Here is a 278,083-nt window from a genome sequence, read left to right on the forward strand (position 1 = left end):
TTGTCTTGGGTCCCTCTTGAGCTGTGCGTACGGCTCCTGTTGTATACTTTGCAGGAATCATCTCTTTTCTTGTTGGTTACTGTGTTTGTATACCCTTTCCCTCGTTTTTTTTTTTCCTTTTATTGCTGAGCAATTCTGCATTTTGTGTCGTACCAGCTCACGGTAGATACACACGTTTGTGTTGGATGTGTACCTTTGGATATTAGTGCAGTAATAAACAAACAAAAATTCTTGACCGTATGTCCGATGGTGCGTTCGATCAAAAAGAGAAGACATATTTTAGAGTTTTAGAGTAGGTACTTGTACAAGGTTTTAAAATTGTTGAAATACAAACATGCTACTTAGGTGCTTGATGGAGATGGAGATGGAGATGGAGAGAGATGGAGCTTGGTGAGATGTGGAAGGGGATATAGCTTGAGCTTTTTCACTTGATGGAGATGAAGAGGGGAGACTCTTGTGAGTCATGCTTAGGGTGTGAGATCATAGTGAGAAGAGGGGATTTATATGGAACTTTGCCATTTGGGATGCCCAAAATCAGTTTGGCACCAATAACAACAACAAAGTCACCAAAGAACCACAAAATAAATAAATAAATAAAATAACAAAAAAATTGAACATGATGCATAGATTGTGTGGGATGGTACGTTTTGTATGTTGAGCAAGGGCAACCTTGTATAATTAGCTATCACAAGGCATTTCTTTGCTTCTTCCTCTTTTTTTTTAATACATGTGTGGGCTGCCTTTGTTAGTTACTTTGCTTAGCTGGTGGTTCTACTCTATGCAAGTGCCTTGCCACTTGAGCTTGTGTAGGGTGCTTTCTAGGTGGTTTTGATACACATGGCATTTGCTCTAGTCCATCTTGATCTAGGGGGATGTCTTGGTCTCAATGGGTTGTCTAGTCTCTAGTTACATTGGGTATGGAGAGGGAAATTGCTCTATGGTCCGATTCAAGTGCTTCATCATCAATCCTAATTTTTTAAGATAAAGGAGTTGTGTGGGGGTCAATTATGAGGTAATCAAGGACACTTGACCCTTGCATAGTTGTGCGTATGAAGCCGTTCGTGTTTTCAAAGACCTCCTCCCATTGCATATCTTCAAGTGGAAACATCCATAGTAGGTGAGCAATTGTCTCCCCCATGGGGTGGGTTCTCTCGTGTCTCTTGAGACTATTTTTTAGTTTGTCGTTTCCTCTTCTTTGTCAAGTTCTTCCATCCACTTTGGGTTTCTACCTTGCACTATTATTGATGATTGATTGGACCAAGTTTCTACAGTGAAATCTCTTGCAAGCATGATTGCACCTTTCTTGGAGGAGTTTGTCCTCTATTTCCTTGCTCGAATTCATGACGGGCTATGCATTAAATATATGTCCATTTTTTTTGTAGATGGGGGATTGTGGGGGTGCAAAAGAATAGGTTGCAAGGAAGTTTTTTTCCTTCCCTTTTATGATTTCCAGCCACATGTGTTGTTTGTTTGGGTTTGGCTTCACAATCTCTTTTACCTTGTTCTAGCTTGTCTTGATATAGCATATTATTCTGCCATCCTATGTTGTCTTTCTTATTCTAGATTGATGTCTTCATGAAGCCTTCCAAGGTTGGTGTCTTGATGTCTTCATGCTCCAAGGTTTCAAGTGTTATGAAAATCTCAAGTCTCTGCAAACGTATCAGCCAGTGCCAAAGTTTTATCTAGAGATAATCTTCCATGTTTGCGCCATCTTTGATGAAGGCCAATTTCTTGCCTTTCTTGGCATTTTTTACTTTTCTGTCTAGCACCTTTGTCTGTGCTTCATCATTTTGAAATGTGATTATGAAGGTTCTAGTTTTCCACCTTTTTCCCAACCCTACATGCTTTTTGCCATGGCACTATTAGCAGGCAGCAGGTGACCAAAGATGCTAGTATGCACGCATAGAGAGATGGTTTGAGCGATTGGGGCTCCACATGGACAGACTCCCTTCCTTCCAGTATAGCATTGACATGCCGTTCTCTCCCCTCTTATCACACGAGGCCAACCAGATCATCCGCAATGATCTTTTACAGCTACACACATTTCTGACCTTGTTGGGACCGAGCGAGCTTCCAGTGAAGGTCAACTTCTACATGAATCATTATTTACACATCACAGAGGAGGGTTTCATTGACCCACCAGGATATATGCAGATCTTTGTCAAAGTCTTCCTATCAACTTGGCCTTTGTATCCGCTACTATGTTATTTTTATTATCTGTATTTATTGCACCTAGTAGGGCAAATAAATATACCAAATCCTATTGCACATAAATACTATAAACATTTGCTCACATGTACATTCTAGTTGCACAAGGAACATAAAATATTACAAACCACTATTCATTAATAAAGAAAGAATTCTTTTTGTCTCAAAATAATGAAGTAAAACCCAATGCTTCCTTGTTTAAAACTATTGGCTGAGTGCAAGGTCTCAAAACCCCTATTCAAAGCATCCATATTTACAAAATATGTTGCAAAAATTCAAAATTTTGTTGACATGATTTTTGTATTACATCCTATGGAATTTGATGATCACCCTAGTTTATAATATTGTAAAGTGGCCAATTTAATGTAATATAATGAGTACTTATGCATTATGTCATAGGGCATCTAGTTGTAGTGGGGATGACCCAAACTCAGCCTGAATAATCTGGTGAGGGACGGACGGTTTACTGCGGCATCTAGTTGTAGTGGGGATGACCCACTACAATGCGGCATCTAGTTGTAGTGGGGATGACCCAAACTCAGCCTGAATAATCTAGTAAGGGATAGATGGCTTACTGCGAATCATCCACGATAGCATGAGAACCTGTAGCCGCTCCACACGAGCCCACTCTATATCTTATAGATTTGGTCCCCTAACAAGGCTGCCGTACATCCCCACTGAACGGACCAAGGAGTCAAACAACAATCCCTTGGTCCACGGATCCTGAAAGTGTGAGCAAAAGCACTATCTCTCTAATCTGGCCAATGAAGTGTATCCCCTGCTCAGGCGGACCTGCATCACGGGTCTCATAGTGAAGATAGGTCCAGAGAAGATAACACCAAGGTATGTATATGATGAAACAATCTCAACAGGTGATCCATCAAACGTGAACTGCTCCTAGCGTATAACGACGAGCGAGCGAGCAAGCGAGAGAGAGAGAGAGAGAGAGAGAGAGAGAGAGAGAGAGAGAGAGAGAGAGAGAGAGAGAGAGAGAGAGAGAGAGATGATATGACATTATTGTATAAAGTCCTTCCTTAAGATCTATGGGACTGGTGACCAATATTAGCTTAAATAGTGGTCCATTACAACCATTGAATAAAAGTCTCCCAAATCTTTCTACATTTTGAGTATTTGTTGGACTATTTTCTGTGCTAGTCCGAGAATTTCGCTGCGATGTTCCAACATTTCTTTTAAGTAGCTTCCAAACTTGTGGGCTGGCTGTTCCAATAGATTCCTCAGATTACAACTATTGTTGCCATGGTTCTCCCTTAGGTGTGCGTATGCTCGAAAAATCCTTAGAAATTTAATAATGTCGTGGAGTCCTTGTTACTTTGACAGCATGAAGTATGAAAAATGCATGGATTTTGCATCTTTTTTTTGTGACTATGTAAAATATAGCCTTCTTTTAAAAAGGTGATTATTTTAAGATTATCATATTACCTCGACAGCAATCAGGCATGCGGTGTATGACTAAAAAAGTCAAGTATCTTGAAATAATGAGCAAAAAGGACTATACAGATGGAGACTAGCATAAGGAGGTGTATGCACTTAAATGGCTAAAGCACTCTAACTATCAGCGTAGATTGTTGTGAGAGATATTTGACCAATATTAGGATTTACATGTAGATACATTTCACCGTGGTGGTTGTAAAAGCTACCTTGTACTCAGCTTCACAATTAGAGGTGGCAACTGTAGGTTGCTTTTTGTTGAGCCAAGGAGAACATGAACCTCCAAGCATAAAACAATTGCCATTATGTGTCACTCTAGTAGTGTCAAACATCTTGCCCAATCACTGTCTATATATATATGTAGAGTACGTGAAGGGATGTGACAATAAAGAAGGTTCAAGGTTTGGGTGCCTTTCAAGTTGCAGAAGACATGTTTCATTGTCTGCCAATGCCATATTCTGGGACTATGCATGAAATGGCATACTGAAGATTAGGCCACGTGATTTAGCTATTGTACGCATTGTGACAACAAAATATCAATCATGATGAGATGATAAAACAAAAAAATGTAAACAAGACAAACAAATGATTATGACATTAAAAGAATCGGTTGAAATCAATGAAAAAGTTGCTACAACACACATAATCAAAAAGTTTGAAGACCAGCACCCATTTATATGATAAAAAACAAGATATATGACATTAGAAAAATTGTAACATTTATTGATGTCATGTGACTAGCTTTAAAAAATCCAATAGCAATAGCAACTTGATTCTAATTTGGAAACGTAAGCGATACAAAGCTACCGAGATAAGCATCAATATAGGAAAATACGAAGAATTGCTAGTTGAATGTTTAAAAACTTTGAAATGGTACTTAACACAAATATAGAAACACCCTAATCTTCCCAAGTATCTCTTGTGAGAGAGATTACTTCAAAAATAATATAAATTCTGCCAAAAAATATAAACCATATTGGGTATGTACTAAGAAAGACATAACATGTTTTCCTTATACAAATAATAAGTTTTATGTAAGCAAATATTATTCTAAAGCAATGTGCAATAACATTGTGCCAAGATACACCTGTCCACTTTAAATCAATATGAACACCCCAACACAACCAAACAAAAATTGAATTCTATAGAAGTGCGACTTGTTGCTTGTCCCATAACTTGCACATAAATTAGAGAATTAGGATTTCATGGACAATATGGAACCACTAAAGCATAGTCAACGTCATAGTGGACATAATTAAATTGCAATGAATGCTTCCACAACTCCTACATGATGAGGCAAGTTGATCATTGGCATTAAAAAGGAACTTGAATATAAGTCATCATACATGATAGAACGTGTGTGTCAATATATTGTAATGAGAGCTATAAAATGTTTGGTGGAAAGACCCCCCTACAGGCTCATTCAAAATTATGCTCAAAATCGGTTGAAATGGCTAACTTTTGACCTCTAGAAGGTTGACAAATTTTTGACTTATGGAGAGGGTGCTTGTACTCAAGGATGTTGTAAGGAGACCTTGAACTTAAGACTAGCTATGAATGAGTTAACTTTAACTAACAAGGCTAGATTGACTTGACGACAAGTGATTTGATATTTGGTTAATGTAACAAAGATATGATTGACTTAACCATGGGCATGGTTCATCTCACTTAAAACTTACACTAATATGGATTTGAAATTACTTACCACTCCATCCTAGTAATAACTTACGCTAGGCTCCTTTTGGTTTGAGCCTACAAAATTAATATTGCTTAGTTTATGTGATTATACAAACTCAAGTATCCTTAATTATTCTGTTTATTACCTTGGTACAAGTCATATTTAGTTATGTACAATTGTTTTCTATCCTTAGAAGTCCTGGTGTATATTGTTTTAAAAATTGCTATGATGTGTAGGAAATCCTAGGTCATGTATTATTCTTTATCTTGTCAACATGGATAAATTAATATCAAAGCCGTGCTTTCCCATTTTCATGAACTCGAAATATTTTGGCTTGGTGGGATGGTGACTAGAGACTTTACCTATTTCGAAGAAAAAATGGATGTCCTTTAACCAGATGGAATTTGCCTTTTATTATATCATGAATAACAAAAGCTCCACTGCTTTTTGGAATCTTATTGTAATACTTTTGGAGACTATTGACATATTTAGGATGTTAACGTAAAGATCACTTCAAGATGATGGACATGTCCTTGTCACTAAGAATAGACGACATTTAATGTTACATGGTTACTGCAAAGCTGAAGGGGGGGTGAGGGGACAGAACAATCAGGTTGCAGTTGGATTTTCGTTGGATTTTTATTATGGTCATTCATGTGGGTTATACTGCACCACTTCCCTGCCCTGACAGAGTAAAGGAAATCCACAATCTCACACCCAGGAGTAATGCATACTGCTGGCTCCAAATATATATGCAGTGACAAACTATCGATACATAAGCAGGTGTATCAGCACCGATATCAGTTAAATGGTGAATGTAAGTCCTTCTGCAACAAGCAATGAAAATGGTGCATGGCCATCTCCACTCTTGGAGCATAACGACCTTTGTTGAACGCAGGTGATTCTAGACCTCTCTGCACCCCTTCACATAGTGCAATATCCTCTATCTGTATTACAATGTTTCAGTACTTTGACAATATTTCATGGAAATCTTAAGCTTTCAAAAAGATACTCAGTAGATTTAAGAGGTACCTGAACCATCTCACTTTCTTGCAGACTTTTCTCGATAAACTTTTGTTCACCCTACATCCTCGACTCAACAAAACACAATGATTCATTGTTTTGAACTTGCTTGCAATATAGTATTGACGATTAAGAACTATACATAAAGCAAGAAATGTGTGAAAAATCAGATTAGATGAATGCTTTGTAATCATCAAACCACCACTAAAAATTTTACGAGTCGATGTAAATTTAAAGTGCAATGGCATACACAAGACAAGACCACTTAAGGATGATGGACATGTCCTTGTTCCTAAGAATAGACAACATTTATGTTACACAATTACAAACCACAATCACATACCTACAACTTATCCATACTTCTGACTAAGGTATCATAATCTCTTCCAACAACTACTTTAAAAAAGCATGACATTTTTTCCTTTCCAAATAATATGAGGGAGAGCAAGAGCTCATTCATCTGCAAATTATGGATGATGTCATTAGGTTTTTCCATGAAAGTGTTGTCTCACATGATGTCAGCAAAGCCTAGCAGCTTGTTGAAGGCATGGTTATTTTGCATTTCCAAATATGGCTATTGTAAACCTGAGCCTATCCTTAGTAGAGTATGGGTTGGTTCAAGAGCCACAGCTGAAGATGCTATACAATGGATGGAGGCTTACAAATCTGTCTTTGGTGCCGCAACATATAAAAAGGATGAGTACGGAATTGTACAAATTGAAGGACCTACAGTTTTTAGGGCTGTGTGCTCTTACTTTGACAAAAAACAGAGTATTTGAAATACAAAGGAAACTGAAACAAAAAAACCAAGGGACGTGGTTACTGTAAGAAAATAATACAATGTCTGTGCTCAACATATAACAAGATCTCGTATGCAAGAGAGAAAAGCGGATAGTATGGAGAATCAAAAATTTGATTATTGTAAAACTGATACAATAGATGGCACTGTCTCCCAGCCGTGCGCTCCTGTGAGAGGAGCTTCGATGGCGTGCTGGAAATAGTAGAGGCCGGAGGCTGGATGCTAAGGAATCAGGGTTGCTGTAGCCAGTGATGATAATGGGCTTCACGGGCTTGCTCTTATATAGCCACCAGTCGTAGTCGGTTAGACCCAATGGGTGACCGACCTAGTCCGCCCAAAACGGCCGATTGGAGGTCGGTCCCGAAATAGGCCACCGACCACACGATAGAACCGTGGCGCAAAATAGAGCCATCCGGGATCATCCGAGGCTCCAAACGGGCCCCGCAACCCAAGAGTGGATTGCCCCGGAAAATGCTCTGTCTACCCTCAGTGCGGACAGTCATGGAATGCCTTCCCACACTTGCATGTAGCCTAGTTGGCAGTGTGCCAACTCTATCTGAAGCCATCCAGCCATCAAGCCACACATGGCCCCCATCTGGTGTGTCCAAACCAGGACCTACCGGATAACCGAGCTACTCAAATGCCTTCTCCTCATATGGGGGCTTACAAGTAGAGTTAGCTGGTTTCCGCGTAGTTACATGAGAGTGGAGCATTGATATCTAACACCCCCACTCAATGTCCACCCGCAAGTGAACTTACTTTTTCGGCCCAATGCCAAGTCGATGAAGATGCCTCTCCAGTAAGTCTCTTCCAAGAGCCTTCGTGAAGATGTCCGCAGCATTCTCTGTAGTCGGGTAGTACACCAAGTCAACCTCTCCATCCATGATGAGCTCGCGTACAAAGTGATATTGAATCTCAATGTGTTTTGTGCGAGCGTGGAACATAGGGTTCTTTGTAATTGCCATGCAACTTTGATTGTCACATGATAACTGCGTAGGCTTGTTTTGCACTGCACCCATGTCCCCCAAAATCCTCCTCAACCACACTGCCTCACAAGAAGCAAAACATGCTGATTTGTACTCAGCCTTGATAGAAGAAAGAGCAACTATGGGTTGCTTCTTGCTGATCCATGACACAGCTCCAGATCCAAGTGAGAAATAGTAACCTGTCACTGATCTCCTGCTGTTGTCCACATCTCCTGCCCAATCCGAGTCACAGAATCCGGTCAAGATGTTGCCCTTGGTATAGGTGATGCCATAATCAAGTGTGCCTTTGATGTATTTTAGCACCCGCATCCCTGCCCTCCAATGGTTCTCCCGGGGCTTATTGGAAAACCTGCTTAGTATACCAGTCGCAAAACTGATGTCCCGCAACGTGTTGCATAAGTAAATCAAACTGCCCACAAGCCTTCTGTACTTCGCTTCGTCCACCAGTGGTTATGAATCCTCGTTTGAGAGCTTCACGTCAACCTCCATAGGGGTACCAACTGTCTTGCACTCAGCCATGCCAAATGCCTTCAATATCTCTTCAGCATACTTCAGCTGTGAGATGAAGATCTGTTTTGGCTCTTGCCAAACTTCAATCCCCAAACAGAAATGCATCAGTCCGAGGTCTGTCATTTCAAACTCTCTTCGTAGCATATGCTTTGTCTGTGAGATCTTCTCTTCATGGTTCCCTGTTATGACAAGGTCGTCCACATAAAGGACCACGATCATACACTTGCCTCCTCCTTTGTGGATATACAAATTTGCATCAGATGGGCTCCTCCTGAACCCGTTTTGTAGAAAGTAGGCATCAATCTGCCGGTACCACGCTCGTGGAACCTGTTTCAGCCCGTAAAGTGCCTTCTTCAGTTTATAGACTTTACCTTCTGAACCGGGGATCACAAAACTTGGTGGTTGTTCCACGTATAACTTCTCCTTGAGATCTCCATTCAGAAAGGCGGATTTTACATCCATCTGAAACACGGGCCAACTTTCCTGTGCTGCTAAAGCCAAAACACTGCGAATTGTGGTGAGTCGAGTTGTGGGAGCAAAAGTATCCTGATAATCAAAACCATGTATCTGTGAAAATCCTTTTGCCACGAGCCGAGCCTTGTACTTATCCAACGTGCCGTCAGACTTGTACTTGGTCTTGTTCACCCACTTGGTGCCGATGACCTTGCGTTTTGGTGGTCGATCCACAAGGTCCCAAGTGTTGTTCTTCATTATGGAGCCATACTCCGACTTCATAGCCTCCATCCACCTATCATCACCCTGTGCCTCTTTAAGACACTTGGGTTCTTCAGCACAGATCACCTCTGTCATCAAAGCGTAATTGACCAAATGTTCCTGCGCCCTTCTTTGCTCCTCTAATCTCCTGGACTGGCAGTGTTCGGATGGTTCCTCCTCAATGGCTGGAGGTTCTCTGCCATCCAAAAGCTGCTTTACCCACTTCGGGAATGGCCCACTTCGGGAATGGCCAGGAGTCATCCCGTTCATAGCCTTCGTGTAGCTACAATTCAAAATGTAAACTGTCGTGTTACATGCTTCAGCCCAGAAAGTCTTTGGCAAATCTTTCCCTTTCATCATACTCCTGCCTATTTCGCAGATGATGCGCATCTTGCGCTCTACTACTCCATTTTGCTGTGATGTATGTGGCGGGGGTTTCTGCCTCTTGATCCCGTGACTTTTGCAGTAACTTTCGAATTCACTTAATGTGAACTCACCACCTCTGTCTCATCTCAACTTCTTCACCTTCCTCCCCGATTCTTTCTCGACCATTACATGCCATTCTTTGAACTTACTAAAGGCCTCATCTTTAGTCTTCAGGAAGTATATCCATATCCTTCTACTGTAGTCGTCGATCAGCGTCATGAAGTAGTAGGAACCACCCAAAGCTTCTGTCTCCATCTTTCCGCAGAGGTCCGTGTGAACGAGCTCTAGAGGAGCCTTTTCCCTGCTGGCCTCTTTAGGAAAGGGCTGCCGATGCTGCTTGCCCATCATGCAAGCTTCACATACATCGGGCAGATCTGTAATTTCTGGTAGGTCTGCAATCATTTCACTTTTATGCATCTCCTTTAAAGAACTAAGGTTTAGATGACCAAACCTCTCATGCCACAGCTTAGTGTTGCTCACATCAGCTCGCGCACTGAAAAATGAGAGTTCATAGATGTTATTGCGCCGTGTACCTTTACCAACGACCTTCCCTTGAAGATCCAAAATCTTTGCGCCATTCTTATCGAAGTGAACTTTGAGGTCATAAAGAACATCGGACAACTGTTTTATAACTCCATCTGACTTAAGAGCAATCGTACCTTTTTCTTTTGTTGGACATTTTGCATCATTGCCGACTGCTACGACTCAGACAGTTTCTCGTTCGCGATTTGAGTCTCCAGATTCTGAATCCGCGTCTGATTCGTGGTCTCGTATTGATTTTTCAAGTCCGTCCATGCCTCCTCCGCTGTGGTGACATGTTGAATTAACGCCATGACAGAACCACTTACACTGCAGACAATAGAACACAGCGCATCTGTATTTCTTCTTGTCCACGCGAGAATCTCATCCGCAGTTGGTACTATCTGTTGTGCTGCATTGGCCGGATTCGGTCTCGGAACCGGCTTCATGTCCACCCTAGTAGCAGTATCCCAAAGCTCGTATGCGCTTAGGATGGTCTTCATCTTAAACTTCCAGAGTGGATAGTTAGAGTCGTCCAACTTTCTGCTTTCGCCAAACGGTGGGATTCGCAGTCTTGCGGGCTAGGCCATCTCTCACAATCTGCTCACAAACAGAAACACACTACCAAATCTTCTTGCTAGAGCCTAAGCTCTGATACCATGTAAGAAAATAATACAACGTCTGTGCTCAACAGATAACAGGATCTCGTATGCAAGAGAGAAAAGCAGATAGTATAGAGAATCAAAATTTTGATTACTGTAAAACTGATACAATAGATTGCGCTGCCTCCCAGTCGTGCGCTCCTGTGAGAGGAGCTTCGATGGCGCGCTGGAAACAGTAGAGGACGGAGGCTGGCTACTAAGGAATCAGGGTTGCTGTAGCTAGTGATGATAATGGGCTTCACGGGCTTGCTCTTATATAGCCACCAGTCAGTGTCGGTTAGACCCAATTGGTGACCGACCTAGTCCGCCCAAAACGGCCGACTGGAGGTCGGTCCCGAAATAGGCCACCGACCACACGATAGAACTGTGGTGCAAAATAGAGTAACTAACCTATGGTTGCCGTTCGGCCCAGAGCCATCTGGGATCATCTGGGGCTCCAAACGGGCCTCGCAACCCGAGAGTGGGCTGCCCCGGGAAATGCTCCGTCTACCCTCACTGCAGTCAGTCATGGGATGCCTTCCTGCACTTGCATGTAGCCTAGTTGGCAGTGTGCCAACTCTATCTGAAGCCGTCCAGCCATTAGGCCACACATGGCCCCCATCTGGTGTCCAAACACGGACCTACCGGATAACCGAGCTACTCAAATGCCTTCTCCTCATATGGGGGGCTTACAAGTAGAGTTAGTTGGTTTTCGCGTAGTTACACGAGAGTGGAGCATTGATATCTAACAGTTACTTCTTTAGTATCTAAACCAAAAGTTCTATCAAAACGAGGATGATTTGGATGGGGGTAGCCAGGATTTTCAGTCACTTTGCCCACTCCCCATTCTTTATGACATGGGGCTCAATGGCTTGGCTTTCTCTTACAGGGCCTCAGGTATTCTATGAGAGATTTGACTCCTCTCGGGCCATTTCGGTTCGACGTCATCAGATTGAGTCCTGTTCGTTGGATGTGGTACCACACCTTCCTTTTACAACTGTACATGTCTCTGTGGATACTTCTTGGGAGATTCTAGCGAGCATAGCATCCTGGCATATTTGGAGAGCCAGGTGCACAGAGGCTTTGGAGGGTACTCACTTTCATCCCTCGCACACAGTGGCTAGTGTCTGGACAGACAACAGACACCGTACATACTTTGATGGCTGTATGGACGAGTATGCAGGGAGACTCCCGTGCAGCCTCAGCTAGGAGGGCTTCTTTCTTCAGGGAATGGAAGGATTCTCCTTTCTTCTCTGAGACTACTACAGGGTTGAGGTGGCACTTTCAGCCTCAGCCTTGGTTGTTTTCCACCTCACTCTGAGGGGGTTTTTATTTATCCTCATGATTTCATAATGTATTCCGCTTTGAGCTTGCTCTCGCGGGTTTTTTCTCTTAATAGAAGTCTCTTTCTTGACAAAAAAAAAAAAAAAAAGGTTCTATCAAAATAACCATCAAGGAGTCTTGTAAAGCCATACCTACCCATGCTACTAGAAAGGGGGAAAAAAAAGATAGAATTCAAAATCTTTGTCACATAGGTTCTTTGAAAATCTCCCCACAGCCCCCTTGAAGCTATCAATACGACCTGCACGGATTGACTCTGAAGCTGAGGATACAACAGCACAAACCACACACAAGTGCAATCTCTACATCAAGTGACTTAGGGAGTCGGCTGAAAAAGGCAGCATAAATTCAAGGTAACCATTGCATAAAAGAGAAACTGCTTGAAATGCCTTTACTAAGCTAGTGATTAATATAAAAGAAGAAAGAAAACAAAACCTCTACGTTGAAGTGTAGGTCAGACACTTGTGGATGTAGTACTACCAGCCTAAGGCACCTTTTGGTGCTTTGCATGCCTTAAAAAAAAACCCAATTTGACACATTTTTCAAACATGGTATCAAAGCATTAGTGAGGTTTTTTCCTTGTGAGGTCACTCCAATCATTGAATGTTTGCCATAGTGTCATTCCACAGCAAAATCAGCTACATGTGAGGTGGGTTGTGTAGAGGAAGTTCTGCTGAAGAGAGTTCTTCAAAGGCCCTTAATCTGAGCCGAGAGATATGAGATGAAATGATGATATTAATGTCCATGGGAGGCCAAAATTGACCTATGGAACCATGGAAGCTAGTACAATCAGTCAAGGATTGAGAAAGCATAGGGCCCAAAAACCCTATCAGGTTACATCTGTTATGAACTAAGGGTCTTTCGGTTTAGATTTGAAATCTTTCATAAGAGCTTTGCCATCTCGATCGACGGCCCACTTGCCTTCCTTTTGGCTGCCTTCAGCTTTGCTAGTTTGGTTGGCTTTTGTCGCAATTGAGCTCTCGTGAGCTGTTTTGCTATCCAAAGGTGAATTTGATTGAGAATGTGAACTTTTTCAGCCCTTGCATCAAAGATGATGATTGCGTTAAGTGTCACTTTGTGCCATGCTCAATTCCGACGTAAACCAGTTGATGCTTGGGGTTGATGGCACAGTGTATTGAAGGTTCCTGCCCCCTAAACTAGTCGTCGGGAAGCCCTCCTATTCTGATCTTTGTTGCTTTCGTTTTTTCTTTGGCCTCCTTGATTGCCAAGTCTACTTGTTTCTCTAACTTAGTTTTGTCCTCGTGGGAGATCAAATGGTCCTTAGAATGACATGTGAGGGAAGATCAAATTGTCTTAATTTGATCAAATTGTCCTTAGAAATGACGTGTGAGGGCGGATCACTTACACATTGGTGTATTGCTTCGTGGGTGAGCTTGCGGATGAACTGCTTGTCCCCTCAGGTCTCCAATGAGGCTAGGCGCTTCAATACCTCTGCTATCTGCTTTTTGAGATGTCGATTTTCCTGCTGGGGGACTCAAGCAGCTGTTGCAAATGTGATGTCTATTCCCTTTGTCCTGTTTAAGGCAGAGAGGCCACTACTTGGGCAAATGACTTAGTCTTTCCTTTTGCCATAGTGTGCTGCTGTTACTCTGTTGTTTCTCATGATCAAGGGAAATCTTCCTCTATACAGGTTCAAGCTGTGGAATGATCAAGGGCAGGGCTGGAGTGTACTTGATCTGCCTAGAGTGAGAAAGCCTTCCTCTATACAGGTCAAGCTCCAAAATGAACTCTACTTGTGTTGTCTCCCTGGAGACTGCTGGTCCATGTCACCTGACTGAACTGAGGCATATGAGGGAAAGAGAAAGGAAAAGTTTATTAGCATCTACAGAATCTGAATTACATCATGAGAAGAGCACCCCATATAGGGGAGCCAGAGGCGTCTAGCACACCGCTAAAGGATTAGTGTAATTTGAAGCTGAACAACTGAAAAAGAAGCTGAAAGATTGGGCACATCTGGAATATGAATTATGAATCTCAAGTAGATGGACCATCTCAAGTGTCTCCATGAGTGATCTAAGCTCTATGTGGGTGTAACTAGGGTCCCAGCAAGATTCCTCATCTCTCTCAAATCTGCCACTCTACTTCCTAGGAGACGTGGGTCAGCCTGGATCTGTGATGCTAGGATGGCAATACCATGAAGTGGTGCTTGCATGCTAATCTTGTAGCCATCATCCTGCAAGTTTGGCATCTTTGTAGGGTAGGCTTGGGATCATGTGCCTTGCTGTGCCTACGTTTTTTCCCAAGAGAAAACCATCAATTAAGCATGAAGAAACATAATATAAAGAGTTAGCTATCTATGAGGTGCTGGAAAAGACCAGCTGTCCTGCAGCCTGCCTTGCAGGGTCCCAGTTCACTCTCTAGGGTAGCCTGGAAGCAGGTGGCAGAAACCAATGCCAAGCCTTGCAAAGACGCTCCCGCTTCTTAGCAATCTTCTTGGGGCCGCTTCTTGGTATCATAATCCCCAGCCCAATCTGAATCACTGAAAGCATGCAAGTCAAAGTCACCCCCCCGGCATAGGATAGACCAAGAGACAGAGTACCCTGCAAGTATCTGAAAACACATTTATAGCACACCAATGCTGTGTCTTTGGGTTGTGCGTATACTTGTTCAACTGGGATACACTGAATACTTGGATGAGTATTGCAGAGATAAATAAGGCATGCAACAGCCTTATGTATATACAAGAGTATCAAAAGGTTCACCTACATCATGCATGGAGAGACTACACTAGTTCAATGGGAGTTGAAATACGCTTGCAGTCCTGCAAATTGAGCCTTTGTAACAGTCCCTGAATGTATTATGACAGTTTGAGCACATGCCTTCATATATTTGCATAAACTGAATGCCCAAATAATAGTGTAAAAACCCTAGATCAAGCTGTAACAATTCAAGGAGTTTCTAAGCCGAATGTTGAAAGAGAATGAAAGCATGAAACACAAGATATCACAAAGCAACACAAAGTGTATTGATCACTAAGAGGACACAACTCACAAAGATGTCTCACACACTCATTTACAAGACCTTATTAAATAGACAAGGGAAAGGATAAAGCACACCACCTCCAAGTGTCCCACATGCAAGGAGATGATTACAATTTGTTGCCACATAGCATCTACATGTGTCATAGGCCTAGTGCACAACTAGAACCTTAGACAACCAACTCCACTAAGGTACACATAGCTCCGATGTGGTATTGGATGCTATGATTATCTAATTCTCAATACTCTCGCTTAATCTAGCATCCATACCATGCAGGGGGTGTTTTGATCACAAAGAAGTATACAAGCACATAGTCTAGAGTATATTTTCAGCATTGGCAAAATTGGCTTCATGGTCCAACGCAACATTTTTATGATTAAGCTTCTCATCTCCCTTAATGACATGTCCAGGCCGCTTGAAATAGTATTAGATACGTGGCTTCTTCACAAAGAGAGCATACTCTGGATGTTTACTTTCTTCATAATTTGAAGAGATTGCAACTTTCTCTTTTCCCTTGCTTGCCTTTATCGAAGCAATTCGTCTGTCCTCCAAGATGGGTTGAGGCCATTCTTGCTCTTCTGCTTCCTACAAACAAAGAAACAAAATGCTGGAAACTTGCTGTCCGAAAAACAAAAGCAAACTGAGACACATTCCTTCTCAGTTGGCCGATTGGAACTACAGCTTGCTGTAGCAAGGATGCAAGGTATATCTCTGTGAAGTTACTTTTATTGGTGATTTTATTTTTGCTATATCTGAAAAGGGTAAATTTTCTCTTCATGTTGTTAAAAAGGAAAAATCTTCTTTCAATGATTTAATGTGGTTGAATTTAAATATGTTTTTCCGTCTAATTGCCTGATAGTTTACCCCCCGAGAGAGATGTACATCATAAGGTAGAAATAACTTCTGGATCTAGCCCTGTTTGTAAACCACCATATAGAATTAGTCAAACAGAAGAATGTGACGTCGAAAGACAATTAATTGAATATCTTAGGAAGGGCCATATTCAACCTAGTAACTCACCTTGGTCTTCACCAGCTTTACTGGTAAATAAGAAAGATGGTACTATGCGTTTATGCATAATACCGAGCCTTGAATAAAATCACAACAAAAAATAAGTATCCTATGCCTGGCATTGATGAGCTGTTTAATCAATTGCAAGGGGTAAAATATTTTACCAAAATTGACTTAAGATCGGGATATCACCAAGTACAAATTAGAGGAGAGGATGTCCCTAAGACATCAATTTGTGCTAATTACGGGCATTATTAGTTTAGAGTAATGCTATTTGGTTTAACAAATGCTCCAACAACTGTTATGACACTTTTGAATAGTGCCTTGAGGCCATATTTAGGAAAATTTAATGTTGTATTCTTAGATGATATCCTCACCTATAATAAAATGAGGCAAAAGCACTTGGAACATTTGAGGAAAGTCTTTCAGTTGCTTAGAGAAAATTCTCTTTTTGTAAAAGAATCCAAGTGTGAATTCTTTGCAAAAGACATGAAGTACTTGGGACATATTATATCCCAAGAAGGGATGCGCATGGATCCAAGAAAGGTGAGGGCCATATTGGAATGGCCATCCTACAAACCTACAAGAATTGCATACATTCTTAGGTTTGTCAGAATTTTATAAGAGATTTATCCAAGATTATGCGGATCAGCTTAAGGGGAAGGGAAGTACCTTCATATGGGATGAACCTCAAAATAATAGCTTTGAGATGTTAAAGGTAGTTATAGCATCTGCTCCTATCTTAAAGGTAGTGGATCCCAATTAACCATTCGTGATTGAAACAAGATGGTTCACTTTATTCCAAATACAGAAGAGGTTTAAACTCTAGAATTAGCTAGGCTATTTGTGGAGCATATCTATAGATTATATGGCTACTAGTCGGTATTGTTAGTGAGATCAAGATAACAAATTTAACAGCTATTTTTGGAGTGCTGTGTTTATGAGGTTGGAAACTACTTTGAATATGAGCACCGCGGATCATCCACAGAGTGATAGTCAAACTGAAAGGGTCAATCAAGGCATTGAAAACATGCTTCGATCATATGTAAATAAACGACGAACTAATTGTATAATTTACATATAACAATACCAAACATTTAGCTACAAGTTTTAGTCCATTCATGATGATAATTGGAAAGATAGACCTGAAGAGAGGTCAATATGGGAAAGGGTAAGCAATCTCCAGAGGAGTTTTCCCAATTTTGTTTTTAAGAATGTAAACCGTGCTCAAGGGGAAGGGAATGTTACTTCAACCATAATCATGGAAGCCCATGGCTTGGTTATGGTGAGGCTGGAAATCAAAGGGCTCGACAGTGCTTGCATATCATGGGGCCTAGAGGGCTTGGGTCTAGGGCCACACCTAGGACTAGGAATTTATGAGGAGGTACATGGGGTAGCCCAGAAGAGGGCTTAATGGAAGGGATCCCCTATGGGACACATGGCACCAAGAGTTGAGGCCAATTGTCAAGAACTGGGCTAGGGGAGAGATTTCTAGAGAGAGAAGGAGAGAGAAACAAGAGGAGGCTCTCACTAAGGAGATCTCTCACGAGATCTTAGCTGGGCGGAAAATGACGCTTAGAGCCCTCTATCCTTGTCATCACATTACAAGAAGGCCATCCTAGTGCCAAGGTCCTCTATTGGCACCACCCAAGTATCCTTTATGTGCTATCTAAAGAGGTCCAACCGGATGAGCCAGTTAATCTCTCCATGAGTGATATGAAGGAAGAGAGAGTTGAGATCGTACCTAGCAGGAGGTGGTCCAGCTATATGCCGTGTGTCGTGAACCATCAGGAGACTTTGGTGAGCCAATAGGTGTGTCCCTGCTATGCTAATCGTCATGAAGACTCCCTTGCGAGGATACCATCAATTGCACCATCAGATATAGGTGACTATTTGGAAGAGGGAATTTATCATCAATGGTGGTGTGGCAACTCTACTCGGTTGATCGTGTGTGGTGCTAAGGGCTTACCTTGGATCATGCGCAAGAACATCATGACCTGGGGCCTATCTATCCTTTGCTACATCCTCTCCAATAGTTTAGGTCCCCAAAATGGTGTGCCATACATCAGTGTAGGTGTGACTAAGGTGTCGAAAAGACAACCCTTTCGTCTTGGGATCATGGAAGTGTAACTGGAAACATTATTGCTTAAGGAGGGCTGTGTTGTGTATCCCTGTGTCAACCGCGCCTCTGCTGCTGATATCAACATGAATCTGGGTCCACTGAAAACTACCCCAAGATATGTGTATGATCTGACAATCTCAACAGGTCACCTCTAAAAAGTGTGGGTGTGGAGATGTGCCAAAGAGGTATGAAAGGTCATAAGCTTCGTCTTGCCAACGTTGATCATAAGGTCCTACTATGTACAAAATTCTTGCAAGGCATCCAAATGTTTTTGTAAGCACTCAGCCGAGTCTATGATAAGTACAATGTCATTTACATATAGCAAGAGATTGATCCGGATATTAGGAAGGCTCCCTTTAGAACCACCAAATCTTCCAATGACGGTTGAGATCTCATTAATGAATAGGCAAAATAGTGTCAGAGAGATCGGACATTCCTGCTTCACTTCAATCGTGCTAGACATCTCCTTTGACATGACTCCTGTTGGGGCCCTCATCCATTCAGTGGTGGTCTTGTACATCGCAAAGATACCCCATGTCATCTCTAATGGTACTCCCATGTCATGTAACCACCGTAGGAGGCGAGCTTGAGGTACCATGTCAAAGGCCTTATGAAGGTCCACAAAGCAACAATAAAGGATCCCTGTGTTCGACAGCCTTATGAACGAAGACTACCAAGCATCTCTGATCTGGGTAAGACAAGAGGCTGGATGGGGGTCCGAAACCATCCTTGAAGAGACAATGATAGTGACCCTTCATCTCATAGTACGTAGGCAATCTAAAAGCAAAGTGCTCCTCTGACTCGATCTCCTGGTGATCGCAAAGGGTGCAGATGCGACCATCTTTGGGTATGCCCTCCCACCCGACCACTCTCAATACAGAGTCAGTGTGATGAAACATGGAACGGTCTAAGTGATATCCTCAAGGAGTGAGGGAGGTGGATTCGTGTGCATCCTGGGGGATCGAGTAGGTTTGTATATCGGACTCTATCTGATGGAGATGCGGCGACACAGGGAGGTGCTTCTACGACAGATCAGAGAGCAGCAGAGGTTGGTCAGACCACTACAGGACATAGAGGGTGACCGGGCACTGCGGCATGTCACAGACTTCTATACATTTAAAATATAAAAAGTGATATATTCCATTCAAAACGAATCATACAACAGGTGGGAGAGAAAGTACTCTATCCCTAGCCTCAACAATGTGGCTAAAAAGCCATGGAGGTGGTCTAAAATGCCACAACATCCCAAAAGGGGTCAAATGAAAAAATAATGAGCAGTCCCATGTCCTCATGAAGGATAAAAGTCTCCCACGAGCTGCCAAAGAGGTGCCTGTACACCGCTCCCACTGACTCCTGAGAGTGAAGATAATCTCCCCCCAAATGGAAGCAAGAGTGTCAGTCTCCGTGCATAAATGACTCCCAAGGACAAAAGAACATCGCGAACACCATATCCGCCATAGGGTAATACTAGAAATCACCTCCCAGGCTGACCCTGCAGGTGAAGTAGGCCTGGAATCCTGAGCTGGTACTGGTACCAAAAGTAAGTCCTACGGCTCCATAATGCTAACATCTATGGGACCCCGTCTCTGGCGATACTGCATGGAGAAACCGTGGTCTCCTGGCTCCGACTCATAGAGGGCAAAGGCTCCAAATCCTCTCCCCCATAGGGCAGCGCCCCATGTCATCAGAAAGGACTCGGATGTAACATATGAGAACATCCTGAAGATACCTGTCCAAACCACTCTAGAGCTGGGGCAGCTCCATAAACAATGCTTACTAGATTCCTCTGCCAGCTGACAACGCATACACAAGGAGGGTCTACCCATCTGCTGAAGCCAGGTACCCACAGTTATACCCCTATGAATAGTGAGCCAAAGGAAGTAGGAGACTTTCTTGGCTCTACTGATGCCCCAAAAGTGAGTCCAGTAACTCAGCAAGAGCTCTGCAGTAAGTCCCTATGTGTGCCAATGCTGTGAGGCAGATGGTAGATGATGAGAGTCTCTTTGCTGAAGCCTGTAACCTGCCCTCGTCGAGTACTGGAAAAAAGAAAGAGGACGAGCACCTGCCACCGGTGCAGGCCACGCCCACTCACCTGGGTCCCAGTCAAGCTCTGCAAGAGGTTGACCCTGAAAGATCCAAAGTCTCCATCTAGGATCCTCTGCAATGGTCAACCTGGAAGGATCTGTGGCCCATTCCTTACCAAGGCAACCAATGACCCTGACTCTCTGCCAAAGGAGCTCCTGTCGATCCAAGGGCTGAGTGGGATACAATCTGTGAGAGGAGTCCGTCTTAAAATAAGTAAACGGTGGATGGACAAAAATAGTAGAGCCTAACCTGCCTTCACAGCCACCCTCATCCACGTTTAAAACACCCGAACAACACCATCACAAGGCAAAAGGCATCCATTCAACATCATTGTCTCTACGCACCTCCGGACACACCTCACACTTTGGTCACATTTCCTCTGGAAGCTAAGAAACTCAAAAAGAACCCAATGGATTACACAGCTCAACATGATGCTCCTACTTACTGCGCTCAAGCTCACAAAGCATTCAGATTCATAATGCATCCAGTCCCACAACTCACCGAACAACCACCCACAGAGTAACCACGGTTAGAAATCTTATTATATCTTTCCCACGATCACCAACAAGCACTAGAAATGATGTATTCCGCCATCTCTTGGAGATTCTCAAAGCCAAGGTCTCCTCAGTAACACCGAGTTCCTGCCTGGCCAAAGCTTCTCTGCTCTTAGCATTAGAGTATTTGTGTGCATTCTATGACTAGCCAGTCACAAGCATGCTGCCACCTATGTTATCTTCTTCCTTTATGAGGACTACCTTATAGCTTCACAGCTCAACACAAGTTTACATACGTATTGCAGCCATGCAACTTCTCCTCTACACCATAGAGCACTCGGTTCTGCTGCCCAAACTCCCATTATGTGATGATATTCTGCCTCTAGCTGCTCTCCATCCTCGGAACTGACAATCTCTTCTCCCTCCCCAGACCTTCAATGCAAAGCAATGCAATGATTTCGCACCTGAAGAAAGGTGATTTCGTACCTCCCCAGACCTTCAGCCGCTCACGGTTTTCCTCCTTCCTTGCAACTCTCTCGTCTTTCAACTTCCTCCCATCTACTACGAGCCACTCACGCGGTCCCCCAACTCACTTATGTGCAGCTCGTCCTCCTTCTTCATCAGCATATTGCGATCCTCATCGACTCCTTCTCCCACTCAAATCTCTCCCAGATCCCGTCGCCTTTCATCTCCAACCTACAAAGAGCGACGCCCCCAATTCTCCAAACTCCCTCTCCAACGCAGTCCTCTTCCCAAACCCTTCAGTTCGTGCTGTAGCAACGCCCTCCTGGTCTTTCAGCTTCCTTGCCGTCTCTTCGACCTCTCCTCTTCCAGGAGCCCTCCTGCAGCAACGCGATCCCTTTTCAGAAGCTCTTGGCCCCGATCCAACCACGAGCTCCTCCTTCTCGTTCTCCTCTCCCTCGGCGCTCTCTTTCCATCTTTGCAGCCTCCCTCCTTGTGATCCCCCAGCTCGTCCCGTCTTCAGGCTCCTTCTAGCTGTCGCCTTCATCCAAAAGAGCCTCTCCTTCACGTGAAGCTTCTTAACCAAATCTCCCTCCGTTCATGTGTCCATCCTCCCGAGTGCCCACGTACTCTTTCCGGAATCCTCCTACAAGCTGTCCTCTCCGCGTACGTGACTTCCTGCCAGCTTATCAACGAGAAGCCTCCTTTCTTTTTCATGTAGCATGCATGGCCTCCTTTGATTAAAGCCACGTCATGCATTTCCTTTTTCACCACTCTTCACCCTTCCCTTCAAACTTTATACCAAGGCACTTAAGCACATATTCATTGACTATGTCCACACAATTGCATGTCACCGGCATTTAGCATCTAATCGCCCACTAACCATCCACATATGATGAACACAATCCCGACCTTGGATACCATGAAGTGCTTGAAAGCTGCTTATACAAAATCTGATTGAACGCCAGCAAACACACACACAGGTTGAACATCACACATGTTCATATGTACAAGACAAGTTTGAGGTTTTCAAAAATCTTCACACATCGGTGCCGGTCCTAAACGAACTCCAATGCATAGCCCAGCCTCACTAAAACAACCTGACCAAGTAGAGATGGGATGAACATAGGCTGAATCTGTAAGCATATCCCTCCACCCCTGAGGAATAGCTCTCATGATCAGTAATCTAGTGGCAGCAATTTGTCCAAGTGGCCCGTGTCTATCTCTGATCTCCTCCTCTGACATCTCCACACCTCCCCTGACTGTCACAACCCCCTGAGCATGCCATCTGGCCAAGGGAGTCCTAAGTTCTGTACCAGGGGAAGATCTCTCATACCGAACCAGGGGGTTATGATATAGTGGTTGTCGGGCAATTTCCTCTCTAGAGGAGGGAACTGCTCTGATGAGGTGTTGTCGGAAAAGATCCCATATTTGAATAAGCCTTTTCACAAGTGGTGAGGAAGGCTGAGAATGCTGGTCCGTCAGGAAAATCCAACTGGCTCTACCTGCCCACTGGCCTGCTGCTCTGGGGGTACATTGGTGAATCCCATGCAATAGGAACTGCTTCCACGGCTGATCTCCTAGAGTCAAACCTCTAACAAGAAGTTTGACTAAAAGGGCTTTGCTCTGCAACTCAGGATCAAGAACTCCAAGTCCTCCCTACGAGGCGGGTAAAGTGATAGTATCCCATGAAACCCTTGTTGAGATATCGAGCTCCACTCGAGATATGCCAGGGTGACCGTTGTGTATTTATGTCACCGACTTGTTAGCTGGAGATGCGGTTGGTACACCGCCCACGAATAATAGCTGGATGACAGCTATCCTTATCTACTCTAGTTTGTGGCTCAGTTAGTATGCCACCTTAGTTAGTTGAGTTTGGTTTGAGACCCACATATGGGGTTCTTCTATTTCTTTGTACTAGAGTTCTTTTGGTTTTCACAACTAAGAAGAGGAAAACTGTTTTCAGCCTCCACCTTTGTGTGTATTCCCCCATTGTGCATGTGAGAAAGCCGCAAGTGAGACTCCTTCCCTCTCTCCCACAATCTTCACATGGTATCAGAGCCTTGTTCGTGGTAAGGAGCTCAAGAAAGCAAGCCAAGTTCGTGGTGTCCTGGTAAGAGGACCAGTGTTGCTTTCCTATTTCGAGTTTGGGAGCAAATCTCTGCAGGTAGCACAGCCAGAAGTGCAGGAGTGCACTGTTTCAGATTGAGACGCCCTTCGCGATGTGGCGAGAGCGCAGTATATGATGCGGGAGAGCCCTCAGTGACTTTATTTTTTTGATTTGAGGCCGTTTCGGGGCCCGTTTTGAAGGCGGAGGTTCTTCGCAGGCACTCAGAAAAAGGCCCTGTTTTTTGCTGTGCGACCACTGCGCGGCTAGTCGGTGGAAAGGTGCCGCAGAAATTGCATCGTATGCCTGTGTGCAGAGATATTGGGAGTTGCAGATTCATGCCTATTGCCTGTTGATGCAAAATCGTCACTAGGAAGTGACTGTGTGGTGAAATACCACTCTCGTCGGTTTTGTAGATCTGCCCGTGTGAGGCAAAAGCTGTGTTTTTTGCAGTGACATAATATTTTGCAGTGTTCTGTAATGGCATCTGATTCTCTTTCACAGATTGTCACTGAAAAGCTTGACAAGAACAACTTCCAGGCATGGAAGTTTAGAATGACGAATTTCTTGATGGGAAAAGGCTATTGGGAATTCATTACAGGAAATGAAGAAGAACCTGTTCTTCCTAATGTTCCCAGTCAACAGGAAATGCAGGCATTCAAAGGATGGCATGAGAGAGCCAGGAAAGTTATGTACTAGCTGTCTATCAGTATTTCGGACTCCATGATTGTGCATATTCAGGATGCAAATACGCCAAAGGAGGCATGGGATACTTTGGCAAAAATGTATAGCACAAATACGCAAGCCAGGAAAATGCCACTCAAACAGGAGTTGCACAATGTGCAGAGAGAAAATTTGAGCATAAATGACTACCACATGAAAGTGAAGAAAATTGCAGATGCACTTGCTTCCATTGGGTCGCCAGTGGATGATGATGATTTGGTTTCTGTGACCTTGAATGGTCTAGGAAAGGATTATGCACAGTTCCGGACATCCATTGCCGTCCGTGAAAACTTTCCTGATTTTGAGGAGTTGATTGCTCTTCTAATTTCTGAAGAGCAGAGAAATGGGGGTGCATCTTCTTCAGCAGGAACTTCAAAAGAAACTGTCTTCTACTCAAATGCTGGCAGAGGTAGAGGCAGAGGTAGAGGAGGCCGATCTGCAGGTCGTGGTAGAAATCAGAATATGCAGCAAACGCAAGAAAACCAGTCCTATGCAGGAGGACGTGGTAACTCTAGAGGCAGGGGGAGCCAAAGAGGCCGTGGTGGATGGCAGAGAGGCCAAAATGCAAACAGCAATATTGAATGCTACTATTGTGACAAAATGGGTCATATGGCTAAGGACTGCTATAAAAAGCAGAATGACATTATGAATGGAAAATTGCAGCAAGGCAATTATGCATCCTCTAGTAGACAGGGTGATGACAGAAATGAGCATTTGTTTATGGTGCAGCATATGACAAATTCTGTAACAAGTGCAGAAGAAAGCAATGATGTGTGGTATGTTGACTCGGGTGCGTCAAACCACATGACAGGTCACGCTGAATGGATGCAGGATGCAAGAAAAATAAAAAAACCAGGATTTGTGGAGACTGGTGATGATACTGCACATCCTATTGTGCAGATTGGCAAAATTCCTTTGTCTATGCAGGATGGGAAAAAGAAATACTTGTCTGATGTATTTCATGTCCCGAACATCACCAAGAACCTGGTTTCTGTTGGTCAGATGGTTGAGCAGGGCTTGCAGGCTAGATTTAATCCTCATGGATGCTTTGTTGAGGATATGAAAAATAACGGTCGCTTGATAGCAAAAGGAAAGAAGAAGGGCAGGATGTTTACGTTGGATGCAGACATGCCTGAATTGAGTGCAGCAATGTTTGCACATGGGACCGGTGTAGTTGCAGATATTGATATCTGGCACAAACGCATTGGTCATGTTAATATACAGCGACTAAAATCAATGCAAGCCCAAAATATTGTTGCGGGATTGCCTAAATTCAAGGTTGCAGAAATGCACAAGGTTTGTGAAGCCTGTCAATTTGGGAAACAGGCAAGGAAACCTTTTCCTAGGCATGTTCAAGAGAGTAAAAAGCCATTGGAATTAATCCACTCTAATGTGTGGACTACAAAAGCTGCATCTATTGGAGGCTGTCACTATTTTGTCACATTTATTGATGACTTCAGCAGGAAACTGTGGGTGTATTTTATAAAAAAGAAAAGTGAAGTGTTTGGGCACTTCAAAGCTTTCAAAGCTATGGTTGAAAAAGAAACAGGCCTGCAAATAAAATGCCTAAGGTCAGATGGAGGGGGAGAGTATCTCTCAAATGAGTTTGCAAGGTTCTTGCAGGAGCATGGTATAAAGCAGCAATATTCATGCAGTCATACCCCACAGCAAAATGGAATTGCAGAAAGAAAAAACAGGCATATTGGAGAGGTATCTCGGGCTATGCTAAATGAAAAAGATCTACCAGATTATTATTGGGCTGAAGCAGTTGCTACAGCAGTCTATATAATGAACAGAACTCCCACTGCAGCAATACATGGCATGACGCCAGAGGAGATGTATACTGGTAGGAAACCAGATATTTCTCATTTGAAGATTTTTGGTTGCATTGCTTATGTCCATGTACCAGATGAGTTGAGGTCCAAGTTGGATCCAAAAGCTGAGAAGTGCGTCTTTATTGGTTATTCTCTGCAGCAGAAAGGGTATAGATGCTATAACCCTTCTACACGTAAGTTCACAGTGAGCAGAGATGTTGTTTTTGATGAGATGAGCAGCTGGTATAAACCAGTAAATGTGATGATTGATGTAGATGCACAAAATGGTATTGCTGCACAGAATTCACAGCAGCAATCACAAAATATCAGTGGACCTGCAGTGTCCTCTAGCAGTGGTTCACATACTTCGCCATGGACAGGCAGATTGAGATCAGGAGAATCTCCTCAAAGCAATGCAGAGAGTGGTACGCAGGTATCACGAAAAGGAAAAGAGAAGGTAGATCAGCCCATGTTTGATGTGAATGCAGGTCACTCTTTTGTGGATGGTGAATCCAGTGGCTCAGAACAAAGCATTGATGATGAGTTGGGTATTCCTTCTGTTGTTACACCTGGAGTAAGGAAGACCAGGGATGTTTTGAGAGCACCTGGAAGTGAGCCTATTTTGCGCAGGTCTACCAGGGTTAGGTATCCTGTGGATAGGCTGAAATATGATGGATTTACAGCCGTTCACTATGCCTATATGGTCAAAGTGATACAGGAACCAGAACCCACTTCTTTTGAGCAAGCCATGGGAAATGAAAAATGGGAGAAAGCCATGGATGAAGAAATGGATGCCTTGGATGCTAATGCTACATGGGAATTGGTGCCTTTGCCTAAAGGCAAGAATGCAATTGGCTGTAAGTGGGTTTATAAGATCAAGCACAATGCAGATGGTTCTGTGAATAGATACAAGGCAAAATTAGTTGTCAAGGGGTATGCACAGACATATGGCATTGATTATGAAGAAACTTTCAGCCCGGTTGCAAGGATGGCAACCGTAAGAGCAGCCATTGCTATGGCTGCATCAAAGGGATGGTCTTTACATCAGATGGATGTAAAGAATGCCTTCTTGCATGGTGATTTGCAAGAAGAGGTCTTTATGGAGCAGCCAGCAGGTTATGTTCATGCTACTCATCCTGAGTTTGTTTGCAGGTTGAAGAAAGCCTTGTATGGCTTGAAGCAAGCACCTAGAGCATGGTCTGACAAGATAGGACAGTATCTTGTCACTATTGGCTTTCAGATTTCCAAGGCAGATTTCTCACTCTATGTGAGAAAAACAGAGAAAGGGATTATGCTGCTGGTCATTTATGTTGATGATTTGATCATCACAAGTGATAGTGATGAAGATATCCTTCATGTGAAAATGCTATTGAGGCAGAAGTTTGAGATGAAGGATTTGGGAGAGCTGCGTTATTTCTTGGGCATTGAGGTGATTAGATCACCAAGTGGGATACAGCTCTTGCAGAGGCAGTATGGATTGGACATGCTGTCCAAATATGGGATGACAGGCTGTAAGCCTATTTCAGTTCCTTTGGAGCAGAATGTGAAGCTGAGTACAGATGCAGGTGAGCTTCTGGAAGACCCTACTATGTACAGACGCATAGTAGGAAGTTTGATTTACATGACTATTACCAGGCCAGATTTGAGCTATGCTGTTGGGTTGGTAAGTCAGTTTATGCACGCTCCAAGGAAACCGCATTTGGATGCGGCTAGACGCATACTCAGGTATGTGAAGTCCACATTGCAGTATGGACTATTTTATGAGGCTGGGGTTCAGATACAGTTGCATGGATACACTGATGCTGATTGGGCTGGTAGCATTTCTGATAGACGATCTACCAGTGGATATGTGTTCTCTTTTGGGAGTGCTGCAGTCACTTGGAGCAGCAAGAAACAGCCTACAGTTGCCTTGTCGAGCACAGAGGCTGAGTACAGGGGTGCAGCAATGGCTGCATGTGAGGTAGCTTGGTTGCATAAGCTACTCTATGATATGCATCAGTCTACAGATGGGCCGGTTGTCATTTATTGTGACAACATGAGCAGTATACACTTGGCAAAGAACCCAGTCTTTCATGCTAGAACAAAGCACATTGAGGTGCATTATCACTATGTGCGGGAGAAGGTTTTACTAGGTCTTATTGATCTAGTTTATGTCAGCACAGAGGATCAGGTAGCTGACATATTCACGAAAGCATTGGGCGCAGAGAAGCTGCGCAAGTTCAGAGACCTGCTTGGTGTGCAGGATTTGGGATTGAGCTCGAGGGGGAGTGTTGAGATATCGAGCTCCACTCGAGATATGCCAGGGTGACCGTTGTGTATTTATGTCACCGACTTGTTAGCTGGAGATGCGGTTGGTACACCGCCCACGAATAATAGCTGGATGACAGCTATCCTTATCTACTCTAGTTTGTGGCTCAGTTAGTATGCCACCTTAGTTAGTTGAGTTTGGTTTGAGACCCACATATGGGGTTCTTCTATTTCTTTGTACTAGAGTTCTTTTGGTTTTCACAACTAAGAAGAGGAAAACTGTTTTCAGCCTCCACCTTTGTGTGTATTTCCCCATTGTGCATGTGAGAAAGCCGCAAGTGAGACTCCTTCCCTCTCTCCCACAATCTTCACAACCCTGGCCCTAGTGTCCGCAGAACCATCACCACCACTCCACTTCCAACATGACGCAACATACCACATAGTCGCTAGTAGAACCTAGTTGAGTACCAGCGCTCTTCCGGCCAAAGAAAGTCTAGCCGTGCTCCAGTAGGCTAGCTTTCTCCGGATGCTCTCAAGAACTGGGGCAAACTGCTGCGTCGGGGACACCTCAATGCCAACCTGAAAGCCTAGATATCTCATGGAGGTGCCTCTGGGAATCCATACAAAGCCTCTGTCTCCTCCCCATGCTTGGGTATCCTGCTGAGCTCCTGTCCAGATGCCTTTTGATTTGTTCCAATTGACAAGTCCTCCTGAGGCTAGGCAGAACTTGTCAATTGAATCCGCAGCAGTAGCAAGACTAAATGCATCTCCTTTGACTGTCAGTGCCGTATCGTCAGCAAACTTAGTGTCCAGAAGCTCCTGCTCCTGCCGGATAGGCAGATGGAGGCCCAAAGTGCCATGACTGGTAGCCTGCATAAAGTATCCCATAGCCTCTGCTACGAAAAGGAAAAGGTAAGGTGCAAGCGGGCATCCCTGTCGTACCAATCTGGATAGCTGAAAAGCCGGTCCTCTGCCTCCACAGACCACCATCCTGCTAGAGTGGGAGTGAAGTGAGGAGACCCAAGAAATCCATCTATCATTGAAGCCTAGCCTCCTCATAGTGCCCTCCAAGAAACCCCAGTCCACCCTATCATAAGCCTTCTCAAAATCGAGGAGAACTGCAATCTCTTGCTGACTCTCTTTCGCCCAGTGATGAGTGGCCTCCCAAAAAGTGAAGATGTTATCCAAGATACTCCGATCTTGGACAAATCCTGTTTGAGTAGCTCTGATGATATCTGGCAGCATAGGCTTTAGGCGAAGAGCCAAGGTCTTCGCTAGGAACTTGTAGGCTGTCCGTAAAAGTGTGATGGGTCTCCAATTACGAAGGAACTGTCTTGTCTCCCCCTTTCGGGATAAGACAAATCAAACCTGTGGATAATGTCTCGCCCAAAGATCCTGAATCAAGAGCCTCTGAAAAGGCTGAGAGTAGATGAGGCCCAATTGTATCCCAAAGAGCTCTAAAAAGAAGTGGCGACAAACCGTCCTTCCCCGGGCATCTGTCTCTGGGCAGCTCATGTAACGCATCCATGATCTCCAAGAGTGATAGTGGGCTATCCAAAACATGACTCATCCTGTCTGAGACCATGAGGGGGACATGGCTCCAAATCTCCTCTCTGGCTCTGATCATCTCCTCGGTGACTGGATCGGCGGTGTAAAGAGTGGAGTAAAAATCAAAAGTGATCTCAAGAAGACGGTGAGGGTCCGTCTAAAGAGACCCAGCCTCATCCACAAGTCTACGAAGGCTGTCCGAAGAGTATCTCTGACCCACTGCCCTGAAGAATTCTCTAGAACATCTAACCCCCTTCTGAATCCAGAAAGTCTGCTGAGAGTAAAACCTGAACTGGGCCCTCTTGCCTTGAATCTCCTCTAGTCTCTCCTGAGCCTCCGAAAGCTGCCCTCTGATGAAAAGAGAATGAGGAAAACTCTGAATCAATCTCTGAAGTCTGGATACCTCTGCTCTTGCATTCCGATCTCTAATTCTGAGCTTTTCCTTCTCCTCTTTTGCCCTCAACTGGCAGGCCATGCTAACTCTAGCCAAAGCCCTCTCTACCCACAACAACCAGCCCTGATCCACAGGAGTGTCCACTGACAACCAAGCCTCTCTCAACCGTTCCACGAACTCTGTATCCTGAAAAACAAAGTCTAGAACTCTAACAGAGCCTGTGCTCTCCAATCGAGAGGTAGGAAGAATCTATAATAGGACTGGAGCATGGTCAGATAAAACATAACCCGGGCGGATCCCAATCTGTCCTCCTCTGGCCTGACCCCAACTGCCAATATAAAACCTGTCAAGTCTGACCAAAGAAAGAAAGCCATGGAAAACCCCGGACCAAGAGAACTGAAGATTGTCTGCCAATTGACGGATGTCGTCCAATCGAGCAGCATCATGAAGTCTAGCATGCAAAACAAAACTATCCCACTCCACTCTCTCCCTATCGGAAAGGCCACCCTCTGTCTGACCCGACTTGTCTTCAGCGAATTCAACCATGTTGAAGTCACCTCCAACAATCCAGGTGTCTGCCTGAGGAAGGGACTCTCTAAGCTGTCTCCAAAAAGCGACTCTCTAAGCTGTCTCCAAAAAGCACGTCTGTGAGCTGGATCCGTGGGAGCATACACATTAAGAACACCAACTGCTGTGTTCTCAATATGAAGAATAACATAGCATGCTCTGCTCTCTACTAGTGTACCCTCTTGGGTGATCTCTGAGGCCGACCTAGCTGAAACTGAAATGCAAACTCCTCCCCTCGTGCCATCCGCTGGGCTCAAATAAGTCCGGCTCTGTCCTCTGAGTAAGGATCTGCATCTGTCAATCCTGTCCTGGGAGAGCTTATGCTCCTGGATAAGCACAATGTCTGGAGGGGACCCTGAGGAAATAAACCGAAGGGAGTCCCTAAGCAACTGCAATCTAGGAGCTCCCAATCTACGACCATCCGCATCTTTTTTCCGAAAAAACAGTGCTAATTATATTACTTCGAGAGCAAGATACAAAAGGTCAGCTTGTAGCTGACGGGTTGCGTTCACAAATCAGACACAGCCCAAAAAGGTACAAAATAAATCACTATCTCACGGAGGGATAAGGCGAGTGTGAATGAACAGCCAACGGGGTGGTGAGTAGCACCACCGAAGGCCCTGCGAAGTCTGCTCGAAGAAGAGGCCCTGTGTGTCCCAAGCCCGGAGGAAGCGTCTCCGCTTCTCCAGGCCGGCCCGGGAATCTCCCTGAATCTGGTCCCACTGGCCTCTGAGTGTATGAATAATCTCACTCCAGATATCCGTCATGATCTGGGCAGTCGATAAGGAGGTGCCACCGAGGATCTGCGCGCAACGCGAGGTCCAAATGTGCCATCCTGCGATGCTGCTAATAATCTCCCAGACTGGCTGCCTCTCCTGAACTCCTGTATCAGCCTCTGCTAGGTGCTGCGGGATACCCTCGAGCGGCCCCCACGTCCCCTGTGTGATAAGGAAAGTGGGGTCCTGCCGGCAAGCCTCGAATAAGTGACGAAAACCAGGTGCTGTGCTGCACCAACAGAATGCGCCCCAAGTGATCAAACCTAGCTCCGGTGCTGCGCGAGTAAGAATCCCGAAAGTCCACCTCCACACTTCCTGGGCGCGAGTGCAGCTCCACAGGCAGTGTTTGGGTGACTCCTCGTCGTCGTGGCAGATCTGACAGCATCCGTCCTGGCCTATCTTCCGCAACCAGCTCCCCACTGGAAGATCTTTGTGGGCAAGAAGCCACAGGAAGTAGGAGATCTTCCGCGGCCGCCAGCACTCCCACAAGGCCTTCCAGAAGGCCTGCAAAAAGAACCTAGAAATACCCTGTGCATACCAGTTGGGCCGCTGGGTGGGGGGGCGGCTCTGCATCCTCCCAAGAACTCGCCTGCCCAGAGTCGTGCTGTAGGCAAAGAAGGAGGTCGGCCCCTGTCCTGTCACAATCTCTGGCCAACTCCACTTCCCAATCAAGCTCTGACAAGGCCCGCCCCTCCCAGAGCCAGAGTCGCCAAAGCTGCATCTGATCCTGCTCAATGCTAGGATCGGTACGCCAGACCTTCCCAAAAAGGCCTACAACTTGAACCCTCTGCAATGGGAGTAGAGGGTCGATGAGCGCAGCCTCTCTCCTGAGTCGTCCATCCCCCATAACCGCGAAGAAGGAAGTAGAGGAGTCGTCCATACGTCCTGCGACCACCAGTGGGATGCCACGGGGGGTGAACTGTCCCAGCCAACGGACGTCACCAGGCATGAGGATCTGAGGCTCAGGTGGAACCAACCAATCAGCTGGGATCGCGCCGTCGATCTCTATGCGTCTCGCCTGGGCTCCCCGTGCACCTCCAGCTGCGTCTGCGAGATCAGCCGTCTCCAGATGTCTGTACGTGTCCCTCCAAACTCGAAGGGACTGGGCTGGCCCCCTCATCCAGTCCTCCCACCTGATATGTGATCTCTCCCCCAACTGAAGACCCTCAGCATCTCTGACCTGATCGTTCCAAATAAGCGGCTGGCGATCGATCTCCTCCTGGCAGCTAGGCAGGGACTGAATGAGACTGAGACGGAGTCGCCTCCAAACCATGAGGAGGCTACGAATGAGTGGGGAACGGGGCTGAGTGAGCGGGGCGGAAGTGAAGATCCACCTGAGGGACGGTAACCACTCTCCACCTCGGCGCAGGACACAAGAACCGACCCCCTGCTGAAGTAGCATCTTCCACGTCTGCCCCCCCGGGGTCAAACCACGGATGACTAGCTTGCCTAACAAGGCCTGACTCTGAAGCTCTGGATCGATGACCCCTAGGCCACCCTCAGCCTGCGGAAGAATGACTGTCTGCCAAGCAACCCTGGCTCTGGTATCTCTGAGGCCATCCTCACCGGACCAAAGGAAGTTCCGAACCAGCCTCCTGAGCTGTGCCACACTGGATCTCGAGAAACACCAACAGGACGCCACATACCAAGCCGTGGCTAGGAGGACCTGGTTGACTACCAGGGCACGACCTGCAAGGGAAAGCTTAGCAGTGCTCCAGAAAGCCAGCTTCCGTCGGATGGAATCTAGCACCGGGAGAAACTGCTGAGCTGGCGTGATGTCCAGGCCGACCTGAAAACCAAGATATCTAGCTGTCTGTCCCCGTGGGATCCACCTAAAACCCAAAAACCTCCCCCACTGAGAACTTGCCCCGGGGTCTGTGAGAAAACCAACTGATTTGTTCCAGTTGATTTTCGCACCAGCAGCCAAGCAGAAGACCTCCAGGGCCATCCTCACCCTCTCCAGCATCATCTCATCGTCCTCGACAAACAGGGCTGTGTCATCCGCGTACTCCAAATCCAAGAGCTCCGTGTCCTCCCGGAGTGGAAGGCGAACACCCCTGATCCCTGTAGACCTCGCTTGAAGGTAGTAAGTCATAGCCTCGGCGAAGAAGAGAAACAGGTAAGGAGCGAGGGGGCAGCCCTGACGCACTGATCTCTCCAAGGTAAAGCGCTCACCCATCTTGCCTCCAATGATGACTCTGCTAGAAGCTGTCCTGTACAAAGCAGAAATACCCTGAATCCAACCTGCTGGGAAACCTAGCCGCTCCAGAGTCCCCTCCAGAAAGGACCAGTCCACTCAATCGTAGGCCTTCTCAAAGTCGAGAAGTAGGATGGCAAGGTGTGATCCGCTATGCTGAGCCCACTCTGAAAAGGTGAAGACATTATCCAGGATACTGCGATCCTGGACAAAGCCTGTCTGAGTGTCATGGATGAGGTCTGGGAGTAGAGGCCGAACTCAGGCGCTGATCATCTTGGTGAGGATTTTGTAGGCAGTGATAAGGAGAGTGATCGGGCGCCACTGACGGATCTCCTGTCTATCTCCTCCCTTCGGGATGAGGCAAATCATTCCCGAGGAAAGGCTCTCTGGCATATAACCGCTGCTGAAAATCCTCTGAAGAGCTGCTAGGAGGGGCTGATGGATCTGGTCCCAGAAGGAGGTGAAGAATGCCCGGGATAGCCCATCCTCTCCTGGGCATTTCTGTCCGTCGATGGCCATCAAGGCCTCCAACATCTCATCCGTGGAGAACGGTGCCAACGTCGCCTGCATGCTAGGCTGTACCAGGGAGGGAGTGTGCCTCCACACCTCCTCACGGGCACGTCGAGTACGAGGGGCAAGCGGCTCCTGCTGGAAAAGGGTCCTGTAGAAGTCAGTGGCCATCCCCATGACCTCTCCCGGATCCGTAACAATGTGTCCCTCCGCTGTCCTGAGACTCCGAAGCTGATCACCTGCAGCTCTCTGACCATGCGTCCTGAAGAACTCCCTGCACATCCGGTCACCCTTCCAGGCCCAGAAGGAGAGAGAGGCGTGATAGGAAAACTTTGAGCGACGCTGGAGTGTCTCCTCAAGAAGGGCTCGGGCTCGAAGGGCCTGGATCCGGAGCTCCTCCGAGCCCGGGGAAGCCTGCTGGAGTCGCTGAATGGAGGCGAGGTCCCTCCGAAGAGCTCTCTCTCTGCCCCACCACTCCTGTCGAACCTGTAGGGCTGCGAGCTGGCAAATCTGGCTGGACTCCTGCAAAGCCTGCGCCACCGAACCCACCAAATCCACGCCCTCGCCCCAGTCTCTGTCCTAGAGACTGCAAATGCTGCTGCGTACGTCCTCCCTCGAGAAAATGGAGTCGGGAATCCGGCCAGAGCGGGGGGGAAGGGTTTGAGCTGCCGAGTCTAATGATAAGAGCACAGGCGCATGGTCGGAAAGTGTCATCCCTGGAACTATACCCGCCTGACCGCCTCTGCTGATGGCCCAGTCACTGACATAAAATCTATCCAGCCTCTCCAGGAGTCTACCTCCTTCCCTGCGGAAGCCCCACGAGAAGTCCAGGCTCCCGTGCCACCGTCGGAAGGACGGGTCTCGCCAACTGTCCCTTCCTCCTGTCGCAAAGATAAAGGAATCCCAAGCGGACTGCTCTGCCTGAGACATACCTGTAAACTCCGGTCCTCTGCCTTGCTGGTCCTCCAGGGTCTCCAGATTGTTGAAGTCGCCTCCAACAATCCAGGAATCCATGTCTGGGAGAATCCCTGTAAGTGTCCTCCAGAAGGTAACTCTACAACGGAGATCTGTGAGAGCATAAATGTTGAGAACTCCAACTCTGGAGCCCTCCAGATCCAGGCCTACCCAAAGGGCACGGCCTGGTATCAGCGTGCCATGACCGAAAACTCCCTGGGCTAGCTGCTCGCCCACGGAGATACAGACACCACCACACCTCCCCATAGCGCCGATCGAGGGCTCCCAATAAGTGTGAGAGCGTCCAGGGAGAATCTTCCCGCATCTACGGGAGTGAGCCGCAGAAAGCTTGTGCTCCTGGAGCAGAAGTACATCCAAACGACCAATCACTGCTGGCTGAAGTTCCTGTCTCAAAATGAGCTTCCTGGGACCACGGGTGCCGAAAGAGTGAAACCCGTTCACATTCCAGGATACGAGGTGTAGGCTCATGGTGAGGACTGGGAGGCTGCAAACAACTGTCTGCTCGCAGTCGAAGTCGAAGAAGAAGCTGACATGTCGGAGTGGAGGCGCTGACGCTTATGGGAAGGTTTGGAGGGGGAAGTGGGGTCGTCATGCCCATCCTTCAACACCTTCAGCAAAGGCGAGAGACCTTTGGTGCCATGAGCGAAAGCTTTCTCGAGCCAACTCGAGATCTCTGAGGTGGACATACCATAGAAGGCGTGGAGTTTCTGAGGAGTCCAGGCTCTGACATCTTGGGGGAGGGGCCAAGACAGGGGGGGCCTGAGGATCACAATCAGTCTGAAGCGTTTGGCGGCGCAACGCCACCGCAGGCGCACGTCACCCTCGGACCACTGAGTCTCGAGAAGCTGCCCACCGGACGGGCCTATCCAGGAGCAAACCTGAGCATGTGTCTGCTCCCTGAGAGCCTCCCAGACCGAGTCGTCTGTCCAGGTCTCGGTGCCGTCGCTAAGGAACGTGAAAGCAAAGCTAGGGCCATCCCTGGGGGCCAAGGCGGCTAGCTTCCCATCCGCCCCTTTGCGGAGCAGGAAGATACTGATGTCGAGGCAAGCAGGGAAGGTCCCGAGGTCGGCCACATCCAAGTAGTCCTAGGGGCCAGATCTGTAAAAGTCGCGGGGGAGCGCTCTCTCCTGAAGCTGAGGCTCGTCAGAGTCTGCCTCTGAGGGGCTAGCGGACGGAGAGGCCTGCACCGGTGATGGTGTAGACTCAGGGTGTCCTGCCAGCGGAGGGGGAGGGGGAGGAGGCTGGGGAATAGGCAACTCAGGCTCCTCAGGGGCGACTAGCGAGGGAGGAGGAGGAGGGGGAGCGGGGGCTGCCCTCGGCTGAGGAACCGTCTGTGCATCTAGCTCTGCGGGAGGGCTAAAAGAAACGGGGGGGGGGAGAGGGATGGGGATGCTGAGAAGGAGGGGGAGAAGATTGAGGAGGACGAGGGTGGGGCTGAAGCTGCGGGTCGGGAGATATGGGTGGCAGATGGGGGATGGACTGGGGCTGAACGAGAAGAGGCTGAGGAGAGGAGGAGAGGGGGACCTGAGGCTGTGGAGGGCGGACTACTGTCGAAGAAGATGCTCTCCCAGGTCCCTGGGGCGGCTGCCTGTCGGGTCTTTGAGGTGCAGCTGCAGAGGTTGGGTAGCCTCGGCCTCTTTGCCTTTATCAGAAATCTTCTCGTTCTTTCCTCTTTTCCTTCTAACCTCAGTCCAGCCGCCAGCTAACTCTGGTCCAGGCTCTGGCTGCCTCTGCTCCTCCTGGCGTGGCTGCCCGGAGGGGGGGGGAGGGGGCAGAGAGGGGGGGGGCGGGGGAGGCCGAGAAGAGCTGGCGAAGCGTGGACAAACAGCCGCCAGGTGCCCAAAGCCGTGACACCTCAGACACTGTCCTGGCTGTTCGGTGACCACCATGCTCTGGGTGATGCTGCCGGCATCTGTCACGATCTCGATCACTGCTGGGAGAGTCGCAGGATCCGCCACCGCCACACGGACTCGGGGGGCTCCTGCCGTAGTCACCGCATCGGCGAAAGTATCGTGCATAACCCAGCCAAAGTGGGAGCCCAGGTCCCTGACAATCGGCCGCAGCTCAGCAGCAAGACCTGGAAAAACAAGCGTCACTGGATGACGAGGTATACGAAATCGAGCATCAAAATCTGCTGCGCTAAATCCACGGTATCACGGGACTATCATGATAATCTTTCCGTCCACTGACGTGGGGGAGCCAGCAATCAGGTTGCTCGCCGCTTTCGCAGTGGAGAGTTTGAGCCAGAAGATGCCCCTACCCATAAGGGCCACCTCCTCAATATGGCCATCCTCTAGCCTGAGAGTGGAGCCTGAGAGTGGACTGGAGCCAGTTCCTGATGGCTGATCTGGAGGGGGAATGTCCAATGACTCTGCCATACACAAAGGTAAGGGCAAAGTCATTGGAAACCTCCTGAACCCGAGATGATTGTCGCTCTGTCAGGATGACGCGGTAGGCATCTGGAGAGGGAGGGTCCGTCTGGGCCTCCGGTTCCGGGCAGGGAGCCGCCATACCGCCAAGACAAACTGCGAGGCTTCCGGTGAGGAAGAGGCTGCCACCCAAAAAAAGAGGGGGATAGAAGCGGAAGGGTGGAGCCTGGGTGTGGCGGGAAGGATGGAGGGCGGAGGCGGAGGAAGCGGGAAGGGAGGGCAGGAAGCGGAGGTGGCGCGGGGTGAAGAATTGTGGGCGGGGAACCGGCGAGGTGGGGAGGCGGAACGAAAGCGGAGGCGGGGGGGAGGCGGAGTGGGACGAGAGGGCGGGCGGAAGGCGGGGGAAGGGGTGGGACGGGGGGGCGGGGTGGAGCGAAGGGGCAGGGGGGGCGGAAGCGGAGGGCGGGAGGGGGAGGCGGGGGTGGAGCGGAAGGGCGGAGAGGCGAGAGGGGCGGGGATGGAAGGCGAGGGTTGAGGGGACGGGAGGCGGGGGTGAGCGAGGTGGTAGCGGGGTGGTGGAGCGGAAGGCAAGGGGGGGGGGGGGAGGGTACGGAGTGGGGAAGGGAGGGGGTGAGCGTAGCGAGGGGGGGGGCGGATCGGGGAGGAGTGAGCGTAGCGAGGGGGGGCGGAGCAAGGCGGAGGTGAGGGGGAGGGGGAGGGGGTGAGGCGGGGTTGCGAGGCGGGTGAGCGGAGGTGCGAGGGGGGGGGTGAGGTCGGCGGGGGGTAGAGCGGCGGTGAGGTGGGGATGGCGAGGGAGGGCGCGGGCAGCGGCGGGTGAGGGGGGCGGTGAGGGCGGAGAGGCCGAGGGGGGCAGTGAGGGCGGAGGGGAGGGCTAGGGGAGGTAGGAGTACGACGAGGGGAGGGGAAGCTCGCAGGAGCAGACGACCATCCGCATCTGAGGTAAATCTGCGGCCGTTCAGTCCTCTCACATTCCAAGATATGATGGACAACCTAGACATCGGATGGAAGTGAGGGTGTGCCAGTGGCAACGACATAAAACTCTCTCTCTGACGGCTCAATCCAAAGTCGGTCTCTGATCAAACTCCAAATCTGTCCCAACTCATGTAAAATGGCTCCATCCAAGGGAATAGTACTCTGGCGCGAACCAAGGAGCTGAAAGTCAAACCAACCAGCACTCTTGGGCGAATCAAAGTCTCCCTGAATCTCAAAGAACAGAAACAGAAAGGCCCTGCCACCGAAGCCAGGTCGAAGAGTCCTAGGGCAAGAATGAATCTGCGAGCCGACAAAACGGTGAACCGATGAAAACTGAGTCATGCTCATAAGCTGTCTAGCAATCTCACTATCAAGTAACTCAGCTGACCAGCTTTCGCTCCCCCGAGATCGAAAGCTACCAGCGGAGAAACGAAGAACATGCCCCTCTCTAGAGAGAGTAGCTGATCCCAAGTACTCCTCTACCTCCTCTGACCATCAACAAAACACCGGTAGAAGTTCCAATCGAGTGAGGGAGTCTGTGATAACCCCTCGAGCCAAAAAGGGCCAAAACTCAATGAGCAGATCTCTGTCAACCATCCTGGGGTCAGCAGGTCTAGGAGTCTGAAGAGCTGAAAAGGGCTTAGCCATCCTGACTCTGCTCCTGAAATAGGTGAGAGGGAGAGGAAGAATCTGCGATGAGGTGCCTGTCCGCATGGGTGACTGAAACTCTCGCTTGATCTCATCTGCTAGGATCGCCCAATCCTCACGGTACTGAGCAAAATCTGTGACCGCACTCGCAAAAGATCTGGATACACCAAGAGTGAAAAGCTGCGAGGACGAGGCTGTGCTGGGAGGGATATCCAAAAGGACGCTCCGCATAGCAACAAAGGAAGGTACTGTGTGACGGGGCTGTGAAAGGGGTCTCGAGGGAACCTCGTACAGGCGCATGAGATCCTGGGACGGGCTCTGACTCTGACCTGTGTCATAAAATACCACTCTCTCGGGCTGCTGGGGAGAGGCATCCATCACCGTAACTGCAGCCTGAGCAGTCTCTTGCTGAAAAAACTGTCTCCGTAACCAATATCTGAGACTCCGGGGTAGTGGTGTCTAGTGTCATCAAATCTTGAACTAGTATCTCCTGCTCAGTGAGAAGACCTGTCTATGGATGGTCCTCCGCATCTCCCCTTTCCGGGGTCTCCTGCACATGTAACTCGACACCCTGATCTACCGTTTCCTGCACAGTGTCAAGACCTGCCTGGTCCTCTACAACTCCCCTTTCCGGGGTCTCCTCCACAAGTGACTCGACTCCTTGAGACCGTCTCCTGCACCGTGTCAAGACCTGCCTGCGGATGGTCCTCTGCATCTCCCCTTTTCGGGGTCTCCTACACATAAGTCTCAACTCTCTGCCATCTGTGAGCTCGTACCTGGGGCTGCTCGTGCTGCTGGCTCTCCCTCTGTCTCCGTCTCCTCCGAGCTCTCCGTGAAAGCTGTTGCACTGGAGGCACCTTCAGGTCCTCTGATTCCACTGGAGGCCCACCCAGAGGAGTCTCCTCTCGTTCTGCTGAATGAGTCGAAGCAGGCTCAGAGACCCCTGGAGGCTGAACTGAAGGCTTTGGGTCTCTCGTAGGGTGAGAAGGATCCAGAGTCTCTAAATGAGGCCTACGACTAGGGCGATCCCTAATAAAGTGACCTCTCTTCCGACAGAAAAGACACTGATCAGGAAGCCCCTCGTACAAAACCCTCTGTTGCATCTGGACCCCATCTCCCGTGGAGTACGAAATCAAAGTAGGCAAAGGTTGAGGAGGGGGGAACTCTGAAGTGAGTCTAACCCTCGTAACACCTATACCAGCAAGTGACTGAGCATAGGAAAGTCTAGCGCCTGATGGGATGACTGTACCTACCACGCTAGCCATATGCTCCACAGCTCTCCGACAAGAGCTAACCTCATCAGGAAGTCCAGGGAAAAGCATACAAAAAGAGACCTGACGCGGTCCCGGGGACGTAGTACTAAAGTGCTTCCGCTAAGGCCACAAATGGATGACTCTGCTCTGAAACTGAATCGGAGAGCTCATAAGTACTCTTTGAGCCTGCTCTGCGGACTGAAGGCCAAAAGAAAAATACCCTCTGCCAAGCAATCGAAAAACTGTAACTGAGACACCCAATGAGGCCATGCTGGTGTACACCCAATCACGTAACTGTTGGCCTCTATCGGGGAGAAAGCCAATGATGTGCGTCAAACGAAAACCCTCCTCCGCTACCTTAATCATCTGCACAATGTCGGGAGGAAAAGAAACTGTGACTTCGATCTCCTCAGGTTCGGCGACGGGAGTGGCATTAGTGTCCTCCATTGTCTCAGCTTGCGCTGTCCTGAGGGGAGGAGCTATCTCTCCTGAAAATACCCACCAAGAACTCGCAACCAATCACTAGAATTCCAAAAAACCCCCTGGTTAAAGAATGCTCCCAACTTCAGCCTGCGAGGAATGACAACAGACCACTCAATGCAGAAACAAAAAACCTCCGCCAATGCTTGGAAGCAGCCCAGGAACACAGCTCCCCGGAACTCACGCAGAACAGTCCCGGAAGAGGGCCCTGAAGCCCAACCTGAGGTGCAAGGGAGGGGGCAGACAGCAGCTACTGGCGGCCTGAAGGGTGTCCTAGAAGGCAGCTAGAAGGGGCAACCTGAAGAAGGCACAGCAGGGCGCGACCTGCACAGCGGGCTGAAGGGGGGGGCGCAATGCGAACAGGCTAAGGGGGGCTCGACCACCAAGGCGCCCCTGTAGCAGCCAAACGGGCTGAGAGGAGGCGCAACGGGAGCAGGCAAGGGGAGGCGACACGCTACAGGGAAACCCATGCAGCCTAGGCAGCACGGCGTTGCCAAGGAGCAGATCGCGGCTAAGGGGCAGGGCGCTGCCAGGGGTGGCTGATGGCGACGGACGAAGGCGGGGGGCAGCAGCAGACGAAGCTCCTCCTACGATCTCCTGTGCACACAATTTTCTAAAAAGCTTCTATACATTTGAGTCAGCCCTCGGACACAGTGGAGTGGTAGCTAATATGAGAGCAGTATGGATGAGCAACCGGCACAGTACCGCTGAGAGAGGGATATAGAGGCCACATGTGCAACAGAGAGCCCCCAGAGTACACTCTATTGAGGTCTGACCTATCACAGCTTTCCTCAGAGGAGACCGACAGAGACGAGGGATCACTCTAGACATAGCCCGGAGAGTCCAGAGAGCGAGGAGACCGTGCTCCCCAGACAGCTTGACAGATGCAGATACGAGATATATTCACAGCCCACCAGAGAGCCATCACTGTACCAGGCTTCAGTTTCGTCCCAGTGCCTGGATATATTGATTGATATGATATGATTATGATTATGATTATGTTTATGATTATGATTCTGTTAGCATAGATTAGTACTCAGCAAGGGTCCTAGCGTACCCTCTGCTTCAGCCCACTGAGGCTTGTATGAGTTCACTTTTCTATGCGCTTTGTCCCATAGGCCCGCGAGGTCTCCCGTGGATGTTAATATATATTTCTTTCTTTCTTTTTCTTTCTTTTGTAAAAGTTGAGCTTCACAGGGAGCTCCTGAGGTGCCAACCAAGTCCTAAATGTGTGTAGTTGTAAGAGATCCTCTCGGATGAGCTCGTGATATGTAAGCGGGATGGACGGGGCCTCGACGTTGTACTAGAATGGAGGTAACTTGTCTATGTGGAGCCCTAGGCTCTCAAACCATCTGCATGTGTGAGAATACCAACACCATTGATCACCCTCTACCACTAGGGCCATGGATGAGGACAAGGCCAACCAAGGAAGCCTATGTCGCCTTGTGGTGCAAGAGCCGTACTGTCTAATGCGGTAGAGATACATGATAGCCTGAAATGCCGCATCGAGCTGTAGTGGGGATGCTCCAAACTCAGCCAAGAATATTTGATGTGAGACTAAGGGCTTACTACAAATCATCCGTGAAAGCATGTGAACTTGAAGCCTCTCAACTTGATCCCACTCTGTCTCTGATAGGTCTGGCCCCCAACAAGGGCTGCCATACATGCCTATTGGTTAGACAAAAGAGTCAAAGAGAAGGGGTTCGGTCCGGGGATCCTAGAATTGAGAATGAAAGCGTTGCTGCTCAAGTCTGGCTAGTGTGGCGTACCCCCTGCTCAATCGGACCTGTAGTTCCGGTTGCATCGTGAAGATCAGGCTGGATAAAGGACCCCCCAGTGTGTGTAGATGCAACCACCTCCACCGGCAATCATTTAAGGTGAAAGGAAAAGAAAGAAAAAAATTAGAGTCTTGGAAAGGCTGAAAGGTCTATGAGACTGAAAAAAACCGGATACAATGAGAAAACTAAGCTGGAGCCACTAAGGCAGCCATCCACACCCAAGACTACCATATGAGACCTAAAAAGAGAGGAGAGAGAACAGGCAGCGAGATACACCAAGATATCTCTGTGGAAGGATGCACATAGAAAATCATATCAATCTACAACAGGCCATGGAAGATCACCTGAGGACCCAATCAATCCTCTAAAACATGACAGCCAAGGAAGACTTCTAGATCCGCGCAGTGATAGCCTAATTCAGCCATAATACTTCCTTGGAACCAAAAATTTTGAAGCTCAAATGCTGAATATACTTTCCCAAAATATCCCATGCAACAAAAATTCTGTATCTTACCAAGGAGAAGAGATGTTGAAAAATCATAAGGCAAAATCATGTGTTCCAGTTTTTTGTACATCTGAACTTTTTACAGTGTCATGCTTGTACTCAACAAAGTAAACAACAAAGACTCAAGTTATCAAAAGAACACAACATATTTTTTGTAGTTCGGGGTTACCAGAAGCAAGGGATCAAGAAAGTAATCGAAGATCACACGGCATTCAGAGGGTGTGATCGGGATCACCAAGTTTGTATCCATCCAGGGACCATACCTAGAAAATTACTAAAAATATAGTATAAACCTGTGGGAATTGACAGTCATACTTTCACTTCAATTTCTGCTTACTGAACTTATAAACACAAATATTCTGCTAAATACTTTAGACTTGTCATCCCTGTGTCCTTACCTATTGATCATGAAATTGGGGTACACAAAAGCATATACAGCCTCACTTCCTAGTCTTTGTGAGTTATTTCCTGTTTTGCAACTTTGTATGCTCACTCTTTCAAAAATCTGACCATAACCAAAAGGCAAAAAGATGGTAAAAATATTGAAAGATGATGTTGAAAAAGAAACTCTTAATATAACATCCACCCAAAAGAGTTTGAAAGAAAAAGGTCCCATTTTTGAAATTCCATTCAAAAGTCGTCATGAGTTTCAGGTTTTAGCAACTAGGAATCGTACTCCCGTCTGTGAGATCAACATGCAATTCATGGTGCATGGCTACTCCATTGTCACCTGTAACTTAAGTGGCCTTACAAAATATTTTGGTTGAATTTTCCCCACCTTCTATTATATGCTTTGAAACAATACAGAATCAGCTATCTGTGAGGCGCTGATGAGAAAAGGATAAAACTAGCTCCCTTGCAACCTACTTCAATGAGTGAAGACCAGTTTCCATTATCCATAATTCTTTACATGGACTTACAATGCGTGAGATTATGGCATGGGAATCAACAACTAGTCCTTCATAGTCACGCAGAGGAGTCCTTTGACATAATTGCTTAGTACATCAGATTGTTCTTTTAGAACAATCTTTTTATCGCCGAATTACCTAACAAACCACCATACCTCCCTCCCTCCCTCAGCCTGCCTAGCTCCCTCCCCCCTCAGCCTGCCTAGCTAGCTCCCTCCATAACCCCGCCTAGGTCCCTCCATAGCCCACCTAGCCCTCCATAGCCCTTCCACCATCCAGCCTAGCCTTGCTCCCTCCATATCCTGTTGCGCACTGCTCCAGCGCTCCCTAGCCCATGGAGGGGCCTCCACAGGTTGACCTTCCCACCCCCCATCGAGACCTCCACAGGGCCTCCAGGGCTGTCGCGGGTCCTCCACAGGGCCTTCAGGGCTGCTGCAGCTCATTGCACCTGTCACTTGACCTTTCAGGGCTGGCCAGCCCCTTATCTCATAGCTCCATTATCTGCTGCGAGACTGCCCCAAGCCTCCGCATCTGCCTATAGGTGGCCCTAACCTGCCCGTGGTACTCAGCATTTCCACCAAGAAGGGATGCCGCAGCTGAGCAGGCCAAGAAGCAGCAACAGGAAGAGAGAGCAAGGTTTGTGGACCACCTGCAAGCACACACACAGAAATTATAAGGTTTGTCGACCACCTGCAAGCACACACACAGAAATTATAAAGTTCAGAAAAGGGGCAAGCAATCAGGTCCAATTAAATCTCTTCAGAAATCTTCCCTCAGGTCTCTTGAACTGCCCTCACAAATCTCCAAGTAAATCTCCTCAGAAATCTGCCCCCAGGTCTCTTGAACTGCATACAATGTGAGCTCAAACAGCCCATAGCACGCGATAATTTGCATTCAGATGCTCTTTTCTTTCAGACAGATATGCAGAATTGTGTGCCCAGTATTGCCAACTCACCAGATAGGAAAACCAGAGGACAGAAAATACAGTGCCATTTGGATGAGTACTCAGAAAATTAACGACCGGCACATCCAGGCATGCATAAATACTTTGAAAGAAGTTTCTAACATGCAGGAAACTGATATTGACAACTTGTAGAGAAATTAGGGGAAGGCAATGAGGTGTGTCCCGAAGAAGCCCCTGCCCCGCTGCCTCATTGCTCCTCCGCCCCGCCCCTTCTGCCCTTTTGCTGACACCTTCGCCGCCCTTCCGCCCCGCAGCCCCTTCCGCTGTCCCGCTGCTCCTCCGCCCCCGCACTCCACCCTCCTTCCTCCCCCTCCGTCAGCTGCGCCCCCTCCGCCTCCTCGGCCTCTTCCGCCCTCTTCTCCACCCCTCCTCCCTCCCCTGCAAGCTTTCTTCCCCCACCTCCTCTCCGCTCCTTCACTCCCTCCTTCTCTCTTTCTCTTCTCCCTCTTTCTCTCCTTCCCTTTCTTCCTTTTACCTCCCCTTCCGCCCTATCCACCTCTCTCCTCCGCCTCGTCGCCTCACCTCGCCTTCCCCTCGGACGTCATTCTTCCTCACCCCCCCCTCTTTTTTCCTCTTCCTCCCTAAACGGGAGCATTTGTGCTTGTTAAGGCAAAATAAAATCTTGGTGGTGACCCTTATTCTGGCCAGAGGGGCCCTATGGCAGCACCCTCGAATCCCACAGCTGTCAAGGTTTTTCTTTCCCCAGCTGACAAGCAATAGGTACAGCAGGCAGTTCAGTCCCTCCAGGACAAAGGCGCTCATGGGCAGAATTGTGGGCCTCACGCCTACACGGAGACAGGTGCGAGAGTGGATCCAAGCGAGATTGACATTAGAGGGTGACCACATCCAGGAGGTCACCATCTATGGAAGAGGTGTATTCCTCATCTAGCTGAGCTCCCCCGACTCTGCCTCGACACTCGTAGAGCAGAGCCCCATTCTCCTTGGCCTGCATCTAGTGTACCTCTTTCCTTGGAACCATGGCTTTACAGTGGAGGACATGGACATGACACACCATGTTTCCCATTTTCCAATTACGCTCCGCTTCCCAAGGGTCCCAAAGGAGCATCGAGCCATCCTCCCCTCCATTGGTCGGGCATTTGGCACCGTGCTCGAGTCTCTGCCAGAGTCGGCCACCTCAGTTGTAGCAGATGACGGGATCCCCAGGATTAGATTGGTGGTTGAGAGCTTAGAGTCTCTCCCAGAGTTGATCCTCCTAGAGACCCTCGAGGGGGGCACACTTCGCCAGCGTGTGGAGATTTCTGGGCTACCAGGCCAGTGTCTTCGCTGCAAACAGATGGGTCACCTAGCCAAAGATTGCCCCTGAGGCCATGGCCGAGCGCCCCCCAACCCTTGCAAAGCAGGCAGAGTCAGCAGACCAAAGTCCAGCACCCCCTCAGACAGGAGCATCAAGAGTTTCCAGACCCGTGAGTGACCCCCGTAGAAGGGGACTGGACCCAAGTTAAAATGAAAAAGAAACCAAGCAAACAGGTTCGCAAGCGCCGCAGGCAGAGGGCTAGACGCACAGAGAGAGAGAGAGACAAGGATGTCCGCGAGGCACCTGAGGAGGAGGAGCAGCAACTAGCAGAAGCCCTTACATGGAGATCCACCTCCCCCAGCGGGAGAGGCCACCGCCTAGCCAGATGATCCTCCCGTGATGGAAGTTCAGCGACTGCATCCACCCTTCCATCAACAGCAACAAGCCCCAGGAGTTCCTGATGAGGCGATGGCGAACGTTAGCCAAACAGCGACTAAGGAGCGGATTCAGAGCCCCGACGAGCCTAATTAACAGGGGGGCCTGTGGTCGCCCCTATTCCCCCCCCTCCCCCTCCCCCTCCAGATCCCTCCCCCTCTTCCCGTCCACTCCCCCCCCCTGGGTTCCCCCCACACCCTCCTCCCCCCCTCGCCCCTCCTGCTATGATCACTCTCACCACCCGCCCCCTTCCCTCCGCCCCCCCACCTCCTCCCTCCTACGCCTCCCCCCTCCCCACCTCCGTAGCAGGTTCCTAAGCCTCCCTCCCCTCCCCTGCTTCGACACCCCTATTAGCAGGCAAGGGTAAGACGACGTCCCCTTCTGCTCCCTCATCACAGCATCAGGCCCATTCAGGGAGGGAGCCAGAGGGACGGGGCTCGTCCTCCCTGTCAGCAGCTCCCAACCTCTAGCCTGGGCGTCCCTTACCGTGCGACTTCTGGAGGTTGGGACCCCGGAATTATCTGGAGAATCCGGACTCTTATCCTTTACCGCTGGAGGTAACACTTATGGTCCTGCAGCCACGAAAGGGGGGTTTGATCAATGCAGTGGGCTCTCAAACACACCCTGTTTGGAGCTTCTAGTTTGCCTCCACAGGGTTGGAGAAGTGGACCCCAGAGGTGTTTGATGTTATTATGGGAGAGCAGATTTCACGCATGATGGACGAGTGGATGGGAGCACGGGGACTGGACCTTTGGTACGCCCATGGTGCGGAGGTGAATTTTCAGCTGAGCTTCACGCGAGAGGAGCCGACGTGTAGTTTGGCGGTAGGAGTTATCAGATTGCCACTTGAGGCAAAGGTAGAGCAGGTATACTACTGGCCCCTCCAGAAGTGTGTGGAGCTGTTTGGGGTGGAAGTCTCCTTCATGATGAAGTGGGCACGGAAGATCGGCATTGAGCCAATATCCACCCTAGTATGTCGCTGCATAGACACGGACTATTCGTCCTCCAAACCCTCGGCAAAGTCACATAAGGCAGTCTTTCTGGAACAGGCACCCACTCACAGGAGAGTCTTGTTCTCTGCACCCCCGTCCTCATGAGCTAGACCATAGTGAGTTGGAACGTGCACGGGATCCACGACCATGCTCATAGTCAACCGCAGTATCTGATACTCCGGTAGGAGTTGCAGAGGGCAGTGGTAGGGCGGACAGTGGACATCCTTTTGATTCAGGAGCATATGTTCTCAGCAGCAGACATTAGAATAGCGACACCACCTTCTCCCAAGGAGAGGCCCGGAGGAGTAGTCCCCTGCAGTAGGACGGAGCAAAGGGGTTTGCATCTCAGTCTCACAGACTTTGGCTCCAAAGGTCTATGATTAGGGCAAACTTATCCCAGGATGGGTAGTTTGGATGGGAGTCACGGCGGAAGAGTCCACGATTGGGATCCTGAACGTGTATGCCCCAGCGTGCAGATAGCACCGCCCGGCCTTTTGGAGGAGGCTGGTAGAGTGTCTTCCGGATGTGGACTCTTGGATTGTTGGAGGGGACTTCAACAACCTGGAGTTTGGGCAAGACAAGCAGGGCGACGCCTCTGAGATGCCAGCAGCGGAGCGTAGCACCTAGGAGCAGTTCATTTTCATGATCAGCGGCAGAGACCCATGGCAAGAGCCAGATTTCAGCAGGATACATGGCAAAGTCCTCTTCTCTTTTGGACAGAGGAGACACGATGGACTGCTTGAGAGACTAGACCGTTTCTACGTTGGGGACTGGGCACTGCACAGAGGCGGCTTTACTAGGATTCTGACAGGTGCCACGATGTCAGACCACTCTCCGGTAGTACTTCACTTAGATCAGCCCCGTCGAGGTCTTTCCTAGAAGGGGGTACACATTCCAGAGGGCCTCTTGTAGGACGAGGAGATCCAGCAGGTCATGGTAGAGCTTTGGGAGCAGTCAGAGATGACACTGTGCGAGGGCTGGGCTTTGTGGGTGGCCAACGCGATCCAGAGGAGCAGTGAGTTACAGGCTCACGCCCTTAGGCGGAGGACTCTTCAGGAGCACGAGCAGGCTTTGAGGAGAGACCTCGCCTCCATAGAGCGGCTCAGGGAGCAGGACCCAGGTTCAATGGCTTAGCAATAGGTTCGAGAGCGCTTGCTTGGAGCTACAGGACATGGAGATTCGGCGGGCTGAATTCTCCTATCACCCTTCGGGCCCGGTGGGTATAGTAGGGGGACACGATGACGAAGCAGTTTTTTCAGACCACTCGGTCCGGATCGGCAAGCACACAGCTGCAGCGTCTCCGAGATCCGCATGGCATCAAGCACACTGATCCGTAGGAGGTTTTAAACTTGACCACAGGTTTTTACAGCCAGCTCTTTTAGACGGAGAGGATGACTCCAGCTGGTCTTGTGACCCAAGAGGTAGTTTGGGATCATGTTTCGACAGTAGTCTCGCAAGATTTATGCAGCATATTGGAGGAGCCTTTTACAGATAAGGAGCTTTGGGAAGCCCTCAAGGCTGTCTCGACACAGAAGTGTCCTGGCGAGGATGGCTTGACTCTGCCCTTCTTCCAGAACTTCTAGGAGATTATCTCCACCCCTTTCCGATTAGCCTGCTGAGAGATATTTGACACAGGCCCCTCCCTCAGTCCTTGAACAGGGGGTGGTTTTGTTTGATCCGGAAAGGGGGAGATAGGTCAGACATTCGGCAGTGAAGACCGATCACTCTGCTTGATGCTGCATACAAGGTCCTCACCAAGGTCTTGAGCTTGCAATTACGGCCCCATCTTACTGACATCATCCATGAAATGCAGACCGGGTTCGTCAAAGAGCGCAACATCCTGGACAACATCTTCATGTTGTGGGAGGCAGTGGATTGGTCCAGGGAGGAGTCACAGCCGCTCGCCATCCTTCTCTTGGATTTTGAGAAGGCCTACGACAGGGTGGAGTGGTCCTTCCCGGAGGGTACTATGCGGAGATTGGGTTTCTCATACAGATGGGTCAGAGGAGTTTTTGCACTTTATGCGGGGAGCTCTAGTCAGATGCTTATCGGAGGACACACAGGTGAGGCCTTTCCTCTCTCTCGCTCGGTCCGTTAGGGCTGCCCACTCGCTCCCTTCCTCTTCTTGTTCGTGGTGGAGGCTTTGGGCTATTATTTGAGATGACAGGTGGCGGGCCTCACAGGGTTGAGGCTCCCAATCAGACAGGATGAGCAACTGCTTGACTTGGAGTTTGCAGATGACACAGCCTTGTATGTTGAGGGCACCACGACGAGTTTGGAGAGAGTCAGGGGCGCCCTGGCTATTTACTACGAGGCCTTGGGTGCACGGATCAACTGGACAAAATCCATAGGTTTCTTCATAGGCTATGAGGAGACACATGAGATTCGTGAGTGGGGGAGTGAATTTGGATTCAGATGGATACCGCGGGGCCATACCTCGGATGCCAGGTTGGTATTGACATTACAGCAGAGCAGCAGATCGCCCCGGTCCTTGAGAGTGTTTGGCGCAAGCCTCTCTACTGGAGCTCGGCCAAACTCTCCCTAGCAGGTCGTGCCTTAGTGGCAAACTAGGTCCTTGCCATGGCCTGGTATACGGTGCTTTCACAGAGGATGGATTGGGCAGCTTCGACGGTTGGTTCGGAACTTCCTTTGGGCAGGTTCGGACGGCACGCGGAACACTAGAGCCTGGTTCGCTTGGTAGACGCGGTGATCGCAGGCACTGGGAGGCTTGGGTATCATTGATCTGGAGATGCAGAGCACGGCCCTCCTGGGAAAGTTGGTTGTTCGCGGCCTTAACCCATGTGCAGAGCCTTGGAAGCTCCTCTTACAGCGAGGGCTTCTAAGGAACACCCCATGCACTGGGAAGCAGTGACATCTTTCACACAGATGGATCTCTCAGAGGCCCCCCTTACGGGGAAGGGTTTCCCCTTGATGAGGAGCCTCCATAGGGTCTGGCAGAGACTAGCAAGGGGTCTCATTCGTGCTCTGCCCAGATGTAGAGAGGAGTTTGAGCGTTAGCCCCTTATGTGGCACCCAGAGATCACAGATCAGGAGGGGCGTATGCTCGGACAGCGGAATCACATTGGTTGGGCATAGTGGGACAATGGTCCGGCCGGGTCTTTTGGCAGATGGAGCAGATTACCCATGGAGGCAGAGGCGAGGCTTGACGCCGTAGCGCATCTGCGAGGGGCAGGGCAGCGGATGAGAGAGATTGACCTAGCCATTCCTGAGTCTTGGTGGGAGGGACTTCGAGTATGGAGGAACAGCAGATGGTTGGGGCAGTTTTCTCGGACTGGTGTCCCCTTGAGGATGATGATGCAGCGAGGCAGCACGCACCCCGGCTTCTTCCGTGTAGGACTTGGTGGCCTAATTCAGCCACTCACTAAGAGAGACCCTGAGATGGATGGGAGTCTTGATGGATTCACTAGCAGATGATCAGAGTGGTGGGACGTTTGGGGAAGGAGTGGCACATTGACCCTCCCAATATCTCAAAGCAGGATGCTCCCAGATGGTACCTTTGCTTGTGGGAGGGTAGACCCTTGAGGGAGGTCCAATGGGATTCGGGAGAGTGGTTTTGGCCTTCCAGGAGCGGCCTAGCCGAGCAGGTGGATGAGGTGCCCTTCTTTTCCTACACCACACGGATTGGCAAGAGGCTTCAGATGGACTCTTCGAGGTGGAACCCCTCAAGGGAGAGGCATTGGGTGACCTAGAGATTGCCCCGAGATGTCCGTTCCAGGTTTTGGACGCGGTTATGGTCCAATTTGCGGCCGAGGAAGATATCCTACTTCTTTTGGCTGGCCGCCCATCGAGGCTTGTCCATCGGACTGTGGTTGGAGCAGATGCGAGTGGAGGGGCAGTGCCATTGTTGCTCCACTAGTCTCTTGGAGACTATCCCGCACTGCCCTTGGAGCTGTCGTAGCACAGCGAGGATATGGATGGGAGCCCTCAGGATCATGACCCATATGCAGAGTCTTTAGAGGGACTACACCTAGGGGATGGTGGCTTGGTTGACCTAGCTCCTCCTCCTCCTCCTCCTCCTCAGGACAGCGTTTGGGAGGTGGTAGCCAGTATCACTTCGTGGAACATTGGGGTGGCTCGTTGCAGTCTCGTGATGGTGGGTGAGACCCGGTTCCACCCTCAGCTACCCTGGTCGCCATCTGGCAGGATATCATCTACACACTACACTCCACCTGGGAGCATGGGACTCCAGGCTCTAGGACGACTATCGAGAGGTGTGCTCGATTCTGCAAGGCTTGGCCTATAGGAGTTTTCCACATCTTCACTCCGCGAGGGATTTGCTGTTTGTATAGTCCCCCCTACCTGGCTGTTAGCCCTAGCACCAGAGATCCCCTAGGCAGTGAGCTGGGTTTCTCTGGAACAAGCCGGTCTTTTCTTTCAGCCTTTTCCTGTTTTTTCCATACTCAACACCTTCGGGACTGCTGTTTTGTATGAAGTCTTTCAAGCATTAATAGAAGGTTCCTTTCTTTGAAAAAGCAAAAAATAAAATTAAAATTAGGGGAAGGCAAAGAAGTGGATGTGTGAGAAACATGTCTGATACCTGCTTCTGTCACCCACCAATCTGCTCTACTAGGCTCACTCATGAGCTTCCTGGGACATTTTGCTGTAAGAGGGTCCGCTGTTGGGGGTGACCTAACTCATCTTGGAATAACCGATTGATTGGAGCTGTGATTGAGCCAAGAAATGGTCCCATTTGGAGTCCTGGTGTCTTTGAAGCATGTCTGAGATGTGCTTTTGTCGTCCCTTGGCTCTCTTTGTGGCCCTCACTAAGGTTCGTCAAGGGCAGCCTGGTGCTGTGATGCTGAGATGACAGTGCCTGGGATGAGGCAAATATGCACCCTTGTCCCTGTGCTCATGCTGGTATGGTGGGCATGAAGATCGGGTTCAGGGTCATGTGCCTACTGGCTACTGCTAAGTGGATCCTCTCCAAAATAGGAAAAGTCAGTGATCTGCTGCTGTCTATTTTGCATGGCCCCTTCCACTCCCAAGCCCCTGGCCAATTTCTAACCAACCCCTTCCTTTCCCTACATGGTCCCTTCCACACTCAACTCTCACAGCTAAGAGAGATTACAACTTATGATGCTCTCATGCCTAACTCGTGGGAAGTGATGCACCCCTCAATCATCATACTTGCAGAGTTTGCAGCTCATCCCGCCCATACTAATGTCTAATTCTAGTTTATCACCTACCTAGACAGGGTTAGAGAGCATGCATGTCTATGATAGGCATACAGAGACTACCATGGAGGGCCCTCTCATCATCCATCCAGTTGGCAGCGAAAGGGGCGAGAGATGCTGGTATTCATGAGCTACTAGATGTTTTCACCCTCGAGGCATGTCCATTGATCATCTACTCTCATACTAGTACTCCTTGGATCGGTCAACTCTAGGCCTTACATGACAAGGGATCCATTGAGCCATTAACGGTTACTTGTTGCTGGTTTACATTCTGTGGACTAGGGTAACCCAGCACAGCCACATGCCACCAAGATGGCAGTTTATATGGAGCATTTCCTTCGTCTGATAGATGATGGTCTCATCAAGCCACTCGGGTATCTACAGATCCACCTCTCGCATGGGCTGTGGGTAGCCATGGGCAGCTTTGAGCCTCATCTTATAGATTTGATATTGAGATTGGGAGAGAGGTCGAGGCAACACATCATAATTGAGAGCTACGACTCTATACCATATGTGACAGGCAGGAGAGGTCAAGACAGACGAGCAGTGCTTATGAGATACCCTCGATAGAATGAGATTCGAGGGAAATACCACTGATAGATGATGGTCTCGTCAAGCCACCCTGGTATCTATAGATCCACCTCTTGTATAGGCTGTGGACAGCCATGGGCAGCTTTGAACCTCATCTCATAGATTTGATATCAAGATTGAGAAAGAGGTGTAGGCAACACATCATCACTGAAAGCTGCAACTCTATACCACATGTGACAAGCAGGAGGTCAAGAGGAGCATGTGCTTATGAGATGCCCTCGATACTATGAGATTCGAGGAAAATACCACTGCCTCTTTGAGCAAGCAAGGTTTTCAAGCTAAGAGGGAACACCCAGATCAGCAATGCATCACCCTTTTTGGGACCAAGGTGTTAAGATATCACTGCCTCTTGGAGCAAGCAAGGGTTTCATGATGTGAGGGAGGTCATTGACCACCCAGATCAATGATGCGTCACCCCTTTTGTTACCGAGGTTATATGCCTTTTGAAGCGTTCTTGTGTGACCGGTCCGGAGAAAACAGGCTGGTCCACAATCAGTTTTCTTTCATTGTATTTCTTCCATGATCAGCACCACACGGATAGTTGATTTGTATGGTTGGTTTTTCTTTCCCCAAAGAAAGGACTTCCATTAAGTATGAAAGAAACTCCAAGAGAAAACCTCGAGGTAGAAGCACATCATGCAAGGCATGAGAAATTAACACCCTAAGAGGGAAAAATCAAGCTCCTATAAGAGAGCTAGAAACAATCTAAGGTTGAGGCTGAAAATGGCACCTCAACCATGTGAGGACTTTGAGAAGAATGGGGAGCGACTCCAATCCCTAAGGAAAATAGTCCTCCTGATAGAGGCTGCCCGGAAAGACCCCTGCATGCTCCCCCAAATGGAGACCAAAGTGTGTACACAGTATTTGTACAAATACAAGCCAGTGTGTGTACGAGGTGGATCTAAGAACCATCCAAGGCCTCTATGCATCTAGATCTCCAAATATGCCACGCTGATATGCCAATCTCCCATGAAGTATCCACAAAGCATGTGTAGGTCTGTAAGGAGAGCCAGGAATGTCATCCAAAGAGCATGAGTCGACCAAATGTCATTGAATTGAAAGAGCCCAAGGAGAGTCATGTCTCTCATGAAACCCTTGATCCCTAGAAAGAGAAAGCCAAGCTACCAAGCCCCAGGTTATAGAAAAAAGATGAGGCACAAAGGTGCTCAATAAGCTAGCAAACCCCTTCTAGATGATCCTCATTGGGAGAATTTTCCAGAGTCTCTTCTAAACGGATCTTTGCGAGTCAGCAAAAATTTGAAAATTCTCCCAATGAGAACTCTGGTGGGCTTCCAACTTGTAAGGCTGAGCTGAAACTTTATGGCCATGTAGCGCAAGAAGGGGAGGCTCTTCTGTTGGTGCCTTGATCAATCCATTCCCACTTGCCAGGGTCCCACTGTAAGTACTTCATAAGTACTTTATGAGGACACCTCCATAGAGCCAAATGCTCCATAAACCCAAGGGAATTTTTGATCTGGATTAGGGTCTAGATACCGTCTTGAAGCCAAAAAACACTACTCCACATGACCTACAACCCTGACAAGCTGAAATGCAATATGTAAAAGTATATCATCTATATACTTGGACAACTTGCCCCCAGTCTCAACATAAAAAATCAAGGCATCCCCGTCTGATCCGTCTTGGGATCCCTAATTTTGTAAAGGCCCCAAGTAGACCGAGAGTGAGGGCTGTCACATGCAAGAACCCAATCCAAGGGTATGGCTTTATGAATTCTCAAGTATTAATACAAAATTCTTCTCTGGAAAAAAAGCCTCCTAAATCAACATCTTCTCTAATGGCCCGACAAGTGTCCAAAGCTCTGCAACCTCATATAGGATAGTGTCTCCTCCCTGGCTCCATAAAATTAGGGTCCCTCTGTGAGTGCCTTGCAAATCTTGAGTGATAGTATGATGCTCCAAATCGGATAGCTGCTTGAACACACTCCATGCTCTTACAATGAAGGCATGCTCTCTCTCCCATCTGGCCCACCCTATGTGTCTTGAAAATCCCAATGGAAGTCCTAATTCATCAAACAAAAGGTCATTTCACACGATGGTTGTCCGTCCCTATCACCCCTTGTCTCAAGAGGATAGAAGTGAGGAGCTGATCTAATCTGGTTTAACAATCTAATAAGCACTACCAAGAGGGGGGATGAAGAAAAACTAATTTGTGCATCTGTGAAGATCCATCCAGTGCTTCGTCTCTTTTAGCCACCTCTATGTGGAGTACACATCTGAATCTGATGCCTAAAAATATCCTTCCAAAGCTCACTGCCAATGAGTCCTCTAACAACCAACTTTCCTAACAAGGCTCTACATTAGATGTCAATATTATGGCCAACCTCATGCAAGGACAAGATGAGAGTGCTCTAGCCAATTTGGTCCTCGAGTCGTGTGCCATTCGATCCAAACCATACGAAGTTCCGTACTAACCTCCTAAGCTAGACAATGCAAGAATGTGAGAAGTACTAGCATGAATTATGTACCAGAGCAGAAGCTAAAGATACCCAATTTTCCTACAAGGGCATTGGAGGCTAAGCCCAAAGTGGTGGAGCTCCAATAGAGTAGCTTCCTTGTGACTTGCTCTAGGAATGGAGAAAACTAGATAGAGATGTCCATGCCTATCTCACACACACGTATTTTGAACAATAATACCGCTCCCTATCCATCTAAAGCCAAGCTTAACTCTCCATCCTAGTGTGTCTACATCAATGACCAAACTCCAACGAAGCTCTATCAATTGACAATTGCCCCTGCTGCCGCAAGTTCCTACAACACAGAAATCCTCTAAGGCAATTCTAAAGCTGAAAGGCATGCATGGTCTCAATCACTGATTCATCTTGATTTGGCTCATCTTTGGAAGGAATTGCAGCCTTTGTCACCTGGATACACTTTTCAACATAATGTCCTTTCTTCTTACCAAACACATCTGGATCGCTGGTATAGCGTAGCCCCGCAACAAAATGATGATTTCATATGCAAAATGTGGGTTGAGTATGCCTTTGTGCATTCAGATCATGCACCGTTATGGTTGAGGCTATCTTTTCATGATATCCCAGATGATAGACTGCCTCAAAGGCGACATCTGATTGTGAACAATAGCTATTTGCAGCATGTTACTTTCAAGGCAATGGTTACTAATGCCTATCAATCTCTGAGCCACATTGTTATTGATAATGCATGGAATTCTTTTGTTTCCAAAATGCAAGTTGGAATTCTTTTGTTTCCAAAATGCAAGTTGTAATTAGAGGTTATATGGCAAGTCTTACATGGAGACTATCAGGGAAACTGTTGCTCCGGCTAATGAACTCAGTCAATTTCATCCTTTGTTCTTGCACGAGCAAAGAACACTATGCCAAGCTAAACATTGTCTCCAAATCAACAGGAAAATTTAGGGCTTTTGACATCTGGACCTTCAACCTGTCAATACAATATTTTGGACAAGGTTGACAACTGAAATCTTTCCAAAAATTGAAGTTTTCAGTTAATTTCAGGTTCAGGACTGTCACATTGTGCCATGTCATCACTCAGGTCAACAAAATTTGGGGCTTTTGTGTTGGGAGCTAAATTTCAGCTGGTGTTTGGGACAATAGATCATACTTTTTCAGTTTAAAGCCTTGAGGCTATACATTGGGTCAGATTATCAGACATTGAGTCACTTTTGCAGGACATTGAGTCAGATTATCCTTCATTGGGTCACATTTGCAAAAATTTCAGCAAAATTTGGGGCTTTTCTGCATTTGCCCTCTTTCTGGCCTATTTGCCCTCATTAAATTTGGGGCTTTTGCCAGATTTGCTGTTTTTGCAGTGAACATTGCCTTTCACAGTCACATTTGGGTCAGATCTACATTTGCCCTTTGATTTGGGTCTGAAATTTGCAGATATTTGCTGTCTTTTTGGACAGTCAGCTTTTTGCAGTGATAGCCTTGAAGCTTTTGGGTTTTCACGTCTTTTTCAGGGTATCACATTTGCTATGGCTGGGAACAATCAAGATTTATTTGGAGTTCTTCGTGAAGATGATAAGTTGGATGGCACCAACTATCCGATGTGGTCTCATCTCATGAAACATATTCTTGTTGCAAAGCATTTGTGGAATATTGTTTCTGGGGCTGCCAGCCAATGCTATAGTGGTTGCCTCTACTACTAGTCCTTCTGCAGGGGGTACTCCTTCTGATGCCTCTTCCTCTAGCACTCCTGCTGCTCCTCTTCCAACTCAAGAACAGTCAAGATGGGATACAAGAGATGCGAATGCACATTCATGCATTGCTTTATCATGCAAGAGAATCATTATTCCACACATCCGGTCTTGCAGGACAGCAAAGGATGCTTGGGATAAATTGTCTTCTCTCTATCAGATTCGCAATGAAGCTCGTGTTGCATATTTGAGAAGGCAATTACAGGAAGTCAGTATGAATGAAGGTGAGTCTATGGATGCATACCTGACAAAGGTCAAGGACCTCATGGAACAGCTTGCCGACATTGATGAGGTGGTGCCAAATTCACAGCTTGTTAGTACCACATTGAATGGACTACCAGATACATATCAAGGGTTTGCTACAACCCTTCGATTAGTGGCCATGGGTAATCCAGACCACTATTCTTTTGATCAGCTAGTTACTTTGCTTTTGCAGGAAGAGCAAAGTAGAGCTAATAGACAAGCCATTATTCCTGATCATGCATTTGCTTCACAGCAGACAGGAAGAGGCAAGGCTTCCAAGCCTATGGGCAAGCCAAAAGCTGCGCATAGTAACTGCAATTCCTCCCATGCATCTAAAAATACAGCAGATAAGGCAAAGAAGAAAAGATGCAACTATTGTCGCAAGCCTGGACATGACCTTTCAGAATGTAGGAAGCGCATTGCTTCGGAGAAAAAGAAAGCAGGATTGACAGTTAATGCCTCACATGCTATTGAATCCCATGAGCCAGAAGATGCTTCACTTGCACATGCTCTTCAGGATGATTGGGCATGGGCTGTCCATTGCTCATTTGATCCACCCAAAGCTGATGCATTCTTTACTGCTAATGATGCTCAGTCCTGGTACTTTGATAGTGGTGCTTCCAAGCATGTCACATCTTGCAGACAGTTGTTTCATTCTTTAGCTAATGCACCTCGAGGGGGGACTGTTACATGTGCTAATAATGCTTCATATGCTGTAAAAGGAGTTGGAGATGTGCAGCTCACATCCATTTCAAGCCATCCTGTCACTCTGACAAATGTTGTTTTTGTGCCTGGCATTGAAGTCAACTTGATTTCAATTTCAGCAATTGCTACTTCAGGTTTCAGAGTGATTTTTGATGGCTACAGATGCCTAGTTTATGATCTTTGTGATGACAATGCCATAGTTCTCACTGGCACTTGACAAAAAGGGCTTTATCACCTTGATCATCATTCAGCTGCACTTTTTATTGAAGCATTGGCTATTTCAGATTCACAGCTTGACATTCACAGCAGATGGCAAACGATGTACCTCAGACTCACACATTTTCCGAACATGTGTGTGAGGGTTGTCTTTTGGGTAAGATGCATCGATTTCCTTTTCAAAAGAATTGTCCAAAACTCTCACAAAGGAAATTGAAGCTAGTACACAGTGATGTCTGTGGCCCAATGAGGACAAATGCCATTGGGGGGTATAAGTATTTCATGACTCTCATTGATGATTTCACAAGATATTGCTGGGTATATCCTTTTAAGGCCAAATCTGAAGTTTACTTATGCTTTCAGAGATGGCTGAATATGGTTGAGAATGAATTAGGATGCAAGCTTGTCACCCTCAACACAGATAGGGGGGGAGAGTATATGTCAAAGGAGTTTGATGCATTTCTGTCTTCACGGGGCATTATTCACTCATGCACTACTCCTTACACTCCTCAGCAGAATCCTGTTTCTAAAAGGAAAAACAGGTCCACAATGGAGATGGCCAAATGCATGCTTAAGGCCAAGTCTTTGCCCAATAAATTTTGGCTTGATGCAGTAATGTGTGCCAACTATGTGCTGAATAGATCACCTACACGGGCATTGAAGACTATTACACCTTATGAAGCATGGAAAGGCAGGAAGCCTTTACTTTCACACATGAGAGTTTTTGGGTCTCTTGCATATGTTCATGTACCATCTCAGCTGAGACATAAGCTTGATGACAAGGCAATCAAGTGCATATTTATTGGTTACAGCCAGGAGAGCAGAGAGTATCGGTTAATTCAACCAAATACTGGGAAGATTATTGTCAGTAGAGATGTAATCTTTGCTGAACATTCAGCTTCTCCTCTTGTAGACTGCAAAGCAAAGCCAGATGTTGACATGTTTGATGCCTTTGAATCTTGGTTACCTTTGCCATCATAAAAAGAGGATTTTGACCAGCAACATGAGCCTCCTGCAGGCCCTCCACTAAGCAATAATCAGCCACGACCTCATGCTGATTTGCAGGTTTCTCTTCCGGCACAAAATGATCCCACTACTCATGATGCAGTCATTGAAGAAAGAGCTGTCAATAGACAACAAAGGCAAGTTCCCAGATGGCTTCTTGATACATTGAGGGACAGCAAACAAGATCAACCTTTTGCTGCCCGCCGGACAAGATCAGGGAATAGACAGCATGGTCACTTTCTTGAGTTTGCACTCCTTGCTACAGCTTGCAATGAAGAGCCTCTGTACCATAAAGATGCTTTTGACAGCAAAGAGTGGATGGATGCAATGAGAGCTGAGTAACAATCTATTGCCAAAAATTGTAGGAATATAAAAGGAAGAACTAGAAACTAGAAAACTAGAAGTAAAATAAGAACAAGATTGAAAGAAAGACAAAGAGTTACCTTGTAGATGAGTGTAGACAAGACACAAGCTAGATAGATTGCAATGATGTGACCCATGAATATATGGGCCAAAGTACAAGACATAAAGCAAGAGTGCTTATAGGATAATTGTAGAGGTGCCACATGGCACATACTCAAGACACAAAGACTAGACTAGACTAGACAAATGTAGACTAGGAAAATAGTACACTTAGTGTGTACTTATCTCCAACACCCTCCTTAAGTGGACACTAGGAGTAAGACAGAAAGACAAGACTAGAAGACAGACATAAAGACTGATAGACTGAGAGACAAGACAGAAGACATGACAGACAAAGATCCTGAGACACCCTCCTCAAGTGATATCCTCATATGGGTCCACAAGGGTAAGGACAAGATGGATCTAAAACAAAACACAGTCAGATTGATAGACAAATAGACAGATAGACAAGACTAGATAGACAGAAGACTGACTGTAGACAAACAGAAAGACCAAGACACTAGAACCCCTTGACCTACATCATCGGTGGTCAAAGTGGTAGACAAGAAATATGAAGTAATCAGAAAGCCCACTTCTCATCATATGAGGAAGGAACAGTAGGATCTGCTGATGGAGATGTTGCAGCAACATGGGCTGAGGTAGATGCAGGGGCTGATGTAGAGGGTTAAGTAGGTGTCATAAGCAGTGAGAGAGCTATAACAGGAGAGGAAGGGAAGGAAGCAGCCGACATCATGGGTATGGGTATGTCATTGATAGTGGCTATAGCTAGGGATGTAGAGGCTGTAGCTGAAACTAGTGCTGAAGTGGAAGTTGAACCTGAAGGTGAGGATGTAGAGGGGGTTGAGACTGAAGCGGAGGCTAAAGTCGAAATAGAGATAGAGGCTGAAGCTGAGGCTGAGGTGGGCCCTGCCTTTGCTTTGCTATCAACCTCGAGTCCACTTCGATTGTAGTGCGTGTTCACATCCTCAAGTTTTAGTTGTGTCGGTTGCTTGTTGTTGTTGTTGTTGTTGTCTTTCTTGGCTTTGTCCGTCTCTTTTTTGCCTTTCCCCATTTCTTTGGACTGATTTGTGTCTCCTTGGTGCAGGCCTTAGTGAACGATCGGAAGCAGGAGCATAGAATCCCCCGCCATGGCGGGAGGTACACCTAGGGGGAGCAAGAGGGGAGTCAGAGGTGGGTAGGAAGGGTTGCGGGTGGAAGCGTAGCCAAGCGGGCGGGGTAGAGGGGGTTGCACAGGCAGGTGAGCTCGGCACAGAGGGCAAGAGGCACTGCAAGCAGAGTAGGAGGGCGGAGCGAGCAGGTCGGGTGGGGAGTAGCGGAGTCGCAGAGGGAGGAGGTGTAGAGGTGGAGCGGGAGGTGCAGAGGTGGAGCGAAGCGGGAGGTGCAGAGACGGGCGGAGCGGGAGGTGTAGGAGCGGAGCTGCAGGGTGGAGAGGCGGAGAGGGGAGCTGCAGGGCGGAGGGACAGCCAAGGAGTGGCGGTGGAGAGAGAGAGAAAGAGAGAGAGAGAGAGAGAGAGAGAGAGAGAGAGAGAGAGAGAGAGAGAGAGATGCACAACGAATGGAAAGGCTCTTCGTGTATTGGCGCTTCAAGAAACAACCTCAGCATTGAGGTTGCACTCTACGCACACACATTGCTTTGGCAACAAGACGACCTGAACTCGTAGGACTCAGGGACTTTATATACATGACTTGTTTTGACATTCGTGGCACATACTACCCATCACATTTACAATCGTTTGCACCTACCATAACAAGGGTAGGTCCATTACATTGTATTAGGCCTTGGCATACTTACACCTTGACATTCACGGATCCTATATTAGCTGGTTTCTCTGACATCCTCGCAATCTACTAACAATAAGGGCACCTCAGCCTTGTTGTGTAGCACCACGGCTATCTTGGATTGGGAATTCGGTACACGATGGTGACCGGTGGGAAGGAGCTGCTCCCCACTTTGGCCTGCCCTTTGCATGTCCACTCTTTGGTCAACTATCCGCTTTGATCGCCTATTTTAGGTCTTAATTGAATCCTTGATATGCTGGTTCCAGGATTTCAACATTCGTCCCATCGTGAAGTTAAACTCTTGAAGCAAGCATCCACGTAGAAGATAAGTGGGTTGCCTAATAGATAGTGCCAAAATTTTAAAGCAATATACACCATCCCTAGGGTAGGTTCATCTCCTCCCATGAGAACATTCGGATGGCATAGTAGATCAGAAAATCCAAGACGGACCTAATCGCCATCCCATGCACATGGGAGAATTCCAGTCTAGCTTTATGAGCGTCAAGGCATTGCCTGCAAGATTTGGAATGCTTTGCTTCGGGATTTGCTCAATTCAAACTTCATATTTGCTCTTGTTAATTGATGAAGTAGTTCGGCTACTCTCGCAAACTTTTGGATGAAGCATCCGTAGAAGCTAAGGAAACCACAAATGAGCGTGCTTGGTTTGACTTTTGGCTCCATCTTTTGAATGGCATCCACCTTGGAACTTTCAGTCATGATGCCTTCGCTGGAAATTGTGTGTCCCAGCAACATCCTGAAAACATAGAAAACACAAATTTGTATGGGTTGAGGTGAATTAGTGTCTCACTGTATTTCTGGAACACCTTTTGTAGACATTCCAAGTGTGTTTGTAGTCATCAAGTCCACGTAGAAGATGAGTGGATTGCCTAATAGATAGTGCCAAAATTTTAAAGCACTATACACCCTCCCTAGGGCAGGTTCATCTCCTTCCATGAGAACATTTGGCTGGCATAGTAGATTGGAAAGTCCAAGTTTCCTTTGGGCTGAGCCAAGACGGTGTGTGAAGATTTTTGAAAACCCCAAACTCAACTGTACGTATGTACATGTGTGATGTTCAACTTGTGTGTGTGCTTGCTGGCATTCAATCAGATTTTGTGTAAGCAGCTTTCGAACACCTCATGGTATCCAGGGTCAAGATTGTGTTCATCATATGTGAATGGTCGGTGGGCAATTAGATGCTAAATGCAGGTGACATGCATTTGTGTGCACATAGTCAATGAATTTGTGCTTAAGTGCCTTGGTGTATGAAATTGTGGGAATCCCCAAAACGTGGATGAGGGTGGCTGTGAAGGCGGGTTAGGCTCTACTATTTTTGTCCATCCACGTTTTGGTGCCTCCACGGAGGAAGTTCACTTCAGTTTACAAGATTGGAGGAGCAGATGTTCTGAGACGTGTTGCAAGCAATGGGGAGAAATCCACACATGAGAGTGATACAGTGTGAGTGGTGTGGAGAATGTGGTCACAGGAAGGACAGATGCATTGAAGTCCAGCTACGTGTGATCCGACTCCGAGCCAGAGTGCAGAGAGCTCTGAAAGTGCTTGCCCGCAGGAAAAAGAATGCTCTTCGGATGCAGAGTGAGCTTCTTCAGTAGTGTGTTTGTTTTGTTGCCTTCCAGTTTTGTTGTTGTTGAGAAAGCCAGGGTGTGTGATAGTTGAAAGATTGTGAGATGGCAGAGGACTTTCCAGAGTTTTGGGGGATGCCATATGAGAATGCAGTGAGATTCCTGGAAAAGATGGAATTTACAGCACTTATGAAGGATAGGGCAACCCCTCAGATTTTGTTTCAGATCATGAATTATTGTTTGTAGGGAGATGCAAAAGCATGGTTGCAGACTCAAGTGGCTACCTTCAGGACTACTCATCCTCAGCAGCAAAGTCCGGAGTATAAAGTGGTGAGAGCAGGTTTTCTTGCACGGTTTGCACAATGCAGGAGCCCTAATGAAGTATGGAAGGAGTTGTGCAAAATTCAGCGAAAGGATACTCAGGATGTGGATCAGTATCTGATAGAGTTTCGTAGACTGTGGAGTCTATGGTGTGAAGCTTTGATTCTTGAAGTACCCCCGCAGATGATAAAGAGAGACCGGTTTGTGGCTGGTCTGGAGCCTACCCTCCATCTGAAGGTGGAGCTGAAGAATATTGATAATTTTGAGGATGCAGTCAGAGTGGCCAGGGAGAAGGAATGGAAAGTTAAGAGACTGAGGCAGCTTGGCATGCAAGAGGAGCCTAAAACCCTAGTCAGCAGGCCAGAAATGATTAAGGCATATGCAGAGAGAGAGCCGGTGTCTGTTCCTGTGCAGGATGATTCCCTGAGAAAGGATTTGCATGAAGCTGTGGAGCTGATGAAAACATTCAGCCTAAATTGGATGGAGATTGCAGGAAGAAGTAGAGGTCAAAATAACAGCAGAAAGGCTATGGATGGAGGAGAAGGAAGTTCAGCTGGTGCAAGGAGAGTACCAGGTTATGTGATGAGCTATAGGCTGGAATTGGAAGAGGAACCTGAGGAGACAGTCACAGATGAAGAGAGAGATTTTTTGAGTGAGACAGAGGAAGAGAAGAAGAAGAAGAAGAATATATTATCGTCCTCTGAAGACCAAAACCGGCCTATGGGACCTGAGCAATACAATATCACAAGTACATGAAAGCATCTCATCAGAGGAAGAGAGTCAGTTGTCTTCATTGTTGAAGGAACCAGATGCATATAGAGTTGATGATGTAAGGGAGCTGGAGATCATTACAGTTAGTATGAATGGAGGCTTGTCAGTTGCTATGGAGGAGGGTATTGCTCAACCAATTCTGTGTGAGGTGGCAGAGGAGAGCCCGAGAGAAGGGGTTGCTGCCATAGATGGCAAAAATGTTGAGAGCCCATTAAATGCAGCTAAGGATAAGTCTGTGTATGTAGATGATGATCATGCTCCAGTGTTGAGTGGTGATGATGTGCCTATGATGGCTGAAAGCAATCAGTTTGTGGTTGACACTGTGATTGTGCATACCGATGAGGCTGAGATTTCAGGTTCAGCAAGTGGAGCTCTCATCTTCATTGCTAGTTTCACCTCTTTCTTCCTAATCATGTGTGACAGTGATGAAGCAGATGTGGCTATTACTGATAAAGTAAAAGACCTGCAGTTAAAACACTTAATTTGGGTGGGACCAGCAAGTGTTGATTGTGTGCATGCAAACTTTGATGTGGATGATGAGATTAAGATTCAGTGTTTACAGGATGACGATGATTCAGAGGATGAGATGGATTGCTTTCTTGATGATGCACTGGATGATATGTTAGCATTGATCTCTTCGAAAGAGAATGTAAACACCAGTATGCATGTTGAGCAGGATGGCAGTGATAGTGTGGTTGATGATTAGCTGGATGCTTTACTTGATGATACCCTTGTGGATTTTGCATGTGTGGTTGGCAATGACAAGAAAGAGTGTGCTGATATGTTTGATCTACAGGTGGATGTTGGGATATCTCAAGGTGTATGCCTCAGGCACACCTTATGTTTCTATGTGTGAGTGCTAGAGGCACAATTAGGTGCCCACAAGCACAGTTAGGTGGTGGAAAAGCCACATAGGATGATTGAGTGAATCTAGGAGCAGATTGAGGAGATGATTGTGGAGCTTTGAGGTCATCAGTGATGTCAGTGACCTTGTATGAGGTGCCTACTTAAGGACCTCTTTCTTCTTCATTCCATATGCAAGTATTCTGATTTTGTGTCAACTCTACTCTTTCCTTTCAGTGTTCCAACATGGTATCAGAGCCATTTGATCCTCCTTGAGCCCATTTTTGCCACATCATCATCATCATCTTCTTCTTCTTCTTCACCATCTTTCCCTCTTCTCCAAAAATTTTGCTTGAGCTTGTTCTCCTTCAATCCTCAACCATTTCCCACGCCCTTTCTGCTGGAGATCCCTCTGGTTAGGGCGAACTTTGGGCTGGAAGGAATCGACGAAATTCGCGGGCTGCTCGTCGCCATTGCAGAAAAGTCGTCGAAATCCTCTACTGCAAGTTCTCTGCACCTGCTCTGTCTTTTCTTAATTCCTTCCAGGGCAAGCTTCTCCATACCTAGAGCTACCTTGTGCTGAAATCTGAGCAGCAATGGCTGCATATTGAAGGAGAAAACAGAGAAAAACCAGTCGACTTTGTTCATGAAGGTGAAGGCGACCTGACGCATATTTTCGCCTCTTCTTCCCAGAGGATCTACTGTGGTATACCAGCTTTCTTTTGCCTCAGAAAGCCCTCTTTCTTTTGCTTTGAAGAGTGTGATATGAGCCCTCCAAGTTCAGCTCTCTAGTTTTGACAGTTTTGACATACTTTTGAAAATGATGCTACATAAAATGCTACTCTAGCATTTCTGGTCTTTTGAAGTTTTTAATAACTTCACTACAAGTGTTGCTTCAGCTTTGTTTTGACTTGCTAGACTTGGATGTGATTGGAAAGTGTTTATTTCATTCACTCCTATGAAGCATGCAAAAGTAGCATCATTGTTTGAAAACTAGTCACTACTATTTGCTACATCAAGTGGCTATACTTTGGAAGTATTTCAGTTCTTTTTGCCTTGTAAGAGAGATAGACACTGCCCAATATCTGGGTTAGACCCTCTCATGGCTACTTTATATAATCTTGAGAAGTTCTGCAGAGACAAAGCAAAGACAGAAAATGCAAATCTACTTACAGTGAATTTGCCTCCACAAGATGAGGCATCCCATGAAGATTATGCATTTTAAATCATCTCTATGTATGCTCCAGATCACTCTTTTTATGTCAAGGTACTCAGCCTGGATAGTCCTCCAAAATGAATGAAAATAAATTATTGTGTGTTGTGTGTTTTGTAAACACCTCTGGTCACCTTATGATGTAGGCCATGTGTATGTTTTGTTCCATGGTACCTCCTACAGACATTGGTGTGCATGTACATGTAGGGGAGATAACCATTGGAAGGTTTGTTTGTATCCCTTTCTGTTTACCTTACACCCAAGGAAACCCTTGCTAGCATGAGAACCTAGCCATAGATTTATCCTTGACCACCATGAGATGGCATGAGAAACTATGAGACTAGATGTATCCTTGACATAGCCTGAGGCATTTCCTTGAGGGGGGGTTTGTTGGGATATCTCAAGGTGTATGCCTCAGGCACACCTTATGTTTCTATGTGTGAGTGCTAGAGGCACAATTAGGTGCCCACAAGCACAGTTAGGTGGTGGAAAAGCCACATAGGATGATTGAGTGAATCTAGGAGCAGATTGAGGAGATGATTGTGGAGCTTTGAGGTCATCAGTGATGTCAGTGACCTTGTATGAGGTGCCTACTTAAGGACCTCTTTCTTCTTCATTCCATATGCAAGTATTCTGATTTTGTGTCAACTCTACTCTTTCCTTTCAGTGTTCCAACAGTGGAAAGGATCTTTGTTTGCTTCTCGATGATCTTGATAACTCATGTGATGGGTTAAGTTTTGCAGCTTTCAAGATTGAGGCAATAGGGTATGCTGAGAAGTCCCTAATCACAGATTATGAGCTGGTTGTGCCCGTGAGACCTGTGTGTGAGGTAGTGACCTCAAAAGATGTGGCTCATGTGAAACTGAGCAAGACTCATGATACAAGTGTGATGGCTAATAACCAGTGGAGTTGTGTAATGTCTTGGCAGGATAAGATATGGGATCCTAGAGGCTTAGTGAAGATGTGGGTACATGGAAAGAGCTGGTGGCTACATCAATTTGGTGTATTGTTGATTCCTTTTGATCCAGGGGGATGGTGGATTATGCATATCTGGCAGTGGAGGGTTCAAAGTTATCCTTTTCCGGGAGGAGGAATGTAGAGGCATAGAGTACAAGCTTGCTTTGTTTTTGATCCAGGTGGTTTGCTGATGTTTTTCTTTAGCTGCTGGACATGAATGTCACAGCAGAAGAGAAGGGGTTGCTAAAGGTGTGTGAAGATTTTTGAAAACCCCAAACTCAACTGTACATATGTACATGTGTGATGTTCAACTTGTGTGTGTGCTTGCTGGCATTCAATCAAATTTTGTGTAAGCAACTTCGAACACCTCATGGTATCTAGGGTCAAGATCGTGTTCATCATATGTGAATGGTCAGTGGGAAATTAGATGCTAAATGCAGGTGACATGCATTTGTGTGCACGTAGTCAATGGATTTGTGCTTAAGTGCCTTGGTGTATGAAATTGTGGGAATCCTTGGAGAGTGGTAAAAAGGCAAAGGTAAGGTAGCTAATGACAGGTGACGTGGCTATTTTGGAGAGGAGTATGCATGCAACATGCTACGCAAAAAGAAGGCAAGCTTCTAGTCGACGAGCTGGTAGGAAAATGGAGATGGCAGCTGGCAAGAGAATTCGAGAAGGATCGTGGGCTCGCAGAAGGGCCGACTTCAGGTAGAGCGGAGGGGCTGGAGGGTCGGAGACAAAAGGACGAAGGGGGCGGTTGCATCTCTTCCGGGAGAGCTGCAGACAACTGAGGAAGAGGGTGTCGCATATACGAAGGGGATCTCTCAGAGCAGGAGGGAGGTTGACGGTATCCTTTTTCGGTTGCTTTGCGAGCTGGGGGGAAGCTTTGAGTAGGAGTTATTGGAGGCAACTCGATTGCAGGAACTCCAGGAGTGAAGAGAGCGGGAGGTCGGTTGTTCTGTGAGCTCGCAGAGGAGCTGGGTGAGCGCAACCGTAGACTCGGCAACATGATGGTTGTTGAAAGGGGAGGTGGCCAAGATTGCGTAGAGAAGGAAAAGAGATTGGGGACCGTGGCTTTGGGGAGCCTCTCAGGTTGATATGTCGCTACTATATGATCGTGGTATATGATCGTGGGCTGGAGGCCTCTTAATTGAAGAGGTCATTGCACGAGATAGGAGCCTTGTATGCAAGGAAGGCTGTGGTGGTGAGTTTTGTAGAGGCAGGAGGACTGCGGGGGAGAGAACTTCTGGAGAGGTGACGCAATGATATAGGCTGGTAAGGATCTCAGGGTGGGGGGTTGTTTGTTCAACAAGCTGGGGTCGTGAATGTTCAGGCCTGGAGACAGATGAATGGAAGGGGAAGTACGTGGAGCTTGGGCTGGCAGGAGTATTCCATTAGGAGGACGGGAGCTAGGGTGACGGGTGTGGAGAGCTTTTGAGAGCAGTTGATGACGACTACGAGGCCATCGCGACTGTAGACCTTGGGCATCAGAGCGAGAGAGGCTTGTGGGTGCCAACCTATGATATGGAAGCTTAGCACACCTCAAACTTCCATGAATCCCTCTCGAAGCTAGTGGGTGGTAGATAGTGTTGCCAATAGGTGGTTGGCAATTCAGGATAAATGTGAAGGCAGGAAAAGAAGATGGAATACTGGCTGTGATGAACTCAAAGGATAGCAAGCTATTGTAGGAGAGCTTGGTTCACTTCAGACTCAAAGGATTTAGATGAGAGCTCATAGATAGCAAATGGCTTGTATATGAGATGGGTGAAGGCCTTAAGTGGTTGTGCATAGTGAATAATTGTAGTTGTGGAGTGCACTTGCAGAGATGAATTCATGTTTCATGTGTCACTGTGTGTATTCTGAGCTTGATCTCAGTCAGTAGGAGAGCTTGTGTTGATGCGTGTGGTCCACTGGGTTTTTTTAAGGTTGTCTGGCTTCCGGGAAAATGGAGCCAGTGTATGAATTGGATGAGTAGAGACATTGATGTTGAATGAATGCCTTTTGCCTTGTGATTGTGTTGTTCGGGTTGTTTTAAACGCGGATGAGGGTGGCTGTGCAGGCGGGTTAGGCTCTACTATTTTTGTCCATCCAATGGACCCAATCGTCATACCATGCACATGGGAGAATTCCAGTCTGGCTTTCTGAGGATCGAGGCATTGCTTGCAAGATTGGAATGCTTTGCTTCAGGATTCGGTCCATTCAAATTTCATATTTGCTCTTGTTGATTGATGAAGCGGTTCGGCTACTCCTGCGAACTTTTGGATGAAGCATCCATAGAAGCTAAGGAAACCCACAAATGAGCGTACTTGTTTGACGTTTGCCTCCATCTTTTTTTTTTCCCCCCCAAAAAAGAGACTTCTATGAAGTAAGAAAGAAACCCGCTAGAGCAAGCTCTGTGCGGAAATACACCATGCTAAGCATGTAATAAAAAACACCTCAGAGGAATGAGGTAGAAAGAAACCAAGGCTGACGCTGAAAATGCCATCTCAACCCTGTAGAAGTCTCGGCAAAGAAGGGAGAGTCTCTCCAATCTCTGAGAAAAGTAACTCTCCTGGAGGAGGCTGCTCGAGATGATCCCTGCATGGTCGCCCAAATGGCCATCAGAGTGTGTATCGTATCTGTCCAAGTACTGGCCAAGATCTGAGAAGGGTGAACCTGAGAACCCTCCAAAGCCTCAGTGCATCTGCCTCTCCAAATGTGCCATGCTGCAATGCTAGCTAGGATCTCCCATGGAGAGTCAACCGAGGAGTGAGCAGCCCTGAAAAGAGTGGCCGGAACATCCTCTAGAGAGCACGACTCCACAAGGTGTCGTCGGATGTGAAGAGCCCAAGGTAGGCGAACAAAAGTGCTGAAAAGTCTTGCAATCCCCTTCCCTATGATTCTCACCTGTCTGCAATCCCATAGGCAGTGCTGTATTGTCTCCAAAGCAGAAAGGCAGCGAGGGCAAGAAGGGTCAGCTCCGAACCTGGACCTCCAATGGTTCACTGCTATCCCACCATGAATAGAAAGCCAAAAGAAGAGAGTGATTTTTCTATTCCGGTGGCATTTCTAGAGTCTCTGCCCAAAAAATTTCTGCAAGTCAGCAGGAATCTGAAAGTTCTCCCAATGATGAGCTTTGGTGGGCCTTCAACCCCTACAGCTGCGCTGGAATTTCTTGGCATTACTGACCGTGTAACGAAAGAAGGGAATGCCCTTCTCTCGGTGCCCTTCATCTATCCATTCCCATTCCCCAGGGTCCCACTGCAAAAACTTCATTGGGACACCTCCATAGAGCCACAGCCTCCATGAGCCAAGGGCGAGGAGAAGCGGGTCAGGATCCAAGTACCACTGAGAAAGAGAGCCATGCTCCATGAAGCCCACTATCCTAACTGGCTGAAACGGTACCTCCAACAAGATATCGTCTGTGGATCTGGACAGCCTGCCCCTCGAAGAAACATCAAATACTAAGGCATCCTCATGTGGGTCAAGAAAAGCAATCACCTGTAAAGGAACTCCCAATTTGAAAAATGCCCCCATCTAGGTGGAGCAAGTAATAGGCATGTCATCTGTGTCCACCCAATCCAAGGGCAAGGTTGCATCAATTTGTTGGACTCTCCCTGCACTCCCTCTAAGATTAAGAACCATCTAGGCCTGTTGGTCTGCAGGAAGCTTCCTGAAGGCTTTCCATGCTCCCACTGTAGATGCAGGGCCCCTCTCCCATCTTGGCCACTGCATGTAAGGAGAAGCTCCAAGTGGTTTGCCAAGCTCATCCAAAATCCTGTCATTCCACATGATAGGCTGCCTTTCAATCTCTTCACGGGTGGATGGGGGAATCCTGCGAAGAGTACTCCCGAAGCTGGCCCATGCTTTCAGGATAGCAACCATAAGAGGGGAAGAGGGAGACCTGAGGTGGGCTGTGGTGAAAACCCATCTAGTACTGTGTGTCCAATCCTCTCCTGAAGTGGGCAGGCGAGACCGTATGCATCTGCTGATAAAAAAATCCTTCCAAGGCTCTTGCCTTGGCATAAGCCCTCTCACAACGAACTTGCAGAGTAAAGCTCTACACTGTAGATCTGGGTCGATGATATTCAAACCCCCTTCTCTTGTAGGAAGAATCAAGGTCTTCCAAGCCACCCTGGCTATAACATCAGTTCTGCCATCTAGACCACTCCATAAAAAGTTTCGTACAGGCCTCTTAAGCTGAGTGATACAATCCCTAGAGTGGCACCAACAAGAGCATACAAACCATGCTGTGGCTAGAAGAACCTGGTTAACCACCACCACCCTGGAGGCCGAGTCAAGTTTGGCTGAGCTCCAAAAGGAGCTTTCTTCTAATGCTTTCCAACACCGGAGCAAACTGTTGTGAAGGAGAGATGCCCACCCCAACCTGGCAGCCCAAATATCTGACGGAGACGCCCCTCTGTACCCAAGTGAAGCCAATATCATTACCCCAATCCGGGGTGCCATCCTCGCAAATCCAAAAACCACTGGATTTATGCCAATTAATGTGTGCACCTGCAGCCGTGCAAAACAAATCCAAGGCTGTCCGGAAGGAAGTGAGTGTCCTGAGGGAGGCATCTAAAAAAACAGCCGTGTCATCTGCCAACTCACTATCCAGAAGCTCTTCTTCCCGGCGGATAGAAAGCCTCAACCCATAAATATCAGCTTGAGATCTAATGTAGATACTCATAGCTTCCACCACAATTAGAAAAAGAAACGGGGCAAGAGGACATCCCTGGCAGACGGATCTGGAAATCTGAAACCTGTCCCCTCTTACCCCCCAATGAGCAACTAGCTATGGGCTGATCTGTAGAGAGAGGATACTCCTCTAATCCATGTATCTGAAAAACCAAAGCGATATAGAGTACCCTCTAAAAAATCCCAGTCTACTTTGTCATAAGCTTTCTCAAAGTCCAAGAGTAGAATGGCCAATCTCTGGTGAATCTGCATGGCCCATTCTGAGGCCTCCCAAAATGAGAAAATATAATCAAAAATACTTCTGCCATGCACAAACCCTGTCTGTGTGTCATGAATCAAATCTGGAAGAAAAACCTATAGCCGTAGACTAATGGCTTTCGCCAGAATATTGTAAAAAGTGCCCAATAGAGTGATGAGTCTCCATTGAAACACAAGATTCCTATTAACCCCCTTTGGGATGAGATGAATGAGACCATCTGTAAGTGAGTCCGGCATCTCACCAGAGTCCCACACGCCCTGCAGGGCTGATGTAATGTGATCACCAATCTGCTCCCAAAAAGTAATAAAAAAGGAGGGGGTAAGTCCATCTGAACCTGGGCACTTACCCTTGTGAAGGGCAAGTAATGCAGTCTTGAATTCTGCATTGGTGAAAGGTGCATCCAGAGAAACATACATCTCATCCTTCACCAATACAGGGATACACTGCCAAATAACCTCTCTGGCATCATCAATGGCCTAGATCTGCAGTAAGAAGGGATGCAAAAAAATCTGAAGCTACACGCATGACAGCATTAGGATCTGATTGTAACACCCCGTCTGAGTCAACAAGCTGCGAAACACTATCTCTACTATGTCTGGGCCCATGAGTAGAGAAAAAGTGTTTGTTGAACCTGTCACCCATCTGAATCCAAAAGGATTCCTGTGCATGAAAGGCATATTCCACTCTTTGATCCAACAATGCTTGCAAATGAGCCCTTGCTGCAGCAAGGCGCTCCTGAATCCAAGCATCTGTGGGCCTCTTCTGCTCTTCCCTCTGAAGGAACGCTAACTGCTGGCGTATACCAATCTCACATCTGAGAATCTCACGTCTCCTAGAATCAGCGGCTGTATGATAATAGTCACTAATTCCGGATAAGGCTGCAGCTACTTGAGATGGGTGGACAGCTCCACCCTGTATGTAAGAAACCCAAATCTGTAAAATATCCTCCATGAGGCTCTCCTCTGCATAAAAAGCATCTGGAATCCTGACACTGGCAGAGCGTCCTCTCCGATGAGGCTCAAGAATCTACAACACCACTGGAAAATGATCTGAGGTGGAAACCCCAGTAGAAATGCATGTCAATCCGTGCATGAATGGGCATGTGTATTCTCCTGTTCGACCAAGAGTACATGAGTGATTGTGGCATAATATGAAAGGCATCATCCAACCAAGTGTCCCTGCCACTGAACTGAAAGAGGAAGGCATCCCAGGCTGCCTTTCCAAAGAATGAATTCCACCCTGTTTGCCTCCCTTTTTGTCTGAAGGCAACTCAACCATGTTGAAGTCGCCACCAATGATCCAAGAATCTGCAATGGGGGCCCAAGAGAGTAACTCCTTCCAAAAGGAGATCCGCTCCCCTCTGTTGTTGGGAGCATAAAGATTGAGAAGACCAATCTTACGCCCTCCAATCAAAATAATGATCCATTGAGCTCTAGAAGGGGAGATAATACCATGACCAGCAACCAAGGGGAGAATAGAAAGAGAGACCGAAATGCAAGTACCTTCCCTTGTGCCCATAGCAGGCGACCAGAAGGTATGTCCTGAAAGCAGTTTGTGAGACTTAGAGCAATCACTGGCATCTAGCTTGTGTTCCTGGATAAAAAGGATATCAATAGCACCTCCAGTGATGCCTGGATGAAGCTGGTTCCGGATCAGCTGCCTACAGCGACGGTGTGAAACTCCGCCTAGGCCCTATATGTTCCAGCTGACTATCCTCATTGACAGGAGGATGCTGGATGGAAAGGCTTACCCGACCTAGTAGAGAAGACCGGCTTCCCCTGGGCCGAAACACTCCTGCTGAGGACAGGAAACTCAACAGGTGAAAGGATCACCACACCTGCTGAAAGGAAAGCCCTGTCAGAAGGAATCCCAATGACCGGGACCCCTAAGGTGGAGGGCACAAACTCCTCATCATCCATGAAAGTCACCGAATCTGCCAGTGCCGAAAAAGAATTCCTGATAAGCAAGTCTGGCCGAGGAGTGCGAAGAAGACCTGCACTCGTGGAAGATGGAGGAGAAGGACCTGCCAGGCCTCTATCAGCAGAACTAGAGTTGGGGGTTGAGGAGGCCTGTGGCTGAGGTGAAGAGGAATCAGGAGCCCTCATCTGCGCGTGCACTTTCTCGGTTGTCCTGATTGTGGCAGGAATAGTCTGTGGGAAAGAAGTACCTGTAGCCCCCTCGTGGTCAGAAACCAAGGGGTCAGAAACCAAAGTGACTGGGGCTGGTGGATCTAAAGGCCCCTCCTGATGTGGAACTGTAGTGTCTGGGGCTGCAGCAACATCCACCTATGGAGTCTAGAAGGCGTATGTCTAAATAGGATTAAAAGTTCTCCTCTTGAGGTAAGGGAGCCGCTCTAATAGCTCTCCATCGTGGTACTGGGTGTGCTGCGGGCATTGGGCGCCCTCCTGTTCCTGGTCGTCCTGGGGTGCACGAAGCAAGGTGCCCTGTTGCTCTTGGTGGTCCTGGAGTGCGTGGTATAGGGTGCTGGGGAGGTGCAGCCGTGGTAGTATGTGAAGGAGCCGCACCAGAAGACCTCTTGGGTCTTTTTCTCTTCCTTGGGCAGTCTCTAGCAAAGTGCCCAAGGGTCCTGCAAATCCTGCACTGGTCCTGTCTACCTGAAATCTCGACTCTCTGTCGAAAGAGAGAGCCGTCTGGACGTTGAAGCATAATGTGGTCATCTGAGATGTTAGGGTCAGAGACAATGACCCTAACACGAGGCACCCCGTCTGCACTGACTGCCTTTGCCGAGGAAGAAGGCATGCCAGGAAGGGAGGGGATCTCAGTGACCACTCCGAATGTGACTCCGATAGTGGCAAGTAGTCGATGGTAGACCTGAGGAAGACCAGGAAATCTAATGAACAGTGATGTGACCTGCCTGTCCTTCTTGACCGGATCGAAGCCCAAGGTGTAGGGTAAAAGAAAGATCCTCCTCGAGCCCAAAGCCAGGGGATTAGCTTTGAGAACAAGGGCTGTGGACTCGTGGGAGTCGAAAACCACTTGGAAGAATCCACATCCCAAAAGTCGAATATCCCTGAGGTGTGGGGCGAGGTCTCCCGGTAACGCCGCCAGCATCTAGTCTCTAGCCTGTGATCTGGAAGGGTGTGACCCAAAGATGCGGGCGAAAAGTGATGTGGAGCCCTCTAATTCCACATCTTTCTTGAGCTGCTGCAACTCGTCTTCTGAAAAAATGACGGTTCTCGCGGCTGGTGGAGGTAGACGGAGATTGGCTGAATGGGGATCCATTCGCCAATCGATGTGAAAAGGCCGATTCCAACACTGAAAAAGCTCCGTCCGTGAAACTACTGCCCAGGACGCCCTGAACGCAGGCGCAGGAAGAAGGAGAAAGAAAGAAAGAAAGAAAGAAACTATTATTATCGTCCTTTGGGGGCCTGAAATTGACCCATGGGACCCAATGGAATGTTACAAAAAGTCTCCTTTGAAGAAGGGTGGAGTGGACAGCTAGCATGTTGCTACCTGTGTAATACATTGGTCACGGTATGCAAGGACCTTGGTAATGTAATTGCCCAAGGCTGCGAGGTGAGGGTGGGAAAGCAAGCTCTCCAAACTGTTGTGATGCTGCGTGACATTGCTGAAATCTTCTCTTAGATGCTCATATCGCGGACATGTCAAAAGAACATGTGCCTCATTTTCCACTTCATCTAAGTTGCATAGTTGGCAAAGTCTTTGTTCCCTTGATACTCCTTCCCATGCTTTTTTCTCCACTTCTAGGGAGTGTGATCGAGTTCGGATGATTGCGATGCTTCTTCTTGCCCTGAGAGAGATAGGTGTGCATATATATTTGTGTGCTTTGTTCTCTTTCTGAGAGTATGTGGTCCAATAGTTGGGGTTGATATTCTCACAATAATATTCATATTTGGTCCTTTTCTTCGCTGATTGCCATTTCCTGTGTAGTGCTTCTAAAAGGGCTGTAGAAAATGTCCTTTTCTCCTCTTCCCTTGGCATTGCATCTAGGTAAGAAGCAACTTCCCATCTTTGGAACCAGCCTTTAATGTCATACCCCCATCCAGATGATAGCATCTTGCTCTTGTTTGTTTTTTGAGGTCTCTTGCTTGCCTCCCATGCTCTCTTTGGTAGCCTATGTGCTTGCATATCTTGAATCCTCTTTATATATTTGAAGACTCTTTCCACTGCTCTCAGCTCAATGGGTCTGCAACCAGTTTCAAGAAGCATGATTGAGTATGGTGTGGTGGACTTAATTCCTGAATGCCTTTTGAGAAATGACTTCTGCAATTTCTCAATGTCATTCCATTTTGATGCTGAAATGCTGCCTCCCCATACCTCCACACCGTAAAGCAATGTTTGAATGACATACACATCAAATAGCACACGCCTAATATCCCATCTTGTGGTGTCATTGTTTCTGCAGTCATTTTCAAAGCGGTAGTACTTACCCCATCCTGCATCAATCCTCCTCTGAACACAATCTCCCCATCTATGGTTAGATGGTACATCTATCCCCAAGTATTTGAAAGTTTGAAAGTATGGTTAGAAAGAGAGGGTAGGAGAGAGGGGAAGGGAAGGAGAGGATAGACTGAAGGGGGAGACGGAGGTAGGCTGAGGGGGAGCTGTGGGGAGCTCAGTTAGGAAGGAAGGGGGCGGGGAGGGAGAGGAAGGAGGTTTTTTTTTTAATACTCTTTTTTTTTTTTTAAAAGGGGGGGGGGGGGGGCCTCCTTGGGGGGGAGAGCAGCGGGGGGGGGGAGAGGGAGGGGGAGGGAGGGGGCCGGGGGAGGAGAAGGGGGCGGGGGGGCTGGCGGGGGAGAGGGAGGGCGGAGGAGAAGGGGGCTACGGGGAGGGGGGAGGGGGAGAGCAGCGAGGGGGGGAGAGGGAGGGCGAGGGAGGGGGGCGGGGGAGGAACGGGAGCTGGGGGGCTGGCAGGGGAGAGGGAGGGCGGAGGAGAAGGGGGCAGCGAGGAGGGGGGCAGCGGGGGGGGGAGAGGGATGATGGGGGAGGAGAAGGGGGGCGGGGGGGCTGACGGGTGGGGGAGAGGTAGGGCGGGGAGGGAGAGGTAGGGGCAGCAGGGAGGGAGAGGTAGGGGGCAGCGGGGGGGGGAGAGGGAGGGCGGGGAGGAGGAAGGGGAGAGGGAGGGTGAGGGAGGAGGGAGAGGGGGCTGGCGAGAGGGGAGGGAGAGGAGGAGCAGCGAGGGGGGGAGAGGGGGGGCAGCGAGGGAGAGGGAGGGAGAGGGGGCTGGCTGAGAAAGGAAGAGGGAGAGGGGGCTGGCTGAGAGAGGGAGAAGGGGGGGGCAGTAGCTCACGGGGAGGAGCAGCAGCTCATCGTTTTCTGTGACAGCTCTTGCCTCCATCTTTTGAATGGCATCCATCTTGGAGCTTTCGGTCATGATGCCTTTGCTGAAAATTGTGTGTCCCTATTGGAATATGAAGCCAAAGTGAGTCAAAAATGTGTGTTCTAGGTGGTCTAGGTGGTGTTTTATAGTCTAGTGATCCTAGACGTGCCATGTGTCATATTCAACATCAAGCTATCAATACATTGTGAGTATTTTGGTTATTGCCTTGCACTTGTACTTTCTTTCCTTTCCATTCTGCGTTTCATTATGCTTTCCATATTTCCATTCCGTTCCTAGCTAGCTTCCATGTCTCTTCATATGGTATCAGAGCCTTCCTTCCTAGCCCTTCCCTTCCTCCTTGCTTCTCCATTAGGTAGAGGGTGGCCGGAAAGAGAAGCTGCCCTCTCTTCTCTTGGAGGAGCTCCCCTTCCCTACTCCTCTCCATTGAAGGCTTCATCAACATTGGGATTCTCCTCCAATGTTGTCTTCTCCAACTTGAGCTTCTGCCACCTCTCTTCCCTTTCCTTGGTGAGCTCTTCTCCTTCCTTTAGCTACAAAGATGTCCTGGCGGAGGAGATGGCGGAAGGGGCCAGGGAGTGGGCAGAAGAGACGACGAGGGGGGGAGGAGTATGAGGGCGGGGGGAGGCGGAGTAGGCTATGGAAGGGAGGAGATGGCGGGACAGTGAGACAGCCAGGGGCAACGGCGGCAACAGCTTGGGCTCCTCCTATAACATTGGTATTCTATTCACCTGTTGCATACATATTTACCAAACCACTTGGTAAAAGTCTAGTCGCATTCTGACCTCCAACACTTTCTTCTCACTATGACTATTAGAGTTGACCATGTGCATTCTGACTTTTTTAAATGCACTTCTTTTGAGCCATTTGGGTAGTTTTCACAGTAGCTGTATAGTTTTCATGCAAAGGAGAAGGGAATGCAAGTGGAAAGTGGACTACAGGGTATACAAGAAGTCTTAGAGAGGCTAAAAAGCACTAAAATGCAAGATAAGCCTACAAAAGGGAGCAAGACGAAATTGAACAAGATTAAGTACACGGAAGGTTTTTGTAGCAAGAGGGACAGGACCCTCTTGATAAAAACCATCATCTTGATTTAAGCTTATTAACTACCATCTTCTAGACTTCGTTTCTAGAAACATCAAGAAATGCATAATCTGATTTTCATCAATGCATATTATAACAAAAGAGCACGATGTAATTGTAAATTGCTCTAACCTTGGTATTGTAGCTATCAAGGCAAAGACCTTGCGCAAGGTTACCATGTGCAAAAGGTACATGATACCCTCCATCTAAATAATTGTCACAGAAGACCTGATGATAGCAACCAAGAAAATTAGTAAACAACGCTATCCAAAATTGAAAGTTCCTTTGCACGACATCTGTCAAGCGCCAACCACAATCAAACAAAGAAATACTTTTCTTTCTTATAAACATGGATTCCTCACCCAAAAAGAAATTTAATATATTCGAATCATTATAATAATTCTATAAAGGCGAGGCGTGTTTGTCAGAGGATTGCACTACTAGGTGGCATCGATATGCATAGAAACAAGGACACATATTTGGATTGGATGGAATTTTAAATAGTTATTTATGAAAAGCTTGAAGGTTGTGAAATAAATGCATTTGGTTATATTCAAGGCTAGATACATTTTATTTAAAAGTTGTGTAGTCGAACTTTGGATTCATCAAATGGTATTATAGAGTATCTAACTAAAAGGTTTATCTATTACTCCTTGTACCTACACTTTTGTGAAACATTTGGAAATCTTGCATTTTGATGTGTTCCCAATGAGTTGAAAGGCTTCATATTTGTTCTAGATGTTTGGAAACATCAAAAGGATCCCCCTCTTTTTCACATACACATGTATGCTTTTCATGTTCTTTGCATGAATTATGCATTATGCAATATGTGTAGAAAGATACTTGATAGTTAGCCATATAATTTTAGATATTAATAGAACTATTTTTTACCATATAATATGCCACATGTTTGTAACTTCTCCCAAGAAATAAAGAGAAATCTTTAAGATTGACTTCGGTCAAAGAAAGTCGATCTCGGCTAGCTAGAACAAGTTTTATTTTCCTTTGTGTTGCATTGGTCAAAGAATACTGTGGGGCCGCCCAAAAGGGACTAAGATTCGTCCAAGAATTACAATGCATGCATTTGAGTTATAGTATTGGATATTGTTTGTGCAAGGTGCAAAACTTTAGAGAGTACTAAATTCCCCACTTTTTAAAGGGGGAAAGCACAAGACAAGTGGCGTCCAATGGGGACGAGCATTTTTTGAGCGAAATCTTCCGAGCGTCCGAGCGAAGGAAAAAAAAAGCTTCCAACTATGCATAAATATGGCAAAAATCGATCAGAAGAAAACATAGTTTCACTTAGAAATATGAAAAGTATTATAGCAATGCCTATTTTATACAAAAATCTTTAGGTGAATCTGTAGGAATGGTGAGAGCATAATGGGATGGCTTTTGAAGAAACCCACATGTAGAGTAGACTTCTCTATGAAAATTCCCTTATGATCCTTCTTACAACTTTTACTTAATAGGGGGTGACATTGAAAACCCTCTCTCAACCTATCTTCATGAAAGAGTTTCTTCAAAGAAAAGTCATTGAAGCAAGCCATCCAGGTAGTTTCGCCAGCGAAACCCCTTTGAAGCAAGTCTCCCAAGGTAGTTTCGCTGGCGAAACTACCTTGGACAGCACTTTTAAAAGTGACATAACTTTCATATCCAATGTCCAAATATAGTCATTCAACCACTCAAATTGATCGGAACACCCCATTTGAGCACATCTATGAAGTTATATTTTGGAAAATCTTTCATATATAGTATTAAATATTACATGTATTTTATGAGAGTGATATATAAACCCAAGTTAATACTTATTTATAGTAATTTAAACTTCTTTAGAAACATGTCCATAAATATGCTATAAAAACACTAAAAAGATATTGCCATATGATATAAATGTGTTAATAAGTAATTATATATGCATAGTATTATTACATTGAGAGTGATTATGAGGAATGTTTCTTAAAGGAATCAACACTTTTTTAAGGTAATAACAGGGGTACAAAGGGATGTCTCTAAATAAGAAAATTATGTTGTGTAAAAATGAATGAGTGACTAGTCTGTATATTTTTATGATAAAGGGATCTAGTTCTAGTGAAAATAAAAGTATAAAAACCATGTTTCCTAAAGAAAAACATTTTTAAAAATCTCTTGAAAAACACGCTCGGATAAACCTGCTCATAGGTTTTTGCTCGTAAAATTGACGCATCCCCGTCCAATTAATGAAGGGGCCACTTGAGCTAAAAGCATTAAAGGTTCCCCACTCAATGGAGAAAATCATCTGCTTTTGGGGAAAGCCCAAGATTTTGGAGAAAGCTCGACTTTCTAGAAAGAAAGAAAGTTTATTAAAGTCTTTGGAAGACCGATGGGTCTATGAGACTGTGAAAAACCTAGTACAAACGAGCTGTGATGGTGGAGCTACTAAACGAGCATCCACACCAATGCAAAATGCAGAATGGTAGTACTAAGTCCTAAGTACATCATAGTCATGTCGGTGGTCGACTATAGATCAATCTCATCATCATCACGACATCAGGGTGGATGAGGCAATGGGGGCATGAAATTCGCGATAGAGTGCTGTCGGCCACTCAAAGGTGAAACCCTGGCGCGTCTCCTGGTCATAGCTTTGTGTCTAACCAGGGCTACTGTGACCCCCGTCAGTCGTGGGCTCCGATTCTAAACAGGGAGGGGATGTCCCCAAGTGTGATATGTGTGTCAACCCTCTGTCTGAGCTGTTGGGTCATGCGCTCCAGGTCATGGTCATGTCGAGGCCTTGTCTCGTGGGGGTCCATGTGATCTGGCTGGAAAAACTCCGTGATAGAGCTCTGAGAGGGATCAGCCAAGGAAAAAGTCTGCTCATGTCTGCGTGCTCGAAGTATCCTCTCGCGGTGTCTGAGTACCTCATGAATGAAACCTGCCAAACATTGCTGGTCTGGGTAGGAGAGGAGTCGGGCCAAAATCCCATAGCTATCTCTGAAGAGGCAATAGAAACGCCCTTGGATCTCATAGTAAACATGACACCTGAAGATGAAGTGCTCCTCTGTGTCAACCTCCTACATCTCACACAATGTGCATATGCGCCTCTCCCTGGATAGTCACTTTGCTCTGCCGCCCTCGATACGAAGTCTATGTAAAGAGACCTGGAACTGCCCAAGAGAGATCCTCAGTGAGTGGGGTAAGTAAATCTGCGTGTATCTTGGTGGGTCAATGAAACCTCTGCTGTGATATGTAAGAAGTGATATCTATAGAAGCTAAGCTTCACTGGGAGTTCCTCGGTCCCAACCAGGTTTGAAATGTGTGTAGCTCTAATAGATCCTCATGGATAACCTAGTTGACCTCGTGTGATAAGAGAGAGAAACGGAGCATCCATGTTGTACTGGAAGGGAGGTAGTCTATCCATGTGGAGCCCCAGTTGCTCAAACCATCTCTCTGTGCGTGCATACGAGCACCTCTGGTCCCCTCCCGCTGCCAGTGCCATAGAAGAGGACAATGCTAGCCATGGCAGCCTGCTATGCCCAGAGGTGTAATCCCCATACTCCCTGACTCGGTACAAATACGTGATGACTTGAAATGCAGTATCTAGCTGTAATGGGGGTGACCCAAACTCAGCCTAAATGATCTGGTGAGGAACGGATGGCTTACCACGAATCATCTGTGTTAACATGAGAACCTGTAGCCGCTCCACACGGGCCACTCTGTATCCGACAAGTCTGGCCCCCAACATAGGTTGTCGTACATCCCCGCTGGACGAACCAAGGAGTAAAAAAGCAACCCCTTGGTCCGTGGATCCTGAAAGTGCAAGCGGAAGCATTGCCTCTCTAGTCTGGCCAATGAAGCATATCCTTTGCTCAAGCATGCCTACATCGCGGGTCTCATAGTAAAGACGGGTCTGAAAAAGACAACCCCAAGATAAGTGTATGATGAAACTATCTCAACAAGTGACCCATCAAATGTGAACTGCTCTTGGTGCATGACGGCTCGAGATGTATTGAAGAACATAACCTTGGTTTTACCCAGGTTGACCTTCAAATCATAAGACTCACAAAAGGACTGTAGTGCGTCAAGGTGTCTCTGGAGCCCCTCTGCTAAGGAAGACAAGAGAGCCACATCATCTGCGTAAAGCAATATTAGGATCAGCGTGCGTGCAAGAGAGCAACCTACCCCCCCTTGTGTCTGCATCACTATCTCAAGCTCGTCAATGTAGAGGCCAAACAAGGTAGGTGATAATGGACACCCTTGTTTGACCTCGATAGTGCTCATGATCTCGTTTGTCCACCCAGATCTTGCCCAGGCTTTGCCTAAAACTCTCTCGTAAAGTGACAGCCCAAATGATGTCTTGGTCATAACCCAAATCTTATAGGCACCGCATGAGACGGCGGGCTCTTGGAACCCTGTCAAATGTCTTGCTAAAAGCCACAACGCAACAATAAACCCTTTGCTTCCGTGCCCTCGCCTCCTTGATGATACATCTAAGCGTGAGAAGGTGGTCCATGGTTCCATGATCACGCCGGAATTCGGTTTGTCCTGCTGCTCTAAGTCCTCGACACTCCGCAAATCTACTGACCTCGGATTCAAGTACTGATGCATAAATCTTGGACATGACATGTCCAATCATAATGGTCCTGTAGTTCTTCGGGCTCATGGGATCCCCTGCCTTGTGGATGGGTGAGATAGTGTTAATGTGGAGAGAAGATCTATGGCAAAGATTAAGGGCGAGGGTTTTGGCAAGAAAGCATTCTACATGGGAAATTGGAACAATGTCAGCGATGTCAACGACCGCTCTCATCAGGGAATGGAGATGCCTATGCAAGAAACTTTGAAGTGACATGAAACCTTGTGGTTTGGGTCACCTTCGACTGTATTAGACATCTGAAAACTCTAACTTGGCATAACCAACACAGCAACGCCTCATGAAGATCAACGAGGCTCGATAGAATTTACCTCATTGGGTGTGCATGGTGGATTAAGCTGCTGGTACAAGGTAAGGTAATCCAATGCTCGTGGTGTCTGACTGCCTCTTGAATGAAGGTGGCTAAACATCTCTGCTCTACAAAGGAGAGAAAGCGGGACAATATCCCAGAACTGCCTCTGAAGAGGCAATAGAAGCGTCCTTGGATATAATAGTATACTGGGCATCTGAAAAGGAAATGCTCCTCTGACTCAATCTCCTCAATGTCACAAATTCTCATATGCGCCTCTCTCTGGGCAAACCCTCATCCCTTCCACTCTCGATGCGAAGACTATGTGAAGAGACCCGAAACTACCCAATAGAGATCCTCAGTGAGTGGGACAGGTGGATTTGCGTATATCCTGGTGGGTCGATAAAACCCTCCACTGTGAAATGTAAACAATGACCCCTATAGAAGTTGAGCTTTACCAGAAGCTCGCTCAGTCCCAACCAATTCCTCAATGTGTGTAGCTGCAAAAGATCCTCACGAATGACCTGGTTGACCTCATGAGACATGAGAGGGGAAAAGGGTGTGTCAATGCTATATGGAAGGGTGGGAGTCTATCCATGTGGAGTCCCAATCGCTCAAATCATCTCTCAGTGTGTGCAAACCAACATCTCTGATCACCTGCTGCTGCTGATAGTACCATAGTGGAGGACAATGCTAGCCACGGTAATCTGCTACGTCTAGAAGTGCAATCTCCGTACCCCCTGACCCAATATAGGTAACCTCTTTTCTGGAGGCCTTACAAGCCTATGAGAAAATTGCCCCTAGGTAAATCTAGGTTTGCACGATCTCCACGAGCTCCCCCTTGGCTACATGAATCATTGAGAACACCGATCTTGTGAAAATTGCCCCTAGGCACGATTTCCATGGGATCCCCCTAATATGTGAAACTAAGTCAATGCAATACCTTTTGTGAAATGTTGAAAATCATAACGTTGGTCTCTCCAAGGTTGACTGTCAAGTCTCTCCCCCTGCAAAATACATCTAGGGCTTGTAGATGTCTCTGTAAGCCTACCGTTGAGGAGGATATGAGGGCAATATCATTTGTACAACATTATCTATATCATCAGATTGGCAAGCAATAACCCATCACCTCCAAGGCGGTGAATAAAGGTTGTGATCTCATCAATGTAGAGCCCAAAAAGTGTCGGTGAGAGGGGGCATCCTTGCATACTCCGATCACTCTCTCAATCCAATCAAATAGGCCATTTGGGGTTCATACTCTCTCTCTCTCTAATTTACTCATAGAGACTCTTCACCCCCCAAATCATGAATCCTGGTATCTACATCTCCTTAAGTCTCCTAATCATCAAGATCATGGAATTGTGTCAAAAGCCTTCCAAAGGTCTACATAGCAAGTGTAGATTTTTTGAGATCTAGATCACCCCTCCTTGACGATGGCCCATAGGGTGAAGATGTGATCTAGAGTAGAGTGTTGTCTCTTGAACCCAGCATTCCCAAAGCCCGCTACTCTTGTGCCTTTGTGAAGGTGTATTGATTCTCTCTGTAGTACAGATGCATAGATCTTGGCCAATGTGTGGCCAACCATGAGAGTGCGGTAGTTCCCAGTATCCATGGGGGCCCATGCTTTGTGTATTGATACTATGGTGGGGGCATGATTGAACACATGTGTTAGAATCGTGGGCCAAGACATCTTGCCCCGGTTTATTAATGTTTAAAAAATGCCAACAAATCCTATGGACCAAGAGACTGGAATCAGCGTACCATGGAAGAAATGGAGGTGTCTATCACGCCTCTCCAAAAAACATAAAAGTAAAATACTGGCGAATCTAGGAATGGTCGGAAAGACTCCATGTATCAGGAGTAATTCTGTCATGTCCTAACATGTATCGTGAATCAAGTGCAAGTACCCCTCCCATGGGAAGAAATGGAGGTGTCTATCACACCCCTGATAACAAAAGATAAATTAAGTAATGGTGGACCTAGGAATGATTGGAAAGACTCCATGTATCTAGAGTAGTTCTGTCATGTCGTAACATGTATCCTGAATCAAAAGTTAGTCCAAGAGTAGTCTAAGCTCTATGTGAGCTGGACTAGGGTCCCATTGGGACTCCTGGTATCTCTAGAGCATGTGTTAGATCAGGGATGACATGAGGCTTCTTGTCGTCTAGATGCTGCAATGACAGTCCCCTTGATTGGACTGGTGCTCGTGGGGCTTGTGTCTACTCTTCTACTAACTTGGCGTACCTGAAAGTCAAGGCCTTGATCTCGGCACCTCCTAACCATCTCCTTGCCTGTGATGAAGAAGTCTATGATAACCTACTCTCTATGGTCAAGTCCCATGGTGGATCTCATCAGTGTAGACCTAAGTCAGGTGCCCTTGTATACGAAGAGTGTGGCACATCTCCGGTTGGGGTAGTCAATGATACAGCTCACATATGTGCAGTAAAAAGGCGATGATACCTCCTATGAATCTCATAGTATCTGGGGCATTGCATAAAGTCTTACTTTTTCCCTATTCCAAGAACAAAAACCAAGATTGAGGGGTAATGGGATGTGCAGATTTGGCAACCTATCCTTACAAGGAACTGAGTAAGGGTGAGAGATACCCAAGGAAAGATCAAACTTTCAAGTTGCCAATTCCAACACATCTAGTTCCTACACTCACCTTCCACCCATCTAGTTGGGTACTTCAGCTTATCTAGAGAGTTTGCCTGATATTTTGAGGGAAATTGGAAATCTTCAAAAGGGCATGGGCGTCTACGGCCTTTTGTAGTGTGGAAAGACATTTGCGCTGTGAATGCACTTAAGCATCTGGCTATAAAAGAAGAAGCCTTTGAACATGTGTACAGTACAGAAAAACCATTTGAGGAAGCCTTGCTTTAAACATGTGTACAGTAGAGAAAAGGACCAGTCCTTTTCATACGTATGAGCCTTACTTTAACATGTGCACAGCAAGGAAATGGAGACCATTTCTTATCCTGTTTGTAAATACTAATGAGGTTGTCAGGAAGACATTATAGTGCATTTGAGTACTTGCCTGATTCCATTCAGAGCCTTATGATCAGATGGATCTCCTAAACCTTTCAGAGATACCTATTTCTGTCTTGTCAGCCTTTGGCCATGGCCAGTGTCTTACTGGTTCTATGAAGCATGTGATGAGATGGCATTTACCCTGCATCCTGCCTAATTTTGGGAAAGGAACGTCCCATGTAAAACTCTATGTGGCATTTTATTTTGCTAATTCACCAGAGACCCATATGAAGCCCTCCTTTACATCTTGACAATGTTTGTGAGAAACATCAATTTTTGATTCTCTTGTGTGAGAAATCTTAACAAAATCTCATCGAGCACATTGAAAAAGTAAATTGGGTTGAAGAAGAGGACGGGTTAGAGTCAAAAACCTTCCAGTTGCAGTTCACAGTGTACTCTCTTTTTGCAATATGGCACAAACTGGTGTCTATCTTTGCAGATGCTAGGATTGGAGAAGCATCCCCAAGCCACTCATGTCCTATGACATCATTGTTTACTTGTGAGGCATCACGATTACCAGCAAGGTTGATGAGCAGAAATGGGCCCCATGTGGCTATTCTTATTGGCAATAACCCATTATCCTGTGCAAAAAGAAAAGAATAACCACACCTGCTTTTGACGCGAAGTTGTAAAATGGCGAATTTACATATACACTTCAAATACATAGATCGCTCTACGGGAAACAGTTTCCATTCAAAAGTAACATCAATTCCATAACTCACTTGGGCTCTAAAATTCTGAATTCCTGACAGCCGCATTGCCTTCTGGAGCTTTCCATCTAGAGAATAGGTCCAACCCTGTGACAAACCCACAAAATACAATGTTTGAAGCTCACTTTAAATATATTGATCAAACGAAATCATCAAACAACATATTGCTGCCAAAAAAATTAAGCAGGGACATGCTGCTGCTGCTCCCCATTTCCTTGCTCATCCCCTACAGCGTGTCACCTCTCCTGCTGTCCCCTTTGTCTGCTTCTCTACACTCTCTAGCCTCTGTACAGAGCTATACAGCAGGCCGTAAAGCCCATACATCCCACATCTACCCCTACCCTCCTTTCCGCCTATGACCCCGCCCGCTCAACCATCCATACAAACTGTACGGATGATGTACATTCTTCAGCTCCTGCACCTACCTTCCCTGCACACACCCCCCACTTTGCACTCACTCACACACGCCTTCACTTTCGCTTGTGCTCCCACCCTCACTCACTCATTCAGCCCACACACATAAATTCTCACTCTTGCACTAAAAAAACCTTCCACATACACATTCCCCCTAATCCCCTCCTGCCCCCTTCCTTCACTTGTTCATGAGAGGCTTGTTCTCATACACTACATGTGTATACAGCTAGATGAGACCTCTAAGTGTGAGAAAACAGAAGCAAGAGCAAGAGTGAGAAAAATGGAGAGAGTGAGCTGAACGTAGTTCACTCCCCATATGTACTGAACTGAAGTGAAGTGCAATGAAAGAGATCAGGGTTTTGTCTAAGTAACAAAACCCTATCTAATCACTAACCGTAGTTAGAGATTAGACCATGGGTAGGGGAAAAACCTCTAAGAGGGAAAAGTGCCCCTAACCCACTAATTACATTACATTGGCCACTACCTAGACTATAATAATAATTCTAACAACCCCGTGCAGTGCCAATGTGGTGTACAAGGTAGTGATCAATCACCAAAAGGAGATAAGTTTAGGGCACTGCAAAATGCCTCAAACTTCTCACGTGAAAGTGCTTTGGTGAAGATGTCTGCAACATTGTCACGTGTTGACACATAGATCATACTGATCTCCCCTGCATGCAACTTCTCTCTGACATAATGATAATGAACCTCAATGTGCCTCGTGCGAGCATGAAACACAAGATTCTTTGCCACTACTATAGCACTCTGACTATCAGTGAGAATTGGAGAAGGACCCTCCAATACGAGACGAAGATCAGCGAACAAACATCACAGCCAAACACACTCAACTGTCACTGTGAAAGCTGCCCTGTACTCAGCTTCACATGAGGAAGTAGCCACTGTAGATTGCTTCTTGCTCAGCCAAGAAATGCAAGCATTGCCCAAAAAGAAACAATTACCACTAGTGGACTGCCTGGTATCATAGTCTCCAGCCCAATCTGAATCACTATAAGCATGCATCTGCAAGTCACCCCCCCTGGGAAACATCAAGTCAAAAGACTTTGTGCCTTGCAAATATCTGAAGATGCGTTTTACAGCCTACCAATGTGTTGTCTTTGGGCTGTGCATATATCTGCTCACCTGAGATACTGCATACTGAATATCGGGCCGTGTATTGCGCACAAGTAGGCTTTAGGCCCCATTGCCTGGTAGGACTCGTAGTGTAGTAAGGCACGCAAGGGGGGCTCTTTCAGTTGAGACAGCTTATGCAGGGACTCTTCTTGATGAAGAGGAGCCATACTCTTTTGAAGAAGCAAAGGATAATGTGCATTGGATGTATGCCATGCACAATGAGTTGTAGTCCATAGAAAAAAATCAGACTTGGGATGTTGTGGATTTGCCACCAGGTAAACATGTCATTGGTACCAAGTGGGTTTTCAAGGTAAAAAGGAAGCCAGATGGGTCTATTGGTAGGTATAAGGGAAGGCTGGTTGCCAAAGGCTATGTACAAAAGAAGGTCATAGATTATGAGGAGACTTTTGCTCCTACATCCCGGATGACCACCATACGGTCAGTTATTGCAATGGCTGCAAATTTTGTGTGGAATGTCCATCAGTTGGACATAAAAACAGCTTTCCTTAATGGGGACTTGCAGGAAGAGGTTTATGTCAAGCAACCTCCTGGATTTGAACTTTTTGGCAATGCACTTCAGGTTTGCAAGCTTAACAAAGCTTTATATGGGCTTGTTTATGGGCTGAAACAAGCCCCACGTGCATGGTATGCCAAGATTGATGCCTTCCTGGCAAGTAAGGGGTTACATAATAGTCCCACGGAAAGCACCCTCTACATCAAGAAGGATGGGGGGGATATTTTACTCATCATTCTTTATGTAGATGGCATGTTGCTCACAGGGTCAAATGAGGATATAAGGCTGAGTTGAAAGCTGAATTTGACATGACAGATTTGGGCATGCTAAACTTTTATTTAGGGATTCAATTAATACAAGACAAGCGTGGCATCGTTATGTCTCAATCCAAGTATGTGCAGAAGCTCTTGGATAGGTTTAACATGCATGATTGTAAGCCTATTGATGGAAGCAAGAGCAAGAGTGAGCAAAATGGAGAGAGTGAGCTGAACGTAGTTCACTCCCCAAATGTACTGAACTGAAGTGAAGTACAATGAAAGAGATGAGGGTTTTGTCTAAGTGACAAAATCCTATCTAATCACTAGAATATAATAATAATTCTAACACTTAGAACCCTTGGAGAGCATAGTGTTCTAGAAAGGAGGAGACAATAAGGCAGCGAGCAATTACACAATGATCTGGGATGCAGAAAATCACCAAATTGGCAGAGAAATAAGGAAAAAAGAGCACCATATCAGGGAGGGTTCATGCCCAAGAATTCAACAATAGATCACCTGGTCACAATAGAGTTGCAACAAAGGGACCGCTGACAACTATCGGTATGTGTGGTCCACTGTGGTCTCCTAGTTATGGCCCTACAACGAACAAGTGCCACTATCACTCTTGCCGGCCATGCCTCCGATCCAGTAAGCATGGAGGGAAGGTCCCCTAGTCTGATATGTGCCTCGACCAATTGGTGAGTCTACCGTTCTCTTGCTCTGGCCCTCAGATCTACCGTCTCCCTGAGAGAGAGATATATTAGCATCTTCAGAAGGCCTCGCGGTCATATGAGACAAGGTACAATCCACAAAGTAACTCATACAAGCCAGTATGGGCTGTTGCACGGGGTTGAGAGAGCCCTTTGCTTAGTGCTATACTAAGAAACTTAAAACTCAGAGATCCTCAGAGATAGTAGATGATGTGATCAACTATAAACCTGGTGCCAAGGCAATCCTCCGATGGGATATGAACATATCTCTCATCTGCCTCTCTCGGTTCGTCTCTCGCTGTGGTGGTGCATGGCATCTGCAACCTTTGTATCTGGTGGGCCATATCAAGAGTGACATCTCGACTCTAACAGTCCCCTCTGAGTAGAAGACTTTTCATAAGCTTTCTTTCTTTCTTTCTTGCCAGTCCTATCGCTCACATGCCAGCTCTCTCAGTGTGCTGGTTGATGTGTATCTCAAGAGCCTCTCCATATAGCTTGGCCATCAAATGGCTGACCATAATGGTCATGTAGTTTCTTCCCACCATGCAATCCCCTTCATTGTGAATATGTGTGATGGTAGTTGTTGTCAAGGAAGTAGGAAGGCCTCTGCAAAAAGCTTCATCAAATAGTATGGCTAGGATCAGAGCTAATATTTTCCACCCATGGGTTACGAGTTCTCTTTGCAGGCTCTCTTGATCCTCAGCTTTCCAATTTGAAGCTTCTTGATGGCCTCCTCTAGGGAAGGATGTGGTGAAGAGCGTGGAAGTGGTGGGACGATGGATGTCCTCTAAATGAGGTATGGGATGGTTGGGAACATTGTACAGTGTGCCCACATACACTTTCCATGTACGGTGATCCTTAATAGGACATGGTGAACGCTTCTCTGATAGCTTCATCCAAAACTCTAAGGAGTTACTGCTATACGCGACACTTAGGAGTTCTGATTCATAGCAGACAAAAAACTATTGCTTTTTTTCCTCACACTAGACATTGGTACTCATCCCCAGTCTGTTTGTGGTGGCTAGAGTGTGCTTGTTTGGTCTCCGAGTGCCAATGTTGCCTAAGTGCCTTGCACTCATCATCATCGTACCAACATTTTTGAAGGGCAAACCCTTTGGGCGTCTTTCCGGTGTTTTTAAAGGTGTAAGGGAAGGAGTGCTCTAGAAGAATGGCCAAGTAGCTACTAAAAAAGTGATCTAATGAATGGTCAAAGTCGTACAAGTAGAATGTGGAAGAGGTAGGTCGATGGGTGTCCTGTATGGGTTGGGGCTAGGGTCAAGTTAAAGGATAAGTGTGAGTGAGCAACTCCTAGCCTAAGGGGGTGGACTATGAGCTCATAGATTTTTGATGTGAAAGCAAGAGAGATTATATGATATGATATTATTAGTGCCCGTTGGATCTATAGAACAAAAGTGAATCCATGAAAAGATTACATGTTGCAGCTCTAAACGTAGATGTCAACGACAATCGTTCATGTGCTTGGCTCCCTGAGCATGTGTGCTCGGTCTAGGGCTTTACTCAATGTGTCGATAACTCCTTGATGTAAGCTCCTATCCTCTTCGGTGGCCAATTGAAGAGGATGGGCAAGTCCGTATGTGTGGACATCTATATTCCATATTTCTCCCTGATGTGTGGATAGGTTCAACAAGTGAAGAGTGTGTGGCATTCGTCCTCTATGTCATATGATGAGACCAAGAGACTCAAGTCAATGTGAAAGTACATCCCCCATGTGGAAGGAACTGGAGATATTTATCACACCCTCGAAAATAAAAAATAAAATCAAACACCAGTGATCCTAGGTACTATAGGAGCGACTCCATGTGTTAGGAGTAGTTCTTGTCATGTCCTAACATGTATCATGAATCAAGAGTGGATCATCTTTTCCGATCCGGTATAGTTGATCGGCGATCAATTGACATGGCGCTACATTCTTAATACATTTTCAGGCCCTATCCTTGTTAAGGGCCTTGTCTTGTGGAAACCCATTGGCCAAAAAGTGGCCAATATCTTGTGCCCATTCTGGTATTAAATCAACAAGGAATATGGGGCATTAGGGAGATCACCATTCAGTAGTTTGAGCTCAATGTGGGCTCGATTAGGGGAGTCCTAGTGTCTTTGGAGCATGGCTGAGATCATATGCTACCGTCATCGATTCCTCTCTATATAGCATACTTGGGAGGGGGATTGCCAAGATACTGCAATGACAGTACACTTGATGTCAACAGACGAGGTATAGACACCACGTTCCCATGGGTTCGGATCTAACAGCCTTTGAGAGAGCCTCTTCATCACAGTTTGTTATTTCCATTTCAAGACCTCACATTTCGCCAGGGACCTATGCGAGGCTGAGACCTCACTATACGCAACACTCTACGCAAACATCATGGATTTTTTGAGCCGCGGGGAAGTTCTCCTTGTTGGGAACTTAACACCAGGACAAGAACACGCTAGGTATCAATTCTGGAATTTTCGTGATAATTCTATCTTATTACCAGATGTTGATATAGACGAGGCTGAGATGTCTTGAGTCTCCGCTAATAGATGGGCCCCAATCACATCCTATGGACATGCACTACAGGAGAATACATGATCTTATCATCTATAATAGCCTGGACCTACACTATAGGAGAATACATGATCTTATCATCTATAATGGCCTGGACCGCTCGCCCTCCTCAGGCGGGTTCACTTGTTTCCCACATGGGAGGGCCCCAGTCACATCCTATGGACATGCACTACAGGACAATACATGATCTTATCATCTATAATAGCCTGGACCGCTCGCCCTCCTCAGGTAGGTTCACTTATTTCCCACATGGGAGGGCTCTAGCATAGTTGACTATCTCATGGGATCTCATGTCTTCACTTCACATATTACTGACTTTTCCGCCTCATCACTACCTCCAGGAGCAAACCACATCTATCTGATACTCCGCAATCTCTTTGGTTTACTAAGAGACATTGACCGCATACCCCTCTTAGAAGATCGAGTTGCCTTGATCACACACTCTCTCCATGAGGCCGCCCTACACTTTCTCACACACCACTCGATCCACACGTGCCCCCCCACCTCTTGGCTCAGTACTTTGCAATAGCTGGTATGATTGTGAATATAAGGCTTTACACCAACAAAGCTAACTTGAAACTAATCATCATCTTCCAAGTGAGGCAAAGACCATATGCGAGTATCGATATCTAGAAGAAGCAAGCTTTCGTTCGTTGGGTTGACGAGGAGTTAATAAATATTTTCTTTTGTAACAACTCCAAAGACTTATGGCAAAGGTTCCTTGAGCGGCAAGCCACATCCCCTCTCTTGGACACCAAAACCTGGCACTCCTATGCACACATGTTGTATAACGTCCCTAACCACCCAGCACCCAATATCTCACATGTACCATGCCCCACTTCATGCACACTTCATAGCCGGTGTTGTCAAACACACCGCCATGATGCTTCACAACAGGCGAGCGAAAGATCATGATTGCCTACGCATTGAAATTCATTACATATGGAATTAATACTTGGCTGTGATCTTAGCAAAGCTCTTCAATTAAGCGGTTTGCACAGGCTTCCCACACACTTGGACTCTTAATACCATTACACCCATTCACAAGGCAAGAGATCCCATGAGCCTGAAAAATTACAGGGCCATCATGATTAGACATGTCATGTCCAAGATCTATGCATTAGAACTTGACACAAAGGCTAGCCTGATTGCAGAGCTTCGGGAATTCAGAGCCATGGGACAGGCAGGTTTTCGTACAGATCATGGGACCATGGATCATGTACTTATCTCAGGGGGGTCATTGAGGAGGTCAAGGCACATAGATAGAGGGTCTATTGTTGCTTTGTGGAATTTTGCAAGGCGTGTGACACATTGGTGATAGGCCAACTCATCAGACGTCTACAACAACTACGATATAATCAAGTGAAACCATAGTTACTAGGGAACGGGAACACTCCGAAAATTAAGGGTGTTGGAACGGGAACTTTTCGTGAAGGGGGGACGGGAACGGGAATCGGAACACCATGTCATACATGACACATCATCATATGACATAAAACTATGTTAGAAAATAAAAGAAACTAACATTTTGCAGCTTTAAACTTTCTATATAAGCTCTAAAATACCCATTTAAAGCTTTCAAACAGCAATTTTTTTATTTTTATTTTGGGGGAACATTCCGGGGACGTTCCTGTGCTTCTTGCAACGGCATTCCCAAGTTCCAGAAAGACAGAACGCCGTTCCCTGGTAACTATGGGTGAAACAAGACTGCTCCTAACCAGAGAAATCTCCAGCATATATTCAATGAATCCAGCCTCATCCATTGAAGATAACTCCTCTAACACTTGCTCTATAGGACGTAGGTATTTCTTGAGTAGAGAAACATGGAAAACATTATGAATTCTGGTAGGAGGTGGAATCTCCAATTGATAGGCCACTTCACCAACTTTCCTCATCACGTTGTAGGATCCATAATGTATTCCCCTTTAGAGATGCATATCGTGATTTGTGGGGTCGTAGAAATACAAAATCATCCTCCTCAAAATGGAGATTCCTCCTCTATTGATCAGCATTCTCCTTCATCCTGGCTTGAACCCTTATCATGTTGTCCTTGCACTGCTGCAACAGGGCATTCATGTGGGCCAGATCATCTTTAGCTTGCTGGTTGGTAAGGAACCTATCAATAATGGTGGATGGTACATGGGCTTTGCAACCAAACATAGCCTCAAAGGGGCTCATCCCAATAGAAGTGTGCTTCGTGGTATTGTAGCAAAACACAGCTAAATGAAGCCACTTGTCCCATGTAGATTAGGTGTCAAAACAAAAATGCTGTCCATTCACGCGGATCTCATCCGCTTTCGCTTTTGCTTGTTGCGAATGAGTCAAAGCCTGCTTGAGTTTCTCAGTAGCCTCTTTATAACGTTCCTCCACCAAAGTAGTCGAGAAAGGGGTATTTCCTAAATTATTGCTTGGTAGATAATTCAGTTATCAATTTCCGGGTTGTGCTTCGCTTCTCTCTATCAAATATGGAGTGTACTTTGGGTCTTCTAGGGATCATGGAATGCATGCATCAATCGTTGGTAATTCTTTCTTCTGAGATAGTAGATAATCTTTCAGCCACCTATTAGCTCTCCAAACTTCCCACCATCAGTCTGTGGATGATCTGCTGTACTAGGAGCAAGGAGTGTGCCCATGGATCTGAAATGCTACTGCCAAAAGTGGCCCATAAACTTGGCATCAAGGTCACTTACAATTTCCTGGGGCAAACCATGCAGCTTGAACACATTTTCCACAGAGGCAGAGTATTGGGTCTTTGTGGGAATGAAATGGGCTAGCCTGTCAACCACCACAAATATGTTGTTCCAGCCCTTAGAAGTTACTGGCAGACCAATAATAAAATCCATAGATATGTGGGTCCACTTTCCTTCAGGGATAGGTAATGGCTGAAGTAGGCCACCAGGGCTCAAGTTTAACTCCCTGTTCTGTTGCATGGCCTACACCTTGCACGTAAGCATAGGCATCCCTCCGAAGCCCCTTCCAATAAAAGCTTTGCTTGACCTTTTCATATGTCTTGAATAGCCCAATAGGACCATCCATAGGAGGTGAGTGTAATTCCTGAAGGACCAACAACTTATAAGTGGAGTCCTCAACTGAAATATTTTGCCATTGTACCACAATAATCCGTTATGCAAACTGAAGTTTGGATGGTCTGGACAAAAAGCCACCCTGGCTAAGGCATCTGCTGTGCCATCAAGCCCACTCCAGAGAAAGTTCCTGATCGGTCTTCTGAGCTGAATGATGCAGTCCCTAGAACGGCACCAACATGAACAAATAAACCAGGCCGTGGCCAAAAGGACCTGGTTGACCACCACAACTCTAGAGGCAAGATCCAGCTTGGCTGAGCTCCAAAAGAGAAGCTTCCTTCTGATGCTCTCCAACACGGGAGCAAACTGCTGCGTGGTAGAAATACCCAAGCCGACCTGGCAGCCCAAATACCTGATAGGCACACCCCTCTGAACCCAAGTGAACCCTATGTCAAGTCCCCAAACTGGAGTGTCCTCATCACTGATCCAAAAGCCATTGGATTTATGCCAATTTATCTGCGCCCCTGCCGCCAAGCAAAATAAATCCAATGCTGTCCTGAAAGAAGTCAATGTCTGTGGAGAGGCATCCAAATAAATCGCTGTGTCATCAGCCAACTCACTGTCAAGCAGCTCCTCTTCTCTTCTGATAGGAAGTCTCAGCCCAAAGATGTCAGCTTGAGATCTAACATAGATGCTCATAGCTTCGGCCACGAATAAAAAAAGGAAAGGAGCAAGGGGGCATCCCTGACGGACTGATCTCGAAATCTGAAATCTCTCACCCCTTACCCCACCAATAAGTACCTGGCTATGGGCTGACCTGTACAAAGAGGAAACACCTCTGATCCAAACATCAGTGAATCCAAAGCGTAGTAGGGTGCCCTCCAAAAAACTCCAATCTACTCTGTCATAAGCTTTTTCAAAATCCAACAGTAGAATGGCAAGATTCTGGCCACTCTGCACGGCCCACTCTGAAGCTTCCCAGAAAGAAAAAATGTTATCAAAAATACTTCTGCCATGCACAAATCCCGTCTGAGTGTCGTGGATAAGATCAGGGAGAAGTGGCTGCAATCGGAGGCTGATCGCCTTGGCCAGAATCTTGTAACAAGTCCCCAGAAGAGTGATAGGCCTCCACTGGGACAATAAATTTCTGCTACCTCCTTTTGGGATAAGGTGGATGAGGCCCTCTGTAAGCGATTCAGGCATCTCGCCAGAGTCCCAAATGGCCTGCATGGCTGAAGTAATATAGTCTCCAATCATATCCCAAAATGCAATGAAAAAAGACGGAGTGAGGCCATCTAAACCTGGGCACTTGCCCTTGTGAAGGGCTGAAAGTGCAGTCCTGAACTCTGTGTTGGTGAAAGGTGCGTCAAGTAGAACATGCAAATCCGGATTCACCAACACTGGGATACTCTGCCAAATAGCCTGTCTAGCATCCTCTATATCGTGTGTCTCAGGATCAGCAGTAAGGAGGGTGGCATAGAAATCTGAAGCTATGCGTAAGACGTCATCTGGCTCTGTCTGTAAAACCCCATGTGAGTCAATAAGCTGAGATACACTCTCTCTACTATGTCTAGGGCCAAGAGTAGAGAAGAAGTGTTTATTGACTCTACCACCCATCTGAATCCAGAAGGACTCCCGTGCATGAAAGGCATACTCTGCTCTCTGATCAAGCAATAACTGCAGGTGAGCCCTCGCTGCAGCAAGGCGCTCCTGAATCCAAGCATCTGAAGGCCGTTTCTGCTCTTCCCTCTGCAAAGCTGCTAACTGCTAGCGAACACCAATCTCACGTCTGAGAATATCTCGTCTCCTGGTAGAAGCAACTGAGCAGTAAAAGTCACTAATACCAGAGAGGGCAGCGGCTAAATGTGAAGGATGTGGCTGCCCTCCCTGGACATGAGCAAACCATACCCGTAGGGCTGCCTCTGTAAGGTCCTCCTCTGTGTAAAAGGCATCTGGGATCCTGATGCTGGCTGATCGGCCTCTCAAGTGAGGCTCTGAGATAGCCAAAACAACAGGGAAATGGTCTGAGGTGGAAACCCCTGCAGCAATGCATACCGATCCCCCTCTGTCAAGTGCCCAGTCATCTACATAAAATCTGTCAATGCGTGCATGAATAGGCATCTGTTGCCTCCTGTTCGACCAAGAGAACAGGAGGGACTGTGGCTGAATAAGAAAGGCATCATCACACCAAGTATCTCTGCCACAGAAATGGAAAAGGAAGGCATCCCAAGCTGCTCTCTCCAAAGAGTGAAGTCCGCCTTCTCTACCCCCTTTTTTGTCTGAAGGTAACTCGACCATGTTAAAGTCACCTCCAATCACCCAAGAATCCACAATGGGGGCCCAGGAAAGCAAAGTCTTCCACATAATGACACGTTCCCCTCTAATGTTGGAGGCATATAGGTTGAGGAAGCCAACCTTACGCCCTCCAATCAAGAGAATAATCCACTGAGCTCTAGAGGGGATAATGACTCCGTGCCCAACAACTAAGGGGAGAACCGACTGCGAAACTGAAATAGAAGTGCCTCCCCTAGTGCCCAATGCAGGCGACCAAAAAGTATGTCCTGAGAGCAACTTGCCTGACTTGGCACAATCTCTATAATCCAGCTTGTGCTCTTGAATAAATAATATATCAATGGGACCACCAGTAACACCTGGATGAAGCTGATCCCGGATCAGCTGTCTGCGGCGGCGATGTGGGACGCCACCTAGGCCCTGTATGTTCCAACTGATAATCCTCATCGACGGGAGGATGTAGAGTGGAACACCTTACCCGACCTAGTGGCGGAAACAAACCCCTCAACAGGGGAAGACCTCCTGGATGGAGGGAAGGAACCCAGTGGAGGAAAGTCAATAGGGGAAAGAATCCTGGCACCTGAAGAAGAAGCCCTGTCAATAGGAAATCCAACCACTGGCTCCCCAAAAGTAGCGGGAACAAACTCCTCCTCTGGGAAATCTGAACTCTCTGCCAAGGCTGAAAATGAGTTCCTGTGGAGCAATCCAAACACCGGAGTACGAAGGATCCCTTGTGAGGGAAGAGGATCAACAGTGTAAGCTATCCCCTTCCCCCTGTCTAAGGGAGGGAGTGAGGAAGGCTCTCTACCCGGTGTCTGCCCAGCCGCGGAAATCTCTCCGTCCTCAAGAGGAACATCTGGCAGTGCTGGATCTAAGGAAGAAGCTGCAACTGGGGAGGAGGTCGAAGCTTCAGCGTCTCGGACTGTGCAAGGTGAGACAGGAAGGACAGCTCGAGGTGAAGCAGAATCTACTAAGGTACCCTCGTGAACTGAAGGAGGGACCTGCACACGTACTGGAACCCACTGTAAAGCGTCACGTGTGCCTGAGGGAGGTGGGGGTCGAGGAGCAGGACCTGAACCACCCCCCTGGTGAGGCCGAGGAATAGGTACTGAACCTGTACCACCACCTGACTGAGCAGGACCGCCACGTGAAGAATGAGGAGCAGGAGCTGGACCTGTACCACCCCTCTGTCGAGGTCGAGGGGCAAGTGCCGGGTCTAATCTCCCCCCCTGTCCCCCCTGTCGATGTCCTGAGGCGGTAGCTGTACCAGAGGTCTTCTTAGGCCTTTTCTTCTTTCTGGGACAATCCCTGGCAAAGTGTCCCGAGGTCCTGCAAATCCTGCACTGGTCCTGCCTGCCTGAAATCTCCACTCTCTGGCGAAAAAAGGAACCATCCGGGCGCTGTATCATGACGTGGTCCATCTCGAGGTTAGGATCCTTGCAAAGGACCCTAACTCTAGGAACCCCATCAGCCTTGGTTGCCTCTGCAGCAGTCAATGGCAACCCAGGGAGGGGTGGGATCTCAGCAACTACGCCAAAATGCTCCCCAATAACAGAAAGAAGTCGATAGTAGACCTGGGGAAGCCCGGGGAACCTGATGAAGAGCGAAAAGAATTTCTTATCTGCCTCAACTGGGTCGAAACCAAGGTGAAAGGCTTCAAAGAAGATCTTCCTGTGTCCCAGGTGTAAAAGCTCGGCCTTGAGCACAGTGCTCGCAGCCTCTGGAGTGTCAAAAACAACCTGGAAGAAACCTCGTCCCAGAAGGCGAACATCTACCAATCGAGGAGCGAGGTCTGGGGGGAGAGCCGCAAGCATCCAGTCTCTGGCTTGGGATCTGGAAGGGTGAGACCCGAAGATGCGTGCTAACAAAGTGGTAGAGCACTCAATCTCTACATCCTTCCTGAGCTGCTGCAACTCGTCTTTAGAGAATGTGATAGTTTTCGCGGCCGGTGGAGATGGAGTAGGATTGGCTGACGGGGAATCCATCGCCAATCAAGGTGAGGAGGCCGACTCGAACAGGAAAAAAGGCTCCTTCCGTTCCAAAAAACTGCAAGGGGCAAGGGAGGGGAAAGGAGGCTAGGAGGAAGCAGGGGGGAAGGGGAGGGAAGGAGGAGAGGGGCTAAGGCTGAGAGGGGAGAGGGGCAAGGAGGGAGGGGAAGGGAGAGGAGAAGAAAGGGAGGAGTGAGAGGAGGAGAGGGGGCGGGACAGCAGGGGAGGGGGCGGGACAGCAGGGAGAGGGAGCGGAGCAGCAGGGGAGGGGGCGGGACAGCAGGAGAGGGGGCGGGACAGCAGGGAGAGGGAGCGGAGCAGCAGGGGAGGGGGCGGGACAGCAGGAGAGGGGGCGAGACAGCAGGGAGAGGGAGCGGAGCAGCAGGGGAGGGGGCGGGACAGCAGGAGAGGGGGCGGGACAGCAGGGAGAGGGAGCGGAGCAGCAGGGGGGAAGGGGCGGAGGCAGGGGGAGAGGGGGAGCAGCAGGGAGAGGGGGCGGAGCAAGGGGGGAGGGTACGGAGCAGCAGGGAGAGGGGGCGGGACAGCAGGGGGCAGAGGGGAGCAGCAGGGGGGAGGGGCGGAGGCAGGGAGAGGGAGCGGAGCAGCAGGGGGGAGGGGACGGAGGCAGGGAGAGGGGAGGGGGAGCAGCAGGGGAACGGGGAGGAGCAGCAGCTCAGAGGTCGTCAACGCATTAGTACCGGAGCCCAGTACACTCATTTTTGACTCACATTGGCTTCATATTCCAACACTTTTCACACAACCCTAGGTTGGGCTGAACCCCTAGCCCAGCTTAGGGGTTAGCTTCAACAAAGGGGTTTTCTCAAATTGATGCAAGCCAATATGCACTTTCCCAAGACAAAGTTGTTCATTTCTACCCCGACCAGCAAACCCTCGTACTCCTCTGTTGCAGCAACACCTAGCCCCTATGCATTGACATTCAAAAGAAGGATTGGATCGGACCCACATGAACAAATCTAGTACCTACAGCATGAAATTAGAAAGCCCAGGCTTGTGGTTGCAGCTCTTGGAAGAAAAGTGAAGGAGATGGAGAGCAAGGACAAGCAAGAGATTGTTGCATAGGTTATGGAAAAATGCAGGACATCCCCACCAACACCAACACCCATTTCTACGGTCAAAGAGATGATCAAGACTCAGGTTAGCTCAGCCAAGGAAGAGATGGCTATTGTGGCCAGCAACAAAATTAATAAAGCAGAAGTTAAAGAGCAGGAAGCAGTAGTACATAACAAGAAGATACTACGCATTGGGGTTTGCCCAAAGATTGATGTGGCAGCTCTAGTGAGGATGTAGCTCTCACAGAAGATGAGAAAATAATATGCCTCAAGAAGAATGTACGTCAAATTGAATGGAATGAAAACCGCATTAGCTACATCGCTCATAAGGGAACACAAATGCAGGTTTATTTCAATGAAAGGATAGAGAGAGTCAATATCCTCCAACACACAAATAAGCTGAAGGGTACAAAGATATGGATATCTGAGGAGCTCACTCCGACTCAGCTCAAACAAAGGAATAGTGAACTCACCAAAATCAAGGACGCACGTCAAGCTGGAAAATGGGCAGTCTATCGAGATGGAATAGCATTTATCTGAGATTTCAAATATAATCCTAAAGACCCTCAGTCTTAAACTGATGCAATGAAGGCCTTCCTGATCTAGGACTACAACTTAGAATTGTGCTTTAATAAGCTCGAGCTGAGTTGCCATATGGACTCCTCGACCCTCTCTGGTTTATCCACTTGATGTAAGGATGCACTTTGTCCCATAAGCCCATGAGGCTTTCTACGGACGTTAATAGATCTCTCTTTCTTTCTTTCTTTCTTTCTCTCTCCTTGGGAGCTACCCTCCCTAAGCTGATGTACTAGTTGGTTTTCATGTTGTCCCATAGACTCTCTCTCTCTCTCTCTCTGAGAAAAATGGCAATCAGCTGAGAAAAGGGCTAAGTATGAGTACTATTGTACACATATCAATCCCATTTATTGGGACACCTACTCCAAGGAGGAAGATAATGCACAAAAGTACATAACTATACCCATACCTGCAAATGCAAGAAGAAGTATTGCACTCATCCGCACCCGATCACACACTTTGGAGGTAGAGAAAGGTGCTTGGGGAGATGTCTCAAGGGAACAAAGATTTTGCAAGTTATGTGACCAAGAACAAGTAGAGACAGAGGCACATGTCCTCCTTACATGCCCACGATATGCATGCATAAGGAGGGACTTTAACAACATTACAAAGGAACACGACACCCTCGCAAGCTTGCTTTCACATACCCATATAGCCACTCTGGGCAATTTTATTGCCAAGATTCTTCAATATCGGGAATGTTGTATTACTCAATGTATTTCAGAATAGTTGTTTTTCCTACCCCTTCCATAAAAGAAGGGAGACACTTGTATTGTGATTTTCATGGGTCCCATGGGTCGGTTTCTCGGCCCCCAGAGGACGGTAATACATTCTTCTTCTTCTTCTTCTCTCTTTCATATACTTGCGTCCCGAGCCCCTCCCAGCCACACCCCGCACTATACTACCTATCATGATATACACTTCGATCATAACCTCTCACCTGATTACTCAGCCCACCTAGCCTCCCTCCTCAGACACATAGGCACCATACCCTCTCTAGATCACCGAGCCACCCTTATCACCCACTCCCTTCACAATGCAGCCCGCCACATCTTTCCTTCCACTACCCGGTCCACCCGCTGGCTCCACCCCTTGCAACAGATGGTATGATGACGAGTGCAAAGCATTACGCCGCACACTCCGACTCACGACCCAGCGAAACGCTAGGGCCAACCCATGTCTCACCAGGGATTATCGTCGACTAGTCCGTCGCAAGAAGCTAGCCTTCCTGCGCCAGAATGAGGATACGCTACTGAACATTCTGTTTAGTAGCAACTCCAAGGATTTCTGGAGGAAATTCCTAGAACGCCGATCCCCCTCCCCCCTCACGGACACTTCCCTCTGGCACACCTACGCACGCACACTCTATGATATCCCTGATCAGCCTCCTCCCGACCTCTCAGCCACCCCCCGCCCCAATTCTTGTATCCTCTTCACAACCCAGGGAGTCACCCACGCAGCGCATAAGCTTCATAACGGTCGAGCTAAGGATCATGAGGGCCTATGCACAGAGTTTGTTGCCTATGGCATCAAAACTCTAGCCCCCATCCTGGCAACGTTGTTCAATGAAGCTGTCTGCCACGGGTTCCCCAGAGCCTGGACCTTGAACACTATCACACCCATCCACAAAGCAGGAGATCCCATGGATCCAGGGAATTACAGGACCATCATGGTTGGACATGTTATGTCCAAGATCTATGCATCAGTGTTAGATGGCAAGGTCAAGGCGGGTGGCATTGTGGATGAGGGCAACGGTAACCCTAGTGGGGCGGGCCGAGAGCAGAGACGAGATGTCATGGACCTGGATGTGAGTCTGTCCGCTGACGCAGCTGTCGGGGCTCTGGCTCTCGCTCACGTCCGCGTCGTCGGCTAGACTGAGAAGAGGTATCCTGTGACTGAAAGAAGTCAGTGATAGGCCGCTGGGTGTCCTCATGCTGTGTGTGCTGCTCGTGTCGCCGTGCTCGGAGAGAAGTATCTCGGTGGCGGGTCATCTCATGTAAGAAAGCGGCTAGGCACCGCTGATCCGGGAATTGTAGCATGTGTAGGAGGGAGCCGAATCCGTTGCGGAAGAGGCAGTGGTATCGGCCTCGAATGGCATAATAGATAGGACATCTGAAAGCAAAATGCTCCTCCGACTCGATCTCCTGTAAGTCGCAAAGTGGGCAAAGGCGGTCCTCTCGTGGGATACCCTCTGCGCGTCCACTCTCGATCCGTAATCGGTGTGACGAGACCCTAAACTGACCGAGGGAGATCTGGAGCGCATGTGGTAGATGAAGTTGTGTGTAACCCGGAGGTGTGATGAAGCCCTCCTGTGAGATCTGGAGGCAGTGTCGGCGGTAGAAGTCGAGCTTCACAGGAAGCTCGGAGTGAAGAAACCATGTCCGCCAGGTGTGGAGCTGGAGCAGATCCGCCTGAATGAGCCGGTTGACCTCCTGGTCAGTGGGGGAGAGAGGAGATGGTGGAGCGTCGAGGCTGTACTGAAAAGGAGGCAACCGGTCTAAGTCGAGGCCCAGTCGGGTGAACCAACTGGAAAGACGACTATACCAGCATCGCTGGTCCCCATCAACGGATAAGGCCATAGAGGAGGATAGGGCTAACCAAGGTAGGCGGAGGCGACCGTCAGCGGAGGAGCCAAAATCCCTGACTCTGTGGAGGTAGGTGATAGCCTGAAAAGCCGCATCAAGCTGTAGGGGTGAGGCGCCGAACTCTGCTAGAATGATCTGGTGTGGTACCGATGGTTTGCTACGGATCATCCGAGCAAACATCAGTATCTGTAGGCGCTCAACTCGAGCCCACTCTGTGTCTGAAAGGTCGACTCCCCACCAAGGGCTACCGTACATGCCTGCTGGGCGGACCACAGAATAAAAAAGGAGAGACTTGGTCCGCGGGTCCTGGAAGTGGGAGTGGTAGCACTGTCGCTCCAGCCTGGCAAGAGCGGTGTATCCCCGGCTGATCCTGGCCTACATGGCCGGGCGCATCGTGAAGATCGGGCCTGAGAAGACAACGCCCAAGTATGTGTAGGAGTCAACTATCTCAACAGGGTCGCCGGCGAAGAGGAACTGCTCTCGGTGCATAGCGGGTCTGGAAGTGTTGAAGATCATCACCTTGGTTTTCCCAAGGTTGACCTTCAAGTCATGTGTATCACAGAAGACCTGAAGTCCATCCAAGTGTCGCTGAAGACCAGTAGCAGAAGAGGATAGTAGTACTACATCGTCTGCGTATAGGAGAATCTGGATGGCAGTCTCCGCAAGAGAGCAGCCTGCACCTCCGAGTGTCCTGATGGTGGTCTCGAGCTCATCGATGTAGAGGCCAAATAGAGTCGGTGACAAGGGACATCCTTGTTTGACTCCGATAGTGCTCGTGATCTCTGGGGTCCAGCTGGTGCCAATCCTGACCTGCCCCGTCACCCGCTCATAGAGAGCTACTACTGCCCAGATAATCGCCGAGTCGTAGCCTAACTCTTGCAGACGTCTGATGAGTCGGGCACGGGGAACGGTGTCGAATGCCTTGCGGAAATCCACAAAGCAACAATATACTCTCTGTCTCCTGTGTCTGGCCTCCTCAATGATCCCTCTAAGTGTAAAAATGTGATCGTAAGTCGAGTGATCCGTCCTGAAGCCGGCCTGTCCGGATGCCCTGAGCCCCTGTATCTCTGCGCGAGCAGCCTATTCGCAGAGATGAGAGGGCTCAGAGCAGAGGGTCAGGCCGGTTTTAGGCGAGACCATGGGACTATGGATCACATACTCACACTCAGGAGTGTCATTGAGGAGAGGGTATATTGCTGCTTTGTGGATTTCCACAAAGCCTTTGACACAGTACCTCGAGCTCATCTCATCACACGCCTACAAACACTGGGTTTGATCAGGAGATCATCTGGACAGTCACGGCACTATATGAGAGAGTCTGAGATCTTGAGTACCATAGGAGTCAAACAGGGTTGTCCCTTATCACCGACCCTGTTCGGCCTCTACATCGATGAGCTCGAGACTTTCATGGGGGCGTTCGGAGGGACCGGTTGCTCACTTGCCGGGATCATCATCAAGATTCTTCTTTATGCAGATGACGTGGCACTCTTGTCATCCACACCCGAGGGGCTCCAGCGACACCTGGATGCACTGCAAGCTTTTTGTTTATCCCATGATTTGGAGGTCAACCTTGGCAAGACCAAGGTCATGATCTTTAACACCTCTCGAGCAAAACATGCAACGGAAGCAGTTTACTTTTACTTTCGGTGGGTCACCAGTTGAGATCGTATCCTCATACACTTACTTGGGGGTCATCTTCTCCGGCCTGATCTTCACGATGAGACCAGCGATGCAAGCTAGACTGAGCAGGGGATACGCCTCACTAGCTCGGCGGAGAGACAATGCTTCCACTCCCACTTCCAGGACCCTTGGACCAAGGCTCTTCTCTTCGACTCCTTGGTCCGACCAGCCGGTATGTATGGTAGCCCTTATTGGGGGCCTGACATGTCAGAGATAGAGTGGGCACGGGTGGAGCGCCTGCAGATCCTCATGCTCTCACAGATGATCCAGGGGAAACCGTCTGTACCACATCACATCATTCAGGCCGAGTTTGGTGCTTCTCCACTCCAGCTAGATGCAGCCTTTCAGACCATTATATATCTACACCGGGTTAGATCATATGGGGACTGCACATCAGGGAGACAGAGGTTGCCATGGTTGGCTCTCGATTCCTCCATGAGGTTGGCAGCAGAGGGAGATGAGCGATGCTGGTATGCACGGACTCACGGATGGTTTGTGAGACTAGGGTTCCACATCGATAGGATACCTCCTTTTCAGTACAGTTTAGATGCCCCTCCGGTACTCCCACCCACCATTCCGATCGGGCCACACACCAACCAGGTCATTCGTGAGGATCTCCTGCAGCTACACACCTTTAGGACCAGGTTGTTCTAGACGTAGACGTGACAGAGACCCCGACCCGACGACCGCAGCACGACACACGAGACATCGAGGGGACACACAGATCACTCTGGGGGACCTCCCGTCATTGTTTAGACCCGGGATACGTCCCACGGGAGTCACGGTGGCTCTAGTCTTGCGTCGAGCCTCGTCCAGGAGACCGAGACGTACAGCACCCCTTCACGGGCACCAACGTCCCATCGCCGGCTATGCACCAGCTAGGGCAACATGACATATGTAGGATTCCGCTCCGCTCCAGTCCTTTTCTTTTCGTTGTTACATCCAGATGTATTTGATTTGATTATGTATGATCAGACTTAGGAATCAGCATGGGTGATGATGCTCGTTTCAGTAGCTCCATCCTTACTGTGATTTGTATCAGGTTTTCTTTCAGTCTCATAGACCCATCGGTCTTCTGAAGACTCTAATAAAATTTCTTCTCTCTCTCTCTCTCTCTCTCTCTCTCTCTCTCTCTCTCTCTCTCTCTCTCTCAGCCCCCCCTCAGCCCCCCCTCGCCCAGCTCTCCCCCTCGCTCAGGTCACCCCCCCCTCGCTTAGCCCCCACTCAGCCCCCCCTCTCTCGGCCCCCACTCGCTCTCAGCCCCCTCTCAGCCCCCCCCCTCTCTCAGCCCCCGCTCAACCCCCCCCTCGCTCAGCTCTCCCCCTCGCTCAGCTGAGCCCCCCCTCGCTCAGCCCCCGCTCAGCTCTCTCTCTCTTACTCAGCCCCTGCTTGCTCAGCCCCCGCTCAGCTCTCCCGCTCGCTCAGCCCTCCTTGCTCAGCCCCGACTCAGCTCAGCCCTCCTCGCTCACCCGCTCGCTCTCCTGCCGCTTGTAGCTCCGTTTTTTTTTTTTTTGGCCCCTCGCTTGCAGCTCCGGTTTTTTTTTCCCCCGCCCCAACTCCGACCTCCTACAATCCCTTCTTTGCCCATTGCCCGCCAGCTGCTGCCTCCCCCATAATGAAGAGAACAGGGGGATGAGGACAGGAGACTAGGCGGGAGACCCTTTGGTCCAAATTTACATATGCGAGGAGATGGGGAAGGGGAACGGTGACAAGGCCAAAACACAAAAGCAACTCAGTCTGGAGGACTTCAACAAACGCAGCAACCGGAGCAGTTTGACAGGGACATCTTAGGCCCCCACCAGATGCTTGGGACTCCCTATTGGCTGAGATACACAGCATCCGGGCCTGTCACGTAGAGAGCAGACACATTACACTCAGGAGCAGGCCCGATACACCCAGGAGCAGGCCCGCATTATATACAAGCAGGGCACCCTTATCCAGGGGCTCAGACACGACATCACATAGCTTCGAGAGGAGCTCGGGACCCTTAGAGCAACGCCTGGAGGGACCCCAGTCACACAGATGGAGGCACAGATAGCGACGATATAGTCGGCTATAGCAAAGACGACTAGATGGGTGGACGTGGCGAAACGGGAGCCTGCAAAGCCAACCGTTTCAGCCGCCATACAGGAGTAGCAGCAGAGGGCTTCGAAGGCCCTCAACATTCGAATACAAGGGATCATGCGAGACAGCACCAGCACCACTACGACACCCATGGAGGAGGCGATCACCTTTGTGACCATCACTATGGGGGTCTCCGACCATGGCATAGAGGGAGCATGGCGCGTTGGGAGAGACCCCAACCGAGAGCATCCCCTAGTCATTCGCTTCAGAGATTCACATGCTCAACTAGCGACACTCCGATGCCGAGCCGCTCTACGAGAGCATCCCACCCTATCCATGGACGAGGATTTGACACTACTACATATTGAGGAGCGACGAGTTCTTCTACAGCAGCGGGATGTTGCCCATAAGGAGGGGAAATGGGCCATGGTCCGAGATGATAGATTGTTGACCGGCAGCCGTTGGGCTCCCACCCGTATCCCCTAGGGAGATGGAGCCTATGAGACTTAGGTTTCCGAGACCCTAGCCTGCACCATTTGGAACTGTAATGGTACCTTATGGTTAGACCCAGGGAACTTCTCGGAGTCTTATACAGGACGAGACATAGTCTTTTACACAGAGACACACCAGAGCCCAGCCCAGAGCGTCCACTACCGAAAGTCAGTGGCTACACATGGGAGTCAGCCTTCAGGGATGAGACGAGGGATACAGAAGGAGTCTGAGGATCAGGCGGGGTCGCCGTATTGTACAGGTCTTCCCTCGCTGGAGCCATCTCCATTGAGAGGAAGGACGCACACTCCCGATTCATGTGGATCCGGATCCGATGCATAGACACCTGTGACCTTTTCATAGCAATATGCTACTTCCCGCCAGACACATCTCACTTCGCCAGAGTGGCATGAGAGGAGGGTGAGACATTGCCATATGCACCCTTACATCAGGATATCCCAGACCTTTCAGCCCGCGGGGAAGTTCTCCTTGTTGGAAACTTCAATGCCAGGACGAGCATACGCCAGGCACCACTCCTAGACTTCCGAGACGACTCTATCATGCTACCAGACATGGACCTAGACGGAGCGGGTATGACCAGGACCTCATCGGACCGACACGGGCCTGTTACACCATATGGACACACGCTCCTTGATCTGGGCAAGATGCATGATCTCATCATCTACAACGGGCTTGACCTATGGCCCTCCTCAGGTGGTTTTACTTGCTTTCCACACGGGGGGGACACTAGTGTAGTAGATTAAATCATGGGATCCCCTACCTTCACTTCATGTATCACCGACTTCACCGTAGCACCACTCCCTCCAGGAGCTGACCACACATACCTATTCTTCACTATCACCACCCCACGCCTAGCCACACCACACACACCACATAGGAAGCACGACACCTACCACAACATAATATTTGCTCACAGCCTCTCACTGGCCTACTTTGGACGCCTAAACAGACTCCTAACCTACATCGATCACATACCACTCATAGAGGAGCGTGCTGCTCTGATTAGTCGCACACTCCACGGGGCTGCCCTCCAAATCTTTCCCCACACCACACGGTCCACTATACCACCACCTCTTGGTTCTGTACCCTGCAACAACTGGTACAATGTGGAGTGCAAGGCTTATCGCCGACAGCTCCGACTTGAAACCAGATGTCACCTCCCGAACACACCAGACACGGTACGCAAGTATCGACGTCTCGTACATCGGAAGAAGTAAGCATTTCTTCGTCGAAATGAGGAGGAGCTGCTGAACATCTTGTACAGCAACAACTCAAGGATTTTTGGCGGAGATTCCTTGAGCGTAGGTCTCCATCACCCCTCACTGACACGAGAGTCTGGCACACGTATGCACATCATCTTTATGATGTCCCACACCAGCCCACTCCAGATCTCATACACACACCTCGCCCCACCACTTGCACGTTGTTGACCAGAGGGGGAGTCAAGGACGCAACATTGAAACTACACAATGGCCGAGCTAAGGATCACGAGGGGCTATGCATTGAGTTTATCGCATATGGGATCCTAGCAAAGCTATTCAATGATGCTGTTTGCCTTGGCTTCCCCGCACTTGAACACTAAACACCATCACCCCCATCCACAAGGTAGGGGATCCCATGGACCCGAGTAACTATAGGACTATCATGATTGGACATGTGATGTCCAAGATCTATGGAGTTATATTGGATGCGTCGGTCAACCTATTCGCAGAGATAAGAGGACTTAGAGCAAAGGGTCAGGCCAATTTCAGGTGAGACCATGGGACTATGGATCACATACTCACACTCAGGAGTGTCATTGAGGAGGCCAGATCACGGAAGGAGAGGGTATATTGCTACTTTGTGGATTTCCACAAAGCCTTTGACACAATACCTTGAGCTCATCTCATCACACGCCTACAGACACTGGGATTTGATCAGGAGATCATCTGGGCAGTCATGGCACTTTATGAGAGAGTCTCAGGCCGAGTTCAGATAGGCGCAAGTTGGACAGATGAGATCTTGAGTACCATAGGGGTCAAACAGGGTTGTCCCTTATCACCAACCCTGTTTGGCCTCTACATCGATGAGCTTGAGACTTTCATGGGAGCATTCGGAGGGACCGGTTGCTCACTTGCCGGGATCATCATCAGGATTCTTCTTTATGCAGATGACGTGGCACTCTTGTCGTCCACACCCAAGGGGCTCCAACGACACCTAGATGCACTGCAAGCTTTTTGTTTATCCCATGATTTGGAGGTCAACCTTGGCAAAACCAAGGTCATGATCTTTAACACCTCTCGAGCAAACATGCAACGGAAGCAGTTCACTTTTGGTGGGTCACCAGTTAAGATCGTATCCTCATACACTTGGGGGTCATCTGCTCCAGCCGATCTTCACAATGAGACCAGCGATGCATGCCAGAGTGAGTAGGGGATACCCGTAACTGGCTTGGCTAGAGAGACAATGCTTCCACTCCCACTTCTAGGACCCTCGGACCAAGGCTCTTCTCTTCGACTCCTTGGTCTGACTAGCCGGTATGTATGGCAGCCCTTGTTGGGGACCTGACATGTTAGAGATAGAGTGAACATGGGTGGAGCGCCTGCATATCCTCATGCTCTCACAGATGATCCAGGGGAAACCGTCTATACCACATCACAGCATTCAGGCCGAGTTTGGTGCTTCTCCACTCCAGCTAGATGCAGCCTTTCAGACCATCACATATCTACACCGGGTTAGATCATATGGGGACTGCACATCAGGGAGACAGAGGTTGCCATGGTTGGCTCTCGATTCCTCCATGAGGTTGGCAGTAGAGGGAGATGAGCGATGCTGGTATGCACGTACTCATAGATGGTTTGTGAGACTAGGGTTTCACATCGATAGGATACCTCCTTTTCAGTACAGTTTAGATGCCCCTCCACCAGTACTCCCACCCACCATCCCGATCAGGCCACACACCAACCAGGTCATTCGAGAGGATCTCCTACAGCTACACACCTTTAGGACCAGGTTGGAGCCGAGGCAGCTTCCAGTGAAGCTGAGTTTCTACAAAGATTACTGTCATCGTATTTCGGAGGAGGGATTCATCACACCACTGGGGTACACTGAGCTTCATATGCCTCACTCACTATGGATCTCCATCGGACAGTTTCGGGTATCATCACACCGCCTCCGCATAGAGAGCGGCAGAGCAGAGGGAATCCCTAGGGAGCATTGCTTATGCATATTGTGCGATTGTCAGGAGGTTGAGTTGGAGGAGCATTTTATTTTCAGGTGCCCAGTGTACTACGAGATCCGAGGTCGCTACCATTGTCTCTTCAGAGACGGCTCCGGGCTCCTTTCCAGATTCCTCGCCTACCTAGATCAGAGATGCCTCGCGGCCTTCATTCACGAGGGGGTCCGACACAGAGAGTACTTACTCAGGCGACGGGGCTTGACCACATCATCAGACACCTCTCAGACCAGGATCACAGAGTTCTTCCCATCGAGTGACATTGATCATCCAGTCTCTAGCCACAGATGTGACAGAGACCCCGACGCGACGACCGCAACACGACACACGAGACATCGAGGGGACACAGATCACTTTGGGGGACCTCCCGTCATTGTTTAGACCCGGGATACGTCCCACAGGAGTCACGGTGCTCTGGTCTTGCATCGAGCCTCGTCCAGGAGACCGAGACGCATGGTAGCCCTTGACGGGTGCCAGCGTCCCATCACCGGCTATGCACCAGCCAGGGCAACATGACATACGGAGAATTCCGCTCCACTCCAGTCTTTTTCTTTTCATTGTTACATCCAGATGTATTTGATTATGTATGATCACACTTAGGATTCAGCACGGGTGATGATGCTCGTTTCAGTAGCTCCACCCTTACTGTGATTTGTATTAGGTTTTCTTTCAGTCTCATAGACCCATCGGTCTTCCAAAGACTCTAATAAAATTTCTTTCTTTCTTTCTCTCTCTCTCTCTCTCTCTGATGTCCTGATGTTGATGATGATGATGAGATAGTCGACTATCGACATGACTATGTTGTACTTAAGATTTAGTACTGACACTCTGCATTTTTTGCATTTGCATTGGTGTGGATGCTCATTTTAGTAGCTCCATCACCACAGCTCGTTTGTACCAGGTTTTTCACAATCTCATAAACCCATCGGTCTTCCGAAGACTTGCATAAACTTTCTTTCTTTCTTTCTTTCTCTCTCACACACACACACACATATGGTCAAACTCCAAAAAATGGAGCAATAGAACCTCGTACAAAGTGATGGAAGCCACAAGAAAAAAAGGATGGTTGAAAGACTCACATAAAGAGTTGGAAAGGTGGGATATCTCAAGCCAAGGGGAAATTTGAGTTTTACAAGAAAGGGATCATCACGCCATGTTAACGTACAATGAGCAACAGTAACTCAAGGACAAAATCTCCATGTACAAGAGATAGGCTATTTGCAGATTTAGAGTCAACTGAAATGACTTGGAGGCAGAGACCGGTAGATGGACAGACACCCCCAGGCAAGAGAGGCTTTGTAAAATCTGTGAGGGCAGTTTGATTGAGGATGAGCATCACTTTATATGGCAGTGTCAAGGATACTCAGTGATCACATCGACACAAGACATGCAGACGATGGTACCACAGGATCTGATGACCATTCTCTCCCTCCCTACATGACAGATTGGAGCTACATTGATCCAGATGCCAATGCATAGGAAGACACTCCTAGTATCTAGATGTTAGCGACCCTCTACAGTCTTTCATCGAAGACTGGGTGGCTCACAGAGATATGCAGCCCACTCTAGGACCATATATGTCCATACTCTCTATAACTATTTTTCTTGATTTTTTGTTCTACATGTTTGTAATATTGTTTCATTGTGTTAGTAACTTTAGACTAGTGCAGATTGTTGTTGTTTTTTCTTGTCCACCAGTTGCACTTGCTTATTTTCCAGTGCCATAGATCCTAACGTGTCTCCCACAGACTTTGATACAAGCATTTCTTTTCATTTCTCTCTAGAGATTAATTGATTTTATTTCTTCTTGGTAGCCTGCTTTACGGTACTATAAATTTCATAACATTCAATGGCTTCTTCAATGCAACAAACTATCACAAACATGAGAAACATTACAATAATAAATAATACTTTGCTGATTGATATGTCGTCAAGAAAAGTGGCATACATGGTATGGGCAAACAAAGCATGTCTTGCATCCAGAGCCAGATGCAACAGGTGCTGCATGATGTCGACAGACATTATGAAAAGCATGAAGTTCACCTTCCTCATCCCTGCACACAATATATTGCACCCTTCCCAAACTATAGGACACACACAATGTCAGCACAATCTCTTGATGGTTTCATTCAGTATCCGCTAATTCTTTTTGTCCCAACCATGCCTTAGTAAACAATTTTCCCACAATCAAATTCTCCATGCCTTGTTAATATGATTATGAACACAAAATCGCAGCTCTCCTTAAAATGAAAACCTAATGTCAAAACAACCCACAGTCAATGATTTTGTAAAGTAGACTACAAACAGTCCTTCATGCAAAGAGGTGGATCACAACCAGCAACAACGGACATCCTGATGAACTAATCTCAATTCATACTCAAAGGAATACATCCGGAAAGAAACAAAAGGAACTATGCAAAGCAAATCCAACATACGCCAACTAAAATAAAGTGATTACGTTATGAATTGCACTAGCAGCCACTACAACAATTGCAAGATAACTATAATATTATATAAACCTCTTCAGCTTAACTAACACACACTAAAGATAAAGTCCATCAGCACTTGATGTGTTTTTTCTGTTTCCTTTTGTCCTACCAGTGCCTTAGCAATCGGTTTCCCCATTAACATACGCATTGTTGATTTAATCCTCAGCACATAATCTCATCTCTCCTTTAAAATAAAACCCAATATTAAAACTCCATGCTTTTATAAATTAGACTAATGCTACTTGTAGCCCCCTGATACCACTTGCAAATGCATCCAAGAGCCATTGCCCTCACATGGCCATCGCTCTCTCCAACCATCTATGACTATAGGCCATTAATTATAACCCTGACCCATCCCTTGACGCTTAAGGGAGCACTCCTTGACTTTGGATGTCCATCATGCATGCCATATAGACGTTTATTTGGAATCATCACTAGAGTCCACCTAAGGAATCGGAGAGAAAAAGAATTAGATGATTCAGAGTAAGCCCTTGGTCTGACATCAGATCATACAAGCAGAGTTCGCTATGACACCAGCTTAGCTTGATGCAATCTTCCAGACAGCAGCATTGTTATGCTCTAGTCGGGATAGCATGACCTCGGATAGATCGGTGGGCATTTTCTCTTAGATGACCAACTTTTGTAATAGTTAATGTGCGTAATTGAAATGGTCAAGAGAAGTAACTGCCAAGGTCCTAGGTGAGGGCGGAATGGCATTGACTGGATAGTTCTGGGTGCTAAGGCCTAGGTGCACCTAAATGTGCAATAATGCCAAGGGGCAAGTGGTTTTTAATGTGCCCCAAGAGAGGGGTAAAAAGGTGCACCAAGTGAAGAGGCTAAATTGATGACATTTGGCAAGGAGAACTATCTAGGGAATTGAGGGTCTCATGGATAGGTATGAATGAAATAACGTACGTATCTGATGATTTATGATTCATGAGAATAGGCTGGGTGGAATAACTCATAGCCATCGCCCGTGATTGCTTCAACGAAGGCAGAGATTCAGGCTACAGATAAAAACGTGGATAGATAATATCGTTGACATTTTGGTATCAGAGCCAGGTTAGAGGATGAAGGGGGATTCGTGATTTACGACGAAATTTGTGGATGGGAAGCACTGTAAACTTCGAATCCTGAGAGTCGCGAGCTATGGCGCTAGCAAAGGCGAAGAACCTTGTCTCCTCCAACCCTGTCATCGTCTAGCAAGCCTGGGCGTCAAAAGCAAAGCTATCGAGCTCGATGAAGAGAGTGACGCCTAAGTGACGGTGTTCCCGACTGTGTGGTTGGGGTGTCTACCGAGTTGGTGACGTGCTCAGATTTGATCGCCTCGAGCAAGAATTTGGTGAAGAGATGAAGCGATGGAGCGCAAGGTTCCCGTAAGGATGATTTTAACCAGGTATCGCATGATCAATCTGAGCCGTTGCTGGAGCGTAGGTGTGACAGCAAATGGCTGTGCGTGAAGAGAAGGATCAGCGTAGGGTCTAGTAAGGGTCAGATGTGATGCAGCGTTGGTGGCTGTTAGCGTGGGAAAGAAAAAAAAACAGTCGCGATATCATTCTTCTTGTCGACGTCTGCTCCTCGACCCGTCACCTGGGACAGTTTTTTTTCTGGACTTGAAATCAGGATAGTGAGCCTAACATTTGGTGTCACGTAAGGCAGCGCAGAGATTTAGGAGGTGGACGAGGATTAGCGCAGGGTGGCCGTTGACGAAACTAGGCTATACAGCTGGCAAAAAAAACCGATTTTTGGAGCGGGATGATAGTTTACGTAACGTGAAGGCGTCACGTCGATCAACAGCCACATATCTGGTTATATCTTGCTTGCTGTTCTGCAGAAGCATCGGCTGCGAGGCATTCTAAGACCTTTGCACAGCCTATGTGGAAGGGAAACTGTACGTCTGGGAGAGAGTAGTTGGCATCGTTGCGAAACAACCAGGGAGCCCTTTCTTTCCATGCAGTTTTTTTTTAATTTTCCATTGGTCTTGTTATTTCTGCACTGTAGAAAAAGGAAAAAAAAAAAAAACCCAGGAAAGCAGAACAAAGTGAAGGGTGTATATATTGGTTGTTTGGGTTTTAGAAAAGACTGAAAAAAAAAAAAAAACCATCTTCCATTGTGAACCTATGGAGGCAGAAGGGCAGAATTCAAGAGTGAATCCTAGTGAGTCTAGAGTGCAGTCTACACAACAGATGCCACATCATGCAGCACCTACATTGATTGGTAGGATTTCGATATTAGAGGATGCTTTACAGCAAATTATGAACCAGCAGCTTCAAGTGAATGCTGGTCAAAACGAGATCGGGGAGATGGTGCAAGCCTTGTCGGCTAGACCGTCTAGGATTGATAAGGGCAAAGCTCCAGCAGAGCCAGAGCCCAGTATACATTCCTTAGAGCGCGCAAGGGTCAAAGTGCCTAATATCGCTAATTATAGACCGGAGAAGTACGCTGGTCGGATGACCGAGCGCAGCTCTGATGTGATCGAGGTTTGGTTACACAAGTGGGAAGAAGCCTTCGCCATTTGTGAAATTAGATCCGATCTAAAGAAAATCCGCGAGGCCACACACCTGTTTATTGAGGCAGCGGACAGATGGTGGATAAAGCAACAGAAGCATCAAGTTGCTCCAACCACCTGGGAAGGGTTCAAAGCGGAATTCAAGAAACACTTTCTCCCACCTGATGAAGAATCCCGAGCTTGGGATGCTTATAGAAATCTTCGTCAGAGGAGTCTGTCAGTGGCAGAGTACACTGACAAATTCAGGGAATGTGTCATGAAAATAACAGACCCTCTCCCTATGTCGGTTCAGTTAAAAGACTATATCTATGGACTGAACGACAAAATCAAAATGGAAGTTCGGGCTAAATATGTGACTACATTAGATGAATCTATAGCAGTAGCCCTGAACTATGAGGATGCCAGAGGCAGATCTGGTGGATTTGTGCAGGGAGGGACTCAGTATGAGCACCCGAGAAAAGGGGGATTTCAGAGGAAATGGATTTCAAAGACAAGTGTCTCGCAGCCAAGTGGCCAAACCAAGCAGGTGAAGCCGGTTGAGGGACCAGTAAAGACAAGTACCACCATTGGGGTGAAAAGGAAAATAACTCCAATGGCAGCCCGGGCCTGGTCAAAGTCCTCGTTGACCCCTGAACAAAAAGAGAAAGCTAGAAAAGAAGGATTGTGCTTCGGCTGCCTTCAGTGACATCAGTGGAAGGATTGTCCACTGAATAAAGACCGTCGCACGGCTAATATGATAATATCTGAATGCGACGTAGAAATGCAGGAGAGTCCCAATGCGGAACATATGCAGATGCAACTGGCGGGACCTTCTCAGAGGTTAGTACCTTGTTTGTTATGTGTATCTGTTGCTAAGTTAGTGACGAGTGCACCTGATAACATCCTATCTAAGCCCGCAGCAACGGGTATACGGCCTTTAATGATACGGAGTTAATTAAAATGAAAGGGCAAGTGGCCAGTCATGATGTCATTGTGTTGTTTGACTCGGCGTCAAACTCCAAGCTCGTGAAGAGGCTGAAATTAAAGACAAGTCCATCTGACTATGCGTATACAGTCAGGATGGCAGATGGAAGTTCAACTGAAGTATGGGACCAAAGGGTTACCCAGTTGGAACTTCGGATTCAGGACTATGCTGAGAAGCTTGATTTTGAAATGACCAAGCTTGCTCATGCAGATATAGCCCTGGGTATGGCGTGGCATTCTAGGAAGAATCCAGCCATTGATTGGAAAAAGCACGTATATCAATTCAAGATGAATGATGTGCTTTGTCTTACGAGGTGAAAAAGATATACCTCAGGGACCGTTGGTTTCCGTGATGGAAATCAGAAAAGCTCAAGTAGAGTTTTTATTCCTTTGCACAGCATCGGTAGAGCCGGTGGATGATTCTTCGGCTAGCACTGATGTTACGCAAAGTGGTGAGATGGCCAAGCTGGCTAATCTTATAACAGAGGAGTTCTCTGAATGTTTTAGGGATGAACTACCTTATGGGTTACCTCCAGAGCGGAAAGTTCAACATAAGATTGAACTAATCCCGGGAGTAGAACCTGTAAATAGACCTCCCTATAGAATGAGTTTTGCTGAAGAAGCGGAGGTGCCTAGACAACTGGAAGAATACCTCAAGTTGGGGCAGATTCAACCAAGTTTCTCACCTTTTGCTTCGCCAGTGATATTAAAGAAGAAAAAGGATGATACGTTTCGCCTCTGTATAGATTACAGAGCATTGAATAATATCACTGTTAAGCACAGGTATCCGATGGCTCGGATTGATGATTTGCTAGATGCATTACATGGAGCCGTGATTTTCAGTAAGATAGATCTTAAGTGTGGCTACCATCAGATCCGGATTAGAGCCGAGGATGTGCATAAAACTGCTTTTAGAAGCAGGTTTGGTCATTATGAGTTTTTGGTAATGCCCTTCGGACTTACCAATGCTCCAGCAACCTTCGTCATGCTTATGAACGATTTACTACGTCCGTATATCGGAAAGTTCATAGTACATTTTATTGACGACATCCTGATATTCAGTAAAAGTGTTACTGAGCATCGTGAACACTTAAGGATAGTGTCCAGTACTTTGAGGAAAGCCAGTCTTTATGTGAATAAAAAGAAAACTATACTGTGTATGGTTACGCTTGAGTACTTAGGGTTCATAATTACTCCACAGGGGGTAGAAATGGATCCGAAGAAAGTAGCTGCGATACTAACTTGGCGAATCCCTCAGAGTCTGACCGCGAGTCTGACCGCGTTGTGATCATTCTTGGGATTTGTCCAGTTTTATAGAAGGCATATCAAAGGATATTCCGGAATAGTATCGCCATTGACTGATCTGACCTCAGATAAAGTACCTTTTATTTGGGGACAGAATCAACAGGAAAGTTTTAACACCATAAAACAAGCTGTGGTCTCAGGACCGGTGTTAAAAATAGTTGATCCCCAGAAACCGTTGTTCCTAGAAACCGATGCAAGTGGCATTGCGGTAGGAGCAGTTCTCCTGCAAGAGGGAAGGCCAGTAGCCTTTGAAAGCAAGAAGCTTTCTCCCTCTCAAAGGAATTGGCCAACTCATGAATTGGAGTTGTATGCTGTTATCCATGCTTTGAAAACATGGAGACATTATTTGTATGGTTCAGAGTTTTATGTGGATGTGGATCATGATACTCTGAAACATTTTTGTAAGCAGCCTGACTTGAGGGGCCGCCAAGCTAGGTGGGCAGAGCTCATGCAGGAGTTTAATTTGATGATTCGGTACCGAAGAGGAAAAGATAATAAGGTGGCTGATGCGTTGTCTCGCATTATGCACAACCTGAGTTTCACGGTATTAGAGAGTGCTCTAATGACCGAGATAAGAGAAACTCAAAGGGTGGACGAGTTTGTCTAGAGCTTATGGCCTAAGGCTCATGTGTTAAAACCCGGGGAAAGTGAAAAGGATGACCTGGCATCCAGGAAAGGCCAAACTTATGCAAGATATACCATAAGGGATGGTATGCTAGTTAGAAATAGCAAGGTTGTAGTACCTGGTCAGAATGATCTCAGGCAGAGAGTCATTCGACAATGCCATGACAGCCCGTGTGCGGGACATCCAGGTGTCGAGAAGACATATGATCTCGTGAAGCGAGATTTCTTTTGGCCAAAGATGAAAAAGCATATTCATGAATATGTGACACGGTGTTTCTCGTGTCAGGTAAGTAAGGCCGAGCGGGTGAAGCCACCCGGACTTTTACAGCCCTTGGAAGTACCACTAAGTAAGTGGGAGAGCATTTCCATGGACTTTATTGTAGGGCTACCTGCAACACAAGGAGGGTATAATTCTATCCTTGTGGTGGTTGATCGTCTAACCAAGATGGCTCACTTCATTCCGACTAGAGAGTCTGTCAGTGCCCCGCAAGTGGCGGATTTGTTCATTAGACATATATTTCGTCTGCATGGATTGCCTAGATCCATAGTGTCAGACAGAGATGTCAGATTTACCGGTCATTTTTGGATAGCGGTATTTGAGACACTAAGGACTGAGTTGGGAATGAGTAGTGGGGATCATCCTGAGACGGATGGTCAGACGGAGAGAGTCAACCAAACTTTAGAGGATATGCTGAGGGCATATGTGTCATTGAGGCAACATACATGGGACAAGTGGTTGCCATTGTTGGAGTTTGCCTACAATGATAGAAAACATTCCTCTACCGGGTTCAGTTCGTTTGAGCTGAACTATGGTTATAGACCAGCCAATCCGACTATAGTTGGAGTACCTCAGACAGTGCCTAGTGCCGCGAACTTTGTAGTTCAGATGCAGGAGATGCTAGCACTTGCGAGAGCTAATATCCGTCAGGCTATGGATAGAGCCAAAGTGTATGCGGATGAAAATCGGTCTATAAGAGTATTTGAAGAAGGAGAAAAAGTTTTTCTCAGAGTTCCTTCGAACTCGAAGTCGTTGACTTCAGGAGAGTGTGCTAAGTTATCACCTCGATACTGTGGGCCGTGGTTAATTCTAAAGAGAATAGGCAGTGTAGCCTATAAATTAGAATTGCCACAGGGGTGTAAGGTGCACCCGGTTTTTCATGTTTCGCGCTTAAAGAAATTTTTGCATACAGGTGACTCACTAATCGAAGGTGTGGTTTTGTTTCAGGAGATAGAGGATATTGCAAGGCGCCAGCCAACAAGAATCCTGGACCGAGGAACAATGCAGATACGAAATCGGAAGATACCCACGGTGTTGGTTGCATGGCATGGTCAGCCTCTATCGGAAGCTACCTGGGAATCCGTATACCAGTTACGGAGAGCGTTCCCAGATTTCATCATCGAGGACGCTGATGCTTGAAGAGGGAAGGAATGTTATGCTCTAGCCGGGTAGCATGACCTCGGATAGATCGGTGGGCATTTTCTCTTAGATGACCAACTTTTGTAATAGTTAATGTGCGTAATTGAAATGGTCAAGAGAAGTAACTGCCAAGGTCCTAGGTGAGGGCGGAATGGCATTGACTGGATAGTTCTGGGTGCTAAGGCCTAGGTGCACCTAAATGTGCAATAATGCCAAGGGGCAAGTGGTTTTTAATGTGCCCCAAGAGAGGGGTAAAAAGGTGCACCAAGTGAAGAGGCTAAATTGATGACATTTGGCAAGGAGAACTATCTAGGAAATTGAGGGTCTCATGGATAGGTATGAATGAAATAACGTACGTATCTGATGATTTATGATTCATGAGAATAGGCTGGGTGGAATAACTCATAGCCATCGCCCGTGATTGCTTCAACGAAGGCAGAGATTCAGGCTACAGATAAAAACGTGGATAGATAATATCATTGACAAGCATACCTTCATAGGGTATGGGCCTTGCATAGTTGGAGGTTGCCAAGGTTGGCATTAGAGTCATCCGAGATTGGGATTCGCACAGCTTAGTAAGCATGCATATCTAGATGGTTTGACATCCAAAATGTTCAGATGAACCACCTTCCCCCCTTTCAGTAGAGCTTGTATGCCCCATCCTTCCCAATTCTCCGAGATGAGATCAACCGTATCATTTAGTTGGATCTACACCAGCTCTATATGTAACGGACTTGGGATAGAACCAAGAGTTGATCCAATTCTTCCATAATAGTTTCTTGAAAGTATCAGAGGATGGAGTGATTACCAGGCCTCAGTATCGAGCAGACAAATTAGGTCTCACATGCACTGAAGATTGCCATCGGACAAATGCGGATCTTGTCCCATCAGCTGAGGATCGAGACAGTGAGAACTACAAGCACACTTAGAGGGAAACAGATTTGTAGGCTATGCACATTGGCAAAGGTGGAGACAGAGGAGCACTTCCTATGTACTTGCCCCACCTACTATGAGATATGAGGACGGTACCACTGCCTCTTTCAAGAGGGACATGGGTTCGGGCCACTCTCCCAACTAATCCACTTCCATGACCAAGTCCACTTTGACCTCTACTTGATGGAGATTCGGTGACATAGAGAGACCTTATGGCAGCAGATCAGATAGCAGGACGTGACAATACCACAAGAGACAGATCAAGCATAGCAACATGTCGCTCAATTTCATGCCTTCGAGTCAACCCCAAGACACATTGGGTGTAGAGAAGGAGATAGCCGACATGAGGGTAGCATGGATCAGTGGGAAGAGACGGCGCAAGCAATGGAGCCAACGATTGACCAGACCATGCCCAACACTGCTCTACTCAAAAGGCACCGTCGAAGCGGAGGTGTCACTCTTGATATGGCCCATCGATACAGAGATCACCGAGACCACACCTCCTGCCGTGCAGCGAGAGAGGGCTTGATAGATGCAAATACGAGACATTTTGTGTCTCATCTGAGAGCCACCATGGCATCCATATATATATTTGGAGCACTAGCTTTGTTTTTTTTTTTTGCAAATAAGAGTTTGATTATATTATGATCATAAGCTTTGTACACATAAGTTCCATAAGACAAAAGAATCCTCTCTAGAGAGGAATAACCAGTATGTAAATAAAACATTTCCTGCTCAGAGGAAAAAGGCCAAAATCTGCTTCCCATAGTGACATAACGGCTTCCTAATAACTTCTGGGTAGAAGGAAAAAGTGAACAGTCAGCTTGCAGGTTCATCCTTGACAGGGAATAAAGAAGGTAGGAGCTAGGCTTACAAGTCTATGCTGGAGTTGGGACATTCCCAGCATCTTTGATGTGATCATCCAATTCAACCTGTAATTGAGAGATCTGCTAATTAAACTTATGAATTCCCTGATCGAGCAAAAATTTGGCCTGGACCACAAAAGGTAGTAATCAATTAGTAGGAACAGCAACATTCTTTCCATACCAATTCAAAAATAACTATTCAGCACAAATGAAGTCATTATTAAATTGATATGCATTCCTGGCAATCCATATAAACCACATTGCATGTGCTCTGATATTGACCCATATGGCATAAGGTAGCTTGAGTGCATCTCCCAGAAGAAGTGATTTCCAGTTGATTGGTTCCCCTAGCATAAGCTGAATCACCTTCCAAACTTTCCTTGCCCGGGGGCAGGAAATAAACAAGTAGAATATGTCTTCTTTGAATCCCAAGCAAGATTTACAGGTGCCATCTCCCTAGCCAATCCTCAAGATTCTGCAGTTTGTTCAGACAGCTTTATGAAGAATTAGCCACAGAAGAGTGGATATTTTTCCTAGTATCTTTCTGTCCCAGATAAGTGAGAACCTGATATCCCATTTTGTTTCAGTATCAGATAGTTTCCATGCATTGAGGATGAAAACCACCTCTTCTATGCCCTCAGAAGGAGTAGGTATGGGTAAGAAAGATGAGCTGTCAACCCAACTAAATTCTTTGGTGAGGTTTAAGACCCTGCCCCCTTTCCAAGTAAAATTTCCCTCCCATAGTTGTACTCTACTCATGACTAGCTCTTGATCTGCATTATTGAGTCTGAATTCCCTTCTGATATCCAACCATGTCTTCCATTTAGAATTGGCCTTGTCTCACAAATCTCATTAAGTACTAGCCCTTTCTTTGATAGTTGCCAACCTTTTAGGAACTCATCATCAATTAGTTCTTGTTTAGTAAAGAAAACAGATACCCAAATTGAGTCCAAAGTCATGAAACTCCCTTTACTAAAGAGGACTATCTGGTTTTTGATCTGTTCAAAAGCCCCCCATAGAGTTTTCCAGAGTTGACTCCCCTTGGTCATACAAGGCTCAGGGTTGCCAATAGCAGAGAGGATAGGAAAATCTTTCCATTTAGGAGCCCTGTAAGGTCTGACAAATTTAAAATTTCTAAGCAGAAGGTTGGCCTAGTCACTGTCATGAGAGGTGATAGCTTTTATAATCCAAGTGGCAGCAAGTTTGTAGGCAGCCAACTAGATATTGACTACTCCCAATCCTCCTTCCTTTCTCGGTCTGATGCAGAAGAACCATTTAACCTTTGAAAATCTCCTTTTTAGATCACTTCCCCTCCATAAGAAAGATCTGCATATTTTGATGAATTTTTCTAAGCCTCTTTTAGAGGAGCACCAACAAGAGAGATAAAAAAAAGCAATTGGGTAAATGCAATGGTTTAAGACAACTCTTCTCCTTGCAAGATTGACCTGTAGCCCTCTGAGTGTATTTTTTTCCTGAATCTGTCTAGGAACCACTCCCATTTGTCCTTCATTTTAACATTAAAGCCCATAGGAATACCCAACAACCTGAAAATTTGATAGTATTTTTTTGCATCCCATCTGATCCAAAAACATTTGAGAGCCACCTGAGAGCAGAGCATACCCTGTTTTAGTGTGGTTTATCTTAGACCCTGATGCCATACAAAATATATCCATACATTTTATTGCCCCTTGAATGTCTGCATCTGTATTTCTGATAGTTAGTGTTGTGTCATTTGCATTTACTAAATGCTTTCCTGAGGGGAGCTCAATACCTCTAATTGCACTCATGGATACTTGGTCTTTTATTAACCACCCCAAAGCATCAACAACTATAGCAAATAATAGAGGGGCCAATGGGCACCCTTGTCTTATTGATCTCTTCAAAAAGAAACTTTGAGACATTTCTCCATTTACACATACCTTTGCTGATGTATTGAAAAGCAGTAAAGCAACAAATGATGTGAACTTTGTCCCTAGTCCCAGATTCTTAAGGGATTGTAAAACAAAATCCCAATTAAGTCTATCATAAGCTTTATCAAAGTCAATCTTTATTAAACACACATCTTGTTTAGTTTCATGAGCATGGGTGCATCCTTCCCATAAGTTTATGATTGCCTCCAACAAGTGTCTGCCTTTGATAAATCCTTTTTGTTCCTACAGGATCCAATTATTCATCTTGTTTCTCATTCTTGATGCAAAAGCTTTGGGAAAGATCTTGTGCGAGCACTATAAAATGGTTAGAGGTCTCCAATTTTTTAACACTGTCCTGTCCCCATCTTTTGAAATGAGTTTAATAACTCCTCCATTTAGATGATTGGGTAAGAATCCCTGCTAAGCACTCTCTCTCCAAACTGCCATTAGAGAAGGGCCCACTGTGTCCCAAAAAAACTTGTAAATTTCTACTGGAAGACCATCCTCCCCTAGAGTTTTGCCATCAGCCATAGAGAAGGTAGCCTCTTTATGTTCTTGCAAAGAAAGGTCATTCTCTAGCTGCATTCTGTCCAAGTTAGAAACTGTACATTGTCTGACTGTTTGGCATCTATTTCTAGCCTCCAAAACCTGTTCATCACTTGGATCAACTGTGCTGAGTAAATCCTTCAAATGATTAACAATAATCTCCAAATTTCTTCCTCTGTTTTGACCATATCACCATCTTTCTTCTGCAACAGAGGGATTTCCTCTTGGTTTCTCTTTTTTCTGATTCTCATAATGTTTTCTTTGGTTGGTCTGTCAACTTTTCCTGCCCACCAATCCCTAAATTATATTTTAGCGTTTTGAATCTTGATTTGTTCTTGGATTCTGATTTCCTTTCTTTTTTCTAACAATTGTTGCTGGGCATTGCTGTCCTTCATTCTTGCTCTCTCTTCTAGTTGTTCCAGCTCATTCTTCAACTTATCTATCCTCCTTGCCCTGAAAGCAGCTCTACTTTTTCTAGCCTCTTTTAAAATAGCTTGCACATTTGAAACAGCATCTTGCCATCCCTGGGAGCAAGAGTCTGCAGAAAAAAAAGCCATATTCCATCTCTCAATGATCTAGTTCTGCACAATCTGAGGTTTGAATAGAGAGGGGTCTGCTTTAAACCATGAATTGCCTTTTCTACAATTTTCCAAGTCTATCCAAGCTAAGACTGGCTTATGATCTCAAAGAGTGAGAGAGGAGAAAGTTCTTTGCTTGACTCCCAAGGCTTGATCTAGCAGAGATTGGGCAGCATAAACTCTATTCAATCTTGCCTCTCTTCTTAGCTCACCTATCTGTCTGTTGCACCAGGTGTATATGCTAGTTGAGCCTATGTCCACAACTTGAAGATTTTCCTTGAGGTCTTCCCAAAGTTGAAGTTCAGGGCCTCTAAGCACATACCCTTTTTGTAACCACCTATCTCTTGAGCTCTCAACCATATTGAAGTCTCCTAGTATCACACAATCACTGCCCAAGTTCATCATTGAATCCCAAGTGGATCTTCTGTCCATTGTTCTAGTTGGGAGATAAACTGAGACCACTGTAAAAGATATTCTTTTTAACTTGCATTCTAGAGCAAGCCATCTGTGATTTACATCTTGTTGGCATTTGAGAACACAGTCTTTGTAGTAAGATAGGATTTCTATTGCAGTTCCCCCTCTACCTTCTTCATGATCAGTATAAAACTAGACCCTTCTATTATTAATACTTTTGAGTCTGTTTGCCAATACATCATTAGTGACTTTCACTTCTTGCAAAACAAGAAAAGTTGGGAAAGAGAATTTCCTCTCAGCCAGTTGGCTAACTCCTGACCTCTCCATGGGTCAGTCAATCCACACACATCAAATGTGCGGAATGAGTAAGGGCTACTTACCATTCTTACTTTTTTCCTTTTTTGCCTTGGGGGCAGGGCTTTTGGAAGGGGCACTTTTGCCTTTGACCTGAGAGATTCTTCTCTTATTTTGAACTATGGCTTGAGGTTTTAAAGGGGCTTCAATATTCTTTTCCTGTTTTTGAACCAAAGGGAGTTCCTCCTCTGAGTCTCCTAACTCAAAGTTACTCATGCTAGCATCTTGCTGATTGACATCATCTTCAAATTCCTTGGACCGCCGTCTAGGCTTAACCTCATCCTCTTCCATCTTAGCATTCTGAATCGATTGCTCAGTTTCTTGATCTAGGTCGCCAGGGGAAAAGTGACTCTATCCTCCCCTATGTGAACCTTAGAATTCTTCATCTCCTCTGCCACCTTGTCTGGGACATTGCCAATTTCTTTTTCTGCACTCTTATCATGTGTTTGACTTTTATGTTTGTCTTTTACAGTCCAATTGGACTTGGGGGCTTGATTAGCCTATTGCTAGGGTTGTTCCTGAGGTTGCTTAGGCTTGTTTCTTTTGAAGGGACAACTTTTCACTGTATTGCCACAAAAAAACAGGAGTTAGGTAGGTTCTTGTAGACCAATGGTTGTTCCATGAAAATACTCCCATTCCTATTGACAATTACCAGGGTGTCTGGAAGATCTTCAGCAAGATCCAGCTTGACACACACTTGAGGATGTCCTCTAGGATTGATAAACTGCTCTTTTTCTACATCAATGACCTATCCTAAGCTTCTACAAAGATTAGGAGCTTGATTGACAAGAGAGAAAGGGAGGCCAAGGAGTTCAACCCACACTAGAACAAGGTAGATTTAGGCTTGTCTGGGTTGAAATCATGGGTCCAAAATTCTAAGTAGAGAGGTTGATGTCTAATAGTCCAGAGGGCATGGTGTACAGCTTTCCAAGCCATGTCTTCAGTCTCAAATAAGAATTAAAAAAAACCTCTTCTTAGGAACCTCACACTAGTGACAACTAACCTTTTCTGATCTAGTTGTTCCTCAACCAACCCTCAAGAAAAGCAACAGGAGGTCTGGGTCCAGGGAGATAACCAATCAATGTGTGGGATGAAAGCCAATCTATAGACTGCTCTAGTCTATCCTCATCCAAGAAAGCAACCACTTTACCTTTAGTAAATGACTTCTCCTCATCTTTAGATTGCTGAAGCTCTTTCCGATGTGATCGTGAATCTGCTGGTGCATTGTCTTGAGCTTGGAGTCTGTTGCTTGCTGGCTTGGATCCTCCGTCGGCACCGTCATTGGTGATACCTGCATTGGAGGTTGTTTAGCTCTCTGGGTGGGAGTTTGCTCTGCGCCCATGTGTTGAGCTTGTGTCGGCACTCTTGGCGGTCGGTTGTAGATTTGTTTTTTCTTGACTCTGTAAATTCCCCTTCCTCGAGGAGCTTGAGTCCATGGATCCTGTCTTCCATCCATTGGCTGGGACCTCTCCAAACTTTCCTACTGCACCCCGGGGATCTCCGTTTGTGGCTCGTTGTAGGGAGAAGCTAGATCTCTTATCAGTTTCTCCTTTTCCGCTGTTGCTAGCAGCGCCAAGAGGACTACACGTGAACGGCGGGGTGAACAATCCTCCTCTAAATTCATGAACCACGCCCACGTATGAGGACCTTGTTGTCTTTTATGAGGGTCTACTATCAGTATCTGGCAACTGGCGAGAGTGTTTCTAGTGCCTCGTAACTCATTCTCCTACGGGGCAATGTTGTTAGCTTTGAGCAAGGGAGGAAAATGGACGGAAGTGACCCATGCAATGTCAGCATCCACGTTTGGATCCCAAAAGTCATTTTCATGATGATCATCCATAACGAATCCATGCATGAAGGAAGGCGTCACTTCGTGTGTCAATTCAGTGGAGGTTGAAGTTGGCTTTGGGAGGAGGATCCTTTCCTCCCGTATCAGTCCCCATTGGAGCACTAGCTTTGAGTGTCTGAGTTTTGAGATTATTAGCCTAGCTTAGTACTCAGAAAGGGCCTTAGCGATCCCTTTTCTTCAGCCCACACAATGCTTGTATGAGTTACTTTCTTGATTGTATTTTGTCTCATAGGGCCGTGAGGCCTTCCGAAGATGTTAATATAATTGTCTTTCTTTCTTTCTTTCTCATCCATCCACCAAGGCAATGCACATGCAAGTCATCACACACTATCCTGCCTCAAGCCTTCAGATGTGCAGTGATACTAGTAGGCCATATTCCAGCTCAAGAGGTATACCATCCCTCCATATATGCCTGCATTTGAAACCATAATTCTCCATTCTCATGACTATAGGGAGGAATATGTTACAAGGCCACCTATAGGTAGGCAATGGGAGGTCTGCATGCAGACATAAGTCCATCCACAGGTGGACAACATGCAACCTTTATACAAACACGTGCCCAACCATAGGCAAACATCAGGCTGCCCATGAGTGGACCCCCAGTGGCTATCAGGTTGCACAACAACGAACATGTACTCTTTTTTGTTGTTTCCTTCTCAATACAATAGTTCACTAACTTGTTTCCCCTCCATTGTTGTTCATCTCACTTCCATTTCTCACAAATTGGTATGAAAGCAGGTTGCCTTTCGCTCCCCTGTGCCTCCCCACCCTCAAGAAGCAATTCTCTTGTGAAAACCCACGATTTCATTGCAAGAAATAGTGTTAATTTTGTTGTTCTTAAGGTGTTTGTGCTGCTACGTGCGTGTTTCACATTTCACGTCTCCTGGAGCTGTTTCTAGTCATCACGATTACTGTATCCCTACCTTATAGCACCTATATGGACTTATACAGACTTTCTTTGTGCCGCCGCCACCTATTGCAGATCTGTTAGTCACATTCCTGCATTATTTTTTCCCTGTTTTTGAGCTGTTGCAGCTGTTCCTAGCAAGGGAGATCTGTCTTGGAGTGATTACAGACTCGTTTTTAGGGTTTCGAATCTGTTGTAGAGCCATTTTTGGGGTTTCAAATCTGTTCCAGACCCATTTTTAGGGACTCAAATTGCTTTTTAAGGGTTTCATACAGGCTGCCTCTTGTTTTACGTTCTTGCAGCGAACCCTAAGCTGGAAGTAACATCTGATGCAGTTTTGAACTGTGTTAACCTATTTTGGAGTCGTTTATCAAAGGCATTAGGAGAGAGATTTCTCAGATTTCTAGATCAGTCTGTCAGGGATACCCTCTAGCTATGAGCACTTTTCTCATATCTCAAGCTGATATTTTTTGGGCTGAGACTTCTCCTGAGACAGATGAGGAACTCCTGGATTATGAGTTGGCGGATGACACTGCTGTTCTTTTGGATGCTACTCCTCAAACTCTTATATCTTTCACGGAAGCCTTGGATTTGTTTTGTACTGCAGCTCGTGCACACATTAATTGGAGCAAATCAAATGGCTTATGGATTAGTGACGAGGACACTCTAGATTGGGGGGCTGAATTTGGATTTACTTGGATTCAGAGGGGTGTTACCATCAGATATTTAGGTTTTTCCTAGCCTCTAGAGGACTGGTTAATTGGAATAAATCAAAAGGTATTTCAACAGGTGCTACTGTATTATTGACAGAGGTTTTGCTTGGGTTCCCAGAGGCACTCCACTAGATATCTTGGCTTTCATGATATATCTTCGGCTCAACAGTTTGCACCTACGTTGGATAGTATACAAAGAAAGTTAGTATATCGGAGCACCACTAGACTTTCTTTGCCCGATAGAGCACTAGTGTTGAACCAGATGCTTTCGGCTGCCATGTAGTATGTGGCCTCTTGTTTGTGTTTCCATGCAGACAACATTAGATGAGGTGAAGAGGCTGCTCAGGAATTTCCTATGGAGTGGAAGGGATGGCTCAGTGGATACCAGCAGAGATGAAGTATCTTAGGAGACTCTCACTCTTCATCACAGAGTGGACTAGGGGTTCTTGAACCAGAGCTTCAGAGCATGGCACTCCTAGTCAAGCTTCTTGTTAGAGACTTGACTCTAGAGAACCAAGGAAGCAATTCTTGCTTCATGGTATTCTTCAGTGTACATCACGAGCAGCTGGATAGTGGATAGGGAGTGACGGCTGGATTTTCTAGGTGGACCACCATTGTTAGCCACCTCACTCGATGGTAAGGAGACTCATCTAGTTTTGGGATCATTTCCGTCAGGCTCTCATCGAAGCAGTACCATCTACCAAGGAGGAGTTAGCCAAGTGGCCTCTTTTTCTTACCCTCAAGTGCAATATCAAGACGTCACCCCTGGTAGTGAGCAGAGATCCAAATTGGCACGATGGCAATGTCAAGATTTCTAGTATTTGTGACTAGTTAAATGGAGGTCACAAGGAGATCATCACTCACGGATATGGACCGCTTCCCCAAGTTGTTGGTACTAGACTCTAAATCATGAGAGCCATTCCACAGGCTTGGAGAGAGACCCTTGTTGATCCTCACTACCCTCAGACCGAGTTCAAATGATCTAGGTGTTTCAGCAAGCAGGGCATAGTTTAGGACTGAGAGAACCAGCACCTTTCTATACTTTACATTGACCTACTGTAAATTAAAAGTCTCATACTTTCTTTGGTTAACTATTTATAGATGTATTCCCATCGGCTCTTGGCTTCAACAAATGGCAAGCCCTCCTATGAGATGCCAGCTTGCAAAGGAAATTGTTGAGTTTATTGCCAGGGTGGTTTCCATAGGAGGTTTTCATACATTACCTCTACGTCCTTTACTCTAATGTGGGCAGTAGCTCTTTGGTGCAAAGGGTTTGGTGCCTTTGGTCTATAAGAGTCAAAGATAGGTGACCATGCCCTCTTCATGCACAAGCGTTATGAGCACCATGGAGCCTCGGGATTTGTTGTTATTCCCCGTGATCAAGACCCACCACCTTCCTCACATGTGGGCTCTGCTTGGGAGGTGGTTTCCAGCATTACTTTATGGCAGCTGTGGTGTTCAAGATGTGCTCAAGTCATTGGTGGATACTCATCCATTGCCACTGATATACTAGCTTCCATTTGGACTGATCTCATTTTTACTATACGGAGTTAGAGGCAGAGATGCAATGGGACCTATGCAGCTTCTAGAGAAAAATTATTAGCAATCATGAGGACCTGGTAATGTTCCTTGCTTTTCATGCTACTCCACTTGGGATGCTGTGATATTGTAGACCACCCCCATGGTTGTTTATTCATATTGTAGAGGCTAGGGGTATAGTTCTCACTCTGACACCTCTGTTTTAATTTGTTTTGAAGGGAATAAATTACTTCTTATTGCAAAAACAACAACAAAGGCAGAAATTGGACAGCAAAGCAAACAAACGCGTCTTCATTAGGTACAATGAGCAAAGGGTACATGCTGTACCACCTTTGAATCCTGCAACATAATCATTTGTAAGATGAAAGAAAGAAAGAAAGATAGATAACTGCCTCCAGGACGCCTCGCGCAAAGTACAATATCAGAGTAACTCATGCTCACACAAGCCACTATGGGCTAGGACAAAGGGCTCACTAAAACCCTTTGCTGACTACTATACTGAATTAACCTCAAAAACGCAAACTAAAACTCAAAGCTCAAAGCTAGAAGCTAAAAGCTAATGCTCAATCTCAAAGTCAGAATCAGAACAGATAGCCAGGTGCCATGGTGGAGCTCCTGTGACCTGCGAAAATATCTTGTATCCATGTCTACTTGGTCATCTTTTTTTCTTTTTTCTTTTCCAAACAAAGGAACCTTCTATTAAAGCTTGAAAGACTTCATAGAAAACAACAGCCCCGAAGGTGCTGAGTATGGAAAAAATCGGAAAAGGCTGAAAGAAAGAACCGGCCTGTTCCAGAAAAACCCAGCTCACTATCTAGGGGATCTCTGGTACTGGGGCTAACAACCAAGTGGGGGGCCTATACAACCAGTGAATACCTCGCGGGGTGAAGATGTAGAAAACTCCTGCAGGCCAAGCCTTGCAGAAATGAGCACGCCTCTCGATAGTCACCCTCGAGCCTAGAGTCCCACGCTCCCAGGTGAACCATAGAGTGTAAATGATATCCTGCCAAATGGCAACTAGGGTAGCCAAGGGTGGAACCAGGTGCTCACCCATCACAAGACTGCAACGAGCCACCCAAATGTTCCAAGCCATGATGCTGGCTACCACCTCCCAAACACTGTCCTCCCTAGGAGAAGGAGGAGCTAGGCTCTCAGGAGGGACTGCCTCGTGGAGTGCTATCCTCTAGATGCTCTGACCCTGTATCCGGTAGGCTGGGGAGATCTCATCAATCTGAAACGCGTGTCCTCCCTCTATCAACCAAGCCACCATCCCCCACGTGTAGTCTCTCTGAAGACTCTGTATACGTGTCCTAATCTTGAGGGTTCCCATCCAAATCCTCGTTGTGCTACGACAGCTCCACGGGCAGTGCACGATAGTCTCTAGGACACCATCGCTACAGCAATGGCAGTGCCCCTCCACTCGCATCTGCTTCAACCACGGTCCGATGGGCAAGCCTCCGTGGGCAGCCAGCCAGAAGAAGTATGAAATCTACTTCAACCACGGTCCGATGGGCAAGCCTCCATGGGCGGCCAACCAGAAGAATCTTCCTCAACCGCAAACTGGACCACAACCGCGTCCAAAACTTGGAGCGAACATCCCGGGGCACTCTCTGGGTCACCCAATGCCTCTCCCTTGAGGGGGTCCACCTCCATGAGTCCATTTGAAGCCTCCTACCGATCCGTGTGGTGTAGGAAAAGAAGGGCACCTCATCCACTTGCTCGGCTAGGCCGCCCCTGGATGGCCAGAACCACTCTTCCGAATACCACTGGACCTCCCTCAGGGGTCTACCCTCCCACAGCCAAAGGCGCCGTCTAAGGGCGTCCTGCTTTGAGATACTGGGAGGGTCAATGTGCCACTCCTTCTGCAAACGTCCCACCACTCTGATCATCTGCCAATGAATCCCATCAAGACTCCCATCCAGCTCGGGGTCTCTCTCAGTGAGTGGTTGGAATAGGCCTCAAGGTCCTACACGGAAGAAGCCGGGGTGTGTGCTGCCTTGCTGCATCAACATCCTCAAGGGAACACTAGTCTTGGAAAACTGCCCCAACCATCTGCTGTCTCTCCAAACGCGAAGTCCTCCCCACCACTAGGACTCAAGAATGGCTAAGTCAATCTTGGCCATCCGTTGCCTTGCCCCTCGCAGATGCACTAGGGCATCAAGCCTCGCCTCTGCCTCCATGGGTAATCTGCTCCAACGGCCAAAGGACCCTGCTGGACCACTGTCCCACTGTGCCCAATGAATGTGTGTCCGCTGTCCGAGCATACGTCCCTCCTGATCTCAAATCTCTGGGTGCCACATAACGGGCTGGCGCTCAAACTCCTTTCTGCATCTGGGCGGAGCACGGATGAGACCCCCTACCAGTCTCAGCCAAACCCTGTGAAGGCTCCTCATCAAGGGGAAACCCTTCCCCATAAGAGGGGCCTCTGAGAAGATCCATCTATGTGAAGGCTGCACTGTCCCCCAGTGCGTGGGGTGTTCCTTAGAAGCCCTCGCTGTAAGAGGAGCTTCCAAGGCTCTGCACCTAGGGTGAGGCCACGAACCACCAACTTGCCCAGAAGGGCTTTGCTCTGCATCTCCAGATCAATGATACCCAAGCCTCCCAATGCTTGCGGCGTGATCACCGTCTGCCAAGCTACTCGGGCTTTAGCGCTCCTCGTGCCGTCTGAACTCGCCCAAAGGAAGTTCCGTACCAACTGTCGGAGCTGCCCAATGCATCCTCTGTGAAAACACCAGCAGGAGGCGATATACCAAGCCGTGGCAAGAAGGTCCTGGTTTGCCACTAAGGCGTGACCTGCTAGGGAGAGTTTGGTCGAGTTCCAGTAGAGAAGCTTGCGCCGAACACTCTCAAGGACCGGGGCAATCTGCTACTCTGCTATAATGTCAATACCAACCTGACATCCGAGGTATCTCGCTATCTGGCCCTGTGGTATCCATCTGAAGCCAAAGTCCCTCCCCCACTCACAGATCTCTTGTGTCTCCTCAAAGCTTGTGAAGAAACCTATGGATTTTGTCCAGTTGATCCGTGCCCTCGAGGCCTCACAACAGATAGCCAGGGTGCCCATGACTCTCTCTAGACTCGCTATGGTTCCCTCAACATACAAGGCCGTGTCATCTGCAAACTCCGAGTCAAGTAGCTCCTCCTCCTATCTTATTGGGAGCCTCAACCCTGTGAGACCCGCCACCTGTGATCTCAAGTAGTAGTCCAAAGCCTCCGCCACAAAGAGGAAGAGGAAGAGGAAGGAAGCAAGTGGGCAGCCCTGGCAGACCGAGTGAGAGACAGGAAAGGCCTCACCCGTGTGTCCTCCGATAAGCATTTGACTAGAGCTCCCTGCGTATAGCGCTACAACTCCTCTGACCCATCTGTCTGAGAAACCCAATCTCCACATAGTGCCCTCCAGGAAGAACCACTCCACCCTCTCGTAGGCCTTCTCAAAATCCAAGAGAAGGACGGCCAGCGGCTGTGACTCCTCCTTGGACCAATCCACTACCTCTCAGAATGCGAAGATGTTGTCCAGGATGCAGCATCCTGGACAAACCCAGTCTGTGTGTCGTGGATGATGTCGGTAAGATGAGGCCGTAACTGCAAACTCAAGACCTTGGCGAGGATCTTATATGCAATATTAAGCAGAGTGATTAGTCTCCACTGTCGGATGTCTTACCTATCTCCCCCTTTCGGAACCAAACAAATCCACCCCCTGCTCAAGGACTGAGGGAGAAAGCCTGTGTCAAAAATCTCCTGACAAGCTAAACGGAAAGGGGTGGAAATAATCTCCCAGAATTTCTGGAAGAAGGCCGGAGTCAAGCCATCCTCACCTGGGCACTTCTGGATCGGCAGAGCCTCGAGGGCTTCCCAAAGCTTCTCATCTATAAAAGGCTCCTTAAGTCTGCTGCATAAATCCTGCGAGACTACTGTCGGAACGTGATCCCAAACTACATCTCGGGCCACAAAACTGGCTGGAGTCATCCTCTCCGTCTGAAAGAGCTAACTGTAAAAATCGGTGGTCAGGTTTAGAATCTCCTGCGGGTCTCAGTGTGCATGATGCCCTGCGAATCGCTGAGATGTTGCAGCTGTGTACCTGTCGATCGTGGCCCAATGGTATGAAAGAATTGCTTCGTCATCCTGTCTCCCTGCTACACCCACCGAGTTCTTGATATCACTAGCGACACTCAATAAATGGAATGTGCACTAGCTTGATGTCAAGAATGCATTTCTCGATGGTTACCTAGACGAGGAAGTCTACATGTAACAACGAGTAGGTTATGTTGAACCAGGAAAGGAGAATAAGGTTTGCCATCTCAAGAAAAGTTTCTACGGCTTAAAGCAAGCACCCAAAAGTTGGTACAGTAGAATCGACAAGTATTTTGCTGATTTGGAATACATGAAGTCCAATGTAGATCATACTCTCTACTACAAAGTTCAAGGGGAAGACATTACTATTACACTTTTGTACGTAGATGATCTGATTGTGACCGGAAGCAAGGATAGCTTCATCAAAAAGCTAAAACAAGACTTATCTGCAGAGTTCGACATGAAAGATCTTGGACTATTGTCTTGGAATTGAGTTCTGGAGAGATTCAGACATCACCTTTATGAGTCAGCTCAAACATGTTGGCAGTCTGAAGAAGTTTCATATGGCAGATTGCAAGATTGTAACCACTCCCATGGAACAAAGTTTGAAACTTACTAAAGATTTAGAAAAGCCTACAGTCAACGACAGATACTACAGGCAGCTCATTGGATCTCTTATATATCTAACTATCACACAGACAAATATTTGTTATGCAGTAAGTTCACTAGCACAGTTTATGGCAAATCCAAAACAGTCTCATTAGAATGCAGCCAAAAGACTCTTGAGATACATCAAAGGTACAAGACAGTTTGGGATAGAATACAGAGGAAGTCATCCACGGTTGCATGGATACTCTGACAGTGAGAATGCCGGAGATCATGAGACCAGGAGATCCACACAGAGATATGCATTTTTCCTTGGTCAAGGTGCTATATCATGGTTGTCAACAAACAGCCAACTATTTCTTTATCTTCGACTAAAGGAGAATATAGAGCACTCACTACAGGTGCATGTGAGGCTATATGGCTCAGAAGACTATTGTCAGAAACAGATTACTTTGATGAGTCAAAGCCAACAACAATATACTGTGATAATCAATTGGCTCAAGCATTGGCTAAGAATCCAATATATCACTCCATGACAAAGCACATTGATGTCAGAGAGCACTTCATTAGAGAAAGAGTGTTACTTGGTGACATCACACTGCAGCATTGTGATAGCAAAGAGAATGTTGCAAACATCTTTACCAAACCACTCAGTAAAGAGCTTTTCGAGAAGCACCGACAAGCTCTTGGTTTGACGCAGAGGAAGGACATTCCCATTAAAGAGGTGTGATGGAATATAATGCTCAGTTCTTCTTCGATTCCCCAGAATCATCATCCTGAGGGAAGGCCTACTTCATGATGTTGATCTTGAGGGAAGGTATTGAGAGATCACGCTCAACATCATGTGAACATATGTGCATAGTACTAATCCAATAGAGTGCTATAAAGGAAAGGGTTAGATGTCCTAACCCTAAATGGGTTTGTACATGTTTTACATTTTCAACTAAATTTAGTGTACAGTTAGTCATTTGTGGTGTGCTCTCTAGCTGTGCCCTCTCTCCTCATCTCCACTCTTCTCCTCTCCCCTCTTCATATTTTGTCAATTCCCTCCTTGTTCAGAGTGGGGGCGCGACCTACAAGTGTCACAGTTGACACTTGTTAGATGTAGAGTTGTGACCAAGAGACAGCACAGGCCCACGCCCACAAACAGTCGGCAGCATTCTATCTCTGGTTTTATGATCTCCCTTCCCCATCCTTGATGAGGGGGAATAGAGTGGATCACACTTGTGACATTGGAGCATATTTCATTTTGTACTCATGTGACAGACTATCTGATGATGATCATGATCATAGTGATGATGATGGAGATGACTATTACTCTGATATGACTATGTAGCATGTATCTTTTGTTTTTCTGCATGGGTGTTGATGCTCGATAGTAGCTCCACCCTTTCAGCTTGCTCGTATTAGGTTTTCTCACAGCCTTATAGACCCATCGGTCTTCTGAAGACTTTAATAAACTTTCTTTCTTTCTTTCTTTCTTTCGGGCCACTACAATAATGGAATTTTTGTGACTACAGCTACCTCGCTCAATTTGTATCCTGGCTGCTGTTATAAATTTCTGTTCTGATGCATGCACGCAATATCTTTTTGATTGACCTTGCCCACTCCCTTTTTGTTAAAGTTATAGATGAATCTTTCCCTGCAATCAAAGAGGGGGAAGTAAACAACAATAAAGAATATAATTTCTTTCTCTAGAGAAACAAAGAATAGACGTACGCCTAAAGAAGAACATTAATTGCAATAGGTCTTTGTCAACAAAATCTCTCCTCTTTATAAAGAGAAATTAACAATAAATTTTTTTTGCATAGAACAATTGAATACATTTCACCATTCTCATTATTATGTTAAAACACTCCATATGTATATGACAAAGATGGGGCTCCGAATTTCAACCTGGCAGTGAAGTAATCACGAGGCTTGTCAACTTGTGACGCAAAACCTATCAAATGCCACATATAAAGATGATTAGCCCGTACTTACTAGGTTATCATTCACTTATAAAATCATAAGCACTAGATCACTTCCTTCAATAAAATAATAGAGATTTCGATCAGCATAAATTTCCCTGAAACCCCTCTGAAGGAAATGTGCATATTCTGACATACCATGCCCTCAGCGCCTGCTTCAAACCATAAAGAGCCTTTTTTAGTTTGCACACAAGCTGCTCTCTCCCTGTCTATACAAAGCCCTCAGGCTATTGCACATAAACATCCACCTCCAGAAAATCATTCAAGAATGAGGATCACACATCCATCTGAAAGAATGCTGATTTCATATCCATCTGAAAGATTGGCCAGCCCTTCTGTGCTGCAATATAGCAAACAGTTCTAATGGTACTGAGTTTTGCTAGAGATGAAAAGGTTTCTGTTAATCAATACCTTCAACCATTTTGCAACTCTTTGCAGCAAGCCTTGCTTTGTATTTCTGTATTTTATCATCAGAATCCCTCTTGATCTTGTAAATGCATCTAGTGCATATTGCTAATTTACCAAATGGTAACTTACATAACTCCCATATTTGATCCTTCATGATGGAGTTATATTCAGACTCCAGGGCATCTTGCAATTCCTGGCTTTTGACAGCTTCTGTTAAAGAGATAGGTTCTTGCCCTTTCTATTGCATCCCTCCCACAAATGATGCATGCTGCATCTCATCTATAAAAGCTACATGGGAACAACTAGAATATATCTCAATGATCTTTTCACTCTCTGAGATATTCTAGGTCCCTCTGATGTTATTTGTGGATTTTCCTGTATTTCAGAATCTTTTATTAAGTCCATGTATCATTTTGCAAGCTTCTTGCCAGAGGGGATTCCTCCTCAACCATCTTGCCAGAGGGAATTCCTCCTCAACCATCTTCTGCTTATGCTTAACAAGCTGTTCTTCTTTTTCTACTGGCTTGCCTTTACCCTTGTCAGGTTGTTTGGCTTTTCAAACTCAACCTATATCTGTCTCTCTTCTTCAATATCCAAAGAAATTGGCTGCTCCTTTTGCTGCTGTGTACCAAGCTGAGAAACATCAGATCCATGAAAAATAACATCCTTGCTGAATATCAATCTCCTATCTTGCATATCACACAGCCTATATGCTTTATGTCCACATGCATAACCAACAAAGATGATTTGACTAATGTTCTTTATGCTTTATGTTCACCTGCATAACCATCAAAGATGCTTTGACTGATGTCAAATCCAATTCTCTTCTCATCTAAAACATGACCAAAATCTTTACATCCAAAGATCTTGAGATGGTTTCCTTCCAATGAAGGCCTCCTCAGGAGACAGGTACTTTATTCAATAATTACACAGCTGTATTTACAGATATACCCTACAGATATTTTGGTACATTCTTATCCTGAGCACAGCTCTAATAGATTCCAGTATTGTCATGTTCTTTCTTTCAGCCACCCGGATTTTGTAGAGGGGCTGCTGCATATTCTCTTTGTATGTCACATTTTCTGCAGTAATCAATAACCATTGCAGATTTATATTTTCCACCACTGTCGAACCTGAGAACCTTAATCTTCTTGCCTACTTGATTCTCTACCAGGTTTTTAAACATTTTGAGATAATATAAGGCATTGGACTGTGCACCATCATGAACACCCAAGTCTTCCTGGTGGAGGATTCATCAATGAAGGTGATTAGCTATTGAGTACCTCCCAGAGATTTGACCTCAACGGATCCCACTAAATCTATCTGCATGAATTCAAGCACTTCTTTTGCTCTGTGTGCTTGATCTTTTGAAAAGGAATCTCTAAGTTGTTTTCCATAACAACAGGGCTGACATAGTTTCTTGAACTTTCTCAGTGACATATGGTAGCCCAAACATCATCAGTTCTCTATGAAGCATTGCCAAGCTTTCAAAATTTATATGTTCAAAGCTCATGTCCCAAATCCCAGCTTTCTCTTCTTCCTGTCCCAAATTCCAGTTTTCGGATTTAGGGTTTAGGGTTATATGTTCAAACCTCCTGTCCCAAATGACTAGCAACGGCAGCAGCTTCTACAACCAAGGCTACAAGATTCAACTAAGGCACGCAACTGCAATCAAGTCGCATAATGTGCAAAAAGCATAATGTTTGTGGACCATTTAATTATGAGGCCCCAAAATGAGGTACATGTGTAAATGCATTAATACATTTTTGAATATGTATGTCATAAATATTTTTGAATACATATTTGGCCTTTTACATACCTCACAATATATCCATCCAAAAAATCATAAAATATCCTAGATATAGATCAATGGTTTATAGAGACATAAGAAAATATCTGGGAGTAACATTACACGTCTACATGCTCTCACTTTGGATAAACCACGAAACAACAGATGTACAAACATTGGAGGCAGATTCTAAACCAGGGTGTCCACTAAAAAGTGGATAGTCAATGGGGTACGGTTGGTGATCCACATGAACAACTGTAGTGTGACAACTGTTGTTGTTCACAAGAACCATATAGTAGAACAATGAAAATGATAGTGGTGAAGGAGGATGGTAGGATGGCAAGAATCGTGCTCCAATCTCAATATAAAATAATACTACACGAATCAAACTTTCACATTCAACATGATTTTTAAAAGAACATCAAGAAAATCTATCAATCAAGTTACAAATGTCTCATAGCTATTTATTCATGAAAAAATGCATGCTTTTTAATTCTTCCCTCTAAATTTGGTTTCTTGCACCACATTGTGATTAGATTTGTATGAGGATTGCAAATCAACCAATTGGTATCATGATATGTGTTATTCAAATATGTAACCAGAATATGGGTAGCTATAAAATGTGGCAACATCACTATCGGGTGCTACCCTTGTGGCCTCGTTTTAGATTGAATTTGGTAGATATTACCCTTGTGGTCAACAATATCATGAATACTTTTAAATGATTCTACTCAAATCATACAGTTCATGGGACTTTTCATTTCTTTGGCAAGATATTCTACTCTAATAGTTGGAATTAATGAAGTAAAAGCTTTAGTAGAGGCTATACATATAACAAAATGCAAGACTCATACTATGCATTAGGTCTATCAAATCTGTGGTGCAAACCACAAAAGGGTTCCTTAATCAAATTCCACTATCTACATGATGCAAAAAGGTCCAATTGAAAGGTAATATAGAATGTTTTATGTAAGAACACAACAAATACCTATGGGGAGATTGTTAGAAATGACCCAACAGAGGGTACACACAGTGGAAGACTGATAGAATAGCCCAGGAGCTCACACAGTGTGGTGTGGGGTGTGGAATCACAAACTTCTTAAACTTATGTGCATATGATAGGTGTGCAGACTCATCAATAGACAATGAACCAGCCAGATATAGAAGACACCAAATTAATATATTTCCGTCCAAAGCTATAGACACAATACAAAAGAGATAGATCCAGAGTCCCATCAATGGTGTGGTCCTCTGATCTTACCACAAGGTCCTTATCCTATCTGCGGCTATCTCTAGACTCGAGCCCGCGTTCTCCACCTCGAGCTTCTGTAGACTTTCCGTCCAGATCCCTTCCACCTTGCTGTCTTTGCACCAACCTAGGTGGGCAGCACTCTTAGCTAAGTCTGCAGCTCCTGTGTGCTCCCTTTACCTCCAGTGATGAGGCCTAAGGCAAGCTCCCTGCTGCTCCCTTCTGCTGGTACTTGTGCTGCTCCAAGTGATGAGAAATAAGGGCCTGGAGGCCCTCCTTTTATAGCCCTCAAGCGCTGCTGCAAAAACCGACCAGTCTGGCCGACTTTCTGTCTGCCTTAAAACCGACCTGGTTGGCTGCCCCTACCAGCCCAACCAGGGCCCTATATAGGGGTCTTTTCTAGGCCCTTTTGCAGCCTATGTTCCAGGGATTCAGCCCCCCTGGCCAGCCCATCTCCAGGCCTGATTTGCTGGCTCCAACTAGATCCACTAGCCTCAGCCAATGGCCGACCCAGGTGCTGCTGCTCCCTTCCATGATTGTGCCACCTGTAGGCTCTGTTGCAGGCTGTCCATCTGCACACAGATGCCCTCCACATAGGCGCCTTTATCTGTGCAATCCTGTGCCATGTCTGCTGCCCCTGACTGACCTCCTGCCAGGTTAGATCCAGGACTTGCTGTCCCCGCCATCTGCTCCTTCCACAGGTTCCATCTGTTGCAGCCATGCTGGTCTCTTTGATGTGAGGTGCTGCCCATGTGGCAGCCCCCTCTCTTCCTTTTCTCTTGGGCACATCCTGCCCTAGGTCTGCCTCCCCCACGCTCTCCTCATATGGGGGCTTACAGATGGGGAGGTGACCTTTCCAACAGAGATAGATAGCCAATGTAACATGATCTAAAGATGTGGCCCAAAAGATCTTTAGCAATCTAAAAGCGAACAATCCTTTTCATAGATGCCACTCATAGGGAATATGGCAAGTAGCAAAAAAGTTAGGAATGCATCAATCAACTAAGAGCCTTTATCACTATTGGGTGATCTAAAGTCTTGCATCTCATGTGATATAAAACTATTAAAGAAAAGCAAAGAGCTAAAGGTTACATCAATTAACAGATACGGTCTTTAAATCTTTTAGCTCTTTTACCACCAAGTCCTATCTTTTATGACCTCCTTGCCTTTTCTTAATTCACTTAGGCTCTACTTCAACTGACATTGAGGAAGCTACATGGGGACTAGAGTGGAACAAACCCCTTTAGAACTAATTTAACAAGAAAACAATTAGCCATTACTTTCCAAAGTCAAGAAATACATGGTTAATGATCCTTAAGAATTGAGAAAGCAAACAAAGAACCGTATTTCCAAAGGTAGTATGATTTATGACATTCCTTGAATTATGCTTTATCATTGGAGGTGCATGACATATTTCTTTGGAACTTGCTACCAATGGCATAGTGTTTTTTCTCATAATTTGATCTGACTTCTATTGCGGAGAAGTGCTTTTGTACTAGCTCAACAGTGTTGCTTTCTCAACAAGTTTCCATAATATTGTTCATATAGTTGTGACTAAACAAGTTAGAAGTGTTGCATCGTATTTCTCAAATTCATTAGTATGAAGAATCGATATTCTTTCATATAGTCAAATGTTTATGTTGACAAAATTGATGGAACTGGTTGTCTTGTTAAAGGGGACATTGTGATTGAATATTGTAGGCCATCTTCTCCCGGTCATATTGATGCCCTCTGGGCCTTGGTATGTGCCATGTAGCTTTAGTTATTGGCACTTAGGTCACCTAGAACTTTTAGTGTCTTATGACACCTAGTACTAGTGGTATCACTAGGACACTAGGTCCTAGGGTTCTGTTTTATAGTACTTTGTACTCTCATTTTCATTACATTAGTTGATGTGACGGCTTCCACTTCTTGCTCCACTCTTGTGCAGCCTTTTGCTTCTGTGAGCCTACAGTGGTATCAGAGCACTTCCTTCCCGAACCTGCTCCCTACTCCTAGCTTCCTGCTTCCAGCTCCAACTCCCGCGCAGCTTCGACACGACCCCCCGACCTGTTGTCCGTATGATTCTGTACCATGCGTCAACTATTAGGGGGGAGGGGGGGATATATATATATATATATATATATATATATATATGTACGATTCCATATAACCATCCATACATGTCCGTACAGTTGTACGGATTTTCGTACTGTTTTCGATTTACGTACCGTTTTTCAATTTCCGTATATTTTCATACTTCGACGTCCGTACAGTTTCATACTGGCCGTACTATTCCATACATTCCGTACCATACGGAGCAAACATTTCAACAGATCTGCAATTTTTTGCTGACATTTGGGGCTTTTGCATTTGGGCTTCAATTTTGCAATTTTGGGGCTTTTGCATAACATTGGCAAATTTGGGGTTTTTCAGTTCATTTCCCTTCTTTTGGTTGCAATTTCTTACAAGACATTGGAGCTTTGGGATTTGGATTGCAATTTCTTCTTCAGATTGTAGGACATTAGGTTAGATTGCAAGACATTGGGTCACATTTGTAAAATCTCAGCAAAATTAGAGGCTTTTCTGTATTTGCTCTCTTTTTGGCATTTTTGTCCTCATTACATTTGGGGCTTTTGCCACATTTGCTGATTTTTGCAGTGGTCATTGCCTGACACAGTCACATTTGGGTCAAATTTGCATTTGCCCTTTGATTTGGGCTGGAAATTTGTAGGACATTCACTTGCAGACATTTGCTGTCATTTTTGGACAGCCAGCTCTTTGCAGTGATAGCCTTGAGGCTTTCGTGTTTTCAGGTCTTTTCTTTTCAGGATATTCCATTTGCAATGGCTTGCAACAATCATGATTTATTTGGCATTCTTCATGAAGTTGATAAGTTGGATGGCACCAACTACCCGATGTGGTCTTATCTCATGAAACATATTCTTGTTGCAAGGCATTTTTGGAACATTGTTTCTAGAGTTGATTTGAAGCCAGCCAATGCTACAGTGGCTGCTCCTACTGCTGGTCCCTCTGCAGAGGGTACTCCTCCTGATGCTTTATCCTCTAGCACCCCTGTTGCTGCTCCTCCAACTCAGGAACAAACAAGATGGCTTGCAAGAGATGCAAATGCACATTCCTTTATTGCTTTATCATGCAAGAGAATCATTATAGTCGTGCTAATAGGCAAGCTACTATTCTTGATCATGCATTTGCTTCACAGCAAACAGGAAACGGCAAGGCTTCCAAGCCTATGGGCAAGCCTAAATATGCGCCTAACAATGGCAATTCCTCCGATGCATCTCAAAATACAGCAGATAAGTCAAAGAAGAAAAGATGCAACTATTGTTGCAAGCCAGGCCATAAAATTTCAGAATGTAGGAAGCGCATTGCTTCGGAGAAAAAGAAAGCAGGATTGACAGTCAACGCCTCACATGCAATTGAATCCCATGAGCCAGCAGATGCCTCACATGCACATGCTCTCCAGGATGATTGGGCATGGGCTGTCCATTGCTCATTTGATCCCTCCAAAGTGGATGCATTCTTTACTGCTAATGATGCTCAGTCTTGGTATTTTGATAGTGGTGCTTCCAAGCACGTCACATCTTGCAGACAATTGTTTCATTCCTTAGCTAATGCACCTCGAGGGGGGACTGTCACATGTGCTAATAATGCTTCCTATGCTGTAAAAGGAATTGGAGATGTGCAGCTCACATCCATTTCAAGCCATCCTGTTACTTTGACAAATGTTCTTTTTGTGCCTGGAATTGAAGTCAACTTGATTTCAATTTCAGCAATTGCAACTTCAGGTTTCAGAGTGATATTTGATGGATACAGATGCTTAGTATACGATCTTCGTGATGACAATGCCATAGTTCTCACTGGCACTTTGCAAAAGGAGCTTTATCATCTTTGCTGAACATTTGGCTTCTCCTCTTGTGGACTGTAAAGCTAAGCCAGAAGTTGACATGTTTGATGCCTTTGACTCTTGGTTACCACTGCTTCCCTCAGAGGGAGACTTTGACCAGCAACATGAGCCTCCTGCGGGCCCTCCAACAAGCAATGATCAGCCAGTAGCCCATGCTGATTTGCAGGTTTCTCTTCCAGCACAAAATGATCCCACTATTCATGATGCAGTGATTGAAGAAAGAGCTGTCAATAGACAGCAAAGGCAAGTTCCCAGATGGCTTCTTGACACATTGAGGGACAGCAAAAAAGATCAACCTCTTGCTGCCCGGACAAGATCAGGGAATAGACAGATGCATGGTTACTTTCTTGAGTTTGCACTCCTTGCTATAGCTTGCAATGAAGAGCCTTTGTTCCATAAAGATGCTTATGATAGCAAAGAGTGGATGGATGCAATGAGAGCTGAGCTACAATCCATTGCCAAAAATGACACATGGGAATTAGTGCATCTCCCTCCCGGCAAGCATGCCATTGGTACCAAGTGGGTCTACAAATTAAAAAGGAAATCTGATGGCAGCATAGATCGACACAAAGCCCGTCTTGTTGCAAAAGGGTATGCCAACAACAAGGCATTGACTTTGAGGAGACCTTTGCTCCCACTTCCAGGATTACTACTATTAGATGTGTCATTGCCATTGCAGCCCATCACCATTGGCAAGTGCACCAGCTTGACATCAAGATTGCCTTTCTTCATGGGGATCTGCAGGAAGAAGTTTATGTGACACAACCTCCTAGCTTTGAGGTTGTTGGCTCTGAAAACAAGGTATGCCGGCTGAGAAAAGCCCTTTATGGTTTGAAGCAGGCACCCAGGGCATGGTATGCTAAAATTCATGCACAATTACTGTCCCTTGGTTTTCAAAATAGCCCCACAGAGCCCTCTCTTTATGTCCGTGGGAGTGGATCTGATTTTTTAGTGCTGATTTTGTATGTGGATGACATGCTGATCACGGGCCCTGATACTCAGCATATTGCAGCTTTCAAGGCTGATTTGCAGCAAGCTTTTGAAATTTCAAACACGGGACAGCTGCACTATTATTTAGGCATTCAGTTTGCTCATGTTGAGGGGCATATCATGATGTCACAGTCCAAGTATATTGGACAGCTCCTTGATCGTTTTCAGTTTGAGGATTGCAAGCCAATCTCTACTCTAGTGGACCCTGGCTTCAAATTTTCAGCTCATGATGGGAGCCCACCATGTGATATCACTCTTTACCAGCAGGCTGTTGGATCTCTCATTTATTTATGCCACAGCAGACCTGGCTTACACTATGCAATATCCCAGCTCAACAGGTTCATGCACATGCCCAGTTCACACCATTGGCAGGCAGTGAAGAGAGTCTTCAGATATCTCAGAGGCACTCAGGATTTAGCCCTTTTCTATGGTGATTAGGGTTTACTTACCATGCATGCTTACACGGATAGTGACTGGGCAGGTTGTTCTAACACCAAAGTGTCACATACCGGCAATTGTTTTTTGCTTGGCAGTTCATGTATGTCTTGGCTCAACAAGAAGCGACCAACAGCTGCCACATCCAGCTGTGAGGCTAAGTACAGGGCAGCCTTCACCGCTACAGTAGAGTGTGTTTGGCTTCGACAATTACTTACAGATCTTGGTATTCACCAGACATCGTCCACTATGGTCTACACTGACAGCTAGAGTGCTTTGGCCATTGAGCGTAATCTAGTGTTTCATGCGCGTACCAAGCACATTGAAGTTCACTATCATTATGTTCGAGAGCGGTTGTTAGCAGGAGACATAGAGTTGTCCTACCTTCCTACAGAGGACAACATAGCAAATATGTTTACAAAGGCACTTCCTTGTCCCAAGTTCGAAGTCTTTCGACAGGCTTTACACTTGGTTCCCTTTGTTACATGATCTGGCATACCTTGTACATTCATAGGTGGCTATATCCTTTTGGATGAACATGTGCCACCATGACCAGAAAATACCAAGTATTCTGAGACATTTCCAGAGTACTTCAGCCCATACCATGGAGGGGGGTTTGTAGGCCATCTTCTCTCGGCCGTATTGATGCCCTCTGGGCCCTGGTATGTGCCATGTAGCTTTAGTTATTGGCACTTAGGTCACCTAGTACTTTTTAGTGTCTTATGACACCTAGTACTAGTGGTACCACTAGGACACTAGGTCCTAGGGTTCTCTTTTATAGTACTTTGTACTCTCATTTTCATTACATTAGTTTATGTGACGGCTTCCACTTCTTGCTCCACTCTTGTGCATCCTTTTACTTCCGTGAGCCTACAAATATTAGAGTAGTACAGACGTGTGGACAACCTGCTTAGTGTTCGAGTCAACACGACTCCATAGGTGATCGTAAATGGAACATAGAATGAAGGCATTGATCACAGATTGCAAACACGACTCCCTTGAGATAGTTGAGTGCGGAGACTTAGATCTCATAATGTTACACTTTGAGGTAGACATTCACATGCCTCAATTCATTATATATCCACCCTTGAATCCAAAAATTATTGTGAAACCATTTTAAAGTCTCGACTTCCGTCGATTAGTATACTATCCTTTAGGATTTTCGTAGGTATATACTTGGCATTTTCCATTCATTAGCCTTGGATTATGGCCACTCACATTTGTTTACTCTCATTACTATGGTTAGGGTCTAGGTTAAACTTGCATGCTAGATGCTTGTACCAATGAAAAACTTACTCATTCACAATTACAAAGAAAGAAAAGAATGGGGAAAGCACATAGGCATGAACAACAAAATGTTCATTGAGAAACATAATGGTGTTCATTGCAACAGTGGAGTAGGGTTTGGGAGCTTTGACATCAATTGTCTACTATTGACCAATGCAAGTCCCGTATGCCTGGGTTCTTTAGGGTCCTAGTATCTTCTTTGCTCTCTGGTTAGTTGCGGAGCACGAAGTGCACACTTGACGTGACACTAAATACATAAGGTGGAGGTAAAGAATTATCCATGAGTTGTTTGGTGGGTGTTAGCCTCACACAGAAAAACTGGCAGTCAAAACAAAAAACCAATGTAAACTCAAAGCATTCAAGGGAATAACTTATCCATCTCAAGAAAAAGAAAAAGAGGGGAAAAGGAAGAAGAGGGGAAAGGGATAGCAAGAGGGCCTGGAGAAAGGAGGCGGGGGCAGGAAGAGGAGGCGGGAATGTAGGAAAGGGGGAAGACGGAAGGGGCGGGGATCAAGGAGGGAGGGCAAGGGGGCTGAAAGGGGAGGCAAGGGGTTGCGAAGAGGAGGTGGGGGGGCTGAGGGGGCCGAAAGAGGGGGCATGGTGGCTGAGAGAGGGTGTGCCGGGGCTGGGGGGAGGGGAGGGGGAGGGGGGAAGCGGAGAGGGGGGGGGGCGCGCAGGGCTGAGAGAGAATGCGAGGGGGCTGAAGGGGGGGGGGGGGGGGGGGCGGGGCATATCCTTTCGAGGAGCACACGAGGATGCATTGGTCTTTGATGTTTAGTCAGTTGGCATGCTATCTAGATCTTCAAATAATATTCTTTTGGGCGTTTCCTTTCAGCCTGTCAAGATCGTAAGGTTTGTGGACCATGGCAAGGATTCAGAATGGCATATAGATCCGAACCCTCATCTTACTCTCTTGGAATCATGGAGGATATGGCTATATGGAGGGGTTCTAGTCAAGATTTTGCAATGGGATCTAGGAGAGTGGGAATGGATTGATGCAAGGCACCAAGACAAGAGTCTCCCCTTCTTTTGTTATACTGTAAGTAATGCCAAAAAGTTTCGGATCAGTTCTAGATGTTGGAGGCCCTCTAGACCCCTCATTGGGAGAACTTTCATGTTTCTGCCGACTTCTAGAGAGTCTTTTGGAGGAGACTCTAGAAACCCCTCACGAATAGAAAAATCACTCTTCTTTTGGCTATCTATTCATGGAGGGATAGCAGTGAATTTGTGGAGATCCAAGTTTGGGGCAGATTCTACTTGTCCTCACTGCCACACGTTTGCTGAGTCGTCACTTCAACATTGTTTATGGGACTGTAGACAAGCGAGGGTTATTTGGAAGGGGATTGCTACAATCTTCAGTACTTTTTCCTTCCCACTTCTATTTGACTTGGGGTTCGATGGCTTGGCTCTCCCTTTCGGGCCCTCAAATTTTCTTTAAGAGGCCGGACTCTTCTTGGGCCATCTCAGTTTGACGACACTTAGTTGAGAATTGCTCTCTGGACGACGTTCCCTTCCCCCCCTTCAAACTGGTGCATGCCCATGTGGATACATCTTGGGAGATACTGGCAAGTATTGCAGCATGGCATATCTTGAGCACCAGATGCATGGAGGTTTTGGATGGATCTCAGGTCCATCCCTCTCAAACCATGGCCAATATTTGGACTGATACCATACATACTTTGATGGCCAGTTGGGTGACCATGCAGGATTCTTCCCAGGCAGCCTCTACTAGGAGGGATATTTTTCTCAGAGAATGAAGGGGTTCTTCCTTCTTCTCAGAGTCTACAGCAGGACTTAGGTGGCACTTTCAGCCTCCTTCCTGATTTCTTTCCAATTTGTAGTGAGGTTTTCTGTTGGCCCAATTTGAGTGACTTTTTTTGTTGATGTATTGCTGCTCTGAGATAGCTCTTGCGGGTTTTTTTCATACTTAATAAAATATATACCTTTGTAAGACTAGAATATATCCAATCATACAGATTTAGAATTTTTGTTGTTCTAAAGTCCAAAAATCTACACAAAAACTAAAAGAGAAAATGAAAGAGAAGAAAAAAGAGGTAACAAATTTTTTTATAAAACAAAAGACATACTTAGCAAGCAAAGCAACACTTATGTCATCATACCTAATAGAAGTCTCTTTTATGGGGGGGGGAATAGCTTGCATTTTCAACATTTGTTATCATGTTGCATATTGAATAGTGTCGTGTGAACCCCTTGGGGAGCTCTTTACATCCAATTAGAAGGGGGTTTTAATTCTTGGGGCTAGGTCTTTATGTTAGAGGTATGTAGCCTCATTTTGAGTTGTACAAGATAACCTTTTGACATTTCGTAAGAGCACTTCAACGCTCTTGTGCTCTCCACTTTCTATTTTCCTCTACCCCAAAACCTTACAAGTTGGTAACAGAGACTTGCTCCTCTATGAACTCAAGCTATTCTTGCTTTAAGAGAAGGCCTTCGAGCAAAACATCTTCCTTTCAAAGAAATAGCTTGAAGGGTGAAGACAGGATCCAACAACGCTGCGTGATGGAGTAAGGTAGGAATGGCTTCTAGTTGTTGATGCAACCATTTTTCCATGGTCAGGACAAAAAATGCAAACTAGAGCACGGTCGACTCTGTTTTGTTTAGTGCACCACCACAAAGACTAGATCTTCTCTAGAGGCATCCCTCACTTGCTAAATGTCATTCATCTGCTCCAAGCATCATTCACCATCTACTATAACCTCACTAGAAGCACGCCAACATGCCGTTCATCATCCATTACGACTTGCACAAGAAGCGATTCGCCTTTAGTCAGTGTCGTTCACTTGCTTTAGAGACATCACTCTTTTCAACATTTGCTCTAGTGGTACCGTTTGTCGTCTGCTACAACCTACTTCATTGGCATTCTTTACACCAAAATCTGCTTTAGGAATGTGCCATTGACCAGCGTCAATGCCATTGCGCCTATGCTCCATTGCTCGCTTTAAAAGGCCGTGCGAGATCACTTTGTCATCTACTCCGAGAGGTCATACAAATTCAGGTTCGTCATATGCTTCAAAAGCACGTCACTATACAAATTCTAGTTCAAGAAATTCACAGGTTTGGGTTGAAAGTGCCACCCCAAATTTGGAAATTTTGCATTAGGGTTTCTCCTTTGCAGTGTTCGTGCCAAAGAATGTCCTTTGCAAGAATTTGGACTCAGCTTGAGTCAACATTTTAAGGCTTTTGCAACACACAAGTCTTGTTGCAAAATTGATGATCACGTTGCACTCGCAAGCAGATTCTAGTGCATTCGCAGGGCTATTTTCTTTTGGGGGTTTTCAGATTATATTGAGTTCTTTTCAGACAACATAGAATGCAAATAATATTTTTGGGGTTCCGGCCTAGGAAGATAAGCTAAATGGTACAACTATTCTTGTGGAACTTTATGGTAAAAAACGTGCTTGTGGCCAAAATCTTATGGAGTTAATCAAGGGAATGACACTTGTCCACGTGACATAGTTCAAAATCCACCTCAAGGAGGTGCTGGACGAGGTGGTGGACAGCATGCCCAAATCATGCAGGCACAAACAAGAGTACTTGTTATGGCCATATGCCCGTTGTAGCCACATTTTTATATGACCAGATCATCTCCAGGTTTGGTTGTCTTGTCGAATTGATGAGTGATTGAGGAACTCATTTCCTAAATGACACCATTGCTGCCTTGGTCAACATATTTACAAATAGTTCACAAATTTTCATCTTCCTCTATTACCCACGTGCCAATGGTGTAACTAAGAGCTCCAATTGAACAATGTGCATCATGCATCATCTTTGCCTCAGTTGTTTAGCAGATTGGGACTACATACTTCCAGCTACTTTATTTGCCTCTAGGATGACATACAAGGCAAGTACTCGGTATTCACCCTTCGAGCTGGTCTATGGCCTAGAGGCCATTATGCCTTATGAATTTCATCTTGATACCCACTGGGTGCTTCCGGACAAGGATGATAACTTTGAAGCTTGTAGAACAAACATGAGATGCAAGAGATGCTTAGGCAATGTTTGTTATGATTTGCTTTGTCGGTGAAGAGGCTCACTCTTCCACATATCCGGTCAATTAAAACATCAAAGCAAGCATGGAGTATATTACAAGCCAAAGATGAGGCTAGGCTCTCTCATTTGAGGAGACCATGTCATCGCATTAAGATGGATGAAGGGTATCAGATGTCAGAACACTTAACAAAGATATGGGATCTTCGTGAGTATTGATAAAGCAATTTGAGACAATCAATTCATTTCTACCATTTCAATTCTTTTACACTCATGCCTATCTTTTCACAGGTCACTCAACCTATCAATGAGATGGTAATCCCAACCGAGTCACGTTCCAGGAATTAGTAGGGTGGTTACTGCAGCAATAGCAAACACGGAAAAGTATGGCACTGGCTCACGTGGAGTAATGCCAAAGGCAAGGGAAAACCTCATGCAGGTCATTATCAGTCTAGAAGTGTTGGTCATCAAGTAAAAATTCAAAAAATGCAGGCAAGCCCAAAAAGGACGGAAAATGCCATTTCTACAAATAGATGGGGTACTTCATTAGTGAATACATGAAAAGAATTGCAAAAGGGAAAAAGGACGAGTCTGGCAATTTGGTTACCGATTCTAACCATCCAATGCAAATAAGAATGATGCTTCAGCCAACTTTGTGGTTCTTTTCTTGTGTGCAGCTTTGATGCTAGACAGGAAGTTGGATCGCTTAGTGTAGCTGAAACTTCAGATGTCGTTCGGTACTTTGATAGGGGTGCATCCAGGCACATTACCTCTTAGAGGGAATTATTTGCAGATATGCAACCTATTCCAGTGGGCGAGAAGGTGTCCTGCGCTAACGATTCTTCTTATCTTGTCAGATGAGTTGGGAAGATAATGCTATCATTAGTTGAAGGAACTGATTTGTCTCTTCTAGGTGCACTTCATGTGCCAAGGAATAAGAAGAATCTTCTTTCAGTTTCTCTTTTGGGAAAAGAGGTTATCCTAGCATCTATGGAGATGACGGCATACTCAAGGATCGTGGAGATGACAAACACATAGTCAAGGACAGTATTTTGTACCAGGGGTTATACAAGGTAGACACATTTTGACAATGAAACCTTAACCGGACCCAAGCTTGATTGCAGCAAACAATCTGCAGCTCCGCTAGTTAATTCGCAGCTGTAGAATTCAAATTGCAACAGGAGGAATGAATTTGCAGCACTGGTGGTCAGTTCACACTTCAGCATGATCATTGCCTAGAAGCTGGCAGTGGTAGAACTCAACGATGAGGCTGGAACACAATTCGCAATGAAGGGTGTGGGAGATGCAAAAAGAGAGAGAAGACAGCACTAGGGCCCATGAATAAGGGCTGGAACCCCCCCACCCCCCGAAGGATTTTGTTGCAATAGAATAGCTTTGTACAATTAGCTCGCAAAGAGAACATGAGGCTGAGTAATACAACTTAGAGCTCAAGGTCTCTTCTTTTATATTCTAGGCCTAGCTTGTGCTTTTCCAAAAGGTAGACCTGCTTTTCTATCATGAAATAGGCTACATTTTACAAAAGTTGGCTTCTATTGCTTTTCTCCATAGAGAAAGCGCTTTCCTCCAAGTGGGGCACCTTTAATGGGATTTTGATCCCCGTCGGCCCACCATAAAGTGGGGCACCAGTTTAAACGTCGCGACCTTCCCGCCTCCCTGTTGCTGCAGCCCCGTCGCCCACGGAACCTCGTTGCCTGCGCGCCGCTTCACCCCCCTCCCCCCCCCCGTCTTCCTCCACTTCCCCTTCCTCGCCCTCCTCCACCTCGCCTCGCACCCCTCTTCGATCTGATGGCAGCAACGGCTGGAGTTCAACGGAACCTCCCTCGCCTGGGCCTCCGTAGACCTCGCTTGAGCAACCTCGATTGTGTGATGGTGGGTTCACCTCTAGCGGCAGAGCTGGCCAGTGGCGGGTTGGGTGGTCTGCACCCTTTGCCCTCTTGTTGGGGCATGCTTCATTCACGTACGGCTTGCAGGTGCAAGTTGCTTTCTCGTGCCACCCGTGGCTTGGGGCATTGCACCTCCTCGAAGGGGAGCATTGTTGGCTGTAGCCTGCTCCTGCGCCCCAGCGGCTTGCATCACTTGCACCTTCATCGCAGCAACAGGAACATCTTTCAAGAAGCGTCGTGTGTGCTCGGGACCTTTTGTTGAGGAAAGGTTTGGTACTACCTTGAGCTCAAGGAGATAGAGATGCAAGATGCCTGCCCCCATGGTGGTTAATAGCTCTTCTTGATGGTCAAGCTCGACAACAGGGATCCTGGCGCTTCCGATCTCGGAGCTACACCGGCTCGTGGAACCTTGCTACCTCGACGTGGCTTCACTGCTTTCCTCCTAGCAAGGGTTCTTGATCGTGGTTGGCACCTTGGTCATGGTCGGCCTCGATTGCTAGATGTTAACTCAGAGGAGTCATATCAGTTGATGGTTCACTGTCTCGAAGACTTTCTACCCACAGGGCGGCGGCTCGTGGCTCTATCCGCAGGGCTGTTGGACTTGATCCCTTCTCTTGGGGCTCTACTCTTTCTTGTCGTACCAGGAGGCACCCCAACTGGGTTGAGGCCTGCAAATGCGTGGAGCGGGCTACTGGAGTGCGGACTCGCCCCCCACCAGGCGGTGGTTGCTCATGCAAGCGGGTCTTTTCCTATTGGTGCCCTCGGGCGGGCTCGATGGACGGGAGCTCAGTGGAGGAGGGATCCATAACTTCTTGGATCACGAGTACCTCCAGGATTCACTTCATCAGGGATCCGTAGCTTTTTTGGTTTCACGGTTTACTGGTTTTCATAAGACCCAGACTAGGGTTTCTTGTTTTGACAGCATTTTGCAACAGTTTTAGGCTTAGCCCTGTGTGGCTTGTAGTTTCGCGGGTGGGAGTTATCCCTGTGCTCCAGCATTGCTGTTGAGTCTCTTGTAATCCTCGTCTCAAAAGTAATATAATTAGCCCTTCTTTTTGCGAAAAAAAAAATAAAGTGGGGCACCACTAATTCTTCAGATTTCGCTCGTGGGACCTACTTTTTGACACTTGCCCCTTGAATATTGAGCCTTTTTGCACTCTTCTTAAACACTATTCAACACTTCAATCCATTAGAGGTTAGTCGTTTTCGGAGGTTCTCCTAGCGCTCCTGCGAATGCTCCCAGCCCCCCCCGCTCCCGTCTACCTCCCTCGCGCCGCGCGGCCCCCTCCCCCCTTACCTTCCTCCCCCTCCTCCGCCTCTCGCCACGCTGCCGCCGCGCCACCCTCCCTCCGCCCCTCCCTTCTCCGCCTCCTCCTCGCGCTGCGCTGCCACACCCCCACCTCCCTTCCTCTTCCTCCCCCTTCCCCACCTCTGCGCCGCGCTGCCACCCCCGCCTCTCCTCCTTCCCCTCCCTCCCTCCGCCTCGCGCCCCGCTGCCACACCCCCGCCTCTCCTCCTTCCCCTCCCTCCTCCTTTCCTTCCCCTCCCTCGCCATTCTCTCTCCCCGCTGCCGTCTCTCTTCCCCCCGCTTCCTCTTGCGCCTCCATCCCTCCTTTCCTTCCCCTCCTCTGCCTCCATTCCGCCCTCCCTCGCCTTTGCCGTTTCTTTTCCCCCGCCTTTTGGAGTTTTCGCAGTTTGTCAATGCGGTATGGCGGCCGTCTTCAGTCTACCGCATAACACTGACAGAGCATCAGGTCTCCTTGGTGAAGCAAGCTGCCAATAACTTTTCCCAGACTTCCGTATATGGAAGAGTCATTGGCTACGCCCCTTCACAAGCAGACATCAGGGACTCGCTGCAGTCCACCCTATACCTTGAGGACAGCCACATTGAGGAGGTCGCACTCATGGGACGTGGTATCTTCTCGCTCAAGCTCTCCTCGGCGCAAGCTGCGAGCGATATGGTCAGACGATCCCCTACCTCTGTGGGTGGGAAGATCATCCTTATGGTCCCATGGTATAGGGGTTTCAGTGTAGCGGACTTCGATGCCTGCTTCCGCATCCCCCGCCATCCAGTTACCCTCATCTTCCCAGGCCTCGCAACAGAGCTTCGCCCAATCATCAAGGACTTGGGGGCGCACTTTGGCTGGCTCATGCAGGACACCTTCGTTGATGCGGCGGCAGCCCAAGGGGTGCCATGCGTCAAAGTGGCAGTCCTAGATCCGCAGAGTACCCCCTCGGAATTCGAGATTGAGACGGACACAGGTGTGGTGACACAGCGCATTATGGTCACTGGTCGCCCAGATCAGTGTCTGAGATGCCACGGCTTCGGGCACCAGGCGCGCTCTTGCCCTCGCTTCACGAGGACAGAACCTCCGATGGCCCCCAACCAGGCAACTCAAGATCCCCCCCGCCAGGCATCGACAACCCCTCCAGAAGAGGAAGGCTGGACTGAGGTCAAAAGGAAACGGAAAGGAAACAAAACAATAACCAAAAAGCCCCCTCTCCAGCAGGAGGCCCCTGAGGTCACCAGTCAGCAGTAGCCCGGTAAGGGGAAGAAGAAAGGGAAGGAGAAGGTCAGCTAGCCTCCTCCTCATCCTTCACCCCACCCCCCCCCCCCTCCTCCTCCCCCCTTCTCCTCGGTTCCCCTACCTCCCCCCCCTCCGGGACCCCCCCCGGCACCTTTGGTTTCAGCCCTCCCCTCTCCCTCGAGCATGACCCCGCGGGGACCCCCCCCTCCTTTTGCGGCCCCAAAGCTAGCACAGACCTCCGCCGTGCCTACCCCCCCTGGCCCGGTGGAGGGGAGAGGCCTTTCCCCGCAGACGGCCAGCACCACCCCAGTTCTTCCGATGACCAGCACCCCGCTTTCTGGTTCTGACTCCTCATCTTCGTCCCCCCACCCAAGGGCAGCTCCTAGAGCTCTACCTTTGGAGTTCTACCAAGCAGGACCTTGGGATTACTTGGATGCATCTGGTATTGGCTCCTTCCCTGCATGCCTAGACATCAGCATCTTCTTCCTCTGAAAGGGGGCAGAGGGTAAGGTGTCCGTCCTCGCCCCCCATGATGGTCCTAGCTATTCCTTCACTATCACTAGTGACGGGAATGAGCAATGGACGAATGAAAATGTTTGGGAAACGATTCGTGATAAGTCCCAAGAGCAGGTACAGGACTGGATTGGTAGCAGAGCAGCGGAGCTTCTTCAGCAGCAATGGAAGGAGGGTGACGTTCGTCTAAGATGGTGCCACAGTGCCAAACGGTTCCGCCTTTTGGTCATCATTCGACAACCTCTGGAGTGGATCTACGCGGAAGGGCTCCGCCCTTGGAGGACCTCAGAGGTAGTGGGCTTCTACAGTATTTCCCTAGCGGAGGCTTCGAGTTGGTTAGAGAGAGCTTACCACCATGGGATGAAGGGCCTTTCCCCTCTGCTGAAGGTTTTAGAGGATGGGTCCGATGATCCAGCCTCACCTTCCAAGCCTTCACAGAAGCGCCTTCATCTGCACACCGGACATCCTCCGACCACCTCAACATCGACCGCAAGCAAACAGCTGTTTGTGGCCCACCTCTCCTCTTCATGAGTATACACATTATCTCTTGGAATGTCAACGGGTTCCACTCATCAAGAACCCACGGCCCCAGGAAGATGGTGCTCAGGGGGCCTCAGACGAGACCATGCCTCGATACAGCGGATGCAACAGTCTTCCCCAAGCTCCGAGGAGCTTAGACGACACGAGGTTAGAGCCCGAGCCATGTTAGAGGAGATCACCCAGAGACGCTCAAAGTTCTCGTTCCACGCTTCCAAGTCCTTTTGGGCTAGAAAAGGCGACAGGATGTGCAGAGAGTTCTTCAGGACTCATGGCCAGAGGTCAGCAGGGGAACAGCTCCAATCTCTTAGGGCGCAGGATGGTAGTGTCAGGACAGATCCAGACGAGGTCAGGGACTTGGCGACAGATTTCTATAGATCCCTATTCCAGCAAGAGCCCCCAGACCCTCGTGCCCGCCATTGCAGGGAGGAAGTGTGGAGGTATACGCCGACGCTCGTGCAGCCTAGCATGAGTGAGGCCCTTCTCGCCCCGTTCACCGTGTCAAAGATGCAGGATGCTGTGAGCGATATTGATGGGCAGAAATGCCCAGGTGAGGATGGGCTCTCTAGAGCTTTCTTCACCACCCTTTGGGAGCAGATCCACCAGCCCCTGCTCGCAGCCTTCCAGCATATCTTTTCCAGTGGACAGATGCCAGAGAGCCTTGCGACAGGCTTGATTTGCCTCATCCCCAAAGGGGGGGACAATCAAGAGATCAGACAAAGGCGCCCTATCACCCTCCTTCCGACTGCCTACAAAATCCTCGCCAAGATGATCAGTAGCTGCATCCGACCCCTGCTACATGACTTGATCCATGACACCCAGACTGGTTTTGTCCAGGATCGCAGCATTTTGGACAACATCTTCACGTTCTCAGAGGCGACGAAGTGGGCCCAGCATAGTGGCCAGCACCTAGCCATACTCCTTCTTGACTTTGAAAAGGCGTATGACATGATAGACTGGTCCTTCTTGGAGGGTACACTTTCTCGGTTCGGTTTCCTGGACGAGTGGATTAGAGGTATTGCTAGCCTCTACAAATCGGCCTCCAGCCGGGTTATCATCAGTGGCAGGATGGGGGAGAGATTCACCCTCGAGCGCTCGGTACGTCAGGGTTGCCCGCTTGCGCCCTACCTCTTCCTCTTTTTTGCGGAGGCCATGACTCACTTCCTACGAGCCCGTACCACTAGTCTTCGAGGGATGCGCCTCCCTATCAGGGACGATACAGAACTTCTAGACTCCGAGTATGCAAACGACACGGCCCTGTATGTGCACGATGATATTGAGTCACTGGAGCGAGTGAGACTGTCTCTAGAGGTTTTCTGCCTAGCCGCTGGGGCTCAAATCAACTGGCATAAGTCAGTTGGTTTTCTTACGGATCCGGGAGCCAGCTCATAGTGGGGTATTTTCCTGGGGTTTCGCTGGATCCCTAGAGGATAGACGACACGTTACCTGGGATTCCAGGTAGGGCTGGATACCACTCCGGCTCAGCAGTTTCTACCGGTCCTAGCTTCCATATGACGGAAGCTAGCCTTCTGGAGCACGGCTCGGCTCTCTCTGGCAGGCAGGGCCCTTGTGGTCAATCAGGTCCTTCTAGCCACCGCTTGGTATGTGGCATCCTGCTGGTGCTTCTCGAGATCGTGCGTAGCCCAGCTGAGGAGACTGGTGCGAAACTTTCTGTAGTCTGGCTCAGACGCCACCAGAGCCCGGGTCGCCTGGCAGACGGTCATTCTCCCCCAGACAGCCCCCAGACAGAGCCCCCAGACAGAGGGCGGTCTTGGCATCATAGATCCAAAACTTCAGAGTCAGGCATTACTCGGCAAGTTAGTCATCCGTGGCCTGACCCCAGGAAGGCAGACATGAAAGCTCTTGCTTCAGCATGGTCTCAGCGTGTGTATCCCCCGTGTGTATCCCCCAGAGAGGGGGTGATTGGCAGCCTGTGGGGGTTGAAGGTCACTGTGCCTTAACCCCGGTTATGTACAATACTCAAACACATATATAAATGAATGAAAAAGAAGATTAGGGTGGTTATGCACCCACCAAACTTGTGTGGCTCTCTGTCTCTCTCTCTTCTTCTTCCGTTCTTGCTTCCGTTGAGAGCACTCTCAACTGGTATCAGAGTCCGGGTGATCTAGCTGAGCGTGCGTGAATGCTTGAAGCTCAGGAGCTCTGTGGGAGGAAGGAGAAGCTCTGTGGGAAGCTTTGTGGGCGACTTTACTTGCATCCGAGTGTGCAGAGAACTTGGAGGAACCTTTGGAAAAGTCACTTTGGCTTTGCGAAGTGGTTTTGAGAGCCTGTTAAGAGTTTTCAAAGAAAAAGTCGTTTTTTGAGCTTTTCCCTGTTCCGTTCGATGACAGAGACTCTGTATTGACTTGTAGAGGCAACTATTGCTTGCTTTTGGTGTCCACATTACTTCAGGAGCTTGGAAACACCTTCATTCTTGAATCTGGAGTCATTCCATTGGATTTCTGACTCATTGTGTCAGTTCCTGCGTTTTTTGCCCGAGTGTTGGAACTCAAGTTTGGAGCAACCATTTGCAGATCTATCAGTTCCGGTGGACTCAGGAGGTCCTAAAACTTCTATGTTGCTCATTCGCACTCCGGTGGAGTTTACAAACAGCTCTGTTTCCAAAAACGTTTTTCAGTCCGTGTGTTGGACCCAGTGATTGAGACCATGGTTTCCAAAACCGTCTGTCCCATTGCGTTCCGGACGCCCAAAAACCCCTACCTGTCAGTTCTTGCGCTGCGCGATTCGGTGGAGGATTTTCAGAGTTATAGATCTCTGTGTATTCGATTTCGTCTCTCTGTTATGCATTTTTCATTCTAAGGTTTTGAAACCTTAGATTTATGCCACATGGCAGTGGATAAGTGTTGACTCCCATTTCTCACTCATCGGTTGGGATTTTGGAGTTCTGGCAGAAGAGAGATATTTGCAGATTTTCTTGCTGAGTCCGATTATGCAATGGCGCCCATGTTTTGAGGCATCTCAGGTTCTATTTTCAGTAGCGGTCATTGCCGTAGGACTATGATTTCTTAAGCATACCTTATGCAGATCACTCTAGTTGCAGTTTGAGCAGTGTGCACTCATTCGTGGTATGCATTGGGTTGTAGTGGATGATCTATAGGCCATTTGGATGCATTGCGGTCCTTATTGGATGCGCTGATAGGCCCAAATTGCCTTGTGGGATGCTATTTTTATGGACGCTTTGCACATGGATGCTATTTTATGCTGAGGGACAGTTTTGACACATTGCAGGTGATGCATTGAGAGTGCTATGCTCTCTTGGATGAGATATTATTGATGCATATGCCAGTGGACGGTGTTTATGCTTAAGTCATTTGGCACTTATTGGCATTTTCTTTTGGGCCAGATTTGCTCATATGGATGAATAGTATATGCACATGAGTCAGATGCATCTTTTGATGCTTTGAGCTTTGAGTTTTGGTGATATTTCACTCTATTGTGGCATACACATTTGGGTGCACCTGGTATTTGGTGTGATTCTCTCTTGAGGCACTAGCGTTTGGGATTTTGCTTTATTTGCATCATGGCATCCTCTTCCATGTCTGAAAAGGAGTTTTTCAACATTAAAAAGTTTGATGGGACAAACTTTTCTTTGTGGAAAGAACAAATAAGGGATGTGCTTATTCAAAAGAAGCAGATTAAACCCTTGGCAAGGATTGAATCTAAGCCTGCAAATATGTCTGAGGATGATTGGAATGAGTTGGATGCATTAGCAAAGTCTACTATTAGACTTCATCTTGCAGAGTCAGTTTATTTCACAGTAGTAAATGAGCAGACTACAGAAGATTTGTGGAAGAAACTATGTGCCACTTATGAGAAGGAAACTGCCTCCAATAAAGTTTACCTCATGAAGAGGTTGTTTGAGCTGCAGATGAAGGAAGGGGTCTCCATTGCTTCTCACTTGAATGAATTCAATATTATTTTCAGCCAGCTTCAGGCTCAGAAGATGAATTTTGATGCGGAGACTAAGGCAATATTTCTCTTATGTTCATTGCCATCCTCATGGGATACCTTCCGTACAGCTGTCAGTAACTCTGCACCTGGTGGAGTACTGAAATTTGATGATGTTGTGGGTAGCTTGTTGGCCGAGGAGATTAGACGGAAGTCTATGGATGGCAACAAGCTGGATGCAGCCTTAAATGTGCAAAGGGGCAGATCACAGTTCAAGGGGAAGTCCCAAGAAAGAGGGAAGTCTCGTAGCAAATCCAGGGCACGGAACATTGACTGTTACCACTGTGGCAAGAAGGGCCATATGAAAAAGGATTGCTACAAGCTGAAAAGAGAGCAAAAGGATAAGAAAAAGAATGCAAATTGGGGTGCAAATCAAAAGGAAGAGAGTCCAAGGGAGGACAAAGGAAAAGTGAAGATCGAGGAGATCAATGCAGTCACACATGATAGTGACAATGACGTTCTCTTGATGTCTAGTTTATCTGTAGAGTTGCTTACCACTTCAGATGATGCATATTCCTAGGATTGGATTTTGGATTCTGGTGCTTCATTCCATGTTACTCCCCATAGGGAATGGTTCTCCACTTATGATAGTGGAAAGACAGGTTGTGTGCATCTTGGAAATGACTATGCATGTGACATAGTGGGAGCAGGTGACATAAAGTTTTCTTTTGCAAATGGGTCTGCATTTGTTTTGAAACATGTGAGACATGTGCCTAAGTTGACCAAGAGTCTTATTTCAGTGGGTCAGCTAGATGATGCTGGTTTTCACACCACTTTTGGCTTTCAAAGTTGGAAAATTCAGAAGGGCTCTATGCTTTTGGCCAGGGGTGCCAAGTGTGGGACTTTGTATCCCTTACATGTATCAGGGGTATTTGATCATGTTGTTGCAATAACCGAGCAGCCAAGCACTTCTTTGTGGCATTACAGGTTGGGGCACACATGAGCCAGAATGGAGTGAAACTCTTATGCCGTTTGGGTTATGTACCGCATTTGAGTTTCTCTGATTTTGAATTTTATAAGCACTGTCTCTATGGGAAGCAGACTAAATCAGCCCATAAAAGAAGGGGAAAGAAAGAGTTTGAAAAGCTTGATTTAGTGCATTCAGACGTATGTGGTCCCATGCCTACACGGTCATTAGGCGGGGCTGAATACTATGTGACATTCATTGATGATGCAACTAGGAAAGTGTGGGCTTATGCTATAGCTCGGAAGAGTGATGTGTTCCAGGTATTTCAGAAATGGCTGGCCTTGGTTGAGAATCAGTCAGGTAGAACGCTTAAATGCCTACGGACTGACAATGGTGGAGAGTATCTCTCTCATGACTTTCAGCATTTCTGTGATACACGTGGGATTAAGAGGGAGCTCACATCCCCTCGTACTCCAGAGCAAAATCCAATTGCAGAAAAGATGAACCGTACCATTCAAGAAAGGTTGCAATGCATGCTTTCCAATGCAAGTCTTTCTGGTGGTTTTTGGGCTGAGGCACTGAAGACTGCAGTGCATGTGATCAATAGATCACCTAGTAAGAGTTTGGATGGTGGTATTCCTGAAGAGGCATGGAGTGGCAAGAAGCCCTCTTACTCTCATTTACGTATATTTGGGTGTGAGGCATATGCACATGTGCCAAAAGAGCTTCGAAAGAAGCTAGATTCTAAGTCTAGGAAATGCATCTTTCTGGGTTATGGTGAAAGTGGAGAGATGGGCTATCGTCTCTGGGATCCAGAAGCAAAGAAGATCATACGCAGCTATGATGTGGTCTTCAATGAGAAGAAGATGCATAAGGCACCCATGAGGGATGTGGAAATGAGGAGAATCACTTTCCAGGATGTGAATCCACCTACATATGTTGATAGACAGCAAGCTGTCCATGCACCAAATGTGCAAGAAATGGTACCACCAAGTACTCCCACAGGTATACAATCAAGGGTAGATGATGGATCATCTATTGGTGGAAATGATGAGCCAAATGTGGCTGATATATGCAGGTGGGACAGCAAGCTGAAATGCCCTTGAGAAGATCATCTAGAGTGTCTAGACCGCCTGATAGGTTTGTTCCAGGGGTAGACTATGTGATGCTTACTGATTGCGGGGAGCCTTCTTGCTACAGAGAGGCTATGATGCGTGAGGATCAACGCAAGTGGGAGTATGCTATGCAATCAGAGATGAGTTCACTTATGAAGAATAAGACTTGGGACTTGGTTTCATTGCCACATGGAAAGAAAGCATTGCCATGTAAATGGGTCTACAAAATGAAGGTCACAGGTGATGATGTGCCTAGGTACAAGGCCCGTTTGGTTGCTAAAGGGTTCAAGCAAGAGAAGGGTGTGGACTTTGAAGAGATATTCTCTCCGGTTGTGAAGATGACCACACTTAGATGCATGCTTGCACTAGTGGCATTAGAGGATATGGAGCTTATGCAGATGGATGTCAAGACAGCTTTCTTGCATGGGGATTTGCATGAGGAAATTTACATGGTGCAGCCGGAAGGATTTGAAGAAAAGGGCAAAGAGCATTTAGTTTGTAAGCTAAAGAAGAGTCTCTATGGTCTTAAGCAAGCGTCTAGAGAATGGTATCAGAAGTTTGATGCTTTCATTCGGTCCCACGGTTTTAGAAGGAGTGAAATTGATCACTGCCTCTACACTAAAAGGGCTAAGGATAGTAGCCTGATAATCCTGGCACTATATGTGGATGATATGCTATTGGCTAGCAAGAATACTTATGAGCTAGATGCATTAAAGGCCAAGTTGCATGAGGCCTTTGATATGAAGGATTTGGGATTTGCAGGTCATATTCTTGGTATGCGCATCACGCGTGATCGGAGTAGGAAACTCCTTTGGCTTTCACAAAAAGAGTATGTTACAAAAGTATTGCAGCATTTCAATATGGAGGGGGGGAAGGCAGTGAGTACTCCATTGCCTCCATATGTGAAACTGAGTCATACAGATAGTCCCAAATCAGATGAGGAAAGGGTCATGATGGCCAAGGTTCCTTATGCATCAGCAGTTGGGAGTCTTATGTATGCTATGATAGCTACTAGACCAGACATTGCATTTGCAGTGGGAGTTGTTAGCCGCTATATGGCTAATCCAGGAAAGAGGCATTGGGAGGCAGTTAAGTGCATCATGAGGTACATGAAGGGTACCAAGGAGATGTGCATCTGCTTTGGTAAAGGAGACATGCGTGTACTTGGGTACATAGATTCAGACTATGCAGGGCATGTGGATAGTAGGAGATCCACTTCTGGTTATGTGTTCACCTTTGCAGGTGGTGCGGTGTCATGGATGTCTCGTGCACAGAAGTGCGTTGCTTTGTCTACCACAGAGGCTGAGTATGTTGCAGCCACAGAGGGTTGCAAGGAGGCTATATGGCTTGATCGGCTAGTGGGAGATTTGGGGATTCATACAGGTGTACCGACATTGCATAGTGATTCCATGAGTGCTATTCAGCTAGCACGGAATCCGGTCTTTCATGCAAAGACCAAACACATTGAGGTCAGGTACCATTTCATCAGGGAGGTACTTGAGGACAAGCGCATAGAGCTTGTCAAGGTTCATACAGATGATAACCCTGCAGATATGCTGACGAAGAGTCTACCTAGTCAGCGGTTTGAGTATTGTCGTGTATTGATGGGCATTGGATAGTATGCTCACTGGTTGTTCTCCCTTAAAGGCACATTGTCCTTTAAGTGGGAGGTTGTGGGGGTTAAAGGTCACTGTGCCTTAACCCCGGTTATGTACAATACTCAAACACATATATAAATGAATGAAAAAGAAGATTAGGGTGGTTATGCACCCACCAAACTTGTGTGGCTCTCTGTCTCTCTCTCTTCTTCTTCCGTTCTTGCTTCCGTTGAGAGCACTCTCACAGCCTTCTATCCGGTGGATTTTCACTTCAGCCCCGCTGACTCAGCCCGCTCCCCCTTCCTCCGTAGCCTCTTCTCGGTCTGGAGGAAGCTGCGGCACAGCCTCTCCCAGGTTCCCCCCAGTTGTCGAGAGGAGACAGACAAACAGCAGCCCCTGATTTGGAGCAGCCAGGTAACAGATGATACAGGTCGCCAGCTTGGAGAGAGATCCCATATCCCATGGGCGCTCTGGGTGCATGGGCCTGCGCGCTCGCTCTGGGTTTGGAGGGACGTCTATAGCCAGTTGGGCCCAGACGAGCTGGCCACAGCAGTAGGTACGGCACGTGGGATCCAGGCTCGGCGAGCGAAGATTGATGCTGCCATTCCTGCAGGTTGGAGGATTCCCAGGATCACCAGACAGCTCCTCCCAGGAGATGAGAGGTGGCTAGGGCAGTTCACACCCCACGGCATTCCTTTGGTGGTTGCAGGCCTTTTCTCGGACTCCTCGATTCATTTCTTCTCCGTCGCCAATGGTAGCCGTCTCCAGAGCAAAGAGGCTGTGATCGACCCCCAGCTTCCCTGGCAGTGCCTTCGCATCATAGGGCTGCAAGGGAAAGCATGGCATATGGACCCCCTGGTTGTGCAGGACCAGGACTGGAGACTCAGGATTTGGGAGGGCCGCTCCTTGACAGATTTGGAGTGGGACCCAGGGGAGTGGCGCTGGCCACCACTGGAGACCTCGGAGAACCCTACCCCCTTCTTCTCATATAGCGCGCGCACCGGTAGGCGTGCTCTTGGGGCTCCGGCTCCCCAGCGCAGGCTACCTACCCAGGCACATAGCTGGTATGCCCAAGGGATATCTCTGGTCTTTCTTCGTACATTCTGGAAGACTCTTTGGGCAAGCTGGCAGCCGAGGAAGATCTCTTACTTTCTTTGGATGGTGGTCCATAAGGGGCTACCAGTGGGGAGATGGCTGAGGCAGATGGGGCAGGAGGGGCACTGCCAGATGTGTTTTCAGGAGGAGGAATCCTTGAAGCACTGCCTTTGGAGCTGTTTGCATGCTCAGACAATGTGGAAGGGAGTCATGGGGATCTTAGTGAGGGCTGCACCCGAGCTAGGACCGGTCACTTGGGGAGCCGTTTGCTGGTGCAGCACCGAGGTGGGACACCACTTGGCTTACGAGTTCTCTCAGCAGAATCCAGTTTTCTTCATCACGCAGGCCACCTGGGCATACATGGAAAGCTTCCCCTGGCATCTGACAGAGACAGATGCAGGACCGATGACTCGGCACCCAGTTTGGGAGATCATAGGGAGTATTGTAGGCTGGCATATCTGGACTTCTAGATGCGCGCAGACCTAGGAGATCAGGCGGCTTCTACTACCCAGACCCTAGCAGACATCTGGGGCACGATCATTCACACGCTCAAGGGTCAGTGGGATCAGATTCAGGGGGACTCCCGGGCAGGGAAGGAGAAGAGACGGCGCTTCCTTCGCGACTGGGACCATCAAGAGCTTTTCTTCCAACACTCTGCTCAGAGTCTTTAGTGGCATTACTCGGCCCCACCGTGGCTGTTTGTCCACACTCAGATGATTATGCCCTGAGAGGCTTGTAATTTTTATATTTTGTTACCACAAGCTGTATCCGTTTTGTGATTACAGCCCGCTGGCCTTTAGGTCTTCTTGTACTCTCGTTTTCAAGCAATATAACTAGCACTACTTTTTGCGGAAAAAAAAAATAGAGGTTAGTCACATGCATGCATTCTAGTTCTTGGATTAATCCTAGTCCCTTGTGGGCGTCCCCACGGTTCTCTTTTCCCAATGCAAAGCACAACTTATACGAGTTAACAAAAGTCAACTTTCTAATAAAGAGGAGTCTTTATTTCTTAGGAGAAGCACCAGTTGGTGACATCTCCTCGGCTTCCAATTAGTTGCCCTCATTTAAAAAGCTTCTTGATACAATTGTAAAACTTGACGATCCTTTAAAAAAACTCCTCGTTTATCCACTTAGCATCGAGTGCCGAACAATTCTTGAACTTGACAAGGTATCTATGGGTAACCTTGCCTCTAGGTCCCTTTTTCTCTGTGTGATATACAATATGTTCTAGTCGGAGGATCTACTCCATTTCTTCCACTTCTGGTGGTTCTTCTTGAACTGGTTCTATGCTTTAAAAGACTCACCTGAAAAACAACTCAACTCGTCGTTGTCGTCGCCGCTCAGCCCGTCGTTTGCCTCAGCTGCCGCCTCCTACCTACCTATCTAACCTATCTACCTAGCTAACCAACTAGCAGAGCCGCCACCAGCAGCCAACCGTCCCCCAACAGTCATCAGTCTAATACCAACAACATTGTTCACATGGGGGCTTCTAGATAAAACATCCGCTACTCTATTTCGCGATCATGGAGCGTGGACAATATGAGGCTCTGATGATCCGAGTTGACTGTGAAGTCAGCTCCAAGAAGATAATACCTTCAAATAGTAAGGGCATATATTACAGCCAGCATCTCTTTCTCATAAATACCCATGTACCTCTCAACATCACGCAATCTCTAACTCTCGTAGGCCTACAACACGACCATCCTGGTGAAGAGTCTTAGAAATTGCTAACCCCACTTGTGAGCCTCCGATTGAGGGGACAAAGGGGCAATAGATAGTAGGGGGCAGGGTAGGCACCAATACATCCAAAAGGGGGCTCCAAAGGGGCCTAGTTCAAGGCTGGTTGTAGGGAAGCAAAGGCCCTACAGCAGGGCCTTATATAGGCCCAGACTTGGGCCTTGTTGGTCGGCCAAACAGCCGACTGCAAGGATCCCCATAGGGATGTTGGGCTGAGTCGGCCCCTTCTGATCGGCTGACCTGCCCCAGCCCCCGGGCTATAAAAGGGGTTCTATCCCCCTTTCTTCCTATGAGTGAAGGAGACAACGGTCATGACCATCTGACGAAAGTCAAGGTGGTGGGGGATCAGCTCGCAGCAGTTGGTCAGAAGGTAGACTCGAGTCATCTAGCTTTGCTAACACTTCACAAGCTAGCTCGAAGTTTCAAGAGTTTCGTGACAGAGGATCAAGCCTCTCACATTCGAAGAGCTTCGCCCTTTACTATTGCAAGAAGAGGCTCAGGAGAAACTATTCAATCAACCGGACGAATAAGCACTCGTGGGAAGCGACAAGCCAGGCATCGGCAAGTTCAAGGATTCCAAGAATAACAAAACCGAGGATGCAGAGAGAAAGAGGAAGATGAAATGCTTCTACTGTGGAAAGCTTGGTCATTCAGCTAAGGAATGCCGCAAGAAGAAGGCAGACCTCAATCGAAAGAAGTCCAAAGCCAAGGAGGAGCCAAAGACTGAATCGCCCAACGTCACTACCGGCGCTCTCTTTATCATTACTGAGTACTACTCAGCCTACGCAATTAGCGAAGGCAAGGAAGGCTGGAATGGGGACAGTGGAGCCTCAAAGCACATGTCCAACAAGGAGTGGTTCAAGACCATGGAAGGTACACATCATGACTCCAAGATCACTGTGGGGGATAACTGGACATGCCTTGTAAACGGTGTTTGTAGTATCCCATTCATCACAACTAAAGAAAACGAGAAGCTGATTTTCGATGTACTCTATGTACCGACTTTGTGCAAGAATCTTTCGTTTGTCAGCCAGATGGACAAACACAACATGTGGGTCCTATTCGACAATGGCATAGTCACTGTCGCATCTAAAGCAAATGGAAAGGTGGTTGCTCATGGTGTCGAGGAGCATTCCCTCCCGAGACCTCCCACTTGCTAGAGATATTCGAGATGAGGCTGAGACATCTCAATTTGCAGCCCTCTATCAGTCCATTGTTGACTTCTTGGTTGACTTCTTGAGCATATTGGCTCAACGATTTGTTGGTGCACACGGACCATGGTAGATCCAAATTATGGCATGAACGGTTCGGTCATGTCAATTATGGCACTCTGGCCGAGATGCAAAAGTCCAAGATGGTGGATGGACTTCCACTGATTGCAAGCAATAATCGTGTCTGCAAGCCTTGTTTGGTGAGCAAGCAACACAAGGACAAGTTCCCATATGAGGCCTCATCACGGGCCAAGAAGCTCCCGCTCGAGTTGGTTCATTCTAACATTTGTGGCCCGATGTCAACAAATTCATTCGTAGGTTCGTGGTATTCTCTTTTATTTGTGGATGATTTTCGTCGAATGACCTAGATATACTACTTGGCCAAGAAGTCTCAGGCTTATGAGAAATTCAAAGAATGGAAGGCCCAAGTAGAAAAGGAGAGCGGGGAGGCAGTCAGAGCCTTCCGCACTGACAGAGGGGGGAAGTTCACTTCTACCGAGTTCAATGGATTTTGCAAGAAGCACAAGATCAAGCACAACTCAATACAGCTCGCACATCTCAGCAGAATGGAGTTGCTGAACGAAAGCACAGGACCATCACAACGACAAGTTTGACCATGTTACGAGGGAGAAATCTTTCGAAATCTTACTAGGTTGAAGCCGTGAACACTGCCGTTCGCATCCTCAACAAAACCAAGACCAAGGTTGTTGATGATAAGACTCCATATGAAGCTTACTATGGTAAGAAACCGACCATATCTCATTTATATATTTTTGGTTCTAATGCATTTGTTCATGTGTATAGAGATGAGCGGACGAAGCTTGATTCCCAATGCCCATAGCAGAAGATGTATCTTTGTGGGACACAGTGAAGAATCCAAGGCCTATCACCTTTATGACCGGTGAAGAAGCAAATCCTTATCAGCAGGGGTGTGATCTTCAAGGAGTCGGAGCTCCACACTGTAGAAGAGGTTCAAAAGCTTCCGACATTACCCCTACCCAAGGTCGCCATCAAAGAAGTGGAGACGACTAAAGAACCCAAGGAGGAGGAGCAGGATGTTCCAGTACCGGCTCCCAAGGCATCTCCAGCAAAGGCACCTCCGTCAAAGAAGAAGCTACCTTAGTGGTATTTGAAGACTTTAGTAGACTCACAGTCACTGACATTTTTGAGAGCAGCTCCGGAGCGGGGCCGTCTCAACACAACGTAAAGACTCCCTCTGCGAACTATGCTATGCTATGGTGGCTCAGCTTTAGGAGCTCATATCCTTCGAGGAAGTGAGGGATATCCCAGAATGGCAGGATGCTATGCAAGCAGAGATGGATGCCATTCTGAAAAATGACACCTGGGATTTGGTGGACAAGCCGACCAAGCGAAAGATAATTGGTACCAAATGGGTGTTGGAATGGTCACCTCCCCATCTGTAAGCCCCCATATGAGGAGAGCATGGGGGAGGTAGACCTCAGCACATGAGCTGTCATGTGGGCAGTACAAAGCTATGGAATCCGGGTGCCAAGGAAGGGCCTGGAAGAGGTTGTACAATGGCGAAACAGGGCGCAATTGGAGGCGCAGCATGGCGACCTGCTTGGGCAGGCTTGTGCGCAGGGTTAGTGCCTGCAGCAGGTCCTGAACATGGCGCGGACCTGTACGGCTGCATGGTGGGGCTCTATGGGCAGGTATGCAGCCTGCAACAGGGTCTCCAGCAGCAACAAAAGGGCAGCCTAGCAGCAGCCCAAAAGGGCCCGGCTAGGGCCCTTATATAGGGCTGGTTGTACCAGCCAACCAGGTCGGCCAGCAAGCAGACTGGTCGGCCAGTCTGGTCGGTCCATTCAAGGGGGTCTTGTGCCCTATAAAAGGAGGGCTTCCATGCCCTCATTTCACATCACCTAGAGCAGCCAAAAGTCAGCAGATTGGAGCAGCAGTAAGACCTACCTTGGGCCTATCTTCTGGAGGTAAAGGAGGTACATCATAGCCTGCAGACAAAGTTGAGAAAGGGCTGCCCACCTAGGCTGGCTTCCAAACAGCAAGGTGGAAGGGATCTAGACATAGAGTCTACATATGCTCAAGGTGGAGCACGCGGGCTCAAAGATCTGGAAGTGCTTGACATCTAGTAGGAGAACCTTTTGGTATTGTATCCTGTCCTACTTTACGGACGGACAGAAATATAAAGAGTTGCTTCTCTATTTGTTTATGAGCATTGTCTATTTATTGGCTTGCACATCTACACACATTAAGTTAAGAAGTCTGTGATTCCACACCCCACACCACAGTGTGTGAGCTCCTGGGCAATACTATCAGTCTTCTGTTGTGCGTACCCTATTTCTAACAATGGGTGTACAAGCTTAAGTTCAAGTCTAATGGGAGCTTGGACAAGTACAAAGCTCGATTGGTGGTGAAAGGCTATGCATAGTCAGAGGCACTTGACTTCGATGAGACCTTCGCCTCCACAGCCAGGATGGTGACGATACGAATTGTTATTGCCTTGGCTGCTCATCACAGTTGGCCTATCTTTCAGATAGACGTAAAGTCTGAATTCTTGAACGGAACCCTAGAGGAGGACGTATACGTGGATCAATCACCAGGCTTTCAGGTTTCAGGCTTTCAGGTTTCAGGGTCCACATCCAAGGTATGCAAGTTAAAGAAGGTGTTGTACGGGCTGAAACAGGTCCGGAGGGCATCGTACCAATGAATAGACGTGTTCTTGAAGATCGGGCTACAACGGAGTCCATCCAAGGCAAAACTCTATCTCTTCACTAAAAGGGGGTTACGGTTGGTATTTATCCTGTACGTGGATGATCTTATCCTTACAGGAGATGTCACCACAATGTAAATATCCTAAGTCAAAGTATAGTTGACCATTTATTTGATCATAATTAAAGAGTTTTATATGTGTTAATTATGGTCAAAGAGTTCTTTTAATGGTCAAAGGATTGACTACGGTCAAAGATACTTGACTCTAGTCAAGTAAACCTGACTTCGGTCGGGGAGACTTGGTTTGTTACCACAGAGCTGACTACGGTCAGAGAGTGTTGACTTCGGTCAACGAGACTTGGCATGCGCCAAGATGGTTAGCCACGGTTAACCAAGATGTGCCAACTTCGGTTGGAGAGTTGTGCCAACTTCGGTTGGAGAGACTTGGCTATAATTAAGGCGCCTCGACCCTTGGTCAAAGCTCCTTAATTATGATCAAGAGTGTTGACTCCGGTCAACCAGAGAATAAATATATATTTTTATATTTGTTTAGGTGTGCACATGTATTCAGTGGGGACGCCCACCGTGACTAGAATTAGTCCACAGTGTGTTATTTGCATGCAAAAGCGCTAACAATTAATGGGTGCCATGGTGGTGCGCTTTAATTAATTGTTGCAGGTACTAGGAAGAGTTATTTTTCCTAAGCGCTACGGGAGCCTAACAAGCATCTAGGAGGCTGTTCGTGTGACGAAGTGCTTTGAGGACTCCAGAATGGCCCTTAGTGGCATGTAATAGGACTTAGTCTAAATTTTAGACAAGTGGCATGTTGCTAATTTTGAAATGAGCTTGAAGCTCTTGTAATGAATGATTCACGTTTTGGATTTTTGGGATGTATCAGACAGCTCTACGCTGAACTCTTGTAACAGATTCTCTTCAAGAAATAAAATACCTTCGGGGGGGTCCAGCCCGACATGTTGTCCTGGGCCCTAGCAGTGTGCAGAGAGAGAGAGAGAGAGAGAGAGAGAGAAAGAGAGAGAGCTCTACTGAGTATTTCTGCAGTAAATTCAAAGTGTGAGGATCTGTAGAGAGAGGACTAGTGAATTGCATTGGTATCAGAGCCTGGTCTCATAGTTTTCCTAAATTGTGACGATCCAAGTGCAAGAGAGTTTCTCGAGATGATAAGCAACGCTTGGGAGAGTAGCATGATTTTGATCGGTGGTTAGCTGAAGAGCCCTGTAGGCGAAGAACCGAGATGCATTTTTGCACCCGACGTATTGAATGCTTTAGGGGCAAAGAACATCCAAGACCTTATGCATTCAGCTTCAGTAGCTAGTCTTGTGCCGTTACAAGATCCATCCACGGTACTATCCTTGCATGCAGGACGTGCCGAAAGAAAGAAAACTGATTTTTCAAAATCAGAAAAGAAAGAGTACCCCAAGGTTGAAAAGAAAGGGTTTCAGCCTCAGAAGCCGAGGGGTACTCAGTTTTCATAGGCTTATAAAGGCAAATCTCCATTCACCCCTGAACAAATAGCTGAATTCCGTAGAGATGGGAAATACTTCGAGTGCGGAAAAGAAGGGCATGTGGCTGCCCAGTGCCCAGAAAAGCCTTCAACTTCGAAGGGAAAAGAGGCAGAGAAGCCACGAGGACCGCAAAAGCCAATGGCAGGAGGAATTCCTGACATACTGGGTCATGTTTCAAACCCAGAAGAACAAGAATTGCTGCTATCATGGGGCAAAGTCAGAGACCAGCAAGCGCTAATTTTATTTGATCCAGGGGCTACTGATAATTTCATATCAAAGGACTTAGCCCTGAGGCTGGGAATAAAGACGGAGGAGTCGAGCAGGGCTTTGGATGCCGATCAGATGTTCTGTGGGAATCCTGTGCCAGTCACTCCCTTGATAGGGAAGCTCCGTCTTCATGTACAGAGTTATGTGGATCAGGAAGACTTCTTCATTTCTCCACTGAAACATCATGATGTAGTCTTGGGAATGCCTTGGTTTCATCGCAAGGCAAGTTGACTCTTCCTGAAAGAGTGCTGGAGTTTGTGCATAGGGGGAAAAATCAGCGTTTAGTTGCCAGGAATAAAGGGGAGACTATCCCCATTGTATCTGATGTTACATGTGGTAAAGCAATAAAGTCTGCAATTTCTGCGTACATGGTTTTTCTAAAAGAAAAAGAGAATGATATGCATGCTGAAATGAATGATGCAAACAAAGATAAGTTTCAGTTTCTTGTAAACTTTAAAGATTGCTTTTCTGATGCTTGCCAGGGGAGTTACCCCCAGAGAGACTAGAAGATCATCAGATAGAGTTAATGCCTGGTAGTGAGCCACCAAACAGACCACCTTATAGAGTCAGTGCGACTCAGAGAGAGGAGATTATGGCTCAGGTACAGGACTTGCTGCCCAAAGGATTGATTCAGCCCAGCTCGTCTCCTTTTTGTTCCCCTGTACTGCTAGTACAGAAGAAAGATGGCTCATTCCGTATGTGCGTCGATTACCGCGCACTGAACAAAATGACCATCAAGAATAGATTCCATATTCCGCGCATTGATGATGTGCTGGATCAGTTAAATGGAGCTTCAATTAACAGCAGGATAGACTTAAAGAGTGGCTATCACCAAGTGAGGATACAGCCTCAGGATGTGCACAAGACAGCATTCCGCACTACATTCGGGTTGTATGAATACTTAGTGATGCCTTTTGGGTTGACAAATGCTCCAGCCACATTCAATAGAATGATGGATCGCATCTTCCGAAAGTACAAGCATTTCACGGGTACTTTCTTTGATGATATCCTAGTCTTTTCAAAGACAGAAGAAGAGCACAAGGAACATCTTGCTATAGTGTTTCAAGAGCTGAGAAATCATCAGCTCTATGTAAACAGCAAGAAAAGTGAATTCTTCTTGGAAGAAATCCATTATCTGGGACATGTAATATCCAAGAATGGTTTTACAGCAAATGCAAGAGGGGCAATCCACCAGTCACTATTCCCTGAAAGATGGGTATCTAATGAAAGATGATTGCCTATGCATCACCCAGGAGATGAGGAAAAAGATTTTGGAGGAATGCCATGCACCTCCCTATGCTGGACATAGAGGAGTTACAGCAACAACTCTAGCACTAGAGAGGTATTTCTTTTGGCCAGGGATGCAGAAAGATATACATCAGTTTGTTACTGAATGCCTTACGTGTCAGAAAGTGAAGTATGACAGACGAAAGGCACCTGGCCTACTTATGCCTCTTCCCGTGCCTCAGGCACCATGGGAAAGTATTACAATGGATTTTATTTTTGATTTGCCAAGATCAAAGTCAGGGAATGATGGGATTTGGACTATCATTGATAGATTCAGCAAGCAAGCTCATTTCATTCCGGTTCGCAAAACCATAAAGGCAGATCATATGGCTAAGCTTTTCATGGCACAGATCTTTAAGCATCATGGTATGCCTAAGCCCATTGTTAGTGATCCAGATCCCATAATGACCAGTCTATTCTGGAGAGCTTTATTTGATAACATGGGGACGAATTTGAATTTTTCTTCTTCTTTCCATCCCCAGACCGATGGTCAAAGTGAAGTAGCAAATTCTACAGCATTAGATATGCTGAAATGCACCTAGGTGACCAAGGTTCAGACTGGGAAAAGTACCTACCATTAGTAGAGTTTGCTTACAATAATACAGTGCACAGCTCTACAGGGAAAGCCCCCTTTGAGGTCATATATGGGAAGGTGACTTTGCCACCTATATTGAGGACCAAAGATGAAATATTTGCAGCTGATCAGTTTGTGAGAGACCTCCAGACAACTTACAGCCAAGTCCGGACAGCAATCGAAAGGTCTCAAGAGAAACATAAAAGAGCTGCAGATAAGCATAGGAGACAGTTAGATCTCAAGGAAGGGGATTGGGTACCTTTGAAGTTTGAAAAAGCTAGGCTCCGCAAGTTTAAAGGCAAACAGAAAGTGTATGCAAAGTTATCTCCCAGATACTATGACCCTTTCAGGGTTACAGAAAGAATAAATGAGGTTGCATACAGGTTAGCATTGCCAGAGCATTGGAGGATTCGCAATGCATTCCATGTGAGTCTTCTAAAGAAATTCCAGGGGCCAGAGCCTACAAAACCAGTATCAGAGGATCCACCAGAAGTGGATGAGCTGGAGGAGGTCCTTTAGCCAGAACAGATTGTGTACCATACTGTACGCAAAGGCCCTCAGGGCAAGGAGTTTTATAGGTATCTTGTAAAATTCAAGAATTATACGGCATTAGATGCCAAGTGGATGGACGAAGACATGTTATCCGGCCATCCACAGCTTTTGGATGTTTACAAGGAAGCTTTTCAGTTGAGGTCAACTGAATAGAAGCTGAGGGGATGTCACCACAATGTAAATATCCTAAGTCAAAGTACAGTTGAGCATTTATTTGATCATAATTAAAGAGTTTTATATGTGTTAATTATGATCAAAGAGTTCTTTTAATGGTCAAAGGATTGACTACGGTCAAAGATACTTGACTCTAGTCAAGTAAACCTGACTTCGGTCGGGGAGACTTGGTTTATTACCACAGAGCTGACTACGGTCAGAGAGTGTTGACTTCGGTCAACGAGACTTGGCATGCGCCAAGAGGGTTAACCACGGTTAACCAAGATGTGCCAACTTCGGTTGGAGAGTTGTGCCAACTTCGGTTGGAGAGACTTGGCTATAATTAAGGCGCCTCGACCCTTGGTCAAAGCTCCTTAATTATGATCAAGAGTGTTGACTCCGGTCAACCAGAGAATAAATATATATTTTTATATTTGTTTATGTGTGCACATGTATTCAGTGGGGACTCCCACCGTGACTAGAATTAGTCCACAATGTGTTATTTGCATGCAAAAGCGCTAACAATTAATGGGTGCCATGGTGGTGCGCTTTAATTAATTGTTGCAGGTACTAGGAAGAGTTATTTTTCCTAAGCGCTACGGGAGCCTAACAAGCATCTAGGAGGCGGTTCGTGTGACCGAGTGCTTTGAAGACTCCAGAATGGCCCTTAGTGGCGTGTAATAGGACTTAGTCTAAATTTTAGACAAGTGGCATGTTGCCAATTTTGAAATGAGCTTGAAGCTCTTGTAATGAATGATTCACGTTTTGGATTTTTGGGATGTATCAAACAGCTCTATGCTGAACTCTTGTAACAGATTCTCTTCAAGAAATAAAATACCTTCGGGGGGGTCCAGCCCGATATGTTGTCCTAGGCCCTAGCAGTGTGTAGAGAGAGAGAGAGAGAGAGAGAGAGAGAGAGAGAGCTCTACTGAGTATTTCTACAGTAAATTCAAAGTGTGAGGATTTGTAGAGAGAGGACTAGTGAATTGCAGGAGACCACTCGAAAAGTCAAGAGATTTCTCATGGAGGAGTTTGAGATGACAGATTTGGGGATTCTTCACTACTTTCTTGGGATCGAAGTCAAGTAGGAGAATAGCAGCATTTTCATCTCTCAGGAGAAATATTGCAGGGAGTTACTAAAGCGGTTTCAGATGGAAGACTGCAAGGTGGCAATCACTCCCATGGAGGTTGGTCTGAAGTTTAGCATCCATGATACCAGTTGATACATCACGGTATCGACGGATGGTGGGGAGTTTACTCGATCTCACAAACACCAGGCCGGACAGTTGATGTCTTTGGGGTTCTATTGCACACTTGGTTGGCAGGGAGATTACAGGATTGCCTAGTAATTGGATGCTTATTCGCCTTATAAGGTTGAGCAGGGATTGCAAGGTGTGCAGAATATTGGAAGTATGTGGGTAGTGGCATGCCTGTGGTGCAGCTTTCAGGAGACCCTCTAATCAGCCACTTGGCTTTATATAAATATTAAAGAAATACCGCAAGAGGTGCCAGCGTTTGGGGCCAATCGGTGTCCTTGTTTCTCGTTAGGAGCGCTCTAGCTCCCTGTGATTAAGTTTGTGGTGATTAATTGTTTGGCTATTAACTATGTATGCTATAGTTAAAGTGGATCTCACCACCCTTTAATCTAAGAAGGCTGGTTTCAGTGGTTCCATTGCCTTGACCCACCTAACTTCTTCAAGAGGTGAGCTTGAGGTTGGCTTGGTGCAAGTCCAACAGACTAGGCAAAGGAAACAGCATACTATTCAGTAAATATGTCTCACAGGGAAAGATCTCAAACTCTTACAGAAGGGGAAGAGGAGGAGCGAATGCCTCAGACCCCTATTCATGATCAAGGTGCAAGAGAGGAGTACCGGCATGTTGCTGAGCATCACGTTGACAATACTGATGAGGAGGATGTGGATTTATTCAAGGTGCAGTTGTAGAGTTTCATGAGTGCAGTCACACAATTTACAGAGGACCCTCGCTTCCAGAAGATGCTCAATTCTGATGCACAGCAAAAGAAAAGGAAGCCTGATGATGCGGATAGGGAGTTCGAAGCTAACAAGAGACCGCATGTCAGCTTTCAAGATCAGCCCTCGCAAAACCCTTATGGTTTACAGCAATCTACTGCTATTCCGGGACTAAATCAAGGCAATAACTTCCAGTCCATGGTTTCCGGACAGCAAGGAGTTGTGGCACCCCCCGTGCAAGTTATTTTGGGGGAGGATCAGTTTTCCAGGCGATGGTCAGCCCTCATGCACAATTTGCTGGTATGCTTGCAAGTCAGATGGTGGGGTATCAGCCTACTTTGCAGCCCATGGGACAGAATTCGATGTATGCCAATGTTGGTGCAGTCCCAGGGATGCAAACGGGAATGTCTAATGCAGTAGCAGGCAATATGGTTATGCCAAACATGCAAAATTCAGGAGCTGGTCTGAATAATTCAGCTTTGCCTCATAGTGTTGGTGTGGGAGATAGTGTGAGTGCTGCTGTCCCCTTTGCCCAGACACTTGCATATGATAATCTGACACCGAAGGGAAAGTGAAAGATTACAAGGAAGCTGAAGCTGCGTGGTCAAATTTGAGACGTTCAGTGGTACACATGACAAGCTCAAGGCTTTGGCCTTTCTTCAGCAGTTTGATGCAGCAAATACTCGAGGAAATTTTTTTGAATCATCTAAGATACGTCGGGCGGCAAGTTTTCTGAAGGGTAATGCTCTCTAGTGGTGGACCACTATGCTTATGCAGAACACAGCACCTACTACTTGGGTGGGCTTCAAACAAGTGTTCTCAGTTGCGTGGCTCACTATGACTTTTGAGGTTGATATTATGACTGCCTAGCATGCGCCGAATTCAAACAACTACCGACAATAATAAATTTTGGGCGGCTTTGTTGCCTGTAAACTCCTATCGGCATGTCCCTTCCTCTGAGCAGGTGGAGAAGCATTGTTGTGGCTTACCAAAGGAGCTTAGAGACTACTGTACAAAAACGAAGGTTTCTAACAAGTCTCAACTTATTGAGAATGCTAGCACAAGCACAGCATATGCATTGATGGAGGGAAAGACTTTTGGATTCAAGGGAGGTCAAAAGCATGAAGTCAAGAAGGACAGCACAAAGAAGTAGTTTGGGTCTCATCCTTTCAAAATAGAGAAGAAGGCCAACCGCCAAAAAGCTGTGTTTGTTACAGGACAGTTGCAAAAGAATAAGAAGGCGGCTGCTTATTTATCCCCCAAAGAGCTGAAGTCTTTGTATGAGGAAAAGAATTGCTTTAAATGCAAGGAACCAGGACATATATCCAGGGATTGCCCACAGTGGAAAGAGGAGAAGGCTGATGCAGATAAGAGTGATTAGAAGGAAAAAAAATCAAAGACCATGGCTGGTTTGATGCTAGATGTAATCAGCGAACAGCCCCAGGGTGAAGAAACAGAGTTATGCAGGGCTTGGGGTAAGATTCGGGATCAAACAGCCCTCATCTTCTTTGATCCTAGCGCCAAGGCCAATTTTCTCTCTCCAGATATGACAGCCAGATTGGGGATCCATGCAGATGAGATGGGGCCGAGTTGTTAGAAAGTCCACTGCCCCACCTATGAGCCCCCGATTTGAGGGGACAAGGGGGCAGGAGACTATAGGGGCTAGGGGAAGGAAAAAGGCAGCACACCTACCTGGCCCCTGGAGCCTGTGCAGCAGGAAGATGACGGCGGGGCATCCTAGGCACCTCTTGGAGCAGCGTGCGGTTGGCATTGGAGACTGCAGCGGCAGCCCATGTGCTGGGCACATGGGCCCTTATATAGGCTTGGCCCAAGCCGGCCAGATCAGCCAAGAATGGCCGACCCAGCCTGGTCAGTTGGGGGCCCTACAGGTTGATGCCTAGATCAGGGAGCCTGGCCCCTCCTATAAAAAGCCCCCACTCCCCCCCTCATTCCTCATCATCTTCACAGACCAGCCTTGCAGAGGAAAGCGCGCAGGGAGAGGAGTAGACTCAGGATTTGTTCCAGCATCTCTTGGCTGGTTGTATGCTCACCTTTGAGCTTTTGTCTGCCCACATCTGTGGATGAATATATATCTGAGTTTTGCTATCTTTCTCTCCCCTTCTCTTTGAGTGTTGTTTGAGCTGCGATCGGGAGTGTGAGGTGTGAGTGATTCTATATCTGAGTTTTGCTATCTTTCTCTCCCCTTCTCTTTGAGTGTTGTTTGAGCTGCGATCGGGAGTGTGAGGTGTGAGTGATTCTATCCTCTACTTTCCAACTGGCTGAGCTGGATCACGCACACTCAGCTTCAGACTAGTTTCCATGGGAGTCACTGCTACTTTGCAATTTTCCATCTGAAAGCGTTTGAGCAGCTCCCTGCAATATTTCTCCTATGGAATAAAGATACAACTCTTTCCCTGCTTCACCTCAACCAATACCAGCACACACACTTGCTGCTGCTCCCTGCTCCTCCTGCTACCCTTCCTCCTTCCTGCTCCCCTCCTTGCTACCCCCTCCCTCCCCTCCTTGCTGCCTCCTCCCTCCCCTCCCCCCTACCTGCTGCTCCCCCCCGCCTCCCCTCCCTCTCTCTCCTTCCCTAACCCCCGCACTGCTGCAGCCCCTACCCCCGCGCTGCTGCCAGTCCCTCCCCCACGCGCTGCTGCAGCCCCTCCCCCCATGCTGTTGCCCGCGCAGCCCCCCCCTCCCCCACACTGCTGCCCGCCTGCGTGTCCCCCCCCCGTGCTGCTGCAGAGCCCCCCCGGCCCCCCGTCCGCGCTGTTTCTTCGCTCCCCCCCTCTCCTCCTCTCCTCTACCCTCTCCTCCTCTCCCCTCCTCTGCCCCCTTCCCTTCCCCTCTCCCTCTTGCTGCCCTCCCTTTCTCCTTTCTGACTCCTCCCCCCTCATTCATTCTCCCTCCCTCAATCTTCTCTCTCCCTTCCTCCTTTCACCCTCTCCCTTCATCAGGTGTACCCCCTATTTTTTGGGGGTCTCCTGGGCTTCAGGAAAGCGGACGAAGTTTCTTTGTGTTTGAGTCGGCCTTTCCCACCTCAATTGACGAATGGGTACCCATTCAGTCAATCCGTTACCGCACACACCGGCCGCGAGAACTGTCACTTTCTCAAAAGACGAGCTGCAGCAGTTGCAAAAAGATTTGGAGCATGAGTGTTCCACGACTCTCTTCGCACACATCTTTGGCTCCCACCCCTCTAGATCACAGGCTAGAGATTGGATGCTTGCGGCGCTTCCTCAGGAGCTCGCTCCCCACCTTAAGGATGTACGTTTGTTGGGACGAGGTTTCTTTCAGATGTGCCTAGATTCCCCGGACGCCACGAGAGACTTGCTACAGACTGGGTTTCTCTTTCTAGGCTACAAGAGGATTTTTTTGTTTCCCTTTCAACTGGGCTTTGACCCAGTTGAAGAGGACAAGCACGGAGTTTCCGTCTTCATCAGGTTCCCTGGTCTACCTTCAGTTTATCACCAGCTTCTTTCAGTTATTAGCGAGAGGTTTGGTGTGGTAGTAGAGATCCCCCCTCTTCTTGGCGAGCCTTCGTCGACTGTTGAGGCGGTCAGGATGGATCGGGTACCCAGGGTTAGGGTCATTGTCGAGGACCCTAACATTTCAAATGACCACATCATGCTATAACGACCCAATAGGTCGTTCTTTCGCTAGAGATTTGAGGTTGCACGTCGTCAGGACCAGTGCAGGATTTGCAGATCCTCCAGGCACTTTGCCAGAGATTGCCCAAAGAAGAAGAAGAGGCCAAAAAAGCAACCAGCTCGTACTAGGTTACGACAGAGATCAGGAGCAGGACGTAGCGCACCACCTCAGACACGGGCTCCCCCTCCTCCTAGGGCTGCCCGAGTCCCTCCTGCACACTTCACTACCTCTGGCCCTCGGTGGGTTCCGATCGCGGTTAGGCCCTCTACTTTAGATCATACTTCCGCCGCTCCGGAGACTACCCCTCAGGAGCCTCGAGAGGCTACCGCCGTGGAGTCTATTGTTCAGGAGCCTTCTTCCGCTCAACCACAGGATCAGGCTGTGCCTCCTTCAATAGCCCAGGTTGTTGGCACCTCATTCGCAGCACTTCTTGATCAAGACGCAGCACAGGTGCCTCCTTCTGTTGACAGAGGGAAAGGGGTCTTACATTCTTTCCCTGCTTCGGTAGGAATCCTTCAGACCCCTTCCCCAGGACTGGCTCAGCGGAATTCCTTTTTCGCTCTTGAGGACCTCTCTAACTTCCCAGATGATGATTTTGTACCCTCCACTCTCAAAGAGCCAGTTATCGGCATCCCCTTTAAGATATCCTTCTCTCTCTCACCAGTGGACTTTCCTCCCCTTGGACCTTGTGTGTATGGCAAGAGGTTAGCTCCGGTAGAGGGTTCTTTTTCCGCCACCAGGTCAGGTAAGGTATTCCAACCCCCTTCCTCCCACCGATGGGGATAACCAGTTGGATTATACAGGGGTTGGGCGGCATCCCTCATCGCCGTCGCAGACGGCTGATAAGGAATCAGCTTCATCCAGGTGTGTCAAGTGGTTCCTTAGACATTCTTTTTCTACAGGAACACAAACCGGATGCCAAAGATTGCTCCAAGTCAGGTAAGCTGCTTTCAGGCCGGACATTTTGGCTTCTTGACTCGGGAACCAGAGGAGGTACTTGCATATCAGTTTCAAACTCTATCCTTCCTCTGGTCATTGGACACGGTACCATCACCCCCTCCAGTGCCCAGTGGATTTTGCTTATGGTTGACAGACGTAAGGTTGGTTTCCTCAATCTCTACGCTCCGAACAACAGAGGGGACCGTGTTCTTTTTTGCAGAGAGTTGCTCTCATGGGCTGACATTGCAGATTCTTGGATTATTGGAGGTGACTTCAACATGGTTGAGGCACCATCCGATAAGAAAGGGGGAAGAGAAGGTGGTATTCGCTCCCTTAATAGAGCAGATTGGGATGCCTTCTTGTTCAGATTAAGTGGCAGAGATGTTTGGTCAGATGATGCATTTCATATTCAGTCTCAGTCACTCTTGTTTTCATGGTCGAACCGTAGGGTGCAGATGCCTATCCACGCTTAATTTGACAGATTCTATGTGGATGACTGGGCTCTTGATAGAGGGGGGACAGTTTGCATTGCACCTGGTGTTCCCACCTCCGACCATTTTCCGGTAGTTTTGTCCATCTCAGAGCCCCATCTCAGAGGACGATCTTCCAATATCAGGATCCCCAATGCCTTATACACAAATGATACTCTCACAGAGGCAGTCTTGGAGATCTAGGTTTCTCACATGCAGGGGGGGTGGCCGCACCTTCACATGTGGCCACAATACTTGCCAGCATTAACGACTTTTATCATTCTGTCGCTAGTACTAGGCGAGGTGAGGTACTCAGGCGGGAGATCGATATCCCCCGACAGTTGACAACCCTACAGAGGGAGGAGCAGAAACTACCCTCAAATGCTTGGATCTAGGAGCGCCTTGCTGCAGCAAGGGCTCACTTGCAGACATTGCTAGATCAGAGAGCAGAGTATGCCTTCCATGCACGGGAGTCTTTTTGGATATAAATGGGAGGCAGAGTCAATAAACACTTTTTCTCTACACTTGGTCACAGACATAGTAGAGAGAGTGTTAGGCAGCTTATTGACTCTGACAAAGTTTTACAATCTCATTCGGATACTGTCACGCACTTAGCGACAGATTTTTATGCCTCCCTTCTTTTTGCAGACCCTGACATACAGGCCAGAGATGTGGCTAGAGATGCGGTTTGGCAACGTTTACCTGTGTTGGTCACACTAGAGATGATATGCTCACTTGATGCACGATTTACCAACACAGAATTCAGGACTGCTCTCTCCGCCCTTCATAAGGGAAAGTGCCCTGGTTCAAATGGTCTTACTCCATCTTTTTTTATAGCCTTTTGTGATCATATTACTTCAGCCCTGTAGGGCATTTGGGACTCGGGTGACATGCCTGACTCACTCACCGAGGGACTTATACACCTTATCCCAAAAGGTGGCAACATGAATTTTGTATCCCATTGGAGATCCATCACTCTTTTGGGCACTTTATACAAAATTCTTGCCAAGGCGATCAGCATCATATTGCAGCCCCTTCTTCCAGACCTCATCCATGATACTCAGACAGGCTTTGTGCATGGCAGGAGCATATTTGATAACATCTTTTCCTTTTGGGAAGCCTCAGAGTGGGCTATGCAGAGAGCAGGCAGAGGCTGGCAATTCTACTCTTGGACTTTGAGAAAGCCTATGATAGAGTAGATTGGGGTTTTCTTGAGGGCACTCTTCTACGATTCGGATTTTCAGATGCATGGATTAGAGGGGTGGCCTCCCTTTACAGATCAGCCCACAGCCAACTTTTGATTGGAGGGGTAAGGGGTGACAGGTTTCAGATTTCCAAATCAGTCCGTCAGGGATGCCCTTTAGCCCCCTTCCTTTTTCTTTTTGTGGCTGAAGCTATGAGTATCTTTCTTAGATCTCAGGCTGGTTTATATGGGCTGAGATTGCCCTTGAGACAGGAGCAGGAGCTTCTGGACTGTGAGTTAGCTGATGACACTGCCATTTTTATTGAGGCCTCTTCGCAGTCACTCGATGCTTTTTGGACAGCCTTGGATATCTTTTGCTCAGCTACAGTAGCACACATAAACTGGCATAAATCCTTTGGCTTTTGGATCAGCGATGAGGACACTCCAGGCAGGGGAGTTGACATTGGCTTCTCCTAGATTCAGAAGGGTGTTCCTGTCAGATATTTGGGATGCCAGGTAGGGTTGGGCATCTCTCCAGCACAGCAGTTTACCCTAGTACTGGAGAGTATCAGGAAAAAGCTTCTCTTCTGGAGCTTAGCCAAACTTGACCTTGCATCTAGAGTTGTGGTAGTGAACCAGGTTCTCTTGGCCACTGCCTAGTTTGTGTGTTCATGCTGGTGCCGGTATAGAGAGTGCATCACTCAGCTCATTAGACCAATCAGAAATTTTTTATGGAGTGGACTCGAAGGCATGGCAGATGTTGCAGCGAGGGTGGCCTGGGAGACCATTATTCTCCCTACATGTGAAGGGGGCCTTAATATCATTGACCCGCTACAATGCAGGGCATTGCTTTGTAAGGTGGTGGTGAGGGGTCTCATGCCTGGGCAAGAACCTTGGAAGGACTTCTTTTTTGGACGCATTCAGGCTTGCACACCTACCTTGGGAGATGATTGGGTGGACAGCCCTCACGGGATTTTTACTTGCGCCCCTCTCAGATCTCCTGAATCTCCTCTCATGGCTGCCATCCTGAAAGCTTGGGGCAGAAGAGATTGATAGGCAGCCGGCCATTTGGAATGACAGTATTCTTGATGAGCATGGCCGACCACTGGGCACTTCGCATTACATGCAGTGGTCTAGATGGGAGAGAGGCCCTGCCTTCACAGTAGGCACTTGGAAAGCATTTATCAGGCTACCTGAGGATCAGAGACTACAGTCCGTGAGTCACCTCATAGGGGTAGCACGCAGGATTCAGCAAATAGATGCAGCCATCCTGGTGGACTGGACAGTTGATATGCCTATTACTTCTGCCACTTGGATGGGAGCTTTCTCGAGGACAGCAGTTCCTCTTCAGGTGATCGCTCTTCGAGGTGTTGGAGAGGATGCACTTGTCTTTGACGTTAGGGATGGGGGTATACTTTCTAGATCCATGGATAATATTCCTCTAGAGGTTGCCTTTCAGCCTGTCAGGATTGCTGGCTTTGTGGATCATGGAGCGGGCTTGCAGTGGTATTTAGACCCCGATCCTCTACTCTTGGCCCTAGGATCCTAGAGATTGTGGTTATATGGAGGTGCACCTATCAGGTGCTTACAGTGGGACCCAGGAGAGTGGGAGTGGATAGATCATGGGCACCGAGAGAGCAGGATTCCCTTCTTTCGTTTCACGGTTGGTAATGCCAGGAGATTTCAGTTGAGTAGTAGGGGTTGGATTCCCTCCAGAGCCCCCCATTGGGACAGCTTCTTCATCACCGCAGACTTGCATAGCACAATTGGCTATCATAATGAGCTTAGGTTATCAAAGATCAGTATGCAGATGATGAGCAATTTGCTGGAATTTCTGATCAGGTTGTGAATGGGCAAAGACATGAGCATTATGTGCTTAAGGATTGTTATATGATGATGCATGGCAAGCTGTGTGTCACTCAGCAGTTAAGGCAGAAGGTCATGAGTGAATGTCATGATCCACTATATGCAAAACATCGTGGTATTGATGCTACAGTTAAGGCAGTGGAGTTATTGGCCTACACTGCGTCGTGATGTTGAAGAATATGTCCGCACATGCATGACCTGTCAAAAGGTGAAGTATGATCGTCGAAAGACTCCAAGATTGTTACATCCTTTGCCCATCCCAAATAGACCGTGGGAAAGCATAGCCATGGACTTCATTGTTTATTTGCCCAGGACCCCTACAGGTAATGATGGAATATGGAAGATCATTGATCGATTTAGCAAGGAGGCACATTTCATTCCTGTACGACTGAAGATTGGGGGAGATCATATGGCGAAGTTATTTATGTACGACAGAAGATTGGGGTAGATCATATGGTGAAGTTATTTATGTATAATATTTTTTAATATCATGGCGTGCCTAAGTCCATCGTGAGTGATAGAGATCATCGCCTTACCATCTTGTTTTTTTTTGTTTTTGTTTTTTTCAAAGAAAGGAACCTTCTAATGCTTGAAAAATTTCATACAAGACAGCAGCCCCGAAGGTGCTGAGTATGGAAAAAACCGGAAAAGGCTGAAAGAAACCGGCATGTTCCAGAGAAACCCAGCTCACTGCCTAGGGGATCTCTGGAACTGGGGCTAACAGCCAAGTGGGGGGACTATACAGCTAGCGAATCCCTCGCAAAGTATAGATGTAGAAAACACCTGCAAGCCAATCCTTGCAGAAACGAGCACGCCTCTTGATAGTCGCCCTGAAGCCTGGAGTCCCGCGCTCGCTGTCGTAGCGCAACGAGGATCTGGATGGGAGCCCTCAAGATCATGACATGTATGCAAAGTCTTCATAGAGACTACACCTAGGGGATGGTGGCTTGGTTGACAGAGGGAGGACACGCATTTCAGATTGATGAGATCTCCCTAGCCTACCGGATATAGGGTCAGAGCATCTAGAGGATTGCACTCCACAAGGTAGTCCCCCCTAACAGTCTAGCTCCTCCTCCTCCTAAGGAGGACAGTGTTTGGGAGGTGGTAGCCAGCATCACGGCTTGGAACATTTGGGTGGCTCGCTGCAGTCTTGTGATGGGTGAGCACCCGGTTCCACCTGCAGCTACCCTAGTTGCCATATGGCAAGATATCATTTACACTCTACGGTCCCACAGGCAATGCGGGATAGTCTCTAGGACACCATCGGAGCAACAATGGCACTGCCCATCCACTCGCATCTGCTCCACCAACCACAGTCCAATGGGCAAGCCTCCGTGGGCAATCAGCCAGAAGAAGTAAGAGATCTTCCTCGACCGCAAGCTGAACCACAACCACGTCCAAAACTTGGAGCACACATCCTGAGGCACTCTCTGGGTCACCCAATGTCTCTCCCTCGAAGGGGTCCACCTCCACGAGTCCATATGAAGCCTCCTGCCAATCCGTGTGGTGTAGGAAAAGAAGGGCACCTCATCCACCTGCTCAGCTATGCCGCCCCTGGAGGGCCAGAACCACTCTCCCGAATCCCACTCGACCTCCCTCAGGGGTCTACCCGCCCACAGCCAAAGGCGCCATCTAGAGGCATCTTGCTCTGAGATACTAGGAGGGTCAATGTGCCACTCCTTCCCAAACGTCCCACCAGTCTAGTCTGATCATCTGCAAGTGTATCCCATCAAGACTCCCATCCATCTCAGGGTCACTCTCAATGAGTGGCTGAAGTAGGCCTCCGGGTCCTACACGAAAGAAGCCGGGGTGCGTGCTGCCGCGCTACATCAACATCCTCAAGGGAACACTAGTACGGGAAAACTGCCCCAACCATCTGCTATCTCTCCAAACGTGAAGTCCTTCCCACCAGGACTCCGAAATGGCTAAGTCAATCTCACCCATCCGCTGCCCTGCCCCTCGCAGATGCGCTAGGGCATGAAGCCTCACCTCTGTCTCCATAGGTAGTATGCTCCAACGAACAAAGGACCCTGCTGGACCACTGTCCCACTGTGCCCAACCAATGTGAGTCCGCTGTCCAAGCATACGTCCCTCCTGATCTCTGATCTCTAGGTGCCACATAAGGGGCTGGCACTCAAACTCCTCTCTACATCTGGGCGGAGCATGGATGAGACCCCCTGCTAGTCTCTGCCATATCCTGTCACGACTCCTCATCAGGGGGGAACCCTTCCCCGTAAGGGGGGCCTCTAAGAAGATCCATCTATGTGAAGGCTGCCTCTGTCCCCCAGTGCATGGGGTGTTCCTCAGAAGCCCTCCCTATAAGAGGAGCTTCCAAGGCTCTGCACTTGGGGTGAGGCCACGAACCACCAACTTGCCCAAAAGGACCTTGCGCTACATCTCTGGATCAATGACACCCAAGCCTCCCAGTGCCTACGGCATGATCATTGTCTGCCAAGCTACTCGGGCCCTAGTGTTCCTCGTGCCGTATGAGCCTACCCAAAGGAAGTTCCGTACTAACCGTCGGCGCTGCCCAATGCATCATCTGTGAAAGCACCAGCAGAAGGCGATATACCAGCCCATGGCAAGGACCTAGTTTGCCACTAAGGTGCGACCTGCTAGGGAGAGTTTGGCCGAGCTCCAATAGAGAAGCTTGCACCGAACACTCTCCAGGACCAGGGAAATCTGCTGCTTTGTTGTGATGTCAGTACCCACCTGGCATCCGAGGTATCTCGCTGTCTGGCCCCGCGGCATCCATCTAAAACCAAAGTCACTCCCCCACTCATGGATCTCTTGAGCCTCCTCAAAGCCTGTGAAGAAGCCTATGGATTTCTTCCAATTGATCCGTGCCCCCGAGGCCTCACAGTAAATAGCCAGGGCGCCTCTGACTCTCTCCAGACTCGCTATAGTGCCCTCAACATACAAGGCCGTATCATCTGCAAACTCCGAGTCAAGTAGCTCCTCCTCCTGTCTGATTGGGAGCCTCAACCCTGTAAGATCCGCCACCTGTGATCTCAAATAGTAGCCCAAAGCCTCCGCCACAGACAAGAAGAGGAAGGGAGCGAGCGGGCAGCCCTAGCGGACCGAGCGAGAGAGAGAAAAGGCCTCGCTTGTGTGTCCTCCGATGACCATCTGACTAGAGCTCCTTGCACATAGCGCTGAAACTCCTCTGACCCATCTGTCTGAGAAACCCAATCTCCTCATAGTGCCCTCCAAAAAAGACCACTCCACCCAGTCATAGGCCTTCTCAAAATCCAAGAGAAGGACGGCCAGCGGCTGTGACTCCTCCCTGGACCAATCCACTGCCTCCCTGAACATGAAGATGTTGTCCAGGATGCTGCGCTCCTGGACAAACCCAATCTGTGTGTCATAGATGATGTCGGTGGGGCCGTAACCACAAACTCAAGACCTTGGCGAGGATCTTGTATGCAGTATCAAGGAAGGTGATCAGCCTCCACTGTTGGATATCTGCCCTATCTCCCCCTTTCGGAATCACACAGATCCACCCCCTCCTCAAGGACTGTGAGAGAAGGCTTGTGTCAAAAATCTCCTGGTAAGCTAAATGAAAAGGGATGGAGATAATCTCCCAGAAGTTCCGGAAGAAGGCCGGCGTCAAGCCATCCTCACCCGGGCACTTCTGGGTCAAGAGAGCCTTGAGGGCTTCCCAGAGCTCCTCATCTATGAAAGGCTCCTCAAGCCTACTGCATAAGTCCTGTGAGACTACTGTCAGAACGCGATCCCAAACTAGCTCTCGGGCCACAAGACTAGCTAGGGTCATCCTCTCCGTCTGAGAGAGCCATGTCCGAAATCTCCTGTGGGTCAGTGTGCATGATACCCTGCGAGTCCTGGAGACGCTGTAGCTCTGTGCCGGCCGATCGAGGCGCAGTGGTCTGAAAGAACTCCTTCGACAGGACTGCTTCGTCATCCTATCCTCTTGCTATACCCATCGGGCCCAGGAGGAGTGATAGGAGAACTCAGCCGGCTGCAACTCCGTGTCCTGAAGCTCAAGACGAGCGCTCTCGAATTTGTCACTAAGCCACTGAGAAACTGGGTCATGCTCCCTGAGCCTCTCAACGGAGGCAAGGTCTCTCCTCAAAGCCTGCTCACGCTCCTGAAGGGTCCACCTTCGCCTAAGGGCGTGAGCCTGCAGCTCCTCACTGCTTCTCTGAATCGCATCGGCCACCCACGCAACCCAACCCTCACATGGTGCCATCTCTAACTGCTCCCAAATCCCTACCATTACCTGCTGAATCTCCTCGTCCTGCAGGAGGTCCTCTAGAATGCGGACCCCCTTCTGGGCCAGAAGTGTGCCTGCTCCACCTTTGCCTCCAGCGGCAATTTGATAACTCTTGTCGCCAAACCGAACACAAGCTCCTTGCGCGTGAAGCTCAGCTGGAAGTTCACCTCCGCGCCATGGGCCTACCAAAGGTCTAGTCCCTGTGGCCCCATCCACTCGTCCATCATGAGTGTAATCTGATTTTCCAAAATAGCATCAAACACCTCCGAAGACCACTTCTCCAACCCTGTGGAGGCAAACGAAAATCTCCAAACGGGTGTCTGAGATCCCACTGAACTGATCAAACCCCCCTTCTGGGACTGAAGGACCATGAGCGTTACCTCCAGTGGTAGAGGATATGAGTCCAGAATCTCGAGATAGTTCCAGGGTCCTAACGTCCAGAAGTCCTGCGATAAGGGACGCCCAAGCTAAAGGTTGGGAGATGCTGACCGGGAGGACGAGCCTCGTCCCTCAGGATCCCTCTCTAGACGGACCTGCTGCTGCGATGAGGAAGTAGAAGGGGGCGGCATCGTTCCCTTGCCTGCTGGCAGGGGTGTCGAAGCAGAAGAACCTGCTGCTAAAATGGAGGGGGAGGCAGCGGTAGAGGGAGGGGCAGGGGCGCGGGGGACATGGGGGGGGGGGGGGGGGGTGGTGAGAGTGACCATAGAAGGGGGGGCTGAGGGGAGGGGAGGGGAGGGGGCGGGGGGAACCCTGGAGGGGGAGGGGGAGGGGTCTAGGGGGGGAGGGGGGGGAGGAGGAGGGATAAGGACGACATCAGAACCCCCCTACTGATCAGGTTCGCCACGGCTCTGGATCAGCTCCTCCACGGTCCTCGTCGAACTAGCAACTACAGCTTCTGCCATCACCGCATCTGGAGCTCTTGGGGCTCGTTGCTGCTGCAAGGGTGGGTGCGGAGATTGAACCTCCGAAGCTGGAGGAACAACAGAGTGGGCGGTGGCCCCTACCGCCAAAGGAGGTGGCTCTTGTTGTTCCTCGTTCGAGGCCTCTCGGTCAACCCTGTCCCTCTCTCTGCGATTGGCCCTCTGCCTGCGGCGTTTGTGGGCCTGCTTGCTTGGTTCTTTTTCTTTTTAACCTGTGTCCAATCCCCTGCAGAGGGGGTAACCCATGGGGTTGGAGACTCCTGCTGCTCCTGCCTGAGAGGGCGTTGAACTCGGGCCTGCTGACTCTGCCTACTCTGCGGAGGAGGGGGGGGGACGTGCACGAGGAGGGCCATAGGGGCAAGCTCTGGTGAGGTGACCCATCTGTCTGCACCGAAGAAACTGGCCTGGCAACTCGGAGACCTCCACCCTCTGGCGAAGTGTGCCTCTACTCTGGGAGGGACTCCGGGCTCTCAACCACCAGTCTGATCCTTGGGACTCCATCATCTGCTAGAACGGAGGCAACCGTCTCTAGCGGGGACTCAAGCACTGTGCCAAATGTCCGACCAATGGAAGGGAGGATGGCTCGATACTCCTTGGGGAGCCCTGGGAAGCGGAGTGTAACCGAAAACCGTGGAATATGGTGTGTCATATCCATGTCCTCCACTGTGAACCCATGATACCAAGGAAAGAGGTAGACAAGGTGCAGGCCAAGGAGTATGGGGCTCTGCTCCACAAGTATGGAGGCGGTGTCGGAGGAGCTCAGCTGAATGAGGAAAACGCCTCGTCCATAGATGGTGACCTCCTGGATGTGGTCTCCCTCTAATGCCAAGCTCGCCTGGATCCACTCTCGCACCTGTCTCCATGTAGGCATGAGGCCCACAATTTTGCCCACAAGCACCTTGTCCTGAAGGGACTGAATTGCCTACTGTACCTGTTGCTTGTCAACTGGGGAAAGAAGAACCTTAACGGCTGTGGGATTTGACGGTGCTGCCATAGAGCCCCTCTAGCCAGACCAAGGGTCACCACCAAGGTTTTTCTTTGGCCTTCACAAGCACAAGCGCTCCCGCTGCAGGGAGGGAGAAGAAAAGGGAAAAAGAGCGTCAAAGGGGGAGGCGGAGACGAGGCGGGGCGAAGGAGGGGGCAGGGATAGAAGTGGAGGAAGGAGGGCAAGGAGGGCGGGGGGTCGGAGAGAAAGGAGAGCAAGAAAGCGAGGAGGTAGAGGAGGGGAGGAGAGGCAAGAGGGCGGAGAGGAGGCGGAGAGGGGAGCCGGCGGGGGAGAGGAGAAGGGCGCGGCAGGCGGAAGAGGTGGAGGTGGCGGGGGGCGAAGGGGAAGGAGATGGAGGCAGGGAAGGCGGACGCGAAGGGAAACGGGGTGGCGGGAGGCACAACAAGCGGAGGGAGGCACAGCAAGCGGGCGGGGAGGCAACGGAGGTGGGCGTGGAGGCAGAGCAACAGCGGGTGCAGGAAGGGTGGCGGGAGCAAAAGGGGCGGCACTTATTAGAAGGTAAAGCAAGCACTTCAGTGGGCACAAGATAAGCACAAGAGGGCAACAGACAAACATCATCGTGAAGTTGTTATTAATGAAGGTGATTATATCTTACTGCGTTTTCAGAATGCAAGGCTAAAAAGTACACGGGGTCGTACTCCGCTTTTCCCTGAGTTGAGTATGAGGTACTATAAAAAATGTAGCATTCCGGTTGCAGTTGCCTAATCATTGGAGGATTCACAATGCCTTCCATGTGAGTCTTCTTAAGCCTTTTCAAGGTGATGTGCCAAAGGATTTGCCCTTCTTGTACCTGAACAGATTCTGGCACATAAGAAAAGAAAGGTGAAAGGTAAAGTTACCTGATGCTACTTGGTGAAATTTTTTAATTATTCATCATTGCATGTGAAGTGGTTGGAGGAGGAGAAATTGGCAGATATCCCTCAGGTGTTGCAGCTTTACCTTGAGGCTTTTCAGTTGGAGCCAACTCTAGTTGGCACTTCTTCAAGTTCAGCAGAGTGACAGGTGTTTGGAGCATTGCCTGACGCTCAAGATGGGGGTAGCATCTCCACTCCCTCTGTACAGACACGCTCGAGTATCTACAGGTCACTTAGTGTTACAGTGTGTCTCACCCGAGGTACTAGTTGCTGACCGTATTTCTACCACGGGACCTCTATGATTGGTGTACTAGTCACGTGGTTATATGTATTTGTTATCCATGGCTCTACAAGTATGTATACATTGTTGGTTGATCTGTTGGCAGCACGGTTAGCTATCCTTTCAGATTTGGTTGGTCTATTGGTTGGCTACCCTTTCAAACTTAGTTCATTTGTTGGCGGCATTGTTGGCTGTCCTTTCAGATTTGGTTTTTATCTTTGCTATTTTGTTTTTCTTTTGGTGTTGTCTTTGTTTGCAGGCAATCGTGGACGTTTGCTTTCTTTCAAGAGGGAGGTATGTCAGGAGGACGTGAATTTATGGGACTTTTGATTTGCGACTCCCGTAATTTACGCGCGACTGCCTTGACCCTTTGGGGCATGAGAGTCTAGCCACGTGAGCGGGACTTGGGGAATTAAAATTCCTAGTGGGCCCTTGGAAATTGTGAATGTGCGCCCAGTTACTAGGCAATTAATTCCTAGGACCAAAGCGTGCAACAGGGGGCCAAAAGAGTGGTGCAATTAAAAATTGCTAATTTTAGCATAGGACTCCAAAAAGAGCAGAGAGCCTTGCTTTTGAGTACAAGAGGCCAAATCTAGGCCAGGAGAGAGAGAGAACAAGACTTCACACAACTGCTAGGAGCTGCCAGGAGCTGCCAGGACAGAATCACCACCTGCCAAGAGGAAAGCTGCTAGAAGAAATCGCAATCTGCCGAAAGGTTGCTAGGGAGCTGCAAGAGAATTCGCAATTTGCCAAGAGTCTATCTGGGAAATTCACAGTTGATCAGGGGCTGTCCAGGGGTTGCGATTTGCTTCCAGGATGCACAGGGGCTGCTGCAGGTATGCGGGTTGCTTCCACGCTGAGTAGGAGCTGCTATAGGGATTTCGACCTGTTCTCTTGCTGCTTTTGGGCTGTTGCTGCTGATTTTGGAGCTTTTCAAGCTCAGGCAACCTCTTTTGAGTTGCTTTTGGGCTGTGCCAAAACAGAATCAACTATTCTTTGCAGGGTCTAGGGTTTTCCAGCCCAGGTGACCTGATTGCTGTGGATTCTGGGCAGAGGAAGGATAGCTTTTGCCTGCTTTTGCCATTCCCGGACTAGTTGCTGGTTGGTTATTGCGTTTGAGATTGATTCCTCACCTAGAAGGGTTGGTTTTTTTGCTGTTGGGCAGTGGCCAGAAGAGCTACAGATAGAGACGACTTGTTTGGAAGTGCTTTGTGGATTGATTGCACCAGAGTTTGGCTGTCTACGGCTTTTTTGCAGTTGTTCAGTCGTGTCTGGCTGGTTGGGCTCTCGGTTGTGCAGGTACAGGAAGCGCACAAACAGTTGATGCCTTTAATAATTGGATGCTTATTCGCCATATAAGGTTGAGCAGGGGTTGCAGGGTGTGCAGGATATTGGAAGTCTGTGGGCAGTGGTCTGCCTGTGGTGCAGCTTTCAGGAGACCTTGTAATCAGCCGCTTGACTTTATATGTATATTAAAGAAATACCGCAAGGGACACCAGCGTTTGGGGCCAATCAAGGACAGCCAATCGGTGTCCTTGTTTCTGAATGGGAGCGCTCTAGCTCCCTGTGATTAGGTTTGTGGTGATTAATTGTTTGGCTATTTACAAGAAGTTGAAGTGTATGCTATACCCTTTAATCTAAGAAGGCTGGTTTCAGGCAGCAACAAGAGATCAGCATGGTCTATGTGCCATGCGGCAAGTTTATCCACAAAGGCACTTCCTCATGAAAAGTTCAAAGGTTTTCGCAACTTATGAACTTGTTGCCATTTGGGGACTGATCAGCCACATGATCCTTGTATTACTCCAGGGGGGGGGGGATTTTGTAGACTTATTGTCGTGATGCTAGGGAACTAGTTTCAGTAGCCTGTGGCACTTTTCCCTTGTGTGTGTGTGTGTGTGTGTGTGTGTGTACCTTAGAGTGTACACACTGCTTCCATGTTCTTTTTTCGCATGTCACTCAAGCAATCATTCCATGATTGTTTGTCTGTTCACCAGATAGACTATGCTGTCTACTTGTCTTATACTGAGATTTTCTGATTTTTGTATTGACTGATCTCCGCTTTGGGGACAGTCTTTTTGTATTATAAACAAACATGGCTTTCATTTAAAAAAAGTGTGTACATTAGAGTATGCACTATATCTGTACACTTCTACTCATTCCAATTAAGCTGAATACACTCATCTTGCTCTTATGTGGACACTTGCATCTCCAATCCGACAAAACTCAACCTGGATCAAGTTAATATGCATAGCACTTTGACTTTTAGGCCAGCTGCTCATGCATAAGCAAAGAATGGATAAAAGCTTTTGAGGATCTACTGACTCCATGGAATCTAGAACTACAGTCTCTCTTGGACTTTGCTCACCCCTTTCCCCTAGGATCAGATCACACCTATACTCTAGTGACCGAACTTACTACCTTTCAAGAGTCCTCCTAGTATGGTTGACCTAGTTGCACTTCTACCTGGTATAGGTATCAAGATGACCATCCAAACTACTGTTGTCATGTTATTCAGTCTTGCTTAGTTGCTCAGTACTTGATGCTAGGCCAGTTAGGTTGCTGTTATGCAAGGAGACATTGCTCCTTGTGTCCCTTTGAAACAAAGCATCCGTGGTCCTTCATCCTTGTTCATCATGAGTTTTTGGCTTTGAGTAAGCATGAAACTTATGTCATAACCTAGAAAACTCTAAACACACTACTCGAGCTTTGTCAAACTTGAACAAGAATGCAGAAATACAGGAACGAGAAGAAGATACGAGAGAAGAACACAAGGAAGCGAACAGAAAGGGCTGAAGGCCACATGTGAGGTAACCACTCTGCACCCTATATCCACAGATGACTAGCCCCATTGTGTCCTCTCCCCATGCTACTCTTTCTCATTTGTTGAAAGCACGTCATGAAACCCACCATGCTGCGGCTTACTTGCTACTTCATACCCACCTCTTGCTATTGTAGCCATGGTCCTAAGCCCTTGATGTGATCGCAGCTTTGGGTACCATGGGCTTCATGCGCTTATGAGTTCAATCTCCATGCTGTTGCTTAGTTCCCGCTTCATGCCTACCTCTAGATGTCATACCCATGGCCTTGAGCACTTGAAAGTATTTTTGATGTTATGCTATCATGGAGAATCGTGGAATATTAAGTTTTACCTCCACTCTTGGGTTTGCGACTGTGCATGAGAGTTAAAAGTTCCTTGGGGTTCCTGTTAATTACCATTGTAAAGCAGCTATCTGCGGAATTTTCCTACCCCTTACAACCACCATTCTGGTGACATCCTTGAGATATCAACCCTTGTTGCAACTGCACACATTCTTAAATATCCACTGGCTGTAATTTGGAGAAAACTTTGAAAGGTTTAATCGCCACGGTCCGAATCTAATATAGCCTTTGAGTGTGATTTTTGCAACAGTAAACGACATTTACTGTCAGCAGCCTGTACCTACAGAATCACACCAATTTTCATGATAATAGCCTAAGATGATTGGGAACATCTGCTTTAAGCAATGTTAACTGTGGAGAAGCTGTGTAATTCCGGCGTAACCCATAATAAGAAAACGCGATGTGAACCTCTTCAAAGTTCGAGTGTGTGCTCTTCAAGGGTAATGTGAAGCAGAGGGAGAAGAATACCAATTACTTGCCACCCCCGCCAAAAAATCCTTTCCATTTCATGGAGCAACATTGCCGAATCTGTATACCAAGCACTTGGCGGGGTCATTGCATGTTCGATGGGGAGCTGGCTATCAAACTCCAAAGTCAATCTTTCAATTTTATCGTTAGAGGTGCACAAAACTTCCCTCCTCGTCCGTCTAGTTTTTAGGACGCTGCATTTATGAAAGCTATTCTTTCCGCCAACCCACGTAGCATAGCAAAGTCTTGGGCTCACAAACGAGACCTTGCGAGCTGAAAATTTTGTTTCATTTCTACTTGAAACAGAGAGAGAATGAGAATCCACTAGGCGAGCTTTAGCCAACATGTCGTCACAAATAGAGGAGCTCCAGCAGTGAGAATCAGGAGCTCTCACGAGACAATTCCATTCGGCAGCCGGCTGCTCGATCCCATTGGCGTTTATATACATGACTCCATTAATTATTGTCCAGCTTAATTTTGATCTTCAAACCAAAAGTGCCCAAATGGGCACCAAGCACAAGCTCAACATCAACTTTGCTCGATCCCATTGGCGTTTATATACATGACTCCATTAATTATTGTCCGGCTTAATTTTGATCTTCAAACCAAAAGTGCCCAAATGGGCACCAAGCACAAGCTCAACATCAACTTGAGTAGTTCAAGAGACATCACTCCCATTAAGATAGCATTAAAATGAACACCTTCACGAACGTATGTTTCAAATTACTTCCTCTCTTTCACTCTAGAGTGCTTTTTGATGTCATTATGAATCTACCACAGAAGCATGTATTAGACTAGCTTTTTGCCAAGCACCTAGTGGACCGAAATCCACACCTAGCAAGTATTGCCAAAGAGCCAAAGCCTTCAAGATGAGCTACCGTAGCCACCTGATGGAAACAATTCAAACGAGACTTTCCACAAGGAAAATATAAAGTTTTAGAGGATGGGTTACTCGCGCATGCAATAACCCTGCAACATCTAAGTACTCAAATGCCAAATTTTTTATTTAAAAACTAAGCATCCTCAAGGCATTTGTAAACATGCCAAGTTATGAGTTTAGTAAGGAAAATTCCTTGGCTACTAATCCAACAGTTTGTCAGCCATCTTCTTGGCATTCATAACCTAAACAATCAAATTGAAAACTCTATCGGACAATTATTAACTAACCTATATAACTCATCAAACAAGGCCCACTTGGCCTGACTATGGAGTACAGGTGCTTCCAATCAAATTATGGAGCTTTTGCACAATTTACAGCATTCATGGGTTGACCATTAACACTAAATTAGCGCCACTACCATTAACATTAAATTTGTGCAACTACCATTAAAATTATGGAGCTTTTGCACAATTTAAAGCATTCATGGGTTGACCATTAACACTAAATTAGCACAACTACCATTAGCATTAAAACCCCCTCTAGTCCAAAGCATTGACACTAAATTAGCAGGATCAACATTAACATTAAAACCCCCTCCACTCCAGAGTATTAGGCTCAAATCCTTGATTACCAAAGGAACTTGAGAGAGCACCAAAAAATTTCATAAGCCTCTTTGGGCATAGAACATTCATCTAAATACCCAGCCTTACAAACTACAAAGGGCACTACGAGAGAGTAGTGAAGGACAACAACGAGGATAGAGGATCAAGGAATTCTTTCAACCTTCAAAACTGCAATAAGGTATCATAAAAGGTAGCAATAGGGTGCAACGTACTCTATAACAATTTAAAGACGCCAATATTTGCTCCTTATACCTATAACTCTTGTATCTTGAGGTTCAAGTAAGCCATCCTAGTACATAGATATCTAACATATAGCACCAACCATCTATGGCACTGTAAATCCTAGTCACAGACATGCAAGTATCCATGAGTAATCTATGCATCTACATTAGGACCAGCCACAAAGTCACAAACATGCAAGTATCCATGAGTAATCTATTCCCATCTGGTTAGCTCCCTAAATGAATAGCCCATATTCTAATTGCAAATGACCATCTAGTTGTCCACCTAACAAAGTAAGAATAGCCTAGATCCTACGAAGCACCATGAAATATGGTCTATTTCTACTTGATAATAACAAACCAACACCATCCATGGTTTGGTCCATAAACTTGGCATGGTGAGACTCACATAGAGCCCCATTGGTATCACCCAATCTCCCATGGTAATACTCCTCCAATTCCATGGATCACCAGTCTCCAACTAAAAGTTTTTAGCTCGATCACCACACGTTTCTTCCAATGTGCAGCAACTCAACAACATAGAGAATCCTCCTCACATAGAGCAACTCAAGCTGCTTGAAGTGTTCATCATTAACCTCCATAGCAATCTTGTACTAGCAGTTTTGGAATAAGCAATGAAAGACTCTACAATGAGAACTCCCCTTCTATCTATATGAAAGGCATTCATCCTCCATTATTTGAACACTTGAAAACTCTTGTACAAATAGCATTCCAAATCTTGACCTTAATCTCAATAGTCTTGACCTTAATCTCAATAGGCCCCACCTCCAAATGTCCACCGTCATCTTCATCTCTATTAATTGTACTTGCCTTGTCCTCAAGGAGTCCAACAACATTTAATTTTACCATGACAATGAAAAGAGATCTTATAGTTCCCTAAAGTAAAACAATTCCTAGACATCACACCACCTTTACCAAAGGTGACACACTGCTTGTATAAATAGTACCATAAACACAAGCTAAGATATGAAGAAGTGCAAAGCATGTAGTGTAGCCAAAACATGTATTAAGTATGCTTTGAAACAAAACCTATCACAAAATGAGAACTCAATTTACCACTATTTCATTTACGTGGGCTCTTGCAACCTCCCATTTGCTATCCTCCTTGAATCCTTTAGAGTAGAGCTTTCCTATGAGATTTAGTGGGCAATATGACCTCTTTGTTTTAATACCTTAGACCTCCCACATTGGGGCCTTTAATAGAGGACTACCCATTTTGTTTCGTAGGGGCCTATCCACCCTGCTTGGATTCCTATTGGCTAGAAAGACCAATAAATGACCAACCCTGGGCTACAAACTAGTGGCCTATTAGCACTCACCCATTAAGAAACACCATGCATGCACTCCCTACCATTAACAAGACAACTACACCCCCTATCCATTCAAATTTCTATTTACAAACATATCCATCCATCAAGAAACGCACTCCCATACACCAATATAGCTACACGCCCAAAGATTCATCCACCACACCCACAAATGCCCATGAACCCAATTAAACCACAAAGCCATCAAATCAATATAGCTACACACTCAAAGACCATTCCCTTGCCCTAGACACCAATACAAATACACAACCAAAGATCATCCGATGCACACGTGTGTGCAAGCACACAAACACACACACACATGCACATATGCATGCCCCCCCCACACTTTTTGGTGAAATCTATTTGTCCTTATATTACAAAAATAAGTCCCAAAGAAAGGGACAAACAATTACAAGCACTAGAAAATATCATTATAAGAGAAGAAGTTAGGATAAATCTAGATCCTGCACATGTAGACAACTATAGAATGATTGCCATGGTGATGCCCAAAAGAATTGCTACTTAGCAAGAGAGGGATTTCCAAAAACCCGATGGTTACAACCCTTCCATAGGATAGAGGCCACTAGATACACACACACACACTTTTTTTTATGTAAAAGAAACTTTCATTAAGAAAATTATACATTCTAATGTGGAACAACTACTACTCAAAACTTAAAATAGTGATTAAAACCTCCAAATCAACGAGTGAAAGATCTCCAAGAAAATGCACATCTTGGAGAGATCAAAGCAAGAAAGAATGAAAAAATTAAAAAACAACCAACTGAACAATGCCCCTATAGTTGAATGTTATGGCATAATAGATAGATTATAAAGCCCAAAAACGACACCATGAAAAGAATTGAGTAAAGTCTAGGCAAGGGGCATAGTAACCAAAGGTCCAGAACTACATGGCAAAGGTAATCCCTAGAAAACAAGCATGCAGATCCATCCTCAACATGAAAAAAAAATCTTGAGTAATAGGACGGGTCCTAAAGAGATGAAGTATAGTATCTCGTGGATTTGAGCAAGTAGGGTAGACTGAAGGAGCAATATGTCAAGCAAATAGAAAACCCACTAGTAAGGCCCCTACCAAAGAGTGCCATAAAAAAGTAGTTGCTTGAGAGGAAGCTTGCTATCCCAAATACGACAAAGACATGCCTTCCATCAAGCAAGTGGCTTGCAAATATGCTAAAATGAATTCCCATGCTATTGAATCTAGGACTAGAGAAGCAAGAGTTGATAAGCTTGCTTAGCAGAGAGGTCAGCAAATGAAAAAGAAGGATGGCCTAGAGAATTCCAATCTAACAGTGGAACTGTAGTAAACAAATGGGGGATAGGCAAAAAAGGCTGCAGTATGACCTTAAGCTTATGCCAAATAGGTATGTGATGCATACCAAGATAGTACTATCTCCTAGCCTATGGAAAAGAAAGAGTGCATCCTCAATCTATCAACCACATCTTGCACTATAGAAATACCCAAACGATGTAGGAAATATGCCTTTCTATGTTGAAGTATAGCCAACGGAGGATCAAACATGCTAACCCAATGAATGCTCTACAAACATAGCAGCCCATGTTTCACATTGCTCCAAAAAGGAAAATAAGAGGATGGCCTTACAAGCCAACATATAAATGTGAATGTTAAGAATGTTCAAACCCCCATGCATCCTGGGCAGACATACAAAATTACATTTGAGAAGGTGTAGCGCCTTACGATCATGCTTTTATAATTCTAGTGTGATAAACTTCAAAATATCAAGCAATGAACAAGGAATTAGTGGGGCAAATAAAACTATGCATAGGCCACAAGGATGGACTACACAATTCAAAGACAAACATGAAACGGCAATGTAGACAATTTCCAGTAACACACACACACACTTCTTATTCATTTTTTTCCTTAGAGTTGCTTTGCACTTTTTCCTTCCCCCCCCCCCCCCTTACATTTACACTCTCAATCCTTTCTCTCTCATTTACACTCCCTAATTTCCCTATTTCCCCCTAACTTCCTAACCCCTTATTAATTTTTCCCTATTTTCCTATTTTCCTATCTTCTCTATTCTCAAATTCCCCCTTTTTTTCCTATTTTTCTTAATTTCCTATTCTTTCTTTTTTCCTATTTCCCTAAATCTCCCTAATTTCCTAAAAACCATTTTTCCTATTTTTTCTAATTTTCTAAATTCCCTATTTTCCTATTTTTCCTACTTTTCTATTCCCTTTTACTCCCTATTTTTCTATTTCCCCATCTTTCCCTTATATTTTTTAACTTAATTTGTCTTTTTCAAAATTTAAAAATTTCCTAAATTTTCTCTAAACCACCACCCCCTTTCTTTTTCTCTTCCTAAATTAAACTCCTCTATTAATTACTAAATAACCCTAATTTCTTGTATACGCAGCCCTTACCCTTTTTCTCTCCCTCTCTACGTGTCCCTATCTAACCCCTTGAATCATGGCCCTATCTAATCCCTCGAAGCATGAACCCAATGCCTCGTTACACATCCCCCTAGACCTCTCACCTCCCCCGACTCCTCAACTACCTACCCTCCCCTATATATTAACTCACTCCCTTCACCTACATCTCACTACACAACGCTACTCCCTACTCTCACACACACTATCCCAAGTCTCCATCCGGCTATCTTGCTACCTCTGCCCGCTCTTTACTCTCCTATGTTCTCTCTGCTGCCTGCAGTACCTCCCTCGCTCATCGAAACGCACTGCCTACACCACCCCCCATGCCTCTCTAGTACGTTTTCCCGTACCTTGTGCTATGTTCTCCACCTACGCAACTCTTCAACCTCCCTTCTACAGTCTCCTCTCCTCCGTCTATCGATCAACGCTGGCCTCTTGACAACACTACTCCGGTCCACGCCATCACAATCCAGGCCGTCACCACATTGGTCTCTAAGGTCTTTATTGTTTAACCCAACCCTTTTTTACGTTCCTTTAATTTTATTTAGTTAAATTTAAAAGCCCTAAGATTCTAAGGTTTGTGAAATTCAACAAATTAAAAGACCCCAATAATTTTACTACTGCGAACAGTTGTGATTATATTATCCCTTTTGTAAAGACAAAAACCAATAATTTCTACTCCAAGGGAGTTGGAAGCACGGGTATTTTGCGAGTGATTTCAGTATAGAAGCCAACAAAAAGAAATACACTTATAGCTACATAGACACTCTCCATAATGAGGACCCGCTAAAAAGGAATGAAGACGAGGAATCACACGACACTAGTAGTCCATGTGAGAATATGGAGGACCATGATAGCATATACGACATTTCAGTAGACATGCCTTCATTAAAGAGAGCCCCAAGGACCAACCAATTTGTCGTGCCCATTAAAAGACAAGAACTATTTGACAACAACTATTATTTCCAAAGACTATGTTCTCTTAACATCCAGAAGGACCTGTGATGCTAAAACTTTGGGCCTTCAACGCTAAAACTCATTCTAAAAATGCACACACACGAGCTGTGACATCGATTACAAAAACAGAAATTACTTCTGGCTTGTGCCTCAAGATCACACACTCCCTCACTTGTACTACACTAACTCATAGATGAACAAACACAATAATCATTACCCCCCCCCCTTCTGTCTTCTTCTTTTTTTATTTCTGTTAAATCCCTCCTCCCCTTCCCCCTACCACCCCTTGTCTTTATTTGGTGCTATATGTACTATACATGTCTCCCCCTTTCCAATTTGTTTACCTTTAATCGTTCCTTTCCCCCTTTTTTAGAAATTAATCACCCATTCTTTTCTTTTTACTATTTTTTCCCCTTCTATTTTAATATTCTCCCCTTCTATATAAATACACTTCCCCCCTTCCCCCCCCCCCCTCTTTCTTTATACATTAAAATCTCCACTTTCTTTACATTAACCTCTCTCTTTATAACTAAACAATCCTCACGTCGTGCCTCTCTACCTCCGTTCTTTCCATGGCACCTTAATGTTTTGTTAATTTCTTTAGGTGTCTCTTTACTCCCTCATAGGACCCCCTGCTCTAAGATCTCTCTCTCTCTCCCTCTCTCTTACAACAACCCCTCCTTTGTTCTGCTCCTAATTCTTCCCTCTTGCTTACACTTTTTTGTTTTCATCACCCCCTCAAGCCACCCCCATCTTATCAATTTCCATTTAATTAAACCCTTTTTCTCTCTCACTTTTTTCTTATTACACTAATTTTTTAATATAAATGTACATTATTCTTTTTCTTCATAAACCTTTGGCTGATAGTGTTAAGGCATTGCTCCTTATTTAACCAAACTTTTTTTACTAAAATTTATTAACTTTTCTACTTAAGCTTGATAAGTTTGTAGGCAAAAGCATTTATTTTTATTGTGACTCCAATAACAAGGGAGGGGTGTTGATGACACCTGTCTTCCCAACCAAAGTTAAAACTAGTTCTCACTATTTTGCTTGTTGGATGGTGGTAGGTATGCAGACTCCCCTCTTCAATAAAAGTGATGCTTGCCATGTCTTATCAAAGCGCAACCTTTTGAAGAATTGTGCATTCTACAAATTTTTATTCCCACCTCTCATTGACCTTTTGATAAAACTTTAGCATTCAATACTTTTCATTAATGACAATTGCTCTTTCTTTTGAGCTACATTTCTTTCATTTCACTATGGAAAGGGGTCTTGTCAAGTCTAACACACACACACACACACATGTGCACGCGCACACACACAGACACACATTCTATTCTTACTCCCCCTTCCCTTTTATTTCCATTGTTATGGCAACCTACATCCACTCTCATTATCACTCCCCCTACCCCGTTACTTCCTTTCATTAATCCCCCCTTAGTTTCCTCTCTCCCCCTGTCTAGCAACCTTCTCACTAAACCTCTCTCCCTCACTTCCCCCCTCTCTCTCTTATTATCCTCTCCCTACTCTCTCTAGTACCCCCCTCCCTCTTTCTAATGCATAATATCCTTCCCCTATCTCTTTTTAACCTCTCCCCTCCCCTCTCTCTGTCTTTCCTCTCTTCATCTATCTTTCTCCACTTCTCCCCACTCTCTCCCTCTATCCCCCCTCTCTCCCTATTCTTGCTCTCCTTCCATCCTATCTTCCATCTACCTCTCTTTTTTCACTCAATTCTCTCCCTCTCTATTTATCCCCTCTCATATTTTAATCCCCCCTCCCTCTCTAGTCACATATCTCTCTATTTACCCCGCCTCCCCACTCACTATTTATCCTATCTCCCTAATTTTCCTCCATCTATCTCTCTTTCCAACCCCCCCTCTCTTTTTATTCTCTCCTCTAAACTGCTAGTCTAAATTCTTATCTCTCTCTAACTACATTACCCTTACTGCTGCTAGCAATCCCTAGCTACTACCCCTAAATACTCTCCCTTAGTACACTCCCTAATTACTCTCCCTGACTTCTCATCTCCCTAAGCATCATCTTCCTCATTGACCCTGCAACTATCGTGACTGGCTAAAATCTCACAAGCTATTCAATCCCTCCCTCTCTTATTAATTCTCTTACGCTCTGAACTCTCCCCTCTCTACAGCTCAAGCCCATCCATTGCCTAAAACTCTCTGACTGCCTTTAGTGCACTATCCAGAATAGAGCAAGACATTGAGATACACGACTTGAGAAAATAGCTCATCAACTTGAATGTATGCTAGCAAATCATATTGGAACCTATCAGCTATCTATGCCATAATTAGGAATCAACATTAAAGTGTCAACAATAGCATGATCAAAGGCACAAACTTACTTCATGTTGATGAGTAGAATAGACAAAGAATACAAAAGTCCATAAAAGTGTTCATCATACTCAAACATATGCTCGTAGATGATACTAGACCCTATCAAATATCTACACCACAATAGGAGTCGACAATGATGAGTCAAGGATAGTAAGTTAACAATGGATTGATCAACAAGGTAAAAGTCAATTCCAAATAATCTCTTAGTCAAACTACGCCCCACAAAATGCCAACACGGACCTGTTAAAGAAGATGACAATGGCCATTCATCAATACGGATTGCTTCAATCCATACAATGTGATACATCCAAATAACTAAGGATGGTATCTTTTGGCATCAAATCCTAAATATAAGATTTTGGTCATGGCTCCCAAAAAGAGGCATTAATGAAATCGATAGCCGCCTAGCCATAACAAGTGTTACAACTATTGATAGACCACATAACATGCTCAAAAATATATGGGTAACTCACTGACAAAATGCAAAGCATAGGAAGAATAACCCTACATCCATAAAGTTGGGACAAACACCTAGATGAAGTCCATAGCTAGTACAAAAGATCCCCAATGTAATTGGGTACAAGCTTTCTCAACAACATATAGAATTAATTTGCCACATGACAATAATCAAGCCATCCCAATGACTATGGAATACCTCTGCCACCTGACAATAATCAAGCCCATGAGATCAAGGTATAATTAACATAGAGACACATGCATTAATAGAGGCATAGGTAATCAAAGGTGCAACATTTGGAACTCTTGTACCATAAGAGGCTACACTCCACATCTCTAAACCAACACCACCAACAATGACTCGAATTCCACTTTTGAAAATGCTTGTCCACGTAAAACTCAAGTGTTAGCAGCTAACAATATTTATCCATTATTGATTCAAGGACAAGGGTAGAAAACCTTCAAAGAAATCAAAGCATACAAATTTAAAAGAAGTTTCATGCAAATTGAATTCCTAATGATGATCATAATCTTTGGAAAAAAGAAATAATAAAAATAATAATAAACTAGTGGCACTCAACAAAACTTCATTTGGATGCCAAATCATGAATAATAACATGGTCCCACGATCATGGAGCCAATAAATAAATTTCAAGATAATGACCATTTAAATCTTACAACTCGACAAGCTTGCACATCTATTCACCTAGGTTTTATGCACAATGTTAAGCACTTAGTCCTAAAACAAGGCGTAGTCCCAAGTGGATTGGAAAACCAATGCAAGTGATATCAATTGGCAAGACCATCCTCACCCAATTACACAAATGCATTCCTTAAGACTTAACTTGCCCTTAAGAAAAATCATAGGCTATTGACTATTGACTTACTTTTCAGCAAAATCATAGACTATTGACTCGCTTATCTAATGGTAGTTGAACATGAGAATAAAAGATTCACGTTTGTCCTTTAAGCCCTTTAGGCCCCCCACAAGTGAGGGATCAAAGTGATCAATGGGGTTATATGGGTATCTAGCTATGCTAGTATATGCATGCATTTGGTGAGGACCATATGAATGCTTGATTGTCTGGGATATGTGTGTGCATGCATGGCATTTCTAAACTAATGGGTATGATGGTGTCTTGGTGTGGTTGAATTCAGATTGCACGTGCATGTGGGCACATGCATGTGTGTGTGTGTGCATGCGTACGCATGCATACGCGTGCAAACATGAGGCCAGCGGGAAAGCAAGACAAGGAAGAGTCATAGAGAGTTGACAGAATTCATAAGACGAGTCAACAAATGTGAGGTAAGTTCATACTTTTGACCATGCTCTTGTTTTTGTTTTTATGTGAGCTGTGCCAATTGTTTTTGCCAAGTGTTCTCTAATTGATTCATTGTTTGTATTTTCTTTTAGAATACATTCTTAGATTATTCTAGATTTTGGGTTAGGTGTTTTTTTTTGTTTTTCTCCATTTGTGAAAGTGTTGGGAGTTGGACTTTGAAGATTTATATCGGATAGTGATTTTGATTTTTTAAATCATTGTATCTGTTATTAGGGAAACCTTTGATACAAGAAAGCACTTTAATATCTTATCGATTTTTGGCATCCATGTATAAGACATGTCAATTTTGCATAGTCTTTATATAGGAAGAGTTTAGTTGGCAAAGATGTCTAGTTGAAGACTTTGTTTGTCTAAGATGTTCTTTGATGCCATAAGTAGGTTTTGTCTAGTGGAAAGATTGTATCTAGACCTTCAGGTAAAATCACTTGTATTGTAATCCTCATTTATATCCTCACTTGTATTGTATCCTCTTTTGTCCATATATCTTCTCTTTGGTTTGGCTTAAATTTGTCAACTAGTTGCACATTCTATGGCTCTTTTTTGGGTCCTTTTTTCTTCTTCTTCCTTTTGTTGGGCTTTGACTATCCATTGGGCATATCTCATTGTTAGGTGTTATTTTTAAATTAATTTGTCAATAGATGGTCCTCTTTACTATTTAGTGCATCTAGTGGTTCCATGGGTGCTAACATGTGTGTGTTCGAGTTTGAACAGGCTCCAATTACACCACCCTTGTTTTTTGAGATTTTCATTTCCAATTATGCCTATATCCTTGCCCAATCACTCTTAATTGCTTCTTCAACAACCATTGTGGCCTTGTATATTTATGTTACTATATTGCAAACTATAATGGTCCATTTGCTCTTGAATATCTTCATGCAATCCTTTGACATGGCTTCTAATTAACTATTGTTGTCTTAGTGACATATTTCTCTCCATAATAGTAGATATATGAAATCATTTGAAACTTATTTACAATGTTGGTTGTGCAATGCCTTTGTTCGATATTTTATGACTACTTGAGTTTGAGGTTGACATACGTTCATTGAGATGTAGCATTGTTCTATCAATTGCTATAAATTATGGTATAAACTAATGCTTTGAGATCATGGACCATTGAGTTTTGTAAACATCCTCCTCTACCCAATTCATAATGCTCATACCCAATTCTAGACCTAGATTTGTAAACATCCTCTTCATCATTTTGTACCTTATATGTAGGTCAATTTTAGTAAAACATTTTGCATCAAGTAATCAATCCATGAGGCCATCCATTCTAGGGAGAATATATTTATTCTTGATTGTAAACTTATTCAATTTCTTAAAATTGGCACACTTCTGAATCCTGCCATCTTATTTATCAATCGATAACATTGCTACAATCCTGCGGATTCACTACTTCTAATAAGAATACAATCAATAATAATATATTTGTTCTTGATTGTAAACTTGTTGAATAATTATAATTGACAAACTTGTGTGTTCAATCATCTTATTTACTGACCAATAACATTGTTGCATCCCATGGGGCTTTAGTTCCTCAAAAATTTTCACTTTTGCTTCTATCTCATCTTCTTCCTTTTGACTCAATTGACAAGGATTCATTAAGATAGGTTGAGTACTAGGAAGTAGATCAATTTTATGGTTGATACATCTGATAAATGATTACCCATAGAATAATTCCTTTGGAAATACATCAACATAATAATTATTGATTATTTTGATTAATATTCTCTAAATTTCAAAACTCTCAAAACAAAAAGGAATGGCTATACATTCAAAAAAACTCCAAAATTAGCATCCAATGATACATTCAATACTTCACAAAACCTTATAATATTTGAATATGGTTCAAAAAATTTACTTTGAAGATATAATCACACCCATTCTGAAGAAAATAAATGGTATGTCTTTTCCAATCAATCTTCAAAGTATCGCTCTTTTGAAAAAAACCCATTATATCCCAACATAAGGTCTACCCTATTAGATTCATAATAAGGAAAGATGACTCTTCCATGTAGTCATGACTCTATAAAGAAGATTTGGATTTTTTCAATCACAAAATTTTTATTCATAAAGCGAATTAATTCTACATTTGCAACACTCAATAAATTTGAAATGAAAATTTTCAACAGAGAAAGTCACTAACTCACCTGTGACTTCCATGCTTGGATGATTTTGCTAGTCTTCATAAGTAGTCCTTACTCAAGTGGCCACATTGCATGCATCTAAAACATAATCTTCTTTGCATGCTTTAACCAACTTTGTAGGATCAATCCTCTTCTTTGAATGCATAGGTGGTTTGAGTTGTCTTTCCTAAAAGGAGATAAATTTTTTCATTTTTAAAAAACCTTAATTCCTTTTATCTATCATGGGAATAATAGACTTGCACATGGCCACAATTGTGACATCATAGATCTTCGCAAACCGGATTACATCTTTCAAAGAGGCCGAATTGTTTTAAGCCCTAAAGCAAGCTTCTATCAAGATTATGTTGGATCAACTATTGAGTTTGGCTCTCGTTTTTCATGAAAACTTCATTAAGCAATTGCAATAAGAAATAAGGAGAAAAAGGAACCAAAATTTCCATGTGAGGAAGACTAACAACCTTGTTTGTAGGAACCACCAGTACTACCAACCTTGTTTGTAGGAACCAAAATTTCCATGTGAGGAAGACTACCAACCTTGTTTGTAGGAACCACCAGTACTACAGAATGATGTGGACTATAAGGTCCTGGCAATTAAAGTGCATTTTAATGGCCAAGAAATACAAAAAACATTGCTAGATGAGGGCTCAGGTGTGAATATCCTCCCGCACAGTATGTATGAGAAGATGGGCTTGACAGAGTTGGATGAAGCACCTTTTCAGGTCAAAATGGCCAATCAAAGATGAGCTCAACCACTAGGTATTGTTTGAAACTAGCAAATTATCATTCAAGACATGTCATTAAAAGTAAATTTATAGTCCTTCAGATGGAAAAGGGTGATTTTTCATACCCAATGCTGCTGGGAAGACCTGGTTTAAAACAACCAAGTTAAACAAGATTAGGGTGCCTCAGTATGAAGTGGGAAAAATAAACTCTTAGACATGGTCCCAAAGGTGGTACTGATAAAAGAAAACATACCATTGATTGCACAATGTGTCAATATGTTGTCAGGATGATGATGAGGAGTAAGAATTTTTGGATGCAAATCCATCCATTGTGCCACTATTCAAAGTCAATGTGGGTCATATTGTGTAGCAACATGCAAACGAGGTTGTGACAACTTATCAAAGTCATGTTGGTAGAACCAATTGAATTCCAGCAAAGATTTGACAAAGAGTAAGTCAATCCGAAACTCAAAGAAGATTTGGATGAATACTCCGCCCAATAAAAATAGGGTGAGGATGTCATTCATAAAGAAGTAACACCTATGAGGAGAAGATGTAGAGAATAGCAAGGGTAAATGAAGATGAATTGGAAGAATTGAATTCGAGCACGACAAAAAAGCCGCAAATAGTAAAACTTAGTGTACATGAAGGAAATTTCAAAATAGAATTGATGCAATTGCAAATAGAAATTAAATATATTTTTGCTTAGGAATACTCTGACATGAAGGGCATCAATCCAATCCTGTGTGTTCATTGCATAAATTTGAAAAAGGATGCAATTCCACTAGTGAAATAGAGGTATCGACGAATGAATCCTAATTATGCCAAGTTGGTCAAAGAAGAAATATATAAATTGATTAGAATAGATTTCATATACCCTGTGGAAAAAGTGATTGGCTTTTCCCAATCATCATAGTCCTCAAGAAAAATGGCAAATTGTGGGTCTGTGTGGACTACAGAAAATTGAATGTAGCCACTATCACTAATCCCTTCCCTCTACCTGTTTGTGATAGGTATAGATTCAGTTGATTTGGTCCTTACCCCTACCTTTCTGTCTTGCCTTGCATCATATCTTTTCCAAGTTCATATCGTACCCCATCGTGCCCTGGCATATTCACATCTTGCTCCGCCTCTTATTCTACCTGAGATCCTATCCTAAATTGGATCCTATGTTGTCTTAGATTTGTAATTATTCTCAAATTTTGTTGATTCATATTGGTCTAGATTCTGCCCCAAATTGACCCTGATCAAGTTTGACTCAGACTTGCCCCTACTACTTGAAATACCAAATTCTTACATTTGGATTGTTCTATACTTTACAGTTAGGGATTACAACAACTAGTTGTGCAGTCAGAGGAGCTTCATGGTAAAAAATGTGATGGTTGCCAAAGGTCTATGTGGTCTACTTAATGGAGATGGACTTGCAACGTCCATAGGTGCTACACATAATGCACCAGCCACACCTAATAGAATATATGTTGTAGTTCTTGATTGTCTTCACATTTTTTGCAAAGCATCAAGATCTCAAATAAACCATCTTAATACTGAATATGCCACTCTATCTGGTAAAAGCAAAGACATACTTGATCAGCTAGGCTATCAAAGAATCCCCAAAGGAGCTATTTTTAGATTACTTGGCATTCCCATGGGTTTTGTGCTGTTCATCGAGTTAGGCCAATAAGTAGACTTACCACCATAGGTGTGAGAGTGGGTGGTACTTGTGTGACTAGTGATCAGGTAGCTCCTCTTTGTTAACTTTTGAATGTCGAGTATTGGTAACAGGAGGCGATGACATAACCACAAACTAAGGGCGGTAGACCAATGGCAAGCAACGGTTCCATGGACCAAGTGCAGTAGTTTTAGAAGTTGGTTTTGCAATAGTGTAGAAGAAGCATTGTATCAAGGAGAAGAGGGTAGAGCGAGTGTGTTGACATCTGTGCTTGACACAACCAAGCACTCACATACAAAGTTTTCTAAGAATTGCAAGAGCGAGCATCGTCACCTGACCACCACTACACAATTGGGTTCATGATCCATGAGCAACACACATCGAGCACCTATGAGTTAATGGTGTTGGTGTGAAGATAGTGGGAGAGAGGGAAGGAGTCTCACTTGAGGCTTTCTCACAAGCACAATGGGGGAATACACACAAAGGTGGAGGCTGAAAATAGTTTTCCTCTTCTTAGTTGTGAAAACCAAAAGAACTCTAGTACAAAGAAAATAGAAGAACCCTATATGTGGGTCTCAAACCAAACTCAACTAACTAAGGTGGCATACTAACTGAGCCACGAACTAGTGTAGATAAGGATAGCTGTCATCCAGCTATTATTCGTGGGCGGTGTACCAACCGCATCTGTAGCTAACAGGTCGGTGACATAAATGCACAACGGTCACCCTGGCATATCGCGAGTGGAGCTCGATATCTCAACACTCCCCCTCGAGCTCAATCCCAATTCCTGCACACCAAGCAGGTCTCTGAACTTGCGCAGCTTCTCTACGCCCAATGCCTTCGTGAATATGTCAGCTACCTGACCTCTGTGCTGACATAAACTAGATCAATAAGACCTAGTAAAACCTTCTCCTGCACATAGTGATAATGCACCTCAATATGCTTTGTTCTAGCATGATAGACTGGGTTATTTGCCAAGTGTATACTGCTCATGTTGTCACAATAAATGACAACTGGCCCATCTATAGACTGATGCATATCATAGAGTAGCTTATGCAACCAAGCTACCTCACATGCAGCCATTGCTGCACCCCTGTACTCAGCCTCTGTGCTCGACAAGAGGCAACTGTAGGCTGTTTCTTGCTGCTCCAAGTGACTGCAGCACTCCCAAAAGAGAAAACATATCCATTGGTAGATCGTCTATCAGAAATACTACCAGCCCAATCAGCATCAGTGTATCCATGCAACTGTATCTGAACCCCAGCCTCATAAAATAGTCCATACTGCAATGTGGACTTCACATACCTGAGTATGCGTCTAGCCACATCCAAATGCAGTTTCCTTGGAGCCTACATAAACTGACTTACCAACCCAACAGCATAGCTCAAATCTGGCCTGGTAATAGTCATGTAAATCAAACTTCCTACTATGCGTCTCTACATAGTAGGGTCTTCCTGAAGCTCACCTGCATCTGCGCTCAGCTTCACATTCTACTCCAAAGGAATTGAAATAGGCTTACAGCTTGTCATCCCATATTTGGACAGCATGTCTAGTCCATACTGCCTCTGCAAGAGCTGTATCCCACTTGGTGATCTAATCACCTCAATGCCCAAGAAATAACGCAGCTCTCCCAAATCCTTCATCTCAAACTTCTGCCTCAGTAGCATTTTCACATGAAGGATATCTTCATCACTATCACCTGTGACGATCAAATCATCAACACAAATGACAAGCAGCATAATCCCTTTCTCTGTTTTTCTCACATAGAGTGAGAAATCTGCCTTGGAAATCTGAAAGCCAATAGTGACAAGATACTGTCCTATCTTGTCAGACCATGCTCTAGGTGCTTGCTTCAAGCCATACAAGGCTTTCTTCAACCTGCAAACAAACTCAGGATGAATAGCATGAACATAACCTGCTGCCTGCTCCATAAAGACCTCTTCTTGCAAATCACCATGCAAGAAGGCATTCTTTACATCCATCTGATGTAAAGACCATCCCTTTGATGCAGCCATAGCAATGGCTGCTCTTACAATTGCCATCCTTGCAACCGTTCTGAAAGTTTCTTCATAATCAATGCCATATGTTTGTGCATACCCCTTGACAACTAATCTTGCCTTGTATCTATTCACAGAACCATCTGCATTGTGCTTGATCTTATAAACCCACTTAAAGCCAATTGCATTCTTGTGTTTAGGCAAAGGCACCAATTCCCATGTAGCATTTGCATCCAAGGCATCCATTTCTTCATCCATGGCTTTCTCCCATTTTTCATTTCCCATGGCTTGCTCAAAAGAAGTGGGTTCTGGTTCCTGTTATCACTTTGACCATATAGGTATAGTGAATGGCTGTAAATCCATCATATTTCAGCCTATCCACAGGATACCTAACCCTGGTAGACCTGTGCAAAATAGGCTCACTTCTAGGTGCTCTCAAAACATCCTTGGTCTTCCTTACTCCAAGTGTAACAACAGAAGGAATACCCAACTCATCATCAATGCTCTGCTCTGAGCCACTGGATTCACCATCCACATAAGAGTGACCTGCATTCACATCAAACATGGGCTGATCTACCTTCTCTTTTCCTTTTCGTGATACCTGCGTACCACTATCTGCATTGCTTTGAGGAGATTCTCCTGATCTCAATCTACCTGTCCATGGCGAAGTATGTGAACCACTGCTAGAGGACACTGCAGGTCCACTGATATTTTGTGATTGCTGCTGTGAATTTTGTGCATCTACATCAATCATCACATTTACTGGTTTATACCAGCTGCTCATCTCATCAAAAAATCTCTGCTCACTCTGAACTTACGTGTAGAAGGGTTATAGCATCTATACCCTTTCTGCTGCAGAGAATAACCAATAAAGACGCACTTCTCAGCCTTTGGATCCAACTTGGACCTCAACTCATCTGGCACATGAACATAGGCAATGCAACCAAAAATTTTCAAATGAGAAATGTTTGGTTTCCTACCAGTATACATCTCCTCTGGCGTCATGCCATGTATTGCTGCAGTGGGAGTCCTGTTCATTATATAAACTGCTGTAGCAACTGCTTCAGCCCAATAATAAGCCCAATAATAATCTGGTAGATCTTTTTCATTTAGCATGGCCCGAGATACCTCTCCAATATGCCTGTTTTTCCTTTCTGCAATTCCATTTTGCTGTGGGGTATGACTGCATGAATATTGCTGCTTTATGCCATGCTCCTGCAGAAACCTTGCAAACTCATTTGAGAGGTACTCTCCCCCTCCATCTGACCTTAGGCATTTTATTTACAGGCCTGTTTATTTTTCAACCATAGCTTTAGAAGCTTTGAAGTGCCCAAACACTTCACTTTTCTTTTTCATAAAATACACCCAAAGTTTTCTGCTGAAGTCATCAATAAATGTGACAAAATAGTGACAACCTCCAATAGATGCAGCTTTAGTAGTCCACACATCAGAGTGGATTAATTCCAATGGCTTTTTACTCTCTTGAACATGCTTAGGAAATGGTTTCCTTGCCTGTTTTCCAAATTGACAGGCTTCACACACCTTATGCATTTCTGCAACCTTGAATTTAGGCAATCCTGCAACAATATTTTGGGCCTGCATTGATTTAAGTCGCTGTACATTAACATGACCAATGCGTTTATGCCAGATATCAATATCTGCAACTACACCGGTCCCAGGTGCAAACATTGCTGCACTCAATTCAGGCATGTCCGCATCCAGCGTAAACATCCTGCCCTTCTTCTTTCCTTTTGCTATCAAGCGACCATTATTTTTCATATCCTCAACAAAGCATCCATGAGGATTGAATCTGACCTGCAAGCCCTGCTCAACCATTTGACCAACAAAAACCAGGTTCTTGGTGATGTTCGGGACATGAAATACATCAGACAAGTATTTCTTTTTCCCATCCTGCATAGACAAAGGAATTTTGCCAATCTGCACAATAGGATGTGCAGTATCATCACCAGTCTCCACAAATCCTGGTTTTTCCATTTTCCTTGCATCCTGCATCCATTCAGCATGACCTGTCATGTGGTTTGACGCACCTGAGTCAACATACCACACATCATTGCTTTCTTCTGCACTTGTCACAGAATTTGTCATATGCTGTACCATAAACAAATGCTCATTTCTGTCATCACCCTATCTACTAGAGGATGCATAATTGCCTTGCTGCAATTTTCCATTCATAATGTCATTCTGCTTTTTGTAGCAGTCTTTAGCCATATGCCCCATTTTACCATAGTAGTAGCATTCAACATTGCTGTTTGCATTTTGGCCTCTCTGCCATCCACCACGACCTCTTTGGCTCCCCCTGCCTCTAGAGTTACCACGTCCTCCTGCATAGGACTGGTTTTCTTGAGTTTGCTGCATATTCTGATTTCTACCACGGCCTCCAGATCGGCCTCCTCTACCTCTGCCTCTACCTCTTCCAGTATTTGAGTAGAAGACAGTTTCTTTTGAAGTTCCTCCTGAAGAAGATGCACCACCATTTCTCTGCTCTTCGGAAATTAGAAGAGCAATCAACTCCTCAAAATCAGGAAATTTTTCACGGACGGCAATGGATGTCCGGAACTGTGCATAATCCTTTCCTAGACCATTCAAGGTCACAGAAACTAAATCGTCATCATCCACTGGCGACCCAATGGAAGCAAGTGCATCCGCAATTTTCTTCACCTTCATGTGGTAGTCATTGATGCTCATATTTTCTCTCTGCACATTGTGCAGCTCCTGCTTGAGCTGCATTTTCCTGGCCTGCGTATTTGTGCTGTACATTTTAGCCAAAGTATCCCATGCCACCTTTGGCGTACTTGCATCCTGAATATGCACAATCATTGAATCTAAAATACTGATAGACAGCCAGTACATAACTTTTCTGGCTCTCTCATGCCATCCTTTAAATGCCTGCATTTCCTGTTGATTGGGAACATTAGGAAGAACTGGTTCTTCTTCATTTCCTGTAATGAACTCCCAGTAGCCTTTTCCCATAAGGAAATTCGTCATTCTAAACTTCCATGCTTGGAAGTTGTTCTTGTCAAGCTTTTCAGTGACAATCTATGAAAGAGAATCAGACGCCATTACAGAACACTGCAAAATATCCTGTCACTGCAAAAAACACAGCTTCTGCCTCACAAGGGCAAATCTGCAAACTTGACAAAAGTAGTTTTTGACCACACAGTCACTTCCTAGTGACGATTTTGCATCAACAGGCAATAAGGATGATTCTACAACTCCCAATATCTCTGCGCACAGGCATACGATGCAATTTCTACAGCAACTTTTCACCGACCTGCAGAACAGTGGTCGCACGGCCCAAACAGGGCCTTTTTCTGAGTGCCTGCGGAGAACTTCCGCCTCCAAAACGGGCCCCGAAATGACCTCGAATCAGAAAAATAAAGTCACCAAGGGCTTCGCCATCTCCCGCAGTATATAATGCCCTCTCGCCACACTGTGAAGGGCGTCTCAATCTGAGACAGTGCACTCTTGCACTTTCGGCTGTGCTACCTGCAGAGATTTGCTCCCAAACTCGAAAAAGGAAAGCAACATCGGTCCTCTTACTAGGACACTGCGAACTTGGTTTGCTTTCTTGAGCTCCTTACCACGAACAAGGCTCTAATACCATGTGAAGATAGTGGGAGATAGGGAAGGAGCCTCACTTGAGGCTTTCTCAGAAGCACAATGGGGGAAGACACACAAAGGTGGAGGCTGAAAATAGTTTTCCTCTTCTTAGTTGTGAAAGCCAAAAGAACTCTAGTACAAAGAAAATAGAAGAACCCTATATGTGGGTCTCAAACCAAACTCAACTAACTAAGGTGGCATACTAACTGAGCCACGAACTAGTGTAGATAAGGATAGCTGTCATCCAGCTATTATTCGTGGGTGGTGTACCAACCGCATCTGTAGCTAACAGGTCGGTGACATAAATGCACAACGGTCACCCTGGCATATCGCGAGTGGAGCTCAATATCTCAACAGTTGGAGGGTGAGCAAACCAGAGCATCAACACTTGGTGATCCTATTAGGGAAGGATCAATTGAATTTGTGAGTTGACATGTTATTAGTTTGGGGAATTGAGTGGATTACGATTGAGTGCACAATCATTGAGAGAGGTTCATGTTGACTAGTGATGAGTAAAGCAGTTGCTGAGTGTGTGAGCTATTACAAGAAGTTTGTCCAAGTAACCATAGATGAGTGGTAGAGTCATTGCTGTGTTTGAAGGCTGAAATGTGGACGACAAAAAGTACTCACATTGCTAATCGGTTGGATCTATGACTTAGCCTATGTCTGATACATGCTGAGAAAGAAGACAAAGATATGTGGCAAATTCTTGAGTCAAAGAAATCAATTACATCCAACCATGAGAACTAGTGTGGTCTTAGAGCCAGAACTGGTTTCCTAAAGGAGGCAGGCAAAAGCATCTATCCAATAGTAGTGCAGAGCATGACGGGAAAGACTTGACCTCGCTACCCTAGGGTGGAATTTAATTATTATGCCATACCATAAGGAGAAACCATTGGTAACTGTATGAGGCATCCTAGAATACCAACATGCAAGCGTCCACCCTGGCAAGTGGAGTTTGAGCATTCGTCTACAAAGAGTTTGGACGTGGAATAGTCCATTTCATCCTTGATCCATAACATATTTCCACAATGAAAATAGAGAAAGACTTCTTTGTTACTCGATTGCTCCCTTGGAAGGACACCGTCAAGAGAGGCATGATCAAAGAAGACTTGCAACAACATATGGTCAAAGAATCAACATAAATGATGAAAGGCATGCTTTTGATAGAGATAGATGCCATCGAGCACCTAAAGGCATGAAAAAAGAGCAACTAAGCCAAATTTCCCGAGGTTCTCTTTCAATGGACAGAAGGCTTGTATAGTCACGTGTATCCGTTACTTGACCATTGATAAAAATAAGACAAGAAACTATTTCTACTAGTCATCCACAACCTCATACACACAAAGGTGGGTATGATAGATGGAGGTTTGGAGACCCTGTTCTTCAAAGTGGGCATCATGCATACCTGGTTAATGCAGCTAACCAAGTGGAAGACTCAGGGAAGCGACCAGGGAAATATAAGGCTCTTTCAAATATAAAGGTAAAATTTTAGAATTTCAAGGGTAATGATGGATGAAGACCTATACAGCCATCTTTAAAGTTTTCTGTGGGTATGTCATGTAAATGGTGCCACAATGGATGAATAATACATCGACCATTTCTTATGTACTTTGATACAAAATGAACAAATATGGTTCAACCAATTTCCAATTGGGTATTTTCCTAATTGGTATGCTATATTTGAAGTGTTCTTCCATGGGTTTAGGCAAGAGATTAATGAAGAGGATGTTTGCACCAAGCTAAGTGAATTGAAGGAGAACAAATGGGAGTTTATGTCCAAGACTTTGTGCTCCAGATGCAAGCACTAATCAATCAATTGACAACTATGCCAGATGTCAAGTCCATGAGAGTCTACTTGATTACAGGATGTAGTCAAGTGGACTTGCTCAAGCCAGAGATAGGAAGAAGAAGGATGCAAACAATGACGCTATCACTGTACAGAAAAGTGAGGGCCTTAAGGGCAAGACAAAGAAGAAGGATGCAGACAATGACACTGAAGAAGCACCAACAAAGAAAGATAATCTCAAGTTTGTGCTAAAAAAGAAACTAAAGGAATGGGACATTCGAGGAAAGCCAGGTACTAGTGAGAAATGGTGCAACAAGTGTTCCAGGAATGGACACTTAGAAGAAGATTGAAAAACCAAGTATTTCAACACTAGCACTAAGTTTGGGCATGATGACTAGTATTATTGGTTCAATGGTAAAAACTACCAAGTATTTACGAACTAGGTGACAAACAACTGATACTCGCCCTACCACTGGCAAACCACCTTGTCACAAGCAAAATAACGACAAAGGTAAAAATGCCAAGGAAAAGAATACATAAACTTCAAGATTTGATCTTTTTGCTATGGAGAGAAGCATCTTCATTCTGATTGTCCAATTTGGGTTGAACATTTGAAGTTCCTTAAAACTAATGTGGAACTCAAATGGATCCAAAACTCCGAGTAATTGTAGCCAAGCTACCACATACAATGGAATCCAAGGTCAAAGGGTCCAGTTGCAACCATCAGTTGAGATGCCTTTTGAACAATTTAAACGACTTACCTTTGAACTAGGTGAGCCTTCAAAATATAAAGAACAAAGTGTGGAATAGGAGTCGAGTACTCCATCACATTCTAGTGAAAAGCTAGCTTGAGCATGGGAAATGTTCAAATGCATGAAAATCAGTCTTACATTTGTTAAATTGATGCGAATAACCCCGTATTGTCAAAAATTGTTCACACAATGAGTCAAGGAATCCAAAGAGCAACAAAGGAGATTGATTCTTTGGTCACTATTCCTATTATCAACACATTGATTGTGGATGAAGAAGTGCCAATTTTTATCACTATTAAAGTCAAGAAGCATACTATACTAGTGGTGATCATAGATGGTGGTTCAAGGGTTAATATTATTTTTGAAGATATGGCAAAACGGATCAAGTTCAAGACATGCAAAACATATCCATTCCAAGTGCGAATGGTAGATCAATGAGCAGTTAATCCCAAAGATATGCTACAGGATGTTGTCATCTATGTAGGAGGCATTTACTACATGTTGAGTTTTATTGTGATTGCCAAGAACTAGAATTCCTATCCTCTTCTATTACGATAACCTTGGCTTAAGAATGCAAAGGTATTACACCATTGGGGTTCAAAAGAAATGATCATCAAGACTGATGGTAAAGATGTGTGCATTCCCACTAATCCTCAAAATCCCACTAATCCTCGAAAGCTACCCAGTCATTATTGGCCTAAGGATTTGGAAGTTACAGACCCATTTCCCCAAGATGTGGAGTCACACTTGTTGGAATTGTAGATTTTTATTGTAGTTGAAATTGGTATTTTTCAAGTGGTTGTAGCGATAAAGCATAAGTTGAAGACCGAGTAGATCGCCAAACAGAAGGATTTTTTTCCAAGCAACTTTACAGAAGATATTGAAGGCAAAAAATAATTGGATGAGACACCAGTTACCATTACACACCTTGGAATTGAGTAGTTAGTTCCAAAAGCAACTCAAGAACTTAATCTTGGCATAAAAGATGAGTCTACAACAATAATGGTAAGTGCCAATCTTTCTGTCGAGCAACTACATGTTGTCAAAGAGCTTTTTTACTATGTACAAGGATATGTTTGTGCTGAATCATACTCATCTTAGGGAAGCTCCTCTTGAGTTATGTCAGCATAGAATTCCTTTGGTACCAGATGCCAAATCCATTCAACAACAAAGATATAGAATGGATCCCAACTATGCTTTAAAAATGAAAGTTAAATTAGGCATGATTCATCTATGCTATCATCCATAGTGATTGATTGTTTCCCATTGTGGTAGTGCCAAAGAAAAATGGTAAAATTCAAGTATGTCTGGATTATCGGAGCTCATACTATTCCTAATCCATTTCCAATACCCTTTATAAAGGGAATTCTAGATCGAGTTGCAAAACATGAAATGTATTCATTCATGGATGTTATAGTGGCTATAATCTACTCATTGTAGCTCTAGAAGATAAATCTAAGATTGAATTGATCATAAAATGTGGTGCTTATGCAACTGAGTGAAGCCTTTTGGTTGAGAAATGCACATCCACATTTCGTTCATGGTGGAAACTTTCAGAGACTATTGATTGAATTTATAGCTATTTATTTGGATGATTCTTGCGTCTATTTCACATATAAAGATCATCTTTGTTTTTTGGAGAAGCAAGAATTCCATTAACCCAAATAAGAGTGTTTTTTGTGTTCAAGTTGGTATTTTGCTCGAGCATGTGATTTCACAGGATGGCATCAGAAACAAACTAGGTAAAATCCATGCTATTCAAAAAATGCCAGAGCTTGAGAATCTGACCTCAATATGTTCTTTTGTGGGCTTTATCAGTTTTTACAGGTGCTTTATCAAAGATTTTGCCAAGATTGTAGCTTTGTTATATAAATTGATCAAAAAGGATACCAAGTTTGAATGGACCACTCAGTTCTCTATTGTATTTCAAGACTTGAAAAGTCGAGCTATAGCTACACCTATTTTAAGGAAACCTAGACTGGATATCATCTTTCATATGCATGTTGATGCCTTTGGATATGTATTAGGATCATTTTGGCACAACTCCATGGTCGATTGGATTACCCATTGTATTATACTAATCAATTGTTGACACCTACTAAGACTAACTATAGCACTACTGAGCCTAAAGCTCTTGGCATAATATTCATAGTGTAGAAACCTTATAGAAACTAAGGCATTATTTACTCGGAAATCCCTTTGTTTTCTATGTTGACCATCATGCCTTGCTTTATTCAATAAACAAGACTGTCGTTCAAGTGTACCTTGTGCATTGGATGCTACTATTATAGGAGTTCAATTTTAAGATTATTCATAAGCCTGGTAAAACACATGCGGGAGCTAGCTGTTTGTCTCAATTGCCTGCACTTAAAGATACTCAAGATCTTGTTACAGAACTTCCACATGAAAAGCTCTTTGCAGTTGAATATCATGCACGAGTATGCTAAATTGATGAATTCCTTATCTCAAGGAACATCTCCTGATAGTATGTTGAGAGACACAAGCAAGTAGTTAGCTTGGAAATTCACATAAATTGGTGGGCATCTTTATTGACAATGTGTAGATGGTGTTCTGTGGTGATGGTTTTTGCCATATGAATGTGCCATCACCTTATCGATGTTAAGATTTATAGGATCTATGAGCTCTAGAAAGAGAGTGAGAGAATGTAGGACAATGGAAGCTACAACTTGCAAGAGAGAGACAAGACTTCAGCATGAAGAAGATAGCGGGGAGAGAGAGACCACACACACTTGTGCACATCTTTTTCCATGTGCTTATTAACATCCTTGACCACATGATACATTTGCCATGTTCCATGTGACACCATTTATGGAGCCCATGACATTTCATGTGCCACTTTACATGTGAACCTCACCCTTAACCTTAGGGAGTGTTTTTACACCATGATTCTTAACACCCTCCCTCAAGGTAACATTGGGAAAGAGTTACATTGGCTACACATAGAATCATGTTTCTTAGATTAAAGGATAATGCACCTTGTATCTTAGGTATGTATACCAAGATTTTTACAAGTATGTTTTAACATGATGTACTTTATGGATGTCTGGTTTTCACTCTTTGAGGATGCTTGTTTACACGGCATTCTTTTGGTGGCTCTGTCTAGGATATAGAAAGGGGAGCCTTATCTCTTGCCTTATTTGATTAGCAAGGGTAGTGTCTACTCCACAACTACTCCACAAGTAGAAATAACAAATGTCGGTTTTATGAAATCCAAGCGCTCTTAGACTCAATATGTGGTCATTTGTTCCTCTCTTTTCTCCATATTGAAGATTCTGCAATAATCTTTTAATGATCAAGATATTTTGAATACATGTGGAAAAGCATTTGAAGATGAAGGAAGCTTGAAATATACAAAGTACTTGAGCCATTGTCATGTAAAAGTAGTACCTACAATCAATCTATCAACTATAAAGTTGTTTGACTTTAGATAACTTTGGAAAGGGGGACTTAATGGGATTTTTGCCCTGCTTTCTCATCAGATTAGTAGACCCGAAGCTGCATGACCACTAATGATTATGAATCCTACCTCCTTCGATCCATGTAGCAAGGTGGCTATTCGTATAAGTGACAATATGATGGACAAGGCTCATTCGTAAAACCCCGATCCCATCAGAATTAGCACCCTCAGTTAGGTCTTCAAGTGTAGAGACAATCAAGAAGGAGACCAATGAGCCCAAGGGCTTGAGTGAGCTGGCCCCCAATTCGTTGAATCAGCTAGGCCAACAATGCAGGTCAAGAACCTCCAAGGCACCAAGCAACCCCCACTTGTTTCCATAGAGAGACAACGTCTGGTGTGGGGTATGCAATGGCAACCATGCCTCCAATGAGTGTATGAGGGCAAGGTTGTCACTCTACTGCACAAACTGTCATAGATGGGGAAACCATGATACCTCCCGATGTCAATTTTCAAGGTCCTTGTCCCAACCCATGTATCAAACGAGACCCCCATTAGCCTTGACGGCTCCGCCTAATCCTCTGAATGCACAAGGTGTCCCTTGGCTAGTTCAAGCCAGTACAGGGCCCAATAAACTTTGTTACCACCACCCATACTAGGCCCTCAACCTCCACTCCCTCATATAGCTCCAATCAATCAAGTATTGGTGGAGGAAGTGCCCAATGACTGTGAGGAGATGGATCTAGATCGCGGACCCCTCGACTACTACCCCTATGAGGAAGGAAGTGGCACCCTAAGTCACTACCTCTTGCAAGAGGAACAACAAATCCCTATTGAGATATCGAGCTCCACTCGTGATATGCTAGGGTGATCGTTGTGCATTTTATGTCACCGACTTGTTAGCTACAGATGCGGTTGGTACACTGCCCATGAATAATAGCTAGATGGCAGCTATCTTTATGTACTCTAGTTCATGGCTCAGTTAGTATGCCACCTTAGTTAGCTGAGTTTGGTTTGAGACCCACATATAGGGTTCTTCTATTTCTTTGTACTAGAGTTCTTTTGGCTTTCACAACTAAGAAGAGGAAAACTGTTTTCAGCCTCCACCTTTGTGTGTATTCCCCCATTGTGTGTGTGAGAAAGCCGCAAGTGAGACTCCTTCCTTCTCTCCCACTATCTTCACACGGTATCAGAGCGTGGTTCGTGGTAAGGAGCTCAAGAAAGCAAACCAAGTTTGCGGTGTCCTGGTAAGAGGACCAGTATTGCTTTCCTTTTTCGAGTTTGGGAGCAAATCTCTACAGGTAGCACAGCCGGAAAGTGCAAGAGTGTATTGTCTGAGATTGAGATGCCCTTTGCGGTGTGACGAGAGGGCAGTATATGCTACAGGCATGGGTGAAGCCCTTGGTGACTTTATTTTTCTGATTCGAGGCCATTTCGGAGCCCGCTTCGGAGGCAGAAGTTCTCCGCAAGCATTGAGAAAAAGGCCCTGTTTTTGCTGTGCGACCATTGCTCTGCAGGTTGGTGAAAAGTTGCCACAGAAATTGCATCGTATGCCTGTGCGCAGAGATATTGGGAGTTACAAAATCATCCTTATTGCCTGTTCATGCAAAATCGTCACTAGGAAGTGTCTGTGTGGTCAAATACCACTTTCATCAGTTTTGCAGATTTGCCCTTGTGAGGCAGAAGCTGTGTTTTTTGCAGTGACAGAATATTTTGTAGTGTTCTGTAATGGCGTCTGATTCTTTTTCACAGATTGTCACTGAAAAGCTTAACAAGAACAACTTCCAAGCATGGAAGTTTAGAATGACAAATTTCCTTATGGGAAAAGGCTATTGGGAGTCCATTACAGGAAATGAAGAAGAACCAGTTCTTCCTAATGTTCCCAATCAACAGGAAATGCAAGCATTTAAAGGATGGCATGAGAGAGCCAGAAAAGTTATGTATTGGCTGTCCATCAGTATTTTAGATTCTATGATTGTGCATATTCAGGATGCAAGTATGCCAAAGGAGGCATGGGATACTTTGGCAAAAATGTACAGCACAAATACGCAAGCTAGGAAAATGTAGCTCAAGTAGGAGTTACACAATGTGCAGAGAGAAAATATGAGCATCAATGACTACCACATGAAGGTGAAGAAAATTGTAGATGCACTTGCTTCCATTGGGTCGCTAGTGGAAGATGATGATTTAGTTTCTGTGACCTTGAATGGTCTAGGAAAGGATTATGCACAATTTCGGACATCCATTGCCATCCATGAAAATTTTCCTGATTTTGAGGAGTTGTTTGCTCTTCTAATTTCTGAAGAGCAGAGAAATGGTGGTGCATCTTCTTCAGGAGGAACTTCAAAAGAAACTATCTTCTACTCAAATGCTAGAAGAGGTAGAGGTAGAGGTAGAGCAGGTTGATCTGGAGGCCGTGGTAGAAATCAGAATATGCAGCAAACTTGAGAAAACCAGTCCTATGGAGGAGGACGTGGTAACTCTAGAGGCAAGGGGAGCCAAAGAGGTGGTGGTGGATGGCAGAGAGGCCAAAATGCAAACAGCAATGTTGAATGCTACTATTGTGGTAAAATGGGTCATACGGCTAAAGACTGCTATAAAAAGCAGAATGACATCATGAATGGAAAATTGCAGCAAGGGAATTATGCATCTTTTAGTAGACAGGGTGATGACAGAAATGAGCATCTGTTTATCGTCGTGCAGCACATGACCAATTCTGTGATAAGTGCAGAAGAAAGCAATGATGTGTGGTATGTTGACTTAGGTGCATCAAACTACATGATACGTCATGCAGAATGGATGCAAGATGCAAGGAAAATGGAAAGACTAGGATTTGTGGAGACTGGTGATGATACTGCACATCCTATTGTGCAGATTGGCAAAATTCCTTTGTCTATGCAGGATGGGAAAAAGAAATACATGTCTGATGTATTTCATGTCCCGAATATCACCAAGAACCTGGTTTCTATTGGTCAAATGGTTGAGTAGGGATTGCAGGTCAAATTTAATCCTCATGGATGCTTTGTTGAGGATATGAAAAATAACGGTCGCTTGATAGCAAAAGGAAGGAAGAAGGGCAAGAATTGAGTGCAACAATGTTTGCACATGGGATCGGTGTTGTTGTAGATATTGATATCTGGCATAAACGCATTGGTCATGTTAATGTACAACAACTTAAATCAATGCATGCCCAAAATGTTGTTGCAGGATTGCCTAAATTCAAGCTTGCAGAAATGCATAAGGTATGTGAAGCCTATCAATTTGGAAAACAGGCAAGGAAACCATTTCCTAGACATGTTCAAGAGAGTAAGAAGCCATTGGAATTAATCCACTCTGATGTGTGGACTACTAAAATTGCATCTATTGGAGGCTATCATTATTTTGTCACTTTTATTGATGACTACAGTAGAAAAGTTTGGGTTTTTTTTATGAAAAAGAAAAGTGAAGTGTTTGGGCATTTCAAATCTAATAAAGCTATGGTTGAAAAAGAAACTGGCCTGCAAATAGAATGGCTAAGGTCAGATGGAGGGGGAGAGTATCTCTCAAATGAGTTTGCAAGGTCCCTACAGGAGCACGGCATAAAGCAGCAATATTCATGCAGTCATACCCCACAGCAAAATGGACTTGCAGAAAGGAAAAACAGGCATATTGGAGAGGTATCTCGGGCCTTACTAAATGAAAAAGACCTACCAGGCTATTATTGGGCTGAAGCAGTTGCTACAGTAGTTTACATAATGAACAGGACTCCCACTGCGGCAATACATGGCATGATGCCAGAGGAGATGTATACTGGTAGGAAACCAGGTATTTTTCATTTGAAAATTTTTGGTTGCATTTCCTATGTTCATGTGCCAGATGAGTTGAGGTCCAAGTTGGATCCAAAAGCTGAGAAGTGCATCTTTATTGGTTATTCTCTGCAGCAAAAAGGGTATAGATGCTATAACCCTTCTACTCGTAAGTTTACAGTGAGCAAAGATGTTGTTTTTTATGAGATGAGCAGCTGGTATAAACCAGTAAATGTGATTGATGATGTAGATGCATAAAATGGCAATGCTGCATAGAATTCACAGCAGTAATCACAAAATATTAGTGGACCTGCAGTGTCCTCTAGCAGTGGTTCACATACTTTGCCATGGATAGGCAGATTGAGATCAGGACAATCTCCTCAAAGCAATGCAGATAGTGGTATGCTGGTCTCACGAAAAGGAAAAGAGAAGGTAGATCAGCCCATGTTTGATGTGAATGTAGGTCACTCTTATGTGGATGGTGAATCTAGTGGCTCAGAACAGAGCATTGATGATGAGTTGGGTATTCCTTTTGTTGTTACACCTAGAGTAAGGAAGACCAGGGATGTTTTGAGAGCACCTGGAAGTGAGCCTATTTTGCGCAGGTCTACAGAGCTAGGTATCCTGTGGATAGGCTGAAATATGATGGATTTATAGCCATTCACTATGCCTATATGGTCAAAGTGATGTGGGAACCAGAACCCACTTCTTTTGAGCAAGCCATGGGAAAAGAAAAATGGGAGAAAGCCATGGATGAAGAAATGGATGCCTTGGAGGCAAATGCTACATGGGAATTGGTGCCTTTGCCTAAAGACAAGAATGCACTTGCTTGTAAGTGGATTTATAAGGTGAAGCACAATGCAGATGGTTCTGTGAACAGATACAAGGCAAGATTAGTTGTCAAGGGGTATGCACAGACATATGGCATTGATTATGAAGAAACATTCAGTCCGGTTGCAAGGATGGCAACCGTGAGACCAGTCATTGCTATGGCTGCATCAAAGGGATGGTCTTTACATCAAATGGATGTAAAGAATGCCTTCTTGCATGGTGATTTGCAAGAAGAGGTCTTTATGGAGCAGCCACCAGGTTATGTTTATGCTGTTCATCCTGAGTTTGTTTACAGGTTGAAGAAAGCCTTGTATGGCTTGAAGCAAGCACCTAGAGCATGGTCTGACAAGATAGGATAGTATCTTGTCACCATTGGCTTTCACATTTCCAAGGCAGATTTCTCACTTTATGTGAGAAAAACAGAGAAAGGTATTATGCTGCTTGTCATTTATGTTGGTGATTTGATCATCACAGGTGATAGTGATGAAGATATCCTTCATGTGAAAATGCTATTGAAGCAGATGTTTGAGATGAAGGATTTGGGAGAGCTACGTTATTTCTTGGGCATTGAGGTGATTAGATCACCAAAGTGGGATACGGCTCTTGCAGAGGCAGTAGGGATTGGACATGCTATCCAAATATGGGATGACAAGCTGTAAGCCTATTTCAGTTCCTTTGGAGCAGAATGTGAAGCTGAGCGCAGATGTAGGTGAGCTTCTGGAAGACCCTACTATGTACAGGCGCATAGTAGGAAGTTTGATTTATATGACTATTACCAGGCCAGATTTGAGCTATGCTGTTGGATTGGTAAGTCAGTTTATGCAGGCTCCAAGGAAACTGCATTTGGATGCGGCTAGACGCATACTCAAGTATGTGAATTCCACATTGCAGTATGGACTATTTTATGAGGTTGGGGTTCTCAGATACAGTTGCATGGATACACTGATGCTGATTGGGCTGGTAGTATTTCAGATAGACGATCTACCAGTGGATATGTGTTCTCTTTTCGGAGTGCTGCAGTCACTTGGAGCAGCAAGAAACAGCCTACAGTTGGCTTGTCAAGCACAGAGGCTGAGTACAGGGGTGCAGCAATGGCTGCATGTGAGGTAGCTTGGTTGCATAAGCTACTTTATGATATGCATCAGTCTACAGATGGGCCAGTTGTCATTTATTGTGACAACATGACCAGTATACACTTGGCAAAAATAACCCAGTCTATCATGCTAGAACAAAGCACATTGAGGTGCATTATCACTATGTGCAGGAGAAGGTTTTACTAGGTCTTATTGATCTAGTTTATGTCAGTACAAAGGATCAGGTAGCTGACATATTCACGAAGGCATTGGGCGCAGAGAAGCTGTGCAAGTTTAGAGACCTACTTGGTGTGTAGGAATTGGGATTGAGCTCGAGGGGGAGTGTTGAGATATTGAGCTCCACTCGTGATATGCCAGGGTGACCGTTGTGCATTTATGTCACCGACTTGTTAGCTGCAGATGCGGTTGGTACACCGCCCATGAATAATAGCTAGATGACAGCTATCCTTATGCACTCTAGTTCATGGCTCAGTTAGTATGCCACCTTAGTTAGCTGAGTTAGATTTGAGACCCACCTATAGGGTTCTTCTATTTCTTTGTACAAGAGTTCTTTTGGGTTTCACAACTAAGAAGAGGAAAACTGCTTTCAGCCTCCACCTTTGTGTGTATTCCCCCATTGTGTATGTGAGAAAGCCGCAAGTGAGACTCCTTCCTTCTCTCCCACTATCTTCACAATCCCCATGTTCTAGACCGCTTCCGTGAGCTCAAGGGCTGGAGACCTAAACTTTGTCGCCCAAAGGCCCCCGATCCAATGCTATAGTTGCCAAGGCCCACACAAGGTAAGTGAATTCCCCTACAGAGGCACTTTGAACCCTCCGGTGTCATGCTTCAAGTGTCAGGGGCTACATTTCTCGAAGGGCTGCTCTTATAGGGATCTTACCCCCACCGCTCGTCCCATGACTGCCCTTACACCCTTGTGTGCAGGATGCTGTTGGGATATCTCAAGGTGTATGCCTCAGGCACACCTTATGTTTCTATGTGTGAGTGCTAGAGGCACAGTTAGGTGCCCACAAGCACAGTTAGATGGTGGAAAAGCCACATAGGATGATTGAGTGAATCTAGGAGCAGATTGAGGAGATGCTTGTGGAGCTTTGAGGTCATCAGTGATGTCAGTGACCTTGTATGAGGAGCCTACTTAAGGACCTCTTTCTTCTTCATTCTATAAGCAAGTATTCTGATTTTGTGTCAACTCTACTCTTTCCTTTCAGTGTTCCAACATGGTATTAGAGCCATTTGATCCCCCTTGAGCCCATTTTTGCCACATCATCATCTTCTTCCTGTTCTTCTTCTTCACCATCTCTCCCTCTTCTTCCAAAAATTTGCTTGAGCTTGTTCTCCTCCAATTCTCACCCATTTCCCACGCCCTTCTTGCTGGAGATCCCTCTTGTTGGGGCGAATTTTGAGCTGCAAGGAATTGAAGAAATGTAAGCTCTGCTGGTCGCCATTGCACGAAGATCGTCGAATCTTCTTCCTATGTTTTCTTTGTGCCTGCTCCGTCTTTGTCTAATTCCTTTCAGGGCAAGCTTCTCCATACCTAGAGCTACCTTGTGCTGAAATCTGAGTAGCAATGGCTGCATATTGAAGGAGAAAACAGAGAAAAACCAGTCGACTTTTTTCAAGAAGGTGAAGGCGACCTGACGCATATTTTCGCCTCTTCTTCCCAGAGGATCTACTATGGTATACCAGCTTTCTTTTGCCTCAGAAAGCCCCCTTTCTTTTGCTTTGAAGAGTGAGCTATGAGCCCTCCAAGTTCAGCTCTCTAGTTTTGACAGTTTTGACATGCTTTTGAAAATGATGCTACATAAAATGCTACTCTAGCATTTCTGGTCTTTTGAAGTTTTCAATAACTTCACTACAAGTGTTGCTTCAGTTTTGTTTTGACTTGCTAGACCTGGTTGTGATTGGAAAGTGTTTATTTCATCCACTTCTATGAAGCATGTAAAAGGAAGCATCATTGTTTGAAATCTAGTCACTACTATTTGCTACATCAAGTGCTCATACTTTGGAAGTATTTCAGTTATTTTTGCCTTGTAAGAGAGATAGACACTGCCCAATATCTGGGTTAGACCCTCTCATGGCTACCTTATATAATCTTGAGAAGTTCAATGGAAAGGGCTTCCATACATGGCAAATGAAGGTGAAATTTGCATTGATGCGGGAGAACTTATGGGGACTTGTCAAACCTACTCCTACCGCTTCTTCTACGGCCTCAAATGCTGGACAATCTTCAACTCCGACACGACCGGCAAGGGATCCAGCAAGAGAAGAAAAAGCATATGGTATAATTGCTTTAGCTTTGGATGATGATTACATACATCATATCTCTGACTTGGAGTCTCCTTTGGAAGCTTGGGAGAAGCTAGACATGATTTTTGGTGCAAGCTCTCACATATCTAAACTATCACTTAAAATCTCTTTCTTTGAATTAAAGATGGCAAGTGATACTACTTTAGCTGCTCATGTCAACTATATGCGGAGTCTTATGACTCAATTAGCTTCTATCAACTCTCCTATCACCCCTGATGATGCTATGGCAGTGTTACTTAAGAGTACGCCTGAAAGTTTTGATCACATTGTTAGCACTTTGAAGAATCTTCCCAATCCTAACCTTGAAGGCATTATCTCAGCTCTCCAAGAAGAAGAAAGGCATATGGAGCTAAGGAAAGGCAATGACACTGCTTATGTTATGAAATTCCAGAAGGGCAAGTATACTCCTTGCAATCACTGTGGAAAGACAAATCACCTTTCAAAGGACTGCTTCAAAGTTAATCCATGCAAGCACTGTGGCAAGAACAACCATCATGAGAAATTTTGCAGAAACAAAGCAAAGACAGAAAATGCACTTACAGTTCATGAGCCTCCACAAGATGAGGCATCCTTTGAAGATTATGCATTTTAAATCATCTCTATGTATGCTCCAGATCTCTCTTTTATGTCAAGGTACTCAGCCTGGATAGTCCTCCAAAATGAATGAAAATAAACTATTGTGTTTTGTGTGTTTTGTAAACACCTCTGGTCACCTTATGATGTAGGCCATTTGTATGTTTTGTTCCATGGTACCTCCTGCAGACATTGTGTGCATGTACATGCAGGGGAGATAACCATTGGAAAGTTTGTTTGTATCCCTTTTTGTTTACCTTACACCCAAGGGAACCCTTGCTAGCATGAGAACCTAGCCATAGATTTATCCTTGACCACCATGAGACGGCATGAGAAACTATGAGACTAGATGTATCCTTAACATAGCCTGAGGCATTTCTTTGAGGGGGGGTTTGTTGGGATATCTCAAGGTGTATGCCTCAGGCACACCTTATGTTTCTATGTGTGAGTGCTAGAGGCACAGTTAGGTGCCCACAAGCACAGTTAGGTGGTGGAAAAGCGACATAGGATGATTGAGTGAATCTAGGAGCAGATTGAGGAGATGATTGTGGAGCTTTGAGGTCATCAGTGATGTCAGTGACCTTGTATGAGGTGCCTACTTAAGGACCTCTTTCTTCTTCATTCTATAAGCAAGTATTCTGATTTTGTGTCAACTCTACTCTTTCCTTTCAGTGTTCCAACAGATGCAAAATCGGGCATTTGTTCAAGGACTATCCCTTGAGAAGACCGACAACCCCAATCACCCCGCCTAAGAGCACCAACCTTAACTTGCTTAGTATCGAACAAGGCCAGGTGGCTGCAATATCCTTACTAAAAGTCATCACAAGAATGCAAGCCAAAGCAATAGGTAAGGCAATGAGGAAACATGCAAGGAAGGATAAAGGGCCCCTATCGCAAAGCCCTGAGGTCCCTCAACATCCTCAGACCCAGTCCAAGAAGGCCATAAGGGTACGTGATGGGTTTGACTAGGTGCTCATCCAAGACAATTTCGATGAGGAGACAGCCACCCTCGCCACCTCCTTTGCCTCTGAACGTGCTTCCACCCAGGGTGACCTAGAGGTACCTCCAAGATCAGATGTAAATAAGCCAGTGCTAGATCAAGGCCTAGCACCCTCACCGTCCTATAAGGAAACCTCACCGTAGTGTATCCACTATAGCTAATGTGATGTGCAGAGTGATAGACAGATAGATAGATCGATTAGCATCATTCCCATAGAGCTCTAATCATTCAATTTTCTCGCAACCTCAAATCTAGGAGACAATCTTACCTTGGAATCTTAGTTGAAGACACTCCAAGCAACCATACCTCTCCACTGCTGCTTGAAGACATAGACAATGCTCACAATCATGTGCTTGTTACAAATTATATAGATTTATGACAAAAGCACTTCTATGCTTTTCTCCCATCCTTTTGATAGAAAGATTAACTATGCTTTTGCACCTTGCTTTTCACACCATTAGATTTGCTTGAAATCAATGTTCACAATTGTGACAAAAGCAATTCTATGCTTTTTTCCCATCCTTTTAATAGGAAGCTTAACTATGCTTTTGCACCTTTCTTTTCACACCGTTAGATTTGCTTGAAATCAATGCCCACAATTGTGACAAGTGGCTCAAGGAGAGCTCAAACTTCACCCTAGGCTGCCTTCCCCACAATTGTGACAAAAGCAATTCTATGCTTTTCTCTCATCCTTTTGATAGAAAGCTTAACTATGCTGCTTTTCACACCGTTAGATTTGATTGAAATCAATGACCAAGATTATGACAAGTGGCTCAAGGAGATCCCCCTAGGCTGCCTGCAGTAAAAAAATCATAGCCTTAATTTTGCTTCGAATATTCAAAACATTCAAAGCTTCCAGACTTACTTTTTCAGGAGAAGTTCATTGGATTCACAATGTCCAACACGCGAACCCCTTCACCAAGTTCAAAGCTACCTCTACCAGGCAAGAGATCTACTATAGGGTCACCTATGTCTGTATCATCTTCCAAGCGATTCATTGTCGCTCCTTCGTTAATGAAAGAGCAAGAATTCACACTGATGCGTCCCCTTTTGAATCTGTGATCCAAGGAGGACCGGAAAGTTGCCAATGATGTAGATAAGTTTTGCTTTGGAAAGATGAATGAACAATGCTTGCGTTCATTTTTCACTTGGTGACCTGGCAGACACATCAGAAGAACACTCCAGACTTTTGACAAGACATCTGGCAATGAAAGCAAGTATAGAGCGGCTCTTTGCCAGCTCTTCCCTCCCTTTAAAATGTTGTCTGAAGGGAGGGCAAGAGTGCTTGATTTAAAGAAAGAAAAAATTGAAGAGGAGGATGAAATAGACGAAGAGCCTAACAACAGCCTGGGCGCCAGTCAGTGTCCTATCTTGTAGCATGTGACTCATGAATCAAGGGAAGGTTTAGAGGGAGGAGGTATAGGAGATTTTTTGTTACAAGTTTTTACTAGGAAGACCAGGACACAGATCATTCAGTGTGCACAAGAGCTTGGAGAAAGAAGAAAGAAAGAAAGTTAAAAGTCTTCGGAAGACCGATGAGTCTATGAGATTGTGAAAAACCTGATACAATGAGTTGTGGTACTAGAGCTACTAAACAAGCATCCATACCAATGCAGAATGCAAAAAAGCAAAATGGTAGTACTAAATCCCTAAGTACAACATAGTCATATCTCGATTGTATATATCAATCAATCAAACTCAGCATCATCATTGACATCATCATAACCATCATCATCATCAGTTGCCCTTAATAGTAGCCAAGCTCAAAAGGAGGGGTGGATAAACGTAGCTGCCATCCATGGAAAGGGCTACGCTTTAATCAAGTCTTGGAGCGATAGATATTGCTATCAGCTTGGGTGCTATGGAAGTCTACTTGCAATTGATAAAACTGTAAGAAAGGTTATTTGCGGCCACTTTATCCCTAGCCCTTTCAGACACAGATTGGCGATTGGCAACATTGGATCCCTTTGGGATTGTGGAGGTTAAGGAAAATATGATAAGCCCACAAAGTTGGCAGACATTTCAGGTTATGCAAGAAAAGAGATTTGCATGGTTTTAAAAAAAAGGTGCCCCTGAGACTGTCATGCTGAAACCAATGAAGCAGGACGTCGTACATAAGATGTTAAATGCTGCTATAGAAAATTTGAAGTCTCAAGGATACAGTGGAGTTCCAGATGGCGGTTATGTTGTTGGCTTTTACTACGTAGATCACAAAAGATATTCTTGGGATGGAAACATCTCTGATCTATATAGTGAAAGCCCTATTTTGAATGGAATGTTATGATTAATGGAAGTCCTACTTCGATTCTTTGTCGGAGAGAAAGTGATCAAGTGGAGCAAAGAAGATGTGCTTAAGTTTTTAGCACAATGGGAAAAAGAAGAGAAAAGATGGTGTGAGGATAAAGAGAATTGAATACCGAGTGATTGAAAGCCTTTTTGTGTTTAAAGGATGGCGTATGATATTGAATGGATGCTAGTGAGGTATTCTTGTTACGGACATTATATTTTCTGATATATCTTGCTTTGGATATTATTATTTTAGTCAAGTGTGACGATGGCAAAGTACTCCATAGAGGAGCGCACCGGACGCGGCGCGGGTCCTAGTGGATACTTTGTGTGGTTAGTTAGGGATGCCTGACTAGCTTGTGTTTTGCCATGCTAGATGGTCGGTATTGTGGGTGATTCCATGTTAATACTGATGTCGCTAGTGTTATTGGTGTTGTGCTTGATTATTGTGCTTTGAGCACGGTTATGTTGGGATCGATTGATTCGTTGATTCGCTCGATCGATTGTTAATAACTAATGTAATTGGCGGCTTGAGTATAGGTGATGGAACTCATAGCGAGCATTGGAGTTAGTGTGAGGGTACCAATCGAGGTGTCACATAGTGCATTATATATGGCCATGGGCCAATTTTGTATTTATTTTATTATTGCAAGTTGATGTTGAGAGTTCACGCTCAACCTCATGTGATCACGTGTGCACAACATCATGTGATCACGTGTGCATAGCACCATCATGTGATCATATGTGCATAGCACTAACCTTATAGAGTGCTATAAAGGAAAGGGTTAGATCCCCTAACCCTAACCCTAACCCTAAAAGGATTTGTATATATTCTATTTTTTCAACTAAATCTAGTGTACAGTTAGTCATTTGTGGTGTGCTCTCTAGCTGTGCCCTCTCTCCTCATCTCCACTCTTCTCCTCTCCCCTCTTCATATTTTGTCATGGTATCAGAGCTTGGTTCTGCCTTCCACTGAGGCGCCATCCTTCTTGAGAGTACGAGAGAGATTGTGAGATTGAGAGTTCTCTTGAGTGATTGTGAGATCCTTTCCTTCACTTCCGTTGAGAGAAAATTCCGTCCATTTCGAGAGAGATTTCTGTTCATCTCCTTCGAGAGATTTGTGAGAGTTTCTTAAAGAGAGCTCTCTTTATTCATTTGGTTCATTGCTTCTTGTGAGAGAAAAGATCTCAGCTCTTACAAGAGCTTGTGTGAGAGAGAAACAGAGGTACTTGTGAGCTTATGAGGGAGAAAGAGATCTTTTGAAACTGCTTGACTAAAGCTCCTGAAAGCTTCCTACAACTGTGACAACATGAACTTCAAGATAGTGGTCCAAGCTTTCGATTGAGGCAAATCGACCTCTCAGCTGCCATAGCCTATATACTTCGACCTTCTACAACTTCGAAGGTAGTCGAGCATCTCTGTCCAGCTCTTAATCAAAGCTTAATCAAAGACTACTCCTTCTCTGCGAGCTCCCTAGCGGATAGCGCCACCTAGCGAACACCGCCATCAACCCTAGCAGTCTTCAACAACAACGAGCAGCTACCTTGCTGCTCATAAGCAAGGCAAGCCAAACAGCAATCATGACAACGAACTACCTTTAGCAGCTCCTTTGAGGGGCGTACCTACCTACAATCTCCATTCGGGATCTCTTGAGCGTGTAGATCTCTAGCCTCCGGCTCCTCGATGACCAGCCATCAGCCCATCTAAAGCCTTCAAACGGTCATAATGTCGAAGGTGAAGGAGATGGGGAGGACGACGAAGATGACCAGGATCCATCGGAACTTGACCAGGTAGTCGACATAGGTTGTCTTGCGCCTGGGGCGGAGAGGCTGGCGAAGCTCATCCGACATGGTTGTGACTCAACTTGTTTTTCGGAAAAACTTCGACGGGTTTCCCTCGCTCCGCACCTTAGACCTCAGTTTTGCGACTAGTTTTGACCTTCGACCGACGGAAGCTTTGACCGAAACCTCAGATCTAAACTAACAGCCGCAAGTCCAACTGAGCTCCTTTCAACACCATCTACTGCGAGCTCCTTCTTGGACTGGTCTATAGTACACTGGCAATTTTGGTTCACATGCAGCAGTCGCCTCTCTTCCACTGCGCGCCTTCGTCAATGTGGACCAGCAGCCTCTATAGCTTGTTTCCTGCACTGTTTATATATATATATATATAAAAGAGCTTAGTTCATTGAGTGCACTGCCAGCCATTGCACGTCGACTCTGCCGCGCATAGACCTGCAATCAAGGGCACACCCACAATCCTTCGCTGACATGCAGCCCCACAGTCCTCCAATATTCCCCCAAAAAAAAAGGCCGTTGGTTTTGCTACGCAACCCCATATGCGAACCTACAGTCACCTACAATGTCTCGGCCAGCAAGCCATCTTGGACTCCGAACTCTGAACTGACGTAGCCTGCAGGCAATCCCTGGTCTTCTGATTCTATGCGCAGAGTATGGTGGGGAAATAGTCTCTGTAGAGCTGTCGTCGCCATCATTTTTGAAGATCTACACATGCTAAGGCGTGGTCTCTTAATCAAATAATTTTTATTATTTTACGCTACAAAGCAAGGTGCCCAAGATGCAAAGGCTCTTTTATTAGTTTTTTTTAAAAAAAAGAAAAAGAAAGAGAGAGCATTGCAAAATATGAGAAGCTCGAATCAAGAAGGTGGTTTGGAACCATGAATCACCGAGCAATTAATTAGAGATAAGTCGAGCACATAAACGGCTACGAGCGACATCATCGGTCACATATCTCCCACTCTAGTCCTTTCCACCTCCAATCAGAGAGCGAGATAAGTGATTTCTTTTGCTTTATATTTCATACACTTAGTAACTTCCACCATCCGTTGTCTTACTATACACTTTAATCACACCGCTTTTGCTTTGAAATGTGAGGGAAGGGAATCTCTCTTGATGAGCTTTTGAAAAGACTTCCAAGATTTTGGTCGCCTTTTATTGTGCTTAGTGATGTTCCACCAAAGTGCAGCACTCTCTACTAAATGATTTGCAGCACATTTAATCTTATCTTTTTCAGAGAATTTCTCCCCCGAAAAATAATCATCTAGTTGACTGATTCAAGACAAGACAGTGCGTGCTTCTTTCTTTCCATCAAAATTTTGAAATGAGAAAGCTTTTCTACTTATCTTACTCTTCTTTCTTGAATTTTGTGCTCTCAGTGTGGCTTTGACTATCCTGATAATAGTATCATCATCGGAATCATCGTCAGATGACTCATCATCATATGAATGTCTCTTCCTCTTCTTACCATTGATTTTCTTTTCCAATCTCTCCCTATGCTCACGCTCATCGGCCAACTGTGCCTGAAGTGCATCTAACTGCTCTTGGAGCATGGGTGGTTGTGGCTAATGTGCCATGATAATGCGATAAATATAAATAAAGCGGAATGGAGGAAAAATAAAGATATTAAGTGTATGAGAATTAAGCGGATGAAATAAAGATGTGATTAAAGTGTAACAAGGTGGGACACATAGCCATTGAGTGTCCTAAAAGAAAGAAGACCCTGATGGCAAAAGTGCACATAACTGACGACAAAGCAGCCAAGCAAGGGGGAGGTAAGTATAACTATCATGCTCTTCTAAAGATGAAAGGTTTCATTAATGGCAAAGAGGTTGTTATTCTCCATGATGATGGTAGTACTCATGATTTCATTTTGGAAAGAACCTTAGCAAAGCGAAACCTAGAGTCTTTCCCATCTAACTATAAAGTCAAAGCTGCTTTTACCAAAACAAAGCACAATTGTACTAGAGAAGTCAAGAATCTTGAAATCTCAATCAAACCGTACAAGGATACACGAGACTTTCTAGTGGCACCCCTATAGGGAGTGGACATCATCTTAGGAATGCCATGGAGACATCAATACAATCCTAAGATAGACCACGATTCACATCAGATGTGGATTGAGAAGGATAGACAAGAAATATGTCTAAAAAGCTCAATGAAACCTGAGAGCTCAGTCCTTTACTCAACCACACACAAGCCGAAAGAGCAATTAGAAAACGTGAGAAGACATATCTGATTTTGGTGAATATGGTAACATCTACTTAGCCAAACACTAAGCCTACACACCAAAAGTTTCTTTCTCAATTTTCTGATTGTTTCTTAGAGGATTTACCGCTTGGACTACCATGTTCTTGACATGAAGATCATAGGATAGAAATCCTACCGGGCAATACTCCACCTTGCAAAGCTCCTTATAGAGTCAATCAATTAGAACAAAAGGAAATTCAAAAGCAAGTGGAGAAACTGATAGAGAGAGGATTGATAAGACCCAGCAGTTCTCCTTATGGAGCACCTATCTTATTAGTCAAAAAGAAAAATGGAACCTATCGAATGTGCATAGAATATCGTGCACTGAACAAAATCACAGTGAAGAACAAATATCCAATCCCTAGGATTGATGATCTTTTGGACAAATTGAAAGGGGCCAAGTCTTCAGTAAGATAGATCTCAAATCCGGCTATCATCAAGTTCGTATGGTAGAAGAGGATATATATAAGACTGCCTTTAGAACTCAAACGGGACATTATGAGTTTCTAGTTATGCCTTTTGGGCTAACTAATGCTCCAGTAGCTGGAAAAGAGAATGTAGTTGCTAATGCTCTTAGCAGAAAGCCAAGTATTAATCACATCACTGCTGTAGAGACCCAGCCTTTTGAAGGTATGAATAATTCTTATCAAGGGGATCCAAACTTCTCCAATATATGGAACAAATTAGAAAATAACAATTGGAATCTTATGTTGGACTATTCATGCAATGATGGATACCTCTTTTATCAAAAGAAATTATGCATCACTTGACCCTTTGTAATGGAGGAAATGCACCAACCACCATATATGGGACATAGGGGAGTGACTGCCACTTTACAAGTGATAGCAAGAAAATTTCATTGGCTTGCTATAAGAAAAGATGTGGCTAAGTTTGTAGCCGAATGCATCACTTGTCAGAAGATTAAGAGTTACAAAAGCAAGACCCTAGGATTGCTAATGCCTTTGCCTATTCCTACGCAACCTTGGGAACAAATATCTATGGATTTCATAACAGGTTTTCCTACTATAGTGAATCAAAATGATATGATTTGGACGATAATAGATCGCTTTAGTAAGCAAGCTTATTTCATCCCTTGCAAGAAGACTTTAACAGCTCAGCAAGCTGCACATTTATTCATCAAGCATATTTTTGTTCATCATGGCTTGCCAAAGACTATAGTGTCTGATCGAGATTAGAAGTTTTGCAGTAATTTCTAGACTGCATTATTTCATAATCTAGGCACTAAGTTAGACTTCTCATCAGCTTTTCATCCAGAATCGAATGGACAAAACTGGGGTTACAAATAGTACTATTTTGGATATGATAAAAGCTTATGCGGGAAGTCAACCAAAGACTTGGGACAAGTACATTCATCTCTTACAGTTTGCTTATAATAATACTCCTCATTCTGCAACTGGAAGAGCACCCTTTGAGATTATATGGGAAGGTTTTACCTATTCCTATCACACGATTGACCCATAGAGTGGAAGCAACAGATGCATTTACCTATGACTATCAAAATATTCTCAAAGACGTTCGTGAAGCCATTGCAATAGCTCAAGAGAAGTACACAAAACAAGCTAATAAGAAATGGAAACACATGCTTTTTAAAGAAGGCGATTATGTACTTCTTCGGATTGAGAAAAGAAGATTGAAGAGTGTTGAGAAATGGCCATAAATCAAGATGTCCCCACATTTTTATGGACCATTAAAGGTGATTCAGAAAATCAATGATCTAGCTTATAGGCTTGAATTACCTGATAATTGGAAAATACATAATGCTTTCCATATCAGCCTCTTAAAGCCATTCAAAGGACCTTTACCTATTCATCCCATCTATGAAGAGGCTCCATTGATTGTTGATGAAGAAGAAATTCTACAGCCTGAATGCATTATTGATCATCAACAAACCTCGACCCGAAAAGGAAATGTCTATACTAAATACTTGCTCAAATTTAAGAATCATCCAAGAGATGATGCTCAGTGGATGCCTGAGCGGTTCTTTCGAACTTTTCCAAACCTCATTAGTTCCTATAATCAAACACGCAACTGAGGTCACAGTTGCAATCCAAGCAAGAGGGATGTTACGAAAATTATATTTTTTGATATATCTTGCTTTGGATATTATTATTTGAGTCAAGTGTGACTATGGCAAAGTACTCCATAGGAGCGCACCGGACGCAGCGGGGGTCCTAGTGGATACTTTGTGTGGTTAGTTGGAAACACTTGACTAGCTTGTGTTTTGCCATGCTAGATGGTCGGTATTGTGGGTGATTCCATGTTAATACTGATGTCGCTAGTGTTATTGGTGTTGTGCTTGATTATTGTGCTTTGAGCGCGGTTATGTTGGGATCGGTTGATTTGGTGATTCGCTCAATCGATTGTTAATAACTAATGTAATTGGCGGCTTGAGTACAGGTGATGGAACTCATAGCGAGGATTGGAGTTAGTGCGAGGGTACCAATCGAGGTGTTGCACAGCGCATTATATATGGCCATGGGCCAATTTTGTATTTATTTTATTATTGCAAGTTGAGCAATATATTTTGTTGAGGACATAATTCATTTTGGGACCTAAGATGGCTATGTAAAGCAAATCCCTCATTTTTGGATGAGAGGGATAATTTTGGCTCCTTGGTGCTTTTATGAAATATCATAAATACTCTAGATGAGGAAGCGTGAGCCACTCATCTAGGGGGGGAGATTTTACCCAGTCTGCTGTCGCTCTCATGGTGTGATTGTGCTTTTCTTCTCCAATTGATTAAGTGGTGAATTTGTGTGAAAAGAATTACCTTTTGGTTTCAATTCTCATCTGTCACATGCTGCATGATACTTTTAGGAACGTTAATTGAAACCGGAGGGTTATGCTTTTGCATTTCTTGTTAAGTGGATTAAGATATGGTTTCAAGAATCAATGTGGTGGAAATTACTCTCTCTTTAACCTTGGATATTTATTGAGATTGTGTAAAGTATGGCTTTTGTCTTGTATTCACCATGTATCATGCTATGTTCAATATTAGATTGGTGGTCATGCATGTGAAGATGCTTGCTGCTTAGGCTTGAGTAATAATGAGGTAAGCTCATTTAGTGAGATATGAAATTAATATTTGTTGATCTGAAATTTGGAACACCATTGTTCAAGTCTAAAATCCATGAATTGAAGCTTATTCTTGAAAATCCTTAAATCTATTTTCTTCCATTGGTATTTGTATGAAGAATGGAGATAATGCAAACCATCATGGTAATCTGGCCTTCAATGAGAATGCAACTGTCATCAAGGTATGGATGTAGTTCTTATAGGAATGTCAGCAACACAACAAAATATAGAGCTTTTTATCTTTGAATTATTGCTACAAGAAGGCAGAGGCATTGAGCAAGATCTATGCTTGTGGTTTATTTATTCTGCTATACGTTGCTATATGAGTTTTGCACTACTAATCATTTTAAAACAATTCTTAGGGAATATGGTGTGAAACCCGCTTGATGGTCATAAAAAACTAGCTTGCTGGTCATGTTTTGGAAGGTCTACATAACCAGCCAGTTGGTTCCCCATCCACTAGTTTCTTTGACTAGCAACCAGCTAGCTTGATCATCCAACCAATGAACTTCATGCCCAAAACAGCTTGTGTTTTATTTAGCTGCTATACAATATTTGTACTATTAATTGTTTGTTTTACATCTTATGCTCTTTATATTATTTTAATTTATTCTTTGTTTAAGATTAAGAAATTTCTTTTTAATTCTTAATGAAATCTTAGTTAATATGATGTGAAACCAGCTTGCTGGTCATATTTTGGAACAACTTGGTCGACAAAACAGCTAGTTGGTTTCTCGTACTAGCAACTGGCTAGGTGGTCCAGCAAACTAATATTTTCATTCTCAAACCAGCTCCCTATCTTTCACACAAGCTAGTTGGTTGAGTTTGGATCCTTTTGACATTCATTACTCGTGCTTTTTCATTGTACTCAAGACACATAGACTGGTTTTGACAGTTTCTATGCAAATATGTGGTCATTTTCAGCCCATGAGTGATGTCCCTTTGGAAAGCTTATGAAAGATCCAGGCTTATGGTCCGAGAGTCCCACCAATGGGCTATCCCCATGCCTCATTGGATCTGTTATAGCATATACATGGAGTGTGATAGTGCGGGTATAAAATGCCATCTTGAAATCTGTCCACTGTGCAGGAATGATTGGCTGACTCGTTTGCCATGTGGCATTTCCACATCATCTGGCCACCAAACTTTGTGGTTTCCTTGATCAAATCATGGATGAGCTACAGCTACTATGAGGGTTCGGTCTTCTGAACCAGCTAGCTGGAGTTATTAGGTCACCTACATTTGCTGCAGAGACTATAAATCAGAGACCTAGTGGACCCCAGTCATGGCGGCCAGATCTGAAAGAATCCCGCCGCTGGACGGAGTTGGTGTCAAAAGAGACAATCTTTACCTACTTATGATCTAAAAACTTCATTTTAGGCCTGTTTACAGTCATTCACAGGCATTGGACAGCTACAGTCCCTCTCACTTGGGCTTATATATTTGGCCTTTGGGGATTGTACCAACTTAGAGCATGTTCATGCGTGACCCAAAAGAGGGCCAAAATGGCTACTGCATGGGTCAGAATGACCCTTCCTTTGGGCCACACGTGAAGCTAAGCGAGTTTTGTGAGTGGGCCAAAGGAGCCCATTATTAGCCATGCTTGCCCAAGTGACGACTCCTCTTGAGGAGGGACTACGATAGCCTCAAGGAGGGCTAAGAGGGGGCTAAGAGGGACTTCCCGAGTGCAGTCCCCACCAAAAACTGTCATCTGTCCCTCCGAACTATTTGTAAATGCCAATGGCCATGATATTTACCCCCTCAACCATGGTTTGATGAACTGCTCCCTTTTTTGCCAGTATAGTTATTTCGGCACGTGGCACGGAAAGGGGACAAAAATGGCAAGGGAGAGCTATCCACCTTAGTATCTAGTGTTCCCCTTTAGAGAAGCATATCTGGTCTTGTGGAGCTTCTTGGATTCTGGTTTGCATACAGGTTCATATGGGCTTGGGCCTTTAAGCCCCCATATGAGGAGAGCATGGGGGAGGGAGACCTAGGGCATTGGCCCAGAGAAAAGAGTGAAGAAAAGGGGCAGCACACAGCAAAGGGCAGATGCTGCCACATGGGCAGCACACAGGCTGACATGTGGGCAGCTGTCAAGTCAAGGCCAGTGGGCAGACAGAGGCGCAACACTGCGTGAATGTACAGGATGGAACAGGCCCCTGACAGAGGCGCACAGGAGGCGGAACAGAGCTGACACATGGCGGGGTGCTGCAGCAGCAAAGGTGCACACGTGTGGGCAGAACAGGGTGCCCGAAAGGGGCGCAACAGACGTTGCAGACCAGCAGAGAGAGTCGGCCAAGAGAGAGGCTGGTTGGGCTGCTTGGAGGCAGCCAACCATGCCTTATAGAACAGACCTGAGGGCTGGGCCCTTGCCTTGATGTGAGGGCCAGAGCCCTAGAAGTATGGGCCAAAGGGCCCTGGTTTGAGAGCCCTTAAAGGGCTGGACCAGCAGCAGACGGGTCAGCGAGTCTGGTTGGCCAGAATGAGGCTGACTGGTCGGTTTTTGCAGCAGGCCTTTGGGCCTATAAAAGAGGGCCATTCAGCCCTCACAAAACATCTTTTGGAGCAGCACTTCAGGGAGCAGGAAGGAGCAGCAGAGCAGCACCCGTTGGGCCTATGACCAGAAGGTGAATTGGGCTGAGGAGCTGCAGACTTAGCTTACAGAGGGCTGCCTACCTAGGCTGTACACAGGCAGTAAGGTAGAAGGATCTAGACGGAAAGTCTACATAAGCTCGAGGTGGAGCACGCGGGTTCGAGTCTAGAGATATCCAGCAGATAGTAGAAGTACCTTGTGGTACGATCAAAGGAGCACACTCGGGTGGGACTTCTATCTCTTTTGATTCGTGTCCATAGCTTTGGACGGAAATATATTATTTTGGTGGTTTCTATATCTGCATGGATCATTGTCTATTGATGAGTCTGCACATCTATGTGATGCACATTAAGTAAAGAAGTTTGTGATTCCACACCCCACACACACTGTGTGAGCTCCTGGGCTATTCTATTAGTCTTCTGCTGTGTGCACCGCTGTAGTAAAGCAGTCATGTGGGCTAGATCATCCTTTTCTTTTTGGTTGGCGATTACAGTATCAACAATTGTGGAAGGCACATGAACTTTGCAGCCTTACATAGCTTCAAATGGGCTCATCCCAATGGAGGTATGTTTAGTACTATTATAATAGGATGTAGCTAGATGAAGCCACTTGTTCCAAGTTGTTTGAGTATCGAAACAGAAATGTCTAAGGTATTCTTCCAGCCATCTATTAAGTCTTTCTGTTTGGCCATCGGCTTCAATGGTAAATGGTTGAGAGAAAGTTGGGCACACAAGGATGGGAGCAGAAGTCAAAGCATCCTTCAGGTTTTGTAAACTCTTCTCTGCAGTGGTTGTCCAGAAAAAACCCTGTGAGGGGTGCTGCTCTTTTTGCGAACTGTTTAATGAACCTCCTATAGAGAGTGTTGTTTTGAGGGCGTGGCTATTCTCTCACACCTGACCTTATTTGGGTCCACTCTTATTCCCTTGCTGCTGACTATATGACCAAGGTACTCCACATTGTTAGTCATGAATGTGCATACTTGCCTTGGCAAAGAGTTGGCGGGTTCTCAGTAATTGGACTCGCTGTACATGCAGTAGATGCTCCTCCTTAGACTTGCTGTTATATCATCAAAGAAAATGAGGACAGATTTGTAGAGATAGGGATGTCCGATCTTGTTCATGAGTGCTTGAGAAGTATTAGTGAGGCCAAATGCCATGACCTTGAACTGATATAGACACGTTCAGTTCTGAAGCTGTTTTTGGCTCATCCTTCTCTTCCATTTTTCTTTGATGTGGTAACCTGATGTTAGGTTTATCTTTGTAAAGTGCTTGCCTCCTCTTAGCTCCGATAAATAATCAATTCTAGGGATAGGAAGCTGTTCTTCATAGTCATTTAATTCAAGTCTTTGTAATCAATGCACATCCTATATGAGCCATCCTTCTTCTTTACCAAGAGAACTGAAGAAGAAAAAGGAGTCCTGACACCTCCTCTCAGGTTGTGATAGCCTATAGGTGCTTTGTTGACTGTTCCCCCCCCCCCCCCCCCCCCGCCCCAAAGAAAAGACTTGTAATAACGATGAAAAAACCCGCAAGAGCAAGCTCGAAGTGGAAGTACATCATGCATGGCATGAACAAAAGACCACCTAGAATGGGTCAACATAAAACCTCAGTACAAAGTGGAAAGAAACCAAGGAAGTGGCTGAAAGTGCCACCTCAATCCTGCTTTGGACCTGAGAAGAAGGGAAGCCCCTCTATTCCCCAAGGAAAATATCCCTCATGGCAGAAGCCTCCTGGGAGGAACCTTGCATGGTCGTCCAACTGGCCATTAAAGTATGTATGGTATCCATCCAAATATTGGCCAGGATGGACCTGAGATCCATCCCTGGGCTGAAGGTTAATTGCATGGTCCACATTTATCTCAGGTGTTAAGTGATGAGGAAGATTAGCAAAAAACATTGCTGCAGCAACTCCTGCATGGCCTGTTCTCCAGCAACAGTCCATTGCTTTCCTCTGTTTTAGCTAAATGTACAGCATAGAATCCACAATCGCTCTTGAGGTCCCTTGCTAATTTTCTAGATCATATAACTGTCAATTTAGGAGGTTTGAAGCCCATAAGTTAGGTTTTCCAGAATGCAAAAACTTCATAAACAAATCAATATGTCCCATATCTAAAACAAGTAGATCACCCGTAAAGGTATAGTCTTCAGAGAGGTTAATTTGAGTGGCTTGGCAACATTGTTTGCTTTTGCCGAAAAAACAGTGCTGATTATATTACTTCGAAAACAAGATACATGAGGTCAGCTTTGCAACTGACGGGATTGCGTTCACAAATCGGACGCAGCCCAAAAAGGAAACAAAAAAGTAAAGCTCTCTCTCACGGAGGGATCAGGCGAGTGTGAGTGAACAGCCAGAGAGGTGGTGAATAGCGCCACTGAAGGCCCTGCGAAGTATGCTCGAAGAAGAGGCCCTGTGTGTCCCAATCACGGAGGAAACGTCTCCGCTTCTCCCGGCCAACCCGGGAGTCACCCTGTATCTGGTCCCACTGGCCTCTGAGGGTGTGTATAATCTCACTCCAGATGTCAGTCATGACCTGGGCAGTCGAAAGGGAGGTGCCACCGAGGATCTGCGCGCAGCGCGAGGTCCAGATGTGCCATCCTGTGATGCTGCTAATAATCTCCCAGACTGGCTGCCTCTCCTGAGAACCTGTGTCAGCCTCTGCCAGGTGCGGCGGAATGCTCTCGAGCGGCCCCCACGTCCCCTGTGTGATAAGGAACGTGGGGTCCTGCGGACATGCCTCGAACAAGTGATGGAAGCCAGGTGCGGTGCTGCACCAGCAGAACGCGCCCCAAGTGATCATCGAGTAAGGATCCCGAAGGTCCACCTCCACACTTCCTGGGCGCGAATGCAGCTCCACAGGCAGTGTTTTGGTGACTCCTCGTCCTTATGACAGATCTGGCAGCGTCCATCGTGACCCACCTGTCGCAACCAGCTCCCCACTGGAAGACCTTTGTGGGCGAGAAACCAAAGGAAGTAGGAGATCTTCCGCGGTCACCAGCTCTCTCACAAGGCCTTCCAGAAGGCCTGCAAAAATAGCCTGGAGATACCCTGAGCATACCAACTAGGCCGCTGGGTGGGCGGGCGGCTCTGCATCCTCCCGAGAAATCTTCTGCCCAATGTCGTGTTGTAGGCGAAGAAAGAGGTCGGCCCCTGACCTGTCACAATCTCTGGCCATCTCCACTCTCCTGGGTCCCAATCAAGCTCTGACAAGGCCCGCCCCTCCCAGAGCCAGAGTCGCCATAACTGCAGCTGATCCTGCTCTATACTGGGATCGGTCCGCCAAACCTTCCCCACGAGGCCTACGACCCGAACCCTCTGCCATGGGAGTAGTGGGTCGATGAGCACATCCTCTCTCCTGAGTCGGCCGTCCCCCGTAACCGTGAAAAAGGAGACCGAAGTGTCGTCCATCCGACCTGCACCCACGAGTGGGATGCCACGGGGGGTGAACTGTCCCAGCCAACAGTCATCACCAGGCATGAGGGTCTGAATCTCGGGTGGAACCAACCAACCGGCTGGAATCGCTCCGTCTATCTCCGTGCGTCTCACCTGAGCTCCACGGGCACCTCCAGCTGCGACTGCTAGAGCAGCGGTATCCAAGTGTCTGTACGTGTCCCTCCAAACTCGAAGGGACTGGCCTCATCCAGCCGTCCCATCTGATGTGTGATCTCTCCCCCAGCTGAAGGCCCTCGGCATCTCTGACCTGGTCGTTCCAGATGAGCGGCTGGCGATCGATCTCCTCCTGACAGCTAGGAGGGGACTGAATGAGACTGAGGCGGAGCCGCCTCCAAACCATGAGAAGGCTACGAATGAGTGGGGAGCGGGGCTGAGTGAGTGGGGCAGAAGTGAAGATCCACCTGAGGGACGGTAGCCACTCTCCACCTCGGTCTCCACCTCGGCGCGGGACACAAGAACCGACCCCCTGCTGAAGTAACATCTTCCACGTTTTTCCCCCGGGGGTCAAACCGCAGATAACTAACTTGCCCAGTAGGGCCTGACTCTGAAGCTCAGGATCGATGACCCCCAGGCCACCCTCAGCCTGCGGAAGAATGACTGTCTGCCAGGCAACCCTGGCTCTGGTATCTCTGAGACCGTCCCGCCCAGACCACAGGAAGTTCCGGACCAACCTCCTAAGCTGTGCCACGCTGGATCTCGAGAAACACCAACAAGAAGCCACATACCATGCCGTGGCTAGGAGAACCTGGTTGACTACAAGAGCACGACCTGCGAGAGAGAGCTTAGCAGTGCTCCAGAAAGCCAGCTTCCGTCGAATGGAATCTAGCACCGGGAGAAACTGCTGAGCTGGCGTGATATCCAGGCCGACCTGAAAGCCGAGATATCTAGCTGTCTGACCCCGCGGGATCCACCTGAAACCCAAAAACCTCCCCCACTGTGAGCATGCCCCGGGATTTGTGAGAAAACCAACTGATTTGTTCCAGTTGATTTTCGCACCGGCTGCCGAGCAGAAGACCTCTAGGGCCAGCCTCACCCTCTCCAGCATCATCTCATCATCCTGAACACTGTGCTGTGTCATCTGCATACTCCGAATCCAGGAGCTCTGTGTCCTCCCTGATGGGAAGGCGAACACCCCGGATCCCGGTCAACCTTGCCCGAAGGTAGTATGTCATGGCCTCGGCGAAGAAGAGAAACAGGTAAGGAGCAAGGGGGCAACCCTGACGCATTGATCTCTCCAAGCGAAATCGCTCTCCCATCCTGTCGCCGATGATGACCCTGCTGGAAGCCGTCCTGTATAATGCTGAAATACCCTGTATCCATCCTGCTGGAAACCCTAGTCGCTCCAGAGTACCCTCCAGGAAGGACCAGTCCACTCGATCGTAGGCCTTCTCAAAGTCGAGAAGTAGGATGGCTAAATGTGACCCGGTGTGCTGAGCCCACTCCGCCGCCTCTGAGAAAGTGAAGACATTATCCAGGATACTGCGATCCTGGACAAAGCCTGTCTGAGTGTCATGAATGAGGTCAGGAAGTAGAGGCCGAACTCTGGCGCTGATCATCTTGGCAAGGATTTTGTAGGCAGTGGAGAGGAGAGTGATAGGGCGCCACTGACGGATCTCCTGTCGATCTCCTCCCTTCGGGATGAGGCAAATCAGTCCCGAGGAGAGGCTCTCTGGCATATATCCGCTGTTGAAAATCCTCTGGAGGGCTGCTAGGAGGGGCTGATGGATCTGATCCCAGAAGGAGGTGAAGAAAGCGCGAAATAGCCCATCCTCGCCAGGGCATTTCTGCCCATCGATGGCCATCAAGGCCTCCAACATCTCGTCAGTAGTGAACGGTGCCAACAACGTCGCCTGCATGCTAGGCTGAACGGGGGCTGGAATATGCCTCTACACCTCCTCGCGGGAACGTCGAGTGCGAGGGGCAAGCTGCTCCTGCTGGAAAAGGGTCCTGTAGAAGTCGGTAGCCAACCCCAAGACCTCACCCGGATCAGTAACGATGTGCCCCTCTGCTGTCCTCAGACTCCGTAGCTGATCACCTGTTTGCTGCTCTCTGGCCATGCGTCCTGAAGAACTCCCTGCATATCCGGTCGCCCTTCCGAGCCCAGAATGAGAGGGAGGCGTGATAGGAAAACTCTGAACGGCGCTGGAGAGTCTCCTCAAGAAGGGCTCTGGCTCGAAGGGCCTAGATCCGAAGCTCCTCTGAGCCCAGGGCTGCCTGCTGGAGTCGTTGAATGGAAGCGAGGTCCCTACGAAGAGCTCTCTCTCTGCCCCACCACTCCTGTCGAACCTGAAGGGCTGCGAGCTCTGGCAAATCTGGCTAGACTCCTGCAAAGCCTGCGCCACCGAATCAACCAGATCCACGCACTCGCCCCAATCTCTGTCCCAAAGGCTACCGATACTACTGCGCACGTCCTCCCTCAAGAAGATGGAGTCGGGGATCCGGCACGAACGGGGAGGGACTGAGCTGCCGAATCTTAAGATAAGAGCACAGGCGCGTGGTCGGAAAGTGTTGTCCCTGGCACTATACCCGCCTGACCGCCTCTGCTGATGGCCCAATCACTGACATAAAATCTATCCAGTCTCTCCAGGAGTCTGCCTCCTTCCCTGCGGAAGCCCCACGAGAAGTCCAAGCTCCAATGCCAACGGCGGAAGGACGGGTCTCTCCAGCTGTCCCTACCTCCTGTCGCGAAGATAAAGGAGTCCCAAGCGGACTGCTCTGCCTGAGCCATACCTGTAAACTCTGGTCCTCTGCCCTGCTGGTCCTCCAAGGTCTCCAGATTGTTGAAGTCACCTCCAACAATCCAGGAATCCATGTCTGGGAGAATCCCTGTAAGTGTCCTCCAGAAGGTGGCTCTGCATTGGAGGTCTGTGGGAGCATAGATGTTGAGGATCCCTATTTTGGAACCCTCCAACTCTAGGCCTACGCAAAGGGCACGGCCTGAAATCAACGTACCATGACCAAAAACTCCCTGGGCTAACTGCTCGCACACGGAAGTACAGACACCGCCACTCCTCCCCTGTGCGCCGATCGAGGGCTCCCAATACGTGTGAGAGCGTCCAAGGAGAATCTTCCCGCAGCTACGGGAATGAGCCACAGAAAGCTTGTGCTCCTGGAGCAGAAGTATATCCAAGCGACCAATCACTGCTGGCTGAAGTTCCTGTCTCAAGATGAGCTTCCTAGGACCACGAGTGCCAGAAGAGTGAAACCCATTCACATTCTAGGAGACAAGGTGTAGGCTCATGGTGAGGACTGGTAGGCTGCGAACAATTGTCTGCTCGCGGCAGATGTCGATGAAGAAGCTGACATGTCGGAATGGAGGCGCTGACGCTTATGAGAGGGTTTGGAGGGGGAGGCGGGATCATCCTACCCGTTCTTCAACACCTTTAGCAAAGGCATAAGGCCTTTAGTACCATGAACAAATGCTTTCTCGAGCCAACTCAAGATCTCTGAAGTAGTCATCCCGTAGAAGGCTCGGAGTTTCTGAGGGGTCCAAGCTCTGACATCCTGGGGTAGGGGCCACGACAGGGGGGGCCTGAGGATCACAATCAATCTGAAGCGTTTGGTGGCGCAACGCCACCGTAGGCACACGTCACCCTCGGACCACTAAGTCTCGAGAAGCTGTCCACCGGACGAGCCTATCCAGGAGCAAACCTGAGCGTGCGTCTGCTCTCTGAGAGCCTCCCAGACCGAGTCGTCTGTCCAAGTCTCAGTGCCGTCGCTGAGGAGTGTGAAAGCAAAGCTAGGGCCATCCCTCGGGGCCAAGGCTGCGATCTTCCCATCCGCCCCTTTACGGAGCAGGAAGATACTGATGTCGAGACAAGCAAGAAAGGTCCCAAGGTTGGCCACATCCAAGTAGTCCCAGGGGCCAGATCTGTAGAAGTCGCGAGGAAGCTCTCTCTCCTGAAGCTGAGGCCCACCAGAGTCTGCAACTGAGGGGCTAGCAGACAGGGAAGACTGCTCCAGTGGTGGTGTAGATTCAGGATGACTTGCCTGTGGAGGGGAAGGGGGAGGTGGCTGGTGGGTAGGCAACTCAGACTCCACGGAGGCGACTAGCGGGGGGGGTGGAGGAGGGAGTGGGGGCTGCCTGCAGCTGAGGAACCATCGGTACAGCTGACACTATAGGAGAGCTGAGAGAGGCGGGGGGGGGATGGGGCTGCACCTGGGACTGGGGCGGAGAAGGAAGAGGAGGAGACTGAAGAGGAGGCGGGGGCTGATGCTGCGGGTCGGGAAGAGGGGGGTGCGCCTGGGGAGGGGGCTGGGATAACACACAGCAATTAGGATGGGTTATTTTGAAATGATTTGCTGCGATACTCTTATGACAAGCCAGTGTTCTGCATGATGATGATGAATGTGAAGCTACCATAGCCTTTGAGACTACTCAAAGCATTTGTTTAGGCAGATGTTTATAATTTGAGTGTGTGTGTGTCATCGTTGCTAAAAGTACTAGGATGCAATCGTGTGTCATCGTTGCAAAATGATGTGTTTCCTTGCAATTTCAACATATGCCATGTGACATAATCTACAAACTTTTGTACCAGCTTTGCAACTAGTGCATTTTCATCATGCGTAGCCTGTAGCATGTCCTACATAATCAAATGTCTTATGCAAAATTATGTTAAATAAAAAGCAAACATGTACAACAGCTGATATACCAGCACATACCCGAGCTCACATACGGTATTAGTCAAATAGTATAGTAGCAAGTGGCTTCCCAAACCTTTGAAGCCCCTAAAAAAGTTTTGAACACGTACAATTTACAAGGCTTTAAATTATTGTTAGCTACATTACCATCATTAATAGCTACCATTGAATTGACATTAAGCTTGGTTGTGTTTGTTAGTATGGAGTCCTAGTTGCAAAAAAATGTATAAGACTTGGGTTGATTGTACCAGGCCAACTAAAGCACCTCCATCCATAGATTTACCCCATTTATGTCTAATCACTACTTAGCCAATACAGATGACTTTTTAGGTTTTTGTATGAGAAAAGGATCCATGAACTTGGGGTCCATAATATGACATGACTTGTTTTCTAGGCATACTAAATGGGCCTCTTAGCATCAAGGAGGCAAATTTGCACTTTGTTCCTTGTAAAAGTCCTTGAAAAAAGAAGGGCATCAACAAGGCACGAAGCCAAGTGAAGGGTGCTAGTGAAGCAATGTATCACAAAACGAAGCACTCGTATGAATAAGGAAGGAGGTTCGTTCCTAAAGTCAATGTAGTGTGGAGCAAATTGACATAGGGCTGTTGAAGTGAGAACACCACATTGAGCCGAACAATGGGTGTTGTCTTGTCAGAAAGAATTTCAACACTAGCCATAAAGGCAATTTATCAACATTGATGGGTTTCGTTAGTAGTTAGGCCCCCATCATGGGGCTACTTGAGCCCACAGAGCTGGTGCTGTACCACATTGCCAGAAGGGCCTACATGCCCCTGCGCCTCTACATCGACAAGCACAGCTCGGTAAGGGCTGTATTGGGCTGTTCCTTCCTTTCGTCGCCAGCAGTTAGGTCCCCGTTATAGCAAATAAAAGAAATGAATGGGGCCTCGGTAGAGACATGCAAGGCAATGGAAGAGCTCAAGTAGAGAATGCCAAGCTCAAGAAAGATATTGCAGCTATGCAGACCACAATGCAATGGAAGCACGTTGAACTAAAACAACAAATCAGCGGAATGCAAGGATGTTGTCAAGAAGGGCACACCTACCCCTAAAAAAGAAATCATCTCCGAAGCACTTGAGGAAAAGAAGAGGACCAACAAAGAGCTAAATGTCTTGGTGAGGGGCCTACAAATGGGAGAGACTCTAATGGCAAATGCCAAGATACTATTCATCAAAATGGGGGTCAACCTTGCTTGCGAGACAGCCTGGAGGGTGGGCAAGCTTGAGGGACTTAGTGCTGAAGTTTAGGCCAACCATAGATAGAAAGAACCTCATGGGCACGAGAGCGAATTTCAAGGGAATCCGGATCTACCTGCATATGACGATCTAACACATCTACAACAGGAGCATCGAAGAGAGAGTATGGTACAAGTTGTGAAGATAGTGGGAGAGAAGGAAGGAGTCTCACTTGCGGCTTTCTCACGTATACAATGGGGGAATACACTCAAAGGTGGAGGTTGAAAACAGTTTTCCTCTTCTTAGTTGTGAAAGTCAAAAGAACTCTTGTACAAAGAAATAGAAGAACCCTATATGTGGGTCTCAAACCAAACTCAGCTAACTAAGGTGGCATACTAACTGAGCCATGAATTAGACTACATAAGGATAGCTGTCATCCAACTATTATTCATGGGCGCTGTACCAACCGCATCTGCAGCTAACAAGTCGGTGACATAAATGCACAACGGTCACCCTGGCATATCACGAGTGGAGCTCGATATCTCAACACTCCCCCTCGAGCTTAATCCCAATTCCTGCACACCAAGCAGGTCTCTGAACTTGTGCAGCTTCTCTGTGCCCAATGCCTTCGTGAATATGTCAGCTACCTGATCCTCTGTGCTGACATAAACTAGATCAATAAGACCTAGTAAAACCTTCTCCCGCACGTAGTGATAATGTACCTCAATGTGCTTTGTTCTAGCATGATAGACTGGGTTATTTGCCAAGTGTATACTGGTCATGTTGTCACAATAAATGACAACTGGCCTATCTGTAGACTGATGCATATCATAAAGTAGCTTACGCAACCAAGCTACCTCACATGCAGCCATTGCTGCACCCCTGTACTCAGCCTCTGTGCTTGACAAGCCAACTGTAGGCTGTTTCTTGCTGCTCCAAGTGACTGCAGCACTCCGAAAAGAGAACACATATCCACTGGTAGATCGTCTATCTGAAATACTACCAGCCCAATCAGCATCAGTGTATCCATGCAACTGTATCTGAGAACCCCAGCCTCATAAAATAGTCCATACTGCAATGTGGACTTCGCATACTTGAGTATGCGTCTAGCCGCATCCAAATGCAGTTTCCTTGGAGCCTGCATAAACTGACTTACCAATCCAACAGCATAGCTCAAATCTGGCCTGGTAATAGTCATATAAATCAAACTTCCTACTATGCGCCTGTACATAGTAGGGTCTTCCAGAAGCTCACCTGCATCTGCGCTCAGCTTCACATTCTGCTCCAAAGGAACTGAAATAGGCTTACAGCCTGTCATCCCATATTTGGATAGCATGTCCAATCCATACCGCCTCTGCAAGAGCCGTATCCCACTTGGTGATCTAATCACCTCAATGCCCAAGAAATAACGTAGCTCTCCCAAATCTTTCATCTCAAACATCTGCTTCAATAGCATTTTCACATGAAGGATATCTTCATCACTATCACCTGTGATGATCAAATCATCAACATAAATGACAAGCAGCATGGTACCTTTCTCTGTTTTTCTCACATAAAGTGAGAAATCTACCTTGGAAATTTGAAAGCCAATAGTGATAAGATACTGTCCTATCTTGTCAGACCATGCTCTAGGTGCTTGCTTCAAGCCTTGCTTCAAGCCATACAAGGCTTTCTTCAACCTGCAAACAAACTCAGGATGAATAGCATGAACATAACCTGGTGGCTGCTCCATAAAGACCTCTTCTTGCAAATCACCATGCAAGAAGGCATTCTTTACATCCATCTGATGTAAAGACCATCCCTTTGATGCAACCATAGCAATGACTGCTCTTACGGTTGCCATCCTTGCAACCGGATTGAATGTTTCTTCATAATCAATGCCATATGTTTGTGCATACCCCTTGACAACTAATCTTGCCTTGTATCTGTTCACAGAACTATCTGCATTGTGCTTCACCTTATAAACCCACTTACAGCCAATTGCATTCTTGTCTTTAGGCAAAGGCACCAATTCCCATGTAGCATTTGCCTCCAAGGCATCCATTTCTTCATCCATGGCTTTCTCCCATTTTTCTTTTCCCATGGCTTGCTCAAAAGAAGTGGGTTTTGGTTCCTATATCACTTTGACCATATAGGCATAGTGAATGGCTATAAATCCATCATATTTCAGCCTATCCACAGGATACCTAGCTCTGGTAGACTTGCGCAAAATAGGCTCACTTCCAGGTGCTCTCAAAACATCCCTGGTCTTCCTTACTCCAGGTGTAACAATGGAAGGAATACCCAACTCATCATCAATGCTATGTTCTGAGCCACTGGATTCACCATCCACATAAGAGTGACCTACATTCACATCAAACATGGGCTGATCTACCTTCTCTTTTCCTTTTCGTGATACCTGCATACCACTATCTACATTGCTTCTCAATCTGCTTGTCCATGGTGAAGTATGTGAACCACTGCTAGAGGACACTGCAGGTCCACTAATATTTTGTGATTACTGCTGTGAATTCTGTGCAGCATTACCATTTTGTGCATCTACATCATCAATCACATTTACTGGTTTATACCAGCTGCTCATCTCATCAAAAACAACATCTCTGCTCACTATAAACTTACGAGTAGAAGGTTTATAGCATCTATACCCTTTTTGCTGCAGAGAATAACCAATAAAGATGCATTTCTCAGCTTTTGGATCCAACTTGGACCTCAACTCATCTGGCACATGAACATAGGCAATGCAACAAAAAATTTTCAAATGAGAAATATCTGGTTTCCTACCAGTATACATCTCCTCTGGCGTCATGCCATGTATTGCTGCAGTGGGAGTCCTATTCATTATATAAACAGCTGTAGCAACTGCTTCAGCATAATAATCTGGTAGGACTTTTTCATTTAGCATGGCCCGAGATACCTCTCCAATATGAATGTTTTTCCTTTCTGCAAGTCCATTTTGCTGTGGGGTATGATTGCATGAATATTGTTGCTTTATGCCATGCTCCTGTAGGAACCTTGCAAACTCATTTGAGAGGTACTCTCCCCCTCCATCTGACCTTAGGCATTTTATTTGCAGGCCTGTTTCTTTTTCAACGATAGCTTTAAAAGCTTTGAAATGCCCAAACACTTCACTTTTCTTTTTCATAAAATGCACCCAAACTTTTCTGTTGTAGTCATCAATAAAAGTGACAAAATAATGACAGCCTTCAATAGATGCAGCTTTAGTAGTCCACACATCAGGGTGGATTAATTCCAATGGCTTCTTACTCTCTTGAACATGTTTAGAAAATGGTTTCCTTGCCTGTTTTCCAAATTGACAGGCTTCACATACCTTATGCATTTCTGCAACCTTGAATTTAGGCAATCCTGCAACAATATTTTGGGCCTGCATTGATTTAAGTCGTTGTACATTAACATGACCAATGCGTTTATGCCAAATATCAATATCTGCAACTACACCGGTCCCATGTGCAAACATTGCTACACTTAATTCAGGCATGTCCGCATCCAATGTAAACATCTTGCCCTTCTTCTTTCCTTTTGCTATCAAGCGACCGTTATTTTTTATATCCTCAACAAAGCATCCATGAGGATTACATCTGACCTGCAAGCCTTGCTCAACCATTTGACCAACAGAAACCAGGTTCTTGGTGATATTCGGGACATGAAATATATCAGACAGGTATTTCTTTTTCCCATCCTGCATAGACAAAGGAATTTTACCAATCTGCATAATAGGATGTGCAGTGTCATCACCAGTCTTCACAAATCCTGGTCTTTCCATTTTCCTTTTTCCTTGCATACTGCATCCATTGTGCATGACCTGTCATGTGGTTTGACGCACCTGAGTCAACATACCACACATCCTTACTTTCTTCTGCACTTGTCACAGAATTGGTCATGTGCTGCACCATAAACAAATGCTCATTTCTACACTTGTCTACTAGAGGATGCATAATTGCCTTGTTGCAATTTTCCATTCATAATGTCATTCTGCTTTTTGTAGCAGTCTTTACCCATATGACCTATTTTACCACAATAGTAACATTCAACATTGTTGTTTGCATTTTGGCCTCTCTGCCATCCACCACGACCTCTTTGGCTCCCCCTACCTCTAGAGTTACCATGTCCTCCTCCTTTGGCATACTTACATCTTAAATATGCACAATCATTGAATCCGAAATACTGATAGACAGCCAGTATATAACTTTTCTGGCTCTTTCATGCCATGCTTTAAATGCCTGCATTTCCTATTGATTGGGAACATTAGGAAGAACTGGTTCTTCTTCATTTCTTGTAATGAACTCCCAATAGCCTTTTCCCATAAGGAAATTCATCATTCTAAACTTCCATGCTTGGAAGTTGTTCTTGTCAAGCTTTTCGGTGACAATCTGTGAAAGAGAATTAGACGCCATTATAGAACACTGCAAAATATTCTGTCACTGTAAAAAACACAGCTTCTTTCTCACAAGGGCAAATCTGCAAAACTGACGAAAGTGGTATTTAACCACACAGTCACTTCCTAGTGACGATTTTGCATCAACAGGCAGTAAGGAGGATTCTGTAACTCCCAATATCTCTGCGCACAGGCATACGATGAAATTTTTACGGCAACTTTTCATCGACCTGCAGAGCACTGGTCGCACAACAAAAATAGGGCCTTTTTCTCAGTGCTTGCGGAGAACTTCCGCCTCTAAAACGGGCCCCGAAATGGCCTCGAATCAGAAAAATAAAGTTACCAAGGGCTTCGCCCATGCCTGCAACATATACTACTCTCTCGCCACACCGCGAAGGGTGTCTCAATCTGAGACAATGCACTCTTGCACTTTCCGACTGTGCTACCTGCAGAGATTTGCTCCCAAACTCGAAAAAGGAAAGCAACACTGGTCCTCTTACCAGGACATTGTGAACTTGATTTGCTTTCTTGAGCTCCTTACCACGAACCAGGCTCTGATACCATGTGAAGATAGTGGGAGAGAAGAAAGGAGTCTCACTTGCGGCTTTCTCACATACACAATGGGGGAATACACTCAAAGGTGGAGGTTGAAAACAATTTTCCTCTTCTTAGTTGTGAAAGCCAAAAGAACTCTTGCACAAGAAATAGAAGAACCCTATATGTGGGTCTCAAACCAAACTCAGCTAACTAAGGTGGCATACTAACTGAGCCACGAACTAGACTACATAAGGATAGTTATCATCTAGCTATTATTCATGGGCGGTGTACCAACCGCATCTACAGCTAACAAGTCGGTGACATAAATGCACAACGGTCACCCTGGCATATCACGAGTGGAGCTCGATATCTCAACACAAGTAATGGCAGCAAGTGAAGGAGGGAAATGGGATGCATGTAGGGATGGTAGGGTGATCATCTGAGAAAGAGGAGACAAAGAGGATAAGGAAGATGGAAAATTGTGACGGTGTAAAGCCCATGGGATGTGTCTACACATCGGAGTGAAAATATCAGTATGGAATTGTAATAGCACATTATGGTTGGACCCAGGAGGTTTCTTGGAGACATATAATGATAGAGATACGATCTTCTACACCGAGATGCATGAGAGCCCAGAGAGAGGGTTGCCCATAGTAACATAATACACATGGGAGTTAGCTCACAGGAGGGAGTCGAGGGGAGAACAGAGTACGAGGCTCGAGGGGGTGGCTATCCTTTTCAAATCACACCTAAGACCACTCATATATGGGGTTCAGAGAGGAGCATGCATGACACATGTGGATACGAATTTAGTTTCCAGATGCTCGACCTATCTTCATTGCGGTGTGCTACTTCCCTCCAAATACATCATCCTATGTTGAAGTCACCTACAATGTATGTTGTTGTCATGTGTGGTATCATGTTAATCATTTTATGTATAGCTTGTATCAATGTTTGAGGTTGCACCTTTTGTGATTTGTATATGTTAAGAATTACTATCTCTTGGTTTGTTATTGTGCTTAGTAATGTAAGTAGGCATTCACAACCTTCAATGTACAAGTTGTTATGTTGGACCATTGTTAGTTCTTTTTTGTAGTACCGTGCTAATCCTAGGTCTTTTGTTGTTGCTACATTGTTTCCTAGTAGTGGCAAGCTTGGTAGTGAGCGTACGTGTGTTTCTTGCAAACATAAGATGGTCGCATTGAGGATGCTTTTTGAATTCAACAGGTCTTTTTCACGACTTTATAAAGACATCGTGTTCAAGCTCTACAATGTACATCTGCATCAGGCCTTGCAAAGTCAACTTGTTCGAATGTCCAATGGAAGGTCGTTCGTAGCCTTGCAAGTTCTTGTATGACTGTGGGGTGGACTCTCATGAGTTTTTTCTTTTCTAGTTTAGAGAAGAAGTAATTGTTGGTGGGGGCATGGACTCGTGACAACGCAGTGTATGCAAGGCCATGCATTTTGATACTTGGGCTACCTTTGTGAGCTCACTTAGCAATCGGATGGTTTTCTCCACATTTGAAACACATAATAGGTGTTTGATATGTGGTTTGTATTACTTGATTAGCATACACCAAAATCAATCCTTCGACAGCATCCATGTAGTACATGGGGTATTCTATTTTATACTCATATTGTGGTTCTAGTTTTCAACTTGGAGTTGTTGCACTAGAAGTATTGGAGCAAGATTGGGGGCTCATGGATACTGTGAAGGATTAGGATTTCTCAATAGTTGAGGCACTTGTGTCCTCATAGGGATGGGATTGAGCCGTGGCACTTGTGCATTGGGTGCTAGTGTTGGCTGCCTATATATTGGGATTGGTGCCTGTTGGTACTATTGGGATTGGGGTTGTGTAATTAGAAGCATGTGTTTACATCATGGCCTACAACATTGTAAATGGTATGCTGTAACCTTGGGGTTGAGCCACTTTTGATGGGTTGAGTTAGTTCCTCAGGATTGAGCACTCATTGGCCGTGTGGTTGGCCATATAGTGTGCACACCAGACATTCTTCCTTGTTGGATACTGTGGTAGTTGAGAGATGCACAGCTTTTGCTCTATGGCCTGCATCATCTCTTCCTTCACCCTTAAGGCCATGGCTTCCACTCAGTCCTTCATGGTGCAGTCCTTGCTGGAGGGGCTTCCCTTCTTCAAAGATTTCTTATCACAATGACTTGATTTATAATCATCACTATCACTATTAGAGTCAGTAATGACATCCTCGATGTCAAATACCCGCTTCATGAGAGCATAATTGAAATGCACATAGCTATGGCAAAATTTTTTCATGTCTTTATAGATGGAGCTTTTCAGTTTTGCCCAGAGATGAACCATGCAATGAGGTACTTGTCATTAGGATGGGAAACACACTTGACTATTAATCTTTTCATTCATTTGAAGTATGCTTTTACCTTTTCTTCTTGCGCATTTGCATATATATATATATATAAGGGTGGGGTCATCTTGTACCCTATTTCTTTGGAATCTTCTTCTAAACTGCTTAGATAGCAGTGCTTTTTCTACGAGAAGTTCTAGGTACCATTTCAGAGGTCGCATCAGTTAAGGCCATGAGAAACAAGGTGGCTTTGGTTACATTTGATTGGATGCCTCTAGCACAACATGCTGTGTCGAAGAGTTGAAGGAATCTGACAAAATCCCCTCATCCATTGTACTTTGGCATTTCCAATTTATCAAAGTGTATTCTTCCGTTGTTGTTGTTGTTATTGCATTGTTGAGCAAAGAAATCTTTAGGTTGTAGCGCACCATTTTCTATTTCTTCTTCAAACCTTTGCTTCTCCATGCTGCTTCTTGATGGTGAGAGGTTGAATTCTTAGAGAACGTTGAGGGTAGAAGAATGTTCTCAGATGTAGGCAGGTGCTAGCCTTTGTCCTCATCTTAGGTGCATACATAATCCTCAATTGTGTCTTTCAAGTGAGTGCATATGACTGTCAAGTCGGCAATTGATCTTGACCTTTGTAGCTCGTGGCACAAAATATGCAATCGATGGGTCAAAATCAAAGCCTATGTGGTGGCAACTATTGGGACCCGAAATGATCATAAAAAGATTTTAAAAAGTTCTTTTGATGTAGATCTTTGTGTTCATGAAATTTGGGTTTAAACTGGATGTGATTTGGCCTCCAAATGGCCAAGATACGGGCCCACAAAAAAGGGGCAAAAATGGGCAATTTTTTGTTAAAGGCCCTTAATCTTTTTAAAGTTGAGGATTAGTTAATCTAACCTAAGCCTAACTATAGTCAATTAGACTATCCTCTGGGTTATCATTTTTTAATTAAAGAAAAAGGGTTTGGTCAACCTAACTTAACCTAAAGTAGTTAGTTATAACTCAATTCAGTGTTACTTCCTATCGTCTCTCATCTCTCTCTACCTCACTCTACCTCTCCTCTCTCTCTACCTCTCTCTTTACTCTCTCTCTAACTCCCCTCTCTCTCTTCCTCCTCCCTCCTCCCTCCTCCGTTTCCTTCTCCTCTCTCTGATTTGGTCAGGGCCAAGGGGGTGCGGCTTTGCATGGATAGTGTCAGGTGAGTTTTGAGGCGGCATGGCAAATTTGTGCTGCGCCAACGACACAGTGCCCGAAAGCATGGTTGGAAGGCAATGGCAGTGGTGCCAATATGGCACCCATTGGCACAAGGGTAGCACGGTTTACACCAGAGGTGTGTGTGCGAGGTGTGGAGGTTCCCACCTGTGGCACGCGCATGGATGTGCATGTTTGCACGTGGTGTGACATGGGTAGGTGCCATCAATGCAATGCACATGGTAGGCTGGCGCCATTGGTGTGGGATGGTAGAAAGGTGGGGTGAGCATGCAACGGGCGATGCTGTTGATGTTACTAAAGACAAAAATATGGTTGAATCCTAAAAAGAGAATATTTCTAGGATTATAAAGAAATTTTCCATGACAGAAACTTTGCACTATACTTCAACTAGCAACGCTGATACCTACCACCATCCAACATGCTTAAGTTAGAATTGCTTAAACCAGAAGGGAAGACATGTGTCATAGCAGTACTGGACTTGTTATTTATCGATGTCCAGAGTAGAGTCAAAGATTAATTCATAGAAAACATACGGATTGAAAATTTCTTCTATCCTTACATAAAATATCACCACACATGCACAAAGACCTTTTTCATTTATAAAGTATAATAGTCTCATAAAGAAAAAGAAGCCATTGATTAAAAAGTAAAGACCTATAGTTGTAATTTTCTTAAAAAAGTGGTAAGGCTTTTCCTTTTCAAGAAACTTTTCTTTTAAAAAAAAAGGCCCTTATATTGCCTAAATTATATTGATTTTTTTTATTAATAAGGATTAAAAAAAAAGCCTAATGCATATAGCATCCATAAGGCACAAAAAAGGAATAAGCGGACCAAGATGTAAAAGTCCTAAGGTCCAATTAGTAGGGCTCAAGGTCTTAACATGTCTTATTAGGTCATAAGGTCCTAAGATCCAAATTAAAGGTCTTGTGGTCATGAGGTCCTTAAGTCTAGTTAAGAGGGTCCTATGATAAAACAATGACCAAAGGTTTTCAAATGGGAGGCACAAGCCCCACGTGTAACTTCAAGTTACTCCACTGGCTCAAGGTCATAGGGCCACGTGGATGTGTGCCATGAAGGACCGGTCTGTACCTCCCCATAGATGGTAACCCAAGAAATGAAGGGTCACTTTGCATTTTCATTACCCATTCCTTAGCCCTAAAAATTAAGGGTCACTTGCTAATTTCTCATATTCCACAACCCACGTGCACACATTCTTATTTTTGGATCCATACCCAAGGGTTAATTACATGGTATTCATCAATTATCTACCCTTTGTGGTTGAGTGACTTTAGCACAAATTCTTTTTTCTTCCAAAAAATGAAGGGCCATTTGCCTTTTTAGATTCCTTATGCCTAATCAAACTCCTTATGCCCATAAATTAAGGGTCACCTGTTAATTTCAAATATCCCACCACTCTCGTGCATATTTTTATGTTTAAATCAATAAGCAAAGGTCAATTATATGTTATTGACCAAATATCCACCCTTTGTGGTCATGTGCTATATGCCATGAATTTTATGAGGTTACTTTAATGCTTTTGGCCCCATTTTTTTTCCAACCTTATGACTAATTAAATGTCATGTACAAAAGTATATCTTTTGGAACTGGCTCTATAGGGAATCAATCTTTGACCAAATCAAGCAACAAGCTTTACGACTCGTTAAGTGCTATGCAAAAAGATGGTGTATAAGGAACATCAATTCTACAACTTGATTGTCAAGAAATGATGTGTGTGTGTGTGTGTGTGTGTGTGTGTGTGTGCATGAGAGAGAGAGAGAGAGGGGGGGGGAGAGAGAGAGAGAGAGAGAGAGAGAGAGAGAGAGAGAGAGAGAGAGAGAGAGAGCGAGAGAGAGAGAGAGAGGGGGGGGAGAGGGGGCTAGGTGAATCTGCATGTATCTTGGTGGGTCAATGAAACCCTCCGTTGTGATATGTAAGAAGTGATCTTTGTAGAAGCTAAGCTTCATTGGGAGTTCACTTGGTACCAACTAGGTCCGAAATGTGTGTAGCTATAATAGATCCTCACGGATAACTTGGTTGACCTCGTGCGATAAGAGGGGAGAAAACGGAGCATCCATGCTATATTGGAAGGGAGGTAGTCTATCCATGTGGAGCCCCAGTCTCTCAAACCATCTCTCTGTGCATGCATACCAGCACCTTTGGTCCCCTCCTGCTGCAAGTGCCATAGAAGAGGACATACTAGCACCTCTGGTCCCCTCCTACTACAAGTGCCATGGTAGCCTGCTATGACCAGGGGTGTAATCCCCATACTCCCTGACTCGGTACAGATATGATGACCTAAAGTGTAGCATCTAGCTATAATGGGGATGACCCAAACTCAACCTGAATGATCTGGTGAGGAACGGATGGCTTACCCACGAATCATCTGTGATAACATGAGAACCTGTACCCACTCCACACAGGCCCACTCTGTATCGAACAAGTCTGGCCCCCAACATGGGTTGCCGTACATCCCTGCTGGATAGACCAAGGAGTCAAAAAGCAACCCCTTGGTCTATGGATATTGAAAGTGCAAGCAAAAGCATTGCCTCTCTAGTTTGTCAATGAAGCATATCCTCAACTCAAGCGTGCCTGCATCGCGGGTCTCATAGTGAAGATGGGTTCAGAAAAGACAATCCCATGATAAGTGTATGATGAAGCTATTTCAACAGGTGACCTGTCAAATGTGAACTACTCCTAGCGCATGACGGCTCGAGATGTATTGAAGATCATAACCTTGGTTCTACCCAGGTTGACCTTCAAATCATGAGACTGAAAAAAGGACTGTAGTGCATCAAGGTGTCTTTGGAGCCCCTCTATTAAGGAAGACAAGAGAGACACGTCATCTGTGTAAAGCAATATCTAGATCAGCATGGTTACAAGAGAGCAACCTACCCCCCTATGTCTGCATCACTATCTCAAGCTCGTCAATGTAGAGGCCAAACAAGGTAGGTGATTATGGACACCCTTGTTTGACCTTGATAGTGCTCATGATCTCATCTGCCCACCTACCCAGACTCTACTTGAAACTCTCTCGTAAATTGCCATGATAGCCCAAATGATCTCCTGGTCATAACCCAAATCCTATAGGTGTCATATGAGGCAGGCTCTTGGAACCGTGTCAAATGCCCTGTGAAAATCCACAAAGCAACAATAAACCCTCTGCTTTCGTGCCCTCACTTCCTTGATGATACATTTGAATGTAAGAATGTGGTCCATGGTTCCATGATCATGCCGAAATCCGGCCTGTCCTGCTACTCTAAGTCCTCGACACTCCACAAATCTGCTGACCTCAAAATCAAGTACTGATGCATAAATCTTGGACATGACATGTCCGATCATAATGGTCCTGTAGTCTCATGGGATCCCCTACCTTGTGGATGGGTGAGATAGTGTTAATGGTCTAGGTGCATGGAAACCCCAAACAAACAACTTCATTAAAGAGCTTTTCTAAGATTGAGGCTAGGAGGTTAATCCCATATGCAATGAGCTTAGTGCATAGCCCCTCATGATCCTTTTCTCAGGCATTATGAAGTTTCATTACAACATCCTTTACCCCCCCTAGTGAAGAGGGTGCAAGATGTGGGGCATGGCATATGTGAGAGGTTAGGGACTAGCTGATTTGGGATGTCGTAAAGTGTGCATGCATAATCAAACCAGACTTGAGTGTCAATGAGTGGTGAGGGAGACTGTCCCTCTAGAAATCTCCACCAAAAGTCCTTTGAGTTGTTACAAAACAAAATATTCAATATCTCCTCCTCATTTTGGTGAACGAAGTCTAGTTCTTTCTATGTACCAGTTTAGGATACTCGCCTAACGTCTCTAGCTCGCTCGGAAGACTATTTTTTGTTTTGAATTTGAGCTGACGACGTAAAACCTTACACTCATGATCGTACTAGCTATTACAGGGTACGGTCCTAGGGGTAGCGGGTGAGTGGAGTGAATGGTGTGGGGGAAAGCGTGAAGGGAAGCCTCGTTTAGTGAGCGGGTGACCAGAGTAGTCTGATCCTCTAATAGGGGTATGAAGTCAATATAAGTGAGAAGTATGTACAGACACCTAGAGTAAGTAGGTGAGTGATCACAGTCAAAGCATATATCATGGTAGGTGGAGTAAGAACTCAGTGGGGTGGAAGGTGCTATGCAATGGGGAGTGGAAATGCTAAAGAAAAGATAGGTATGATCTCTCTGGAGGGAGAGGTGCTACGGTGAAGTCAGTGATGCGAGATGTGAAGGAAGGGGATCCAATGATGTAATCAACAATGGTGGAGCCTCCCCCATGTGGAAAGCACGTGAAACCACATGAGGCAGGCCATCCGTCAAGACCATTAAAGATAATGAGATCATGCATCATATCGAGGTCTAATAGGGCCTGCCCATAAGATGTGAATGGACCTCGTCTGTCAGCCGAAACCCGTAGCATACCTACCTCCTCAAGATCAATGTCTAGAAGTAGAGTGGAATCATCCTGTCCTCCCATTGAAGTCCCCAACTAGGAGGACTTCTCTACAGCTAGAGAAGTCAACAATGGACTAAGAAAGAGCAGAAAATGGAGATGTCTCATCATTTGATCATGTTGGGGCCTCGTAGTATGGGGTCCCACCTACTCTGGCTGGAAGAACTCTATGATCAAGCTGTGAGAAGGGTCTACCAAGGAGGAGGTCTTATCCTGTCTTCTTGATCAAAGTAGGTGCTCACAGTGCTTGACTACCTCATGGATGAAAGCCACCAAGAATATCTGGTCTGGATAGGAGAGAAACTAGGACAACACCCTAGAAGTGTCTTTGACGAGGCAATAGAAGCATCCTTAGATCTCAAGGTAAACTACGTACCTAAAAATGAAATGCTCTTCCAACTCGACCTCCTGTGTGTCACATAATGTGCATGTGGTGCCACTGTGGGGAAGACCCTCTGCCCTGCCACTCTCAATGTGCAGTCTATGTGAAGAGACCCAAAAGTGCCCATGTAGAGATCCTCAGTGAGTGGCGTGAGTGATCTGCATACATCCTGGTGGGTCAATGAAACCCTCCTCTGTGATGTGTAAACAATGATCCCTATAGAAGCTGAGCTTCATTAGAAGCAGCTCGCTCGGTCCCAACAAGGTCTAAAATGTGTGTAGCTATAAAAAATTGTCACGCGGATGATCTAGTTGACCTCGTGTGACAAGAGAGGAGAGAAAGACGCATTAATGCTATACTATAAGGCAGGGAGTTTGTCCATGTGGAGCCCCAATTACTCAAACATCTCTCTGTGCGTGCATACCAGCATCTCTGGTCACCTACTGCCTATTGATAGTGCCATTGAAGAGGACAATGCTAGCCATGGTAATCTGCTACACCTTGAAGTGCAATCCCCATACCCCCTGACCCGGTATAGGTAGGTAATAACCTAAAATGCGGCATCTAGCTATAGTGGGGATGACCCAAACTCAGCCTGAATAATATGGTGAAGGATGCTGGATGGCTTACTACGGATCCTCTGTGATAGCATAAGAACCTGTAGCTGCTCCACATGAGCCCACTCTATATCTTATAGATCTAGTCCCCCAACAAGGGCTACCGTACATCCCCACTGAATGGACCAAGGAGTCAAACAACAATCCCTTGGTTCGTGGATCTTGAAAGTGTGAGCAGAAGCACTGCCTCTTTAATCTATCCAATGAAGTGTATCCCTTGCTTAGGCAGGCCTGCATCGTGGGTCTCATGGTGAAGATAGGTCCAGAGAAGATAACACCAAGGTATGTATATAATGAAACAATCTCAACAGGTAACCCGTCAAATGTGAACTGCTCTTGGTGCATAACGAAAAGAGAGAGAGAGAGAGAGAGAAAGAGAGAGAGAGAGAGAGAGAGAGAGAGAGAGAGAGAGAGAGAGAGAGAGAGAGAGAGAGAGAGAGAGAGAGAGAGAGAGAGAGAGAGAGAGAGGATATGATATTATTGTATTAAATTCCTTCCACAGGATCTATGGGACTGGTGACCACTATTTGCTTAAATAGTGGTCCATTACAACCATTGAATAAAAGTCTCCCAAATCTTTCTACATTGTGAGTATTTGTTGGATTGTGCTAGTTCGATAATTTTACTGCGATGTTTCAAGATTTCTTTTAAGTAGCTTCCAGACTTGTGGGCTAGCTATTCCAATAGATTCCTCAGATTACAACTATTGTTGCCATGGTTCTCCCTTAGGTGTGCATATGCTCGACATTTTAGAAGCATGTGCTACTCATCTTCTACCTCCCCTGAAGGGCAAATTTTGTATATCCTCGGCTCCCTTGGCATCTTGGGTTGTATCCATCTACCCTTCTCCATTTCTAGATCATGTGAGTTGGTCCTTATTTTGCATATTAAATTTCTTTTAAATATTGAGATGTCCTCCCCAAGATATTTCTGCATTGCATAGCTGTCCATCAGGTTGATTTTTGGTTTGTAGAACTGCATTTTTGTTCTTGGATCGTGCCATATTTTTCGTATCATTTTTCAGCGTCACTAAGTCCCTGATTTCACATGATTCTTCAAGTATACCATCTGCCTTTATCCCCCATAGTTCCATGCACTCCTCCTCATCTTTGTACCAGCCTGTCATTAGGAAAAAAGGGAGCTCATTTTGGGGCCCTGAGAAAAATCCTTAATTTCTTCTTTTTTTGTGAGTTCGAAACATGGGAAAATAATAAAATACTCAATAAAATATTCATAAGTACTGTAAACATGCCAGAGGATGATAGAGGATGAAAGAATAAAGATATTCTTCTTTATTCACTCCCATATCTCATGAGTGTTAACATTCAATGCTCCTACAAGCCATGTCTTTCTCTCAATCATTTTCTAGCCATCTCCACGATCGTTAAGCTTCTCCGTCAACACCATAACTAATCTCGCCATAGGCTGTTTTTTCAAAGTTTACCGCCATCAAGAGTCTTTGCCTTATGAAAGAGTAATGAAATCGCAAAGCAATGGAAAAACACTGCACTCAAAATGGCAACACCAAACTACAACTCTACAGAACAAGCCAACAAGAGATGGCAACACCATCTTCATATTGATTTAGCTAAAGAATATGCACCTCTTCCAAAACAAAAACATGTAGGTGCCATGGAAAGACAAAACATGAGGAGAGAAGGTTTACAACATATCGACTTATGGTGTGACAAGAAGATTTATCCAAAATGTCTAATCCGCAGTTCTACACTACCATTCTCAAATCTGACAACATTGCTAAAATTTGTGGGCGACAAAACTAAAGGTATGCATGGATAGATCATGGCTCAGTCTCAAGTTGCACACATGTATAAGTCTTTATACGAGCAAGAGGCGAACACAAAAATACAATAGATAGCTAAAAGCTCCAGATTGAAAGAGTAGTTACATAATGAAATTGAAGGACCTACAGATGATGCCCAGCAACATGGATGATTTTTCCATGTTAGTTTCGTTAAGAAGAAAAACTCTTATATTGGTGTTGAAAGTTTGTATGCACTAATAAAAATAAATGTTCAAAAAATTCGCGAGGATTTGAAACTTTTATGCAAAAAAATGTAAAGTTTTGCCAATATTTACAAAGACGAGGGAGAAGTCATGTAAAGCAAGATCGAAAGAGACCCCTTTGGGAGATAGGCTTACAAGAAGAAAAATTTGCAACCTTGCAGAATTGAAAGCAGGAAGTGTAGGGTGCAAGTGTCGAGTACAAGTAGCAAGGTGAGATTGTTTAAAGCATTTGCTATTTGCAATGTGGCTATGTAAATCTTCCTATGTTAACACTTATATACGCATCCGGCTTATAGGAAAGTTTTGGAGCCCCAAAAGGAAAATGTTGATCCAAACGATCTTACCATAAAACAAATGAAGGTCTATTTTCAATGACTATTGCAAAAGGGATGATTGAGGAAAAGAAGTTTAAAACCATCAAATGCAATGCTGTGCAACAGTTCGTGGAAAGCAATAAAGTTGATGTAAACTTAATTCAAGAGGCTCTTGATGAGAGTGGAGTTAGCAGGAAAGGTTATTCTTCTATTTTCAAAGCAGTGTCATCAACTTTTAAAGATCAAAGTATCAAATGTGTGCTTCTTCCACATCATGTCGAAGTTTGTAATTTAAGAGCTTCACTCAATGATCAAGTAGATGATTTTATTAGTTAGTGGTTGTATATTGAGGATGTATTTGAAGGTAGTAAGGGGACCACTATGTATAATCCTTGGAATAATATTTTTGTTGATCTTGAACAATTACAAAAAAGAATAGTTGAATTCTATAGAATCACATTTGAAGAGTGTCAGGGACGGCTTATATTTGTCATAAAGTTAGATGAATGTAAAATTGTTAAAGAGAAAAATATTGAAAGAGTGATCATCACACTTATGAATAGGGAACTTGATACATCATCACAAAATAAAATTCAAAGCATTTTAGTGTACAATCAGAGAAGCACATTTGGTGGTTGGGAGCATTTGAGGTAAGCGTGGACTTTCATTTTTCAAATATATTGCTGTTTGGTCTCATTTATTTGATCTAGATGCTTCAATAGAGTTTCATTTTTAATGGCAGGTAAAGACAAAGGACCACCAAACCTTGTTTTGGGTGTTTCACCATACAAAAATACTAGAAGTCATCAAAAACTAGGTTCAAGGAGGGCAACTTCATGTTGAAGGCAAGGGTGATTTCCAAGTTGATTGGCATATGGCAAGGGACCTCAAGACCCTCAAATGTATGTTCAACAGAAGTAAAGGAGGTAATTCAAAATCTCCATGCCTTTATTGCAAGGAGCCAGCCCATGTCATGGATCCTAAATGGTGGAGAAAAGCTCCTAATAGGGATGAGATTGATCCCAAATTCAAAACACTTCTTGATATTCCTTTGTGTAATGTACATATATGCACATTGCATGCTTTATGTAGAATCATTGAAAAGTTGGTCTTTTTATATATTGGATTTGCTTGGAAGCTTCGACCAGAAAAAAGTAGGAAAAAAGAAATTGCTGCATTAGAAAAAGTATTATTAGCCATCGGTCTCCATGGAGGAGATGTTCATATCATAACAAACATCAAGAAGTCCTCAAATGGAAAGTATGTTCCTATCAAACTATCAATTGGTGGAGTCAAAGAAAGAATATTTTTATCAAAACCACAAAGAGAAGGAAAGCTTGGCAAATGATCAAGATATGTTTCCAGGGTGAGATACGACCTTTGGAAGCATATGCATAATGTAGTTAAAGATGATATGGCAGATGGTGTTGCTTGAAATGTTAAAGCAGATGTATGGAAATCCTTAGACAAGCTTTTCAGCTTTGTGACAAAAAGACATGAACCAAGAGTGATCATCATGCATTAGAAGAGGAGCTAAAAACTTTTGGAAAATCAATGAAACAAGCATGGACAAGTTGCAATATAGCATACTACATGGTAAGTTGAATTAATTTATTTTGTATGCATAGTTTGTACTTTCAAACATGGTTTACAAAATAGTGACTTAATATTTTCTGTGATTGCAACATATTCTATATAACCACCTTCCATATTTTGGCAAAAAGTATGGATGCCTTGCAATATGGTCCACACAAGGAATGGAAAAGCCTCATTATATAGCAATAATTTTTTTTTTGACATACACAGCATTTTGGAGGAGCACATAAGGAGCACATAAGGCAAATAGTCTCAAATAAGTATTTCAATGGTTTTTTAAAGGTATACTTAAAAGGTTGCAAACCCCAAAAAAAGTTTCATTGCCAAAGTTAAACTTGCCTTTAATATGGCACAAAAGGAAAAAAGAAGGCAGATCCTTGATAATTCAACAACTACATAGAAACACAAAAAGTGGAGGTAGTCAAAGGTCTTTGTGAATGACAAGTGGATTGATAGAGTTAGAAACCTTATGGAGATTTATAACAATGAAGCAGAGACTTTGTAATATTTTCCAGAGAAATTTAGTACAAATTCTGAGCTATCTTTTCTTCTGGGACTTTGTGTCCTTTATAACTTTTGACAATACAATATACTTGAGTTCACTCTTGTACTTCTTTTACATCGAGCTACTCTCCTTTGATCTGTTTAGCCTCACAATCTAGTAGAAGTGGCTCTCTAAACCTAATCAAATGATGCTTTCCATAACCATCTAATTGGCTAGGATCTTTGATTCCAAGTGCTAAAGCGTAAGCAGTGTATGTCAAAAAGTACCCTACCCTTGAGTACTGTTTGCCTAGGCCATACCCAAAAATGTCCAAAGCAGATAATTTCTCAATTAATATAACTTTTTTGTTCCACCAATTTACCTGGTACCCACCAACAAACTTTGACAAACATTTAAAAAAGTAGACAGTTGTCTCTCCATCTACTTAATTGTCTGTGGTATATCCAAATCTTGGCAGACAACATCTTGTTCATATATGTACTATGCAAGGGAAGGAAGACAACTGTCCAAGTCCCCTTTCTCGGCTCCCATAGTACCTTCTCAGAAAACTATGATCTTCAATATAGAGCTATAGTATCAACAAAGAAGCAATGAGAAATATATACAAGTCATGATAAAAAAATCTAGCAGAGAAAATAGTGATAGCGTATCTTCATATTCTCATCATCCTCCAAAATTTTATCAGTCCAAAGATCAGTGCTTCTTTCCACGCTACTTTGTGTTTTCCTTTGCTCCTTCACCTTTGGATGAATATCCTTTTGCTCCTCCAACTTTTGCATTTTGACCTTATTAAAGGTCTCAGTCCTCCTCATCCATAGTTTTCTTAAAGCACATCAAGAGTGCCTCCTTGGGATCAAATGTCTCTTATAGTACCATTAATTCATCGACTTCAATTCCAACATCTATTATCTATGCTACATATTTGAGCAATTAAGGCCAAGGCATAATCTTCTCTGAGGTCAAATATGGCATGTATATCTGAGAGCAGATAATACTCTCGACCTTGAATAGTGAAGGAAGGAAGGATAGGTATTGCTAGACCACATGTCTCAAAATCTAGTCCTTCAATAGACATAGCTCCATTTATTGTTTATGACTTTAAGGCTACAAGATCCAGGTTGCAGCCCCCTTACTCTCTTCCTCAAGATTAATATCCTCCTCTTCTAGTTCTTGTACCTCTTCTCTATTTTTGCCTTTGTCTTCAATATCAAGTTCTTCTATGACCTCTTCTGGCATGTCTTCCGTACCTTCATGACAGAGATTTAAAAACATAGCAAAAGGAAGGCTTACCTCCAATAGCGTGCATCCTTCACTATGAATATTACAAACCACTTTGTATTTTTTTGGAAAGCTATCAAACATCTTGATGGGAATCCGAAGCTTTTTGTCTATAATCAAATCCTTGGCATGGACATATGACTTCCCAGATATGTTTACTTTCAGTTTCTCTGAAATCTTCTGAAATTTTGCTAGCTCATCTGCTAAAGAATCTTTGTGGGTCTCCAAAATGGCAACATAATCGAGCTCTTTATTCCACATCTCATAAAACAGATGGTAATCCTACTGAGCATCATACTTCTCAAGAAAATTAAAAAGCAACAAATTTGCAGGCTTTTGCGCTTCTTTTAATGTCTTCCCCTCGAACAGGATTGTTGTCTTTACCAAAGACATGCCTTGAACACTTGCTAGCTCAATTTTATCATTTCTCTCCTTCTTGCTTGAACTTCCCTCTCCTTGATAAGAGAAAGATTGTCCCTGCAACACCTGCTTTTCATCGGCAAAATTGGTGATTGTTTCGGTAGCCCTTGGACCAACAATTGAAGTATCCCTTTAAATTTACTATCTTCAATCAAAAAAGCAATTTTAGTAAAGTTATACAATCCAAGTTATAAAAAGCAATTTACTCTCTCTCTCTCTCTCTCCCTCCCTCCCTCCCCCCTCTCTCTCTCTCTCTCTCTCTCTCTCTCTCTCCTCTCTCTCTCTCTCTCTCTCTCTCTCTCTCTCTCTCTCCATTTTTACGTTCCAAGAACAAGAGGCTTTGGATGAACAATGAATGAAAATTAGTGGGCTTAGATGAAGCAGCAACAATAAAATTACCCCACAATCTAAATTCCAAAATCATAAATTCCATATCTTTGATTTATCATTGGCTTAATGGGAAGAAAAGCTAAGTCGATGCATATTACACAAAATATCATAATGCATAGTCCATTAAAATATTTACAGCATTGTTGGAAGTTATTTTTATGAAAAGCATAAAGAAAGTATACTAGCTACATGCCTGGAGATGTCAATAATTGATGGGAAACAGTAATCGGAAGTACATTCTCTTTTACATGTTTCAAATACAGTCAAAAGTGCTACTTTTTAGAGCTATTTTTGCCTCTCTTGCTTGAGTCTACTTTGTCTTTCTTCTTTTTTCCTCTGGTTTTTGCCTCCACTTTATCTTTTCCATTTCCTTTTTCCTCGTCCTCTTCTTGCTTCATTTCCAGAGGTGTGTGTCCTTCTCGTGTGATCCATAATTTCATCTCATCAATTGAATCTTCTAGAATTTCTCTATCAAACTTATCAAAATCTGAGACATAGCGGTCAATGCCATCTTGTGTGCTAGGGATAAAAATGCTCCAGGCAAAGTTCCCATTTCAATAGGGGGTTTGACAACGTCTCTGTATTGGAGATATAGTTGTTCTAAATGTGTTTTTAAATCCTATTCGGTTGGAGCCATCGAAACCTATGAAAATACATTGTAAAGTAAAAAGCACATTGAAAAACGAAGGGAACAAAAAGGGAGTGAGAGAAAGAGAGAAGGCACCTTAGGAACCTTCGACAGTAAGCCAAACTTAATCACACCTGAGCGAGATGGATTGGACCAAATGAACCAAATTCCTCCTCTTCCTCTCTCTCTCTCTCTCACTCTACCTCTTTCTCTCTCTCTGCTTCAAGAATCGGATTCCTCCTCTTTTCCTCTCTCTCTCTCTCTCTCTCTCTCTAAAAATTTGGGAGGTATATCTTGAAAAAAATGAGTGTCAGTGCTGAAGGAAAGTGATGTAGGACATAAATTATACAAAAAGAATTGACAAAAAGTGATCGAGGATAGGACTGTCTCAAAGAGGGTGCTTCCCTCACTTTCCATCACTGTTTGTTCCCTCACTTTCTATCACTCTCGAAGTAGGGGTAGCTCACTATCTGTCCCTCACTATCGCTCCCTCACTTTCCTTCGGCCAATTACTACGTGACTACATTTATTGAACTAAAATTCTATCTTAGATCCCTTTTATATGGACCCATGAGCGGAAATTCATTTGAGGAGGATATGTTACAGACATGGCAATTTGAGTTGAAAATAGGAGAGGTGAATATCTCTATCTTTTTTTTTAGCTTCATTGAATCACATAACTCTTATGCTTATGAGCTAAATTTTTGTACAGGATATGGTGAGGGCTAGAAGATGTATTGAACAAAAAGATGAAGATGAGGAAAGCCAAGAGCCAAAAAAAGAGTTATTGTATGCTTACAAGTCGGCGGAAGCCTTGAAGCAGCTTGTGAGTGTGAAGAGAGTGGGAGAGAAGTAAGGAGTCTCACTTGCATCTTTGTCACATACACAATGGGGGAATACACACAAAGGTGGAGGGTGAAAACAGTTTTTCTCTTTTCAGTGGTGAAAGCCAAAAGAAGTTCTCTAAGTACAAAAGGAATAGATGAACCCTATATGTGGGTCTCAAACCAAACTCAACTAACCTAGGTGGCATACTAATTGAGCCACTAACTAGAGTACATAAAGATAGCTATCAT

The 278,083-nt window shown here is 45.7% G+C and overlaps 1 protein-coding gene and 1 pseudogene across 4 annotated transcripts; one reads left to right on the top strand and one right to left on the bottom strand.

The window, feature by feature from the left end:
* Positions 1 to 5,851: 5,851 nt before the first annotated feature.
* Positions 5,852 to 198,736, bottom strand: LOC147894017 (choline monooxygenase, putative (CMO-like)). Of its 4 annotated transcripts, XM_087386195.1 has the most exons (11): positions 198,657 to 198,736; positions 198,332 to 198,391; positions 139,024 to 139,069; positions 114,483 to 114,618; positions 87,953 to 88,027; positions 87,602 to 87,811; positions 79,417 to 79,512; positions 43,751 to 43,857; positions 43,522 to 43,615; positions 6,368 to 6,418; positions 5,852 to 6,282 (listed from the first exon to the last, which is right to left on the bottom strand). In XM_087386195.1, exons 2-11 carry the CDS (start codon positions 198,381 to 198,383, stop codon positions 6,136 to 6,138), a joined length of 1,014 nt encoding a protein of 337 aa, XP_087242321.1. In that variant the 5' UTR covers positions 198,384 to 198,391; positions 198,657 to 198,736; the 3' UTR covers positions 5,852 to 6,135. The 4 variants fall into 4 exon arrangements, with proteins under 4 accessions (XP_087242321.1, XP_087242318.1, XP_087242320.1 ...); XM_087386192.1 differs by having other exon boundaries at positions 198,332 to 198,730; XM_087386193.1 differs by having other exon boundaries at positions 6,218 to 6,282; positions 6,368 to 6,425; positions 198,332 to 198,730.
* A 36,768-nt stretch (positions 198,737 to 235,504) lies between these two features.
* Positions 235,505 to 237,023, top strand: LOC147894018 (uncharacterized; annotated as a pseudogene).
* Positions 237,024 to 278,083: the final 41,060 nt, after the last annotated feature.

The sequence above is a fragment of the Dipteris shenzhenensis genome, chromosome 15 (genome assembly GCF_047967505.1).
Source record: "Dipteris shenzhenensis isolate YYH24624 ecotype China chromosome 15, Dip_SZ_1.0, whole genome shotgun sequence".
NCBI lineage: Eukaryota > Viridiplantae > Streptophyta > Polypodiopsida > Gleicheniales > Dipteridaceae > Dipteris > Dipteris shenzhenensis.

Excerpts from the sequence above, each read along its gene's own strand:
- LOC147894017 (XM_087386192.1), bottom strand. The coding sequence starts at position 198,677 with ATGTTGGCTAAAGCTCGCCTAGTGGATTCTCATTCTCTCTCTGTTTCA. Across the intron at positions 114,619-139,023 it reads CGTGATTACTTCACTGCCAG|TTTGGGAAGGGTGCAATATA; the intron begins GTTGAAATTCGG and ends TGTGTCCTATAG. Across the intron at positions 79,513-87,601 it reads CTGTGAACTGCAACTGGAAG|GTCTTCTGTGACAATTATTT; the intron begins GTTTTTGACTCT and ends TGCTATCATCAG.